Source organism: Chlorocebus sabaeus, chromosome 12, assembly GCF_047675955.1.
Source record: "Chlorocebus sabaeus isolate Y175 chromosome 12, mChlSab1.0.hap1, whole genome shotgun sequence".
NCBI classification, from domain to species: domain Eukaryota; kingdom Metazoa; phylum Chordata; class Mammalia; order Primates; family Cercopithecidae; genus Chlorocebus; species Chlorocebus sabaeus.
The window spans coordinates 23,940,777-24,223,500 of record NC_132915.1 but is presented as its reverse complement, the minus strand read 5'-3'; the positions used below and the strand labels follow the sequence as shown (position 1 = coordinate 24,223,500).

Below are 282,724 nucleotides of genomic sequence, written 5' to 3'. Positions count from 1 at the left end.
GTCATATGATAAAAGTAGATTTAACTTTAGGAGAAACTGCCAAAATGTTTTCCATAGTGGCTGTGCCATTTTACATTCCCACCAGCAATGTATGATAATTCCAGTTACTCCACATCCATGCCAATACTTGCTATTGCCAGTCTGTAAAATTCTAATGGCCAAAATTAAAAAGGAAAGGGGACGTATACTGGCATCTCATTGTAGTTTAACTTTGTATTTCCTTGATTGCTAATGACGTTGAATGTCTTTTTATATGCTTATTGGCCATTTGAATATTTATTTTTCATGATGTGTCTGTTCAAATATTTTATTCATTTTAAAATTGGATTGTATGTCTTATTTTTGAGATTTTAGAGTTCTTTATTCTGGGAAAGGATCCTTGGGAGATATCTATATCTATATCTATCTATATCTATCTGTATCTATCTATATAAAATTTTATTCCAATTTGAGACTTGCCTTTTCATATTGCCAATGATAAATTTTGAAGAGCAGTTTTTTTGTTTTATTTTATCAATTCATAAATTAGTCTAAATATTATTATTTTTCTTTATTTTACATGCATTTTGTGTCCGTCCAATAAATTTTAGCTAACTCAAGGTCAGACAGATTTCCCCCTTTGAAAGAGAGAGAGAGAGAGAGAGAGAGAGGTAGAGAGAGAGAGGGAGAGGAAGAAAGAGAGAGGGAAGTTAAGGGTTGAAATTCATTTTTCGCCTTACAGATATCCAAAAATGTTCCAGATCAATTTGTTGAAAAGACAGTCATTTCCCCATTGAGTTGACTTTACTCCTTTAGCAGAAGTCAATTGACAAAATATTCATGGATCTATACTGGCAGACTCTTGATTGTCTGCCATTAATCTGTTTGCCTGAACTTACATAAATATTATACATTTTAGTATACTTTTATCTTGATAGTAAATTTTGAAGTCTGCTAGTACATTCCTGAACTATGTTCTTTTTCAAAATTATTTGAATTTCCGTATGAACTTTAGAATTAACTCAATACTTTCTTAAAAAATGCTTTGTAGAGTTTTCATTGGAATTGCATTGAATCTGTAGATAAATGTGGAATTTTGTTGAATTCATGGAATTGAATGAAATTGTATTGAATCTGTAGATAAACGTGAATAGAATTGACATCTGACCAATAATAGTCTTCCAATTAATGGAGCGCATATATTTCACCATGTACTTAGGTCTTAAGTTTCTCCAGGATTGTTTTATAGCTTGCAGTGTATAGATCTTTCAAATGTTTTATTAAATCTATTCCTCAGTGTTGCTTATTTTAAAAATGCTATTGTAAATAGTATTAAAGTTCCATCTCCATTTTCAATTGTTTGATACTAGTGTATAGAAATAGCATTTGATTTTTGTATACTGATTTATCATCCTGTAACTTTGCTTTGCTAAACTCAGGTGCTAGGTCTAGTAACTTTTGGTTTATGCTTTTTTGTACTTTTTACATATAGAATCAAGTCATCTGTGAGTAAGTATATTTCATTTGTTTCTGTCTGCTTTTTATTTATTTTTCTTGCTTTAGTGTAGTAGCTGGGAAGTTGCATAAAATATTTAAAGGAAGTAGTGGAAGGGGACATCTTTAGTGTTTCCTTGACTTTTCAGGTAGGATATTCTGTATTTTACCATTAAGTATGATATTAACTCCAGAACATATTTCACTAATGTCCTTTATTAGCTTGAGGCTATTCCCTTTTTTCATAGTCTGCTGAGATTTTTCCGTCAAGAGGCTGAATTTTTCAAATGCCTTTTCTGCATCTATTGAAGACATACATGTCTCTCCTTATTCATTTACTATGATTAATTATGCTGATTAATTTTGAATATTAAACCAAGTTTGTATTCTTAGAATAAACTTCATTTGTTCATGGTATGCTACTCTTTTCCTACACGGCTAGTATTGATGGATTCAATTTGCTAATATTTTGATAAGATTCTTTTCTATGTTCAGGAAGCATACTCTGTAGCTTATAATTTGGCTTTGTTAATTTTTTGCTGTTTAAGTGTTTTTTTGGAATTTTTGGAATTTTTGCCTGGTTTTAGTGTCAGGGTAATCTTGGTTGCATAAAATAGTTGGTGTATGTGCTTCCTTCCTCTAATTTTTAAAAGTATTTTTGTAAGACAGTTATTATATCTTTTTTGAATTTATACAATTTATTCTGAAGTCATTTTTCTTTATGGGAAAGTGTTTCATTAGGAATATATATACCTGAGGTAGAAATATGCACAATCTACTTTTTCATAAATCAGTTTTTGTAATTTTTGTCTTTCAGTGAATTTTCTCATTTACTGTAAATTGTTGCATTTACTGGCGCTATATATATATACACACACACACACACACACACACACACACACACACACACAAAATGTCCCTGTCTCTTTGTCCCTGCTCCCCCTGTGCCTTTTGCCATGAGTGAAAGCCTCTTGAGGCCTCACCAGAAACCATTTATTTATATAAATTCTTATTATTTTATTAGATGTAACAGGACTCAGCAAACTTTTTCTATTACAAGCCTATTAGTATATACCTTAGGCATTGGAGGACATATGGTCTTTTACAGCTTCTTAAATCTGCTACTGTAGCATGGAGGAAGTCTTAATGAAATTGTATCTATGAAGTGGTTGATAGGACAAGATTTTGCCCATGGGCCATAGTTTGTGATTCCTTGATCTGTAGGATCTGTCATATGGTATATGCTTTATTCACTAATGTTGGTAATTTCTGTCTTCTCTCCTTCTTTTTTTTTTTTTTTTGATTAGTTAGAGGTTTATCAATTTTATTGTATTAAAGAAGCAAGCTCTAAATATTATTTCTTAATTCATGTTTGTAAATATCAATGTCATAGCATTAATTTCTGCTGTTTATTGTTTTCTACATTCTAATTATTTTTAGTTGAATTTTATCTAGTTTCTCAAGATTGGTACTTAGACAAATTATCTTAAATATTTCATCTTTTCTGATACAACCATTTACAACTGTAAATTTCATTCTAAGTACTGCCTTACGCAGTACTTATGCAGATCTGATGAGTTCATATTGCCCTGAATTTTCTTGATGTTTGTGGACATATGTTGATGGTTAGGCAATAAAAAAGTATGTATTTATTCCAATCTTTGTAACAGTCTTTATTCAGAGGATCTTCCAGGAATTCAAAGGAGACTGACTGTTGTGTTCCTGTAGTAACTGCAGCCATTCCGGCACAAGAGGACACCCTAAGGCCAAGTTCATCGTGACTCTGGCGGACTCTGAAGTTCCTGGCCTGAGTAGACCTAGGGGAGATGAGGGAGGGTTTTCTGGGTTCCAAGGGAAAGTCTCTTATTCACTTTTCTCCCCTTTCCCCAAGGGAAAGAAGCTTGTCACTACACTGCTGCCTAGAGTTTGAGGAGGGAGTGATGCAGTCAGTGCAAGACTGTTTTTTCTGTCCTCTTTGATGTGTCTTTTACCATTATGCTAAATCGAGGTCCTGTTTATTTAGGTCTTGCGAAGTTATTTTCTTCAGTAATTGTTTCAAATTGATGTTTCTGTGGGGAGATGATCATTAGAGGTTTTTATTCTGCCCTCTTCCAGTGGGAGAAGATTGTTTGTTTAACAATTTGGAGAAATGCCAAACTGTTTTCCATAGCAGCTTCACCATTTTGCATAATTTCCAACAACATAGGATGATTCTCATTGTTCCACATTCTTGCCAAAACTTACTTCTTTTTTTGTGTTTTTAATTATAGCCATCCTAGTGGGTATAAAGTGGTATCTTCTTATGGTTTATGTTTGCATTTTCCTGATAAATAAAGATACTGAGCATCTTTTTATTAGGTACGACCATTTGTATCTCCCTTGGAGATAAGTCTGTTGAAGTCTTGGACTATTTTTTAAGTGGTAAGTTTGTCTTTTAGTTGTCTAGTTGTAAGAATTCTTTATATATATATATATATTCTAGATACTAAACTCTTATCAAATGGCTTGCAAATATTTTCTCCCATTCTGTAGGTTGTCCTTTTCACTTCCTTGATGGTGTTCTTTTCTGCACAAAATTTTTAAATTTTGATGAAGTTCAATTTAACTATTTCTTTTTATTTTGTTGCATGTGTTTTTTATGACATTTCAAATAATCCATTGCCAATGCCAAGGTCATAAAATTTTACCTCTATATTTTCTTCTAAATTTTATAGTTTTAACTCTTAGGTTTAGGCCTTTGATCCATTTTGAGTTCATTTCTGTATATGGTATGAGGTACGGATCCACGTTCATTCTTTTGTATGTGGATATTCAGTTGTGTCAGCACCAGTTTTATGGATAAATAATTTTTCTCCATTAAATGATTTTGGCACTTGATATGGTTTGGATATTTGTCCCCCTCAAATCTTTTTTTTTTTTTCTTTTGAGACAGAGTCTCACACTGTCGCCCAGGCTGGAGTGCAGTAGCACAATTTCAGCTCACTGCCACCTCCGCCTCCCAGATTCAAGTGATTCTCCTGCCTCAGCCTCCCGAGTATCTGGGATTACAGGCACCCACCACCACACCCAGCTAATTTTTTTGTATTTTTAGTAGAGACGGGGTTTCACTATGTTGGCCAGGCTAATCTTGAACTCCTGACCTTGTGGTCCACCTACCTCTGCCTCCCAAAGTGCTGGGATTACAGACATGAGCCACTGTGGCCTTCAAATCTTATATTGAAACGTGATCCCCAATGTTGGAGGTATGGCCTGGTGGGAGGTTGGGTGGTGGTAGTGGATCCCTCATGAATGGCTTAGTGTCCTTCCAGTGGTCATGAGTGACTTCTCACTCCGTAGTTCACATGAGAGCTTATTGTTTAAAGGATCCCAATACCTCCTCCTCTCTATCTCTTTCTTGTTCCTGTCTCTCTATGTAGTGTGCCTGCTCCCCCTGTGCCTTCTGCCATGAGTAAAAGCTTCTTGAGACCTCACCAGAATCCAAGCAGATGTTCACGCCGTGGTTGGACAGCCTACAGAACCTTGAGCAAATAAGACCTTCTTTCTTCATAAGTTTCTATAGTAGTCTATTTTCACATTGCTGTAAAGATACTACCTGAGATTGGGTAATTTATAAAGGAAAGAGGTTTAATTGACTCACAGTTCTACACGGCTCAGAAGGTCTCAGGAAACTTATAATCATGGCAGAAGGTGAAGGAAAACAAGGCACATTTTCTCATGGCGGCAGGAGATAGAGAACCCAGAGGACACTGCCACTTTAAAACCATCAGATCGCCTGAGAACTCTTTCACTATCATGAGAACAGCATTAGAGAAACCATCCCCATGATCTAATTAGCTCCCACCAGGTCCTTACCTCAACAGGTGGGGATTACAATTCCAGATGAGATTTGGGTGAAGACACAGAGCCAAACCGTATCATTCTGTCTCTGTCCCCTCCCAGATCTCATGTCCTTTTCACATTTCAAAACCAATCATGCCTTCCCAACAGTCCCACAGTCTTAATGCATTTCAGCATCAACTCAAAAGTCCAAGTCCAAAGACTTATCTAAGACAAGGCAAGTCCCTTCTGCCTATTAGCCTGTAAAATCAAAAGCAAGTTAGTTACTTCCAAGATACAATGGGGTTACAGGCACTGAATAAATGTTCCAATTCCAAATGGGAGAAATTGGCCAAAACAAAGGGACCATGGGCCTAATGCAAGTCTGAAACCTGGTCAGGCAGTTATTAAATCTTCAAGCTTCAAAATCTCCACTCCTTGTCTCACATCTAGGGCACATTGATGCAAGGAATGGGCTCCCACAACCTTGGGCAGCTTCATTTTGGTGGCTCTGTACAGCCCCTATGGCTTCTTTCACAGGCTGACATTGGGTGACTGTGGCTTTTCTAGTTACATGGTGCAAACCATTGGTAGATATACCTTTGTGGGGTCTGGAGGATGGTGGACCTCATCTCACAGCTCCACGAGGCAGTGCCCCAGTGGGGACTCTGTGTGGAGGCTCCAACCTCACATTTCCCTTCTGCTCTGCCCTGGCAGATGTTCTCCATGAGGGCTCTGACCCATACTATATACTTTGAAATCTAGGTAGAGGTTCTCAAAGCTCAACTCTTGTCTTCTGCACACCTCCAGGTCCAACACCATGTGGAAGCTACCAAGACTTGGGGCTTTCACCCTCTGAAGCAATGGCCCCTAGCTGCACCTTGGCCCCTTTTAGCCACTGCTGGAGCTGGAACAGCTGAAATGCAGGGAACCAAGTCCTAAGGCTGCACAGAGCAGCCGGGTCCTGGGCCCAGCCCACAAAATCATTTTTCCCTTCTGGGTCCCTGAGCCTGTGATGGGAGGAACTGCCATCAAGATCTCTGACATGCCCTTAAGACATTTTCCCCATTGTCTTGGCCATTAAAATTAGGCTACTTATTACTTCTGCAGATTTCTGCAGCCAGCTTGAATTCCTCCCCAGAAAATGGGTTTCTGTTTTCTACCGCATGGTCAGGCTGCAAAATTTCTAAGCCTTTATGCTCTGCTTCTCTTTTAAACATAAAACTTCCAATTTCACAACATTTCTTTGTGAACACATGTAACTGAATGCTTTCAGAATAAGCCAGGTGACATCTTGAATTTTTTACTGCTTAGAAATTTCCTCCGCCATTTCTCAAGTTCATCTCTCTCAAGTTCAGAGTTCCACAGATCTCTAGGGCAGGGACAAAATGCCACAAGTCTCTTTGCTAAAGCACAGTAAGAGTGACCTTTGCTCCAGTTCCCAATAAGTTCCTCATCTCCTTTTGAGACCACCTCAGCCTGTACTTCATTGTCCACATCACTATCAGCATTTTGGTCAAAACCAATCAACAAGTCTCTAGGAATTTCCAAACTTTCTCACATCTTCCTGTCTTCTGAGCCCTCAAAACTGTTACAACCACTGCCTGTTACTCAGTTCCAAAGTTGCTTTCACATTTTCAGGTTATTTTGTAGCTGTACCTCACTCTGCTGGTACCAATTCTCTGTATTAGTCTTTTCAGAGTGCTATAAAGATACTACCTGATAATGGGTAATTTTTAAAGGAAAAAAGTTTAATTGACTCATAGTTCCGCATGGCTGAGGAGGCCACAGGAAACTTACAATCATGGTGGAAGGCAAAGGGGAAGCAAGGCACATCTTATGATAGGAGGAGCAACAGAGAACATGGGGGAAATTGTCACTTTTAAACAATGAGATCTCCCAGTAACTCCTTCACTATCAGAAGAGCAAGGGAGAATCCTCCCCCATGATCCAATTGCTTCCCACCCAGACCCTCCCTCAACACATGGGGATTATAGTTATCCAGTTTCAGGTATTTCTTTATAGCAAGACCAAATAGACTAACCCAGTGTCCTTAATGATAATCAGTTCATCATAGATACATACATTCATTTCTGTAGTTTCAATTATATTCCATTCCTTTATGTAACTGTACTTATTCCAGTACTACACTATTTTGATACCACACTGTAGCTTGGTAATAACGTTGAAATAGGAAAGTGAGTACTCTAAACTTTTCTTCAAGTTTGCTTTGACTGTATGTGGCCCTTTAAAATTCCGTATGAATTCAAGGATAGGCTTTTCTATTTCTGTTAAAAAAAAAAAAAAAAAAAAAAAGATTGTTTCAGTTTTGATAAAGATTGTGTTGAATTGCTTTGAGTAATATTCTATTAAATTATTTTTATTTTTAACCTTTGTGGGTACACAGTGGTGTATACATTTATGGAGTACGTGAAATATTTTGGTATAGGTATGCATATCATGGAAATTTGGGTATACATTTCCTCAAGCATTTACCCTTTGTGTTACAAACAATTCAGTTATATATTTTCAGTTATTTTTAAATATGCTATTAAATTATTATTGACTATAGTCATCCTGTTAGGCTATCAAATACTGATTCTTATTCATTCTTTCTGTGTTTTGTTTTTGTCTTTTTCCCATTAACCACCCCTACTGCCATCCCATGTCTCCACTAACCTTCCCAGCCTCTGGTAACCATCTTTCTACTCTCTATTTCTCTATCTTCATGAGTTCAATTGTTTTGATTTTTGGACCCCATGAATAAGTGAGAGTATGTGAAGTTTGTCTTTTTGTGCCTGGCTTATTTCACTTAACATAAGGACTTACAATTCCATCCAGGTTGTTGCAAATGACAGAATCTCATTGTTTTTTTTTTTTTTTCCTTTATGGCTGAAGAGTACAACACTGTTTATATGTACCACATTTTCTTTATCCATTCATCTGTTGTTAGACACATGGGTTCCTTCTAAACCTTGGCTATTGGGAACAGTGCTGCAGCAAACATGGCAGTGCCAATGTCTCTTTGATATACAGACTTATGTTCTTTTGCGTATATACCCAGCAGTGGGATTGCTGGATCCTATGATAACTCTAATTTTAGCTTTTTGAGGAACCTCCAAACTTTTCTCTATAGTGGTCATACTAATTTACATTCCCACCAACAGCGTACAAGGGCTCCCTTTTCTCCACATCCTCATAAGCATTTGTTATTTTTGTCTTTTTTATAACAAACGTTTTAACTTGGGTGAGATGATATCTCATTGTAGTTTTGATTTGCATTTCTCTCATGATCAATGATGTTGAACACCTTTTCATATTCCTGTTTGCCATTTGTATGTCTTGTTTTGAGAAATGTTTATTCAAATCTTCTTCCTATTTTTAAATTGAATTATTAAATGTTTTCCTCTAGAGTTGTTTGAGTTCCTTATATATTATAGTTATTAATCCATTGTCAGATGGGTAGTTTGCAAATATTTTTTCTTATTCTGTGGGTTGTCTCTTCACTTTGCTGATTGTTTTATTTGCTGTGCGGAAGTTTTTTACTTGATGTTATTCCACTTGTCCACGTTTGCTTTGCTTGCCTGTGCTTACAGTTTATTACTCAAGAAATTTTTCCCCAGATCAATGTCCTGGAGAGTTTCCCTAATGTTTTATTGTAGTTATTTCATAGTTTGAGGTCTTAGATTTAAGTCTTTAATTCGTTTTGATTTGATTTTTGCATGTGACAAAAGATAGTGGTCTGGTTGCGTATTTCTGCATATGGGTATTCAGTTTTCTCATCACCATTTATTGAAGAGATTGTCTTTTCTCCAATGTATGTTCTTGGCACCTTTGTCAAAAATGACTTCACTGTAGGTGTGTGGATTTAATTCTGGGGTCTCTATTATGTTTCACTGGTTTATGTATCTGTTTTTATACCAGTACCATGCTGTTTTAGTTACTATAGCTCTGTAGTATAATTTGAAGTCAGGTAAGGTGATTCCTCCAGTTTTGTTCTGTTTACTTAAGATAGCTGTGGCTATTCTGGGTCTTTTGTGGTTCTATATAAATTTTACAATTATTTTTTCTTTTTCTGTGAAAAAATGTCATTGGTATTTTGATAGGGATTGCCTTGAATCTGCTCTGGGTAGTATGGACATTTCAACAATATTGATTCTTCCAATCCATGAGTGTGAAATATCTTTCCCTCTTTTATTCCTTTTCCATTCTTTAATCAGCGTTTTATAGTTTTTATTGTAAAGATCTTTCACTTTTTTGGTTTATTCTTAGGTTTTAAATTTTATTTGTGGCTATGATACATTTTTATGAAACTTTTAAAATTTCATTTTCAGATTGGTCAGTGTTGGCATATAGAAATGCTACCAATTTTTGTATATTGATTTTGCATCCTGAAACTTTATTGAATTTATTTATTAGTCCTAATAGCTTTTTTGGTGGATTCTTTAGGTTTTTCTAAATATAAGATCCTATCATTTACAAACAAGAATAAATTTGACTTCTTCCTTTCCAGTCTGGATATCCTTTCTCTTGTCTGATTACTCTAGCTAGGATTTCCAGTACTATGTTGAATAACAGTGCTGAAAGTGGACATCCTTGTCATGTTCCAGATCTTAGAAAAAGGTATTTTGTTTTTTTCCTATTCAGTATGATACTAGCTGTGGGCCTTTTATATATGGCTCTTATATGTTGAGGTATGTTTGTTCTGTACCCCTTTTTTGAGGATTTTAATCATGAAAGGATGTTGAATTTTAACAAATGCTTTTTCAGCATCAACTGAAATATTATATGGTTTTGTCCTTCATTCTGTTGATATAATATAGCAAATTGATTGATTTGTTTATGGTGAGCCATCCTTGCATCCCGGGATAAATTCTACTTGATCATGAGGAATGATCTTTTCAGTGTATTGATTCAGTTTGGTAGTATTTTGTTTTAAGATTTTTGCATCAATGTTCATTAGAGATATTGGCCTGTAGTTTTCTTTTTATTATTTGTCTTTGGTTTTGGTTTCAGGGTAACACTGGCTTCATAAAACCAGTTTGGGATTATTTCCTCATCATTTTTTTTAGAGCAATTTGAGTAGGATTGGTGTTAGTTCTTTAAATATTTGATAGGATTCAGCAGTGAAGCCATTGAATCCTGGGCTTTGCTTTACTAGGAGACTTTTTACCAAAGCTTTGATATCGTTGCTTTTTATTGGCCCATTTAAGTTTTGGATTTCTTCATGGTTCAATATTGGTAGGTAGTATGTATGTAGAAATTTATTTCTTCTAGATTTTCCAATTTATTGGCATATAGTTGCTCATCATAGCCACTAATGATTCTTTACATTTTTGCAGTGTCAGTTGTAATGTCTCCTGTTTCATCTTTGATTTTATTTGGATCTTCTCTCTTTTTTTCTCCATTATTCTGACTGAAGGTTTGTAAATTTTATCTTTTCAAAAAAAAAAAAAAACCAGCTTTTTGTTTCATTGTCCTTTTTATTGTTCTCTTCATTTCAAAGTCACTTATTTATGCTCTCATATTTATTATTATCTTTTCTACTAACTTTGGGTTTGGTTTTCTCTTGCTTTTCTGGTTCTTTAGGATGCATCATTAGTTTATTATTTGAAGTTTTTCTTTGTTTTTGATGTAGGCACTTCTAGCTATAAGTTTCCCTCTTAGTACAGCTTTCATTATACCTCACAAGTTTTGATATGTTGTATTTTCATTGTCATTTGTTTCAATAAATGTTTCAATTTCTATGATTTTTTTCATTGACCCACTAGTAATCCAGAAGCATATTGTTTAATTTCCATATGTTTGTATACTTCCCCAAATTTCTCATATTACTGATTTCTAGTTGTATTCCATTATAGTAAGTGAAGATGCTTGATGTTATTTCAATAGTTTTGAATATTTTAACACTTGTTTTGTGACTTAAAATATGTTCTATCTTTGAGAAAGATCCATGTGCTGAGGAGAAGAATGTATATTCTACATCTGTTGGATGAAATATTCTGTAAATATCTATTAGGCCCATTTGTTCCATACTACAGATTAGGCCCAGTGTTTCTTTGTTGATTTTCTGTCCTGGAGATCTGTCCAATGCTGAAAGTGGAGTAATGAAGTCTCTAGCTATTATTGCATTATTGCTCACCAATTCTTTCTTCTGAGATCTCTCTCTCTCTTTAGCTCTAATAATGTTTGTTTTATATATCCGAGTGCTCCAGTGTTGGATGCATGTAATAGTTATAGCCTCTTGCTGAATTGATAACCTTTATCATTATATAATAACCTTATTCATCTCTTCTAACAGTTTTTGTCTTGAAATCTATTATTTCTGATATAAATATAGCTACTCCTACTCTTTTTTGGTTTCCATTGGCATGGCATATCTTTTCTCATCTCTCTATTTTCTGTCTATGTGTATCTTTATAGATGAAGTATATTTCCTGTAAACTACAGACCATTGGGTCTTGTTTTTTCCATCCATTCAGCCACTCTATGTCTTCTGATCAGATAGTTTAGTCGATTTACATTAAATGTTATTATTGATAAGTAGGGACTGACTTCTGCAATTTTGATAGTTGTTTCCTAGTTGTTTTTCTCATCCCTCTTTTTTCCCTTCCTGTCTTTCTTTTAGTGAAGGTGATTTTCTCTGATAGTATGCTTTAACTTCTTGCTTCTCATTTGTGTGTATCCTTTGTTTTTTGATTTGAGGTTAGCATGAGACTTTCAAATAATATCTTTTACCCTATTGTTTTAAACTGATGACAAGTTAACACTGATTTCACAGACAAACACAACAAACATGCAAAAATACAACTAACAATAACTCTATGGTTTAATTTTGTCCCCCTGCTTGTTTAACCATTTAAAATTTCTCTTTATGTCTAATTGTACTGTCTGTGACCTGAAAAGTGGTGGTTGTTGTTACTTTTGATAGGTTCATAGTTTAGTCTTTCTGCATATTGTAAGAGTAGTTTACACACCACAATTACAGTGTTACACTATTCTGTGTTTTTCTGTGTGCTTACTATTACCAGTGAGCTTTGTACCTGCTTCAGATGATTTTTTATTGATCATTGACATCTTTTTCTTCCAGATTGAGGTACTCTCTTTATCGTTTCTTGTAGGACAAGCCTTGTGTTGATGAAATTCTTCAAGCTTTTGTTTGTCTGGGAAGGTCTTTATTTTTCTTTCATGCTTGAAATATATTTTTGCCAGATATACTATTGTAAGGAAAAAGATATTTTTTCCCTTTAGCTCTTTAAATATGTCATGCCACTGTCTCCTGACCTGTAAGGTTTTCACTGAAAAGTCTACTGCCAGATATATTGGTGCTTCATTATATGTTATTTGTTTATTTTCTCTTGCTGTTTTTAGGATCCTGTCTTTATCTTTGACCTTTGGGTGTTTGATTATTAAATGTTTTGAGGTAGTTTTCTTTAGGTTAAATTTGCTTGGTGTCCTATAATCTTCTTGTACTTGAATGTTAATATCTTTATTTAGGTTTGAGAAGTTCTCTGGTGTTATTTTTTTTATTATTAAACTTTCCACTTCTGTCTCTTTCTCTACCTCCTCTTTAAGGTCAGTATCTCTTAGATTTGGCCTTTTGAGGCTATATGCTAGATCTTGTAAGCATGCTTTACTATTTTTATTCTTGTTTTCCTGTCTCTGACAGTTTACTTTCAAGCTCACTAATTCTTCTCACTCACTAATTCTTCAAGCTCACTAATTCTTTATTCTGCTTAATCAATTCTGCTATTAAGAGACAATGCTTTTTTCAACTCCAGAATTTCTGCTTGATTCTTTTTAATTATTTTCATCTCTGTTAAATTTACCTGATAGAATTCTAAATACCTTCTCTGTATTATCTTAAATATCTTTGAATTTTGACAACACAGCTATTTTGAATTCTCTGTCTGACAGGTTATATATATATATCTCTGTGTCTCCAGAATTGGTCACTGGTGGCTTATTTAATTCATTTGGTGAGGTCATGTTTTCCTGGATGGTGTTCATACTTATAGATATTCATCAATGTCTGGGCATGGAAGAGTTGGGTATTTATTGTGGTCTTTACAGTTTGGGCTTGTTTGTGCCTATCCTTGCTGAAGAGGCTTTCCAGGTATTCAAAGGGACTTGGGCCCCAACCCCAATGAGGCTGTGGTTTTTGCGGACTCATAGAGGGACTGCTTTAGTGGTCTTGAATACGATTAAGAAGAATTCTCTGGATTACCAGAGAGATACTCTTGGTTTCCCTTACTTTTTCCTGAACATAAGGGTCTCTCTCTCTCTCTGTGCTGAGCCATCTGGAACTGGGGATGTGGTGATGTAAGCACCCTGGGGCCACCATCACTGGGACTGCACTGGGTCAGACCTGAAGTCAGCATGGCACTGGGTGTTGCCCAGTGCCATTCCCTTCAGGGTAATGAGTTTTCCCAGGTCCCAGTCATGTTCAGAAATTCTGTTTGGAAGTGAGGTATTGTGATCAAAATCCTTGGTAATTTACCTGATACTCTCTTATACTGAGACTAAGCTGGTACTCAAACTACAATACAAAGTGCCTCCCACTCTTCCCCCCGATTTCTACAGGTAGAGGAGCCTTTCTTTGTGGCCACAATCACCATCAGTCCCCAGAGGTGTTCTGTCAGGCCACTGCCAATGTTCACTTAAAACCCAAGGGCTCTTCCACTGGTGAATGCTGCCAGGCCTAGGACTCAACCTTCAGAACAGTGGGCTCCCTTCTGTCCCATGGCAGGTCCAGGAATGCTGCCCAAGAGTCTAGGCTTGAACTTGGGGATCCCAAGAGCTTGCTTATTGCTTTACCCCACTGTGGCCAAGTTGATACTTAAGGTGCAAGACAAGATCCCCTTACTTTTCCTCTGCTTTTCTCAAACAAAAATTATTTCTTTATAGCCATCACGGCTGTGAATGTGCTGGGGCACACCTGAAGCCAGCATTTCTCAGAGCCCAAGGCATGTGGTATATTCTCTGGGGACCAGTGCTGGGCATTCATGGCCCAAGGACTCACAGGTGATGAATCTTGCCAGGACTGGTTACTTCCCTTTAAGGCAATGGGTTGCCTTTTGGCCCAAGCTGTATCTAGAAATGTTTTCCAGAAGCTAGGACCTGGAAAGGGGGTCTCCCAGCTCTGCCTGCTGTCCTATCCTACTGGGACTGAGCTTTTATCCAAGATGCAAGAGAAAGTCTTACTCTTCACTCTTCCCTCCCAATTTTTGGTTCTTGTGATGGCGCTTTCCTGTGTGAAGAGAATTGTTAATATTTGGTGTTCAGTCGAGGAGAGACAAACAGTGTAGGCTTCTATTCCACTATCTTGCTCTGCTTCTTTGGGTAATCCTAAAATCTTGATGATAGTAAGTCTTCCAAGCCATGAACTTGTGATGTCTTTATATTTATTTAGTCTTCTTCAACTTCTTTCAGCAAATTTTTTTTATTTTGTTTTGTTTTTCAGTAATTGAAATACAAATCTTGCACCTCCTTGTTTAAATGTATGCCTATGCATTTTATTCTTTGGGGTGTTATTGTGAATATAACTGTTTTTACAATTTTTGATTCAGATTTTTTATTGCTGCTGTATGGAAAAAAATAATTTTTGTTTATTGGTCTTGCACTCTGCAAATTTGCTGAAGTCATTGATATGTTGTAGTAGTAAGTGTGTGTGTGTATGTGTGTTTGTGTGTGTGTATTCTTTGGGTATGTATATAATCATATTGTAAATTGATGTATTTTTACTTCTTACTTTCCAATTGGAATACTTTTTTTTTTTTTTTTACCTAATTTTTCTAGCTAGAATTTGTTATATAAGATTGCATAGAAGTGGTGAAAGCAGGTATCTTTGACTTTTTCGTGATCTTAGGTGTAAAACTTTTGGTCTTTCACCATTAAATGTAATATTACTATGGGCATTTCATAAATACATTTTGTCATGTTGAAAAGTTCCCTTCTACTTCTTATTTTTCTAAGTGTTTGTTTTTTAAAAAGAGTGTTCAATTTTGGCATTTTTTTTCTGCTTCTGTTGATATGATCATATTTTTAAAACTCTATTAATAAACTATGTCATATTGACTGATTTTGTTATCATGTGGTAATGGTATGCTCTTGGATTTGGTTAACTAGCATTTTGTTGAAGGTTTTTATATTTGTATTAATAAGAATTGTTGGTATATAGTTTTTGTTTTTCTTGTGTGTCTTTGTCTGGCTTTGGTATCAGAATAGTAGTTACTTTATAGAAGGAGAAAGTTTTACCTTCCCTTCTGTATTTTGTAAGAGTTTGAGAATAATACACGTTCTTTAAAAGTCTGCAGAATTTACCATTGAAGGTATCTGCTCCATGTATTTTTTCTGTTGGGAGGTTTTTGATTGTTGATTAATCTTTTTAGTTGTTACAGATATTGTTAGAGAATCTATTTTTTTCTTCAGTTGGTTTAAGTAGTTTGTGCATTTATGGAGATTTGTTCATATCATCCAAGTCATCTAATTTGTTGGTGTACAATTATTGATAGTATATTTTATACTACTATTATTTCTGTAAGATCTGTAGTAGTGTCACCAATTTAATTTCTGACTTTAATAATTTGAGCCTCTGGATCTTCTCCTTTTTTGGTAAGCCTAGATAAAAGTTTGTGAATTTTGTTGATCTTTTAAAAAATAAACTTTTGGTTTGGCTAATCATCTATTAATTTTATTTGATCCATTTCATTAATCTCTACTAATTTTTATTATTTACTTGTTTCTACTAGCTTTAGGTTTAGTTTATTCTTTTCTATTTCTGAAAGCATAGATTTAGGTTATTTATTTTAAATCTTTATTTTTTTCTAATATGGGTATTTATAGCTCTACATTTTTCTTTGAGGAATACTTTTGTTACATCCTGTAAGTGTTGGTATAATGATGTATTTTCTTTTTTATTGATCTCAAAGTATATTATATATTTTTTGACTTACAGGTTTAAGAGTGTGTTGTTTAATTTTCACACATTTGTAAACTTTTCACTTTTTCTTTTATTAATTTCTAGCTTCTTTGTATTGTATTTGAATAAATTTGAAAACTATGTTTTATGATTTCAATCTTTTAAGATTTATTGAGACTTGTAATATGACCTGATGTATAATCTGTCCTGGAGAATATCCCATGTGTTTTGGAGTGTGGGTCTCTTTTCATTTGTATTATTTGGAGACAACTGAACATCTTGGACTTGTGAATTCATGGATTTCATCAGATTTTGGAAATTTTCAGCCATTATTCTGAAGCCATTATTCTGTTTACCTCTTTCTTCTCCTCCTAAGACTTCCATAGTGTGTACGTTGGTTCACTTGATGGAGTCACAGAAGTTTTTTTGGGTCTGTTCACATTCCTTTATTATTTTTTCTATCTGTTTTTCAGATGGGGTAATTTCAATTTTTGTATTTTTAAGTTTCCTGATTCTTTATTTTTCTACTCAAATCTACTGTTGGTGCACATTGCATTCTAGATTCCACAGTATACGTAGTGAATCTTCCATACTCTGATTCCTCCAAAAAGTATTCCTCCTCAGCCTCTACCTTTCCAGGCTTTGGGTCTGTATGCTGCTTGTCTTGCCCACCATTTCTTTTCCTGCATGGATATAGATAGTTACTTCTTTAAATGCTTTTAACAGATGTCACTGAGAAAGTTGCTCCTGATAGGAGTGAAAATAAGATCAACTTTTGTGCTTGTCCCTTAGAGAGTAACTCAAAAGGCTAAAACACACAACTACAATTTATTGGGAACAATGTTTATATTCTGCCCCCCACCGCCTACCCCCAGCATGAGTTAGGCACACGCTGAAGGATGATCACCTTTCCAGTGGCCACCACAGCACTGGAGATTGGGAGATGGTAAGCAGCTAAGCAAAAATGCCACAATGTTTTCTTACTAAAAATTCGCAGCCTTTTCTTCAGTAAGTACTCATTTGGTTGATATAAGCTTCTGATTAGATTCTAAAGTTTCAAAATAGTTGATTTTGTCAGTTTTTGCCAGCTTAATTGTTGTTTCCAAGGAGGAAATAATTCTTAGAGCATCCTGCTCCAGAATTATAAATTTTGGCCCTGTACTTTCTTTTTTATTCATCAAAAATATTTTTCTAATTTTTCTTTTAATTACTTTTTTTGACTTGTGGCTTATTTACAATTGTGCAGTTTACATTTCAAATACTTTATCCACATTCTTTATACTACTGATTACTATTTAATTGTATTTTGGTAAAAAAGTACTCTATATTAGTCATTGTTTTAAATTTATTGTGACTTGTTTTATGGCCTTGCGTATGGTTTATCTCAGTGAATATTTCCTGTGCACTTGAAAAGAATGTGTATTCTGCTGTTTGGGGGCATTGTGTTCAGTGATGCCAAATAGGTCAAGTGGATTGAATGGGCTTTTATGTCTGTTTACTTCTAGATTTCTATCTATTTGTTCCATCAATTACTGCAAGATGAGTGTTGAATTCTCCAAGTATAATTGTGGATTTATCTATTTCTGTTTTTCTTTTTGTAGGTAAAGTTTTCTAATCAGACGCAGATACCTTTAGAATTATCATGTCTTTTTTATAAATTGATCTTTTAATCATTATGAGTTGTCCTTTCACTCTGGTAATCATTATTATTCTGAGTTGTACTTTGTTTATTATTAATATAAATTTCATTTGGCTCCTTTATAATTAGTGTTTGCATGGTATAGTCTTTTCTATACTTTTACTGTTAATGTAGTCTGTGTCTTTATATTTAAAGCTTGCTTTCCTAGACAATATACTCAAATCTTTTAAATAAGATATTCTACAGTTTAGAGTTGATATACTTATTGAAATGTTTGAGTTTTAGTCTACTATCTTGCTAGTTATTTTCTATATGTTCCATCTCTTCCTTCTTTTCTTTTAAACCTTCTTCCTTTGGATTAATTGCATAACTTATAGGATGCCATTTTATTTCTGTTACTGACTATGGCATAGGCAGCAAGACAGTCACAGAGAATTTTCACTTTTTCTTCATCACTTTTAAGCTTATTTATGACGGTTGTAGAATAACCTTTGTTCTAGTGATATTTTAGTCCCATTACTAAGTCATGGCACTTCTTGGGTCTCTACTGAATATTCCAGCTCATCAAAGAGAACTCTTCATTCTGGCTGGTTGGAATTCAAATGCCTCCTAGTCCTGTGTAAGCTTTTGGAATCAATCACCTTGGATTTTTAGTAACTCTTTGTTAGGCCCTGTGGAGTTTTGTCTTACACACACACTGCTCAATATTCAGCAAAGAATCAGGGTACTCAATGCATATTTCTGGAGCCAATTTTCTAAATGGCTTCTTTCTTTCTAGAATCCACAACCTTCAGTCCCTTCAACCTCCCTAAATTCTGATCTCTATTTCCTCAAATCAGTGAGATCCTCATCCTTCCCTTTGGGAACTTCCCTCATACTAGCTTTGTTCAGAATGTTCCTTTGAGTTAAAAGTCAAATCAGTCCCAGGGCTTATCTTATTTGCTTGCTTATTTGTCTTATTTCAGGTTCTTAAACCTGTGTTTCTTCAAGTATAAAAATGCTTAACATTATATAGAGCAAAATACTTAGCCAACAACTCTTTGATTTTTAAGAATAACCGCCTCATATAAGAAAGGAATAATACACGTGGCTACAGGAGAATAGAAAATTCCGGGCAGCAGTTTCACATGACTAGAATAAGGCAACTGTTGAAATAGCTACATAAACTAGGGACTGATAAGACCCTGAAAAATCAACGTGTGGGCTAAGTTAGCTGAGACCAATTGGACCCAATATGGCACTGGATTTGACCTAGGTTTCACCTAGGACCTCTTATATGCTCACTAACATACTAAATCACAGCCCACCAGTGCCATAACAGTTCTACAAGCACCCATATTTGGTGTAAAATGGGTGGCACAACAGTTCTAAGCAATTGGTGCTATTTTCCAGGAATCTTCGTGAATATTTCACTCCTTGGCTAAAGAAACCCATAAAGGTAGAAGTCCCACCTCTCCATGTGTGTCACTTTCTCTTAAGTGTGCCCATGCTCCCCTTTCTTGAGTGTACTTTTCACTTTGCAATATATCTCCATACTTTTACTGTTTTCCAACTCATCCTTGAGTTCCTTCTCGCAGCAGTGTCAAGAGCCTAGACACCAGATGGGTCAAGATCCCACTTGGCATTTGGGGACGTCCCCTAGCCCACTGGTATCACATAGACGAGAAACAGTTTAATTCATTCTGTAAGATACACACACACACACACACACACACACACAGTTTTGGGGGTGTAACAACGTTCATTTAATATTACAGATCCTTCCTTTTTAGTTTATGGTTCATTGCTGATTTCATTAATAGAATTTTGATCTTCTCCAGACATTCTTGGGTTTCTTTAAAATAATGGGATCACAGCTGAAAATAAAGTATGCACTGATCACTGATAAGTTTAGGGAATACTGATATACTTTTTAATATAATAGGTAAAGAGGAGGACTAAATTTTTTTGGAATTATGTAATAGGAATTGTGAAGAGAATTGACATCTACTGAGTGCCTATTAATACTAACAACTTCTAAACTTTTTTTTCAGAAATTACTATATATTAGGTACTATGCTAAGCAAGTTACATTTATTAGCTCATTTACTTTCCACAGTAATTCAAAAACGAGTTTCCTAGGTTTAGAGTTGATGAGATCAAGGCTCATAAAACGAGGAGCTGAAGGGCTCAAAAAAATTGTCCGGTCTTTGAACTTATGAGAGTTAGAGAGTCAGTTATTCACACAGCTGGAAATGGCAAAATCTGGCAAAATAGCATGTCTTTCAATTTATTGATTTTCTTCATAACTTATTTATCTTACATTGCTAATGTCAGAATATTGGTAATGTAAGTATATTCTCCCTAGTGTCATAATTTTGATAATTCTTCTGGAAAATGGAATCTACAAATGGATTTTGTAACTTTGCTAAGACACTAGCTAAAGTAGAATTAGAATACATGATACATGATACATGATTCCCCATGGGGCTTTCTCATCACTTGACCACATAAGTTCATTTTTCAATTTTAGAAACTTGACCAATTCAAATGAAAATATTCTAAATTGCTAATCACCCTCTGAAACAACTGTCCAAGAGAAACAATAACATATACTGGTAACAAATTCAACCTTGCTTCAAATGCATTTTATTATAAATAAAACAATTTTTCTGTGACAATTACAATAATTTTATTCACTATTTTCAGAACAGCTTTCCATTTGCTAAGTATGCTAACATTAATTGCTTACTTTATCAAAACTGCATGTCACTGGTACAGAGTTAACCCTGCTTTATAAATTCATTTGTCAGATGAATTTATATGAATTCATATATGAAAATATATGAATTTATATGAATTCATATATGAAAATATATGAATTTATATTTTGCAGGTTAGGTTCGATATATGCTGAGTGTACAGTGTGCAATCAAACGAATTTACATTTTAAAATGCATTTTCTGCTTATTTTAATTTTCTTCTTAATACCATATTTCCTATGGCTAATATACTACAGGCAATGTAGAAGTTACTAGTGTTGGTGAATGTTTAACTGAATATCTCTTGGATAATGAAGCCTCTTTTTAATACAAGTAAGGAATTAAATTTGTAGAAAGTTTTCTTTTGACATGTAAAGTTTGAGAGAGTTGTTTCATATCAATTTTAAACATCTTTAATTCTTTTTATAATAATTAATTTTTATTTTTATTTCAATATTTTTTGGGGTACTGGTGATTTTTGTTTACCTGGATAAATTCTTTAGTGATGATTTCTAAGATTTTGGTGCATCCATCACGCAAGCAATGTACATATTACTCAATATGTGGTCTTTTATCCCTTACGCCCTTCATCCTTCCTGCTGAGTCCCCAAGGTCCATTATATCATTCTTGTGCCTTTGCATCCTCATAGTTTAGCTCCCACTTATAAGTGAGGACATAACAATATTTGGTTTTCCATTCCTGAGTTACTTCACTCAGATTAATGGGCTCTAGCTCCATCCTAGTTATCATGAAAGACATGATTTCATTCCTTTTTATGGCTGAGTAGTATTCCATGGTGTATATATACCTCATTTTCTTTACCCACTCATTGGTTGATGGGCACTTAAGTTTGTTCTATATCTTTACAATTGCAAATTGCATAGTTATATACAGGAGTGTGCATGTGTCTTTTTTATATAACGGCTTCTTCTCCTTTGGGTAGATACCCAGTAGTGGGATAGCTGGATCAGATGGTAGTTCAACTTTTTGTTTTTTAAGAATGTCTATACTGTTTTCCATAATGGTTGTACTAATTTAATTCCCACCAGCAGCTTAGTAGTCTTCCCTTTTCACCATGTTCATGCCAAAACCTTTTTTTTTTTTTTTAACTTTTTAATTATGGCCATTCTTGCAGCAGTAAGGTGGTATCTTATTGTAGTTTTAGTTTACATTTCCGTGATAATTAGTGATGTTGACCATTTCTTCATCTTTGTTAGCTGTTTGTATATCTTCCTTTGAGAACTGTCTATTCATGCCCTTTGCCCGCTTTTGATGAGATCGTTTGTTTTTCCTTGCTGATTTGTTTGAGTTCCTTATAGATTCTGGATATGAGTCCTTTCTTGGATGCCTAGTTTGTGAATATATTCTCTCATGCTGTGGGTTGTCTGTTTAATCTGCTGGTTATTATTATTTGCTGTTCAGAAACTTTGTAGTTTAATTAGGTCCCATGTATTTATTTTTGGTGTTGTCGCATTATCTTTTGGGATCCTAGTCATGAATTCTTTGCCTAAGTCTATGTCTAGAAGACTTTCTCCAAAACGATGATCTAGAATTTTTATGGATTCAGATCTTATATTTAAGTCTTTGATCGATCTTGAGTTTATTTTTTATAAGCCGAGAGATGAGAATCCAGTTTCATTCTTCTACATATGGCTTGTTAGTTTTCCCAGCACCACTTATTTAATAGGGTGTCCTTTGCCCAATTTATGTTTTTGTATGCTTCATTGAAGATCAGTTGGCTTGAAGTATTTGGCTTTATTTTTGAGTTCTCTATTCTGTTCCTTTGGTCTATATGCCTATTTTTATACCAATACCATGCTGTTTTGCTGACTATAGCCTTGTAGTATAATTTGAAGTCAGGTAACATGATGCCTTCAAATTTGTTTCTTTCGCTTAGTATTGCTATGGTTATGTGGGCTCCTTTTTGGTTCTGTATGAATTTTAGGATGGTTTTTTCTAGTTCTGTGAAGAATGATGGTGGTATTTTGGTGAGAATTGCATTGAATCTGTAGATTGCTTTTGGCAGTACAGTTATTTTCACAATATTGCTTCTACCCATCCATGACATGGGATGTCTTTCCATTTGTTTGTGTCATCTATGATTTCTTCTGGAAGTGTTTTGTAGTTTTACTTATAGATTTCTTTCACCGCTTAGTTAAGTATATTCCTAAAAAGTTATTTTATTTATATATTTTTGCATCTGTTGTAAAGGCATCGAATTCTTGATTTGATTTTCAGCTTGGTCATTGTTGTTGTATAGCAGTGCTATTGATTTGTGTACATTGATTTTATATCCAGAGTCTTTACAGAATTCACATATCAGATGTAGGAACATTTTGGATGAATCCTTAGGGTTTTCTTGGTATACAATCACATCATTGGCTAACAGTGACAATTTGACTTCCTCTATTTCCATTTGGATGCTGTTTATTTCTTTCTCTTGTCTGATTGCTCTGGACAGAACTTCCAGTACTATGTGGAATAGAAGGTAAAAGTGGGCATCCTTGTCTTGTTCCAGTTCTCAGGGGGAATGCTTTTAGCTTTCCGCCATTCACTATGATGTTGACTGTGGGTTGGTCATATATCATTTTTATTAATTTGAGGTAAGTCCCTTCTATACCTATTTTGTTGAGGGTTTTTATCATAAAAGGATTCTGGATTTTATCAAATGCTTTTTCTGCATCTATTGAGATGGTCATATGGTTTTTGTTTTAAATTATGTTTATATGATGTATCACATGTATTGACTTGTGTATGTTAAACCATCCCCGCATTCCTGGTATGAAACACACTTGATTATAATGTTTTATATTTTTGATATGCTGTTAATTCCGTTTGCTAGTATTTTGTTGTGGATTTTTGCATCTATGTTCAGTAGAGATAGTGGTCTGCATTTTTCTTTTTTTGTTATGTCTTTTCCTGGTTTTGGTATTAGAGTGATACTGGCTTCATAGAGTGATTTAGGGAGGATTCCTTTTTTTCCCTATGTTTTGGAATAGTTTCAGTCAGATCAGCACCAATTCTTCTTTGAATGTCTGGGAACATTCAGCCATGAATCCATCTGGTCCTGGCCTTTCTTTGTTGTTGCAATTTTTAAAATTACAGATTCAGATTTCATTGCTTATTATTGGTCTGTTCAGAGTTTCTATTTTTCCTGATTTAATCTAGGAGGCTTTTATACTATCAGAAATTTATCCATCCCCTCCAGATTTCCTAGTTTGTGAATGCAAAGATGTTCATAGTAGCCTTGAGTGATGTTTTGTATTTATGTGGTATCAGTTGTAATATCTCTGTTTTTATTTCTAATTGTGCTTAATTGGATCTTCCTTCTTCTTTTCTCAGTTAATATTGCAATGGTCTATCAATTTTATTTATCCTTTCAAAGAATCAGCTTTTAGTTTCATTTATCTTTTGTAATTTTTTTGTTTTAATTTTATTTAGTTCTGTTTTAATTTTTGTTATTTCTGTTCTTCTGCTGGATTTGTTTGGTTTGTTCTTGTTTCTCTGGTTTATTGAGGGGTGACATTAGGTTGTCTATTTGTGCTCTTTCAGACTTTTTGATGAAGGCATCTAATGCTATGAACTTTCCTCTTAGCACTGCTTTTGCTGTATTCCAGAGGTTTTGATAAGTTGTGTCACTATTGTCATTCGTTACGATTTTTTTAACTTCTATCTTAATTTCAGTGTTAACCCAAAAGTCACGAGCAGATTATTTAATTTCCATTTATTTGTATTATTTTGAGCATTCCTTTTGGAGTTGATTTATAGCTTTATTTCACTGTGGCCTAAGAAGATACTTGATATGATTTTGATTTTCTTAAATTTATTGAGACATGTTTTGTGACCTATCATATGGCCTATTTTGGGGAATGTTTCATGTGCTGATGAGAAGAATATGTATTATGCAGTTGCTGGGAATAATGTTCTGTGTATATATGCTAATTCCATTTGTCCTACAGAATAGTTTATATCCATTTTGTTTCATTAACTTTCTGTCCTGATGACCCGTTTAGTGCTTTCAGTGTAGTATAGATGTTCCCCACTATCATTGTGTTACTGTCTGTCTCATTTGTTAGGTCTAGTAATAATTGGTTTATAAACTTGGGTACTCCAGTGTTAGGTGTGTATAAATTTAGGATTGTGACATGTTCCTGTAAGACTAGTCCTCTCATCATTACATAATGTGTGTCTGTGTCTTTTTTTACTGTTGTTGCTTTAAAGCGTGTTTTGTCCTATATAGGATTAGCTACTTCTGCTTGTTTTTAGTTTCCATTTGTGTGAAATATCCTTTTCCACATAAGGACTCACATAAACTTAGGTTAACATTTTTCACATAAACTTTACCCTAAGTTTATGTGAGTCCTTATGTGTTAAGTGAGTCTCTCGAAGATAGCAGATATTTGGTTGGTGGTTTTTTATTCATTCTGCCATTCTGTATCTTTAAGTGGAGCATTTGGGCCATTTACCAATGTTAATATTGAGATGTGAGTTACTGTCCTATTCATCATGTTAGTTGTTGCCTAGATACTTTGTTTTTCTCATTGTGTTAATTGTTTTAAAGACTGTGAGATTTATGGTTTAAGGAGATTCTATTTTGATGTTATCTCAAGCTCTTTTGTTTCAAGATTTAGAACTCCTTTTAGCATTTCTCGTACTGCTGCTGTGGTACTGACAAATTCCCTCAGGATTCATTTGTCGGAAAGAGTTTATCTCTCCATAATTTATGAAGCTTAGTTTTTCTGGATATAAAATTTTTGGCTAAAATTGTTTTATTTAAGGAGGCTAAAGATAGGACCTCAATCCCTTTGACTTATAAGGTTTCTGCTGAGAAATCTGCTGTTAATCTGATAGGGTTTCCTTTACAGGTTACCTGATGCTTCTGTCTCACAGCATGTAAGATTCTTTCCTTCATCTTGACTTTAGATAGTAACCTGATGAATATGTGTCTTCGTGATTATCTTTTTGCAATTAATTTCCCAGGTTTTCTTTGGGCTTCTTGTATTTGGATGTATAGCTATCTAGCAAGGCCAGGGAAGTTTTCCTTGATTTTTCTCTCAAATAAATTTTCCAAACTACTTCTAGACTTCTCTTCTCCCTCAGGAACACCAATTATTCTTATGTTTGGCCATTTTACATAATACCGTATTTCTTGGAGACTTTGTTCATTATTTAAAATTCTTTTTTGTCTATGTCTGATTAGGTTAATTTAGAAGCCTGGTTTTTGGGCACTGAAGTTCTGTCTTCTACTTGTTCTAGTCTATTGAAACTTTCTACTGCATTTCATATTTCCCTGAGTGTATCTTTCATATCCAGATGTTCTCATACTTTTTTCCCTTTATGATGTCTATTCTCTGGAAAATTTTTATTCATATCCTGAATTTTTTTAAAAATTTCTTTAAGTTGGCTTTCATCTTTTTCTGGTATCTCCTTCAGTAGATTAATAATCAACATTCTGAGTTCTTTATCTAGCATTTCAGAGATTTCTTCTTTGTTTGAATCCATACTGGAGAGCTATCTTTTGTGGATGCTACAGAATGCTGTTTTGTCATAGTGCTAGAATTACTTTTCTGGTTCCTTCTCATTTGAATAGCTTCTTTATTCAAATTGTTTTAAAATTTATTTATTTATTTATTTTCTTTTCTTTTTCTTTTTATTTTTATTATTTATTATTATTATTATTATTATTATTATACTTTAAGTTCTAGGGTACATGTGCATAATGTGCAGGTTCGTTACATATGTATACTTGTGCCATGTTGGTGTGCTGCACCCATCAACTCATCAGCACCCATCAACTCGTCATTTACATCAGGTGTAATTCCCAATGCAATCCCTCCCCCCTCCCCCATCCCGATGATAGGCCCCGGTGTGGGATGTCCCCCTTCCTGAGTCCAAGTGATCTCATTGTTCAGTTCCCATCTATGAGTGAGAACATGCGGTGTTTGGTTTTCTCTTCTTGTGATAGTTTGCCAAGAATGATGGTTTCCAGCTGCATCCATGTCCCTACAAAGGACACAAACTCATCCTTTTTTATGGCTGCATAGTATTCCATGGTGTATATGTGCCACATTTTCTTAATCCAGTCTGTCACTGATGGACATTTGGGTTGATTCCAAGTCTTTGCTATTGTGAATAGTGCTGCAATAAACATAAGTGTGCATGTGTCTTTATAGCAGCATGATTTATAATCGTTTGGGTATATACCCAGTAATGGGATGGCTGGGTCATATGGTACATCTAGTTCTAGATCTTTGAGGAATCGCCATACTGTTTTCCATAATGGTTGAACTAGTTTACAATTCCACCAACATTTTTATTTTTGATTTAACTGTATTTTTTTGTACTTTTGTTCCTCTTAAGAATTTAAATTTAATGTTTATAGTTTATTTTAGCCTAATTTGATTCTTGGTGACTTTAAGAGTGAAGACTGTATGAGTTACTTAGTTATAAAGTTTTTTTGTACACTGGCTTCCCAGATGCTGGCTGTAGTAGTTATATAGTTGATGGGTAGGCTAGTTCACTGTCTCTTATGGGGTTAGATTGGCAGGAATCTCTTGGAGCTTATTTCATTCTCTTGTGCTGTACACTTTATTTATTTTTCTCAGTATTTTATTTGCTGAGTTGAGAATTCAGGTTTCAAGCCAATAGTGGAGGTATTCCTGGATAAAGCACCATTTATAGCTAAGGCAGGTGAGTAGATGGTCAGAGGCCCCAGCCTTGATGAAGGTGGCTGGGGGAGCTCTCAGTTGGATATGCTGAGGTTTTGTCAGGGTAAAAAGTGAGAGCTACCTCAGCTTCTCTTCCAGGCCAGCAGGAAAGCTATCCACCTCACAGCCTCACACCTGTCACACCCTTCCAGCTATTCAGATCAGACAGATTCATTTCATCTGTAGGAATGTTGATGTTTCAAGTAGGGAGGAATTGTGACTGTGCCTGTCATGCCGGCCTAGATCTGGGGAATGCTCCTCCCATCAGGCTGCAATCACCCTGAATTGTTCCAGGAGGGTTGTCTATAACTTCCTCTGCACTGCATTCCCTTGGGAGAAACCCCAACTGTGTCTGCAGTGGTGTACCAGGGGAACAAGGACCCCTTCTCCAAGGCCCTTCACAACCACAGATGCTGCCTGCCTGTTGAGGTAGAAGTGAAGACTTTCCCTACTGCACCCAGCACTGCAATTGTGTCTGTTCCCACCAGCAGAGAGATCTGAGACTTAAGACCTGCCATTCAGATTTTTTTTTTTCCCCCACAGAGTGTTCCCTTGATGTGGTGCTCTCCCACTTCCCTAGGAATGGGGCTTCCTGAGAAGTCCTGTACTGCAGTGGTTATTATCGCTCTTCTGGGTCTAGTCCCACAATGGGGCTATGAGGGTCTGGGCTGGTGCTGGAGAATGTCAGCGAAGAATCCAGTGATGTGATCTGTCTTCAAGTCTCCCAGCACTGGATACTAGTACCTGCTCTGATGAAAGTGGCAGGGGAGTGAGGTATACTCTGTGAAATTCCTTGATTGTAGCTAGGCTTAGTGTGCTGGGTTTCTCAAGTGTTGGTTATACTAGTAGTGAACTTGTCATGTGGACAGACTCAGGACTTCTGTTTAGCTAGGGTGTGGCAGACAGTGGTGTTAGCTGAGATCACCAGCCATTTTCTTCTTCCTGGGAAGAGTAGTCTTCTGCCAAGAGGAATTGTAATACCCTGAGTTGGTTGGCCTCCAGCCAGGATGTGGCACTTCCAATAGAGCCCCAGCTGCCATCCAAGCCGTGGGATTTGAGCTTGCCCTAAGTTGTCCAGGGGAAGTATTCTGGTTCCTCATATGATGGGCAGGGCCATAAAGCTCTCAAAACTTTATGTATTTTGTGTTAAGCTACCAGAGTGGGTGGAGAAATACCACTATGTAGGGGCAGGGTTAGGAGGATCTGAGCTCAGTCTCTGCTTGGGTGGGGCTGGCCATGGCCACTGTGGGGAACCCAGTAGAGGTAGTCTTTTGTGTAGATGAGTTCCCAAAAGGAATGGGGAGGAGTGGGCAGCAGTAAGCCTCACCCAATTCCCATGCAGTCATCAAGACCAGTCTCCTTCCTGCATTTTCCCACTAATAGCACTGTGTTTAGATCCAGGCAGCCTGTACACAGAACTCAGACCTGTCCCAGGCCATAAGCACCACCACAGAGACAGCAAGCCTGGCTTTGAGGCTCTGCCCCTCCCCATCTGCCTGCAAGGCCAGGCACCCAGTTTCTGCCCTCCTGTCTGCGGCACACTTCTCACTCACCACGGTGTTCTGTTCAAGGGCATTCGTTCCCACTTCAATTATATCACAGCATTTAATTGGGAACTTCTTTAGCCTTGTGACTCCTCCCTGAGTCTGTTGGCTGACTTTCCCCGAGGACCCCGGTGAGGTACGGTTGGGAATGGCTTCTCTCAGTTCATGATAGAGACGGGGAATGTCTGCCAGGCACATCCCACTGCTGCTTCTACTTCTACATTTCACACTGCTCCCTATGTTCATTCCAGCTCTGGGTAGGTATAGGGCCTTCTCCCGTGGTCTGAATTTTCATATTTCCCAGTGGGGATGTGTGTTTAGAGGCCAGCCCTCCCACCTCATACTCTGGAAAATGACAGTTTTTCACCTCCTCACAGAGTAGGCTGTGGCCTGCTGCTTCTTTCAAAGGATGTGTGGATTTTTATGGCTTAGTAAGTTCCTGTGGTGGTTCTTGAAAAAAAAAAAATCACAGTGTGATTCTCTACCAACTATTCTGTCCTTCCAAGTAGGAGGCATAGATGACACTAACACTGTCATCTATACACCATCTTGAAAAACAAATAAAACATTTTAATTCTGGAAAGGGCACCTCACAAGAATCCAGGTCTCTTTGGAATATAAATTGTAATATTTGTCCTCATTTTTTATTGGTATCATCAAGAATCATAAAAGTTAAATGACTACTCCAAAGATGTACAAGAAGTATCAGTGACTGTGAAGAGAGAAGAATACAGGTTTTCCATATTCATTTGTTATTTTTTAAAAATCAGATTATCATTAGTCCCAGTTATCTGGCCCTAGTATTTCTATTTAAGACTAAAGGAAGGGAGGAATAACTCTGGCTATTTCCACATTATTTTAAGTCTATCAGCAAATAGTACATACTACATCTTTAATTTTGAGACTAAATTGTTGAACACCAGATGGTGAGTATGATGTTGTAATATATATCTAAATATTATATTTTCAAATACTGAACATTTGACAAACCAAGAAAAGACATCATTTCTGTATGCCATGTATGCTAGATGAAACAACTGGATCCCCATCTATATCAAAATGTCTTTCTGGGGATAAAAATGATCTTAATTAAACATTACAATCACAATTTCATGTGTCTCTAAAGCATATAAAAGGTTTTTATACAATGTTTTAAAAATTCAATTTTAAGTTTTCTGTTAGGCATTTTTATAGCCATTTGGTCCTTATAAACATCCCTTTGAATAGGTAGGATAGATATTACCATCACTCCCACTTGAATGGTGAAAAGAAAAATTGAGGACAATTTAACTTAAATCACTTCCCAAAAGTTGCACTGGAAGTGATAGATGTGGAACTCCTTCCAAGTCTTGACTCAAATTATTTTAATGATCCACCATATTCTTTTTTTTTTTTTTTTTTTTTTTTTTTGAGATGGAGTCTGGCTCTGTCGCCCAGGCTGGAGTGCAGTGGCCGGATCTCCCGCCTCCCGGGTTCACGCCATTCTCCTGCCTCAGCCTCCCAAGTAGCTGGGACTACAGGCGCCCGCCACCTCGCCCGGCTAGTTTTTTTTGTATTTTTTAGTAGAGACGAGGTTTCACCGTGTTCGCCAGGATGGTCTCGATCTCCTGACCTCGTGATCCGCCCGTCTCGGCCTCCCAAAGTGCTGAGATTACAGGCTTGAGCCACTGCGCCCGGCCTCACCATATTCTTATAATAAGACCCTTGTTATACCACGGCCTGCTCATAAGTCAACTATTCGTAATTAAGCCTCACTACCTGTGGCAGTAAAATAGAGGGAAATAAACATTCCCTCAAAAACATAGATGCTGAAACTTAGTAACAGTGAGGTTACAAAAGTACTGTCACTGTGTAGTATTTGAGCCACCTGAACTCAAGCACATGTAATTCCCGAGTAATTGTAATCATTTATATTCAGGCTGCATTAATTAAAAACAAAAACTAAAAAATAAATAAGCAAAACAAGTAAATGCATAAATATATAAATAGTGATGCAGTACACTCAACATTAAGAAAGAATTGGTAAATACTACAATTAATTCACATTCTTGGTGAAGAAAATGGTGGGTTTAAATGGTGTTGGAAAATGTCTAGAGAGTTTTGATCTATATGATGTTACTTAAAACAGCATAGATATTTGGTATAATATCTATATTATACGAAACACAGTTAGGTTTCTAGTATGTTATCTTCTGACATTTTATAAAGGTTAAAAATGCCAATTTTGCTTTTAACTAATAATTTTGAAATTTCACTCACATATGGTGTCACTCCAAAATACCAAGTAGTTTTTCTGATTATTTTCAACTTAGCTTTGGTTTCTTGGAAGTTAAGAAATACTGTGGAGGCTACAATAATATTTACTTCAAAAAAATTATTACTCTGTCTTCCAAGTGATTTATACACTGGCTCAGATTTTTTCACTGCAATATCAATAAAAATTTAGTGATTTGTGTTTTTGAGAAGCTTTGAAAATATTTTATTCTAAATTGAAGGAGACATTATTGCTATATTGACGCTCAGTGTCCTTCAATCAACTCTTCTTCCAAATATAAACTGAATATCTACATCTGTAACAGTTCTCCTTCTACTTGTTTGCTTTAGAAACACAAAGAACACATGGTGTATCACCTTAAAAATGCCATTGAGTGAAGCTAGTCTTTTCCTCCACAAAACTTGGTTTTTTACAAACCTGAACACTTGAATGAATTCTATTTAATCCCAGATTCTGGCAATCCATTATTTACATGCTTTGCCAGTTCTGTCTAGAATAGCAGAGGTGGCCACTTGAATGAGATACTGTGACTATGACTGTGTTATAGTGATGTGTCTCTCTTATCCTCTGGTTTCCAAACTACATTGTCATGAACTCAGTTGTGTTCCTTCAAAATTCATATGTTGAAACCCTAAATCCCAACGTAACTGTCTTTGGAAATAGAGCCTTTAAAGAGGTAATTAATCTTAAATAAGGTAATAAGGACACATATGACTCTAATTACACTTGACTAGTGTTCTTATAGGAAGAGGAAAAGACACCGGAGAACGAACGCTCTTCAATCACCCAGGACAGGACCTGTGAGGACACAGCGAGGAGATGACCATTGGCAAACCAGGAAGAGGCCTCCTGAGAAACCAACCCTGAGGGCATTTTGATCTTGGACTTATAGCCCCCAGAACTATGAGAAAATAAACTGCTGTTGTTTAAGTCACCTACTCTGTGGTATTTAGTTATGGTACTTTAAGCAGACGAATCCACATGTCTATCCAACTTTTCATACCTTTTGTGACACAGACTAAGCTTTTGTTTTTCTCTTTATGCTGTCCTTCTCAGAAGTGCTGCTTCTTGCTGCTTGGCCGTATCTTTAGCATTTTACCTCCCATAGAAAGATGTCCAAACTTAAAAGATTAGAAATGACTCAAGTTTAAGAAATATTGTTAGAAAATAAAGAATGCAATAACTATTCATCAAATAATAGATTTATGTAGTCCATATAAAATCTCTCTCTCTTTTTTTTTAAGAAAGAGAAAAAGCCATCCTAAAGTGTATATGAAATCCCAAGGAACCCTGAACAGCCAAAACAATCTTTAAAAAGGAGAACAAAGTTAGAGATCTCATATTTCCTTATTTCAAAACTTATAAAGTTGAAGTAATCAAAACTGTGTGTTACTAAAGACAGAAATACAGTCAGTGAAATGGAATAGACAGTTCAGAAATACACCCTTACATATATGGTCGAAACATTTTCAACAAGGATGCCAAGGTTATTCAATGGGGAAAGGGCAGTCTTTTTAACAAATGATGCTGGGAAAACTGAATGTCCACATGCAAAAGAATAAAGTTGGATCTATATCTTATACCACATATGAAAATTAACTCAAAATAGATCAAGATCTAAATATGTGAATTAAAACTATAAACATCTTAGAAGAAAACATAGGCGAAAAGCTTTATAACCTTAGATTTGGCAATATATTTTTGGATATGATACCAAAACACTGGCAACAAAAGTTAAAATAGGTAAATTGAACCATATAACTTTAAAAAAATGTGCATCAAAGGACACAACAGAGTAAAAAGGCAGAATGAGAAAATATTTTCATGTCATATATATAATAAGGGGTGAATATCTAGAGAGAACTACAATTCAACAACAACAACAAAACAACCCAATTTTTAAAATGGGCAAAACACTTAGACATTTCTGCAAAGATACACAAATGGACAACAGATAGGTAAAAAGATACTCAGCATCACCAATTATTAGAGTAATGAAAATCAAAACCACTGGCAGAAACAGCATCATACCTTTAGGATGGCTACTATAAAAAAGGAAGTAACAAATGTTGACGATGTAGGGAAATTAGAACCTTTGTGTACCATTGGTGGTAATGAAAAGTGGTTCAGCTGTTATGAAAAACCAGTGTGTTGGTCTAAAAAATTAAAAAATGTAATTACCAAGGAATCCAGCAGTTTCACTTCTGGGTATATACCTGTTATGATCTGATGTGTCCCCACAAAATTCTGATGTTGAAGTGTTAGCCCTAATACCTCAGAATGTGATTGTATTTGGAGATAGGGACTTTAAAGAGGTAATTAAGTTAAAATGAGGTCATTAGGTTGAGCCCTAATCCAATATGACTGGTGTCCTTTTAACAAGATGAAATTAGGACAAAGATCTACATAGAGGGAAGACTATATGAAGACACGGGAAGATAGGTATCTATGAACCAAGTAAAGAGGCCTCAGAAGACACCAATTCTGCCATTACCTTAATCTTGGACTTCTAGCCTCCAGAATTGTGGGAAATTTCTGTTGGTTAACCCACCCAGTTTGGGGTCTTTGTCATGGAAGCCCTAGAAGACTAATACAATACCCCAAAGAATTGAAAACAGGCTTTCTAATAAATACGTGTACACCAATGTTCACACCAGCATTATTCACAATAACCTCACAATAAATATCAACAAAGTGTCCATCGACAAATGATTGGATAAACAAAATATGGTATATACATGCAATGGAATATTACTCAGCCTTAAAAAGGAAGGAGATTCTACCACATGCTACAACATGGATTAACCTAGAGGACATTATGCTAAGCGAAATGAACCCATCACAAAAAGACAAATACTGTATTATTTCACATATATGAGGTACCTAGAGTAGTCACATTCATAGAGACAGAAAGTAGAATTGTGGCTGCCAGGGGCTGAGGGGAGGGAAAAATGGGGAGTTGTTATTTAACGGGTATATACAACAATGTGAATATACTTATCACTACTGAAAGGTACACTTAAAATTGGTTAAGATGGCAAAATGCGTGTTACGTGTATTTTTCCACAATTTAAAAAATATGTTTAAAACAGAAGGAATAAGTTCATTTAAGATTGGTGGAAAAGTCATTGCAATTGTCACCATAAAAGTAATGGCAAAATCCACAATTATTTTTCTACCAACCTAATAGTAGATGATAGTAAAATGGAGAAATTATAGTTAACAATGATTTATTATATATTTCAAAAAATAGCTGGAAGAGAAAGAATTGTAATGTTCCCAACACAAAGAAAAATGTTTGAGGTGATAGATATCCCAAATGTCCTGATTTGATCATTACACATTGTAAACATGTATAAACATAGCACATGTACTTTCAAAATGTACACAACCATGATATAACAATAAGAAATACCAAAAATCAAAATCAAAGTAAATGAAAAACAAGTTTCTGTAATGTGATGGTCCTGTAGTTGTTAGTGGCTGCATGTTTTTAAAATCAATATGAGCATTAATTTGGCTGTAGTATTAATTATCAAAATTGGAGTTGCTAGTTGATATCCAGCTAAATTTGAATTTCAGATAAACAATGAATAAATGTTAGTACCAGTGTGTGTCAAATGTTATATGGCATATAATTATACTAAGATAAAATTTGTTTATCCAAAATTTACATTTGACTGAGTATCCTGTGTTTTTGTTTGTTAAATGTGGCAAACTTAACAAAAAGAAATATATAGTTTATGTATTACATTTTTCATGATACTTTACCAGAGAAAATCTCATGTTATTCAATGTAAAAGAGATATAGTATCTTATATTTGAGTATTTGGAATTATAAAGGGAGGAATATCTGGAATGTCAGATTTCCCAGTGCCAGCGACATTGGAATGCCATAGGTGATCCTGGTAAAAAGATACCATCCACAGATACTCTTTCTAGTTTTAACTCTAGTCTCTTATTTACTCTCCTTTGTTCCTTCAAATGTTTCTATATTTAAACCTCTCCTACCTCTTTTTCAAATACGATTTTTTGGTAGGGGTAATATTTTAAAAGCATTTCTTCGGATGTAAGGTAATTGTTTACATACACAAACAGACATTCACAAATACACACACATACCTTTATTTCTGGGATAAAATAAATCTATTAAATGTTGAGTCAAATTTTTGAAAAGTGTATTTTAATTGACAGCTAATCATTGTCACCTTAAATTAGTCAATCAAAATAGTCAAATACCAAAAAGGTGACAGTGGAAAGCACATGTAACTTATAATCAGAAAGTTTTTGCTATTTTATTGGACTGGTGATCATGGGCAAGTCTTATAGCCTCTTTGGTAACATTGGCATCATTATCATAATACCTACTACTCAAGATTATTGTGAAAATTGTCAACTTGTTTCATATACAAAAATATGTAGAAAGCTATTAGTTTATGACGGCTTTGGCAGGTGTAAATGAGAATGGGATTGATTAGAGTCTGAAGTGCTGCCATTGGGGGAGCGAAGAAGTAGAGTTAGAGTACTCAGGAAGTGAAAAAGAAACAGACAAAAATAATAGAAAAGAGGCAGACACAGCGGCTTATGCCTGTAAACCCAGCACTTTGGGAGGCTGAGCCAGGAGGATTGCTTGAGCCCTGGAGTTTGGGATTTTAGTCAGCTATAATCACACCACCACACTCCAGACCAGGTGAGAGAGTGACACTCAGTTTCAAGAAAAAAAAAAGTTGAAAACTATTAAAGTAACAAGACAAATTACAAACTTTCTATGTATTTCTGGGTCTTTCTCAATTTGGATATGAGAAATTAACAGAGAAACAATCAGCTGTTTGGAGTAGAGAAATTAGAAAAAAGAAGGCAGCAGTTAGAGTATAAGAGAGATTTTGGATTATTTCCATTATCTAATTTTACAGATTAGTATTAATACATAGAATATACTCTGAAACAGAAAAGAGAAGAATAAAATACTATATATTGAACAACTGGGAGCCAATTATTTCATTAAAATTTTCACATCCACACACTCAGTACTCAAGAAGATATGCCAATTGTTTTCTCTTTACTTATGAATCCCATCTTCATGCTAACCAATTTGCATTAGTACATTAGGAGATGGGCAATTTTAAATGAACAGATAATTTTTTTTAAGTTTTAAAATTTTCCAACAATGTGTTTTTGGATCCTATATTATATTGAGCACTTCATCAAAATAATGTTAATACAATAACTTTAGTAGATGTATTCAATGAGAAAGGGGTGACCTATTTAATAAGCAGTGTATCTACCTGGAAGCAACTAAAAATGGATACCCATATTACACTATTTATAAAAGTTAATACCAGTTGAGTTAAATAATTGATTATTTTCTTGCAACACTGCCAAAAAATCTTGGTACCTAATGTGTAATACCAGAAACCTAGAGTGTTTAAAACTCAGAGGTAGCTAAATAAAATTTAAACCATTTTTAGAGCAAAAAAATGAGCAAAAATAATAAACACGTGGTGTATCTGGAAAAAATGACAATGAAAATAACAGGCAATGTGTTCATTTTAGTAGTACACAAAAAGTTCTTACAAACTGACAGGAATATGACAAAATATGCAGTATGAAAATGGACAAAAGCTATACATACTCAATGTACAAAAAGCCAACTTAAATACCTAACACTTCAAAAAGGAAAATTCACTAGTTACTAGGAAAATAGAAATGAATATAACAATGATTTAATCTGAAAAACTATATAATGTTCTAAAACCTAATGCTAGTGTGGTTATGAAGTAAAAGGATAGTCTCTTAGATGGCTGGTTGAACTGTAAAGCAATTTAACCTTGTTTAGCCTCTGTTCCAGAGGGCTCAGTGAATTAATCTTTAAAATGAGAATCTGGCAATATCTTTCCTGGAAAGCAACATTTTTAAAAAATAAAACAATTCCTTTTTGTAGAAAGCTATTCTGTAGAAGCAAATGTACCAATTTGTAAGTCTGTATATAAAGATACCTATTGCATAATAGTTTGGATTAATAAAAACATAAAACAAGTCTATATATGTAAGGTTGCATATGTGCATGCATAATATGTGTATATATATGCATATATTATATATGTATATGTAAAGAGAGAAAGCTTATAAAATATGGAGAAAAATACATATGGACAAAGCTAAGTTGTGATGATTGGGATATTTGAGGGCATGGGGATCAGGATGGGCTACTGTAATCAGGAAGAAGAAAGGCAATAAATCAGTATTTAGAAAATTCCTATGCATGATGTAAAAACTCACTAAAAATTCAATTAGTGAAACCACATTATGATTTGTTCTTTTAAAATGCACCTACATGTAGAGGCAATAACCTTTTTTTAGAAAGCTTATTGAAAATAAGTGTAACAATACTGAATAAAATAAAGTTTTGGAGATTAAATTGGTCATACCATCTCTAATAGAGTCTTTACATTATTTAAAATAGGACAAAAGCCGGGAGACTGTTTCAGTCCAAATATTATCTAATTGATAGGGAATGATCTAGGAATCTGTTTATTTAATCTAGGCTTTTGTAAGTCTTAAAGGCAAATTAGAACTATTGAGTAAAATTGCTTTCAAAGTTAAACTGCCTTTATTATTATTTTTTTTCTTGGTAGTTTGCTTGACTTCACTTAATCTGCTGGAAGCTGATCCTTTTCATGTCCATGTTTAAGGAAGTGTTGAAGGTCACATCACTCAAAGCCAACATCAGCAGGCATCCTACCAGGATAATCTCTGAAGAGGTCAGAGGTGAGAATGACACAGGGAAGAGGCAAATTTTACCAGTCCAGTTCAAGGAATTTCTCACTCTTTCTTATGGGGGAACTCTTTTCAATAGAAAAGGAAAGGGTGCCAGTAAAAAGACAATAGAATTCCTTCCATTTTATGTAGATTTATTTTGTTCATGAGAAAAAGGAATAAAACATTTGTTTTCTCAATGTTTTAAGGAAGGATATAATGTTTTGTTGAAGGTAGGCCATTTTTGTGGGTTTACTAGTGCTATGGACTAAATTGTGTCCCCTCTCCACGCTTCACATGTTCAAACCCTAACCCCCAATGTGATCGTACTGGTCCTGTAAGGATGTAATAAAGGCTAAATGAATTCATAAGGGTTGGACTCTAATCCAACAGGGCTGGTACCCTTAAAGAAGAGGAAGATATACAAGAACTTTCTTTAGGCAGTGTGAGGACACAGTAAGAAAGTGATCCATCTGCAGTCAAGGAAGAGAGTCCTCCCCAGAAACCAAACCCTGTTAGAATTTTGATCTTGAACTTGCTAGCCTTCAGAACTGTGAGAAAATGAATCTCTAATGTTTAACCCACTTAGTCTATGTTACTTTAGTATGGCAGCCTAGAGCCTACTAAGACAACTTGTAAAACAATGTGTCAACGTGCTTTCTGTTTCATTTGTATTGGCCTCCATTCTTTTGATATCTAACAAGAGTTATAAATGTTCATTTGAGTCAGCAGTTCCATCATTATCATTATTTCTAATTTAATAAGTGTATTTAATTTCAAATACATTTTGTTCAAAATCTCCTATGATTTTATATTGCGATTTATTTTTTTATTTGTAATGAGTATTAGGAAAATAAGAATTTGGCATTTTCTACTGTTTCTACTTAAAAATCAGATTCATACCATTTATGTAATGTGGAATTTAAAATAAAATAATGATGTTTAAAGCTTTGTTGATGCAAAATTCATCCTTCATATATGTTTGAAGGTGGATAATTAAAGATTAATTTCTGGGATTCAGTATTTTAATCTTAGATGAATAAGGAGCTTTTTGAACATCAATTCCAAAATTTTAGTTTTACAAACAGAAACTTGGGCTCAAGGAAATTTAAATTACTTACCCTCGGTTATACTTTTGTTAGTGTTGATAAAGGGAAAATTTGTTGGCAGAGAGGTCGTGAAAGAATAATTAAGAATTGAAACAGAAACCACACTTACAAAGTGTACCCTGAATCATAGAGATAAATGGTATCAGAAAAAAAAATCATGATGTTTATCACAGACTTTTCTAAACTCCCATTATTTTAGCACCAGCAGTTTGTTTAGACTCATGTGGTTTTGATAAGACCACACACAAACTGATTAACAGTGGTTCCACATGGTCTCATAAATTTTAAAGATAAGAACCTCTGACAGTTCCAGCAATACACTGGTTTACACAATCTGACCAGTTTCTCCAGAATCATCCAATGACTCCAGCACCCAAAACTCTGTAAGCAACTTTTCTTCAGTTTTATCTTAATTCCTTTTGATGTATCCTATGATCTCCCATGCTGCGTTTTTTGTGATTTGTGTTTTGTTTTTGCTGTAAGAAGCAATAACTTACCTTTGTTGATCACAGATGTGTTCCTGGTAGTCTTTGAATGATGGGAACAGAGACTGTCCAAATCAAGAATTAGAAAATATGTAATTTTTGGATTATTTTCAAGAAAGACACCCTCCATTAACTCTTAGATTTTATCCTACCAAAGAAACTACCGTTTTTTTTTCAAATCTGATTTCTATCTTTCCATTTCAGCCTTTATTTATTTTTATTTTGAAGACTATTAATTATGTCACTTAATGGGGGAACATCTTCAAGGATGATTCTGAATTCTGAATTCTGCACCTATGGCAAAAACTGTAGATACAGTTGTCCCTTAGTATCCATGGAAGATTAGTCCCAGGACCTCCTGTGGATACCAAAATCTGCAGATCCTCAAGTCCCTAATATAAAATGGCACGTATTTATATGTAACCTAGGGATACCCTCCATATACGTTAGATTATCTCAAGATTATTTATAGTACCTAGTACAATGTAAATGCTATGTAAATGGTTGTTGTACCACATTGTTTAAGGCAGAATGATAAAAATAAATACTATATATGTCAATATAGAAGCATTTTTTTCAATATTTTTGGCTCAAGAACTGGTTGAATCCACAGACGCAGAACCCAGGTACAGACAGCAGACTGTAATCACAAAGCTCTAGAAAAATTATTCTGAATTCTTAATTTAAAATATAATATATTGTTTTGGGTAGATATGTATATTTAAAATAATAAATTATGTACCGAATATAATTATGACATATTTATGCACCTACATATATAAAATAATGCACTAAATATTACACATTGTACATACACATGTTATAATTTGATAGGTCAATTTAAATAATTATTTTTATTTTTCTGTTTGTTTTTCATTATCTTCCATAGATAAGTGAAATTCACAAGCAATATAAATGTATGGTAATACAATCAGGTATTCCTTAACAATGGGGTACATTCTAAGAAATGTGTCGTTAGGTGATTTTATTATTTTGTGAACACCGTAGAGTGTACTTATACAAACCTAGATGTTATAGCCTACTGCACACCTAAGCTATGTGGTATATCCTATTACTCCCAGGCTACAAACCTGTACAGCATGTTACTGTTCCGAATAGCATAGACAATAATGCATTAGGACAACTGTGACAGCTATAATGGCTGTGATGTCACAAGGCAATAGGTATTTTTCAGCCCCATTATAATCTTCTAGAGTCACTGTTGTAAATGTGGTGCATGACTATATATATTTTTGTTTTATTTGAATGCATAGTATTTCCTAGGCTATTTATTGCACCAGTACACCCTCAAATGCTGCATTAGGAACAATTTGAATTATTTATTAAATGGTCATGCTAAGAGGGAGTGTGGAAGATCTACAAAATTTGCAGTGCTACTGTAACTACTGTCAACAACTAACCAAGTTATCCTCAAAAGACTCCAAACATGCATTTTCAAATTATCTTGGGATCACAAAATTTAGGAATATTTAAAGTAAAATATAGAATGATACAATAAAATACAGAATAATTCCATATGTGGGAGCATTAGATTTTTGTCAGAATTTAAATATCAAAAGCTGTAATAAAATATACTAGATTGTTCAAAGAAAATATACAACAGTATTAGCAGAAAAACTTTTGTTGTTTGAGTCTGAAAATAGTATTTAAATTTGGCCATTTCAGATACTTGCAGTATCATCATGGACAAATAACATAAAATCTATAAGATAATGTTTGTTCATCATGTTAATAGATGTCCTCTCTTCAGGATTATTGTAAGTTTCAACGTATATTCCAATTTTGTAAGCTATAATATACTAGGAATCTATGCTCATATTCAATTAAAATTAGAAATTCTAAAATCACAGTGGAAAGTAAGCAATATATTTCAAAACTTAAATATTTCATGACAGAAGTATCATTTTCATGAAAATAAATATTTTATATCATGTGTTAACTGTCATGTTCAATTAAATATTGGCTGCAAAGTTGTAGTGAAAAACACAGCTCTACCACACTGCAGCTACATGACCTTAGTGAAATCACTTATCCTTTCTGGACTTCAGGTTTCTCATTTGTAAGTTTGGGATAAAAAGAAACGTGGAAAAATTACGATAAAATGAGGCTTCTAGATATAAAGACTACATGGAAAAACTGTGCCTGAGCCTTTCCACCCTTTCTTCAATTCCCTGGTATGTCAACATTTCCCCATTCTCTTTCTCAGCCTCTTGTTTCCTCCTCATAAGTAGTCCCCCACCTTTCATGTCATGGCTAGAAAATAAAACAAAATAAAAAGCTATTTCCCAGGTCTCTAGGCCAATTCCCCTCAGTCTTCCAAAACAGTTCAGCCTGGACGTACTTATGTTTTTATATAAGAGGTTCTGTTCCACCTGATAAAGAATTATCTTCAGCCTTTTCTTCCTATGCAAACAAATTAAAGGTATAAAAACAGAGAACATAAAGAGATGGCTTAACTTTAAAAAATAAATTCTTCCCTAGATTTTTTTAATACATGCCATCTCACTAAATATTCTTGTTTATTATTTGGAAGATTATAAGGCACTGCAACTATATATTTTCACAATAAACTTGTTACCGTTTTCATTCAAATGAGACTTCCTTTCCTACTCAATGTAATATTGACTTTTAGAAGCCAACCAAGAGCAATAAATCAAGGTTAGTACACGTTATGTTGTCCCCTAGCCTGAGAGTCAAATGAATCTTCCGCATCATTGATGATATAATAAGTATCTTGTATTGCTGTGTTTTACTGAGAAATCAGATGCATTATTATCACACATGACAAAATATCTTTTGCTATACCTCAACATTCAGTATGAGCTTACAAATTATAGAATTATTTTTAAGAAGACTTTAACCTAGTATGAATTACTTTCCCATTTTCTTTTATAAATGTTGATAGGAAAGACTAACAAAAAATGTCTTAATAGCCTGCCAGTTGTAATAGGAACATATACTGAATTAAATACAAATTAAGAAGCATAAGCACTAAGTTGACATAACTAAAGACAGAGAATACTCAATTATGCAATGAATTCAGATTATGTAGGCAATATACGAAATTATGAGAGAGACATCCCAAAATATGTTTTCCCCTTTTGGCAGCAGAATTTTTAAGTTGTAAATTAATGAGATTGGATTTTATGCTTTCCCCTTCATATTGTCTTACTTTAAATCTCCATAAATCATATCTAAGTTTTTTCTAGCCAAAATGAATGAAATGACAAAAGCTTTTAATAATTCATAAAGCGGCAAAAGAAACAACCTAAAATTATATTCAGCAAGCAAAGCAGAAATTCTATGATTTCTTTTTTTGATTTATACTGCATTTTTATGGTAATTATAAAACAAAACATATGTCTAGTTCACATGGTTTATTTAACTTTAAGTTTTTTACAGAGACTCTGACTCTGACTTTGTGCAGACAGGTAGAACTAAAGTTCATATTTATATTGGGAAAAATCATATTATAGCCAATGTTTTGATTGGAATGAGTGCTTGAGTTTAAATAATAGTGGCTTATTTATATTCCATCACAAATGAATATTTCTTTGGGATTTATTTATTGCTTAGTCTTAAATGAAACTCCATAAATGTTGGTATAAGCATTACATTTTAATCTTAACAGGCTATGACATGTTTGGCTACAGACCTACAGGAAGGCAATCAAGATGTTCTATCAGTTTTAAAGAAAATTGCATGATTTTAGCTGTCACTTTCCTAATCCAAGTTTTTGTGTCAATGACTTCCTAGTTCTAACAGAATTAAGTCCTAAATCCTCAGCCTGCATTGAACTTTTTCTACTTTAAAGACTACTGTGGACTGAATCGTATCACACCTACCCTTTCCCAGAGTGCCCGAGAATTCGTATGTTGAAGCCCTTGCCCAACATGTGACTGTTTTGGGAGACAGAGCCTTAAAAGAGGTAATTAAGGTTAAATGAGGCTGTAAGGATTGGACCCTAATCCCTTAAGACTGGTGCTCTCAAAAGAAGAGGAAGAGACATGAGGAAGCTTTCTCTCAACACATGTGCACAGAGAAAGTCTTGGGAGGGCAGAGCAAGAAGGTACTGTCTGCAAGTCGAGGAGAAAGGCCTCATAGTTACCAAGCCTACTGGCACCTTGAGCTTGGACTTTCAGACTTCTAGCCTCCAGAATTGTGAGCAAATACATTTCTGTTGTTTAAGCCACCCCATCTGTGTGATTTTATTATGGCAGCCTGAACTGACGTATGCATGCACTTAGTCTTCCTTTTGAGTCTCATCTCCCTCTCTTGTAATTACATTCATTTTAGTATCTTTCACTTAACAACCTTGCTGCTGCTTATTTGTCTCTCACATTTACCTGCTAGAATTCTACCTAGGTTTTAAAGCCTATCTTAGATCACCCTTCAATATATTTACTTCCTCTTTCCCACGTATTCTCCTCCCCCAATAGCATATAATCTTTCCTACGTGGAACCCCTTAACACTTTTGATATTTGTTACAGTATATCAACTCACATTTTAGCTATTTGTCATTTATCTTATCATCTCTATTAGATCTGTTAAACAATACATTACATTAGTTAATTCTTTCTGCAGGCCTACCATATACCAACTTATGATTACCTGCTGGGTGTCTTTTTTGCTATGGTTATGTGGAAGTTAGAAAAAAATATTATTATTACCATTAGGTAGAAATTAGAGAAAGGCAAATCTCAAGTCAATGTGAGGAAGTCCTTTCTTGCAACCGAAAGTGCCAGAAAGTAATCAATAGTATTTCTCCATCACTGGAGTTTTTCAGACAACATGTCAGAGATGGCAGTCAGTCTCTTATGAGGAACAATGAGATCTGATTACCTCCATGTTTCTTGTCGGTTATTGTCTACACTGCTTTTAAATAAAATATTCAGTAATATTTTGTTCTATTTACTTGAGTTGGTTGAGTAGCGGGGTAGCTAACTAGTATAATCCACATGCAATTATCAGCAAATTGCAAGATGTGTAACTAAACAAAGGTAAGCAACACACACTAATTTATATCTCACTACACCGTATGGCTTTTTTTTATGCTGGATCCTTTATGTGGAACTCACGTGAGCTCACTATTGAATTTGTGGGGATAGGAATCAATTCTCTCATTTAGAAAAAAGAAGCTATGTAAAATTTTGCCCCAGATTCTTTACTTAAAATAGTTCCCAGTAGAGAACATTTTCTTTCTAATTTTTCTTCTCACTCCAGCTGCCTAAAAATCCTTTTTTTCCCTTGCTATCATTCTATGAATTATTCTGTGTCTGGCCTTAATATAAAATTTCATGAAACAATGGGATATATAGATATCTTTAGGGATATCTCTGTCTCTATAGATGTACCTACATTTTAATGGAGATTTAGGAATGCAAAGTAAAATATTAGTAGGCTGAAAAGAACTGGCCTGAAGATAACTTTTATGATATTTATATTAAAAATTAAACTGATAACTAACATAAGTTTCAAGTGACCTACTTGACACACCATTTTAAGTTAATTACTAGTTATTCTTATCTTTCATAGCATGTGTGAAAAATGATACAACAGATCATAGAGCCATTACTTGGATGAGTTTTGCATCTTTAACAGAAAACATATTTTAACACAATGTTTACTAAATTAAATTCTGTTTCTTCCCAATTAATCTAGTTTGAAAATGTTATGATTATTTTAACATTATAATTATTATGTAAAGATTTCACATTTATTCTCTCTTCTGAAGGAAGATTATATATCTATACCCTTTACTATGCAGTTTGTCTGCTTTGTGTAAAATAAGTATACCCCTCCACCCACTTGACTTTGGGCTTGGCCATGGGACTTTGCTTGGTCAATAAAATATAAGCAAAAGGGATAGTGCGCCAGTTCTCTGGAAAAACTTTACTAACCATTGCACATATTTGCCGGTTTCTGTTTTGAATATTACCGTGAAGAATGGCATATACTGAGAGAGGCTGCCCCTTTAGCCTTTGCTCCACAATGGGTAAACATGTGGAGTGGACCTGCACTCTCAATCAGAAAACCTGAGTCTGAGACACAGCCTTAAATGGAATCATAGCTGACTTGGAGACCATCTACTAAGAGAGACAGAAGTTTACTGTTCTAAGCCTCTGAGATTTGGGATTATTTGACTAACACAAAGAATTTAGATATTCTATTTCCTGTAATGTCTGACAAACATAGTCTACTATTTAAGACCTAGCAGTTGACTGGGATTCAAGAGACTTCGAAATTTAGCTTAAATTAATGAATTTATCTCTGTTTAGAATATTTAAAAATTCACCAAATTATGTTTTTAGGCTACTATCCTTTAAAATGTGCCCCTAGAGACTTCCATTTCTAGGTAAATAGAGTAGATATACTTTATTATTTCTATCATGTACAACTATAAACCAGGACATTTTATGTAAAACAAGCATCAGAAGACTATGAAAGATAGAGAGAAGAAGGCAGACTGTCCAGAGACCTGGGAAACAGAAATAACAGTGATGACTACTGTGGGTTTTTATTTTGTCTTCTATATCTGAGACTTGAAGCTAAAGAAACTGGCAACACAGAAATACCAATGAACATAGACAAAAGCCTACTGTCTCTAGCCAAAGTAAAATGAAAGGGGTAACCAGGCAGCAAAAAACTTTTAGACAATCAGTAGTCTAGCCAAATATCATAGGAAAAAATGTCACCCCACCCCACCACTCTAGCCAAGGCCGAGTGGGGAATTTAGACTTCACTCTTGCAAGGTTGTAATGAGGCAATTCAATGTCTCCACTGGGTTTATGTCAGAGAAGACCAGATGAGAGTGGGAATTTCATCCCTGCTAGATAGAAACAAGGAAGCTTTCCCCTTTCCCCACTAGAAGGGTGTCAAAGGCAACCTAGTGGAGAGTCATAGCATTTACTACTACCCAGTTGTAATGAGGCCACTCTTATCACCATGTCAATGGAGACCACATGAGAACCCGGAGCTCCCAATATTCCTGGCAATAAAGATGAACTTTCCTTACCTTTGGGTGTCAACAGAAACTATTTCTACCACTTTTTGTAATAATGGGTCAATATTTCTGTTCCCCCTTTTCCCTGCTAGAGCAATATCAAAAAAAGCCAGCTAAAAGGTTTAAAGTTTAAATAAGATACAGGGTTTTGTAACATAATATGAATATGAAAATGCCCTGGTTTCAATAAAAAAATTGCTCATTTTACTGAGAACTAAAAATATTGTAAAGTAAATGCAAAACTGTATCAATTGTTGCCAATGTAGAGATGACAAATAAGTTAGAATTATCTGACAAAAATCTTATATCTGCTATGATAAAATAGTTCAGTGAGCAACTAAAAACATACTTTAAACAAATTAAAGAAAAAGCAACATCAAAGAATTTAAAAAAAAAAAAAAAAACAAAACAAAAAAAGAAGACATAAAGAAAAACCAGAAATTTTAGAATTAAAAAATTAACTAGAATGAAAAGCCCGCGGGATGGGCTCAACAACAGAATAGAGTGGACGATGGAAAGGATGAGTAAACTGAAAAATAGTATGATAGAAATTATTCAGTCTGAACATCAAAGAAAAGATAGAATGGTGCAGGGAGGAATGCAACCTCAGGAACCTGTGAGACTTTAACTTTCATATTACTGGAGTCTCAGAAAAAGAAGAGAAAGAAAGCAAGACTGAAAATGTATAGGCAAATTGAAAATAAAATGATAGGAAAATAATATGCCATGCAAACATTTATCAAAGAAAAGCAGTAGTGGCTATAATACTGTCAGATAAAGTAGACTACAGGGCAAAGAAAATTACGAGAGAGAGAGAGAGAGAGAGGTATTATTTAATGCTAAGTCAATCCATCTCACCTAGAAAAAATAGCAGTCCTGATTGATTGTATATACACTGAGCAACAGAGCTGCAAACTGAGACAACTGAAAGAAAAAGATAAAACAAATCCACATTGTAGTTTCAGACTTCAACACCACTTTCTCATCTACAACTAACAAGAAAATCAGCAATGGTTTAGAAGAACTCAATGACACCATTAATTAACGCCATCTAATTGATATTTATACAACTTTCCACCCAACAACACCAAAAACCACATTGTTTATAAGTACTCAAAAAACGTATACCAAGATAAATAGTATATTGGATCATAAAGTCAACAAATTTTTAAAATTTGAAATTATACAGTGTTATCTACCCACAATGAAATTAAACTGAAAATCAGTAACAGAAAAATAAAAAGAAAATTTTCAAACTCTTAAAAATTAGAACACATACTTCCAAATAATCCATATATCAAAAAAGGAAATATAAGTAAATACAAGTATATTAAACTGAATAAAAATGAAAATATATCGAAAGTTGTGGGTCATAGCTAAAGCAATGATGAGAGGAAATTTGTAACACTAAATACCTACATTAGAAAATAACAAAAGTCTCAATATAATAATCTAAGTAACCACTTCAAGAACCTAGACAGGGAAGAAAAAAATAGATGTAATGAAAACAAAAAAGGAAATAAAGAGAAGAAATCAATTAAATTGAAAATAGAAAAACAATAGAGATAATCAATGAACTAAGAGCTGGTTCTTTGTGAAGTTCAGTAAAATTGAGAAATCTTTAGGAACACTGACAAAGAAGAAAAGAGAGATAACACAAATTATAATATCAGAGACAAAATGGGATATTACTGTGGGTCCTGCAGACTAGTAAGAACATACTACAAAGAACTCTATTGACAAAAATATGACAACTTATGCAAAATGGATCGGTTCCTCAAATAACAAACTACTACAACTCACCCAATATGTGTTTCAGATAAATTGAATAGCCTAATAGCTATTAAGAAAATTGAATGTAACATTTAGCAACTCTCAGAAAAGAAATCTCAAGACCCAGATGGTTTAACTTGCAAAAGTTTACCACACGTTTAGGAAAGAATTAATGCCAATTCTACACAATCTCTTCCAGAAAACAGAAGAGGAGGAAACATTCTTCTATTGATTTTATGAAGATAGTCATAGCCTGATAGCAAACTAGCCAAGGAGAGCACTACCATCACCAAGAACAACATTATCAACAAAAAACAAAACTAAAGATCCATAGCTTTCATGAATATAGACACAAAAGTCCTTAGAAAATATTAATAAATAGAATTAAGCAACACACAAAAAATTATGTCATGACCAAATGTGGTTTATTCCTGGGATGCAAACTTAGTTTAATATTTGAAAATCAATGTTATTCACCATATTCATAGGCTAAAGAAGAAAAATCACATGATCGTACCATTCAATCTAGGAAAAAAATGACAAAATTCAATACCTATTCACGATAAAAGCTCTCAGAAAAGTAGAAATAAAGGAAAACATTTCTCAGTTGATATAAAAAATAATTCAACTATCATTATACTTAATAATAAAAGACAACACATTTTTCTGCTAAGATTGGGTAGAAAGAAGGATTTTGCTGTCATCACTCTTATTTGACATAGAGCTAGAAGTTCTAACAAATGCAATAAGGCAAGAAATAAAAATAAAAGCAATATAAACCAAAAAGAAAGACATACAATTGACTCTGTGTGCAGATGACATGATTGTCTACATGAAAATCTTCAGGAATCTAAAATTGGCCCCACATTGAACCCTTTATTGCTATTTTATTGATCTTGTTCCCACAGATTTCGTGAGTATATGGTATGAGAGTAAGTACAAGATGTGACACTTCAGAGCTTTCAATGATCTGCATCTGTTTTGTTTATCTGCATCTGTTTAGCATATTTAACTCTATTCGAGACAGGATATATAGCATTATAATGTTTTGAAGTTATAATCAGAGATTATTTAGACCCCTCCACTGTTGCTGTTTGTGATAGGGCCACAGTCAAGCCCCAAGGCGAGTTCTCTGGCCTAAGGGTAGGCAACTAGTAGTGACTGGCAGAGGGAGAGGAGGAGAGAGGGGAGATGGCATCTGAGGGAATGTCACAGATACATGTCAGGGGCCAGCTTCTTAGGAATGGAAAAGTCATCTAATGAGAAGCATAAGAAAAAGTTGTATATCTTCTGGAATCTGAGCAACTTTTAGAATCCAACCCTATTTATGATCAGCTATAAAATGTATCTGTTATGGATTATCTTTCCATAACCTTCTAGATGCTGGTGAGAATAATGAAAGGTTATAAAAATAGAATTTTAACAAATGTTGAAATGGAAGGTTAAATTTTGCTGCTTCCTACCCTTTCAAAGAAATGTGTTATGCCATACCTTCAAATTCTGACAATATGACTCAGCTTCTTTCCTTTTGGCTAAAGCCATGGCTTTCTCTTGAAGTTGTATACCTGAAAATGAGACTGGTATTCTCTCTTTCACACAAGCATGCTGGGCCAAAGACATACTGTGTAAATAAAACAAGTTTTTGCTGGTAACATGTAAAGAGGGTTTTAAACAAAACTTTTTCTAAATCCGAAATGTCCATTTGCATCCTGACAGTAACTTAAATCTTTAGGATGATTTGGATATATTTATAAATAATATTATAGATCTTCAATGAAATTTATATGCCTGTTAACTTAGTGAAAGCCTAAGCTAGAGAACAAAATTATAGTTATATCAATTATTCAAGGCAAACAAAAACATACGTTTGTGTTAGATAATGTTCAAAGTAATAGCTAAATGATTACTTGTTAACTGAAGTCCCCTTGGAGTCTTAAAAAATCCGCTTTATTAAAGAACTATTTTGAATGATACAAACACATTTATACATGGAGAGAGAGAGACAGAGAGACACAGAGAGACAGAGAATTTTAAATGTAAAATGTTAACATTTAAGAAATCTTAGTGAAATATTTGTGAAGGCTTTGGAAATTCCCTAGCACTAACATTTGCAACTTTTCTTTACGTTTTAAGATTTAAATGATTTCCAGATTTTTAAGAAGAGCTATTTTGAAAATGAAACTTCATGAAAGGTTTTCCAAATTAAGATTTTTTTTCAGGGGCAAAGGTGACAGTTGGTATCATCAGCAGTGTCCAGATACATAAGCAAAATAACGTTTATCTTAGTAATGCTTATTAGAATTCAAAGGTGGCTTTATGAAGATTAGAATTTTCAGCATTTTAATGGTAGAAGCAGTCCTTCCATATCAGAAAACAATAGAATTACTTAGCAGAGTGGAGACAATTTCATACTTAACGTGCCATGTAACAAAGCATTGCATTGACATTCCATCTTTTCTCCTCCATCCAAGAACAGAGGATACATGAGTCACTTTCACATAGCATCAAGTTGCTTTCTTTTCTGTGGTGACTTTCTAATGTGCACATAAGGAATACTGTTTTGAGGGAGAAAATGGATATCCTGGTAAATAACAACAAGGTTACGAAATGTGTAATATATAACTGACATTGATTTAAAGTAAACAGGTTTCTGTGACATACATTCTGATAATGAGAAGGTTCATTTCCTAAAACAAGGCAAATTTGGAAGTTTAAAAAAATGACTAATTCTGCTGGATTTTTGTCCACCTTAAAATTCAAATATAAGCCAAATAAGGAAAACTAAGGTTTAAGAATTGGGTCTGCTTTGTAGCTTCTAGTTTTTAAGGGAAGTTTATGAACCAGCAAATGAACAGATTTAGATGCTGCTTTCCCAACTGAACATAAAGTCACTAACTTTGTCTTTGGATCCTGAAGAGTGATAATTAAAAAAAAAAAAAAAAAAAAAAAAAAAAAGGATGTTATTTATTTTATTTTTGTTGATTTTAGTTTTTACTACAATTTCTTACTGTATTCTGGATATGAAAACCATTGAACTTTGAGAAGTCTAAAAATTATTAGATATAAATGAATTGTTAGAATTAAATAAATGCTTTCCACAGAGCAGTTACTCCGTTATATAAAGTTTAGACATTGAATGGAACAGATAAAAATGCAAAATCTGTAAGTAAGAATAATTTTCATAGTTTTTCAGTGTCTTATCTATGGATTGAGTTTTGGGGACTTTGGTTAGATTTTTAACAATTTTCCTCTTTTTCTAGAATTTATCTCACTGGCTACTAAATGTGTCTTTATCTTTATCAGGAGCCATTTCCTTTTTAAACATGTTAAGTCATTTTTATTCTAGACTTTAACTCTAATATGTAGTTTTGTACCAAGCTTTCAAAATTTCCTAACCTAAAACAAACTGGACCACCACTCCAGCCTTGATTTATTTTCAGAGCTTTAAACAAAAAGTTTGCATCTGTTACCCTTAAAGTCTATAATTAGTAGTTGAACCACACAAAGAATCAACATGATGTCATGTCTAGACAACATGTAAATTAATATGAAAGCAATTGATTTACAAACACTATACTAATACAAATTAATCTGAATTAAGTTTAATCCCCAGTTACTAACTGATTAAGTGTGGCTGTTGGTAGCAGCAGAGTGGTGATTTCCATCTGTGATTTTTAAAGACACAACTCAATCATTGAATCTGTGTGGAGACGTAGTTAAAACACATACCATATACAGTGATGTTCCATGTCTGTTCTCTGCACAGAAGAGCTAGAGAAGCAAAACTGACATACACAATTTAAAAACATATAGGAAGCTCTTCTTAAGTGTCATAATTAACTTTTGGCAAAAGGGATGTTTCAGGCATGTTGACTTTGGCTGTGACTGGCACAGCATCCTTCTTAGAAAGTGCATTCATCTGTTCAGAAGAAGAACTTGCTCTTGCTTTGAGGAAACATGAAATCAAAATTGCCAATATGTTCTCTCTTTTCAAGCGCAATTATTACAATTTAGTGTGGACAGAAAAACACATGGATGTTGAATACCAGTTCCTGTGAAAGATACTCGGGTTTCAGGGTAACAGCAGTCCCAAGTCCTCAGAACAAATCAACAGGTGCATGCTCTCAAACCACAGTAGGTTATTATCCTGCCACCTCATACGTGCTGAGTATGCTAGAATAATGTTGTATTTGTCCAATTTACTAAAAATATATTTTTTTCATGTAAATATTATAGGTGCCCCCAATATTATGTTTGATTTGTTTTTGTCTTCTTGAGGAATGTTTGTTCAAGTAAAATTAGCTTGTATCCACTTTAGAGTGTTAAAAAAACCCACCCCATAATATCATCAAGATATTTTTAAAATGTTGGTTTCACTTCTATTAGCCAGTCCCTATAATTGCATTAATAATATTTTTCAGATAATTTAGAAACCAAGAACAGTCATACCAAATTATGAAAAATGTTTTACTCTTTTGATTTGGTAGTCATGTTCTGTTTGTCAAAAAACTCTATAACTTATGTTGGAACAAATTAAGGAATGTTTTATGAACATAATATACATAGGTTTGATAATTAAAAAGCAACTATGTGATATCAAAACGAGGGTCATTGTATTTATATGGACTCTTTTATAGACATCCTACTCATTGTCATAATAACTGAGGCTGTCATGACCATGGACTGTGCTTCGCATGATGCCCTAAACAATTCTGACAGGCTGCAGCTCATTAAGGGACAGTCATTTTGTTGAAATGTCTATCAGCTCGCAGGGATGCACCAAGATGAATAGACCCAAAACAATAGGCCCATTTGTTAGAGCAGTAGCTTCTCTAATACATGATGAGACAATCAAGCCAAGCTGCCTTCGGCACAAAGACATAATTAATCAAATGGACAAATGGTTCAAAAATTGCTCTAGTATATTCTGTAGTGGACAGAGGTTTCCATGGAAACATTGGCGTTTGCATCACAGTTAATGACCATTCTGTACAATGAAGTCTCCCCCTTCATACACACTTCTTTACTCTCTCCACTAAGCCTGTTCTTCCCACTCCTCCAACATTAAAAAACACAACCTGGAGAAAAACAAACAAAATAGGGAGAACAAGGAAACATAAAGAAGAACCCCGAGTATCTGTATTCCCTATCAGAAAATCTAATAGCTCTATTTCAGCATTTATGAAACTGATTATGAATATTTTCTTCTTTTCAATACTTAAATACAAATGGAGAAAAACGGCCTGAAATTGTTACTTTTAATGCTATTAGATAATTACAGCAATTTCATCCAAGTATTTACAGATACAGCTTAGCTCATTGTAACGATTTAAAATGTATTTGGAAAAAATTAAATTGCAACACTTAATGCCTAAAATGTTAAATGAAATTTTAGTAAAGTCCTGAGAGAAAAGGAGACTTTAAATTTGACTTCAGTTTCTAGAAAACAGTTCATAAATATTTCTTAAGTTTGATTTTTACCTTGCATTCTGAAGTGTCATTGATCAATATTTAGTCAGGCTAAAGAAAATCTCCACCTTGACCACTAATAAAACGTATTTCCGATAGGTAACTGCATCTATACTTTGAAGGATAGTTTTTTGTTACTATACAATGGTATATGAGGTCTTAAATCATCACCTTCCAACTTCCTCCCAAAGTGTAACTTATCAAAATATTCTTTCCAATCGCAATAAGAACCCTCTTTTAGAGATGTCCTGATAAATAGAATATTCTCTATCTTGATAGTTTATGAACCACAAAAATGGCCAAGTTTGATGCCTATTTAGGGGTCTTGTGTAATACTTGAAATAAACAGTTTGATTCTTTAAAAACTACATGGCAGGGTAGTTGTAATAAAATATTTATATGTTTTTTGTTTGTTTTTTTTTTCTCTATCTGTGTTTTCCTTTTCTACTTTCTCTAAACTTATGTGTAACTGTATAGGCAGCTGGATTGCTTTGTAGTGTCTCTTAAAGACTTCTTCCCTTCCTGATATTCGTGTCTTTAGTTTTTAAAGCCTGTGTCCATAGAGTCTTTTGCGGGTAGGGAGAATGGGCAATGGAGGGAGAGAATTATGATGCTTTGGAGTGAAGATAAGGTGGAGACCAAAGCAGCAGGGGAGCTAATGGTATTTTCTAAGACTGGAAAGGAAGAAAGGTCTGCTAGCCCTGCACAAATAAAGAGTCCAGACCACTGTCCTGGGCAACACATGGAAAATATTTCCAAACACAGAGAAGATCAGCTACATAGTGCACTTAGGGAGTTTGGAACTGAGGCCTTCATTCTGTGCAGAGTTCTTTCCTCGGAGTTCATCTTGGGAGCCTGTTTTCAAAAAGCTATACTAGCATGAACCACGAGGATGTCTGTAGTTACCAAGATGAATGGAAGCCCACAGAACACTACATCATTTTCCCTCTCCAAATTTGTAGCCCATATTTTTACACCATCCTAGAGCCAACTGAGACTGAATTTCATTACTTAAATTAAAAATTTTTTAAAGATATTTAAAGCACACCTGGATATGTACAGTAAATTATATCCTTATCCCAAAGTTTGGTTGTAGAGAAGAATGAATGAGATATCCTTCTATTTATCTCTAAGGTAGATGGAAGAGCATGGCCATAAACTGTTATTCAGTTAAACTATGTGGTAGGGGCTTAAGCCGTGGAAACTTTTGGGAAATTTTTTTTAAGTATGACATATACATAGAAAAATGCACAATACATAAATATAATCCATAACCAACACTCAGCTCACAAAACAGTGCTACTCATGTCTCAGAAGCTCCCTAACTCACCCTGCAATTATTACTCCACCAAAAGTAACCACTATACTTCTAATGCTGAAGTTTAATTTTGCTGCTTTGAAAAGTGAATTCTAAATTTTGTAATGATATTATTCTAAGTATACATTCAGGCTGGAGTAACTGAACCAATATAAAATTTAAAGATATAGTAACAGAAATAAAAATAAGAGGAAATAAGATAGAATGGTTACTTGATACCAGATGGAACAGTCTGATTATTAAGCATCCTGATATGAGTATCCATACAGTTGGCTTACATAAAGCACCGGCCTGGTTCACTCGATTCCACAAGGGCGAGACTGACTCTAAATGGATTCATCTTTTAATGATATTAGTTGCTTATTTGAGGAAGACACAGTTCAGGGCTCAATTCCTTTAGTCATAGAAATAGAACTTTAGGAAATGTTGATAACCATCATGATGCTATTAGAAAATTAATAAAATAACACATGTCCTGAAAGCCCTTTGGAAACTTTAAGAGCCCCAAGGTGAGACCATGAGTATAAATAGAGACTGTATTATATTACCAGAGGAAATAAAAAAATGATCCCTTCACTGTGAAAGAGAAGGTGGAAACAGCAACCATAAATATAGTGTATTTTCTCTTTGACCCACCAGTCTTAATTCTGGAAATCTATCCTACAGAAATGCTTGCCCATGAATGCAACAACTTATATATAGTATACAAAATTATTCACAGAATACTATTTTTATTAAGGATTAGAAGCACCTAAGAGTGCAAATATAGAGGACTGTTTGAATAAATGATGGTATATCCACACAGTAGAATTCTATGCAATTGTTCAATGAGGAAGACCTCAGTGAAAAATTTGCTGGGGTATATTTTGAGTGAACAGATCAGTGTGCAGGAGAGGATAGGATAATGAGTATGCTACTGGCATGTAAGGAAGGAGATAAGGTACATATTCACATTTGTGTATTTGCATAAGGAAACACTGAAAGGATAAACATAAAGATAATAAACATGCAGAATGAGAGGAATATAGATATGATGGAAATGAAGCTAAGATAGAATTTCAGGATGTACTTTTCAAAAAATAATTATTTTTTATTATTGTTATTTTTGCAACAGTAGTATACAGAGTCCTATGTATCTTTCATCAAGTTTCCACTAGTCTTAACATCTTATGTAACTAAAAAATTAATATAGACAAATACTATTAATTAAACTGCAGATTTTTTGAGACTGCACAAGTTTTTCCAATAATGTTTGTTTTTTATTTTTAGAATTCAATCAAGTATTTCCTTGCATTTACTTGTTATGACTTCTTAGTCTCTCCAATCTGTGACTGTTACTCATTTTCTCCCTGATACAAGGACCTCAACACTTTTGAAGAGTGCTTGTCGGGTATGTACTGCAGTTTGGATTTGTCCTATATTTTCTCACAATTAAGCTTAAGGGTATGCATTTTAGGGAAAAATATCCCAAGATGGTGTGCCCTTCTTAGGGCATCTTAGGGCATCATATTAGGGGCACATGACGATGGGTCTTATTTCTAGTGATATTAATCTTAAACACTAAGGTGCTAACTGCAGGTTGTCCATGGTAAAGTTACTATTTTTCCTTTGTAAGTCCTAAGTGTTTTAATGAAGATAATTTGAGAAAAAGCTATGTAAAACTGTGTTTCCTCTTATCCTTTGCCAACCAATTTTGGTACTCACCAACGCATCTTGACTATAGCAATTATTACCAGTGTATTCTAATGGTGATTTTCCTATTGCCTCACTCATTCTAAATTTATTAGTTTAAATTCTTTTGTTAGGAAAAAATCTTTCTCAATGTTTATTTATAAAATCATTTGTTTATATCAGTATGGATGCATGGTTATTTTATAATATTTTATTTTAGTTCCTCTCTAGTGATATCATTTCTTCTTCATCATCTTCACCTCCTCTTCTTTTTTCCTTCTTTCCTTCCCCTTCTCCTTTCCTCTTGCTCTTCCTCTTCCTCCTTGTCACCTTCTTTTTCCTCTTCTCCTTCTGCTTCTTCTTCCTGTCTTCCTTCCTCCTGCTCCTCCTCCTATTCTTCCTCCTCTTCCTCCTTCTTGTTGCTTCTAAGTTACTAAAAGTGGTTTTTCTAATATCCATTTAAAAATTAACCAAGCAGGCCAGGCACGGTGTCTCCTGCCTGTAATCCCAACACTCTGGGAGGCCAAGGCAGGAGGATTGCTTGAGCCCAGGATTTCAAAGGTAGCCTGAGCAACATAGAGAGACTCTGTCTCTATTTAAAAAAGAAAATTATCCAAGCACATTTTCAAATAATAATATAATGCTTTATGTGTAGAGCAAGTGTCTTTTAACCTAGTACCCAATTCTTTCTCTTATGACATTGCTGTTATTTATTTTACATGTAAAGTGTTACTATTACTGCTCCAATCAGTAGTTTTTTTAGATCAATTAAGAATAAGGAAAATAAAAGAATTTACATTACCTTCATGAATTACTTCTGTGATGCTTTCCTTTTTCTTTACGTAGATTCAAACATCTGATCTACATATCATTTTCCTTCTGCCTAAAGACCTTCTTTTGAAATGTCTTGCAGAGCAGGTCCACTGGGTGGGAATTTTTAGTTTTTGCGTGTCTAAGAAAGTTTTTATTTCTTCTTTTTGAAGAAATAAATAATAATTTTAATGAATATAGAACTCATGGTTGTAGTCTTTTTCTTTGAGCATTTTAATGATTTCATTTCATTCTCTTCTTGTTTGCATTATTTTTCATGAGAAGTCTCTGGTAATTTGTATTCTTGTACCTCAGTATGGAAAGTATTCTCCAATCCTAGATTCCTTAAACATTTTTTCTTTATATTTGTTTGTTGCAGTTTGAATGTGATATGTCTCTGTGTGGAGTCTTGGGTGTTTATTCTGCTGATATTCTCTAAGCTTCCTGGTTCTGTGGTTTGAAGTCTGTTCTTAATTTGAGAACTTCTCAGTCATTATTTCTGCCAGTGTTTCTTCTGCTCCATTTTCTCCTTCTTCTCTTTTTGATATTCCAATTATATACATGTTGCAACTTTTGATATAGCTCCACAGTTCTTGTCTGTTGTGTACATTCTATTCTATTCTATTCTATTCTATTCTATTCTATTCTATTCTATTCTATTCTATTCTATTCTATTCCATTCTATTCCATTCTATTCTCCTCCTCCTTTTTTTTCTTCTTTGCATTTCATTTCAAATATTTCTGTTTACCTATGCTGAAATTTACAGATTCTCCCCTCAGCCTCAGTCTATGGATTAACTCATCAAAGGTGGTCTTTATTTCTGATACTAAGTTTTTTTACTTTTAGCATTTCCTTTTGATTCCTATAGTCTCCATCTCTCTACTGACACTTCATCTGGTCTTGCATGTTGTCTACTTTTTCCAGGAGAGCCTTTATCATTGTAATCACAGTTATTTTAAATTACCTATTAGATAACTCCAATATCTTTTTAATATCTGAGTCAGATTCTGATGCTTGCTTTGTTTCTTCAGACAGTGCTTATTCTTGCCTTTTGACATATGTTGTAAATTTTGTTGAAATCAGATATGTTGTATAGGATAATAGTTACTGAAGTAAATAGGCCTTTAGTATGAGGATTTATGTTAATCTAGCTAGGAGTTGGAGTGCATTTAATGTTTATTTTAGCTACAGACACCAGAGGCTTCCAATTACTGTAGTAAGCTAATTTTTTTCCTCCATACTTGGCTTTGTTTCCCTTTGTACTGCTCTTTAGAGGGAGCCTGTGTCTTGTAGCTCTTTAAGTTGTAATCCACTGCTATTATTCCTGAAAGCTTGTTAGAGCTATGATGGGTTGTGGAGGAGAGGGAGTCTGCTGGAATCTTCTGAATAAATCTCAGTGTTTTAATGGTCTTGTGTCTTGGGAATCTGGTTAATGAAGTGTTTCTGCTTCTCCTCCTGGGATAGAGTTTTTGCCCTTCTTGTTTTCTAGTCCTCCTCCAGCACTAGTGTTTCCATTACAGTAGTCCCCTTCCCCACCACCTTATCCAAAAGGGATATATTCCAAGACCCCCATTACATTCCTCAAACCATAGATAACACCAAATCCCATATATACTATGTGCTTTCCTGTATGTGTGTGTGTGTGTGTGTGTGTGTGTATATCTACCTACCTATGATAAAATTTGATTCATATATTAAGTATAGTAAGATATTAATAACAATAATGAAGTAGAACAATTATAACAATACATCAGCATCATTATGGTGTGAGGGGGACATCATGAAGTAAAATAAGGGTTACTTGGATATAAACACTGCAATACCATGACAGTCCATCTGATAACTGAGACGGCTACTACTAAGTGACTAACAGGCTGGTAACCTACAGAGCGTGGATATGCTGGATAAAGGGATGATCATGTATTGAGCAGGAAGTAGTGCAACAGTGAAGATTTCCTTACGCTGCTCAGAATGACTTGCAATTTAAAACTTACAAATTGTTTATTTCTGGAATTTTATATTTAATATTTTTGAACTGCAGTTGAGTGCAGTTGTCCGCAGGTACCTGAACCTGCAGAAAACAAAATTGCAGATAAAGGAAAATGACCACATATTTCCTTGAAGCCCTCTTTCTTGTTGATTGATTATGGCTTTTTTCGGCTTAGGTGAGACAGAAAGACAGAAGCAGACTATAGGTGGAGTAAATATCCTTTCACCAAACTGGGCTGCAGTTTCAGAATTGCCCTCTGGTGATGCCCTTCATCCTGGAAATTAGTCTGTGTTAGAGAGAAGGGTCATACAGTGTTTCTGTATGGTTCTTTGTGTCTTTCTCAAGTCTTACATTATCCAGGCAAAACACTGTTTTCCAGAGTTATGTAGGTTTACTCTTCTCCACTCACTTCAATGTGATTTCCGGTGATTTCTGCAGGCCTATTTTCAAGTGTATGGAGTCTTACCTTGACTCTGTCTAGCTTACCACTAAGCCCTTTAAAGCCATTCTTCCTCTCTGTCACTGTGTTTTGTATTTTTAGTGTTTCTATATTTTCCCTATAATTTCTATATCTTTGTTAAATGTAACTACCTGTCATGCATGTTATTTTTTCCTTTAGAGCCTTTAACATATCAATTATAGTTGTTTCAGATCCCTTTCATACAGTTTCAATGCTGTGTCATAACTGAGTTTAGTTCTGATGATTGCTCAGTTTCTTAGTATTGTCTTATTTTCCTTGACTTTTTTTTTTAATGCTTCCTGATGTATTCTTAAAATGTGAACACCTTGTATAGAACATAAGAGAGAGAAGTAAATAGTTTATATGCCTGGAAATGGGCATGCCTTTCTTCCTGCTAAGACCCTAGTATGTGGAGATTGAGAAAAATTAATCTGTTAAAGCTGGTTTGGGGTTTGTTCTTGCTTTAGTTAACCTTGGTGTCCTACAGTTTCAAAATTCTAGTGATACTTTGTGTTTAGGGTAGGGGCTCTCAGAAGGCTTTTTATTTATTTACTTTGCTTTTTTATTTTTTATTTTTAGTTTTATTTTTATTTATTTATTTTTAATCCAGATCCTTCACAAGGCTTTTTATTTCCATATCTGCTCCTTCCTTATCTTTTGGTCTTCCCTCTTTGCTGAGCCTTAGGGAGGATTTGTATTTTGCAAATTACTTTTCTTCTCCTTCTCCTTCTCCTTCTCCTTCTCCTCCTCCTTCTTCTTCTTCGAGACAGAGTTTTGTTCCTGTTGCCCAGGCTAGAGTGCAATGGCGTGTTCTCAGCTCACTGCAACTTCCTTCTGGGTTCAAGCGACTCTCCTGCCTCGGCCTCCCAAGTAGCTGAGATTACAGGTGCCCGCCACCATACATGGCTAATTTTTTGTATTTTTAGTAGAGACAGGGTTTCAACATGTTCGCCAGGCTGGTCTCGAACTCCTGACCTCAGGCAGTCCACCCATTGGCCCCACTTGATGCTTTTAATTTTGGGGGGAGAGAGAGAGAGACTGTGTTGTGTGTGTTTGGTGGGAAGGGGTAGGGTTGCTATGGGTTGCTATTGTTCTAATTAAGTCTGTGTATTAGGCATTATTTTCCTTTTTGCCAGTGATGTAGGTTGCACAGTAATTCTGAGTCCAGTATATGTTCTCCCTTTCCAGAGTTGAGATTTTGTTTCTCCAGTTTTCTTCCCCTGTCTGCAGTGGGTTTTCACCAGTGCTCTTAGAGCACTGGTATATGCTGACATTCTTCTAACAGATTAAGATTTTAGCTTGGTTGGGGAAGATAGAGAAGAAATGTCTCAGATGAGATTTGAGATGGCCCCTCCCCCATAATGGCTTCTGTTTTTTCTCCCAGTTTTGCGACACAAAGAAAATTCCTAGGAGTCTACCAAAATTTTCCATGTATCCTCAGTTGGCAGACTCCCCAGGTTTGGGTCCCCAGGGACTTTGCTTTCTCTTGCCAGGGTGCACATTCACCATCCATAAATTTGCTATAGCCCTGGCTGAACCCTCCTTCTTGTTTTCCAGCTGCATTTTGTCCTGGTAAAGCCCCTGCTTGTGCCGTGTGTTTCCATGCAGGCTCTAGACTTTTCTTAGATGTTTAGACCAAACGGCTGTGCTATAGCTTCAGCACTACAACTTGAGTTCTAGAAAAGTTGTGAACTTGCCGTTTTGTGTTTACGTTTCCATATCACTGTGAATTTTGAACCATATAAATGTATTTCCAACTCACAAATTTTAAAAAGAAAGAAATATAGAGCAAAATGTATCTACTAAAACTTTTACATGTGAGAAGCATTCTGCTCAAAGAGGCAGAGTAAAAATAGTTCTTGATAGGTTATTAATATATGCACCTTTTTGCTTAACTATATTGGAAAAGGTAATACTAAAATTTCCCTTATTAAACTCTAAAATCCTTCCTTTTTCTAAAAATAAAAATAATAAATAATTGGAAGAGTGCACATTCAGATTAAAAGAGATGCAGCAATACAATTGTTTCTGAGTGCTAATGGAATTTAATGATGCCCTTTGCTTTCAAGATTTGAATTAAGCTGCACTTCTGTACTAAAACTTCATTTCTATTTATGACATAGTTATGCACTAATAGCCTTGCTACCTTTGGTAGTACTCTTATGTATCTGGTCTTATATTGTTGTTTATTTTTCCATTGTTATTACTTCAAAGATTATTTCATCGAACTTTGTTTTTATTTATAACAAGTTTTCTTTCCTTCTAGGAATTTATTCTTCTTATATACATTCATACACACATGTGGATGCTTTTATTGAAACCAGTTCATAGGTATGTGTGTATAATATCTATACACACATATATATGTTTGCTTGTGATACATTTTAGCCATTCTAAAATTATCCTTTATCTTTTATATATTCTACATATTTCATATATAAAACTTATGTTCTTGTGTATGTGTAATATATGCATATCTTTTAATAAAATGTATTACGCATACAACTTCATAGTTGATGCTATAATTTGGCAGATTCTCTGGTTTTACAAATAAAAAATGTAAATAAACAATGCTAGGCATAAAGGAAGTGCTTAGTTTCCCATTTACCCATTGGATTGGTTGAGAGCTAGAATTAGAATGTAAATATTCAACAACAAACTTTTCTGCAGCTTTCTTCTTCACAGGGACGAAATGACGTGTATCTGGAAAAGCATCCTTCTCTTAGATATACCTATTTCCTTCTGCCGTAGACTAAAGTATTTAATTTGGAAAGAAATACTTTTTGTTAGCATTTGCCACATCCAGAATCCTTTTATGTACTGAAATAAATTTTTGCCATTCCCTTTTTTTTTTTTTTTTTTTTTTAAGACAGTGTCTCATTCTGTCACCAGGCTGGAGTGCAGTGATGCCATCTCGGCTCGCTGCAACCTCTACCTCCTGGGCTCAAGCGATTCTCTTGCCTCAGTCTCCTGAGTAGCTGGTACCACAGGCGCCCACCACCATGCCTGGCTAATTTTTGTATTTTTAGTAGACACGGAGCTTCACCATGTTGGCCAGGATGATCTCGACCTCTTGACCTCGTGATCCACCTGCCTTGGCCTCCCAAAGTGCTGGGATTACAGGCGTGAGCCACCACACCAGGCCTAATTTTTGCCATTACTTTTAATGACAAAAACTGTGATAACTTTTATATCAGCCTAATAAATAAAGGCTCAGGATAGAATAATTACCAGACGCTGCTAGCCAAGAGCTTAGTCTTCAAGAGGGCCAAACTTACAATAGCAAGACTTTAATCAGACCTGTTGATGATTTCCTGTGATTTCCTGAATGCCCAAATTGCCTAGAGTAGTACGAGATTCCTTTCAATGGACTGAAGACACTGTATTCTTTGGCAGTTAAGAGTTGGTGAAATTCGCATTGTTTTTCACTAAGAAGGGGAGCCTGTCTATTTCTAGATGCCACGGATCACTCTGGTTTCTTTCATTCTGGCTCTCAGACATGGACATAGACCAGTCACAGAGCTCACTAACTGATGAGTAAACAACCATCTAGAGCCTTTCAAGATGGGGTGTCTTTGCTTCCAAGCTAGGAACTAATACTTACACCTAGTGTAAAGAGCAAATTTTTAAAAATGAGCATTTAGCTTGATCGAATACTTATATTTTGTGAGGTATAAGAATACAACAACAAAAATAAAATTAAAAAAAGAAGACATTCACAGAGGGGTAGAAAGAGTACAAAACCAGCTTAAAGTTGTCAAGAAAGAAAAAATTATAATTAAAAAGAGCAGAAGGGTTGGAACAGAAAAGAATAAAGTATTAAAAAGGGCCTCTACATTTTATTGCGTTGGTATATATTCCAAATCTTAAATGAGAGTACAGAGTTTTTTCCAATTAAATGAAGGGGGTGAAGGTGCAGTTAGTTATCTTAGGGTGAATGTGGTCAAAAGTATTTGTTTTTTTTTTTTTCATAGTAAAAAAATATGAGAAACATTAGAATGGAGAGACAGTATTGGTTAGAGATACAAGTTTTGAATCCATGCTGCCAGAGTTGAACATCCACAAGCTGTGTGATCTTAGGGTTACGTTATTAAACTTCTTTGTCATTCAGTCTTCTCATTTCTTACTTGGAAATCGTAAAAATATCGAAGTAGAACTATGTAGGATTTAAAGTAGAAGCATACCTATGTAAAAAGAGGAAATCATAAAGTGTAGAAAGATAAGTATAAACCAAAAACTAAGTGGTCTCCAACAAAATTTCTAAGATCCTTTAAAAAGATTTAAAAACAGCAATTCTTTAAATGAATCAAAAAGAGGAAATGGACTAGTAGTGGTGCAGAAGATAGGTGCAGTAGTTTCCCTTGTCCATGGTATTGGTGTCGGTGGTTTTAGTTACCCATTGTCAACCATGGGTCAAAAATACTAAATGGAAAATTCCAGAAGTAAACAATTCATAGATTTTAAATTGCTTGCCATTCTGAGTATTCTGATGAAATCTCATGCAAACCACTTTGTCCTGTGAATCATCCTTTTGTCCAACATAGCCACACTGTGATGCTCTCCTGCCCTTTAGTCATGCAGTAGCCAACTAACTCAGTTATCAGATTGCCTGTCATGGTATCTCTGTGCTTGAGTTCAAGTCACTCTTATTTCACTCAATAATGACCCCAAAGCACAAAAGTAGTTTGACTATGCCAAAGAGAAGCCATAAAGTGCTTCCTTTAAATGAAAAGGAGAAAGTTCTCAATAAGGAAAAAAATCCTAAAATCTACACTAAGTGCAAATCTATCTATGAAATTGTGAAGAAAAAGGGAATTCATGCTAGTTTTGCAGTCGTGCCCCAAATTGCAAAAGTTGCAACTACAGTACATAATGAGTGCTTGGTTAAGATACAAAAAACAAAGTCATTAGATTTGTGGGTGGAAGACATAAACAGAATCATGTTCTGATTGAGGGCAATTAGGGTGGTTCTACTAGTGACTTCAGGCATCTATGGGAGTCTTAGCTTGTATTCCCTAACCATAAGGGAGAACTACTGTGGTTGAGTTCAACAGACTCTAACTGTGGGTGAACTTATGTACCCACAGTAGAATAAAGACATGGTTTCTGCCTTCAAAGAGACAGGAATGAGTGAGACCCTGAGAAGGTCTATCATTTGTTTAAGGTTTATCAGAGAGTAAGAGGCTGAATTGATTTGGGGACAGACTTCTCTGGTTCCAAAGTTTTTTCCAGAACTCCCACAATCCTCTGAGACTGAACAGGACTCTTCCAGATGGGACTACTCAACACTCCATCTAAGCAATCAGCCAATTAAGGAAAGTCTGCAAGGGTTTTGCAGAAGGAAATAATGCATCAGGTGTTTGGAGGGTGTAAAATATGTATAAGCATAAAGCAGAAGTAGTGAGATGTTTAAAAATCTTTTAATAGATACCACGACAAGAAAAGAAAATACTTTTTTTTTTAAAACTGAATTTTTTTATGGTAGAATTCCAACTTATAAATGTAGGAAAAATGATGTAATTAGAAAACTGCCACTTGACAACCATATGAGTGATAATTGTTTCAGGAAAAATCATCAATGGATGCTAAAACTAATTGGTGAAAATGTAATGAGAAAGAGGATATTTCCACAGATCTTCTACCACAAGATATCATAACTAATTATTATAGTGGAAAAACTTGGTATATGCCGCTTCATTCAAGGGAGTATAATTGATATCAACAGCAATAGGATAAACAGACCCCATGATGTGATGCGCTGAGGACACAAAATCCCTTCTGTGATGCTCCTGCCAAACTCCATCAGTGTACTGATGAGGAAACAACAGGCAAACCCTAACCAAGCGACATTCCACAAAATAACATACCAGTACCTTTGAAAATGTCATCAAGGACAAGGAAAAACTGAGGAATAGGAATTGTTCCAGATTAAAAGTGACTAAAGTGACATGACAAATAAATGGAACTTGTAATAAAGGTTTGAATCCCTGGACAAGAAAAAAACTTTTATTTTCCCCTAGAAAGGATGCCAAAGGAAAAATTGACAAAATTCAAAATTCAAATAAAGTCTCTATGTAAGGACAAAAAATTGGGAATAATAATAGTATCTACCTCCTAGTACCATTGTAAAGATTATATGATAAAACATATTATCAATAAGTGTTTGTGTTAACAGGTCACATACATGATACCCTCAGGGTAATATGTCCCATGGAATTCACAATTTGGGTAATAGAATCATATATGATATGTTACATAATATCTCTCATGAGTTATGGGGAGGCCCACATGAATATGAGGCAAATTAGATTAACTTTCATACAAAACAGAATAAAGGATATAAATAGCTTCATCTGAGTTTCATTTCAGGTGTTAGTGACACAAGATCTGGTCAGGAGAGGATTTTACTACCAACTGAAATTACACACACACACACACACACACACACACAATTTCAGTTTTCAGAGATTTTTGGAAACATGATTTGTCTATAAAAGGGGTGATTATGATGATGATGATAATGATTACTATTTGTCCATAAAAGATGATGATGGGCTGGGCACGGCGGCTCACACCTGTAATCCCAGCACTTTGGGAGGCCAAGGTGGGCAGATCACGAGGTCAAGAGATCGAGAGCATCCTGGCCAACATGGTGAAACCCCATCTCTACTGAAATACAAAAATTAGCTGGGTGTGGTGGCGCGTGCCTGTAGTCCCGGTTACTCGGGAGGCTGAGGCAGAATTGCTTGAATCCAGGAGGCGGAGGTTGCAGTGAGCTGAGGTGGTGCCACTGCACTCCAGTCTGATGACACAGTGAGACTCCGTCTCAAAAAAAAAAAAAAAAAAAAGGTGATGATGATGATAGTGATCATCATCATGGTCATCATCTTAAACTAGATCTGAAGGGTCAATATCAGGTGCTAAGTTTACTCTTGACAAGGATAAGAGCTATTTCTTACTTAGACACTTGGAAGCATTTTAAGCAGTCACTGATGCACAGAACCCTTGTTTTTGTATTTTCTTATCCTGTAATAAGATCTCCCATACAAGGTAAATAATTATTTGTAATAGCAGCATCTTTTATTACAGATTTTAAAGGGAATATGTGTAAATTTATTTGCTAAATGTGTACACATAATATAGCAGTGTAATTTTCCTGTTAAAAGTACCAGAAAACTTGATGAAAATTCAGTGTATTCGTTAACTTATCTTGTATGACTCACAAAATATTCATTCGAATACCTTTTTTCTACTAGTGGCTTTATATGTTTGATAAGCTACACAGGATGTCTGTGTTTTCTGTGTAAGAAGCTAAGCAAAGATTTTATAGTAGGACTTGAATGAAATACAAAATGGATATGAATATATTCATGTATAAGTATTGTATATGTATATGTGTGTATTCCTCCCTGATATTGTAAACATTTTTAGCACCTGTAAGATTAATAAAATACAAGAAGACATTTATTATTTATTAGCTTATTTACTCATTAATTCAGCAAGTACTTGTGGGGCATCTACTATGTATCAGGTATAGTTTCGGTGCAGAGAATATAGCAGCAAAGAGACACAGTTACTGATTTCATAAAACTTATATTCTAGTGGAGAGGTACATAAGTAAACAGGCAAATGCATTATATAACTTTAGGTGTGTCAAGAAACAAAATTACAATAAATTTAGTCCAAAATCTAGTTGCCTTTTATTCACAATTCATGAATTGAAGCAGCCTCCATTTTGCTAAATAGAATGAGAGCATCCACTGGGAAATGGCTGAAGTGTGGTTTTTTTGTAAGAGGTAACAAGGAAACAAAATAGAAAAAAAGCTGATTGGTTAGCATCAGCTTACTTTAGCTTACTTTTCTTATAAGCATTAAAGCAGAGGGAACTTCTTTTTTATGCTGACTGAGGTACAGTGGACTCTCTGATGGGTTGTTGGGAGTCTTCTGTTTTCAAGAAAAATTGGTCAGTTTGGGAATCTACCTGGTAATTTAATGTTTCAATTTGATTATGTGTTACTTAGCATGAGTGCCTCCATTCTGGTTTGGTATGATCCGTTAGGGTCTAATTCAGGAGCTCAGTCTAAAACAGATGCCTTCCATAAATTATTTTTACCAAGTGCTGATAATTTTCTGAGAAAACAAGCTATTTTTTCTTCTATACTCACACACTTCTATGCTTCACCTTAGATCACCAAAATGTGTGATATATTTTCCCTCACACCAATCGATTCTCTAAAACCAGTTGGCGGTCCTATAATTCAATTCAATTCTGACACTATCTTCCTGGAATTACCCTCAGATCTTATAAGTAAAAGGACTCAGTCCCACAAGACTGGAGCCACTTCAGATGCCAGTCACAAGTCAGGGTCTCCTATGCTTCTGACCAACTGGCTATAAATTGGGGGTTCCCACAACTATACTTGGGGTTTAATAATTCTACTAGAATGGCTTACAGAACTCAGGAAAACACTTTACTCATGTTTGTCAGCTTATTATAAAGATTATTTTAAAGAATCCAGAGGAACAGCTAGATGAAGGGGTACATAGGGTAAGATCTGGAGGGGTCCCCAGCACAGGGGCATTAGTCCTTGTGGAGGTGGGGAGCACCACTCTCCAAGAATGTGGATACCTTCACCAATCCACAAGCTCATCAAATCTCCTTGTTCAAAAGTTGTATAGCTTTACCACCAGCAGCTTTCTGGGAAGGCAGTGAATATGGATAAAAAGTACAGGATTCTGATCACTTCATTTGTCTTTCTGGTGAGCAGCCCCAACCTGAGGCTCTCTAGGGGCCCCATCCTAAGCCACCTCATTAACAAAACCTCATGTGTGATCCAGAGGGCTTCAAGATGAATGACAAAAGACACTCCTATGACTCAGAAAATTCCAAGGGTTTCAGAACCTTAATGCCTGAAACTGGAGACAAAAACCAAATACATTTCTTATTATACCACAAATTTCAATGAGGAAAAATAAGTTAGGTTAAAAAAAAGATACATGAAATAAATTTTGTTAACTGTGTGGTTCTGCTGTTTAGATGTTATGAGGGGTTGAGGTGAAATTACTCAGGTTTTGCAGAGATATCTCAGAGAGTTCTATAGTGCCCTAAAAAGCCAGCTTCTAAGACAGAGGACATTGAAACATAAGAAAAAAATGTGCTTACGTCAAGTAGATTGTCATGGTTATGAAAAAAGTCTAAGTTCTCCCATCCTTCAACACACACACACACACACACACATTTTTAAAAAATTTTGATGAGTCACATGTATAAAGCTACCAATGACAATATACATACCAGTGGTTAGATTCATTGAAATTTCTTCCAGAGATTTACAAAGTACTATACATGATAAATATGAGGTCTGGTTTTTAACAACATTAATTAGAATTTTTAAGTTAATATATTTTTCAAAATGTAAAGGGAAAAAATAAACTAATGAGCAAATAAAACCTTACAAAACTGAATGAATACCTATTGAACAACTAATTTTTTTAGACACTGAGTAAAGCATGTTTTTATATATTATCTCCGTTAATGTAAATAACAAAAAAAGGAAAATAATGGTACATAGTGACAAATGTGCATTTTTATGAATCTAAACATTTCTTCCATTTTGTGGTTGTCAATAATAAAATGCAGGCAAACTCTGAATATTTGTAAGTGATCTTTATCTCCAGAAATGTGTCCTGCTTGCAGAGAGAACCATTGGATACAATTCCTAGTCCCAGGACTTGCGACCACTTTTGAGGTCTCACACACTTTTCCTTTATACTGAATCTTATTTTTTATTGAATAAAAACAAATTTTATCTTGAAAAACCTGAGGTTAAAGAAAAAAAAAAAAAAGATAGCATACAGTATCAATTGGAAGGGTGGAGAATGAAAATATTCATTACAAATCTTTACTATTATCTTGGACACATTTTTGTAATCATATAAACCCTCAAGACAGAGTATAAAGACGGGATCCGATCGGGATATAATGTGCTGAATTTTGGTTGCAGAAATAAGGGGTAAAATATTTGTCTCCATGGGGACAGATCCATTACTGCACTTTTCAAAATGTCAAGGTTACATTTGAAAAGTAGTTGCAATTTTCTTCCATTTTATAAAGATAATTCACTGTTTGTACTTCACACATAAAAATGTGTGACTTAATGAAAATTTGTCTTCACAGTATTGGGATAATAATCCCAACCTAACATAGCTTATAGTGTATTTTTTTAATCTCTGGGAAACACAGTGTTATTAATGATTTAGTAACATTTTGTCATTTTGTCCACCTCCTCACCTTTGTGGAAGGATACATTGTCAAATAAGAAATCTGTTTTGGAAATGTGAATCCATAGGAAAAAAAAACCAGGATTTTTCCATATATTTGCCTTTAATGTTACAGAAAACATGTTTTTTTGTTTGTTTTTCATTTTTTATGTTAAAATATAACCAAAAAATGTTATCAATCTACCTTTACTAAGTTTAATTTGACTAGACAAAAAATACATATTTTTGTGTTTTTGATATGCTTTCAGTAAATTCTGTTAATATATGTAATGGTAGTAGAGCTAAACATTGCTAAACATTGTAACATATCTTTAAAACTATTAAGTCACCAAATTTTCTTGTGGTGCAAATGTTAAAAACCCTTGCATTAATTTCTTTCTTTCTTTCTTTGTTTTTTTTTTAAGATAATTTAGTAGAGACAGCGTTTTTCCATATTGGCCAGGCTGGTCTTGAACTTCTCACCTCAAGTGATCCGCCCACCTCGGCCTCCCAAAGTGCTGAGATTACAGACATGAGCCACCATGCCTGGACTACTAGTAGGAATTTGAAGGTACATATTAGATAGTAATGTTTTAAGAGTTGAAATGGTAAATAAAAAATAAAATTATCGTGTGTGAAAAAAATTTTTAAATTTCAATTCCTTTATTAGAAACCTTAATATAACAGATATTTTTTATAAGTTGGCCCATTTAAAGAAAGTCTAGCAGATGGTCAGTTATAAAAACTTAAGAAGTAGAAGCATTAAACCAAAATTTTCATCACCTTTCTAGGGACTGAGAAGGTGTATGGACAAAAGTTTCATCATTTTGCAGATGCCAACAAGTTATTTGTCTTTACAAAAGGAAACTCTGTATAGTTCATATGACATTTGCATGCAAAACAGCACATCAAATATGGCCTTCTCTCGCAGAAATTAAGCAGTATAGTATATCTCCATGAAGAAATATTTACAACATAAAATCTCACTAAGAAATATTTAGAATCAACTAAATTGTACAATATATCTTGTTTATGTTAAAACCCAGGCATTTTTGCATGGGCTGTCCTATGCGATGTTCACAGTAACTTTATGGAGTAATTATTCAATTATTCAAAGATGAGGAGATGAGACGTACAGAAACTAAGGAATTTACTCAGAATCACTTAGCTAGTTGAAGGTAGATGTGAATTTTAAATGAAGCTCTTTTACCCCAACTCTAGTGCTGTTTACACTATCTATGCTGACTCAACATATATTTTGCTTTATTTGGACATCTCAATAAATCTTTTATATACTCAGTAAATATTTACTAAGTACCTAATATGGCTTAAGCTCCGTGTTACATAGTGGTGATATAACAGTTACCTTCACTGAACTTAACCATATTTTAGTCTTCTATATGTTATGTGTTGTTTTTCTCTGGCTGCTTTCAAGACTCTTTATTATTGATTTTCAGCAGTTTGATTGGAATTAGATGTGGTTTTTTTTGTATTTATCATCCCTGAGTTTCAGTGAGCCTTTTAAATGTATAAATGTATGTTTTAACCAAATTAAATAAATTTTAAGCCAAATTTATTTATATATTTTGTCCCTTTATGTTTTTTTCTGTTGTGACCTCAATTATCCTTAATTAAATACTTTTATATTGTTGCACAAGTCCTTGAGCCTCTGTTCATTTTCCCCATTGACAGAGAAGGAGCATTACCACCTTGGACAAGCACCGCTATCTTAAAGTTCCCCTTGATCAAAAATAGCCCCAAAGGGCATCAGCCTAATGGCTAATGTCAGCATGACCGTAAACCACAAATAACGTCTCTGACAAGAAACATTCCAACCCTAAGATAAACCCCTCCCTGACCAGAGACATGACAGCCCAAGGTAACCTCCCCTCTGGCCAGAGACATTCCAACCCCACAATAAACTTCTCCTCCACACAGAAACATTCCAAGCTTGTGGTAAGTTCTCTTGTCCTGAACCTTTAAATACTCTTAGTCTGTAAGAGAGAATGCTCCTGACCGAAATCAGCCAGAAGTCCCTCTCTGATTTATTCTCCAAAATAAACCTGTTTTTGACTGTTGAGCGACTTTTCATGTTTCTTTCCTCTTTCTTTAACTCTTACACCCAATTTATTATCTCTATTATTCAGTGTAGGTTATTCCTATTGATCTATTTTTAATTTCATTCACTGTATCTTTGGTCATCTCTAATATGTTGTTAATTTTTATTTCAGATATTGTATTTTTTAGTTTTTAATTCTGATTTGTTCTTTTATAGTTTCTGTTCCTTTGCTGAAGTTTACTATCTTTTCATTCATTATCAATATATTTCCAAAGTCTTTGAAAATAATTACAACAGCTGGTTTAAAGTTGGTGCTGTAATTCCAACATCTTCAACACCTTCAGTTTTACCTCTATTGATTGTTTTTCTCTTGAATGTGACATTTTTAGAAATTTCTGGTTTCTTAGAAATCTGAGTACTTTGGATTTATATTCTAGATATTGTGAATTACATATTGCAGAGATTCTGGATTCTATTATATTCCTCTGTTTGTAGTCTTATCCATGTGTTTTGGTTAGACTTAAGCCAGATAGTTAGGTGTAACATAGTGTTTCTACCTTATCTTTCTTTTTGGAGATAGCCTCGCAACCCTACCCTTCTTCTGTGTGATTGTAAAATATTCTGCCTCTGCCCTCTGGTTCATCACTCCAATAAGAAGATTTCCTCACTTCCATATTTTAACTGCATCAGTATCTGTACTCAGACTAAAAGTGGTGAAACCAGGGAGCCTACTCAGTACTGTTCCTTTCTACAAAGTGTTGTCACCTTTAACATCTGCCTGATTTTGGTCAGTCTCTGATAACCTCAAAAAAAAACTTATTTTTTAGATTATCTACTGTTGTTTACAATTATCTGTGTAAAAATTGGTTCAATAAGAGCTAATCAGCCATTAGCAAATGAGGGATCCAAGAACATTGATATTAGATGTTTCTTAGTTTGTGCTGTGAGAATTTCAAGCTTTAATTACATCACACACATTCTGTTTTGGCAGGTTTTTATATTCATTCCATTCAAAATATTTTCTAATATGTCTTGTTATTGCTTCTTGACACATCTTAGTAAGTTATTTAGAAGTATTTTGTTTAATTTTCAAATATTTGGAGATTTTTCAAATATCTTCATTTTTTTTTCAAATTTAATTTCATTAGGGTCAGGTAACCCTCTCTGATTTTAATATATTTAAATTTACTCCCAGTTTGGCCCTTCTTAATAAATATTCTATGTTCAGTCAATAGAATGCATAAATTGTTGTTGTTTAGAGTAATACTCTAAAATACCATTTTAGTTAATAGTGTTGCTCAAGTCTTCAATATTTCTAATATTTCAAAAAATTAAGAAGTATGTTAAAATCTCATAATTATGAATTTATCTATTTTTTCAAGTCCTTCAGTTTTTTAAATGAATATCTTTTGAACTTCTCATATACATTGCATATATTTTAGTATTATTTTTCCCTTTTTTATTTTGAAATATTTCTGATAATATTCTTTGTACTGAAGTACTTTGACGTTATCATAACCACCTCCGTTTGTTTGTTTGTTTGTTTAATATTGATTACATGGTATCTTTTTCCATCCTTTAGATTTTAACTTATCTCTGCTTCTTCCTAGAGAGTGTATAGCTGTAAATGGCATTAACAGTTGACCCCTAAACAATATGAGTTTGAACTGTGGAGGTCTGCTTCTAGGTGAATATTTTTTCAAACAAATGTGGGTCTAAAATACAGTATTTATGGGACAAGAAATCCATACATAGGTAGGGCAGACTTTTTGTATACATGGTTCCACAGGGCCTACCATGGGACTTAAGTATTAATGGATTTTGGTATATGCGAAATTCCTGGAACCAATCCCCATGTATACCAAGGGATGGTTGTAGCTGGGTTTTGTTTTTTATTTAATGATAATCTCTGCCTTTTAAAGGACAAACTTAGATAATTCACATGTAATTTATCAATAAGTTTAGATTTAAGCATTTCATTTTGCTGTTGGTTTTTCTGTTTTCCCTATCTCTATGTGCTCCTTTTTTTGTCTTTCTCAGTTTTATTTGGGCTGAGAATTTTTTAAGTTTTTCCACGTTATCTCCACTGTTGGCACTAATGGAAACTTAAAGGGCTTACAAAATTTATCTTTGACTCATCACAGTCTATCTATAAATAATATTATAAAACTTAATGAAAAATGTAAGACTCTTGTTACAGTATACTTTTATTCTACTCCATTCACTGTGTTACTGTTGTCATATATTTTACTTTTCATGTACCATAATCATCAAGTAAATAGCTATTACTTTTGCTTTAAACAAGTAAGTATCTGAAAGAAGTGAATAAAATAATTTATATATATATATGTTTACTATTTATACTTAGCATGTATATTTATCATGGATAAACATCAAATGCTTTTCATTCTTCTGTGTAGACCTGGGTGTCCATTTATTATCATTTTTATTTTGCCAGAAAATTTTCTCACAACATTTCTTGTAGTGCAGTTCTCCAAAAGAGAATTAGCTCAGCTTTTGTTTATTTTAAAACATCTGTGTTTTCTATTGGGGGAAGTAGCTTTATTGAATGTTAATTGCATAGTTTGATGAATTTTGACAAGTGTCTACAGTTGTATAACCACCACCACAAATGTCATAGACCATATTCCTGTCACTGAAAAAGTTCTTCTGTGCTCCTTTGTAGTCAATATTCTCTTCCCATCTGCTTGCCCCGGCAACAATTAATCTTCTTTTCATCACTAAAATTTTATCTTTCCTAGTTTGTCATATAAGTGGAATAATATAATATCTAGTCTTTTGTACTTGGATTTCTTTACTTAACATAATGCTTTGAAATTTATTTGCTATATTGTATATGGCATTTCTTTATACCTTTACTTTTTTTTTAACTGAGTAAATAATGGATTATTATTCATTGTATGGATATGCCACAATTTGTTTATCCATTAACCAACTGATGGAACATTTGGCTTATTTCCAATTTTTGACTATTTCAAATAAAGTTATTTAAAAATTCAGGTATAAGATGTTAGGTAGACATGCCTTTATATTTCTTGGACTTGATCTATCATATTTCTTGGAATTTGTAGTTTTATATATAACTTAAGCTGTCATAATAGTTTTCAAAGTGGTAGAGCCATTTTACACTCCTACCTACACTGTTTGTGAGTTCCTGTAGACCCATATTCTCTCAGATACTTGGTACTATCAGTCTTTTTAACCTTAGTCATTCTAACGATTATATAGTATTATTACATTGTGATTTTAATTTGCATTTCCCTGATGACTAATGCTGGTGAACATATTTTTATGTACCTATTTATCATCTGCATATCTTTCTGTTGATGTGTCATTAAAATCTTTTGACTATTTTAAATTTGCATATCTTAATACTGTATTAGATTCTTTGTATGTTCTGGATACATGTTCTTTTGGGGTTGTATGTTTTGTAAATATTTTCTCCAGACTATGCATTGTTTTGGATTTTTCTATTTTTTTTTTTTTTTTTTTTTAAGATAAGGTCTTGCTCTGTAGCCCTGCCTGGAATGCCATGGCACGATCTCGGTTCGTTGCAGCCTTGACCTCCCAGGCTCAAACAATCCTCCTGCCTCAACATCTTGAGGAAACTACAGGCATGCACCATCACAACCGGCTAATTTTGTTCATTTTTTGTAGACATGAGGTCTCACTATGTTGTCCAGACTTAATTTTTTTATCAGTGTATTTTTCAGGATAACGATTTCTGATGTTGTCTTCTTTTTTTTTTTTTTTTTGTATTTGTGGGTTTTTAAATCCAATTTACAAAATACCCAACAGAAAGCAAATAAGATTCTTTTGTTTTATTCTAAAAGTTTATAGTTTTGGCTTTTGTCTTTAGATCTAAGATACATTTTCAGTAAGATTTGTGTATGATCTGAGGTAAAGGTTGATATTCATTTTAAATTATATGTATATGCTTATCCCATATTTCCAGCACAGTTTGTTGAAAAGATTCTCTTTACCATCATTGAATTTCCTTGGTAATTGTCAATTGGCTATATGTATACGTTTCTATTTCTGGACTCCCTAGTCTATTTCATTCAGTTATATGTCTACCTTTATGCCAGTGCTACACTGTCAAAATTATTCACCTTTATAATACATTTTGACATTAAGTGGTTCAAATCCTCCAAATTCACTCTTTTTTTTTCAAAGTTATTTTTGCTATTATAAGTTCTTTGCATTTCCACATGTATTTAGAATGTATTTTTCAGTTTCTGCAAATATCTTCTGGGAATTTGATTGAAATTGATTTAATCAGTAGAGTTTGTGGGATAAAGTACATTTTAACCTTGAATACTGTAATCCATTTGACATTTCTTTTTAAGCTTTGTTAGGGCAGATGTAGAGTAGCCTTTACTGTAGGTTAGTTCATCCCTGCTTCTAAAACCTTTGTGTGCCTCTTCTGAATACCCCAGTTATCTGACAAGATTCTTTCACTTTGAGTGGTTGGAACCCAAATGACTCCCATTCCCCTGTGATCTCTGAATTTACTCAGTTTAGAGTGCCCCAGAATTTTTTTTAATCTTTTATGTGCACGGTTTAATATGTAGCCAAAGATTTAAAGGTATCCTTATGCAGATTACTGTTGCTCATTCACTGCCTGACTCCATTCTCTGCAGTACTCCTCTGTTCATATACCAGCTGGTTTAGGAAATTCCCAACACAATTTCGGTTTTCTCAATCCAGTGAGACAACTCTATTCTCCTTCGATTTATCTTCCCAGTGCCATAATCCAGAAAGTGCTTTCAGACAGAAGATGGAGATCCCCATAGCTGTAACATCTTGTTTTCTGGATTCAGGTATCACCATCCCATGCTGCCTCTTTTCTAATTTCTGAAAACGACTGTTTCACTTACGTTGTCCAGTTTTCAATTTGTTTATAGCTTGAGAGACTTTCTGGTACCAGGTTCTCCAATGCAGCCAGAATTTTAACTTGAAAATCTTTTGAAACTGAATTTTCTTCTCTGCTTTTTACCCTTACAATAACACATAGAAACATTGGCTTCCATGGTGGCTTTGTACAAGACTCATCTGCAGAGCATTTTTCTCATTTGCTCTTTTTCTAAAACATTTTTCTCATAGAAACAGAAATTATATTTAATCATATTCTTTATTTCATGTCACACCATCATCGCTCTGTTAGAGTGATTAGCACGGGCTACTCTAACAAAACATCTCATTAGCTTAACAACCTAAATGATTAATTTTCACCCATGTCACAGACCATTGTAAGCCAAGTAGGCTCTACTTGGTGAATGTTCTCTGACTGATGACTCAGGTATCCAGGATCTTTTCATCTTGTGATGCAGCTGAATTCACAAGAAAAGAAAGAAAGAATGACAGAGTGATCACACATAAGGTATACTCATCAGGCCCCAAAGTATTGTGTTTCACTTCTACCACTCTCCATTGTCCAAAACTCACTCACATGATTCCAGCACACTTGCACAGAGTCTATAGTCTTCACTTGTGTCCAATAAAAGAATATGGTTTTGGTGAACTAGTCAGTCTTTACCACAAATTTAAATTCATGCAAAATTACTCTGTTTTATTTCATATCACTCCGTTATCTCTAATTCCCAGGCTCATTCTCAACTCATCATCACAATCACCTAGTGTTATATTTATCTTAATATGAATTTTGTTTAAAAATTGAGAGTTGTTTTTTATATATATACACACACACACACATTGTTGTATATATGTATGCATATGTATATATATAAAGTATATATATACTTTAGAATAAATAGTTCATGCTGTGCCTAAGATTTTATTTTGCTTAACAATTTGTATTTTTACACCTGTTTCTGTTGTTATATGTATCTTAACAGAATACTAGAAATTCTTAACCATTTTCGTGACTTAGGATCAAAAGTAATTCTGAGATTTTGAGATTCTGATTCAGTTATTACAGGGTGAGGTAGGAACACCCAATAGAAAAAGAAAAAGAAAAAGAAAAAAAAACAAAGGCAGGCATTCAAACACTAAAACAAATTTAAAACAAAAACCATTAAAAGAAAACCCAAAATAAAAAAAGGCTTCTAATAGTAACTATGATGCATAGCCCTGGCTGAGAACCACTGATCTGTTTATCACACCTGAGTTATGGGAAACTACATAAAGAACTGTTACTGTTATTTTGTAATCTCAAGGGGTCCAAATTCTGCTATATTTTTCCCATTTGTATGACATTTTTTCTTCTCTAAATGACTCTACAGATATATATCTGATCATGGTCAGAGATCAATGTTCTATGTTGGAAATATAAAATATATATTCTTAACACCTCCAGTGATGTTCTGACAATAAAAGTAAAACAAAGTACTCATAAGCATAATTTTAGAATCATATACATTTATTGTTGAGAAATGTCTAGATATTTTCTTGTGCACACTATAAGTGCATACACATACATCAAATATTCATATTCTTGTAAAAAGAGGAACAAAATCCTTATGCAAACTGAGAAACAAACCATGAAAGATAGTTTATAAATGAGGATTTAATTGTTTGAATTCTTTGAAAGTTAAAATTTTCCTGAATATTTAGTTGATCCATTAACTAATTGGAGTTTCTTTTACTGCCAATCGTCTTCTTATAAGGCATATAAAGGCTAGCCTCAAAAAGAGAAAGACATTATCAACAGACAGAATATTATTAGTTGGGTGATGTCAATGGGTCCTGAGTTCAAAGCTTGAATAACGAACTAGAGAAAATGTTCCAGATTTGGAATTCCTGACAACCTAGGGAAACAATATGGTTTGGATTTGGGTCTCCAACCAAATCTCATGTCAAATTGTAATCCCCAGTGTTGGAGGAGGGTCTGGTGGGAGGTGACTGGATCATGGGGGTTGATTTCTCCCTTACTGTTCTCATGACAGAGAATGAGTTCTCATGTAACAGTGTGCAGCCCCTCCCCCTCCTCTGGCTTCCTCCTTCTCCAGCTATGTACCACGTGCCTGCTTCCCCTTTGCCTTCTGCCATGATTATGTTTCCCTGAGGCCTCCCCAGCCACGCTTCCTGTACGGCCTGCATAACTGTGAGTCAATTAAACCGGGTTTTTTTTTTTTTTTTTTTTTTTTTAAAGTAAATTACCCAGTCTCAGGTAGTTCTTTATAACAATGTGAGAATGAACTAATACAGGAAACAAGCAAGACAAAAGAACAACTGGCAAGGGATGGAATGTCCTAAAGTTTCTCCATCACATATGATGTTTGTAAATATGAAGGCTTTGTTGTGTTAAGGAAATTGCTTCTATGCCTATTGTTGAAAATTTATAATCATAAAATGTATTGAACTTCATAAATACATTTATGACATCTATCAACATACTGTACTGACTTTTTCCTTTTTTAGCATGTCTAAAAAATATTTATTTATTTATTTATTTATTTATTTATTTATTTATTCATTCATTCATTTGGACAGTCTTGCTCTATCACCCGGGTTGGAATGCAGTGACATGATCTTGGCTCACTGCAGCCTTCACCTCCTGGGTTCAAGAAATTCTCATGCCTCAGCCTCCCAAGTAACTGGGATTACAGGCATGTGCTATCACTCTTGGATAATTTTTGTATTTTTAGTAGAGACAGCGTTTTTCCATGTTGGACTGGCTGGTCTCAAACTCCTGACCTCAAGTGATCCACTCACCTTGGCCTCCCAAAATGCTGGGATTACAGACATGATCTCTTTGCCCAGCGATAATTTTTTGTTTAGTGTAATAATGTGTTGCTTGATATTCTAATGATAATTCATCCTTGAATGTTTGGATTAAATCTTCGTTTAGTGTAATGTATTGTTATGTATTTTACATAGTAAGTGCACTATAAAATTTATACTATTTTACTAATCTTACCTTTAGTCCAGTTTCTTCAGACTACCTTTATATTGCTGGACTGAATTTATTGTATAAGCTACCTCAAATCATTTTTTCAAGAATCAGATGGGGTTTAAATAATCATATACTTTCAGCAATGAAATAGAAACAGAAGAGAAATACTGATTATTGTGCTTGTCTCATTCAGATGATAGTTAATAATTGCATTCACGTGATATATTATTATCACTATATTATACAGTGATTCTCAACCGTTCCTTGGGGCATGCTTCCCTATCCTGCCGATGTGACTGATGAATATTTATTAAGCATGTGAAAGGCAAGCAGGCATCAAACAAAGTTCAAAAGCTTTGCCATAAAAAGGATTGCTCTTCGGTATATATTGGAGTGTCAGAAAGACTTCCTTATTTAGTCCAAAGGAGGTGGAAGTTAAGTGGCTAAGCTCTTCAGTTCTCTCTAATGATATATGCAATTGAGTTTGCTTCAGATTTAGCTTCTAAAGCTATCTATTCAAATATCAAATAATCAGGGAAACACAAAAAGAAACATCCTAGGTACCAAGCTATATTTTATACTTTTATACACATATATTTCTGCCCATGAAGGCTTAGGCTTTATTTCTTCAGTTTATGAAAAGGGATAGAATAAGCCTTGGGAACATAAATTATAACACCAGAATCAGGCAGTAGCAATATTGTCAAGTTAAAAGGTTGAGGAATAATCTTAATTGAGAATATCTTCTACCCTTCTACTGCTGGGGCCTCCAACTCTGCATCTAATATCTTGAGCACAAAACCATTGGGTGCATAAGATCAAATAATTTTGGTTAATATATGATTTTTGTATTTTTAAATGACTGTTAATCAGGAAAATACTTCCCTAGCCTATCTGTAAATCTTAATACAGATTACATTCTTGGCCTGGGGGTGAGGAAAATGATTGGCACAACTGACTTAAGAGTAGTATCAGTTTTTTATGTCAATATCCATACACTGTGCGTGTGCGTGTGTGTGTGTGTGTGTGGCGAGGGGGCCAGTGTCTAATTCAATTATTCTATACTTTTTATCATGGGTTGCATTGTATCCCTCAAAATATGATTTTATATTTCCTAGTACCCTCAGATTGTGACATTATTTGGAGTCTGCATCTTTACTGAGGTAATCAAATTAAAATGAGATCATTAGAGTGGTCTGTAATCCAATATAACTACTGTTCTTATGTAAAGGGGCAACTTAGATAGATACAGATGCACATAGAAGAAAGATGATGTGAATAGACAGACATAGAAAGTAGACGACCATCTATAAGCCCATAAAAGAGACCTGGAATAGATTTTTCACTCACGGCCTTCAGAAGAAATCAATCCTGATGACATGGTGATTTCAGACTTCTAGCTTTCAAAATTGTGAATCAATAAACTTCTAATTTTTCAGCCATACAATTTATGGCATTTTTTAAATGATAATCTGAGCAAACTAATACAGTCTCATGTTAACACAAAATGGGGCTATTAAACAGTACAAGTACAGTACAGTACAGAAAGTCCAAAGTGAGTCCATCCAGTCCTTCCTATTCTTCTTTAATACCAGAAAAATGATATTTTTCCCTCCCCATCCCTTCCTTCCCCTCCCCTCCCCTCCCCTCCCTTGCCTTCCCTTGCCTTCCCTTTCTTTCTTTTCTTTCTCTTTTTCTTGCTTCCTCTCTTTCTCTTTATCTCTCTTTCTTTCATCTTTCCGTCACTTCCTCCCTCCCTCCCTCCCTCCCTCTCTCTTTTTTTTTTTTCTTATGCAAGCCCCTGATGTGGTTCTTACAGGAAGTTACTAATGCCAATTTTTCCCATGTTCCTGTGTCCATCTCATATGTGTTTTCCCCCACCTTATGGGTTCTATGTAATTTTAACAGGAAATCTCCTTTTATTGTGACTAGGTGTTCTTGGTTTTGTTTTAACGGGGCCCTGGCTAGAATCTTGGTTTCTCAAGTCAAGGGCCATAACTAATTGATTTTAATATTCTTGCACCAGGTAGGCAGAGTGCATGAAATACAGTGGCTAGTAAATACTGCTCAATGAACACATAAACAATTAAATAAATAGCTTAATTCATATGAACTGTTTCTGTTGTTAAGCCTTGAGGTTCTCTTTGTGTCCATTATAATTAAACAGATATTTTTGTTGTTTTCCTATTTTTCTGATGTATTCAGATTCTACTATTTTCTTATTATTTTTAAAAATTATTCTGTTCACTAGATATTGGTATGTTTGCACGGATGGGGAGGTGTTCATGTTAAAGTGCATGCTTGAGAGATTCTTACATGAGATAATATAATTTCTTTCAGCCTTATAATGTATTACGTAGGCTAATCTTTGTCACATATCTTCACTCATTCGTATATTGATTTTATTGCCGTTTGACTTATTAGTATTTTCTAAGCCCTTTATTGTATATGTTACCAAGGTTTCTGTACCTCTGAAGATATCAACATTCATTTTTAAACTCGCCCACCTATTTATTTTAGTTAGGACCTCTGGTGAATGTATGTTTTCAAGGGATCAATCTGAAATTTACAGAAATAAACTTTTAATGTTCTCTCACCTTTCCAGAATCCTAAGTGGGAATACAAAAATAGTAAAAGTCTCAAATTAATTAAAACTGTATAAATAACTACTCCAGTGTTACCTGGTGGATACAAATTAAGAAGAGTAAATGAATAATTTAAATAATTGTTCATACTATTAGATGGGCAAAAACCCGATGGTTATAGCATCAAGCATACATGCAGAAAGCTAAGATCTTTATTTTCTTATTACTCTCAGAATAAATCAATATTTTTGTGGATAATTACCAGTTTAGGGCCAAGTAATATCCTAAACTTAGGCTTTCTGTAAAGAACATTCAATGAACTGAGAAAGCATACATCTTTAGCATTTGTTTTTGAAAGTGTGACAGTTTGCTGTAATTTTGGCCCCTACACCTGTATGAGCTTAGTGTTATTTTATATTAATTTGAAGATTGGTATGGTTTTACTGTCTGTGCTTGAAGGTTATTTTTATTGCTCAGGTATTATTTTGACATCTACAAATGCCCAAGATTTTGAGGAAAGCAAATTTGCACAATCTGTTTGGGAAAAAAAATAGATCCACTAACATATGAAGCAAATTCTTAACTTCATTTTTTCAAGTCACTTCACAGATTTGTGCCTTGAGTTTTTATTTGCCTCTTTAAAATACTGATATTGCTTCTTATCTGCCATCTTCACAAGGTTGTTCTAAGACTCAGGCAAGATGGGCATTTATTCTTTGAGAAATGTACATTTTAAAATTAAGAAGTTTAATGCTAAAAAGTACTCTAACAGTCTTTCAAGAGTTGATATAATTAAATGATATAATTAAACCAAGTGCTGAATTTTCAAATTCATGGCAATACCCATATGAAGAATATGCATAATGGAGGCTGTACAGTGCTGACGTTTTAGAGGGCAACTGGAAGGAAAAGTAGCAATTTTCTATGGTATTAGAGGTTTCCATTTTATTTCAACATATTAAAATTAAACAGTACCTATATATTGTTTTAGTTGAATTTTTCTTGGTGTTTCTTAATTTGGAGAAATTTCTGTTTTATCTCCAATGAGCTGTTTGTTTATTTGTAATTTGGGAAATGCCTTTTCATCAGTTTTATGAATAGTTTAGGAAACAAAGGTGATTTTTCTCGGTGGAATATAATGGACTTAATAAGTAATATTTGTTTTCAAAAATGCATTTTGGCTAAATCATAAGCACTTTAACATTTAAGATTCATGGTTCAAAGAGTGATAAAGCTAGTTCAGGCAACATTAATGAATACAAACGAGTCATTCAAATGTATATCTACATGTACTGTGTGGAAAGCTATATATAGAGAGGGATGCAACTTATATGCGTACATATCCAGAGACTACCATTTGTTAAGGTAGTGTCAAAAAAGTGTCTTTAAAAAAAGTGAAGTTGCTTTGTTGAAATGTATTCTTAAAACTACGCTGATCATTCATGACTAATAATATAAAACCTAGTGACTTTATCTTGTCATCTTGCAGAGCCATGGAGATATTGAACTTGCATAGACTTTTATCATTTGACTGTCTTTGCCTGCTAGTCTTCTATCATTTTTTGGCATGAATAGCTAAATGTACACCTCTCTTTCCCTGAGTTATGCCTTTGAGGGCACATTACTTGGCTCTTGGGTGTATGTAAAAGGCATCTAATGCAAAGACTGCTCTCAGAATGTTAAAGAGAATCTGCTGCTTCTGATAAAAATACTCTATATCCCTTCCCCTTTCTTTCCCTTGAGATTAAGAGAGTAACATGGTGTAGTGGAAGGAGCATACCTTTAAATTTGAGTATCAATGTATTATTTATCTGTCTGTATAGATGAAAATTATAATACCTGTCTGAAATCACAAGCAATCAGATTGATCCAGAGTTCCTATTTGCAATATATGTTATCTTCTGACAGAAAATAATATTGGCTGGATGAAGTCAGTGCAGTGACTTACCACTTATGTTTTAGCTAAAGAGGTAAATTCATGATCTTCCAGCTCAAAGTATATACTGACTATCTGCTTCTGAATGTCTGAGATTTTACCGTGAGAACAATGCATACTCATAGAATTTGAAAACTTCAGATCTCTTTCATATTCTGTATTCTTTTAATTGTAGAAATCTCTCAGGAATTTAGTTATGAATCATTAACACTTTAGTAAAAATTTACACAGTAAACGTTTAATGGATAACTCTTACATCCCAGGCACCATGTGACACAGATGGTATCTTGGAAATAGATTTTTAAAAGTCTTCATTTTTTTAAAGCTATTTAGGTTTGAGATAGATCTCAAAAACGACGAAACAGGATAAAGAGCCTATTTTTGGTTTTTTTTTGATACAGCTCTTGTAAGCAGTACTGTCCACCTTTCACCACTGTTGATCAGCAGATAAATCTTGCCAATGAATTTCTAAATCATCAAAACAAACTCCATTCTGCAAGTTGGCTATTCTCTCATGTCTTATCCACAAACTCTATTACCATTTATTTCCTTTAAATCTATTCTTTGTTTTTCTAATTAGGTGCACATCATTGCTTTCCCACTTGTGACTTTGACTTTTTATTGACTAATTTTGCTACCTGATAGGCAGCACCTCCCAAAATCACTTGGAAAAAAAAATCTCTTCTACATCTAACCTTACACTTGAAAACTTAGACTTACTAAACCTCTTCTCTACTCTGAATACACAAGTACCATTGACACTGCCTATAGAGAGATACAGAACTAGAATCCTGGGGTGGCCAGGTTTAGGATTTTCAGGGAAGGTGACTTGGTCTGCTTCACTTTGCCGTCATCACAAAGCTGTACCATAGGGAACTCAAGGGCACCATCTCATACCCAAGATAAGGAGACTACAGCATTTATATTATAATTCTCAGTATTGTATTGCCTTTTATAACAAATGGATTTCAGAACACTGGAGAAACTGGATTTCATACATAACAGTCCTTTTGACTCTGAAATTCAAATATAAAAATGGAATCTCTTGGTAAGAAAGATAATACTGGCCAAGCACGGTGGCTCGTGCCTGTAATCCCAGCACTTTGGGAGGCCAAGGTGGGAAGATCACAAGGTCAGGAGATTGAGACCATCCTGGCCAACATGGTGAAACCCCATCTCTACTAAAAATACAAAAATTAGCTGGGTGTGGTGGTGTGTGCCTGTAATCCCAGCTACTCGGGAGGCTGAAACACGAGAATTGCTTGAACTCAGGAGGTGGGGGGTTGCAGTGAGCCGAGATCGTGCCACTGCACTCCAGCCTGGCGACAGAGCAAGACTCCATCTCAAAAAACAAAACAAAACAAAACAAAAAACAAAGAAAAAAAGAAATGAAAGATAATACAGTGATAAGAGTGCTGCATGTAGAACTTTATCCATGATATGGTAGTTCTAGTTTCAACATGTAGTAAATTTATATCTTGGAAGATGTTCATTTACAAATTTGAAACTTATTCTATTTTTTTAACTCAATTTTTATTTTACTTTGAAATGTCACCATCTTAAACTGCATTCTTCGAGCTATGCAATTCCTAATTATCTAAGATTATTTTAGTTTTTTAATCCTAGCTATAATTCTCTAATTTTAAAATCATGTTTTTTGAAAACTATTTTCATCTTTTACACAATAGTATTTGGAGAAAGAGATGACATAAGTGATATCCATAAAACCTTATACTTAGTCTAAACAGCATAAGAATACAGATCTTGGTGATAAAGACACTATAACTTTTTGCAGACCAAGGCAAGTGTTTGCAATGCAAAGATCTTCTGGACTAGACATTTCCTGGGAGATGGTCACAAAAGAGGTAAAATCTTCAGTCCTCCCAGAAAAACATCTGGTTTCTACTTTGCTCTGGGAGAGTTGAAACCCAGAGAGCATCACTGAAATTGAATTATTCCATGTTAGCCATTTTGAAACTTTAAGCGTACCATATCCAAACTTTCAACTCTCATTGGATTAGTTAAATCATAATGAAGGTTTAAAACTGACAATGAAAAGCTGAAAAACCTACTAAACTCATTAGAAATTGTGTTACTCTGTCTAATATTCAAAGAAAGAGACATTGTATAATGATGTTTAATTCCACATTTTGGGCTTTTAAATGCATAATCCTTGACCATCCTAATATATTACATATTTGGCAAAATGAGACTAGACACAAATGATTAAAAGGATTTTATAAACTAATTTTGAGATGACATGTGTATTTGTTAACTTAGTGGCAACAGTCAGGCATTCATGATAACCCCGGACATAGAGGAAGTAAAGTTATCTCCTTAAAATTAAGCCATGAAACCAGTATTTTGGAGCAGAGATGTGCAAAATCATTTTGAAGAGGCAGAATGGCTGCAAAGTAATTAGTATTAGTTGTAAAATGATTGATTAATATGAATCAATAAGAATGTCTGAAAGGATGAGGGTCAGAAGTAAACAAGAAGATGAGGATCAAAAGTGGACATTAGAAAAAAAAAAAAGAGCTTAAGGCCAGGGTACCACCAGGAGCCTCACAGGGTAAAGCATACCTTTAAATAGGAAACAAAAATCCAGATACTGGAAGACAAATCCGTTATTGTGCTAACAAGACTGATGCCATTAAACATCAGATTCCTATTGTAACTTTTCCTGCTTCATTCTGTAGTCATGCAGCAAATTCTGCCTATGGTTCTGTTTAGCTTTAGAGTTTTTCTACTCTAAAGAGATAAGTCACTGGTTATGTCAAACGTTATAGGTTTCACTGAAAATTTAAAAATTGCTGATACCAGTTCTGAGCAATGATTAGGTCAACCTTCTGTACCTATACAAATATTAAGACTATGTTCTTGGTGATAGTCAAGGTAATATCTTGTTGACCCTGGTGAAGCTGGGCAATGCGGGTTTTGAGTAAATATTCTTGAAATTCCTGTAATATTCAATATTTCCTCATAAAACAAGTGTAAATTTTGTACCTAAACTCCATTGTAAAGTAAATGTTATCTTCCAAAAATTAAACGGCATCCACGTTTGAGTTTACATCTTACTGAGCTGACCAAGATTTTAATCTCAGCCTTTATTAGGATTCACTCCCACATCCTTGGTTGTGCAAAAATCCAAGGGCTTTAAGCAGAGTAGAACATTTGGTGAAGCTCTCAAATCTCTACTATTATGCCTGTTGTCCAAACCTTAGTGGTCTCTGAAGATGAATAATTCCATTGCTTCTGTGCCTCACTTAGCCATGAGGTTTTTGTTAAGGCTGAGAGCCCCGAGTGCCTGAACTCAATCTCCCTAGAGGTGTCGTGCACTGATTTCAGACTCTGAATTACTGTGGTCTCCCTTTAATTTTGTCAGAGCATAGGAATTTAAAAGGATTAATATTTTTTATGTTTATACTGCCCTTTTTCTTGGCACTAGCCACTTTTTCAAGAAAAAAAAAAATGGTCATAAATTTCTGAAGTCAATTCCTGGATTTAAAATCAAGCATGTGAAAAAGAACACAAAGCTTGATTACTTCTGGAAAATTAGGAGATAAATAAAAATTTAATTCAGGCTGAATAAAACCAATGTTAATATAACAAAGCATAACCCTATATCATTAAAAGTTTTTAAAATGCCCTTTAACAGCCATTGTATTTTGTATTTTTTTAATAATTAAAGAAATGACTAAGGACATTAATTGGTGAGGGTCAGTATAAGTATGAGGTGCACATGACATTTAAAATTAGCTATTTTTGCTTCAACTCCAATATTACTTTCAGCTAGCTTTCATATAGAAATATTAACTTTTATTTTTTTCTAAAATAATTTAAAAATTCAAAAAGAAATAACATACAATATTCTTTCCTAGTTTGAAATTAATCTATTTCACTGGTACAAAATACTTGAAAAATATTCAAATATTGTATTACTCAATAGAAATCAATCTATGACTCTTCTTAATTCCAGCAGTTGTGACCATAGATGTAGGAGCTTAACTAATTGTTCTCAGTTTTCAAGTCTTCCTTCTTCCAAGTGGTCTTGAAGTACAGGCTGAGCAACCCTAACCCCCAAATTTGAAATCCTGAGTTCTCCAAATCCAAAACATTTTTTGAGCAATGATATTGACACCACAAGTGGAAAATTCTACAACTGATCTCATGTGAAGTGTCTCAGTCAAAACACAGGTACACAACAGTTTTTTCAGCATCCCCCAAGGGAAGAAAGACCCTTGAGCCCCCTTCGTTTATGAGATATATTTTCCAGGCATGCCCAAATTTCCACACACAAGCAGGCCTACAAAAGGTAATACAATGGCTTATGTGCACACCAAATATGCCAGTGTCAGGTTTCCCCATGATGCCCAAGACTTATGTGTATTCCTCAGTGTGATTTGTTGTTGTTGTTTATTCTCTGCTCTGTGTTGTAAAGATTTTGAAAATGCCAAAAAAAACCTGCAGATACTCCTGTGGAGAACAATAATAAGAAAAAGAGAAAGTATTTACATTTATCTCTAGCATGGAGAGTTAAACTGTTGGAGAAACTGGATAGCAATGTAAGTGTGAAACATCTTACAGAAGAGTATGGTGTTAGAATGACCATCATATGTGACATGAAGAAACAAAAAGATAAACTCCTGATGTCCTGTGCTGACGGTGATCAACAGAAATTTACAAAAATATAAAAACTCGGTATAAATCTAAAAATGAAGGTCTTGGTTGCGTATTGAAAGAGAGGATTCCTCAACATTGCAGTGAACACATCCCACTTAAGGGTATGCTGATTATAAAACAGAGTTATGTTAAAATGAACTGAAAATGGAAGGGAACTGTGAATATTTGAGGTTAGTGGAAGAAATTTAAGAAAATACATGGCATTACATTTTTAAAATTTGTGTTAATAAAGAATTGCTGATCAGGAAACAATAGAAAACAAGTTTGTCAAGGTCATCATCAATAAAATCTGGCACCAGAACAAGTCTATAATGTGGATTAAAACATGATTGTTTTGGTGTTATTGCCCCAGAAAGACATTGACTACAGCTGGTAAGACAGCCCCTACAGGAATTAAAGATGCCAAGGAGAAGATAACTGTGCTGGATATGCTAATACAGCAGGTACAAGCTGACATAAGCGTAAACTTGCTGTGATAGGTAAAAGTTTGCACCCTCACTGTTTTCTAGGAGTAGATTTCTTACCAGTCCATTATTATGCAGTAAAATGGCATGGATCACCAGGGTATCCTTTCTCGTTGTTTTTCAAGTATTTTGTACCGGTGGCTCATGCTCATCACAGAGAAGCTGAACTAAATCACAACTGAAAGATTTTGTTATTCTTTGACAGTTGTTTTGGTCATCCTCCAGCTGAAATTCTCATCAAAAATAATGTTTATGCCACACACTTTCTTTCAAATATTACTTCATTAATTTAGCCTTGTGATCAGGATATCCTTAAATTAATGAAGAATAAATATAAAAACACTTTGTTGAAAAGCATGCTAGCAGGAATGAACAGAGGCGTGGGTGTGGAAAGTTTTCAAAAGGAGTTTAGCATGAAGGATGCTGTATATATGCTGTTGTCAACGCTTGGAACACAGTGACTAAAGTTGCCCACGCCTGGCACAACCTATGGCCTGCGAGCATGTTCAATAGTGATGATGCACAGGGTGGTGACTTTGAAAGACTGGGTGTATCACATGAGAAAATATATATATATACCTTCAGAGTCCATCTGTAAGCTGAAAGAAGTGGGTATGGAAGACATTTTTTAACATCGATAATGATGCTCCAGTTGTTCTTTCATTGGCCAATGGTAAAATAGTTAAATTAGTTCTGAATCAAGGTGATGTTGAAAATAATGATGATGAAGATGACATTGTTAACACTGCAGAAAAAGCGCCTATAGATGACATGGTGAAAATGTGATGCACATGTTGAAGGAGTAGAACAGCATGTATTCATAACAGAAAAAGAAACCATTATAGTTTGTAAAATCAAACAGAGTTCTAAGACAAAAACTATTATTAATGAGGCAGATTAATCTGGAAGAAACATTTAAAATTAACAATTGATACAAGTATTCTGATAATGCTACTGTGCTGCTTAGTTACTCTGAACACATTAAGTTTTCACTGTATCAATGGAATGTTGTATTTTTTAATGTTAAGTACTTATATGTAACTAAGTATAAGAAAATGATTGCTTATTGTAGCATATACATTCAGCATCAGGAATGACATTGATGTCAAGCAACCAGATTGTCCACAGGGGTGTCTAAAATAGTGACACCTTTGCTTCCTGATGGTTCAATGTACACAAAGTTTTTTCTTGCACAAAATTATTTGAAATATTGTATAAAATAATATTTAGGCTATGTATATAAGGTATATATGAAACATAAATATATGTTTTTGTTTAGACTTGGGTCCCATCCCATCTCCAAGATATTTCACTGTGTATATGCAAAGATTTCAAAATCTGGAGAAAAAAAAAAAAGCTGAAATTTGAAACACTTTTGGTCCCAAGCTTTCGGATAAGGGATACTCAACCTGTATACTGTTATGGGAAGAGCGTATATTTTTGCTCTCTTGATGTTACCCTTAGACATCTGATTTGTATTGATCAGTAGACTATATGTGAAGAACAGAGGTCTTAAATGTGCTTAAACGTTGTGTCCTTTAAGCCTGTGATCCTCTATGAGAAGAGCATGCTCAAACATAACTTTGGCCTTTTCAGCCAGGGTTTCAAAACAAACATAAATGGAGAGAGACCTGATCTGTTCCTACAATCTGGATTTAAGCTAGACAACACAAAGCCTGAGGCACAGCCACTGGTTCCATGAACATGGGAATAATGCTTATGTAACCCACTGAATTATGAGATATTTTCTCAACAGCAGTGTGGTGGAAATAGCTGATGAATAGAATCTACATATACTTCAGAAGCAAACAAATGATTTTAATTCATGCTCCTGAGTAATCATGGTTTGTATATATGACAGTCATTGAATGTCTGTCAAGAGAATAAGGGGTATTTGTACATTATGAACATAAAAATGTCTACACTATCATTAGTAAATAAGAAGACATGCGATACTGTTAATGTCTTACATATTACAATGTCATTTATGTAAATAGATGTAATTTTATACACATTGTATTAGTCAACACTGTCCAAAGGAACAGAGCCAATATTGTTTGTGTTTGTGTGTGTATGTGTGTGTGTGTGTGTGAGAGAGAGAGAAAGAGAGATGTATGCACAAAGTCTGTCTCTCCCACTCTTTCTTTACAGGTAGATAGATTATATATGGATAATTATATAGGATTCTATATGTGTATATTATATATAATTACACATATATGTATATTGTACATATAAACACATATATATGTGCAATTACATATGATACATATAATTTTATATGTATACACACATAGAATCCTATATAATTGTGTGTGTGTGTGTATATATAGAGAGAGAGAATGTGAGAGAAAGAATTTAAAGAAGTTGAGTCACAATTATGGAGTCTGTCACGTCAAAAATCCACAGGGTTAATACATGGAATTAATCATGGCGATATATATAAGCATATATTTGCTCTATGGTATACTCTGGAATATATTTTCTTTCTCCTGTGGTGTTATTCCCTATGGCCCTGGATCACTATTTAGATGCTCAAAAAAGATTGTTTATTGCCCTGGCCTGACCTTTGGGAAAGATTTTGGGAGAAGGAGGTCTTTTCTTTCAATTCTGTCACTTTCTTTATATTTTTGAATTTCCTACCCAAGTGCATGTCAGAAATTACCAAGTGCATGTACTGTTTTATGATGATTTAAAATAGAATTCTTGACCAGGAGTGGTGGCTTATACCTGTAATCCTAGCATTTTGGGAGGCCACTGCAGGAGAATTGCTTAAGACCAGGAGTTCAAGACCAGCCTGGGCAATATAGTGAGGCCCCATTGTATTAGACCATTCTTTTTTTATTTTTTAAGTTTCACACTCTCTCTTTTTATTTTGTTAGTTCGAATTCTCATTCCTCTTTTTATTTTCATTTTTATTTCAATAGGCTTTTGGGAAACAGGTGGTGTTTGGTTACCTGGATAGGTTCTTTAGTGGCAATTTCTGAAAATTTGGTGCACCCCTCACCCATGCAGTGTACACTGTACCCAATGTGTAGTCTTATATCCCTCAAACCCTTCCCACCTTTTACCACAAGTCCCCAAAGTCCAAAGTATCATAATAATGCCTTTGCATCCACATAGCTTAGCTCCTACTTACGAGTGAGAACATACAAAGTTTGGTTTTCCATTCCTGAGTGATTTCACTTAGAATAATGGTCTCCAATTCCATGCAGGTTGCATTATTTCATTTTTTTTTAATGTCTGAGTAGTATTCCATGGTATATATATGCCACATTTTTTCTCTCTATCTGCACATTGATGGGCATTTGGGTTGATTCAATATTTTTGTAATTGTGAATTGTGCTGCTATAAACACGCATATGCAAGTGTCTTTTTTGTATGACTTCTTTTCCTCTGGGTAGATACCCAAGAGTGAGATTGCTGTATCAAATGGTATATCTATTTTTATTTGATAATTCTTTAAGGAATTTCCACACTGTTTTCCATAGTGTTTGTACTGGTTTACATTCCCACCAGCAATGTAAAAGTATTCCCATTTCACCACATCCATGCTAACATCTATTATTTTTTTATTGTGGCCATTCTTGAGGGAGTAGGGTGGTATCACATTATGGTTTTGATTTGCATTTCCCTGATAATTAGTGATGTGGAGCATTTTTTCATATGTTTGTTGGCAATTTGTACATCTTCTTTTGAGAATTGTCTCTTCATGTCCTTAGTCCAATATTTTATGGAATTTTTTTTTTTTGCTGATTTGTTTGAATTTCCTATAGATTCTGGATATTAGACCTTTGTCAGATGCATAGTTCATAAAGATTTTCTCCTACTTTGTGGGTTATCTGTTTACTAATTATTTCTTTAGTTATACAGAAGCTTTTTAGTTTAATTAAGTCCTGTCTATTTATCTTTGTTTTGTTGAATTTGTTTTTAGGTTCTTGGGCATGAAGACTTTGCCTCAGCCTAAGTTTGTTGTAGATTCTGGATTTTAGTCTTTGTCAGATGTATAGGTTGTGAAGGTTATCTCCCACTCTGTGGGTTGCCTGTTTACTCTGCTGACTGTTCCTTTTGCCCTGCAAAAGCTCTTTAGTTTAATTAAGTCCCACCTATTGATCTTTGTTTTCATTGCATTTTCTTTAGAGTTCTTAGTCATAAAATCCTTGCCTAAGCCAATGTCTAGAAGGGTTTTTCTAGATGTTATCTTCTAGAATTTTTATAGCTTCATTTCTTAGATTTAAGTCCCTGATCCATCTTGAGTTGATTTTTGTATAAGGTGAGAAATGAGGATCTAGTTTCATTCTCCTACATGTGGCTTGCCAATTATTCCATCACCATTTGTTGAATAAGGTGTTTTTTTCCCCACTTTATGTTTTTGTTTGCTTTGTCAAAGATCAGTTGGCTGTAAGCATTTGGGTTTATTTCTGAGTTCTTTATTCGATTTCATTGGTCTATGTGACTATTTTTATACCAGCACCATGCTGTTTTGGTGACTGTGACCTTATAGAATACTTTGAAATCAGGTAATGGGATGCCTCCAGATTTGTTATTTTTGGTTACTCTTGCTTTGGCTATGCAGGCTATTTTTTGGTTCCAGATGAATTTTAGGATTGTTTTTTCTAGTTTTGTGAAGGCTGATGGTGGCATTTTGATGGGAATTGCATTGAATTTGTAGATTGCTTTTGGCAGTATGGTCATCTTCACAATATTGATCCTATGCATCCATGAGCATGGGGTGTGTTTTCATTTGTTTATGTCATCTGTGATTTCTTTCAGCAGTGTTTTGTAGTTTTACTTGTAGAGGTCTTTCAGCTCCTTGGTTAGGTATATTCCTAAGTATTTTATTTTTTGCAGCTTTTATGAAGTGGGGTTGAGTTCTTGATTTGACTTTCAGCTTTGTCACTGTTGGTTTACAGGAAAACTACTGATTTGTGTACATTAATTTTTTATCTGAAACTTTGCTTAATTCATTTATCAGTTCTAGGAGCTTTTTGGAGTAGTCTTTACTGTTTTCTAGGTATACAATCATATCATCAGCAAACAGCAACAATTTGATTTCCTCTTTACTGATTTGAATGCCCTTAATTTCTTTCCCTTGTCTGATAGCACTAGCTAGGACTTCCAGTACTACATTGAATAGAAGTGGGCATCCTTTTATCGTTCCACTTTTCAGGGGGAACACTTTCAACTTTTCCTTGTTCAGTATAATGTTGGCTGTGGGTTTGTCATAGATAGCTTTTATTACCTTAAGGAATGTCTCTTTTATGCCAATTTTTCTGACGGTTTTAATCATAAAAGGATCCTGGAGTTTGTCAAGTGTTGCTTTTTCTGCATCTAGTGAGATGATCATGTGATTTTTGTTTTTAATTCTCTTTATGAACTGTATCACGTGTATTGACTTACATATGTTAAACCCTCCCTGCATTCCTGGTATGAAACCCACTTGATCATGGTGGATTATCTTTTTGATATGCTGTTGAATTTGGGTCACTAGTATTTCGTTGAGGATTTTTGCACCTATGTTCATCATAGATATTGGTCTGTAGTTTTCTTTTCCTACTTTCTTTCTTTCCTTTTTTTTTTTTTTTGGTTGCGTCTGCTCCTGGTTTTTGGTATTAGGGTGATACTAGCTTTATAGAATGGTTTAGGGAAGATTTCCTCTTTCTCTATCTTTTGAATAGTGTCTACAGGATTGGTACCAATTCTTCTTTGAATGTCTGATAGAATTCAGCTGTGAATCTGTCTGATCCTGGACCTTTTTTTATTGGCAATTTTAAAATTACCATTTTAATTTTGCTGCTTGTTATTGATCTGTTCAGTTTCTGTTTCTTCCTAGTTTAATCCAAGAGGGTTGTATAGTTCCAGGAATTTAGCCATCTCCTCTAGGTTTTCTAGCTTGGGTGTGTAAAGGTGTCCATAGTAGCCTTGAAGATCCTCTGTATTTCTGTGGTATCAGTTGTAATAGCTCCCATTTCATTTCTGATTGAGGTTGTTTGGATCTTTTTTTCCTTGGTTAATCTTGCTAATGATCTATCGATTTTGTTTATCTTTTCAAAGAACCAGCTTTTTGTTTCATTTATCTTCTGTATTTTTTTGTTTGTTTCAATTTCATTTAGTTCTTCTCTAATCTTTGTTATTTATTTTCTTCTGTTGAGTTTAGGTTTTATTTGTTCTTTCTCTCTTCCTTGAGGTGTGAAGTTGATTGTCTATTTGTGCTCTTTCAGACTTTTTGATGTAGGTAGTGTAATGCTATAAACTTTTCTCTTAGCACTGCTTTTGCTGTATCTCAGAAGATTTGATGGGTTGTGTCACTATTATCATCCAGTTCAAAGAATTTTTAAATTTCCACCTTGATTTCATTGTTGACTCAACAATCATTTAAGACCAGGTTATTTAATTTCCATGTATTTGCATGGGCTTGATGGTTCCTTTTGGAGTTGATTTACAATTTTATTCCACTGTGGTCTGAGAGAGTACTTGATATAATTTTGATTTTCTTAAATTTCTTGAGACTTGTTCTGTGGCCTACCATATGGTCTAGCTTGGATAATGTTCCATGTGTTGGTAAATAAAATGTATATTCTGCAGTTGTTGGGTAGAATGTTCTGTAAATATTTGTTAAGTCCATTTGTTCTAGTATATACTTTAAACCATTGTTTCTTTGTTGACTTTCTGTCTTGATAACCTGTCTAGTACTGTCAATGGAGTATTCAAATTCCCTGCTATTATTGTGTTGCTGCTATCTAATTTCTTAGGTCTAGTAGTAACTGTTTTATAAATTTGGGGGCTACAGGATTAGGTGCATGTATATTTAGGATTATGATGTTTTGCTGTTGGACTAGTTCTTTATTCATTATATAATGTCTTTTTTTAACTGTTTTTGCTTTAAAGTATCTTTTGTTTGATATAAGAATGACTACTCCTGCTCTCTTTTGATGTCCATTTGCATGGAATATCTTTTTCCACCCCTTTAAGTTTATGTGAGTATTTATGTGTTCGATGAGTCTCAGAAATGCAGCAGATATTTGGCTAGTGAATCGCTATTCATTCTGCCATTCTATATTTTTTAAGTGGAGCATTTAGGTCATTTACATTCAGCATTGGTATTGAGAATTGAGGTACTATTCTATTCATTGTGCTAGTTGTTGCCTGAATACCTTATTTTTTTTTCATTGTGTTATTGTTTTATAAGTTCTGTGAGATTTATGCCTTAAGGAGATTCTATTTTGCTATACTTTTAGGATTTGTTTCAACATTTAGAGCTCCTTTTAGCAGTTTTTGTAGTGCTGTGTTGCTAGTAGCAAATTTTCTCAGCATTTGTTTATTTGAAAAAGACTGTATTTTTCCTCATTGTGAAGCTTAATTTGATTGGATACAAAATTCTTGGCTGATAATTCTTTTTTTAAGGAGGCTAGGACAGGACCACAATCCCTTCTAGCTTGCAGAGTTTCTTCTGAAAAATCTACTGTTAATACGGTAGGTTTTCTTTTAAAGGTTACTTGATTTCTTTTAAAGGTTACAGAGCTCTTACGATTTTTTCCTTCATCTTGCATTTAGATAACCTGGTGATTATGTGCCTAGATGATAATCATTTTGCAATGAATTGCCTGGGCACTTTGAGCTTTTTGTATTTGGATATCTACATCTCTAGCAAGGCCAAGGAAGTTTTCCGCAATTATTCCCTCAAGGATGTTTTCCAGACTTTTAGATTTCTCTTTTTCCTCCGGAGCACCAATTATTCTTAGGTTTGGTCATTTAACATAATCCCAAACTTGTTGGAGATTTTGTTCATTTTTTCTTTGTCTTTGTCAGATTGGGTTCTTTTTATTTTGTCTTTGTTGGATTCAGTTAATCAAAAAGCTTTGTCTTCAAGCTCTGAAGTTCTTTCTCCTAGTTATTCATTTCCATTGCTGAGACATTCCAGAGTATTTTGCAATTCTCTAATGTGTGTCCTTCATTTCTAGAAGCTGTGATTGTTTTTTATTTATGCTATGTATTTCTCTGGAGTTTTTTTTTTTTTGGTCCATATCCTGTATTTTTTTTATTTCTTTAAGTTGGTATTTACCTTCCTCTGGTGCTTTTTGAGTAGTTTAATAGATCTTCTGAATTCTTTTTCTGAAAATTCAGGGAGGAGTTCTTGGTTTGAATCCATTGCTGGTGAGCTAGTGTGATCTTTTCTATGTGTTATATAACCTTGTTTTGTCATATTACTATAATTGCTTTTCTGGTTCCTTCTCAGGTGGGTAGAGTATGTCAGAGAGAAGATCTGGGGCTCAAGAGCTATTGTTCAGATTCTTTTGTCACATGGGGTATTCCCTTTTTGTAATGCTCTCCCCCTTCCCCTAGGGATGGAGTTTCCTAAAATCTGAACTGCAGTGATCATTATTTCTCTTCTGGGTCTAGCCACTCAGTCAGGCTAAAGGACTTCTGGTTGGTACTGGGGAGTGTCTGCAAAGAGTCCTGTGATGTGATATTTCTTCAGGTCTCTCAGCCATGGATACCAGTACCTGCTCCAGTTGAGGTAGCAGGGGAGTGAAATGGACTCTGTGGAGGTCCTTGGCTTTATGTTTGCTTAGTGAGCTAGTTTTGTGTTTGTTGGCCTCCAGCCAGGAGGTGGTGCTTTCAAGAGAACATCAGCTGTGGTCATGTAGAGAGGACACAAGCTTGCCCTAGGATCACCTGGATACGTATGCTGGTTTCTCAGGCAGTGGCCAGTGCCATAGAGCTCCCAAGAGATTATGTCCTTTATTTCCAGCTACTAGGGTGAGTAGAGAAAGACCATCAGATGGGGGCAGGGTTAGGCAAGTTTGAGATCAGACTCTCCTTTGGTGGGGCTTGCTGTGGATGCTGTGGGGGATGGGGGTGTAGTTCTGAGGCCAAGGGAGTTGTGTTCCCAGGGGACTCTTGGTTGCTTCTGCTGCTTCATACAGGTCACCAGGAGAGTGGGAAAAGCCACCAATTACAGGCGTCACCCAGCTTCCATGCAGCCCAGAAGGCCAGTCTCACTGCCATCATGTCCCCCCAGCAGCACCTAGTTTATTTCCAGGCAGCCAGTGAGCAGGGCTGAAAACTTGCCGCAAGATACAAGCCTCCCCTCTGAAAAAGCAAGCTGGGCTTTCAGGTTTCATGCCTCCCTGCCTGCTGCAGTTTCTGTGCTTGGTATCTGCACTCCCTGTTCACCTCCTCCCCTGGATTCTGTCTAGAAAACTTCTTGTTTGCTCTAAGTTGTTACAAACTTTAGCTGGAAGTTTTCTTCTCCCTGTGGTTTTTCCTCAATTTCACTGGCTGGAAGCCCTCCCCAAGGACCGCTGGGAGACAAAGTCAGGAATGGCTTCCCTGGGGATTGTGAGTGCCCACAGGGCTCTTCCTGTGCTTCCTCTACCCGCATAGTTCACTTGGCTCTCTACATTGATCTCAGCTCCAGGCAAGGCCAAATCCTTCTCTTGTGATCTGGATATTCAGGTTCCCCAGTGAGGATGTGTGCTTGGGGGTGAACATTCCCCCTCACACTTTGCACACTCACTGGTTTTCAGAGGTCTCACAGAGCCTGCAGTGGCAAGCTGCTTCCTTCAGTGATTCTCTTGGCTTTTCTGACATGTTCCTGTGGTAGTTCTTGGAACAAAAGTTCACGACATGAATCCCCATATGCTGCTCTGTCCATCCCAGGGAGAGCTATAAGTTAGTCCCACTTCCTATCCACCATTTTTCCAGAGAAGGTTCTAGTGGCCATTCTTGCACTGCTAGAAAGAAATACCTAGTATCGGATAATTTATAAAGAAAAGAGGTTTAATTGGCTCGCAGTTCTGCATGCTATACAGGAAGGATAGTGGTATCTGCTTCTGGGGATGTTTCAGGAAGCTTCCGATCATTATGGAAGGCAGAGGGGGAGTAGGCATGTCACATGGGGAGCAACAGAGACAGCAAGATGCCATAGACTTTTAAACAGTCAGACCTCATGATAAGTTACCACTATCGCAAGAACACCACCAAAAGGATGGTGGTAAACTATTTATGAGAAATCCACACCGATGATTTCATCATTTCCCACCACTCCCAACCTCCAATACTGGAGATTAAAATTCAGCATGAGATTTGAGTGAGAACACATATCCAAACTATATCACCCCATCCCTAAGAAAAAATTCTTAAAAATAAAATAAAGTAAGATTCTTTAATAAGTCTATTTGACACTGGATTGTTTTGCTTACTTATGATTATATATAGTTCTAAATGAAAAACAAAATTCAATGAATTTTTTTTTAAAGTACATATAAATCTTTTCCAAAAAGCTGAGGTGTATATTTTCCTTCTTCCTTTACTTTTTTTTTTTTTTTTGAGACAGTCTTTTACTCCATCACCCAGGCTAGATAACAGTGCAAGATCACAGCTCACTGCAGCCTTGACGTCCCAAGCTCAGGTGATCCTCAGCCTTCCTGGTGTCTGGGATTACAGAAGTGTGCCACGATGCCTTGGTAATTTTTGGAGTTTTTGTTTTTAGAGATGGAATTTCACTGTGTTGCCCAGGCTGGTCTCAGACTCCTGGGCTCAAGCAATCCACCTTTCTTGGTCACCCTAAGTGCTGGGATTGCAGGCGTGAGCCACTGCACTCAGCACATTTACATGTTTTTGTTGTTAATTTTTGAAAATTTTACTTTTCTGGACAACATATTTTGGCTCATTTGCTAAAGTAATAACATTTCTCAACAGAATATTTTACAGAATCTATGTCAATTAAATGCCATTTTGGTCTGAGTTGTAGTATATAAAGTCATTTCTTTAGTCTGACATGATTAATTTCACATTTACTAATTATCCTTTCCTCTTTCTGCATCCTCCATCTGCATCTTTCTTGCTACATCTTCCTATCTCCGTATCTCTCTTATCACCCTCTTTTATAGCACAGCATACACACATATTTTTATGGCATTTGAAAACTAAATTAAAGTCCTATGTTAATATTATTATATATTATAAAAAGGGGTTTCTTTGTTAAAAAAGTATCAAAACTGATTAACACTAATAGATTCTATTCATAAAAATATCTCTTCTGCGTTGGAAGGCGGATTAATTTTTTTTTATTGCTGCATAACAAATTGTCTCAAACTTAGCAGCTGATAGCATTATCTCCTGGTTTCCATGGGTCAGGAGTCAAGGCACAGCTTAGCTTGGTCATCTTCTCAGGGTCTCACAAGGTTGCAGTCAAAATGAGAGCCAACATGTATGCTCATCTGAAGACTCAACTAAGGAAGAATGAACTTCCTCCCTCATTTGGGTTATTAGTAGAAGGTATGATGATGCAATTTAGGGCCCTGTCTTTACTGGTTGCCATATGACGGCCACTCTCGGTTCCCAGAATTGCCCATGATTAATAGACTCCACTGAAATTACTTGTTGTGTAGGCCTCTTCAACATAACCATAAATTCATTAAGCCCACAAGGGAAGACTTTGTTTCTAGTCTGCTATGACAGGATCTTATAAAATACAATGCAGTCACAGGAGTGACATGCTATCACCTTTCCCATATTCTATCAGTCAGAATTAAGATGCAAGTCTCTCCCATGCACAAGGGGAGTTTATCAGCCAATGTTCTCCAGAGACAATAGAACATACACGAGATTTACCTTAAGGATTAGCTCAAAAAATGGTATGGGTTTCTAAACCTGAAACCCATAGGTAGTTTGGTGAGCTGGAAAGTCAGGCAGAAGTTGAAGCTTCAGTCTTGAAGTAGAATTTTTTTCTTCTCTAAGACATCTCAGCTTTTTGTTCTCAATACATTCAGCTGATTGAACAAAACCAACTCATGTTGTCCACAGTAATCTCCTTTACTCAAAGGCAACTAATTATAAACGTTAACCACATCTACAATATTGTGCCCTGAGGCGGGCACATCAGTGATAGCCACATACCTCTCGTACAGAGCGCATCCTCCAGCTGCATCCCTGTGGACTTCAGCACCTGAAGTCTCCCCAGGAAGCGCTCTAGGGCAGGCTGGCCCACAGACTGGATTTTGCTGCGGTGGAGACAGACCCGGACATCCGGGAACCGTCGGAGCCTGCGGTGGGAGTGATGGTACCAAGTCCCTCGCCAGCCGCCAGTAAGACTCTCAGGATCACAATCCGGGCCTGCAAATGGGCCTGCCGCCAGTTGGAGGCCTCACGTGTGTAGAACTCCAGAGCGAACAGCCCAGCCTGAGCCATGTTGACCCAGTACAGGCACATCACCTCCTCCGCATGAGCCCCCTCAAAGCCAAAGGTCTCCAGCACTTGCGGGTGGAGACAGAGGTAGAGGCCCACGCTCTCAGCCCGGCACTCTTCGTAGCTGGAGGCGATGGTGCTGAACTTGCAGTCCCAGGTCTTCCCGCTCCATACCAGCTCTGAATCTGCTCTCCCATCTCTGGATTGATCACTGTCTCCTGGTCAAAGTTGAATGCTCCTTTTTCATCCTGCACGAAGAGCTTGCCGCTGCCATAGCCCAGCAGCTCATGCAGGTCCAACTGCACATCGAAGGACGGCCCCTTCCAGAGGATGTACAGGTCCTTGTCATTCTCCTCCAGAACGGTGAGTGTCTCCCACTGCATGGCGCGGGCCACAGCCAGCACTTTCCCCAGTGACACGTTCTTAAAGCCTTCCTTCTGCCTCAGGTCATTGTAGTTGGAGATGTTGATGCCGGCAGGGATGCCAGAGCCAGCGAAGGTGAGAACATCCAGGGAGGTGAAGTCGGGGGTGAGGAACTTATCTTTCTCAAAGGCTGGGGGCCAGGGCAACTCCTTCAGCAGCTGCTCTGCCCTCGCCACCAGCCGCTCAAACTTGGCATTCATGGCCTTATTCACCACAGCTACGAAGCCTTCAAATTCTCCTCGGGAACGAAAGGAGTCACAGTAGCTCTGGATGAACCCGATATAACTCTCCACGATGGGGCTTTCGTCCTGGATCCAGAAGCGGGAGCCCCTCTTGTGGGCCTCTGTGGAGTCCTGGGTGAAGCTCTCTATGTACTGGGCCAGCATCTATTCCTGGTGGCTGTTGGCTGCATACTCCTCGGCTTTCTCCAGCTGCTCCACCACCTTCTGGAGGATGGGCACGTAGTTCCCCCGGGTCACCTGGAAAGGACTTTCCGGAATTCATAGCTCTTCAGCTTGGAAGTCACGTCGGGGTCCAGGGAAGGCTCTGTGCCGAGCACGGAAGCCAGCCGCACCTCGTAGTGGGGCTTCACTTCTCTGTCGACCTCTTTGAAGAGCCGGGTGTTGTAGGCACTGAAGTGAGTCCAGAAAGTCTTGGGCCAGTTTGCCATCTTCCATGGTACAACTCCCATAGAAATAGGTGGTGATTCCCTGATAGGGAAGAGAGGGGACATGGAAAAGAGGAGTTGCCAAGGTCAGGGCTGCAGGGACGTAATCCTCCCGGCTTAATTTTTTTTTTTTATCAGATAAGTAATGTATAGATAATAATGTCCACTGATGGACAACGTTTTTTCTCAGTCAATTTCTACTAAAAAATTAGGATGTACTTCTTTTAAATAATGAACTGGTAATTTTGAGGATAAACAAGAAATCCATGAGTAAGCTCTTTTTATTATTATTATTTTAACAAGCAGATCTCGAATCAGAATGTTAGAAGTAGTCTACCTCCACACCACCATCTCTCATACCAATGAGCAAAAGCACAGAAGTAACTGAAAAAAGTTGTTTCATGTGACATCTATTCCCAAAGAATTTTTTCTTTCTATTTTCTTTCCATATATTTTTTTACTTCTGAGAATAATTTGGGTGTGTTTACATTTCTGTGTATAGGAGAGTGTGCTTGTAACAGAAAAGGAACTTACATGGTGGCAGGTGAAATAATTTGCAACGGTGTGTCAGCCTGAAGTCAAAGTCAGTGAGGAAACCCTCAAATCCTTGGTCTTAGTGCAATGTCGGAGCCTGTAGCTCAAGGTCACAAAATATGAGTAAGGCTCCAAGATCACAGAAAAAGTTTTCCTTAGATTAATGGCAGGGCTGTGCCAAAGATGACTGAAGGGGCACCCTCTGGCATGCTCATTTATCAGGGATTTACTTGTTGCCTAATGATAGCAATAACAGTTTGTATCTGACAGACACAACTGGATATGTGCAGGGAGAAACTATATTTGAACACAAATTATACTGGATCTATATAATTTCCTTTTATATTGCTTGACCTGTCATCAGAGTCTCTCTCAGTGAAGTTTATGCTTTCATCTTTTAAAGAAAAAACAATTGTTTTTGAAAAAAATGTTTACACAATTGAAAACTATATCAAATTAACTGTTTTAATTCTTCTACATTCTTTAGAAGATATTTTCATATGTATATGCAATTTCTAGTTTGCTATAATCATAGCAGAGATACTAGAATTTTTTCATTTAAATTCTTACTGTAAACACTGTGTTCTGAATTTCCTCATAATATTGTTCTATGTTCTGCTGATACAAAAATTTCATTTGAAATATATGAAATACTGATAAACTAAATAAATTTGCTTTTGCCCACCACCATGCTATAGTTACTATTAGCAATATTTTTATATGATCTTTTTGTGACAAATAAGTATATACTCAAGTATATTCACATATATATATGTGCATGTCCATACACATGCAATGATATTTTATTGGATTTTTCCTTTTCTTTTTTGCTTAATGCTGTATTGTGAAAGTAGTTATGTCATTAATTTTTCTCTTGAAGTATTACTTTAAATGACTGCAGATTACTTTATTGCATAGTTTTATTTACAACCAACAACCTGAAGTTGAATATTTAATTTTTTTCAATTTTTTAGCATATTGAAGAGTATCATGATGAAGATTTTATTGTACCTCTGTTCTTAATCCTGAAAATAAATTCTTGATAATAACATTTCCTGGTCAAAGCATATTCACATTTGATAATTTAATTATGTGTATTGCAATTTCAAGGATCATCACTAAAACAAAAGGAATAAAATACATAAATTCTGCACAAGAAAAGGAAAATGAGATGATTAAAATAATCAGCCATAAAAGTTAAAAAACAAGAGAAAAGCAGGCTAGAATATGTATATTAACAAATACCAAAAGAGGCAGATGTAAGTCTAAATATATTAAAACTTACATTGAATATAAAAGGCCCAAATTCTCCAGTTAAATGACAATATTAGCAGATTGAAAAAAAAAACTAAATATATGCTACTTATGTAAGTCATTTAAAATAGAATGGCTGAAAGTAAAAACATAGAAAAATATATACCATGTAAACCCTAATAAAATAATGCTAGTGTAAATATTTTAATATCAAAACTTTAAATTATAAAACTAGATACGAAAGGATTACTCTCTAATTATAAAAGGTTCCATATGTCACTTAGCCATACAATTTTACCTGTATATGCCACTTAATAGCATTGCCTAAAATACTTACAAAAGAAAATAATTATACAAAAGTATACTACCTTTTGCAGTAAATGTTAGGCAACAACAACAAAATCAATAAAGACATTCATTGATCAACCTAAGTAGCAAAATTGGTCTAATGAAAGACCCAGATCCCTGTATTTAACATTTATAAATAGGTATTTTTTCAATATACACATATTATTTAAAACTATTGATAATATAGTGGCCATAAAGGATATCTCCATTAATTTTAATGAACAGATTTCATTATAAAATATGTCCCCGATCACAATTTAATTAAGCTAATAAAAATAGATAACCAAAAATATCCCAGTATATTTGAGAATTAAGAAATAAATATTTTATTACTTTTAAAGAGCATCTTGTAATAGAATTGACTTTTTCCTCCTGTGGCATCACAGTTTTTTGTTTAGTACATATGTGGATTAATGTTATCACCATCATAGTGAAATACAAAACAGTTGAATCTCCCTCCAAAGTCTCCCTGTTCCATCTCTCATAACTCCTGACAACCTCTGACTGCTTCTGAGTTCTTACAGATTTGGCTTTTCAAGAATGACATGTAAATGGAATCACATAGTATGTAACGTCTTGAGATTGACTTCTTTTACACAGCATAATGCTTTTAAGATTCATCCAAAGTCTTGTGTATTTCAAAAGCAGATTTCTTTGCCTTGCTGAATAGTATTCTATTGTATGAATACACAAGCCACAATTTGTTTATCTGCCCTTGGAGGACATTTGGATTGTTTCTACTTTTTGGCAATTAGGAATAGTGGACATTTATGTAGAGGTTATTTTGTAAACATAATTTTTCAACTCCTAGGGTAGATATCCAGAAGATGGATTGCAGGGTCATATGGTAATTATACATTTGCCAGTCTACGAAACTACCAAACCTTTCCAGAAAGATTGTACCATTTTGCATTCCTATCAGCAATGTTTTGAGAGCTACAATTGTTCTGCATCTTTGACAGCACTTTATATTTTTAGTTTTTTGTTTTGTTTTGTTTTTTAAATGTAAGCCATTCTAATGGGTGTACAATGGAATATCATCATGGTTTCATTTTACATTTATCTAATGGCTATTAATGTTGAACCTCTTCTTTGTTATCGTTATTTCTTCTTTGCTGAAGTGGCTGCTCATGTCTTTTGCTAATTTTTAAATTGGATTGTGTATTTTCTTATTGTTGAGTTCTGAATATTCTTTATATACAGTAAATTTCAATTCTTCGTTCATAAGTAAAATAAAAATATTTTCTCATTCTGTGCCTTGCCATTTAAATTTTTTATCGGAGTCTTTCACAGTGCAATAGTTTACAAAAATTGGTGAACTTCAATGGACCATTTTAATCTTTTATGAATTATGGTTTTGATTTTATGTCTAAGAACTCATCAACCAAACCCAAGGTCACATAGATATTCTCCCATGTCCCTTCCAAACATTTTACATTTTTGCAATTTACTTTTAGATTTTTGAATCAATTTCTTTTATATTTTTTGACGTAATTTCTATATAAGGTGTAAAGTTTAGAGTGAGATTCATTTCTTTTGCCTTTAGATGTCTATTGTTCCAATACCATTTGTTAAAAAGACTTTATTATTTATGCATTGAATGGCTTTTTTAACTTTGTCAGATAATCAGCCACATTTGTGGCTCTTTCTTTAATCACTGTTGTCTTTCTTTTATCTACATGTTTATGCCTTCACCACACCACACTGTGAACCCCAAATATCTGAGAGAGATCTCAGTCAATTTATGAAGTTTATTTTGCCAAAGTTAAGGATTCACACCCGGGACACAGCCTCAGGAGATCCTGACAACATGTGCCCAAGGTGGTCTGAGTACAGCTTGGTTTTAAACTTTTTTGTTAAATCTTTTTGTTAAACTCTCTAGCCAAAGGTCCAGGAAACGAAAAACCCTAACAAGACTTAGGGTTTAACATGTAATCCTTAAGACATGAGACATCAATCGATACATGTAAGATGAATGTTGGTTCAGTCCGGAAAGGCCGGACAACTTGAAGTGGGGAGGGGGCTTTCAAGTCATAGGTAGATAAGGGACAAACGGTTGCATTCTTTTGAGTTTCCAATTTGCCTTTCCAAAGTAGGCAATCAGATAAGCATTTATCTCAGTGAGCAGAGGGATGACTTGGAATAGAATTAAAGGCAGGTTTACCCTATGCAGTTCCCAGCTTGAACTTGACTTTGCCCTTTAGCTCAGTGATTTGGGGGCCCCAAGATTTATTTTCTTTTCACAACACTGACTTGATTACTGCAGATTTTTAGTAAGTCTTAAAATGGGCAGTATGATTCCTTCAACTTTATTCTTATCTTTCTGAATTCATTTAGCTATTCTAGTTCTTTTGCCTTTCCTTATAAATTTAGAATCAGCTTGTCTATATCTGAAAAAAATTTGCTTAAATTTTGATAGATATTACATTAAATCCATAAAACATTTTGAAAAGAATTAGTATCTTTAACAAAGTAAGTCTCCAATCAATTAAAATGATAAAATGCTCCTTATATTTAGATATTCATTTGTTTCTTTCATAGGCATTTTGTAATTTTCAGCATCCAGATAGCATACATGTTTTGTGAGAAGTATAACTACACATTTTTTGGAGGTTATTGTATTTATGTGAAATTGTGTGATATTTCATTTTTAAGTAATTTTTAGATTCTAATTTTACATAGGTAGTGCATAAAAATAAGGTTGGTTTTCATGTATTGACCTTGTACTTGAGAACTAGCTAAACCGACTAGTTCTAGGAATTCATTTCTTTATAGATTTGTTGGGATTTTCTACATAGATAATCATGTTGTCTGTGGATGGGCAGTTTTCATTCTTTCTTTATTTTTTCCTAACAAGCATGCTTTTTATTATTTTTTTTTTCTGGGCTTATTTCCCTGGTTAACACAAGAAATACATTTTATAAACAAATGTATGTGGACTTTCAGTTCCAGGAAAAAATAGAGTGGATGAACTTTTCTCTATTCTTTCTACTAAGTCCAACTAAAAACTAGGGACATGATATATAAAACAAACATGAGAACACTCTGAAAGGTGAAGAAAAGAATGCAGATTATTATTACTATTATTTTTTTGGTTGAATATATCCCAGATTACCTGCTGTAGCACATGGAAACCTGCAAACACAAAAGGGTGCAAACAAAGCCCCAAGGAAAGTCTGTTCTCTCTAGCCAAAGGTCCAGGAAAAGAAAAACCGTAACAAGACAGAAAACTTTTAGATAGTAATTGCCCTGCTTTAACCAAATTCCATGGACTGCATCCTAAACTCCACTAGTAAAGGCCAGGTAGAGAGCTCAGATTTTTATGTTTATCTCACAGTTATGTGATACCTACCTTCTTCCTTCAAGGTGATCACAAAAGGCAAAGAGGGAAGGGAGGATATTCAACCCAGCCTGGAATTAAGAAGCTCCCCATCTCTTACACACATACACACTGTGGTACCAGTAAACACTGGGATCAGTAATGAAGTGCTTTTTCATTCCATGATGGACAATTTCTGTATCTTGATTGTAAGGGTGGTTACACTAATCAACATCTGGGATAAGAAGGCATAGAAGTAATTTTACGAATTGTATCAACATCAGTTTTCTAGTTTTCATATGGTACTAGAGTTACCAATGTTATCATGGTGGCTTTACACTCTGAACTTTACATAAATTATCTCAACAAATACTAAAGAAGGGCCAGGCACAGTGGCTCACGCCTGTAATCCCAGCACTTTAGGAGGCCAAGGAGGGTGGATCACGAGGTCAAGAGATTGAGACCATCCTGGTCAACGTGGTGAAACCCCGTCTCTACTAAAAATACAAAAATTAGCTGGGTGTGGTGGTGGGCACCTGTAGTCCCAGCTACTTGGGAGGCTAAGGCAGGAGAATCACTTGACCTCAGGAGGTTGAGGTTGCAGTGAGCCGAGATTGCGCCACTGTGCTCTAGCCTGGCGACAGAGCGAGACTCCGTCTCAAAAAAAAAAAAAAAAAAAAGAAATAGAATAAAACAGACAAAAGAATCCCCATCCTTATGACCTTATCTAATCCTAATTACCTTCCAAAGGATCCACCTCCAAATGCCATTTACATATGGATTTAGGGATTAAGTGTCCAACTTAAATCATAGAAACAATGTATCTAGGAAGAGATGATAATAGATAATAGAAAATCATTTGAAGTGAATTATAATAAACACTATTCAAAATTGTTTAGTGCAGGTAAAGCAATATATAAAAGATAACCCATAGACTTAAATGCATATGAAAGAAAAGTAGAATGGTTGATAAAAATGAACTCAGCATTTATCTTAATACATTAGAAAAAGATGTGCAAAATAAGTCCAAAAAAGAGCTAAAGAAAGATGATAATAAAGATAACATAATAAACCAATGAAATAAAATATATGCACAGTAGAAAAAGATTAACAATGCCAAACATTGGTACTTCTAAACAAATATCAAAATTAAGAAAATTCTGGAGAGACTGGGAAAGATAAGGAAAGACAGAATGAAAAAAAAGAGAGAAAGAGTGGAAATAAAAGCCACAAGAAAAATTTAAAAATCAAATATTACTGTAGCTATTACAGGTTTTGTATATATTTAACAGATAATAAAACATTGTCATAAAAAAGGTTTTACAAAACTTTTGAAGATTTGAATAAAATCAAAAACCTATAATTTACCAAACCTAACTCTAGAAAATTACAAAACTTAAATAGTTCAAAAGCGTTTAAAAATACATAATACAACAAGTACAGTAATATTTTAAGTGGTAGAAGGGTAGTCACTGTAAGAATTTTCAACTTTGTATGCTTGAAATTTATAATAATTAAAATGTCAGCATACAATTTTTGTACATAAGCACATACACAGATGTGCACACACACACCCTAAAGTCGCTCTTTAGTGAAATCAACCAAGCATTAAGGAAAGCATATTTCCAATCTTACTCAGAGTTTCATAGTTTTCCTAAGAATAGAAACACAGAGCACTTTCCTGAACTAATATTTATTTTACCTGCATATCCTTGATACAAAAACCTGTCAAAGATAACATTTGAAGAAGTAACTGTTGGCCAATTTTTTTATTCATGAGTTTCTATGCATTTCTTTGAGCAATACAATAGTCAGCTAAATCTAAATTGTGTATTTGTGCACGTGTGTGTACAAATTTAATTATGAAGATGAGTTCAACATTAAAAGATCAACAAACGTTTTCCACTGCTTTAATAGATTACCAGATAAAAATCATTGTATTAATAGGTAAAAAATAGTTAGAAAAAAATCAATTATCAATTCATAGTTTAAAAAATAATTGGTTAAAAACCAGAAGTAAAATTTACTTTCTTAGCCTAAAACAAAAGGTATCTATAAACAAACAAACACAGTATTGTAATCATCATACTTACTGGTGAAACATGCATATTGTTTCATTATATGACATTGCTATAAAGCACTACAAATAAACGAATGGAAACACAACAACACAGCAACAAGACTAGAGTGTCTGCAATAATCATAAAAGTGTCAACTATCTAAAAATAAACTCAACAACATGTGTCCAATGACAGAGTTTTTGTGCTACATTAAAGATAAGCTAAATAAATGAAGCCTCATTGTATGAGACAGTTCACACAGAATCAGCATTACTAGCAGACTTATTAGAAATACAGATTTTTGGGGTCTCACTCCAGAGCGACTTAAACAGAAATTGTGAGGGTGGGGCCTAGCAATGGGTTAAGTCCTCCTGGTGATTCTTACATGCTAGAGTTTGAGAATTACTGATCTAGAGATGTGAATACTCTTGTGCATGATACAAGTAGCATTGCTTGTCATCCCAAACTAAAAACCATGCAGAAGCCAGTCAACAGTAAATTGTAGCCAACAATGGTAGGCTATAAAGCAATGCAAATAAATGAAGGTGAACACACAACAATATGGATGAATCTTACAACATATTATTAAGTAAATAAAGGAAAAAACACAATGATATATTCCATTTGTTTCTATTTATATAAAGTGCAGAAAGAGGAAAAATTAAGGTATCCCGTTTAGGAATGCACACATGGGTAGCAGAACTAAAAAAAAGCAAGGACATGAGTTCTTCTTACTTTTTCTTATATGTTATATTTAACAATAAAATTGTCTAAAATTAAAGTTAAGCGATATGGAAATTATATAAGGGAATTCTGACACGTACTGAAGAGACATTCTACAAGGAAAGAATAAAACAAATGGAGGAGAAACAATATTTAAGGAAATAGTAGATAATATGGTAGTATGACAGATGGAAGAAAGCGAACTGAGCCCTCATACTGAAACTAGTGCTGGGAGCTCAACGGGATAAAAAGTCCCACTGATAGAAAAATAATAGTAAAAACTAAAATCAAGAAAAGTAGAAAATCCTATAATCTTCCAGAAAGAGGGAAAAAAAAGGTAGCTACAAGTGGATAAGAATCAGATTGATATATCATATTTCTTATTGACAGCCCAGATGCACAAAGACAAGGGAATAATGTCCTCGGTGTTTTGAGGAAAAATGACTTTGAGTCTGGATATAACAAAAGTGTTATCCAAATCTGAATGAGAAATAAGATAGTGTCAGACATGCAAGGACACGGAATATTCGCTGCCCACAGACCTTCCCTTTTAGAATCATTACAGGATGTGTGCCAGAGACAGGGAAGATGCCTGAAACAATTACTAAACTTAGACTTCCTCTTAAAAAGAAAAAAAAAAAAAAAACTTCTCAAAAAAGACCAGAATAAATGAATGAATGAATGAATAATGCTCAGAGCTTAAGCCTTAACTATTAAGCTGCAAGCACTCTCAGAAGGATACATTTGTTTAAAATGGGGTTTCCAGTGAATTTTTGCAAAATTTGTTGTTGAACATTCTGTTCATTGTACTTATTTACCATGAGCTTTGTGTTCCTATCTGTACAGTTGGCTCCTGCATGTTTTTGGCTATGTTATTCTCTGATCGGATTATTGTCCCTTTATGTTTTCTACTTTATAAGATTTCTCTAAATTTCTAATGTGCTGATGTTGCTTTTATATTTTCCATTACTTTTCATGTATACTTACATTTTTATATTCTTTTCTGGGATTTTGAGAGAGAGACAGAAAGTAGGTACATGTATCTGGTCCATCATCTTAAGCACTATCCAAACTGAATGTAGTAAGTTTCTACAGAAGATTTTATTCAAAAACAATTATTCAGCTGCTAATCCAAACTTATTCAATGAAAATATAAGGAAATTGGAGGCCAGATTACTTAAACGGTTTGACTTCGTAGATGCAGTAAGCTGGGACAGAATCGGTATCAAATTTTAGTTCTTCCCAATGACAAAATGTTTCCACTGGATCATGCTGAATATTTGATCAAATTATATTTACACAAAGTATTTATCAAAGTAAAAAATAACTATGAAAGAAATAAATAATTCAATATTAGGAAAGCAAATGTTAGCCTTCTATAAATATGAAAACACTACTTTCCATAATTTTCTCAGCATGCAACTAGGTTCTGCCTCTAATTTGGATGCTGAGACATAATTATGTGTAAAAAAATCAAATTTTGAAAAAATCTAATTTGTCTATTTTGCTGAATCTCTTGAACATAAAACTAACTCCAACACAGTCCATTCTATAATTAATTTCTGCCTCTCATGGTTGATAGTGATTACAATTAGCATTCATCGGCCACTTTATGTTCCAGTAGAGACACAGTGTTAAGTGCTGCCAAGAGACTTGTAAACCATTTTACAGATGAAGAAACTGATGCCACTACAAGTTTAAAGAAAAATGAACAAGAGCACACAAATTTGGAGGCCTGCATTGTCAGCCATTAAGCTACATTTCCTTACATTCAGAGTTATCAGTGATGTGTTGATAAATGTTTAGCAACAGACAGCTAGAACTGGGGATAGGAGACATAAATTGTAGTTGATTTTTGTGCTGTAAGTGTACCCACTGTGGTTTATTTTAAGACATCAATTGATGTCCATGAAAGAGATATTGAGAAGATTGGGCCAAAGCACACCATTATATAGGGTTTCCACTATGCAGGTAAAATAGACATTAATAACCACAAGCACTAAGCAACAGTAAATAGTAGGAAAATAATTAGAAATTATGAGTTCTGAGCATTTCTTTCCTGTGTTTTTAATGTTATTTAGTTGTAAGTTTCTATAATTTAATTTTTAATAATATCTGTGTTTAGAAACAGGCTCCCCAAATTTCTCGAAATGTGACAATCACCTCATATAATCTGGTATGAGTTGGCTTTAGTACACTACAGGAGTTAGTCATGAGTGTTTTTGCTCTACCTATAGTTTGGGGATACAAAAAAATACTCATAGCTATAAATTGGTTTTGCTTATTAAAATACCTGCAGAGTAGGCCAAGTGTGGTGGTTCATGTCTGCAATCCATGCCCTTTGGGAGGGAGGCCAAGTTGGGAGGCTTGTTTGAGGCCAGGAGTTCGAGACCAGCCTGGGCAACATAACAAGACCCCTGTCTCTACAATAAATAAAAATGTTAACCAGGTGTGGTGGCAAGTGCCTGTGGTCCCAGTTACTCAGGAGGCTGAGGAATGATGATTGCTTGAGCCCAGGCTGCAGTGAGCTGATTGAGCCATTGCAATTGCACTACAGCCTGGGAGACAGAGTAAGACCCTGTCAGAAAGAAAGAAAGAAAGAAAGAAAGAGAGAAAGAGAGAAAGAGAGAGAGAGAGAGAGAGAGAGAGAGAGAGGAAGAGAGGAAGAGAGGAAGAGAGAGAGAGAGAGAGAGAGAGAGAGAAAGAGAGAAAGAGAGAGAGAGAAAGAGAGAAAAGGAAGAAAGGAAGAAAGGAAGGAGGGAAGGAGGGAGGGAGGGAGGGAGGCCCTTACACATCAGAAGAGAAGATAGCTTTTTGTTTGTTTGCTTGTTTTGAGATATGGTGGATTACTTTGCTCATTTTTAAAGTCAGAACCATAGCCCATTGTTGTACATAGGATAACAAAGTGAATTTATAATATTGAAGTGTTATGTATCATTACATATACCCATGCACTCACACATATATGAAAAGAGCATTTCTATCAATTGATCTACATGTGTGTATTTATATTTAGATATAGAAAAAATAAATTTAGGAGAATAAGTTAAATTTTTAAAAGTATTGCCATAAAAGGTAATATTAGAAAGTACTTGAAGACTTTGTATTTATGATACTGTATGTATCAGTACTAACTAAAGGGTGAAATCTGATTCACTCGAAGTTAAATCCAACTCTGCATCCATGGAAAGTTTAGTGGTGGCAATAGACAAATAATGGTCTTTGGTTGAAGCTTCTGCTAAAAACATTTCTCTTTCAAACACAGAATTCAAGACAAGGTCATTGATTGTGTTCCATAAACAACCTGTTCTATTATGTATGGCTTCTGCATTTTTGCCTTGAGATGGTTTTCATTCACGCTAACACTTATCGCTCATCTGTCTGTAACTTCTATAGAATGCCTTATTTTACCATTGAACAGATCAAGATAAATGATGCTTTACTGGGAGGTAAATAAGACTCTTGAATTTTTCTTACACTGAAGTAATTATTATTTGGTCCAAAACTGTGAAAGGTAAGTGACATTGTACTGTTAGAAAAGAACTTCAGCTTTGGCTCTAAATTCTACTGATGCTGTGAGATGCTTATTTAATTTGATGGCATATATACATATCTCCACAAGTATATATGTTTCAAGGCTATCATGTAAGACTAATAGAATGTCTAATGCAATTGCTATACTTAAAAGTTAAAACAAATTTTAATTTGCTTTTTGGGTTTGCATGTTTTATCATAAAGGATAATAAATTATTTGTCCTTATATCTGATTTTGATATATGTTTCTATTACAGAAGGAGTAAAAAAACTAAACATTAAGTGGTTATCTCCATTTCACATTACATAACCTACAAGTTTGTTGCTGCAAGGAAAGAAATTTCAAGGAAATTGATTTGGGTTGTCAGATGGAAATACATGTCTGCAAAATATTAAGTTCTCCATCACCAGAGGTATTCAAGTATAACTTCCATGACTACATATTCATTTTATAGTAGAAGGGATGCAAACATAAGATGAGTGGGGAACAAGGAAAGGGGGAGATTAGTGATTTAAGTTACCTTTATAGTCTCTCTTACCTGTTTGATAACCTAAACTGTCTTTTCTCCCTTCTCTTATTCTGTAAAACAGCTTAATCATTCAGTATCCTTCTCTCATAAGAAAATGGTGTGATGTGTTTATCTGGCAATCATATATTTATAACATCTGCCTTAATTATATTAGATTGAGGTCTGAAACAAAAGAGCTTGATGTGGTGAAAAACCCACAGGATCAGCAATTGAAATACCTGAATTGTTGCCTCAACTATACCATTAGAAATACTATGATTCTGAGAAAGCTATCAGGCTTCAGGGTATTCTATACTAAGTAGGAGAGTACTGGTCTTTTGATATCTAAGTTTGCTAGAAGCTCTAAAACTATGTGATGCTAATATCAGCTCTCTATCTCAATTATCTCCAAAATGTGAGATGGGTTATACTTTCTCAACTTCTGCCACTTACTATCAAAATTCACATAAAGAAAAGTGTTCCCTGTGTGAACTTCATTTGCTGATTTTTAGATTGAAGTTAAGAATCTGTTTATTGATTTAGTGCACCAGCCAATTTGAACACTAGAATCAGCTTCTTGGAAAATACTGCCAAGGAAAGCTGAAAACCAAGTATATCCGGCTAATCTGTTTTACAAAGTATTAGAAATGTAGTTGTAAGGAAAATGTTTTGTGGATTGTGCTATCTATCTTTTCTATTTTGCTGATGTCACACTGAGATGTCAATTAAAGATGATATGTGCAAATCATTTAAAGCCCTAAAGAGAAAAAGGAAAATGTTACCAAATATAAGGTTATGCCCAGGCAATTAAGGAAGCAATAACTGGAAATTATAAATGGCAGGCAAACCAAGCCTGTGAGAAATAATACGGGCTTCAAATCTTAGAGACTCTTTTTTAAGTGGGCTGCTTGGATCCCAGCCTTCATGCAGAACATGTCATTAACTGAATAATGTCTTTTAGAAACACAAGCATCAGATTCTTGGTGGGTGTCCTGCTATATTGTTTGGTATTGATAGAACTTGTTAGTCTAGAAGTATCATTTTCAAAATGTCTTATTATAGAAAAAACACGAAATGTTTACTTATTTCAAGAATCAAGCATAGTATACAGGATATGTCAAAAATATAAATGTATAGTTTAAATAGATAATCATGCACTCATATGTAACAATAACTTTCTGAGCCGTATTAGTGATGCTGAAACACAGTACCCATGCATATGTTTAAAGGAATAATATCAGAATATAAGTTCATGTTGTTTCAAAGCAAAACTTTGCCTAACTTCACATTGTAAGAACCTCAAATATGTTAATGTTGGTTTATTAGTTTTGCTGCCTCCAGATATGTTACATACGAAAAAGAGACACAGGTGAAAAATATTGGGTATCCTATTTTCAGAGAGCCAGAGGAAATCAGAATCTAGGTAATTACTCAACCTTTACTGAGTTTTACATTGCCATCAGTCTCAGAATGTAGTCTTTGTCAGAGTAAAACCAGTTGGTCCTGACAATATCATGAGTTAGTTTGATTTTCTTGCTACACTTGTCATTTCTGCCACCACAGTGTGATGTCTGAAGGGGTTTAGCATATTTAGAGTAGCATAGAGGTTGGTATTGCCCATTGGTGTAGTGGTGTGATGGTGGTGGTGAACTATAAACTTTGAAAGGAGAAGCAATTTGCCTTTATTGCAGTTTCACAGACCAGTCAGAACTTAAAGACTGTATCACCTAAAGAGACAAGAGAACAAAATAGTGGATATATTGAAAGCTGTACCATTTGAGGACTGGGAGACTTAAGTGTGCCATGCATTTCTCTCTCTGCCTGGAATATGTCCCCTTTCATTTCCACAAGTCATCCTTCTGTTCCCAGTTTACATGTCACTTTTGATAACTCTTCTGATTCACTGTCTAGGCTAACTGTTCCTCCTATGGAACCTCACTGCACCCTGTTCTTCCCTGCCATATTGCTTATAACACTGTTTTATTGTATATCTCTTTTTCTATTTCCTTATTAAACTCAAGTTTCCAAGATGGCATAGACTTGATCCTTGTATCTTTTTTGCTTGATAAAATGCCCAGTTTATTGTAGGTATGGTGCAAATGTTAGTCACTGCTTCCCTTATCCAACTCCAAATGAATAGCCAAAACCACACGTTTGTTAGCACACGTGGAATGTCATCAGTTGGTCTGCCATAAATAGTTAGAGTTCAGATACTGGGAAATGAAAAGGAATACTATGAATATAACATGATTTAAAATTCCAGGTTTGGACCTAGAAAAACACAGGTGATAATGACAATAAATATTTTATATTTGTGTACATTTTGCAGTTTGTGAGCACATATATAAGTGGTGAGGCATTCAAATATGCACATATCCTTGCTCAGGGACCATTTTGGACAGTGGTAGATGAGAGGGCTTTGAAAGTCTTGAAAGCCTTCATTGGGATTAAGGACCTCTGAAGGATCCGGTTCAAGCCTTAGGTACATGAAAAAGCAGTGATGTAGAGTTGAGATCAGGATAAATGGAATCAATCCTGGTTCTGCTGTTTCCTACTAGTGTGATTTTGGATACCTCCTGACTGCAGTCCACAGTTGGGTCTAGTTGGTTCAGATAACTCCCTTCAACAACAGCTTAGATGTTTATTATAACTCAAGGATTTATAGACACAAAAAATTAGTTGAGATGAATCAAATTTACACATAAGATAAATATGTACAATATTATAAGATTTTAAATTAAGTATAAAGCATGTTTACAGCAGCAAAATGGAATGATAAGATTTGATTGTGGTATTAATTTATTTTTTAGTAGAAGTTGGAAAAAATAATTGGTTATAAAGATTTGGAGGATCATTAGAGAAGGGAATAAGTAACCTAATATAATGTGTATCTAATGTTGCATTTTAGAATTTGTAAAATAGCATAAAAATGTTGAAAGTACAGTTTACCCTTGAATAATGTGGGAGGTAGGGGTGCTAAGTCCTTGCTCTGCTCACAGTAAAATATCTCCTTATAACTTTTGATTCCCCCCAAACTTAACTACTAATATCCTACTGTTCACCAGAAGCCTTACCAATAACATAACTAGCTGATTAACATATGTATTTTGTATGTTATTTTAAAAATCATAAGGAAGAGAAAATATATTTTGAGTTCATTAAGTGGAAGTGGATGACTATAAAGATTTTTATCTTCATCATCTTCACATTGAATAGGCTGAGGAAGAGGAGGAAGAGGAGGCGTTGGTCTTGTCTCAGATATGGCAGAGCTGAAAGAGGTGGAGAAGGTGGAAAGGGAGGCAGGAGAGGCAGACACATTTGGTGTAATTTTAACAGACATATGCTGTAATTTCTGTGTGACTTTTTGCTTTTTCATTTCTCTAAAAATGTTTCTATATGGTACCAATCCTTGTTTTACCATTTGTTTTAGTTTCAATGCCTGTATCATAGAAGAGTCCATGGTGTAAAAGAAGTCAAAAGCAGCCTTGAATATCAGAAAGCCTTCAGACAGACTGTCTAACATCAGTTTGTTTTCTGACACTGCTTCTTATACATCTTCTTTCTCATCGTCTGGCACTGGTTCAAATACACTCATCTTCATCAGTACCACTTCTGTTAATTCCTATGATGTGATGGTGTCTTTAGTTCTTGAATTTCTGCAGGATCCATATCCTGAAGTCCTTTACCTCCCAACTTTGTTGCCACGTTCATAATCTCTTTCATGATTCCCCTGATTGGCTGTCATAATGCTGTAGGGTCATGCACAACATCTGGACACAGTTTATCCAGTAGGAATTTATTGTTTTGGACTTGATGACATTCACAGTTTTTTTCAGTAACAACAATGGTATCTTCAATGGTAGAATTTCTATCAATGTTTTCTTTCATAGCATTGACAATCCTTTTTATAAAGTACCATGTACAATGAGTTTTAGAGATCCTTATGATCATCGATTCAAGGGCCTGAAGTAGAGACATTGTGTTTGCGGGTACGACAACTTCAACTTGTTTGGTGTTGAACTCATTGGTTTTGGGTGGCCAGGGACATTGTCCAATAGCAAAAGAACTTTAAAGGTCAGTCCCTTACTAACAAGATACTTCCTGATTTCAGAGAAAAGGCATCAATGGAACCAATCCAGAAAAAGGTTCTCATTGTCCAGACCTACTTGTACAACTAAAAGACTGGCAGCTTGTGTTTATCATTGCCCTTCAAGGCTTAGAGTTTAGCAGATTTACAGATAAGGGCAGTCCTGATTACAAACCCAACTGCATCTTCACAAAACAGTAGAGTTAGCCTGTCCCTTCCTGCCTTAAATCCTGGTGCTAGCTTCTCTTCCTTAATAATAAATGTGTCTTTTGTGTCTTTTTTTTTTTTTTTTCAGAATACGGTACTTTCATCTGCATTAAAAACTTATTCAGGCAGACATCCTTTCTCCTTCATGTTTTTCTAAATCAGGAAACTCATCCACTGCCTCTCGGTCAACAGAGGCTGCTTCTCCTCTTATCTTGACTTTTTAAAGCCAAACTTCTTTCTAAAATTATCAAACCATCCTTTGCTGGCATTAAATTCTCCAACTTTACATCTTTTGCCTTCTTTATGCTTTAAGTTGTTATACAATGAGTTCACTTTTTGTTAAACCATATTAGAGTTTATGGGTATGCCTCTCTTATAGCAATCCCATGCCCGACCCCCCAAAAAAACTGCATTTTCAATAATAAAAGGGTACTTTGTAAAAAATGCAAGGTTTTGAGTCTGCCAGCCTAGCTACAGTGACAGCATTATGAATGTTCTTGTTTTACAATGGTCCTTGTGCTGGATTCATTTATCTTGAAAAGGCAGGCAACCACAGCTGCAGACCTCAATCTGTGGTACATATCAAGCAACTCAACTTTTTCTTGCAAGGTCATGACTTTTCTCTGCTGGGAAAAGCATATTCATGGGACTACTTCCATCATCACTAGTGGCACTGCATATAGGTCCCATGGTGTTATTGCACTAAACACAATGAAAAATACACAAGAGCCAAGAGAGATCACCTTTTTTTTTTTTTTTTTTTTTTTTTTTTTTTTTTTTTTTGAGGTAAGATCTTGCTCTGTCACACAGACTGGAGTGCAGTGACATGATCATGGCTCACTGCAGCCTTGAACTCTTGGGCTCAAGTAATCCTCCTACATCAGCCTCCAAAGTAGTTGAGACTACAGTCATGAGCCATCAGGCCTGGCTAATTTTGTTTACTTTTGGTAGAGACTGAATCTCTCTACGTTGCTCAGGCTGGTCTAGAACTCCTGGACTCAAGTGATTCTCCCGCCTCAGCCTCCCAAAGGGCTGGGATTACAGGCATGAGCCACTACGCTTGGCTGAGAGATCACATTTTGCTGTGATAAGTAACTTACCAAAGAGACAAACTGCTCATGTGGAGATGATTTCTACCACATGGCATTTTAAGCAGATACCTGCAACACTTGAACTCACTGCAATGGCAACCAGATGTGGCTATGAAATTATTACAGCAGTATAGTGTGTTCTATAGTTAATTTTATACAGCTGTGATTTAATATTGCATCTTTACTTTGTTTACATTTCTCTTGATGGGGAATGGCACCTCTATAGTACCTGGATGTGTGCATAAGTTTTGGTAAATTTTAAACTATTAGAATAAATTTGTGTATAATTTATGGTAGTAAATTATAAAATAGACTAGTGTTTACATGTATTTTATGCAGTTATACCTCAATTTTTCTTTTTAAAAATATTTCTAGGTTACATGGTTTGTGTGCAAGTTTTTCAACTTGTCACAAAGCCTCAAACAATTTGAAATGTATTTACTGAAAAAAATCCACTTATAAGTGGACCTGCATAGTTCAAACCTGTAATGTTCATGAATCAAAACTTATTCAATTGATTTTATTGCCTTTTGGCAAACTTGCCAATATATATTGCTATGGTGGCCTTTTGGATAGGGTCTAGAATGGTAGGTTTCTGATTTTATTGTTAACATTCACTTATAAATCAGTTTGGACCTGAGATATACTGAAATATTCTTCTTCTGGTGTAATGTTAAATGCACACTAATCAATTTCCCAAATTCTTCAAAATGCTTCCTGAAAGAAATCTTTTAACATTTTTTTAAAAAGAATTTTTTTCCCACAAAACTTCTCCCCACCACTGTAACCAGGTATGACTATCCAATGTCTATTGGGGGAAGTTAGAATTGTCCCAGACCAACAGTACTGTTTAACCCATTTATCCCTAGTGTTCCATTATTGGAACACTAAGCTTGTGGGAGTTATTTATATCCTAATGCTCAAGGTCATTGCCAAGGTCTGATTTTTCACAGAAAATATTTGCAGCTTGTGGTATAAATGGGTTAAGTTTGCTTGAATACATTTGAGAGTTCCATCTGGAAATATTGTACACAACTAAAAAGAGGTATAGGCTTCTTGTTTGTTTTGCTTTTAATCCCACCAGGTGTATGAAAGTGGCTCAGATGCTTGAGTATGTTTCAGTCACCTGTATAGTCTTGAAAGTTTTCAGTGAGATTAAGGAACTCCGAAGGGTCTTGTTTAATCCTTAGGTACAAGAAAAGGCAGTGGTGCAGAGCTGGAATCAGGAGAACTGTAATCAGTCCTGGTTTTGCATTTTCCTACTTATGTGTCTTTGGCAAATCACTTACATTTCTTAGTTTCTGCTTTTTTCTTTGCAAAATGAGTGTAAAATAATTGCTCTATCCAAGATCAAGTGCCACATGTATTAAATGTTTTGGCTGTTGCAAATGGAATACACACACTTAAGGCTAATTATTGTCATTGCAATGAAAAAGTAAAAACAAACAAACAAACAAAAAAACTGGCATAGGAACAAAGAAAGAGAAAAAAAAATAAAGGAAGTGGGAAACAATGAGAACAGGAAAAATGATAGATGTTTAATTTGAGAAATGGTAGAATGAAAATGTCAAAGTCTTTAATGTGAGAGCTGGTTCATCTCTTGGCTTGCCTTAGATCCTTGGTTGCCTGGACAGTGACCACTGGAGTCTATCACATTGAAATGTGAGAAGCAGTCTTAGAGATTTGTAGGCTCCTGAAATCATTAGATGAAACTGTGAGTTACAGCAGCCCCAGAAATATGGCTTAAGAACAGGAAAAAGTAACAGTGACCAAAAATAAAAATAAGACCAGGTGTACCACTGTTGAATATATCCAAATTCCCTCGTTTGGCACAATTGAAAGTATAAAAAATTTTAGTCAGATCTGGTTGAAAAATCTTGGTCAAATTATACAATCTTATTTAGTATCCATCCTCTCAACTTTTAAATAAATCTAGTATCCACACCTACAGAACTGATGGAGAACTAAACAATATGCCTAGCTCCTAGCATGTTTCCACCATAGCAAATATTGTCAATTTTGTGTTTTCACTACACAAAGACCCATTACTTACTAGTGTTGTCATCTACTGAGGGGAAATAAAAAACCTATTACTATTCTCCTGGTTTCTTTCTCCTTTCACCCTTTTTCTGTCATCTTTCTTCTATTTTTTTATTCTTGTGGAATCCTGCATATGTTACTTCTCTCTCTTCTTAATGAATCTTCTGTTAATACATCTTCCATATATCTCAACTCCTGAAACTTAAACTCTCTATTTACTTGTGAAAGAGAGAAGGATGTTTAAACTTAGTCAATGAAGATTACAACCTAGTATTTGCAAAATATCATTTCCCCATATTGGTTTTTTTTTTTTTTTTTTTTTGAGACGGAGTCTCTCTCTGTAGCCCAGGCTGGAGTGCAATGGTGCGATCTCAGCTCACTGCAATCTCCGCCTCCCGGGTCCTGGTTCAAGCAATTCTCCTGCCTCAGCCTCCCAAGTAGCTGGGATTACAGGAACACACCAGCATGCCCAGCTAATTTTTGCATTTTTGGTAGAGACAGGGTTGTCCAGGCTGGTCTTGAACTCCTGATCTCATGATATCTGCCCACCTCGGCCACCCAAAGTGCTGGGATTACAGGTGTTAGCTACCATACCCGGTCTTCCCCAGAAAATTTAAACTCCAATTTAAAGATGAATTAGAAAACTTCCTATGCAACAATATCCTCCCAGGCACAAAATCCAAGCTTTCATTTGTTATTAAATTGTTGACTGGAAGTTAAATGTCTTCCTCTTTTTTCAAAGTTCTTTCAGGCTACAGACTGTTTTAGTGGAAGAATGTTCTCAGATCAAGAATGCCCCAAAACAAACAAAAAAAGAATGTCTAGCTTCTTCCCCAGTAGAATGTTTACTCTTTTCCACCAAAAAGTTTGCAAAGTGAAAAATCAATTGTGTTAAAATTGATCTTTAGTGTTCATCTGTCAAGATGTTTAATATTTTAGACCTGTATGCTGAAGACAGAGTTACTGAATAACAATAACCTGTAAACATATACATAATGTTAGAAGACTATGACATGGACAATGAAATGATGATCTATACCTACTAGGGAGAAATACCAAGGTGGATGGATCGATTTCTTAATATAGCACTCTGGAACTTGTAATTTAAAATAGGATGATGGATCATTGATTTGTCTAATGTGACTTTCATCACTAGAAAATGTTCAGCACTCTTGCTGCAGGGGAAAAGAAAGCCATGTTGTTTATATCTTCCTACCACACTCTATGCCCAACAATTATTAAGTTGCATTTTTTTATGATGCTTTATGAAACCAAGATACTACATTCCACCATTTCCCCCCAGACTTTTTGTTCATGTATTTCTTTATCCTCTTGATCAACAACACACTTGTTCATTAAATAATTATGTGTTAGGGTCTTTGTGTGGCAGGTTCATTCAATAATTACGTGCTGGGGTCTTTGCATGGCACATGATCTAATAGTAGTCCTCTCCCTAGACCCAGAAAGAAGGGGCTCCTGTTCCTAGTACTTTAAGAGGCAAGGTGTCCATGGGGCAAAGGAGATGTGTCTTCCCCTCCTAGATCATAATATGGGTACCTAGAAGCCTAAATCCCTGTCCAAACACTCTAAGCCTACTTCCAGGGCCTAAATAGTTGGCTTTGCCCTTCTGAGATCTGACAGGGCAGCAGCAGTCGGCCTATCTTTAGGCCTGAGAGGTGGCCAAGTCCTAGCTATTTGTAAGGGGTAGGTGCCATGGAAAAGCTTGAACATGCATGCTGGGCTGTCCACAGTCCCCACATGCAGGCAGAATGATGAGGGATGGAGACCAAAAGGGAAAGAAAAGAGAAGCAAGGGACAGGCCAGAAAGCACCATTTCTACACCCTAGTTCCTGCCAATAGTAAGAATAGGCCTGGAAGCAGATGCAAGACAAAGGTGAATTGAATATACTTTTCTGTGTTAATAGATTATAACATGTGAGGAATCTCACTCTTTCTTTCTCATATCTTAACATTATTGAAACGATGCTATAAAAATGAGCCAAAGATGGCTTCTGTGTTGGCCGTATGTTGTTTATTTCTTCAAAGCAGTCTGAGACACTGAGACCTGCCATAGTCAAACTCAATTTTCTACACATCCAAATGTTTAAAATACAGCCAAACATACAGACTTTTAGGCATTTATAATCTTCCTGTTTTGTATACCTCTGGAAACTATGTCCAACATCTGCTAGCTGTAGATAAAACTCTGGAACTATTAACAGCAGCAACAACAACAACAACGATAAAAGCCACTGATATGGTTTGACTGTGTCCCCAACCAAATCTCAACTTGAATTGTAGTTCCCATAATCCCCACATGTTATGGGAGGGACCTGGTGGGAGGTAATTGAATCATCGGGGCAGTTACACCCATGCTGTTCTCATGATAGTGAGTTCTCATAAGATATGATGGTTTTATAAGGGGCTGTTCCCCCTTTGCTTGACACTTCTCCTTCCTGCCACTCTGTGAAGAAAATACCTTTCTTCCCCTTCGCCTTAAGCCATGATTGTAAGTTTCCTGAGGCCTTCCCAGCCATGCGGAACTGTGAGTCCATTAAACTTCTTTTCTCTATAAATTACCCAGTCTCGGCTATTTCTTCATAGCAGTGTGAGGACAGACTAATATAGTCACCAAGCTGCTGCTGCCTTTCAGAGCTTTCTGACCCAGAGTTTCCCCACTATGCTGCTGAGTGACATTACCTACGCAGGTAACTCCACTCTCCAATCCCCTTTTTCTTGGCAGTTCCCTTGCCCTCCTCCCTTCTGGATGGAGGCCCCCATGCTGTGAGGGACATCCTTTACATTCTTTCAAACCTATCAAAGCAAATAAACCTATCACCCAAATAAAGTTTGTGTGTGCTCCTGCCACCAATTGGTCCTGTCCTTTTCTTTAATTAGCCCCCAAATTCTCAACCTCATCCTTTACAAGGAAAAAATAAACAATCACTATATTTTTATTTATAGAAAAGCATTTGGAAAACTAGGACCTGTGAGCCAAACCTGTCCACCTGCCTTTTTGGTCCAACCTGGAAGAGCCAAGAATGGTTTTTACATTTTTAAATGGTTAAAAAATCAGAAGACTATTTTGTGACCTACAAAATTATATGCAATTCAATTTCAATGTTTGTAAACAAAGTTTTGCTGAGCCATAGCCAGGCTCATGCATTTACATGTTGTCTATGGCTGCTTAACACTGCATTGACAGAGTCCAGTAGTTGCAAGGAGGACCACATAGCCTGCAAAGCCTAAAGTGTTTATTACCATGCCGTTTACATAAACAAGTTTCACCTAACTCATGAAACAAAACAAAGTGCTTTGTAGGCCACTATTTTCTCATCTGACATGTTCAAATTCTATAGTGAAAAAAAGAAGAAATATCATGCATACCTGTGTGAATATTTTTCTTAAGGAATACAAAATACAGGGTCAGGCATGGTGACTCCTGTCTAGAAATTTATCCTAGAAATTTAAAAGGCCACGAAAGAATGATCAGTTGAGCCTAGGAGTTAGAGACCAGCCTGGACAACATGGCAAGACCCTGTCTCCACAAAAAAGAAAACATTTAGCCAGGCATGATGGTGCACACTTGTGGTCCCAGCTACTTGAGAAATTGAAGCAGGTGGACCACTTGAGCTTAGGACGTTAAGGCTGCACTGAGCTGTGATTGCACCACTGCACTCCAGCAGGTGTGACAGAGCAAGACCCTGTCTTAGAATAGAATAGCATAGAATAGAGTAGAATAGAATAGAATAGAACAAAGTATCATGCAGAATATTTGAAGGAAAAATGGTGTGCACAGTCTTCAACTGATTAAAATCTATGAATTCTACAGGTTTCAGAAAAGATGAGAGGAATCCATTATATCTGCAAATCTTAGAGAAAGATGTGATATTCTTAACTCACCAAGGCAATTGCCAGAAAAGTGGCTCAACCTCTATTTGAATTTTGTAAAATAGGATTTTGTTTGAGGAGAATTTAAAACTAAGTTCCAAAGGAGAAATATAGATAGTAACTGGCTGGATAAATAAGGTATTATTAAAATTGTCTAATTTTCTCTGGGAAAATTTAAGAAAATAGGTCTAATTCTATAGAGGATGTTTGTAAATCAAAAGTTTAACTTAACTCCTATTTTGGCTTAACATTAATCTTAACATCGATATTTTAAATCATATTTTTAAAAATGACTTTCAATCTGATTAATACCTTTGTGTACAAAAGTAGGAATATTTGACTGGAGATTTAGTAGGCAAAATAGGAACTTACATATAAAACCTTTTTAGACTAATTTAAAAATCAAGTATAAATAACCTTGCCTGAAGCAAATTATACAACAACTTTAAAGCAGAGGTGCTACAATCTCTTTGAACTTTTGGTATTCCTATAAGAAGCTTTGTTTTGAGTGCCTGTGTAGGAGACTAGAGGAAGCTGTTTTTAGATACCTCAGAGTAAGATAGCACTGTCTTCATTGTCTGGAAAGATTCATATGGTTCACTCATATGGTTTATCCTTTCAATTATTTATCATGTTAATAAGCCTTGAGAGCACTCCTAAGTCTGCCAAGAACCGGATAGGAGCTGAGAATATAAGGAAATGGAAGATTATTATGGTCCTTGAGGATTCAACAATTTTTCTAAAATATTTTTGTTTTTTTCATCTTTGCTATAGCAGACATCAGTTTTCCTAGAATATGATTATCTCATCAAAAGGACTTTCTCTTCCATTTTACTCTGGGAAAAAAACTTAACAGTGGGTTTGTAACACATTCTCCCTTTCTCTGGGCACTTGAGCTCTTACAGACCTCTAGTAGACATCTTTGTGAAATGTCATTGGCAATTACTGATAAGAAGATAACCAGGGGAGTTCTTATTTAAACTTGTTTTTTTTTCCAAAATATACTTGTTGTGATTAGGGTGTTTATTATGAATAACTAGAAATGTGTAGCATATAAAATACAGCTGGCTGGACAGTAGAAGTTGGTAATATAAATTCTCTACATAACAAATGGAGTGTAAAAATCAATATACTTCAGACTTAAAGTGTGCCCTCTGAGATGACATTGAACACATACTTTGTAAACTCTTCTTTGTTACTCCTAAACCAAAATACATTCCAGTAGGAAAAAGGCCCAGGCATGACCCACTTTTATTTTATTTAATTAATCAATTGGTTTTCCTACTTGGTGTTTACCAGTTCTCTCTATATTTGGAATAATTATCCTTTTTTAGGTATAAGTGTTGCAAACATTTTCTCCCAATCTGTCCCTTTTAGCATAACTGTAATATATTTTGATCAACAAAGGTTCTTATCTATAATCAAGTTAGTCAAATAAATACATCTTTTATTTTACGTTTAGTATTTTCTTTGTAATCCTATAATCTTATATTTTATTCTAAGAGTTTTAAAGTTTTATTTTCTTCTCCCTTGACTTTTTATTTTTGAAATATATATGTCTATAAAAATATCTCAGTAAACATTACAGGTACCATCCATATACTCTTGACTTACTCCTAAAATTTATACCAAAGAAGAAACCCCAAAAATACTTTACTTACAAATAAGTTTTGCTGTAACTTGTTGACACCTGGTGTAGAATAACTACAAAAAATATTTCTTGTCTTCCATTCACGGACATTTTTAAAGATTCCAGATTTTCTTATGTCGTGTACCACAAGTCAAGTGCCTCTGATTAAATTTTCTGTTAGATCCTATCCAGAGGCAGGTGTTGTCTCCTCACTGGAGATACTCAGCTTTATCATCTGACAAAGTTGGTGTCTGTTCAGTCTCTACACTGTAATTGTATCTTTCACACTTAAGAAATTAATAATAAAGTTGAATTAATTATTTGAATTAATAAATAAGCTTAAAGTAATAATTTTAAACTGTATAAATCTTGTAGCCAACAACACTTCATCAAATGGTTTAGACATTCATGAATGACACTTACCTAAACCAACAATTACAATGGTTTCAAAAAAATGATGCTTTCTCATTCTTTTATTTATTTGATATTTATTAATTGGCCATTTTCTTGAAGGAAGAGTTTTCCATTCCTCTTCCTCTCCCCACTTTGTGTAACATCACAGCAAACTCATTTATTTAAAAAAAAATTAATATTGCATAATCCATTAGAACCATCATCCCTTTTGTCAGTCAAAATTGTTCCAAATTTGGCTAGTGGCAGACCTTTGAAACTGGCTTCAGTGTCCTTTTGACATGCTACTATTAGTCTTGCTTTTTTGGTCACACACCAAAAGAAGGTATATGAGGCTCACTTTGCATTTCTCTTGCCTCATGTTTGGAACAAAACATTTCTGTAACAAACGTTATAAAAAGTGGTATTTAGTTTTTGTCTTTGGTTCTGTGTATATGCTGGATTACGTTTATTGATTTTCATATGTTGAACCAGCCTTGCATCCCAAGGATAGAGCCCACTTGATCATGGTGGATACGTTTTTTTCATGTGCTGCTGGATTCGGTTTGCCAGGATTTTATTGAGGATTTTTGTATCGATGTTCATCAGACATATTGGTCTAAAATTCTCTTTTTTTTTGTTGTGTCTCTGCCAGGCTTTGGTATCAGGATGATGCTGGCCTCATGAAATGAGTTAGGGAGGATTCCCTCTTTTTCTATTGATTGGAATAGTTTCAGAAGGAATGGTGCCTGTTCCTCCTTGTACCTCTGGTAGAATTTGGCTGTGAATCCATCTGGTCCTGGACTTTTTTTGCTTGGTAGGCTATTAATTATTTTGACACAATTCAACAGCCCTTTGTGCTAACAACTCTCAATAAACTAGGTATTGATGGGACGTATCTCAAAATAATAAGGGCTATTTATGACAAACCCACAGTCAGTATCATACCAAATGGGCAAAAACTGGAAGCATTCCCTTTGAAAACTGGCACAAGACAGGGATGCCCTGTCTCACCACTCCTATTCAACATAGTGTTGGAAGTTCTGGCCAGGGCAATCAGGCAGGAGAAAGAAATAAAGGGTATTCAATTAGGAAAAGAGGAAGTCAAATTGTCCCTGTTTGCAGATGACATGATTGTATATTTAGAAAACCCCATCATCTCAGCCCCAAATCTCCTTAAGCTGATAAGCAACTTCAGCAAAGTCTCAGGATACAAAATCAATGTGCAAAAATCACAAGTATTCTTATACACCAATAAAAGACACACAGAGAGCCAAATCATGAGTGAACTCCCATTCACAATTGCTTCAAAAAGAATAAAATACCTAGGAATCCAACTTACAAGGGATGTGAAGGACCTCTTCAAGGAGAACTACAAACTACTGCTCAATGAAATAAAAGAGGACACAAACGAATGGAAGAACATTCCATACTCATGGATAGGAAGAATCAATATCGTGAAAGTGACCATCCTACCCAAGGTAATTTATAGATTCAATGACATTCCCATTAAACTTCCAATGACTTTCTTCACAGAATTGGAAAAAACTACTTTAAAGCTCATATGGAACCATAAAAGAGCCCACATTGCTAAGACAATCCTAAGCCAGAAGAACAAAGCTGGAGGCATCACACTACCTTACTTCAAACTATACTACAAGGCTACAGTAACCAAAACAGCATGGTACTGGTACCAAAATAGAGATATAGACCAATGGAACAGAACAGAGTCCTCAGAAATAATACCACACATCTACAACCATCTGATCTTTGACAAACCTGACAAAAACAAGAAATGGGGAAAGGATTCCATGTTTAATAAACGGTGCTGGAAAAACTGGCTAGCCATATGTAGAAAGCTGAAACTGGATCCCTTCCTTATACCTTATACAAAAATTAATTCAAGATGGATTAGAGACTTCAAGGTTAGACCTAAAACCATAAAAATCCTAGAAGAAAACCTAGGCAATACCATTTAGGACATAAGCATGGGCAAGGACTTCATGTCTAAAACACCAAAAGCAATGGGAACAAAAGCCAAAATTGACAAATGGGATCTAAGTAAACTAAAGAGCTTCTGCACAGCAAAATAAATTACCATCAGAGTGAACAGGCAACCTACAGAATGGGAGAAAATTTTTGCAATCTACTTATCTGACAAAGGGTTAATATCCAGAACCTACAAAGAACTCAAACAAATTTACAAGAAAAAAAAACAACCCCATCAAAAAATGGGCAAAGGATATGAACAGACACTTCTCAAAAGAAGACATTTATGCAGCCAACAGACACATGAAAAAATGCTCATCATCACTCACCATCAGAGAAATGCAAATCAAAACCACAATGAGATACCATCTCACACCAGTTAGAATGGTGATCATCAAAAAGTCAGGGAACAACAGGTGCTGGAGAGGATGTGGAGAAATAGGAACACTTTTACACTGTTGGTGGGAGTACAAACTAGTTCAACCATTGTGGAAGAGGGTGTGGCAATTCCTCAAGGATCTAGAACTAGAAATACCATTTGACCCAGCCATCCCATTACTGGGTATATACCCAAAGGATTATAAACCATGCTGCTATAAAGACACATGCACCCATATGTTTATTGTGGCACTATTCACAATAGACTTGGAACCAACCCATACGTCCATCAATGACAGACTGGATTAAGAAAATATAGCACATATGCACCATGGAATACTATGCAGCCATAAAAAAGGATGAGTTCATGTCCTTTGCAGGGACATGGATGTAGCTGGAAACATTCTCAGCAAACTATCACAAGAACAGAAAACCAAACACTGCATGTTCTCACTCACAGGTGGGAATTGAACAATGAGAACACTTGGACACAGGAAGGGGAACATCACACACCAGGGTCTATTGTGGGGAGGGGGAGGGAGGAGGTATAGCATTAGGAGATATACCTAATGTAAATGAGGAGTTACTGGTGCAGCACACCAGCATGGTACATGTATACATATGTAACAAACCTGCATGTTATGCACATGTGCCCTAGAACTTGAAGTATAATAAAAAGTAAAAAAGTGATATTTAGAAACAAATACATTGTATTTGTGTATCACTACTTCTAAACCCTTTAGGTGGGAAGAGCAGGAATTTTGAAAAATAAATTATTTGGGGTGAATGTCTTTTAAGATGGCTTCCAATAATCTCTGCCCATTGATATTTATACCTTTGTTTAAACCTTTCCTCTTGAGTATGAGCTTGATTTAGTGATTCACTTCTAGGAAATAGAGCATGGTAAAGGTGATGCTATGCCACTTCTAAGAGAGCAGGTTAGGAAAAGACCATGGCTTCTGTCTTGGGTGCTCTCTCTTACTCTTACCTTGCTCACACTGAGGTAAATTAGCTGCCACATTGTGAACTATTTCATGCAAAGGCTCACATGACAAGGAAGGAAGACAGAACTTCAGCCAACTACCAGTGAGTAACTGAGAACTTCAGGATAATAGCCTGTGATGAGGCACAAGGGTGAACTTTGAGGCAGATTCTCTCATAGTCAAACCTTTAGATAAGATTGCAGTTCTGGCTGATAACTCTACTATAATGTTGGGAGAGACCTTAAGTCAGAGTTATCAAGTGGCACTTGGATTACATACAGACTATAGAAAAATGTAGTAATTTTTTATACTTTAATACAATAATTAACTCAGGAATTCTGAGTACCCGTAAGATAACAGTGACCCCTAAAGTAAAATTTGTTCATACATTCTCAAAGGAAGAAAAAAGAAAACCCAACATACAGATTAACAAAGAGATGAAATAAGACCATGCATAACCTATGTTTGTAACTAAGAATCAATAAATAGCACAAATGCCAAATTTTATCTAAGTAGAAAAATGAACACTCATTCCAGTAGAACTAACTTCACAACCCACATTGACATATAGAGTTGGAAGATGATGCAGCAAAGAAGTCAGGAAAGCAGAGAGGTTATGCATGATGAAATAAGTAGGCAAATGTTTCAAGAAGGGGAGAATGGGACTCTAGTGACAAAATATTCATAGGAGATCACTAGCTACTTGTGAATTAAAATAAACAAGCTTGACAGTGCATGGGACAGAAATAGCTCTTGGAGAGGCATGGCATTGAGAGACAAATGTTTTTGTAGAAAGCAGATGTACTTCTTGGACACTTGTTGGTAAAGCAGGGGATAGGATGTGGATGAAGAGCAAAAAGTGAAAGTTAATGATGCTACAGAAATAAAAGACTGTCAAATAATCAGAAGATACTATAATCTTTAATTCATGAAAAATAGCATTGTAGATTAAAGAAACTGCAGTTCATTATGCTAGGAAAAGTGAGTGCACAGCACACACCTGCAGGAGATACAAGAAGCAATTAAAAGAAGTGTACTAACAATATTAAATTCTGACACTGTAACCAACCCAATAATCCCATAGATAGTTTTTTTTTTTTTTATTTATTTTGGAAAAACATAGAAATTGACCTTTCTGGTCTTAAATCTTGAACTTTACTTTTGTTTTATCTGAGTTTCTTCCTCAAAATATCAACCTTCAGGACTCTCAAAAAAAGTATCAAAGAACTGAAACTCACAAGATTACCACAGCCAGACAATGAGATGCTAGATTCCTCATTCATCATGACTGCTTCCTTGCCCCTTCTTAGTTCCTGTCTTCCTACACACTGTTACAGTTCTTCCCTGCTATATAAACTCCGAGTTTTAGTCAGTCAGGGAGATGAATTTGAGACTGAACTCCCATCTCCTTAGCTGCAGCACCCAATTAAAGCCTTCTCTATTAAAACCTTCTTTCTTGGCAATATTCATTGTCTCAGTGATCGGCTTTCTGTGAAGTGAGCAGCAGGGTAGGAGATACAAGAAAAAATTAAAAGGAGTATACTAGTAATAGTAAATTCTAACACTGAAACCGACCCAACAGTCCCATATATAGTTTTTTTTTTTGGAAAAACATAGAAATTGACCTTTCTAGTCTTAAATCTTGAACCTTACTTTTGTTTTATCTGAGTTTCTTCCTCAAAAAATCGACCTTCAGGACTCTCAAAGAAACTATCAAAGAGCAAACTCACCAGATCGCCACATCCAGACAATGAGATGTCAGGGTCCTCGTTCATCCTGACTGCTTCCTTGCCCCTTCTTAGTTCCTGTCTTCTTACACACTGTTACAGTTCTTCCCTGCTATATAAACCCTGAGTTTTAGTCAGTCAGGGAGATGAATTTGAGACTGAACTCCCATCTCCTCAACTGCAGCACCCAATTAAAGCCTTCTCGATTAAAACCTTCTTTCTTGGCAATACTCATTGTCTCAGTGATTGGCTTTCTGTGCAGTGAGCAGCAGGACCTATACCAAACCCCTGGTTTTTCAGTAACAACAAAATAAGACAGATCTGGAAAAGGCATAGGACCAAAAATAGGTGAGTAAATAAAAAACCAAACAAAAGATACACAGTAATGTAGACTTATAATATTTTGAACTCTAACCATTTGATAGAAAAATATACCTTTTTTGAAATGCATGATGACATTCACAAAAGTCACCTACATATTAGTCATAAAGAAAAAATATTAATTACCATCTAGTAAAAACTATATAGTTATGCAAACAAAGCTATATTTCATAATATAATCAAGCTAGATATTAAGAAAATTAAAAAATGACTTTTATCCCTTGGAATTTTAAACAACTCTTTGATGACAGAGGATACAAATCAAAATAAGAGAAATTTTAACAATATTATCATGAAGTTGTAGAAATGAAGAAGATCTCTTTCCCTTTCCCTTCTGAAAGCTTAATAATTTAAGTCTCTAAAACAAACTGACAATAGACAGATTAACAGGAACAAAATAGCATACAAATTTACTAATGTGCATAAACATGGGAGTCATATACAATGTATAAGACTCAAAGAAGGGCCAGATGATTGAAGCTTAAATACCCTCTTAATAAGAAGGAGAGAAGAAAGGGGAAGTAAGCAATTTTGGAGGGACAATAACTGATTTTAAAAGAGATATATGCACCTTAGAGACAGAAATTTGCTTGTAAATATTAATAATTCTCTTTGTAAATTGAATGAGACTGGAGGACAAATGGTACCTTTGGACAAAGTTTCTTTGTGCTCTAGGTATAGAATTTAGTTTTCAGTTTCTTCCTCTCTGATATTAGTTTTAATATTCTCTGGTTAATAAAATTTCATGGAAGTGATTGAAGGCAATTGTGTTGCTGTGGGGCATATCTAGTTTGTAAAGAACCTGTTATTCTGTGCTTTGGGAGAGACAGAGTATCAGAAAACCTTGAGGTAGCTTCTTTAGTTCAGTATGCCAAAGTGCAATATTTTAGGGTGCTGTGTTCCAAGCCCCAATAATACATATATGTTAGTATATATAATAAATTATATAATTTATTTTATCATATAAAATATAATATGAGAAAAGACTATTAACTAAATTAACCAACTTCAGATATATAAAACACTATAGCAAATAACTTCAAAGTATATATTATTTTAATGTTCACATAGTATTTTTATCAAAATAGACCATATTTTTTGTCATAAAATAAATCTCATAAATTGAAAATGATTTTAAAGTATATTCTATGATAATGATATATTTTAACTAGTATTTAATGACAAAAAAATAACTTAAGCCGTCTCCAACTATAGGCGTACCTCATGTTATTACACTTCACTTTATCGTGCATCACAGATAATGCATTTTTTAGAAATTGAGCACTTGTGGCAATTCTGCATCAAGCAAGTCTGTTGGCACCATTTTACAGATCACATGTGCTCCTATTATGTCTCTGTGTCAAATTTTGGTAATGATCTCAATATTGCAAACATTTTAATTACTCATATTTGTTATGGTGATCTGTGGTCAGTGATCTTTGGTGTTGCTATTGTAATTGTCTGGGGCACCACAAACTGAACCCATATAAGATGCTGAATTTAATCAATAAATGTTATATGTGTTCTGCCTGCTTCACTTACTGACCATTACCCATCTCTTTCTGACTTCTCAGGCATTCCTATTCCTTGAGACACAACAATATTGAAATTGGATCAATTAATAACCCTACAATGTCCTTTAAGTGTTCAAGTGAAAGAAAGAGTCATACATCTCTCACTTTAAATCAAAAGCTAAAAGTAATTAAGCTTAGTTAAGAGGGCACATCTAAAGCTGACATAAATTGAAAAGTAGCTAGCCTAGTTGTGAATGCAAAAAGAAGTTCTTGAAGGAAATTGAAAGTGCTACTCCAGTAAAGACATGAATGATGGGAAAGAAAAACAACCTATTGCTGACAGCAAGAAAGTTCTAGTGGTCAAGAGAGAAGATCAAACCAGGCACCACATTTCGTTAAACCAAGGCCTAAGTCAGAGCAAGGCCCTAACTCTCTTCAATTCTGTGAAAGCTGAGAGATGTACGGAAGCTGCAGAAGAAAAGTTTGCATCTAGCAGAGGTTAACTCATAAGGTTCAGGGAAAGAAGCTATCTCCATAACAAAAAAGTGCAACATGAAGCAGCAAGTGCTGATGTAGAAGCTGCAGAGTTATCCAGATCTCGCTAAGATGATTGATGAAGCTGGCTATACTAAACAATAGACTTTAGTTGTAAACAAAAGAGCCTTACTTTGGAAGAAGATGCTGTCTAAGACTTTCATAGCTAAAGAGAAGTCAATGGCTGGCTTCAAAGCTTCAAAGGACTGGTTGACTCTTATTACAGACTAATGCAGATGGTGACTGTAAGTGGAAGCTAGTGCTCATTTACTATTCCAAAAGTCCTAGAGCCCTTAAAATTTATGCTAAATCTACTCTGCTTATGCTCTATAAATAGAACAAGGAAGCCTAGATGATATAATATGTTACAGCATTGTTTACTGACTATTTGAAGCCTACTGTTGAGACCTACTGTTCAGAAAAAAAATTTCTTTCAAAATATTACTGCTCATAGACAATGCACCTGGTCACCCAGTAGCTCTGATGGAGATATACAAGGAGATCAATGTATTCTTAATGGCTTCTAACAATCTGCAGCTCATGGGTCAGCTAATTTTGACTGTCAAGTCTCATTACTTAAGAAATATGTGTTATAAGGCTATAGCTGTCATAGTAATTCCTCTACTGGATCTGGGAAAAGAAAGTTAAAATCTCTCTAAAGTATTCAGCATTCTATATGCCATTAAGAACATTTGTGATTCATGGGAGATCAAAATATCAACATTAATAGGAGTTTGGGAGAAATTGATTTCAACCTTCATGGATGATTTTAGGCATTCAAAAACTTCAGTGGAAAAAGCAGTTGCAGGTATAGTGGAAACAGCAAGATAACTTGAAGTCACCCTGAAGATGTTATTGAATTATTCCAATCTCTTGATAAAACTTAAATAAATGAGGAGGTGCTTTTTATTAATAAGCCAAAAAGTGGTTGTATTATTGAAATGGAATCTACTCCTTGTGAAGATGCTATAAACATTGTTGTAATGACAACAAAGGACTTAGAATATTACATAAATTGACTGGGTGCAGTAGCTTACGCCTGTAATCCCAGCAACTGAGAGGCCTAGGTGGGTAGATCACCTGAGGTCTGGAGTTTGAGACCAGCCTGGCAACCTAGTGAAATCCCATCACTACTAAAAATACAAAAGTTAGCTGGACATGGTGGTGCACACCTGTAGTCCCAACTATTTGGGAGGTGGAGGCAGGAGAATACCTTGAACCCAGGAAGCGGAAATTGCAGTGGGCAAAGATTGTGCCACTGAACTCCAGCCTAGGTGACAGAGTAAGACTCCATCTCAAAAAAAAAAAAAAAAAAAAAAAAATTACATAAATTTAGTTGATAAGGTAGTACAAGATTTGACCAAAGTGATTCTAAATTTCAAGGAAATTCTATGGTGGGTGAGTAAAACGCTATCAAACAGCATTACACGCTACAGAGAAATCTTACAAAAAGTCAATCAATGCAACAAACTTCTTTGTTGTCTTAAGAAACTGCCACAGTCGCTTCAACCTTCGGCAGTCACCACCCTGATAAGTCAGCAGCCATCAACATCAAAGCAAGACCCTCCACCAGCACGAAGATTACAACTTGCTGAAGGCTCAAATTATAAGATTCTTTTAAAACAATGTTGTTTAAATTAGGGTATGTGAATTGTTTTTGTAGACATGATGCTATTGCACACCTAACAGACTACAGTATAATGTAAACGTAACTCTTATATGCACTGGGAAGCCAAAAAATTTCTGTGACTCATTTCGTTGTGATATTTATTTACTCTATTGCAGTGGTTTGGAACAAAACCCACAATAATTCTGAGGTATGCCTGCATTTGGAAACTAAACAATATAGCTCTGCATTAGCCAAGGAGAAAAGAAAAACACACAGTTAATATAGAAAATACATATAACCAAACATTAATAAAAATACAACATATAAGTTTATGTTGGATGCATCTAAAATAGTACAGAAAGAAGTGTATACTGTAGATACATATATCACAAAAGAGAACACATTTAAAATCAATAAACAGCTTTCACATCAGAAGAACAACTTAAAGCTAAAAAATATAAAACAAAAATAAGTAATAAAATATTACTAGAAATCAATGAAATAAAAAGCTAATAAGTAATAGAAAAAGTGAACTATAATAATTTACTTTTCTAAAAAAAAATAAAACTAAACACATGAAAGTGGAATTTGATGACAGAAGTGAAAAAAGAAACACGATTACAGTTCATGCATATATTAAGAGAAAAATAAGTCAACATAATAAACAAATTTATGCCAAAAATTTAATGAATTAGAGAAAATGCATAAATTCCTTGAAATGCATAACTTTCTTAGACTGAACAAAATGTCATAAAATATCTTAACAGCCTTTTATCTGTTAAAATATTTAATCACCATTTTAAAATCTCATGTACAAAATTTTATTCTCAGATGATTTAAATAATATATTCTATTAAATGCCTGAGGAAGAACAAAAGTAACTCTCACATAGAGAGTAAATGCTTCTTGAATTGCGTTATGATGCAAATATATCACAGATAATGCAGCATGAAAAAGATTGAAGAAAGAAAATGTTAAATCAATGTCAGTGATGAAGGTAGATGCAAAGCTCATAAATTGTAAGTTTTAAAAAATCAATCCAGCAATATATAAAAGAATATATATTGAATGATTGTGATCATCTCACTTTAACCTTGTAAAATAAATTGATACAGAATGGGAGAAAATTTTTGCAATCTACTCATCTGACAAAGGGCTAATATCCAGAACCTACAAAGAACTCAAACAAATTTACAAGAAAAAAAACAAACAACGCCATCGAAAAGTGGGCAAAGGATATGAACAGACAGTTCTCAAAAGAAGACATCCATACAGCCAACAGACACATGAAAAAAAGCTCATCATCACTGGCCATCAGAGAAATGCAAATCAAAACCACAATGAGATACCATCTCACACCAGTTAGAATGGCAATCATTAAAAAGTCAGGAAACAACAGATGCTGGAGAGGATGTGGAGAAATAGGAACACTTTTACACTGTTGGTGGGATTGTAAACTAGTTCAACCATTATGGAAAACAGTATGGCGATTCCTCAAGGATCTAGAACTAGAAGTACCATATGACCCAGCCATCCCACTACTGGGTATATACCCAAAGGATTATAAATCATGCTGCTATAAAGACACATGCACACGTATGTTTATTGCAGCACTATTCACAATAGCAAAGACTTGGAATCAACCCAAATGTCCATCAGTGACAGACTGGATTAAGAAAATATGGCACATATACACATGGAATACTATGCAGCCATAAAAAAGGATGAGTTCGTGTCCTTTGTAGGGACATGGATGCAGCTGGAAACCATCATTCTCAGCAAGAACAGAAAACCAAACACCACATGTTCTCACTCATAGGTGGGAACTGAACAATGAGATCACTTGGACTCGGGAAGGGGAACATCACACACCAGGGCCTATCATGGGGATGGGGGAGGAGGGAGGGATTGCATTGGGAGTTATACCTGATGTAAATGACGAGTTGATGGGTGCTGACGAGTTGATGGGTGCAGCACGCCAACATGGCACAGGTATACATATGTAACAAACCTGCACGTTATGCACATGTACCCTAGAACTTAAAGTATAATAAAAAAAAATTGATATAATGCACAATGTTATGGGAAAATGTGAAATAAGTTAAATATTTATGGCATATAGAAGATAGGAGAACATCTTCATCTTCCAGGTTCATAGGAGAACCCTGTGTAGGTAACGTTTTCTTAGGTAACACACACACAGAAGTGTTTGAAAAAGAAAAAAAAAATTGATAAATTGGATTTCATTAAAATTTAATACTTATCATCAAAATAAACTGTAGAAGGTCAAACGGGCAAGAAGGAAGTCTCTCCTTGGCATGATATCAGTCTTTTATTCTGCTTCGGAGATCATTACACAGGACTATACATTTGCCAAAATTTACAAAGGTGAACAATTTGTGCAACTTTTTGCTATGTAAATTATAATTCATTAAAATGATGTTAGCACAAAGTAAATTTTAAATACCCTTCATATTCAAAAGAACTTTTAGAAAACCTAATGGCAAAGAAAATCTGATTTTTAATAGTATTGAAAATAAATAAAATTAATTAACCAATATATGCAAATTCTATTTTTGGAATATTTTTGAATAAATGGAAATAGTCTTGCTCTTAGATAGGCTGCTTCAATCATTAAGTTTCTGTTTTATTCTGAGTTAAGTTATACATTTTATGTAAGCTCAAGAAATATCGTAATGACTTTTAAGAGGGGGGAGATAGACGACTTACTATTAAGTAGATATGGAAAAATAAACATTTCAGAATTAGTGTAACAACCCTCAGGGGGATAAAAAGACTCATGAGGTGGGATTAGTTCTACTAGATGTTTCATCATAGTAATAACCTTCTTTAGTTACAATAGTGTCACACTGGTGCATAAACATATATACCAATCAGCAAAACAGGATAGTAGTTCTAGCAATAGATTTGAGCACATGAAAATATTTGCTGCATGATATGAGACACAAGTAAAATGATTGTATAAAAAATGATTTAAATAATATATAGCATTTGAATAGCAAAATCTGCTTGGAGAAATACACATGTCAACCCACAGAGTACACTAAAATGAACTGTAAATTAATATCTACATTTTATTTATCTATTTTTAACTTTAAGTTTAGGGTACTGGTGCACATTTGTTATATAGGTAAATTGTGTGTCAGAGGGTTTATATACAGATATTTCATCACCTAGATAATAAACATAGTACCTCATAGGTAGTTTTTTGATCCTCATCCTCCTCCTACCCTTCATCCTCAAGTAGGCCCTGGTATCTGTTACTCTCTTGTGTTCATATGTACTTGATGTTTAGTTCCCACATGTAAGTGAGAACATGCAGTATTTGGTTTACTGTTATTGCATTAGTTTGCATAGGATAATGGTCTCTAGCTCCATACACATTGATGCAAAGGACATGATCTCATTCTTTTTGTGGCTGCATAATATTCCATGGTGTACATGTACCACATTTTCTTTATCCAGTCTATGGTTGATGGGCATTTGGGTTGATTCCATATATTTGCTATTGTGAATATTGTCACAATGAACATATGCATGCACCTGCCTTTATGGTGGAATAATTTATATTCCTTTGGGATTGCTGGGTCAAATGGTAATTCTATTTTAAATTCTTGCAGAAATTGTTAAACGGCTTTCCACAATGGTTGAACTAACTTACACTCCCACCAACAGTATATAAGCATTCCCTTTTCTCCACAACCACACTAGCATTTGTTGTTTTTTGACTTGTTGTTTCTGACAGATTATACACAATAGCCATTCTGACTGGTGTGACATAATATCGCATTGTGGTTTTGATTTGCATTTTTCTGATGATTTGTGATATTGAGCATTTTTATATGCTTGTTGCCCATGCATTTGTCTTCTTTTGAAAAGTGTCTGTTATTGTTCTTTGCCCAATTTTTAATGGGATAGTTTGATTTGCTTATAAATGTGTTTAGTTTTTTTATAACTAAATTAAATCTTATAGATTCTGGATATTAGACCTTCATCAGATGCATAATTTGTAAATATTTTCTCTCATTTTATAGGTTGACAGTCTACTTTCTTGATAATTTCTTTTTCCATGCAGAAGTTCTTTCATTTAGTTAGGTCATACTTATCAATTTTTGGTTTTGTTGTAATTGCTTTTGGCCATTTTGTCATGAAATCTTTGCCTGGTCCTATGTCCAAAATGGTATTTCCTAGGTTATCTTCTAGAGTTTTATAGTTTTAGGTGTTATATTTAAGTCTTTAATCCACCTTGAGTTGATTTTTTGTATATGGTGAAAGGAAGGGGTCCAGTTTCAATCTTTTGCATATGGCTAGCCAGTCATTCCGGCACCACTTATTGAACGGAGAGTGCTTTTCCTATTGCTTATTTTTGTTGACTTAATAAATGATTAGATGCCTGTAAGTGTATGACGTTGTTTCTTGGTTCTGTATTCTGTTCCATTGGTTTATATGTCTGTTTTTGTACCAGTACTATGCTGTTTTGGTTGTTGTGGCCCTATAGTATAGTTTGACATCAGGTAATGTGATGCTTCTAGTTTTGTTCTTTTTGCTTAGAATTGCCATGGCTATTTGAGCTCTTTTCTTGTTCCTTATGAATTTTAAATAGTTTTTTTCTAATTATGTGAAGAATGTCATTGGTAGTTTGATAGGAATAGTATTGAATCTGTAAATTGCTTTGAAGGGTAGGCAATTTTAACAATATTGATTCTTCATACCAATGAGCATGGAATGTTTTTCCATTTGTTTGTGTCATCTTTGATTTCTTTGATCAGTGTTTCATAATTCTCCTTCCAGAGATCTTTCAGCTCTCCAGTTAGCTGTATTTTTGATTTGTATATATTGAACCATCTTTGCATCCCAGGGATAAAGACTACTTGATTGTGGTGGATTAGCTTTTTGATGTGCTGCTGGATTTAGTTTACAAGTATTTTGTTGGGGAGTTTTGTATCCATGTTTATCAAGGATATTGGTCTGAAGTTTTTGTGTGTGGGTGTCCCTGCCAGGTTTGGGTATCAGAATGATGCTGGCCTTATAAAATGATTTAGGGAAGATTCCCTCCTCTTCAATTTTTTGGAAAAATTTCAGTACAAGTGGTACCAGCTCTTCTTTATACATGTGGTAGAATTTGGCTATGAAGCTCTCTATTCCTGGGTTTTTTGGTTTTTTTTCACTGTCAGGCTTTTATTATTGGTTCAATTTCAGAACTCATAGGCCTGTTCAAGGATTCAGTTCCTTCTTTGCTCAGTCTTACCAGGTTGTATCTGTCCAGAAATTTATCAATTTCTTCTATGTTTTCTAGCTTGTGTGCATAGCGGTGTTAATAATAGTCTCTGAGGGATTTTTGTATCTCTGTGGGATTGGTGTTGATGCTCCCTTGGTCATTTCTGTTTGTGTTTATTGGGATATTCTCTTTTTTCTTTATTAGTCTAGCTAATGGTCTATCTAACAATTTTTATTTTCAAAAAGCCATCTTCTGAATTTGTTGATTTTTTCTATGGATTTTTGTGTTTCAATTTCCTTCAGTTCAGCTCCAATTTTGGTTATTTCTTGTCTTCAGCTAGTTTTGGGATTGATTTGCTCTTGTTTCTCTAATTCCTCTAGTTGTGATATTAGGTTGTTACTATGAGATCTTTCTAAATTATTCATGTGGATGTTTAGTACTATAAGCTATCCTCTTTGCACTCCTTAACTGTTCCCAGAGCTTCTGGTATGCTATATCTTTGTCCTCATTAATTTCAAAGAATTTCTTGATTTCTGCCTTAATTTAATTATTTACCCAAAAGTCATTCAGGAGTAGGTTGTTTAATTTCCATGTAATTATATAGTTTAGAGTCATTTTCTTATTCTTGATTTCTAGTTTTGCTATGCCATGGTCCAAGAGCGTGGTTGGTATAATTTCGGTCTTTTTTTATTTGCTTAGGATTCTTTATGTCCAATTGTGTGGACAAGTTTAGAGTATGTGGCATATGCAGATGAGAAGAATGTATATTCTGTTGTTTTTTGGTGATGTGTTCTGTAGATATCTATTAGGTCAATTTGGTCGAGTGTCAAGTTCATGTCCTGAATATCTTTGTTAGTTTTCTGCCTTAATCATCTATCTAATACTATCAGTGGGGTGTTGAAGTCTTCCACTATTATTGAATGGTTATAAGTGTCTTCATGAGTCTCTAAGAATTTGCTTTATGAATCTGTGTGCTTCTGGATTGGGTTCATATATATTTAGGACAGTTATGTCTTCCTGTTGAATAAAGCCTTTTATAATTATTTAATGCCCTTCTTGGTGTTTTTTGATCTTTGCTGCTTTAAAGTGTGTTTTATCTGAAATTGGAAGAGCAACCCCTACTTTTTACTGTTTTCCATATGGTTGGTAAATTTTTATTCATGCCTTTACTTTTAGCCTATGAGTGTTATTGCTTGTAAGATGGGTCTCTTGAAGGCAGCATATCGTTGGGTCTTGCTTCTTTATCCATCTTGCTACTCTGTGACTTTTAATGGAGGTATTTACCTCACTTACATTCAAAGTTAGTATCGATATGTGCGAATTTGTTCCTGTCACCATGTTCCCAGCTTGTTATTATGCAGACTTGTTTGTGTGATTGCTTTAGAGTGTCACTGTGTACTTCAGTGTGTTTTGTAGTGGCCAGTAAAGGTCTGTCACTTCTAAGTTTAGCATTCCCTTCCTTCAGGACCTTTTGTAAGGCAGGCCTGGTGGTAATGAAGTCCCTTAACATTTGCTTATCTGAAAAGGGTCTTATTTTCTCATTCACTTATGAAGCGTAGTATGGTGGCATATAAAATTGTGATCTGGAAATTATTTTCTCAAAGAATGCTGAATATAGCCCCCTATTCTCTTTTTGCTTCTAGGGTTTCTGGTGAAAGGTAGGCTGTTAGGTTGATGGAGTTCCCTTTGTAGGTGACCTGCCCCTTCTCTCCAGCTGCCTTTAACATTTTTCTTTTATTTCAACGTTGGAGAATCTGATAACTATGTGTCTTGGGAATGGTCTTCTTTGTGTAGTATTTCACCAGGGTTCTCTGCATTTCCTTAATTTGAATGTTGAACTCTCCAGTGAGGATGGGGAAATATTGATGGAAAATAGCCTGAAATAAGTTTTCTATTTTGCTTGCTTTCTCTCCCTGCCTTTCAGGGATGCCAATGAGTTATACATTTTGTCTCTTTACTTACTCTTATATTACTTGGAAGTTTTGTTCACTCCTTGTAATTTTTTTCCTTTATTTTTGTCTGACTAAGTTTTTTTGAAGAGCAGGTCTTTGAGTACTAATATTCTTTTCCCAGCTTGGTTGATTCTGCTGTTAATACTTGTGATTGTATTCTTAAATTTTTAAAGTGAGTTTTTCAGCTCTATCAGCCTAGTTTGGTTCTTTCTTAAAATGACCATTTTGTCTTTTATGTCTTTTATTATTTTACTGTGTTCCTTAGAATCCTTGGATTGGATTTTGACTTTCTCCTGAATGTTGATGATCTTTGTTGTTTTTCATATTCTGAATTCCATTTCTGTCATTTCAGCCATGTCAGCCTCATTAAGAACCATGGCTTGGGGATTAGTGTAGTCATTTAGAAGGAATAAAACACTCTGGCTTTTTGAGTTGCCAGAGTTCTTGCACCAGTTCTTTCCCACCTGTGTGGGCTGATGTTCTTTCAGTCTCTGAAGTTGTTGTACTTTGGATGGCTTTATTGTTTTCATTTTTATTTTATATTTTATGTCCTTGGGGGTTTGATTGCAGTATATGGTGGGTTCAGTTGACTGGCTTTGTTTCTCATAGATTTATTGGTGGCAGGGGGAAAGATTCACCTCAGCATTCCTGGGCTGTGTAATCTAACTCTGAGGGGCTGGTATCAGGCCCCAGCTTTATCCTCTGGCCCCCTGAGGTTGGGAAACTGCACTGGAGCGGCAAAGGTGTTTCCCTGACCACAAGCCTGAAAGGTGGTGATAGCCGAAGTGTTTATTCAGGCAGTGGCTGTGGTATCCATGCTCATTTGATTGTGTCAGCAGCAGCTGCAGCAGGGTAGTGCATGCTTGTCTTCTAGGAGAGGGAGCTGGTGGGCCTGGGGCTGCTGGCCTCTGTATGGGCATTGGAAGCAGCTGCAGTGGCAGTGTCGGGGAGGGAGTTCCACTGGGCTGGTGTGCATATTCACACCCTGGCTGTGTTGACACTGGGGCAGTGCACTGATGGGCATGTGACTGGCTACCTCCATGCCTGCATTCATGCTGACAGCAATAGCAGTGCAGGGTGGGGGATGTGGCCACTGTTGTCCATGTGCATGTTCATGCTGGCAGTGGTGGAACTGTAGCAGAAGGCTGTGGGTGTGCTCATGCTGGTCACAATGGCACAGTTGGTTGCACATGCACCCACATGCCAGCAGGGGAGGGGTGGTGAGGTCTGCCTATGAACACACGTGCCAGCAAAGTAATGGGGGGTTGACCTTGGGTATGTGCCAGCAAAGTAATGGGGGGTTGACCTTGGGTATGTGCCAGCACAGTAATGGGGGGTTGACCTTGGGTATGTGCCAGCACAGTAATGGGGGGTTGACCTTGGGTATGTGCCAGCAAAGTAATGGGGGGTTGACCTTGGGTATGTGCCAGCACAGTAATGGGGGTTGACCTTGGGTATGTGCCAGCACAGTGATGGGGGGTTGACCTTGGGTATGTGCCAGCACAGTGATGGGGGTTGACCTTGGGTATGTGCCAGCACAGTGATGGGGGTTGACCTTGGGTATGTGCCAGCACAGTGATGGGGGGTTGACCTTGGGTATGTGCCAGCACAGTGATGGGGGGTTGACCTTGGGTATGTGCCAGCACAGTAATGGGGGTTGACCTTGGGTATGTGCCGGCACAGTAATGGGGGTTGACCTTGGGTATGTGCCAGCAAAGAGGCACAGAGGAGGCCACATTGTGAGGAGCGTGCAGGTGGGCTGGTGTGTGTCAATGGAGGTCATTCTGCTGGAGCTCTCCTATGGTCAAGCATGGTCTGCCAGCACAAGAACTATGATGTGGGCCCCCAGGGGGCACCTTGATTGGGCATCCGAGGTTTCACTGCAGGCAGTGACAGCCAGGCTGGGGTCCTGGAAAAGGCCAGCAGACAGAAGGGTGCTCAGGTTGGACTGGCCCCATCTCATGGGTAAGATCGCTCTGCTGGGTTTCTGGTCCAACAGTTCCTTTAAGGTGAGAGTCTCGCAGGGGAGCAAGGTGAGCCTTGGTAAATGGACATCCCTGGCCATGCTCCCCTGTAGATGTTTCTGCACCAAACCCTCTAGACTCTGCTCAGGCAGAAGTCCTGCCCCTGTGACCTCTCCAAGCAGTTTTCCCTACCAGCTCAATTGTCCATGGAGGTCATGTGTTCTCTTGCTGCCAGGATTCTAGAGGTCTGTGGTGAGCATGAGTTGCTCCTTACCTGCTCAATGCACTCCTTCCTAAGGAGTCACTGGGGGCCAAGAATGAGTCTCAGTGTGCAGTAGCCCTGTGCATGTTTCCCAGCTTCCCCCGCTTTTGCCTGGTGTCTATATCTTCCTTCCATCTATTCACAATGCCTTTCTTCTGAAGATCTGCTTGGAGTGCGCCAGTCTTCTGGTGTCTTAGTCCCTCACTGGCAGATGTTCCTCCTAGCTCTGTCTAGATGGACATCTTGCCATGGCCTAAATTTTAAAAATTAAAAATATGTATATATACAAGTACTGGAAAAACTATGGATGAAATAACTTATACCTGTAGTTTTGAGAAAGTCTTTCTAACTATGATAAAAAATGTACATGGAATTAATATTGATAAATTCAGTTACCTACAAACAAAATTACATGGGAAAACACAAGACACATAATTAAAAAAATAAAAGACAAACAAGAATAAAACATTGACTAAAAAAAATCCTACAAATAAAAATCCTACAAATAATCCTACTAATTAAGGGTGTCCAGTCTTTTGGCTTCCCTGGGCCACATTGGAAGAAGAATGGTCTCAGGAAACACATAAAATATACTAACACTAACAATAGCTGATGCGTTAAAAAATAATAAAAAGAATTCAAAAAAAAAAATCTCATAATGTTTTAAGAGAGTTTATAAATTTGTATTGGGCCACATTCAAATCTATCCTAGGCCACATGTGGCCCATGGGCTGTGGGTTGGACAAGCTTGAACTAATTCTACAAGCATGTTTAAGAGTCACAAAAATTGGTAAAACATTCGATAATTGAAAAACTACTCGAGTATATACATACACATATATTTTTTTCAATTGCACATGGTATGTGCTGAGCTATAGCAATAAGGAAAATAATGTTAAAACTTCCTTTTTTGAAAAATATCAATAAAATTGACAAATGCTTCCCTCATTGATCAAATTTCAGTAAGTTTACAAGAATTGAAATTATACAGAATATGTTTTCTAATGACAACCCTATTAAGTTGAAACTGATACCATAACCCATCAAAGAAATCCCAGATACTTAGAGGTTATTATAACATCATTCTAAATAGGACAAGAAGAAGTCACAATGAAATTACAAAATATTTTCTGGGGAATGATAAGACTATGAAACAAAACAGAATTTGTGGGATACAGCTAAAACTGTTCTTAGAAAGGGATTTGTAATTTTAAATACTTACAACATAAGAAAAATGAATATAAATGACCTGAGAGTTCATGTCAAAAAACTAGGAAAAAAATAAAGTAAACCAACTGTTAAGTAGAAGAAAAAAATTCAGATTAGAAAAAATATCAGTAAAAAAGTGAATGGAGTCAAATAATGGAGAAAATTCACAAAGCCAAAAAGTGGTTTTTTAAAAAGATGTCTTTAGAATGGATAAACCTTTGCTAAACAGACCAAGAAAAGAAAGAGAATACAGTTTATGAATATTAGGAAAGAAAGAAGGTTAATAAATACTCATACTGCAAACATTAAAATGTTAATAAGAGAATATCATAGACAATTTTATATCTGCAAACCTGAGAATTTAGAGCAAATGAAATTCCTTCAAAGACACAAAACTATAAAACTTTAGAAGACATAGATACCCTGAATTGCCCTGTAGCTGTTAAATGTGTTTGGTTTATAGTTAAAATTTTCCTTAATTAAAGAGAATTCTAGAGCTGGTGAATTTTACTAGATATTTTAAAAAGAAATAACAGAAATACTAGGCAAAGCATTTTTGAAAACAGATGAGGAGAAAACACTTCCTTACTCAATTTGTGAGGTTAGCATTGCACTGATACTGTTTACACTGATGCAGTTTATTGTATAAAATTATACTTCAATAAAATTGATACAAAAAGTATAATTAGAATATATATTAATACACACTTTATATAAATATTTATATAATAAAAATTCACCTAGTCCAAGGGGATAAAAAGGTGGCTCTCAACTATTCCTTGCACCAAAATTCTCCTCTTCTCACATCCAACATCACAACCCCAACAAATCATCTATCATTATTTCTTGTGAAGTCTAAATTTTTTCATGGAACTTACAGAATTGAACCTCCAACATGGTGGATGCTACAATCAGGTGACAGCTTCCTTGAAATGATTTTTAAATTCTGGCTTGGAGTCAGAAGTTTCTAAAATAAAAGGATTCTTTTTGGTAAAAATATTGCACTTTGCGTGCAAATATATCACTTGTTAGTACTTTAAAATATTGTCACGTATCCATGTGAGTTATTATCTTAGACTTTTTAGAAATAAAACATAAAAAGCTATGTTTTTATTGTCAATGGTTTAGAAAGAACTCCTTGGATGGGTGCAAGATAGGATGCCCTTCTTTAGGGATTCCAGACAGATGTTTAGTCACTTAGCCTGTCAGCACTGGCATCACTTAGGAGCAGAAGCTCAGGTCTCAGTCCTGACTTAATGAATAAAAATCCAATTTAAAAAAAAAAATCCAGGTAAGAAATGTACAATAATTTTGAAAAGCACAGATTTAGTTCACCAGGGTAGAAAGAAAGTGACAGAAAGGAGAAAACCTAACTTCTGAGTGTTCTCGGTTGCCAAGGCCTGTTATTTACCTTTCACATTGACTGTCTTCTCCATTTCAGTTCTTCTTTACAAGACAGCCTATACTCATTTTTGCCAGAAATCTTGCAATACTTTCTTAACTGTTCATGCTTTTCCAACTTTCCCACCTCTTGGATTTAAAAATCAACCAATTTTAACTTAGCCTGTCTAGCAATAGGGAATATGTAAAGGGCGGTTGTATTTGATTTACTTCAAAAACTTTTAGAGGCTTGAAATGTGTCAATTATTGTTAAGGGAAAAATAAAAATTAATTGATCAAGAAGAGACCTGATGTTTCTGAATGCTATAAATGACATATATTCATGATAAAAATAAACGGTGTTATTTCAGGGATGAAGTATAAAAATGAAGGAAAATTATAGCAGCTGTAGGAAAGATCAATGAAATCCAAGTTATAAAAATAGAAATAATGAGATAGGCCTTTTAGTAAAAAGGAAATCTCAGGAAAAATATACAAAAAAGAAAAGAAAATGTTAATAATATCCAAAGGGGTTTTCAAAGCAATAAATAAGGATTATGTGTATACTAATTAATGAGAAGATAATGAAATCCACAAAGACTTTGAAATGACTAGAATATTGACCTGCTTTCTAAAATCTTCTTTAACAACAAGCAAAAACAAACAAACAAACAAACAAACAAACAAAAGACAAGGTAGGAAGTTGGAGCTGAAGCAATTACCACGTAATAAAGATCTTGTTGAACACATGGAGGAGAGGATCGTTTTAAAAATCCAGCATTTTGCTTTTCTACCATGCAATTCAGAATGCTAAGGAATAAAAATGTATACATTGATTTTGTGCCACAATTTTAAGACAGAATAGGGAGACATAATCTATTCAGTGAGGTTGCTTCCCAATGACAAATGCAGCTTTGTTTATTTTCACAGGTAACTTGAGACTATAAAAGAGAAAAGCTATGAGCAAACAAGGCTCTGTTTTATTAAAAGGAGAGCACTAGTCATCTCAACTCTTAGTAAAATACGAAGACAAATCCTAAGATAAACACTGGAAGACATCTAGAGGATAAATGAATTATGAAAAGCAAGCAGTAGGATTTTACAAAGAAAAAATCATGCCAGGCAAATTTAATTGCTTTTTTTTTCCTTGTGGATCAAGTTATGAGATTAATAGATGAAAGCAGCAATAGATGTGGTATATCTTGATTTCAGCAAAGCAAAAGGATAGCATGTCTTATAAAATTTTACTCAAAGTATAAGTTTAAATTAGCTTGGATACGAACACTTTTACATAGACTAAAAATTGGTTGAAGTATCAAGTAAAAGGGCTCATAATAAATGACAATTATTCTAGAAGGGAGGGGGTACCTAGAGGACCACTATAAGGGCTAGTGGTAGGTCCAGTTATTTTAAACAGTCTCATTAATGATGGCATTGAGGAAGTAAACAGCATGCTAGTTAGATTCACAGTCCTTGCTAAGTTTGGAAATATTGTGTACATACCCAAGGTGGAGAAGCAATAATAAGCCCTGAGGAGGTTCACTATATGGTCAAAACCTCATTTTGACTCATCCAAATTGAAAATCCACTGAGGAAAATATCCTAGGCTACATATGATCTCAAGAGAAAGATGTCCCCCAAAAGGGTAGTACGAAATGATATCTATTTAAGAAGCGACCAAATTTCAGGGGCCTCATCCTTTTAGCCTAGATAGCACAAACCCCAGCTGGTGTGAAAATGCATTATCTAAATCACTTATATTGTTATGCTTAAAATAATGTTTAGTATGAATACAGAGATTTGTTTTGGGCATCTCATTTCTAGGAAAAGGTTAATGAAAAATAAAGGTGTTCGAGAAAACAATACAAAGATATTGATAAAGGGTTAGGCATGAAAAGCCCCATTAGGATGGTTTATTTAACATGACATGTCTTTTGAAATAAGCTTCATTTGTTGATAAAACTTCATTATTTTCCCATTGATGAATTTCATGTGTAGTAATACCCTTTAAGCAAATATTAAGAGATCTATGACTGAAGTGGATAAATGAAATTATTACTTATAATTGCAAAAAAAATAGAAATAATATAAAAATAAATGACATTGCAACAATAGAAAGAATAATTTTGCAACCATAGGTAATATTTTCAAAGCATTTCTACAACATTGAATGAAAATAAAGACACCAATAAATAGGATGCAAAATTGTACATATGGTATATTCCTCATTTTGTAACAGTATGTAAAAAAACATAAAGGGAGATTCACCAAGGTTTTAAAAAACTGGTTACCTCCAGGTAGTTGTCAATAATTACTGGGCATTTTTTGTTTATTTTTGTATTTCTCTGAAATTTTCAAAGGCTGTATTACTTTATTACTATATTATTTTAATGGGTAAAATTTTATAAATCAATCAATGTAAAAGGTATGAATGTAAACGATTGGAGACATGTAAACAAAGAAAAAAAAAGGAAGTCAACAAGGATCGTGCATTAGGTTAGTCAAGGAAGCTAGTCATAGAAACCGCTCTCATGGTTATTTTTAAACCAGACTTAAAGGCTAGAATGGAACTATAGATGTACTAAGAGTCCATTATGTAAGACCATTTGATGGCATGCAACAACATGCAGACACGTACTTTTAGTGTTCTGAATTTACTTACTGGGAACAATAACTTTATAATTTTTAAAAATATGAAAACTGTCCTTTTGAACTACCATTACAAATTCTAAATTTCCTCCAAATCATGGACCTCATTTTTTTTCCCTAAGTACACAACAGTATTTCCATGCTTGCTACTTAAAATAAATGAGTATTTCTGAAATTAAAGAGTTTATGGCCAAATATATCAAAGCATTCTTTCTTAATGTTGCAAGCTATGAAGATTAAAAATAAAAGTAAGATATTTAAAATTTTTCAGTGTTCTAAAGCAAACATAAGCTTAAAGTTTAAGTTAGTTTTCTGTTACTACAGAGAATGCCTACCTAACCTATTTTATTTTATACAAGTTGATTTATCTTTCAAAGGTGAGATATTGTAATGACTGGTATAAAGGCAGTACATTTAAATGTGCAGAACACATTACCTATAGGTAAATTAAAAATTTGGGTCTGGAGATCAAAAGTTCTTTGTACTTTATCACCCTTTCTTTATCAAGAGATACAAAACTGTGCTGTGCATTTACTATAGAGTGAGGGATGTTCATCCTGTTTTTAGCAAAAGGCATCTTGATCATTAATTCCTGCAGTTTGTCCACATCCCTTATAAGAATATCAGCAGGAACTTTAGTGTTTCTAGAATAATGGCATAGGCATAGGAAATAGAAATATTACAACTCCTAATCTGCATGCGGTAATCATTTTTGAAATACAACAGTTAAATACTTACATTGTGCTTTCATTGCAATGCTCACTGTATCAAATCATAAGTATATCTGCTGGAGTGTATTCACTTTTCAAAAAAACACAACTAGTTTTAGTAAAAATAAAGGAAATAGATTATTTGTTTTCATTTTAAACATATTATTACAAATGGACAACTTATAATTTTGATTTATTTTCTTATGTTAGGAGCTATGGAGGATACAAAATAGATTTTATTCTCATATTTAACCTATATATTAATAGATTTAACAGTCTTAGCCCCAAATATCATGAAACTATTGTTTATGCCTTTTGTAGATTTCTCCAGATTTTTAGTATTTTACTATCACGATCTAGGACTTACCTACTTTGGCTTCATTTAATTAACAACTAATAGCATAAAGGCACTTGATCAATTTTTTAATTACAGAGATCAGATCGTTTTAGGAAACTTCCAGTGTTCTCTTGCCATAACGGCTCTCTTAAGGCCTCCTGAAATTACTTGCTCATTAGCTTATTTGATGTGTTATTATAGAAACTATCCATTTAAACCTACAAAGACTTTTTCTTTTACATTTCTGATTACTCAGTTTACGTACGTAGACTTTAAGATAAATTGGTTTCAGCTCTGGCAATGTTTGATGTTTTGATACAAACCATAAATAATTTTATGTCAGAGCATCTTAATTGCATTTCCAAAATTCTACTTATTTACTACAATGCAAGATTATTGTAATCCTGGAACTCATTTTAATAAAAACAGAAAATGACATTTTTTAAATGATTGTTCATCATATAAGAAAAGTAATTTAGAAAAATACAATAGCATTAAATGCTGAACGGCTAAATTCAGCTTCATTTTCTTAAAAATTAAAACTACAAGTGAATGAAGTAAATAAAATCATTCATATTTTTAGCCACATAATAAATGGAACTATCTAGCAGAATTATGCTTTATACATTAGACTAAAGGTTAGGATGAAAATAAATATCACTTTTAGCTTCCATTAATAACTATCAATGATAATTTTTAAATATACATGAAAATGCTAATATTAGTATACACACACACTTACACACAGGTATTTATGCACTTATTTATTATAAAGAATGACCAATACCTAAATTCCAGATTGATGTCTGATAACTTATTCCAATGGAACACATTGTTTCTTTTCTTAAAGCAGAAAGCTTTTCTTAGACTGCATTTCCAGTTGGATGTTTTATATAGACGTGGTAATGGAATGCATAATGAATAACTTCTATAGTCTGCTATTCCCTAAACTCTTCTCATATTTTTTTGTAGTGAGTAATGCCATACTTTGAACAAATTTTAGCATTTTAATTTAACACCACCTTTTGTTTCTTTAGTGCCAGCTCATTAACAAATTATATAATTTTGACCCATACCACATTTTTCTGAGTTAAACCCTTAATATATACACACCACCAATTATAATAACAGTTTTTCTCTTTTACAGTGAAGTTGCTTTAGTAGAATGCCCTCTGCAGGGTAAGTAGAATCAACCGACTATAATTGGCAGACAAACAATTTTGAATAATATAATTGTTTCGGTAATTATCCTTAATACTTTTACTAGTGCTTAGTGAGCATTTAATATCATCCAGAAATTGTCATAACTGTTTAAGACGCTTTGTCTCATTAAATTCTCACAATAATATGTGAAGCAATTGCTGTAATTGTCTTCAATTGTAAAATTAAAGAGAAGAGTAAATAGGATAAAATAAATGATCATTTGTCATCAATGATTATGGTCACTTGGAGAATATTTTGTAGACTAAGATTTTAGAAAAACCCATAGCACCTACTGCTAGGATATTCTGACTCATAATCTGATGATCTATACTAGAATTTCTTCAGAATAAAGGTGCTAAATTAGATGATCATGACATACCCTTCCATAATGAATCATGAATTTTGGAAGTTTAACAAAGGTATATCTCATTTGTATCTTCATTGTACTAAAGCTGTAATCAGAAAAAGGTCAAAGACATCAACAGTATAAAAGGATTTGTATACACATAATTATTCACTAAGGTACATGCCCCCAAAAAATGGACTAAAGGAAAAATTAACAATTAAATAAGCAACCTTATTTCTTTACAATCAGAACAATAATTAAAATTATCTAAAATTTGTGATGAAATGAAGTTATTTCCCTAATGAAATAATAATTTCTAGTCATTTCAAAATCCACTTAAAATTATCTTCCACTGTCACAACATTTAAATACTTACACACTGCCATGGACAGTTTTCCCTGCATTATAAATGATACCATTTATTGTAACTCTATTTAACTGAATGCATTAAAAATCTATTTAATATGATACAAAATAAAGAATTCTTCGGAAAACTATGATCCCCAAATAATTTGCTTGTCATTATTTAAAATAGTTGTTGATAGTCCATACAAGTTATTTCTCTACTTTTTAAGCAGGACAATGTTTGCTTTAATCTAAATAGCTTTAGATTCAATTTGATTACTGTCTCTGCATACTACAATGTCAACTATGAAACTAATATTTATTTGTAAATATATGAAATTGAGGATATTTTACATTTATAAAATACTATTATTTAATATGCTATACATGTTAAAGTTTTATTAATTTTCTCAGTGCTGTCTATCATAACTGCCACACTTTGCGCTGAGCTGGGATCTAATCTAGAACCATACTTTGCAATTACTTTTTGTGTCTCTTTATTCTTCTCCCATCTGGAACAGTTTATAACATCAACATTTTTGAAAAGTACAGGCAATTTTTTTCATGTTCCTCAATTTTGATTTTTCCTCATGAGGAGTTCAAATTATCTATTTTTGGCAAGAATGCTCCTTCCGTGACATGATGTCCTTCTTAGCATATCCTATCAGGGAGTATTTGATGTCAGTTTGCAATGTTCTTTGTCATGTTTACCTTTATCAGTTGGAACATAGGCTATGGGAGACACAGATAAAGAACATAGAAAGAAGCTGGACCTCAGAATATTCCGGTGGAGCAAAGCCACTCACTAGCCTGAAACAATTCCCACATCAGAAGGTGTCTTTATCACTGCAGCCTAGCTTTACTATAACTATGCTAAATGAAAAGTCATGCCAGAAAGAAGCTATACTGGTTGGAGAACCTCTTTTTTTTTTTTTTTCACTCTGTCACCCAGGCTGGAGTGCAGTGGCACAATCTCGGCTCACTGCAGCTTCTGCTTCCCAGGTTCAAGCAATTCTTGTGCTTCAGCCTCCCAAGAAGCTGGGATTACAGGCGCGCACCCCCAGGCCTAGCTAATGTTTTTTTTTATTTTTTATTTTTATTTTTTTTGTATTTTTAGTAGAGACGCTGTTTCACCATGTTGGTCAGACCGGTATCAAACTCCTGACCTCGTGATCCACCCGCCTCAGCCTCCTAAAGTGCTGGGATTACAGGTGTGAGCCACCACATCCAGCCCTGAGAACTTGTTTAAAAAAAAAATCCCAAAACTTTATACCATAAAATTTCTCATTTTTAATGCAAAATTCATAAAGATTTGGTAAATGTACCAGGTTGTGCAACTATAAGCACTGTCTAGTTTTGAACATTTTATTACTCCAAAAATACCTCTTGTGCACATTTACACTCATTCCATTTTTCTACTACCAGCCACAGACAATTGCTACTCCAGTTTTTGTCTCTATTTATTTGCTTTCTCTAGGCTTTTAATATAAATGGAATAATTAAATATATGGTCTTTTGTATCTGGCTTCATTTACTTAATATAATGTCAGGGATTCATTCATATTGTAGCATGCATTTTCAAAAATATTTTTGAGTGATATTTTATTATATGGATATACCACATTGTGTTTGTTTATTCACCAGTTGAAGACCACTCAGATTTATTTCTACTTTTGTGCCTATTATGAATAATGCTGCTCTGAACATTCAAATACATGTTTTTGTGTGGACATGCGTTTTCATCAGTCTTGTGCAGAAACTTAAGAGTTGAATTGTGAGGTTATGTGATAAATTTGTATTTAGCATTTTAAGAGCTACAAACTCTTCCAAAGTGCCTACATCATCTTACGTCTCTACCAACAATCTATGAATGTTTCAACTTGTCCACATTCTTACCGGTATTTGTTATTGTCTATCTTTTAAATTTCAGCCATTCTAATGTGTGCAAAGTGATATCTCAATGTGGTTGTAGTTGCATTTACCTAATGACTAATTATGTTGAGCACCTTTTCATGTGCTTATGGGCATTCGTATATTTCCTTTACTAGAATGAGTATTCTTGATGCATTCTGGATGCAAGTGCTTTATCAGTCACATAATTTGCAAAGATTTTATTAGCCTGATTTGCAAACCTTTTTTGTCTCAGTCTGTAGCTTTTCACCTTCTTAATGGTGCCTTTAAAACGAAATAGCTTTTAATTTTGAGGAAACTAATTTATTATTATTTTTGGCTTGCTTTGTGTTTAGTTTGCTCTTGTTTATCTACTGTTTTAAGATAAAAACATGTTATTGCTTAGAGATTTTCTTTCTAATATAGGCATTTAAAGGTATTTATTTTTTTAAAAAAAATCAGCTGCTTTAGCATACGTTTGCAGAAGTTTTGGTATGTATTTCTCTCTTCAGTCAGTTAAAATATTTCTAATTTTCATTTATAAATTTTGTTTTGACTCATAGGTCATTTAGAAATGTGTTATTTAATAACTATTCACAAATGTCCTAATTTTATTTCTGCCATTGATTTTTAATTTACTTTAGTTGTGGTCAAAGAAACTCACTTTGTATTATTTCAATTCTTTTATATTTCTTGAAACTTGTTTTATGATGTAGGCGTTGTTTATCCTGGAGAATATCTCATGTGTTCTTAAGAAATGAGTATTCTCTTACTGTTGAGTGGAATATTCTAAAAATGTCATTAGCTCTACGTGGTTGACAGTATTGAGTCTGCTACATATTTTTATAGTGAAGCTATTATTGAAAGTGAGGTATTATCCCATTTGACTCAGCAATCCCATTACTGGGTATACACCCAAAGGATTATAAATCATTCTGCTATGGAGACACATGCACATGTATGTTTACTGCAGCACTGTTCACAATAGCAAAGACTTAGAACCAAGTCAAATGCCCATCAGTGATAGATGATAAAGAAAATGTGGCACATATATACCATGGAATACTATGCAGCCATAAAAAAGGATGAGTTCATGTCCTTCACAGGGACATGGATGAAGCTGGAAACCATCATTCTCAGCAAAGTAACACAAGAACAGAAAACCAAACACTACATGTTCTCACTCGTAAGTGGGGATTGAACAATGAAAACACATGGGCACAGGGAGGGAAAGATCACACACTGGGGCCTGTCAGGGGGTGAGGAGTTAGGGGAGGGATAACATTAGGAGAAATCCCCAATGTAGATGACGGATTGATGGGTACAGCTAACCAGCATGGCACGTGTATGCCTATGTAACAAATCTGCACGTTCTACACATGTATCCCAGAACTTGAAGTATAATTTAAAAAATTTGAAAAAAGAAAGTGAAGTATTATCTTCAAGATTATTGTGGAAATTATCTATTTCTTCCCTTAATACTGTCAGTTTGTGCTTTGTATATTTTTAATGGCTCTGGTACATTTCTGTTTATAGTTACGTCTTCCTAACGAATTGATACTTTCCTTATATATATCTCTCTCTTTGTTTCTAGTAACATTTTTGTTTTAAAGTTCCTTTTGTCTGTGGCTGCTCCCTGATAATCTTCTTTTTGATTTAGGTTTAATAGTCACGTGACTTTTAACTGACAAATTGCACCACTTTCTTCCATTAACAAGAGTAGATTCAATCAAAAGAGATAATCATAGTGAACTTATATTTTCATGTACTTGAATAGTTATTGGAGCCAATTGATTAACAGGGCAAAAATACAAATAAAAATGGCCTATAAAATTCAAGAATATTATGTTGGGAGGCCAAGATGGGCAGATCACTTGATGTCAGGAGTTCAGGACCAGCCTGGCCCACATGGTAAAACTCTGTTTCTACTAAAAATACAATAATTAGCAGGGTGTAGTGGCAGGAGCCTGTAAGCTCAGCTACTCAGGAGGCTGAGGAAGGAGAATCGCTTGAACCAGGGAGGTGGAGGTTGCAGTAAGCTGAGAATACGCCACTGTACTCCACCCTGGGCGACACAGCAAGACTCTATTACAAAAAGAAATCAAAAATATTTTAAATTTTCCATTACTGGCCAGGCACATTGGCTCATGCCTGTAATCCCAGCACTTTGGGAGGCAGAGGCAGATGGATCACAAGGTCAGGAGTTTGAGACCAACCTGACCAGTATGGTAAAATGCTGTTTCTACTAAAAATGCAAAACATTAGCTGGGCATGGTGGTGTATAACTGTAGTCCCAGCTACTTGGGAGGCTGAGGCAGGAGAATTGCTTGAACCTGGCAGGCTGAGGTTGCAGTGAGCGGAGATCATGCCACTGCACTCCAGCCTGGGCAACAGAGCAAGACTCCGTCTCAAAAAAAAAAAAAAAAAATCCATTATTTCGTTAATGTAGGCCCTTAGAGGACATTGAAAATAGCAATGAGTAGAAAAGTATAAAAGGTGAAAAATCATCATTAGTCTTTTACTATTAATATTATGATATATCTATTTCTAGTTATTTCATGCCATTCCACTTTTTACATAGCAGTATTTCACTTTGCAGTTCATATATAATTGTCATTATAAACAATTCTGCCAGAAATTTTTCAGTATAAACTCTGTACATATTATTTATTCACAAGATATTTTATTATGTGTAATATTTCAGCTTGCAACCTGGAATATGTAACTATAACTCTGTAAGTAGAGTTTTCATTTATTCCATGTTTATTTTCCACATAATAAGAAAAATTGGGGTATAAATGTTGTATTTATTTATTTTTCATTAGAGGCCAGGTCTTACTGTATTGCCCAGGCTGCCCTTGAACTCCCGGCCTCAAGCAATCCTCCCACCTTGGCCTCCCAAAGTTCTGGGATTACAGGGATGAGCCATGGTATCCAGCCAATGTTCTATATATTTAGTCTTTTCTAAAATCCCTTGTATCAGAATTCATGGTTCTTCAGTTTATTTCTCTACAATATATACTACAGCTTGATAGTACTCAAAATTTAGAAAGTTAGGATCAATAAGTCAACTTTTCAACCTGTATATAAAATATTTTATATTTTAAAATATATGCAGGCTACCCTGGGAGGTGATTCTGCAGATAGGCAGGAGTCAAAACATATGATTCAATAATTTATCCTGAAATACATAAAACTATTGACAAATAAAATATGCATTGTGAATCTTAAAATGCATTGTCATTAAAACATAATTACTTTGGCTTTAAAATTCTGTACTAAGTCTCTTTTAGATAAACCTTTTAACAGAACATGTGTTTACAAGTTCACATGTGAGTTTAAATACAAGTAAATGATAGCGTGGGTGATTTGTTTCCCTTTCTTGGGAAGTCTGTTTAGACTTCTAATACCATTTGACATATGATATTAGAAGAGTGAAAATGTTTTTAATTATTTATGAGTGACAATCTTTTTGGATATTAATATACTCTCCATGTAATGCTCATTAGAAGATGTATATTATTTCATTCATGATTTCAAATATTATGTTTATGTATTACTCCCCTGAATTAAAATAATGCAAGAAAGAAGTAATAGAAAAAAGAATAAGCAGAATTTTCAAATAAAATGCTGAATCAGACAAAATGTCACCGGAATATAGCATGCCATGAAAGAAGATTTGCAGAAATATACTTTTTTTTACCCACAGTGTAAAAGTCTAACACTCACACTTACATATGCGATTATTAATGCTGGGTGCCCCATAATAGAAATATTACAAAGTGATTACTGAGAAAATATTGTGAAGATGAAGAGTATGATTGAAAAATAAGTGAGTAATGTCTCTAAACAGTAAGGAAAATTAAAATCATATGATTTTAGTTTAATTGGGACATTTTAAAAGGTCAGATGATACAACAAATAGTTGAATAATCATCTAAGGGGCTCACCAATTACTCATCAAAAGTTGTGCATTTATCACTAAGGAAGTCATTTAATAAAAAATCATCACCAACCTGAGGAATACTTCTCACTACTGCACTATCTTAGATGTCTTTCACAGGTTTAAAGTAAATACTTACACTAGCAATATTTGCTATTATTACTGGGAGAAGCAATTTTCTTTGAAAACTGGTAAACTTGTAGCGCTTATCTGCTATTATCTCTCTTCTTCCGCATGACAGAAGTACTCTTTTTCCCTTTTGCAGTGAAGCAGGATCATCTAAGTATGTCAGGGCAATGGGATGTGATAGGGAGTGATAGGACCTGTGTGCTGCAGAACTGGAACATGTATTTTCTGGTTCAAGACTTGCTTGTTTCTGTTGCAGCAATTAGGAAAGCCTAGGTTGAGATGGAAGTGACACCACAGCAAAGCAGCCTGCCTCTGAGCACACTGAGGACACATGGCTGGAAGAATTTCCTGGGCCTCAACGGATTTTCTTTTAAAATGAAATAAATTTAATTGTGCCATGTCACTGAAATAGTAATTATGCTAATTACTTTAGCATAACTTTTACCTCAACAGATTGATTTTAAAAATTTGTGAAATATCTCAAGTTATTTCATCTGAAAAACCTGATTGCCAGACAATAGTGAAACTTGAAAGGATTTGAGACTTAGCTGAAGTTGCTCTCAGGAAAATGCAATCTTTCTGAAGTTATGTGTTGTTAATCAATAGAATTTTACCAATTTGTTGCTCTGTATTCGTTTTATATTTTATATAAAAATAATTATCTAAATAACAAATGATTGGATAAAATTGATGTTCTGTGAAAACATGTCATGTTGATTACTGCCTGCCCACAATTCAGTTCTCCAGGCTTAAAGTGTTTACTTTTTGCCATTCTCAGAAAAAATATCAGAGTAGCCGGAAAAAGAATAGACATAGAGAAGATTATTCCCAAAATAGTAGAAAGAAAAAAAAGAACAAATGAAATGAGAAGAAACAAGCTTCTGAAACACTTTAAATAACGCAAGAGATGAAAGAATAAATGAAGAGATAGTTTTAAAAAAGCTTGTAAGTGTAACCCATTTATAATATGGAAAAAAAATTTCACCAAACCACCTTTGCAAAAGTTATTATAGTGAGAGAAGTCTAGCATGGCCGACTCCATCTTGCTTCCAGCCTCACAAGTTGGCTGTCTTCACTCATTACTGGGCATAAGCCAAGCTAACCATAGGGGGAATTTAGTTTATAGCTTAAGCTTTTGAAGCAAGAATGATAATAGTCACTCCCTAAAACTGATTCCCTTTGTTCAGGTGCTGAAATCTCCTTTGCAAAGCTAATGAAAGGCCACAAGATTAGAATCATGGTAGGGGCCTGAATTCTGCTAAGATATAGGCATAGTTTCTATAATCTCTTACTATTCAGGATTCATGTGGCCAGAGGTCACAAGATTTATGACTTCCCCAACTGCTCCATAGAAAATATCACCACTGTAGCAACTAAGATTGCCCTTTTGAGATGTTTTTCAGACTTTTTTTTTTTTTCCAGACAGGGTCTCACTCTGTTCCTCAGGCTGGAGTGCAGTGTTGTGATAATGGCTTACTGCAGCCTTAGTCTCCCTGGGCTCAGGCGATTCTCCCACCTCAGCCCCCCAAGTAGCTGGGACTACAAGAGTGTAACACAATGCTTGACTAATTTTGGTACTTTCTGTAGAGACAGGGTTTTGCCATATTGCCTCATCTAGTCTTGAACTCTTGAGCTCCAGTAATCCACATGTCTCAGCCTTCTGAGTGCTGGGATTACAGGTATGAGCCACTGTGCCTGGACCTGACTTTCACACTCTGGCAACCAACTGACTCCACCCAGACTCAGGAGCCAAGAGTCAGCTGGTCTTGTGGTGCCCCACCCACAGGCAGACTCAGTGCATGAGGATCATTTTTCATACCTCTATGATTGCATTCTGAAACAATCAGCAGCACCCATTCCCTAGTCTCCTGCCCACCAAACTATCCTTGGAATCCCTCACCACTGAGCCTTCAAGGAGACTGATTTCAGTAATAACCCTGTTTACCATGTGCCTAGTCTAGAATTAATTAAATCTTTCTTTACTGCAATATAGCAATCTCAGTGAATTGGTTTAGTCTATGCAGTCTGTTTGGGGATGACAACGGTAAAAATAAATCTAAACTTTTTAGTAATCACAATTTATATAAATAGTTTAAATTTTTGGTTGCTTTAGATGGTTTTCTCAGAAGCAGACCCCCCAGACAAGGATTTGTGGGCAGTAATTTGAGAGCTGATTCCAGAAAGGAATGGAGTGAGAGCTGAAACACTGGGCAATTGAGGTTCCATCCAAGTGGGGCTCTCTAGGATAGTTAGTAGAGTCGCTGAAAGAGTTGTTGAATAGACATGATAGCTCCCTCACCCTGGAGCAACTCTTTCAGTGACTCTACTAACTATCCTAGAGAGCCCCACTGAGACACTCCTGCTAAGCCCTTGATCTAAAACTCTGGAGACATTTAGGAGTTTACTTGTAGAGGTTAGGGACTCTGACTTTTCCTTATTCTGACTGCTTACATTTCTTAGGCTTCTATCTTTTTTTGTTTTACTGATAAAATTAGGCCTCCATTCCCAAACCAAGTGTTCTTTTCATATTTAAGTAGATCAACAATGAAATGTGACTAGTAACCTGTTAGCAAAAACAAAGACCCAGGCCTGGTATGAGATGCAACTCTTCACTTAAATAAGGTTGTAACCATGAGGAACCATGACAAATGAAATAAGCCAGTTCAAAATAGTGTGATTAAGATTTAATAAATAGTGAAAATGGTAATACTCAGTTGATGATTTCTTTCACTTGAGTTCATTATTCGATCAGCAAACAACCATTAAAGAGGGGAATGTATGAGAAAGGGCAGTCGTCTGTTCAGAGGCAGCTTAGATTCGTTTTTGGTAGTGAACTTCCAACGTGGTAAGAAACTCCCTAGGTTAGAGAAACCAAATACTCTGGACTGATCCCTTCCATAAAAGTAACCTAGAGGAGGGGCTACATCACATTCAAGATTCAGCCCCAGTACTTCTTTGTGGGCCACATTATAGATGCCTGTCTCCTATTTTTGATGTGTCGTTAGGACGACATCATGCCTATCTGTAGCCTACCGCCACTGTGTAGTGGAGCAACATTTTCAAATTAAACATTTGTTTTTAATTCATCTTATTCCTAGCCTCCTCAATCCACCAGCAAAGACTTTCTATGTGAACTGCCTTCAGGGTAGGGAGGATAAGTAAAGAACAAAGAATGAAATTCTAAACTTTGAAGCTGACTTTTGCAATCCAAGCAGAAACAATACTCTGGAAGCCCTGAAATCAATTTCCAGACACTTGGGAGAGAATAGAGTTTAAAAATGTTTTACTCCAGGCTGGGTGACAGAGCAAGACTCTGTCTCAAATAAAAATAAAAATAAAAATAATTTTTTAAAAAGTTGTAACTATTTTTTATTTTTCAACAAACTTACCTTCAAATAGCAAAAGAGCGAGCCTGATATCTCTACCATGAGTCATTCTGATGGAAAGATTGTATGTCCAAACATATTTATTTTTTAACCACTACTTCCCCCAAATGTTTAACAAAAGAACGCAAAGCAAGTGAGTAGACACTGCAAGGGCTTAAATATACTGTCTCTCTAAGATGTCCTCAGAGTCATTTCTCTTCCCCTTTTGCACAAGCCTTGAAACAAATTTGGGGTAGATGTGGGGCATTTAGAGATCTTGGCCTTGCTTTTCAGCACTCTCAGGAAAGTCCCTCTTTCAATGAGATGCTCAGTGTTTGGGTAAGGTAACGAAAACCTCTTAGGAACCTCGTCAAACCTTCGTTGTCTTACTTCCTATCCAGAGCTGCTACAATAACTACAGGCCTCAACCAGCTAAAGATAGTGTAAACTGGCAGCTCCTTCCACAGCCTCACGTTGTCACTCCCACCTCCTGCCCCAGAGATACTCTACTGCTGTCCTTTGAGATGCTTTGGGACAGTTTAGAGTTTCCAAATGTGCAACTTGGTAGCACAGGTGCCTTAATGCTCTGTGAAGTAACGTTTGACTAAGAGGAAAATAGGATTCAATGGATAGCTGTTTTGCCTCTTTTTCTCCTGTGTGGAAGGTCAACTAGGTCCTTAGGATTAAGTAATTAGTAAAAACATAGAAGATGCCAAATCATTAATGCATCTTTTATTGGATTACCATCTTATAGTTTATTCCTTGGATCACACTGCCTAATAAAGTACCTGCACTCTCAAGCACCCCACCATACAATGGTATCACAGTTCCTAAAATGCTTATCTGTAGTTAGGTGTAAAAAAAAAAAAAAAAAAGCATTTTGTTATGTAATAACTATGGAACCTGAATTATATAGGGAAAACATTATTATGAGAATAACTAACTGTTACAAACTTTAAAAATAAAAATGACAGAAAGGAAAAGAAGATATTTTTCCATATATGATGCTGGGTCAATTAGATCAAGGTGGAAAAACTAATGCATATTGATTTCTACCTCACACCACACACTGCAGTTAATTCCACATATATTGGATAATTAAATTGAAAAAAATTGGGAAACAATACTGGTTTCAGAAGAAAACAGGAGAGTATCTTTGTGATATTCAGTTTGCATGCAAAGGTTTATTAAGCAGGATTATTTATTGAACATTATATTCTCTTGATGATTACAACATAGTAATCGTCAAAAGAGAAAAATGATAAATTGGAGTGTATTAAGACTTTTGAGTTGCAGAATCAGGCAAAATCTGGAACTTCACTCGGAATTGCCCCCTTGGTTTTTTCTTCTCCTTCCTCATCCAGCTCTTCCCACTTACTTACTTATTTCTCTTGGGAACCCTTCCTCAACACATCACTCACACAGCAACCTTTGACTCAAAGTTTGATTCCGTGCTTATGCTCAGAATATCATCAAGGAATTGGACATTAAAACCACAGTAAAATAGCTTACAAAACTAAGAGAATGGGTAAAATTTTTTAAAAATGAAGTAAATGAGAGGGAGACAAAACGTCAAATATTGGTAAGAATGCTGAGCAATCAAAATTCTTATTTTCATTGCTGTAGAGATATAAATTGGCACAATTATCTCAAAAAATACTTTTTAATATCTTCTAAAGCTAAATCCATCAATATGTGATAACCAAATAATTTTATTTCTAGGTATGTGTCCAGTGGAAATATATACATGTTTATCAAAATACATATACAAAAATATTCATGGCAGTACTAGCTCTAATTGACTAAAAATAAAAACTACTCAAACACCCATCAATGACAAAATGGATTAATAAATTGTAGGGTATCCACAAAGTGGGACCAACAAACAATGACAATATTAACATGAATGAATATCAAACTACTCAAGCACAACAAAGAATCTATACTGTAACATTCAATTTATGTAACGTTCAAAAATAAAAGTAATATTCGTGCTGGTTATCAGGACAATGATATCCTTTGTGGGGATTATAAAGTTGAAGAGAGTTTGGGGGGGGGTGATATTGTTTGGATTAGTGTCCCCACCCAAATCTTACGTTTAATTGTAATCCCCAGTGTTGGAAGTGGGGCCTGGTGGGAGGTGACTGGATCATGGGAATGGATCCTTCATTGATGGCTTAGCACCATCCCTTTGGTGCTGTTCTCATGACAGATTTCTCAGGAGATCATGTTTAAAAGTGTGTGGCACCTCCCATCTCTATCTCTTCCTCCTTCTCCTGCCATGTAAGAAGTGCATGCTTCCCCTTTGCCTTCTGCCATGATTGTAATTTTCCTGAGGCCTTTCCAGAAACTGATGCCAAAATGCTTCCTGTACAGCCTGCAGAACTGTGAGCCAGTTGACCTCTTTTCTATGTAAATTACCCAGCTTCAGGCATTTCTTTATAGCAGTGTGAGAACTGACTACTTGAGGGGACTTCTGAGTTGCTGGTAATATCCTGGGTTTTGATCTTGCTGTATAATTCATACAGGTGTGTTTAGATTGCAAAAACACAAATTATAAGCGTTATACTTATTGTGTATTACTATTAGGTTTTAATAACAAAAATAATAAAGTGTTAAGCTCAGTTCAGCTAAAGGTTAGTTCAAGTCATGTGAAAGCAAGAAGTTATGTATGCAAGCAATTAGAGAGAACTCAATCAACTGCAGTGATAGGTTACACTACACTGAAAATTAGACACACATTGTAATATCAAGGTGGCGTAATTGTAGAAATTAGACATGCACAGATTTTCTATGTTAAAGTCAGTGTCTTGTTAGAAAAGAATAAAACTGAGACCTGACTTGGAGGTTTTGTGTGAACAACTCTTAGAATCTTGAAAACCAGACTCCCCTGAACCTTCCAGGCTGGCAGAAGCAGCTCCTTCCCAATTGCCTGAGATGAAAGCTTTCTCTTGCCTCGGGATCATAAGACCTCTCACTTCACTGCAAAAAGGTGCTCCTCAGGATGTACTCCTAACATAACTCATTGCTAGCAAGTTGATAATGAGCACTTAGTATCAGCACTGGTGGTTCTAAGACTCAGTTGTAGTACCTCTTTGAAGTATGGACATGATGAATAATTATAATAAAATGGAGACACTCTGTGCATGATAGTATAAGAGGTCAAAAGAACAAAGGAGTGTGAATATTATATTTATTATATGAGATCTGAGGCCCCATCAACTGACAATGTTGCATGAGGAAGCCAAGATAACATTTGATTCACTAAGGCAATAATGAAACTACTGATGAAGGATCTACCAGCATCTTTCGGAAGCTCAGGCATGTTTCTCTTCCATATGCAGAAATTAACCGTGGACAACATTGTCATAAAACTGGGCTACTTGGTATTAAAATTGTGTGTAGAAATTGTGTGCCATCTAGGGGCTAACCACAAATAGGGTTTGTAGTTCTTTCTCTAATAACTAAAATGCTTGGACCTAGAAACAGTAAGGTAGCTATAGGCCTGGTCTTTCTCACCCTGTTACCATTACTTTCAAGGAAGCACTTGTGAAACCTGTGCTCTCCATCTGTCAACTTCAGAGTATGCTATATATATATACACATATCTTGTTTTGTTTTGTTTGATGAAGAAAGGGGGGGTAGTGGGAATGAGAAACATGTCTACCAGAGGATACAATAAAGTTTCCACTGAACTTTAAGCTCCAACTACCATTGGCAACTACCTTTGGCATTTAGTGCCTGCTAAATAGCAGGAAAAGATAGCAGTTACTGTACTGTAGAGGTAATAGATTGATTATGAAATAAAGGTAGGGATTATACTACACACTATGGGCAAAGGAAAATGTATCTGACAACTAGGGGATTGTCTGATTGATCTCCTAGATATTTCCTTGTCTAGTGATGATGGTGTATGGGTAATTGTGCCGTGAAGGCCAAATTAAGTAAAAGTTGACTCCTTATGGATGAGTCTTAGTCACTCCATTGTTCATGGGCCCCAAATATACCAAAGTGCTTGTTGGAGGTAAAGTCTATATAATATGGTTGGTCAAGGAAAAGGAAATAAATACCAATTAATGCTTTGGATCAATTAAGTTACAGTAACTGAGATTATATTTTATTAACCCTCTTGTATTAAATATTTGTAGAGGGATTCCTGCTGTTTACTTTGAAGGAGATTTAGATGAATTAGACTTATTAGAGGGCACATGGGATCCGAGTGGTGCAAAGAGTGGACGGTATTAGAAAGATACATCTTGAACTTTACTTTGATTACTGTCCTAATCCTATTACACATGCTACTGTGGTGATCTGTTCTGTTTTGTCCAGTCAGCTTCACCTGATGAATTGTGACAGTGCTTTAGTGCAGGCTTGGGCTATGTACCTCTCATTTCCTGTTCCAAGACTAGGTACTCACATATGTGTAATCTAGAAGTACAGAAGAGTGAATACCCTGTGGGGTATTTTTTGATCCATGAGTGAGGGAGCTGATGGATAAATAGTATCTCTCTAGGCACATGTCTCTGAAGCCTCATTTTAGGAAGTCCATAGCATTAAACATTCAGCCTCTATAGAAGAGGCTAATATGCTTCTTTATAATGACTTTTTATCATGTACTATCTTGCTCCTTCTGTGCCAGATTCCTACTGTCTGGATTGCCCTCCCAAATAAAGTACTTGCACTTCATCCTTTGATCAGTCTCTCCTTTCTAGACACAAGCTAAGTTAAATATCAAAGTCTCAAGTGGGTGCTTAGGTAAATGAACATGAGGCCTTGCTTATGGAGTTCAGAATGGAGTGGACATCCTGAGTTTCCTAAGATTGAGAACGCTGGTAGTCAGGATTTTTGAGCTTCTCAAGGAGTACTGAATTACTAAGAAGGCTAGCAGAAGTGTGAAGGTTGGGAACAGAATATAATAACTCTGTGACCTTGATGACTGAAAATCATGACTAAGCTCTTACAATTATGACTATATGCAGCACAAAGCAAAGATCAAAAAAGAGATGTTATGCTTGAAAAATGATCAGAAAGAACACAGAAGAGCATACAGAGCAGATGTTACTCTACATGTGTGTTCCAAATCCACACATAAGATTTTATATCACTCCCAAAAGGGACTGCAAACTGGATGGAGCAATACTGTTTTTTCTACTCACATTTTACCAAACAAGACAGAGACTTAAACCCTGTACTGAATTAGTTACTATATATTTGCAAAACATAATTCCATAATCAGTGGAAATTATTCTTCAAGAGAAAAATTGTTTCAGATAGATAACTATTGTTTTAACTTCTGCACAGGGGTTTGTCAACCTTCCGGTAATATAAATTGTCAACCCACTAAAGCTGTAAATCCAAACCAAATAGTGCATTTCTAAAGCAAATGTTTTAGTGTTCTAGACAAAGGTGTGCTACCAAAATAACATTATATCAGCATATATAGCTCTATTTCATGAGATATGGCATTATAAGTCTTTTGTTTGTTTTGTCAGGTAAATGATCCATGAGTTCATCTGGGAGGCATACAGAAAACTCTTTTCTGATTATTTTAATGTATTGTTTTAACAGTACAATTGCTTTCATATCCATTGGAAAGAAAACTCTTGGGCTGAACTGAATTATTGTCAACTTAGTTAAACTGGAAACTGTGTTTTCTAGAATTATCTTTCCTATAAGAGATAGGATTAGAGTTGGTCACAGGAGAAACTTATATGAAATATGGAAGGTGGAGGGAAGTAAAGACCATTACTACCAGGGGTCAATGGGTCATCTTGAGTGATGGGCAGACACAGAAGTCCCCAGGAGTCCCAGCTTGCCTTCTTACTATCTGTTCTACCTCCAGTTCATCTTCCTGACTGATGGTCCTGCTGACTACCGCCCACAGATGCTTGCCTGCAGAGCCACAGAGGTGGCAACCAGTCAGAGGCAATGGCTTTCTAGAGACCTTTCAGTGAGCATCCCATTTTGCTCATCGCTCATCAATGAGCAGAGCCATTTTGAAGGCCGGATGTGCTGGGCTCTCAGAATTTCCTGTAAGATCTGACTTGTTGACTCATAGTGGGGCTTCAGTAGGAATAGTTATTGATTTCTTCTCTGATCTTCTGACATCCTCCTTCCATAGCTTCATTTTCTCATACTCTCCTGCATTTTGTAGAAGGTCTAATCAATAAATTCTTCATTCTCATAACATTTATTGTGCCTCCACTTCCCTGAATGAACCCTGACTTATGTATTTCCAAACTAATTCCATTTTCAATGAAATAGACATTTGTTGGGCCCCTATTTTGACCTAGCACTGATAATTCAAATCTCTTTAAGATTAGTATGAATAATTTCATCATGATTAAATAGAATTTGTACAATTAAATAGATGACTTCAATCCCAATTTCATCTCAGAATTTAAAGACATTGATGATACAAATCTTTTCCAATCCTGGTAGGCACAATAACGTTTCTTCGCACACTGCCCCCCCACCCCCACCCCCCCAGCAGTGAGTCTGCTTCCCTAGTCTACTGGGCTAGGGCTTTGGCAAGTACAAAGAGTGGTGACCGTAAGTCTGAGCCTGCTTTTACTGGTAGAACAACTCTCACTATTTTATCTGCATCTGTTATGAAGAAAAATATATTACCATGGATCTTTTAAACCCAGACCAGACATTTGAACTGTCATTTTCACCTCTGATTTCCATCAAGGTTCACAAAGCTTTTAAAGGCACTCAGTAATGTATCCTGTATATCAAGATCCACAAAAGGCGACGTTTCTGTTCTACAGGGGTGAGAGGCAGAGCGCCGGACTCTTTGTAGTCCACGACCAGGGAGTTCAAAAGCACCAACAAAGGACTTTTATGCAGCCAAGGACTTTTTTCTATGACTTTTATTCTGAGCAAAATGTATTCAGCCAAGAAAGAATGGGAAATAGTGGTCTTAAAATAATTTCCGTGGCAGAAACTGGATTTCAAATGATATAATGAACTAATGTGCAGTAAAGAGATGGAAATAATTAGCTCAGACAAGGCATTTGATAGAGTTAGCAGAAAAATAATTGATCCACATTTTATGTGATTCTTATAAAAATGAACTCTATGGGAAAATTAGTAGTCTTTGATAGGTATATTCAAAAATATAGAGTCACAATAAATATTGGCATTACATTTTGTGAAATGTCATATAGGCTGGATTACAATTCAGATATTTGTTCTTTTTATGAGTCCATAACTATGTTCTTTTTCATGATGGAAATTTCCATTTTCCTTTTAGATTTGTGATTTTACTAAACAGATCTTGCTTACCTATTGGTTATTTATAAGTCTTAAGATTTCATCAAGATGTTGACAAAATTTACAGGATACAGTTGAAATGAAATTTTAACATGCATAAAACATTAAAACAAGATTTAAATGAGAATAAAACTGGAAAACATGAAGCAATGTTTACCTGCTTTGTCAAAAAGCTGGAACTATTCTTTGGATACTCAGTTTACACACATCAGGTCATTTATTTAGCTGTGGTATGAAATTGTGTTGATCTGCCCATACTCTGAGGACTAGAGTTAATGGTTATGAAATTTTGAATTGCCTTAGCGTCCAGGTGAATTTCTTACAGAAGATAAATATCAATTGCCTAGGAAACCACATGGTTTACCACTATTGTTTCATCTCAGACTACTTCATTTATTTTCTTATTTATTTATTGAGACAGGGTCTCACTGTATTGCCCAGGCTGGAGTGCAGTGGCATCATCATGGCTCACTGCACTCTCGACCTCCTGAGCTCAAGTGAACCTCTCACCTCAGCTTCCCGAATCACTGCATCTACAGGCATGTACAAACATACTCTGCTAATTCTCCTAATTTTGTAGAGATGCGGTGTTGCCATGTTGCCCAGGCTGGTCTTGAACTGCTAGACTCAAGTGATCTGCTCACCTCGGCCTCCTAGAATGCTGGGATTACAGGCATGAGCCACCACCCTTGGCCAATCTCAGGCTAATTTCTATGATGAGGGTCCTTCTTGTCGTAGTGGTATGGCCAGGATTTGTGAGCTACAACTTCTGCTCCAAATGGAATGTATTTTTTAATTCAATTACTTTACAGCTCTTAAATTATTGATTGACTTTAGTACCCTGAACACTGGCAGTTTTAAATTCTCTCCTGCCTGAAGCTTTGTCCCAACTTTGGTATTCATTTGTCTGGGTTCTACGTGTAGCTTGTTTGGGACTTTATGGTTTATCTCTCTCAGTCTCTACATAATCTTAGTTCCTGCTTTTGTTCTGATATGCCTCTACCCTGATGTGTAACTACTTACTATCCTGAATTTCAGAGATGGAAAGAATAACCACCTATGCACAAAAATTCTCACTACAGAAATGTATCCTTTGCTCTCCTCAACTTGGCCTATGTGTATTGTTTCCGATTTTCAACCAGGTTATTCCTCTAAGTCCTGATATTATAAAATGTTTACATGAAGTTTTTAAAGCACTCAGTAATGTATCCTGTATATTAAGGTCCATATTATTATTATCGTTATTATTATCTATAATGATAACAGTTATTATTACTATTATTATAGCTTCAGTTATGAGCCAGGACTATGTCAACAGGGACTGAGTCATTAGGCACAACCTCCTGGAGCTGTTTAGTGCACAGCCTGAGCAACTCTCCACAGCAGCATCCTAATAGCTAGCACTTTAAAGCATAATTCTCTATGTAATCCTCTCAATAGCAATGCAAGATAGTTATGATTGTGCTCATTTTACAGAGTGGTTCCTAAGGCTCAGAAAAGTTTAGCCAGGTGCCCCAGATCATTCAACCAGCAAGTCATAAGATGAAGTTTTTACTTCACATTTGACTCCAAACCGCATGCTTTTGTCATTATACCTTGACTTTGCATTGATTTTTGAAAAATTGTATACAGTATGTAGTAATTTAGTATTTAAGTGGTGGAGCTGTTGGCCTATGCTAAGTCTTTCTTGTGAATATTTCCTATATTTCACACATTTTCTTAAAACATTAGATATTAAGGGGAGAGGGTATAAAAGAACACAGTCATCTACAAACTTTAAGTACTGTAGGAAGTAATTTGGATATCTCTCTAAAGACAATTTGTTTACTTCTTAGAGTTGGGAAATGCTGGAGTTACCTTTGTTATAATGTTACCATCATAGTTAGGATATTTTCAAGGTTATAGGCATAGGGGCTAAACGAATTAGCAATTGATGGTGTTGGTTACTCTTAGATACCCTCCTCTAGCTCCCCAGAAATGGTCGAGAGCACGTTCTAGGGCTGTATTTGATAAGTTCCTTCACTGGCTGCTCACAGAGGCATAAGGACATCATGTTCAAAACGATTTCTGACCTTTTCAAACATGTTTGTGGGGAGCAACACTCAACTAGTGAACAATAAAATGATTTCATTTATACTTAAAAAAATCTTTTGAATATCAATATACTAAATCCAAATAAAATTAAATTGAAAAGTAAGTCCATTTATTGAAGTCATTTCCAGTGTATTTTGGTTATGTATGATAATATTACTAGAAGAAATAGGGTGAGGGCCACAAGGAAACTATAATTTTAGCAACTTATGAGTCTTAAACTATTAAACATAAAAAATTAAACATTTTAAAAAATTAATAAAAATATCTCTACTCACTCTTATGGTATTTTCTTTTTGAAATCAGACACATTGTTCTTTCTAAATCTTCACTAATTCAAATGTCATTCATTAATTTCAATACAATTAATTCTGTAATGGTGGCCACATTTATCCATGCAGGAGCTAATTCTAGAACAGTGGATATTTTGTCTATCACAATTAACATAACAATTTATAGAGAAGAAATGAGAAAATAAAACAGGAAGGCAAAACAAAAGAGAGCTTCCAATAGTGGGAGAAGATCATGAAGAACCATCAAAAACTCTGAAAATATATTTTGAATTGTTTGAATTTGGGATAAATAGTGAAATTATGTTTCTTGCTGAACAAATATTTATGGACCACCATATAACAGCATTAAGAAGTTTAGAAATATTAATACAGTAGGAATGAAATCATGGGGCTAAAAGGCATTCTTTTATTTTCTTTTTTATCATCATTTATTGTAATCATCATCAATCTTGTTTATCATTTATTATGCACTTAGTTTTTGTAAGGCACTGTTCTAGGTATTACCAAACTTTATATTATAATCCCTTATATTCTAACTAGAGTTACCTATATTTCATGAAAACATTTCATGTATTTTTCTATTAAAAAATAAAAACAAAAACTGGTGAATCATTAATGTAATTACTGTCTGTATTTTAATTTAGTAATATCTTTTGAAAAAAATAAAATTTTCATATTTACACTGTACTGTAAAGTGATGTACAACACTAAAGCTTTGATTCATTTATTTTTGAGTTCCAACTATGTCCTCAGTATTCTGCTAAAATAGAATTGTGATATAACAGACTTGCTGAAGCTTAGAATATAGTGGGGAGATAAATAGAAATAGTAGTTAAAATATAACTTAAAATAAATACATGGTTACAAACTGTAACAAGAATTATAAACAGAAAGGTTCAAAGTTAAGAAATTTAGGTTCTCTTCTAAGCCTTGTCATTAACTAGCAGTAAAACATTCAGAGTATTACGCACTCTTGGACCACAAATTTCTCACCTAAAAATTTTATTTTGCAGACACTTTGATTCTATGTTTGTATGTATAAGTAGATTTCTAATTTATATTTTATTTTTATAGCTTTTTAAAAGAAATACCTATTTATAATGTAGTTAATTATCTGAAAATTGCTAGAGTTAATATTCATTATTAAATAAGTTTTTCAATATAGCGCACGCGCACACACACACACACAAAGACTGTAAGATTTGGTACGAATTTGATCCTAAAGCTATATTTTAAATAAAACATGTTTCTCAAAATTTTATCTCAATATTCTATATTTTCACTGCATTAAGGTTAAAATACAGTTTTCTTCTTGGGGTTGAGATAAATTGCACTATTCAATAGATTTTTCATCAATATTTATTTTTATTATTTTGAGTATTGCACCATATATACTTAACTGTAGCTTATGAAAAATTTCCTAAAACAAGTTAACATAGATCTTTTTTTTTCTCCTGGGTTATGAGAGCATAGCTAATACATATCACTTGCTTTGTGCTGGGTACTACATATTACTTTTTACACAACTGTTGAACGTGATGCTGTTTAATGTGTTGGTGCTTATATGGATCTCAATTTAAAGGTGAAAGAACGGAGATGATTACTAATTACCCTGCCTAAGATGTCAGTAAGGGAGAGGGCAAGATTTGAACCCAATCAGTCTGCCTTCAAAGTTTGTACACCTGCAACTAGGCGACTCTGCCTTCCTTAGCAAACATCTAAATATGGCTTTACATTTTTTGGATACTAACTAATGTAGACCATCCTTTCACTAACCTGGTACTAAGTCCGGACGACACTTTTTGACAGTTTTAATGTGTTAAAATGTACTGACCTGCCTTTCAGCATTTTCTATACTTTTCTTTTTCGTTAGTCTAAGAATGGGATTATTATGGACTTGTTAAAATGGCAGGAAAACCTATAGGACACTTTTAAAGAGCTGTGACCTAGTTTTGTAAGTGTGCAATGTGCTGTTAAGGTTTAAGGTTAAGATAAGGGTTTCTTTGCCTTAAATTTGCAAATCTCTGTTAATGAACCTCAACTATGGCCTTAACTTGGTTGCTTCTCCATATATATCAGAGCTTGAAGGAAACTCTCAGTACCGAAAAATTTAGAATTGGAGCAGTCTTTCGTAATTTGGCCCAATTCCCTGCTTTATAACAGGAGCATTTAATTGGGTTGAAATCCATCAATCCAAGTAACTTGCCAGCATAATTGCAATTTCAAATGAAAATTAGAGTCAAATGTGGTAATGAAAAACATCGTTCCTTAAAACAAGTTGTTTGTTAAAGTTACTTTGAATACTGTTAAGTTCTAGGCAGTATTTACTGTAAACACACTATTTGTAGTATTAATTTCATAGAAAAAAGAAATGAAGAGATTAACATCCAAAAAAGAATGCTTTCATAGTCTTAATATCTTATATACAACATTTTTTAACTTAATGGGGTAGTACAAAGGATATAATGATGTTTGCAATTTTTAGTGTGTTTATATTCAATACATTCATTGTAAATGTATTTAAATATTTATAGCTGTATTGTTTTAGGGAAATAGATTTTCTCTTAAAATTTTTAGAATTAGACATAAACAATTACAGTCAACTTGTTCTCAATCCTTAATCTTGGTTACTCATTAGCATCACAAGGAGGTTATAAAACACACACACACACACAAATGTTGTAACCCCAACCTAGGAAAATAAATCAATATCCAAGGTAGAACTGAGTCAATGCTAACGTTTTATGCATCTTCCCCTCCCCACCAGATTAGTTTTATAATTCATGCCTTCTTCTCTTTTCTCACTACTGACATCAAACTGTCATGTCTTTCTAGGCCTGTAAGAATATTTCCAGATACCCACTCCTATGCAGCCTTATTTATTTATTTATTTTTGAGATGGAGTCTTGCTCTGTCGCCCAGACTGGAGTGCAGTGGAGTGATCTCGGCTCACTGCAAGCTCCGCCTCTCAGGTTCACGCCATTCTCCTGCCTCAGCCTCCCGAGTAGCTGGGACTACAGGCGCCCGCCACCACGCCCGGCTAATTTTTTGTATTTTCAGTAGAGACGGGGTTTCACCATGTTAGCCAGGATGGTCTCGATCTCCTGACCTCGTGATCCGCCCACCTCGGCTTCCCAAAGTGCTGGGATTACAGGCGTGAGCCACTGCGCTCGACCCCTTTTCTTAATAATTATACCTTCATCTCTAGTCAAAATATTTTTCCTTCATTTGCACTTCTCTAGTCTTTGATATCTTTATTTAATATGCAGTTTGTTGTCTCTCTGCTATTTAATTGTAGGCTTTTTAGGTGTGATTTCCAATTCATTTTGTATATACATTTTCTAGCATATAAAGCATTGACGAGGTCTTTAACACTGTCTGCTTGACTGAATTGAATTTAGAATTTACAAATGAATACATTATGAAATACACTATGGAGAAAAGCAGATTCAATTTTCAAGGCATTCTTTTGTCTTTGATTCACTTAGCATATTTTACTCACATTATTCCTTTGTTGAAATTCGTTGGGTAATAAGTCTATTTTTTTTTTTATACTTCAAGTTCTAGGGTACATGTGTACAATGTGCAGGTTTGTTACATATGTATACATGTGCCATGTTGGTGTGCTACACCCATTAACTCGTCATTTACATTAGGAATATCTCCTAATGCTATCCCTGCCCCCTCCCCGCTCCCCACAATAGGTCCTGGTGTGTGATGTTCCCCTTCCTGTGTCCAAGTGATCTCATTGTTCAATTCCCACCTATGAGTGAGAACATGCGGTATTTGGTTTTCTGTTCTTGTGATAGTTTGCTGAGAATGATGGTTTCCAGCTGCATCCATGTCCCTACAAAGGACACGAACTCATCCTTTTTTATGGCTGCATAGTATTCCATGGTGTATATGTGCCATATTTTCTTAATCCAGAATAAGTCTATTTTTTAATGTCTTTAGATTTTTACATATTTTTCTTTTGATGGGGAATACCTCTCTTCGTGTATCTTAATTTCCACCTCAAGTTTATGTTCTCTATGAAGCTTTTCCTCACCGCTCTCTGCCTTCCCTTCATTTCCAAGAAAATCGACTCCTTTGTGCTTCTGGAGCACATTGTACAAATTAGTCATTGACTTTTTTTTCCCCCTTTTAAACAAAGAGTGTATGCTGCTTGAGGGCAAGGGTGAGTATGCTTATTCACCTTTGTATACCAAAAACCTGAAATCTGATTGCCATTTAAAAATGAATTATTTGAGTAAATGAATGGAAGATTCTGTGGCAAACAGTCTGTCTAGGCTGTTGATCTCATTCAATTTCATTGCTTATTTACCAATTAGAACCTAACTTTTCCCTCTGCCATGCCTTGGATTAGAGCATAAACCCATAGCCAAATAGAACTAATTTAAGGCCGCCATGCAGGGTTTCTAATCTTATGGCCAATTATCTTTGCTTTTTCTTTCTTTTTTTTTTTTTTTGAGACAGATTTTCACTCTTTATTTCCCAGTCTGGAGTGCAGTGGCGTGATTTTGGCTTACTGCAACCTCCATCTTCCGGGTTCAAGCGATTCTCCTGCCTCAGTCTCCCAGTTAGCTGGGTTTGTACGTGTGTGCCACCATGCCCAGCTAATTTCTTGTATTTGTAGTAGAGAAGGGATTTCACCATATTTACCAGGCTGGTCTCAAACTCCAGACCTCAGGTGATCCACTAGCCTCGGCTTCCCAAAGTGCTGGGATTACAGGCATGAGCCACTGTGCCCGGCCAATTTCATTTTTTAAATCAATTTTGCTTTTTTGGAAAGGAGATATTTGGACATAGAAAAAAATCATATAGTCCAACGCATAGTCCGAACAAGTAATCTTTAGAAACCTCGTTTAATGAGAGAAAACAACATGCATATGGGATAAACTATTTGTTTCAAAGAGTGGCATTCCTCTTGGAATGTTTTTTTCTTTTCTTTTCTTTTTCTTTTTTTTTTTTTTTTTTTGGTTTTATCTTGTATTTTCTAGATACTAGGCCAAGCCCTAGATTCTACTGCTACATTTTCCTATCTCAAAAAATTGTTCCTCATTGTCTCCTTTTCTTTCTATGTCTGTTCTATGCATGAACTTATGTGCATTCTAAGGCATATTTTAATTTAGAAACTTTGCAAATTTTCTGTTACTTATTAAATATAATTCTACCTACTTTTAGATATTTATTTGCATCAAACTAAAATGTAATTATTTTGCTTCATATGTGTTATGTGAAGAAGAAACTGCACTTCTATAGTTATCTGTGTCTATAGGATTGGTATCAACACGAGCAATTAATATTTTACAAACTAAGCAACCATTTTTCATTGGCCACTGATTTGTTTTCTTCTTACCTGTTTGTGTTCTCCAAAATCATGAGAGGAGTCTTAGAAACAAAAGTGAACTGCAAACTGCGTATTTCAGACCTTCACAAACTCACCTTTCTATTTTGTCTTGTACTGTTATGTAAAATTTGCTCCAGCATTTTGCTCAGCAAGATGGCAATTATTAACAATATATTTCTCTAAACTGTTGCTGCAAAGCTATTATTCACGCAGGGCTACAACCGAGTTAATTTTGGAAGAGAGCTGTTCAAAGAGGCCCAGAGCTGTAGCGTTTATGAACACTGCCTTTTCTCTTATTTCTAATTAGTGTGAAATGGTTCCAAACAGGAGTCAGCCCCACAGAAGTCTGTGTAGCACAAAGCCAGGCTTGTTAACGGACACAGGAAACAGTTTTGTTTTGCTGAATAAACAACTGCGTCATAAAGCCTTTTCAAAAGGAACACAATCTGATTTACCACACTCTTTAAATGTTGAATGTTGTTTGTATGCCTCTGAGTCCTTTTTATTAAAATTCGAAAGACCTACTATTATGACTCAATATAGATGATGATATGTTTGTGATGTTTCCCTGCAGTAGAGCAGTAGACTTACCTAGTAATACATTTTCCCTTCTCTTTTTATTTTATAAATTAACTTTTATCTTTTGTTTTGTGTGTTTTTGATGCATGACTGCCCTTCTAAATTTCACACTATACCATTAAAACAATTTCGTTATCAATAGTGACAATACTGTAAGAAAATCTGTTCATTACTTTGCAAGAATTAGCTTATGTTTTATTAGTTTTTTGTTCCAGTATAAATTTCCCACCCATGTTGCTGATAATTTGTTTGTATAAGTACTTAAAATGCTATAAAATATAGTTTACTGCAGGAGATCTTCTGACATCTGCATTACATGAATAAATTGGACAATTTAATCTAATCTAAAATATAGCTCAAATTTCTGACTTGATTTTCACTATTGTCAAACCCAGAGATCCTCTAACTAGTCAAATTTGACTTAGTCAAATCACACAAATCCTGGTCTTGAATTTGCCCAAGATCACTCAGTAATGATGTGTAAAATTACGCAAAATTTCTGTCTCATCTTAAGAAAATTAAATATGTCTTAAGTTGTTTGCATCCTTCCAACATGCCTGTTATATTTTGAGTGCCCAGAGTGGGTGCTCAAATAATGTTATTTGAGCAATGCTGCTTTCTTCATGCAAACTAATATGAAAAGTTAAATCTCCTTTAAATGAAAGTCTTTGAAACATATTCACATGAAGTTATAACCATATTATTATATGATGCTTAATTTCATCATATGGCATATCCTTTATTGTACTCTCAGATACAGATCTGATAGTAGTGGCATATAATTTATTGTTGCACTATCAGATACAAAGTCATTTCAGATGCAGAGATGAGAGAATACTTGAGAGATTACAAAATCATAATCCCTATTGCCTTGATGTTGCCGTTGTGCATTTATATTTAAGCAGGAATGAGAAAATTTAATTCTAAATGTATTTTGTATTCTGAAATCTGTGAAAGAAATTACTTACCCCATGAAATACTAACTGCTGTGGAGAGTAAGGCTTACTGAAGTGGTGTAGATAAAAGAAAAAAAAATACCCAAGAAAACATTAATTTCTATGGTCAGATGGAAATGAACATTCAGAAACTAAAGAGCAGGTTTAATACCTTTTGCTCTAGTCTGCTTTAATTTATGTGATCCTTAACTCTAAAATATGTTCTTTTTCTGTCTTTGCTAGCATTACCATAACGTTTTCCTTTCTGCATAGTCACAAAAACTAGATAAATGTTTTAAGGAGAGAGGTAGATAGAAGATAGGCAGGTAGACTGCTATAAATAATTAGAGATACATTTTAAGAATATATACACACATGCATATACACACATACAAACATGCACAAACACACATACATATATACATGTAAAATACATTTGGAATATGGTTTAACATTAATTTCTAATAATTATTTACCCTAATAATCTTGAAATACCGTTTATTATTCCTGTTTTTCAGCTGTATATAAGAAAGAAATCAAATGTTGCTTAAAGAGCAGAGTATCCTCAAAAACATGACCTGAGAGTTTTTCACCTTTCACGTTGATTTTGTAATTATTTCCCTCAGCAAAATTTCCTCACTTCCTACAGTGTTTTGTTTTTCTGTCCCTGGATTCTCAGTAATGTCAACACTCCACTCAGATCTACAAAAGAATGTGCACCTATTAAAATGTGTCACATTAGTGATGAGCAGATCAATTCTTTTTTAAAAAAAATACATGAATTAAAAACTTCAATGTAAACAGAAACTGCTAAAGAGAAATAATACATTTTCCCCAAATCTTAAGGTTTTTTGTATTTGCTTAACACTAGCATCTCAACTTATTTCAGGTAAAAGTAACCCATATTCTAATCTAACTCTGACTTCATTTGCAGTTAGTTCTTTCATATTTTGCATTCATATTTATGCACAAATATACATACATATATGTATGTATATTTTGCATTCATGAACATACACAAATATATATACATGTATGTATATTTGTATATATATGTATATTTGTGTGTATATATTCATGAATAAGAAAACAATAAAATTTAGAGAAATTTTACATATATATGTATTGGCTGGGCTAGAAGGTTTTTTTTTTTGTTTTTAAATTTTTTGGTTGTCTGATCCCTTTTGGAGTTTTCTCATTGCTTAATTACTAAAATCAATATGTTAGGGGAGAAAGAAACAAAGAAGATCCAGTTTTGATCAAACATGCCTTATTAAAACTCTGAAAGTGGAGCAAATTAATAAGTCAGGGTTGCAGCTATACAACCACACAGAATAGAAAAATAAAGTCTTCTTTCTATCGTGTGATTTCATTTTCAGCAGTATATTGAAGCTTAGCTCTTGACACTGCATGATTAATGTGTAGAACATCTTTCTTTTTATTATTACAGGTAGCATACAGATTTTTGAAAGATACCAATGTACTAAAGCTGATATGAGACATAAATGTGCACAATCTAGTGATAATCTGGAAAAATCATTAAAGGAGCAAGTAATTTGTTACTTCTTGTACAGCATTGAGGTACTCCTGGAGCTCACTTTCTAGTAATGTGAAAGTGTTAATTCATTTAAATTCCACATTAAAAGGGCGATCTTAGGTGAAAGTCAAGCACTACATATCTTTAACATTGTCACAGTGGAGGGGTCATAGATGAGAGAGAGACAGTGAGAATTCGCCACCTAATGCTCCTCCCTGTACCATAGGATTCCCTTACCTGTAGTTAGCCTAATTAAACCGGATAGGGGACTGTTCTTAATTGGTTCCCCGCTCTATTAAGTAATGCAGATTTTTTTTCTTACTTGTACAACGTATCTTTTCTCTTTGGTCATAGTCTGTATATCTGGAAATTATGCATTTCTGGAGTTCCATGGGTTTTCTTAATTCACTTCCCTTGAAATTAATGAACATTTTCATTAGTTCTATTTCACATTAAACGATGTTTCAAAATCACATAACTTAAATGAAATTTAAATTTATACATAAGTTATCTCAGAACATTGTTTGGATTATTTAATTTCCAGATTGTTTTGTTGTTAGCTTTTAAAAATGGCAGTGATAGCATTGGAGTGTTAATGTTTAAATGCTTGCTTTCGCCATGTTTTGTGCTAAGCTTTTCCTTATCAGTTTCCTCAACTGGTTAATCCACTACTTCCAATGGTAGACAATACCATACATATTTTATACCTGACACATCCAAGATCCACTGAAATTGGATATACAGTGTTTTAATCTGGGCCTATAGAATTCCGTGGAATCTCTTTGGCACCATATTGTTTACATAAAACACATTGTTAAAATATGTTTCCCCAAAAGTCAAGCCAAAGATCCGTCCTGAACCAACTACTGTTGCTAATAAATGCAACAAAAGTTTTAAATTTATAATTTATCGTTGTTTATCACACTGTATTTGTTTATTTATTTATTTTAGAGATAGAGTCTCACCCTGTGGCCCAGGCTGGAGTGCAGTGACATGATCACAGCTCACTACAGCTTTAAACTCCTGGGCTCAAGTGATCCATGTGCCTCAGCCTCCTGAGTAGCTAGGATTACAGGTGCACAACATCATGTCCAGCTAATTTTTTTATTTCTTTTTAAAGACAGGGGTCTTGCTATGTTGCTGAGGACCTCAAGCTATTCTCCCACCTTGGCCTCCTAAAGTTCTGGGATTATGGGTGTGAGCCACTGCACTCAGCCTGTTTATCACACTTTTAAGAAATTATGCACATTAACTCATTTATTTCATATATGTCATTGTTTGGGGGAATTTGGTTTATGTCACTTTCATTAGAAACTGAGGTTGTTGTGTTATTTTGCTCTTTTTATTTTTTATTTTTCTACTTTTGTTTGTCTACTTTTGGTAGTCCAAAGACTCGCAATGCTCTGGCCTGTAACAAAATACTCTGGTAATTTGGCCTTCAAGATATTTTTTTCTCTCTCCCCTTTCCTTTGCTCTTGCTTCTCATCTTCCCTCTCTCCCTTCTCTCCCTACCTCCCTCCCTCCCTGCTTCCTTTCTTCCCCCCTCCCTCCTTCTTTCCTTCCTTCCTTCCTTCCTTGCTTCCTTCCTTCCTTCTTCCATCCATCCGTCCATCAAGTCAAAGACAATTATTACTGGAAAATCTAGAGTGATGATCCAATCCAATTCCCCACTTCAGGTAGTAAGTGAAATTTTTTATTGGAACTGAAACTAGAACCTGAATCTTCTGATTCTGGGGTGAGTACTCAATCTACCTAACATGTTTTGTCCTGTATTTTTGTTTGCTTTGCTTTGGTTATTGCAGTTGTTTGTTCTGTTTTATTTTTCAGAGCACAGAGATTATCTTTTAAAGATCAATTTATGTAGTACTGACAGTTGGCATAGATCATAAACTGTCCTTTCATGGAAGTCCAATTCTTCTAGTCTCTCAGACTCTAAAGAAATTGCTGTATTTTAATATCATTATGTGCCTTGGGAAAATGTTCAGCTCTACGCATATACTACAGAACTTAAAGTCAAACTAGCAACATTAATCAATAATTTCTCTCTTACCTTTACAGAATGGTGATCCATTTGTTCTTAAATGCACTGACATTTTGTCATATGGAACATTTTCATTTTGGCTACAAAATAAGTGGAAATTTTAGTTTGCAGCAATAAACTTCCATCTCCCATTATTAAAAAGATTATATTATAGTTGCATGCATCTTTATTCTTTTTGATATATATAGTGTAGGATCAAAATTCATAAGTGACATGATGCATAGTACTGTTGCCCGGCTTAGGTAGCTATGGTACTGATGTGATAATGATACAGCAAAAATAAAAAGCAAATTCAGAATTCAGTTTGCTTTCCATATTTCTTCACTAACTTAAAAAAGTTAGAAAAGATGGCTTTCAAATAATTTTCCAATCTATTGATCGTGCAACGATATTATATATTATTATTAATGACTACCACTACAAATAGAAACACAATACTTTGGTAGTTAAGCAAAAGAAGAGTATTAAATCTTATTGTATTGTAAAAGTAATGAATCAAATTTTGGAGAGGCTGGAAGAAGGTAAATTTACCTATGTTGCACTTTATTTTTTAAGGTCATATATTTAAAAGCCCATTCTATGGCTTCAAACTTGAAGTCGTCAGCTAATACGCTATCATTTACAAAAGATGTGCAAAACACTTTTGACAATAGAAAGGTTTAATATAGTTGTTGCTTATCAGGGTCTATTGGTTTCAATATCTGATATGCTGGATAAATTGAATATTTCTAAAAGCTCTTTTTCAATGCATTGTTTGCATTTCTGAAGCAGCTCATTGTGATATATATCACAGTTTTTTATTGTTTGTAATTAGAAAACACAACTTCACTAACATAATTACCTTATTTTGCTTCCAAAGTATTATTTTTTAAATCCCAGAACCCTATTTTCCTAAAAATATTGGCACAATTAGAAGGGAAGATATAAACCTAATCCCTGCAATCAGACCCGTTAACCACCACACATACTGCCTTATTTAAGCTGATTGCTGGTAAACCGGCTGCCTGTTACGCTCACTTGCTGTCTCTTTAGGCTCACCTACGGGGCAACAAGTGTATTTCGGAAAAGAGTTTTCATCAAACACATGAAACTATTTATCTTGGAAATACCATTCTCCCTAAAGATGTAGGCACCAAGAAGAAAACACCACTGAGTTGTTTCAGGTCATTGTGTGGGATATGGTGAGGAAACTACTTCACTTGTCTTTGAGGTCAGATTGACAAGTAGCATTTCACTTTCAACTGGTGAAAAAAGAAAGTAAGAAAAAGCTTCCAAAAGTCAACTAATGGACAAATATTAAGAATGATTGGAGCATTACTTAGCAATGTAATGTAAAAAAATGGTAATAATTATAGCCAATATTTGAGTGCCTACATGCACCAGACACTTAAAATTGTTTTATTTGATTTTCCATATTAATTTCTTAAATATATGAGGTAAGTACATTATTATAGTTTCCACATGAAGAGTTATGGTTCAAAATTTAGATAGCTATTTCAATATGCATTCCTAGTGGATATTGGACATCTTTACTTTTTAAGAATAACTTTAAAATTATGCTCACAGTACGTAAGCCCACATCAGTTAAAATCTATGAAGTACCACAAGCATTAAGTTAGTACTTAATATGTGCTAAGAAATGTGCTGAGTCAATTCTTTAAAATCTTTCGGTCAGAGAAGTTTTGCTATTGTTAGATGAAGAAAATGCAGTCACCACCTGTTAAGAGCCTTGGTTTTTCCAGAGAGTTGCTAGAGTCTCAGAAAATTCTGCAATTTTACTTCAACATTTACTTTATTAACCAGAATAGTGGTGCTTCTTTGCTTAAGTATTTTGTAAATAAAAAATGAAATGAATAAAGATCACCTGTTTAACATAAAATATGATACATACTTTGTTCAAAAGATATGCAACCAGAAAATCACTAAAAGGAAATTGCAAATTTGGACCAAATGAAGCATGTACTTTGTTTTCTAGACACCACGTTACCTGCTCCCTCTAATAAAAAAAACACAAAAAATGGGTGGCAGAATACAAAACACAATTTTTAAAAAGAACCAACTAATGAAAAAACTCTGCTTTGTTAGGACAATTTACTTCTGATACAATTTAAGCATAAAATTCAATGGCATTAAAAAATTCAAGTTAAGTGTAAAGTGTAAACACAAATTCGATGCTGGATAAACATGGTGTCAAATCAACTTAAAACTAAGGAGGGAATTATTAACATGATTTTATATAGTCATCTAAATGGTTATTTGCCAATTATATTTTATTCAGTTTTAAATGCCTTAATGCCAGATGTGAATAAAGGAAGACTTTTATGTGTGATGTTATTTGCTTGATTATTTGTTTTTGATCTGGTCAAGACTCTCAGACCTCCAAATAAACTGTTAATTAAAGGTTAATTTCTATTGTGCCAATAGGGAAAAATAGAGAATGGATATAACTTCTGAGTAATGAATTAACTGCAGAATGTGGTTTCAGATAAATGAAAAATTGTAGGAACTCCAAGAGGTTCAACCTGGTCATATATATACATATATATACACATACATACAAATATATACATATACATATATGTGTATATATACATATATACATGCAAATATATATATATATATTTGCCATGGGTTGCTAATTTGCAATGGCTGTCATAATGAGAATAGCCAAAATTGGATAAATGTGACAAAAAATTAACAAAGTGTTTCATACCCTTAAATTATACCACATCAAGAATGAGGAAAAAGCGTTGCCAAAGGAGACTACTGCAATGCTACTTGTATTCTTGCAATAAAACCAGCACAGCATCCAAATCAAGAGAGTTACCATCTGACTTCTAACTTTTTCCCCTTAAGAACAATTTGAATCTCTGGCATCCACCGTGTCAGTACTTTAAAACCTGTATTTCCCACCCAAAGTCCAATTAGTCTCTGGTTGATGAATACTCTCATTTCGCTTTCTGTTGTCCAGATTTCTTGGTTTGGGCTTATTCTAAGTCAATAGCAGGGTAAACTATCCGTACCATATTTGTTCTAGATGAAACAGATCAAGATAACTTTCCATCCAAATACTGTGTTGATGTCACAGGAGGAAAGATTTGAGCTAATTGCACACCATAATCTAAAGTTACATTGCAAGTGTCAGGTGTTGCAGTGAATTGGTTATGGTACAGGGAATGTTACTGCAAGAGATTTGGAGGACACTAAAATAGATTAATGCTACACATCTCCCTCAAAAACAAGAACACGTTTAACTCTTTATTTAAAAAATAAATAAACCATTATGGCAAAATAAAATTGAACCTATTTAATGCCATATTTTCTGAAGGGATTATCTTTTACAGTAATGTAGGGTAAAAATCACTTAATTGAGCTCTAGTGTCCTTTCACCTTTCCCTCTCTTGAGAACTCTTTTTTTTCCCACTTCTCCCCTGTACTTATTTAATTTACAATATCGCTGTATGTGCAGTTCTTAAGAAATGATGCAAGAGACTAGCAGGGGAGAGAAGAAATCTAACAGCTAAACAGGTGTACATGGAAAATAAATAAAAAATTGAAAAATTGGGCCTCATGGGTGCTATAAAAGGAGCATTTGCTGAATAACTAATTTGGTAGCCCTTGTGCCCTCTGAATTATCATTCTGATTTACCCAATCACACTGTCTAGCAAACTCAAATTGCTTAACACTCTAATTTTCTGTATGCAGTATGAAAGGAGAGCAATTTCTTACTGGCCAATTATTATAGAAAATAAGTGGTTCTATTTTTATTTGTTTTTTGTTAATGTTGTTTCAGTTTCCCTCTATAATGGAGGACATATTCAGGCTAAAAGAATACCTGAATCATGTATTTTTAATGGTACCAAATAATTAAATGCAGTATGACAATTGCTTAAAAGTTAACTGACTATTATTTAGATAATAATAATCAGCATAGTATTGTCCTCTTTATTCAGTTACTAAAGATTTATTGAACACCTACTACATGTATCCCTGCCTAGTATGACTGTGCTAGTTAGGATACCAGCCATTTGGAAATGTTTACAGTATTTTAGACCAGTCATTTTATATAATATATTCTCCATATAACATACCATTTTTTCCCTAGCATCCCATACTATCATTTCAGTATTCACCTTCTAAACACATGAGGCTTGTATAGTTAAACCAAGGTAAAATTTAACAATATGTAATTTTGTCTCAGAGTTGCTGCCAAATTTTGTGCTAAGTGCATTCTATCTTTTACTTATCATGAAAATCTCATTAGTTATCTACTATTATTATGCCCACTTTAGAGATAATGAGATGGAATTCATTAAGTAACTTGCCTAATGTCACATTACTAGTATGCATATTCAAACTGAACCATACTTCAAAGAATAATCTGTTAACCATGATTTTATGTATGATCCAGATGTCAAGTTCATTGACTTTTTATATATAAACAAATACAGTATTTACACAAAAGACTTTTTAATCTGCCATCTTAGCTACTATATGACTTTTTTACCCTTTTTTGAGAGAAAAGGGATAAATTAAAATAATCTCATAATTTTTTTTCTTTAAATGTAGTTCTTTTCCATAAATTTCCTAAGAAGATAATCACTATGGATAACAAAACTCAAAACCAAATGACCTACGCATCAAATTCATTTCAGAGTATTTAATTAGCTATTTAATTATATTGAATTATGTTGCTTGTTTTCCTTTAAATTCAGCTTCCCTTCTCCAACAGGTTATTTCTTTTCTTTTTATCTGGTTTCTTTACTTCTTCTCTCTATTCATAATAGAGCCTATGTGAATAGGGTCATTACAGTAACAGCAATGCCCTGAACACCTTTTTGTTTTTTTAACTGTCCTTTAATCTTATGGATCTGGCAAAACTTAATTGGAAATTGGCCCTTACTGTCCACTTTCCCAGCTTGCATAAAACACCTAGAATTGTCTGTGGGGAGTCTCAAAATACATTAGGCATGTATTCCTAGTCACTAATCTCAAATATGCTGTAATTGCCATCAATTCTACTACCTTTCTCTGATCAACACACATTCCAAATTTTCCCAACAATTTCAAATTATCTGTGTTCTTAAATATCTTGCCTCTTTTTTTTTTTTTTAATCAAAACCTTATTCATGCTCACTCTAGGGCAGACACTCTGATATATCATTTAACTCTCATAATCACTTTGAAACATTTACTCTGAAATGTTTCAGAGCTACTTAACTCTTAAACTGCTGAAATCCAAACTCACCATCAGCCATTAAACAATTGGTCCTCTTAGGATATTCTTTATCTCAGTAATTGGTAGATCCTGGATTTAATTCAGCTAACTAGGAAGTTTGGAGAAAACCTAACACCCCTCCTTCATACTTAACATCCAATACACTGCCAAGTGCTGATGATTCTATCTTCCGAATTTTTCTCAAGCATATCTCTCCAACGCTGCCACCATGCTTAGCCATGCTACCATCATCTTCCATCAGGTCTATTATAAGAACTGCTGTGATAGTCTCCATGTTGTATAACCAATTACCACAGAATTAGCAGCTTAAACATGTTGCATTTATTATCTTACAATTTCTGTAGAACAGAAGTTCAGAGAGGGTCCCCTGCTTGGTGGCTCAAGGTTTAAATCCAGGTGTTGATTAGGCTGCTTTCTCGTCTGGAGTTCAGGGCCTTCTTCCTAGCTTATTCACAGTGTTGGCAGAACTCAGTTACTTGTGGATATAAAAATGAGGACTGTTTTCTTGCTAATTGTTGACCAGGGAATGTTCTCAGCCCCTAGAGTCTACTTTTAAGTCCTTCCATGTGGATGTCTCCATAGGCAGTTCACAATATGTTTGTTTATTTTTTTTGAAGGCCAGCAGCAGAACCTCTCCTGTTTTGAATCTCTTCTTTTAGGAAAGGGCTGAATTTTTTTTGAAGGACTCACTTGATTAGCTCATGTCCAGGATAATTTCCGTTTGTTGATCTCAAAGTCTTTAATTACATCTTCAAAATTCCTTCACCTTTGCCATGTAACATAGCCTTATCATGAATGTGAAATACCACCCTATTCATAAGTCTTACTCATATTCAAGGAGAATGGATTACATAGGGTATATACATAGGAAGTAAGGACTTTGGGAACTATCATAGAATTCTGCATGCCACAATTGCCAGGCAGTACCAAAACGAATTCTGATCCATCTTTGTTCCCTTCTCTAATGCTGGAAGGATTTTCTCAAACACAAATTTGATCATTTTATTCCCTAAATTAAACTCTATTTTTCTTTGCCATTGCTCTTGATAGGAAGCAAACACAATACATTTTTACAAAGAATACAGTAACTAGCACGGCCTGGTCCTATCTACCTCTCTAGCTGTATCTTCTACCAGATTCTCTTCAGTCTCTACATTTAAGTTAAATGATTTTTAAAAATTCCTTTTATTTACCATGCTGCTTCTTGCCACAGAGACTTTGTACCCCCTGATGTCTATCCCTGGACCTTCTTCCCTCTCTTTCCATCCAGTAATTTTAAAGCATTCTCTAGATCTCAGATTAAGCATCATTTCCAAAGACTAACTCCTCCTTTTAGGGACATTCTTTGCACTTTGTAGTTTTTTCAACTTTCCAAGGTGAAATTTCTCTGTCTTATGAAGTAAATATTTCTGTCTCCTCTACTAAGCTGCTTAGGGCAGAAACCAGTTTGAATTTTTATACCCTTGTGTGTTCCCAGCATTAGGAATAGTAAATTCAATCAATATATCATGACTGACTAAATGAACTAAAATTTTTTGAAAAGAAATGTAGTCTTCTTTCTAAAGCAATTAATTATATTTGTGCATGTCTGATTATAATTTATGTTTTTGAAGCAGTAATTAACGGTGTTAACCCTTTAATAGAGTGTATATGGGCCTAATATGAAAGTGACATATTTGAAAATTGCTTTTCTATGAAAAGGCTCAGATTTTGAACAATTTAGAACAAATCGATTAATCTCTTACAGTCATAGGGAACACCATCATTTAAAGGAACATTAAGGTATTTGCCAAGAAATGTTTTAATTGTAAGATTTTTTAAAAGAAGAACTATATTCTGACGTGAACATTTGAAAGATATTTTAGTATTAAAATTGTAGACATAACAGAACCTAATTGAACATATAATAGCAAAATATAAAACTGCAAACACTTAGATCTGTAGAAATTTTACTTTAAAAAGGTAACCAAGTTGATTATATTTTTAATCTGATTAACTCTGCATATGCAATCTCCCATGCTAAAATTAGGATATTACTTTGAATAAGAGAAGAGATGTGTAGGAGAAATAAATTCTGCCAAACCTAATGCCTACCAAACAGAGATGTGTATTGTTGAAAAAGACTGATCCACTAAATTGTCATATTTTGCAGAGTGCATTTTCTTATGTCTGCCTAGGTTTTCATATTCAATATTCTAAAAAAAAAAAAATCAAGACTCATCTCTGTACCCAAGTGTTCTAAAAGATATGACCCTGGACATTTTCTGATCTCAAAGTTGTCAAATTGCCAAACCAGTGGAGGAGAAGGAATTCTCAATGGTTATTCATATTTCTTTTTTCTTTTCTTTTTTTCAGATGGTGTCTTGCTCTGTTGCCCAGGGATGCCGTGCAATGGTGCAATCTGGGCTCACTGCAACCTTCATCTCCCAAGTTCAAGTGATTCTCCTGCCTCAGCCCCCCAAGTAGGTGGGATTACTTGCACATGTCACCATGCCTGGCTAATTTTTGTGTTTTTTGTAGAGACAGGGTTTCACCATGTTGTCCAGGCTGATCTCAAACGACTGACCTCAAGTGATCCACCAACCTCGGCTTCTCAAAGTGCTGGGATTACAGGGATGAGCCACCACACCCGGCCTCATGTTATTTATTAATATATCTTAGAGATGTATGCTACCAATTATAAACTAAGAAAATTACCTCTGCAAGTGGACGTATGACATGATGTGATATGACTATTAGTTGAAGAATAAACAGTATTTTAAAAAACAAGTATGTATAAGAACGATTTCTCAAACAGGATCATTCTTAGTACATATCAAGGTCAAATTTGGAAGCCTACTGTTAGATGCATACTCATTTAGGATTGTTATACAGTTTTGATGAACTGATCCTTTATCATTATATAATGTTTCTCATTATTCCTGCCAATATGACTTGTTCTAATGTCTACTTTGTCTGATATTAACACAGCCAATCCAACTTTCTTTTGATTAGAATTTGCATAGTATATCTGATTTCTGTCTTTTTACTTTTAACCTATCTATATCCTTATATTTAAAGTGGATTTATTATAGACAATACAGAAGTGAGTTCTGCTGTTCTATCAAATCTATCAATCTTTGCCTTTTAATTAGGGTCTTTACACCATGAATGTTTTAGACAATTTTTCATATCATCCAATTTACATCTGCCATCTTGCTACTTTTCTACTGTCTAATTTTTTTTGTTTCTTTTTCTTCTTTTGGGATACTTGAGCATTTGAAAGTGACTTTATTTTATCTTCCTGATCAGCTTATTTTTTGTACCTCATTTTAATTTTTAAATTGTCACTCAAGGGTTTACAATATACACTTTTTTTTTTACATGGATTTTTACCAAAGACAAAAAACACATGATTATCTCAATAGATGCAGAAAAGGCCTTTGATTAAATTCAACATCCCTTCCCGTTAAAAACTCTCAATGAAATAGGTATTGATGAAACATTTCTCAGAATAGTAAGAGTTATTTATGACAAACCTACAGCCAATATCATATTGAAGGAGGAAAAGCTGGAAGAATTGCCTTTGAAAACTGGCACAAGGATGCCCTCTCTCACCACTCGTATTCAACATAGTGTTGGAAGTTCTGACCAGGGCAATCAGGTAAGAGAAAGAAATAAAGAGTATTCAAATAGGAAGAGAGGAAGTCAGATTGTCTCTGTTTGCAGACAACATGATTTTACATTTAGAAAACCCCATCATCTCGGCCCCAAAACTCCTTGAACTGATAAGCAACTTTAGCAAAGTCTTAGGATACGAAATCAATGTGCAAAAATCACAAGCGTTTCTTTACACAAGCAATAGGCAAGCAGGGAGCCAAATCATGAATGAATTCCCATTCACAATTGCTATAAAGAGAATAAAATACCTAAGAATACAGCTAACAAGGTATGCCGAAAGACTTATTCAAGGAGAACTACAAACCACTGCTCAAGGAAATAAGAGGGATGCAAACAAATGGAAAAACATTCCATCCTCATGGATAGGAAGAATCAATATCATGAAAATGGCCATACTGCCCAAAGTAATTTATAGATTTAATAATATTACCATCAAACCACCATTGACATTCTTCACAGAATTAGAAAAAAAAACTATTTTAAATTTCATATGGAATCAAAGACCCCGTATAGCCAAGACAATTTTAAGGAAAAAAAAAAAAAAGTAGTAGGCATCACACTACCTGACTTCAAACTGTGCTATAAGCCTACAGTAACCAAAACGAAAAAGCATGATACTGGTACCAAACAAGCATATAGACTAATGGAGCAGAATGGAGACCTCAAAAATAACACCACCCATCTCAACCATTTGATCTTCAACAAACCTGACAAGAACAAACGATGGAGAAAGGATCTCCAATTCAGTAAATGTGCTGGGAAAACTGGCTAGCTATATGCAGAAAACTGAAACTGGACTGTTTACTTACATCTTTTACAAAAATTAACTCAAGATAGTTCAAAGACTTAAACGTAAAACCCAAAACAATAAAAACCCTAGAAGAAAACCTAGGCGATACCATTCAGGACATAGGCATGGGCAAATATTTCATAACTAAAACATCAAAAGCAATGGCAACAGAAGCCAAAACAGACAAATGGGATCTAATTAAACTAAAGAGTTTCTACACAGCCAGAGAAACTATCATCAGAGTTAACAGTCAACCTGCAGAATAGGAGAAGAGATTTGCAATCTACCCTTCTGACAAAGGTCTAATATCCAGAATGCACAAGGAACTTAAACATGTTTACAAGAAAAAAGCAAACAACCCATCAAAAAGTGGGCAAAGGATATGAACAGCTACTTCTCAAAAGAAGACATTTATGTAGCCAAGAAACATATGTTAAAAAGCTCAACATCACTGATCATCAGAGAAATGCAAATCAAAACCACAATGAGATACCATCTTATGCCAGTCAGAATGACAATTATTAAAAAGTCAGGAAACAATAGATGCTGGTGAAGCTGTGGAGAAATAGGAATGCTTTTACCCTGTTGGTGGGAATGTAAATTAGTTCAACCATTGTGCAAGACAGAGTGGTGATTCCTTAAGCATCTAGAACCAGAAATACTATTTGACCCAGTAATCCCATTACTGGGTATATACCCAAAGGAATATAAATCAGTCTACTATAAAGACACATGCACATGTATGTCTATTGCAGCTCTATTTACAATAGCAAAGACATGGAACCAACCCAATTCCCCATCAATGATAGACTGGGTAAAGAAAATGTGGTACATATACATCATGGAATACTATGCAGCCATAAAAAGGAATGAGATCATGTCCTTTGCAGGAACATGGATGAAGCCAGAAGCCATCATCCTCAGCAAAGTAACACAGGAACAGAGAACCAAACACTGCATGTTCTCACCATAAATGGGAGTGGAACATTGAAAACACATGGACACAGATAGGGGAACATCACACACCAGGGCCTGTTGTGGGGGTCAGGGGATGAGGGGAGGGAACTTAGAGGACAGATCAATAGGTGCAGCAAACCACCGTGGAACATGTATACCTATGTAACAAACCTGCACATAGAATAATTATTTCAGAATAAATTGAAAATATATATACATTTTTAAGCTACCAAACCGTATCTTCAGATAGTATTATTCTACTTCACAGTGTAGTATTAATCTCTTCCCTCTCATCCTTGGCTATTGTTTTTGCAGATTTTATTCTTATATATATTATAAAGCAAATGATATATTGTTAGTGTTTTGCTCTGGAGATAATTATACTTCACAGAAATTAAAAACAAAATGCATCATATATTTACTCTTAGTTTGCAAAGACTAAATTCTTCATTTCTTGTGTAGATCAAAATTTCTTGCTGGTATCATACTTGAGCCTGCAAGACTTTCTTTGATATTTTTTTGTAATGCAGATCGGCTGTTAATGAATTATCTCAACTTTTGTTTGTTTATAAAAATATTTATGTTACCTTCATTTTATCTTTATATTAAAAGAAGTTCAGAAGCAGCATGGTTCCAGGGATGGTTAAACCAGTGATTCAACAGCTCCATTCAGCATTCAGTTTTTAAAAATATTTATTCTCTGCCACCCTAGGAATGTTGACTCTTGTCTTAACCTTCATAATCATAGTATGGCTGGATCAGTCCAAAGAATCTTATAGTTTGGTGCATGAATGCCTGAAAAGAGAATGCCTCTTTGTTCTTCTCTCAGAACACAAAGAGCACGTTTTCCCCATTGCCCATTGGTTTGAATAACTTTACATACCTACTTTTAAAATACTCTTTAACAAGGAGTTTGCTATTAACATTTTCCCTGAAGGTTGTACAGAGGCCTAGATCCTCCTAACATGGAAGACTACTCCGATGCGATTGCAGTTCTGTAAGAGTAGGAATTGGCTGTTGGGTAGACAACCAAGAGAGTTAGCCTAGACCTGCTCTCACTTTTATTATTTCAACTCGGTAAAAAATAGATTTTGTCAAATGCATTGGTTTTTCATTTCATAAAATGAGAATTATGAGAGGAAATTGACCTTAAGCCATTTTTTCCCTTCAGCCGTTTAAGGAAGTTAATTCTTCTACGTATCAATGATGTGTTTAGGCACTCGCACATAATGTCTCACATACATCGGGGGAGGTTTTCTGAGATTTCTTGAGATCCTTCCCTCAAGAAGCCACAGGAAAACAAGTAAAAGATGTCATCTCTAGTTATTTACTATGTTTAGTTTACGTGTCTTAACTCATATTTAAACATCGTAGAATCATAAACCATTGCATGAGATTAAAATACAACCGTCTTCTTGCTTTCCGTTTAGTTACTTAGTGTGCTCATCAAGCGCATACACAGTTTCTGGTAAACATGTTCTCAGAAAAGGAATTTACCACAGTCTGAGGAAATCAGTTGAAATCATAAGGTTTCTTACAGTAAGCCATGTTTTCTCTCTAGAGATAGCTTCAAGCTGAATGTGTCACTTCTGCCCTCTGGCTGCAGTGGTGTGCTGGAGCTGAGCTTGATGGCTTTGAAAAGCAATCCCGTGTATCTCCTCTCAGCCCTGCGTTCAATGGCTTCACATTGGTAGCCTGAAATTAACTGTGGTGGAAATATTTACACTACAAAAATCAGCAAATACCACAAATCAGGATTTTTACTTCAAAAAATTAGTTTACCAACATCTCACTGCCTCTGGGGTAACATACATTAAACTCCACATTTCACAATAAGTTACTAAAATATTTTAGAATGGCTACTATTTCCCTCTACCCACGCCACTACCTTCCTATCTCTTCTTTTCCATGTTAAACCTCCTTGTTCAACTGCTTTTTTCTAAACATATTGTTTTGTGTATTTTCATCAAGTTAGTCTTACAGGAAAACAAAACCAAAGAAAGCACTAATATGTTAATAACTCTATTGAAATGTGATATTCAGAACTGTCTAATGTCCTTTGGATGTCCATTGTAGACAGGTACCATCATACTATTATTCTTATTTTTTTACTTATATAAAATAAAAATCACTTGTTCTGTAGACACTTGGTTATATTAGTTCATGTTAAACATGCAGTTTTAGCTTCTTGAAGAATATGAACTATTCTCTGTATTCATACCACACATTTAGGCCAGTGGGTGGCAAGCTGCTTTCTGTAAAAGGTCACATAGTAATTATTGCAGGCTTTGGACATATGGTCTTTGTTGCAGCTACTAACAATGCAGTTGTAGCACAAAAACAGCCAGAGATAATATATAAATGGACAGGCTGGATTGTGTCTCAATAAAACTTTATTTATAAAAATAGATGGCAGCAAGGCATGACTTGAGGACAACAGTTTGCACACCTCTTATTTTGTCCAACAGAGTCAGACAAGAACTGCACTACTTGTATTAAAAATCAATGCAATAAGGTGAATAACCCTCTTTAGGTTAAGTGCTCTTAATCTGAGTTCCATTAATTGTAGATAGATTTCACTGGGTCTGTGAACCCTGAAGTTTCTATGTAAAATGTTTTGGGCATGTATATTTTTGAAGAAGAGGACACATAATTGAAATCAGATTCTCAAAGCAGCCAATAACCCACTTCTTACCCACACCCTCAAAGAAGTGGATGAACCTCTGCCTTGGGACTATAGTAAAGTAAGAGTAGTTAAGACACCCAAGCTGTTGGAGCAATTGTCAGGAGTAATTAGCAAACACAGGGAAATAGCAGTAAAGACACATATAATAAAAATATAATCAACAAAACCTATATTAAATTAAATCATAAAAACACATATTAAAATAAAATTCTGGATGGCTCTGACTGATTTTTCTTTTCCTTTTTTTTCGATTTTATTTTATTTTATTTTTTTGAGACAGAATCTCACTCTGTCACCCAGGTTGGAGTGCAGTGTCACCATCTCGGCTCACTGTAACCTCCACCTCCCAGGTTCAAGTGATTCTCCTGCCTCAGCCTCGTAAGTAGCTGGGATTATAGGCATGCACCAGTATGCCTGGCAATTTTTTATATTTTTAGTAGAGGCAGGTTTTCCCTGTGTTGCCTAAGGTGGTCTCGAACTTTTGCCCTCCAGTGATCCGCTTACCTTGGCCTCCCAAAGTCCTAGAATTACAAACAAAAGCCACCACGCTGGGCCCTGTGACTGCTTTTGATGGTAATATCTACCTAGAAACAGTAAAGCAAGTAGGTGCATTCAACAGGAAATAGTAAGAGCTGATTATGAGCCAGGATCCATTCTGTGATAAAGAATTAGAAAAATGGTATACAGAAGATCAAAGATACATGAACTGAAACAACACCTGTTGTCACTGATCACTCATTACACACACGACTCTTTTCTGTCGAATCCATATGCATTTTTTTAAGTTGATTTACTTTTCATTATCACCATGAACTGGCAATTCTAAATAAGATCTGCAATAAAATACTCATTCCCCAAAAATCTTTTATTTTTTCAATCAGTGGAAACATTTTTATTTATTTATTTGCATCTATGATAGAGACCAGTTTAATTCCACATAGTACCTATGGTATGTTGATTGAACACAAGGTTTTTGAGTTCATTTACATATATGGTTTCTATAGATCATAATGTAGACAAATGTATCTTGTTTGACAAAGGTCGTACGCTGCTAGAAGTCGGCTAGAGAGCTATATAAATACTAAAATATAAAACAAAAATGGAAATTATATGTCTGTCTCTCTAATCACAAAAGATACATTACTATAAAATTGTTAGCAGCCAAATTCTTAACTTTGGTGAGTGTCAGGGCACACACAATATCTAATAGCTGGTGCTTTAATAAAAATATGAATTAGCCTTCTGCAACGTAGTATTATTCATTTTTAAGACTTCAAAGTCAATGTGTAAAGAAAAAAATACCTATTCTTAATAAATTTTCCACTCTGCAGCCACTGGCAATCATTCAATATCCTGTTGAAAATTCATTGTTCTAGTAAAATATTTGTTTTTTCTGCCCCTTATTCTTTGATTTTTTTATGGCTGTCTGCTTAGAGAAACAAAAGCATGATGACAATAAAAATATTCTTTTTAAAATTTATATGTTTTGTTATTGTTAAAATCTAGCATCACATTGTAATTTCTGACATTGCTTGGGGGTTTTATCTTCAATCATGAAATCTACAAAAACAGATGGCAACACAAATGACAAAATATTCTTCAGATTTTGGATAATTCAAAAGTTGGTGTGTCTGTAATTGTAAAACATCCATAACCACTTTTACACACAGTCCTTACCAAATATAAATCTTTGTAGTGAAGGCTACATCAAGTGGCCAAACATGTTTAATCCTGTTATGATCCAAGTATGAAAATGAATGACTAAGCTAATGTAATTTCTTTGTTTTTATTCATCTGTAGTATGTCTATGAAAAGTACTATATTTTATTTTAAAGTAACTTAGTCTCCACACTTGAGGAAAGAAGTGTTTTGCACACCAAAAGGCATTTTATGTGACCTAATAACCTCCAAAAACAGCACCGGCAAATAAAAGTTATAGCACAGTTGTAGGTATTTTTCTACATTGTTATAGGCGAAAGGAGAGTACCGAAGAAATGCGTCAGATAAATATATGTGCTATGTATGGATACGTACCCTCCCAGTAACTGGAAGGAAAGTTTTAATTCCCACCACATAATGGCCCATTTGCCTCGAGTGTTTTCAGAATGGTTCAGTAATCACTAGCCATGTGTGTAGTTTGTTGAATTATTTAAGCTTATTTCCAGGGGGAAAAAAAGACAGGGAGGAAGGCAACTGATTCAATGCAAATGAAAAGCTTTTGAAGCTCCCTATGGTGAAGATGTGATTACAGTCAGACAGTTAATAACCTAGACTTAGAAAAATCTGAAGGTTTTAAAACTGTCTGGCCAGTCAGTAAATGAGGTTTTTCCACACTATCGACCAACTGCCATGTATTGTAATGGTTTCAGATCTGGAGTTTGGAGTTGGAGTGGACCCACAAATGAAGCAAGAATACCACCCTTGTACTTTTGATGATTAAGAAAAGTAGTTTGTAAACCTCCACTGTTTTCCTTTAGATTTAGGATTGAGTCTTTAGTGCAGACAGCTTATAGAGCCATGTAAAGTGAGCACTGCTCTCTGAAAAACAAGGAGATAGAACTTGAATTGTTAATGTGCGTAGTACCTGTATTTTGGGGTGAGGTGTCGCCTCTTAAACTAACCACCGTTCCTCTACCGGATATCCAATTCATGTGTATTACTGGAGAAAACTGCTGCTGCTAGACGAATTTCTGGGCAGCAGTATTCTTTCTGGATATTAGATCAAATTAAAATAGGAATTAGAAGACCTAAGAATTTATTTTAATACAAATTAAAATACTTATCAAATAGGAATATAAAGTAGGAGAACTAAGATTTTATTTTAACCGCTACCTGTAATCCATTTGATACATGTATGAAAAAGATCATTTTATTCTTTTAAATGTTCATCAAATATCTGTGTGGTACAAAATTCTCATCTACAAATCTCTTTGCAGAAATGATAGAAGGATACTTTGTATGAGTTTCATGAAGATTCTTTGTAATTAGACAAGTGTTATATATTTGATTCAGGTTAAACCTTTGCATCCTTTATGTAATAGTCATGTTTGAACTTGCTTTGAAAACATGAAAGTAATGGCAAGTGTTTTTTCTGATTTGAGTAAAAGCAACTCAAAATCTGTTATGAGCTCTGTGGATAAAATTTTCTCTTTAGACACAAAATCTAGTTTAAGTGTTTTCTGCTTCCCTAAAATTTTACGTGTTGGTTATTTTATTGTTGTCTGGGAGTATGAGACAAGAAACACTTTTTAAAATATTTTACCTTATAAGGGATTTTGATGCCCTTAAGTAATAATTTCTTATTCGAATTCTTTTAGTCATTAAAACTACCCAGGAATTTGTCCTCAGGGCTGTTATGCAGCTGTGGTAACCTGGGGTGTGTGTGTGTGTATGTGTGTGTGTGTGTGTGTGTGTGTATGTGTGTATGTGTGTGTGTGTGTGTGTGTGTCTTTCATTTAAAAAAAAAATAGAGACAAAAGGGATCTTAATGTTTCTGATGATCTGAAGAAAATTTCTTACCTCCAGACCTAAACACTGAAATTTCTTCTGCATCAGCAAAGTTGTATGTAGCTTTATCCACATAGAAACTTCTTTTAAATTCAATTCTCTTTTAAACCTGTAAAATCCCATAAATCATGAAAAAAAAAATCCTTAAAATAGAAGATGATCAGTTGTATAGCAAATGTAGTATTGTAAATTATTCTATCTCATAATCCCCCAACCAGATTAATTAACAGTAAGATACTTGTCTTGGGGGGAAGAGACCCACCTACTCTTTCAATACTCTTTTGTTATAGCTCAATTACTGAGGGAGTTTACACTTTGAATTTAATCAGCAGTGTTTGCTCTATGCTGCACTACAGAATGAAATACCCGAGTTTCTCATTATGAATGATGATGACTTTTTGTCACATAAGACATAAAATGGTTACTTTTCTTATTTATTTATTTTTGCTTTCTCCCTGAAAAAAAAAAAAAACTGTAAAGAACAGAGAAAAAAGTAAGAATGTAAAAACATTGGGAATTATATGAAGCTTGATTGCCCTTACATTCAAAATGCTAGAATTAAATTTTTAATTAAATTGTTTTTTCTTGAGAAACCACAAAAGAAAGAAACCATTCGTGTGTTATCAGGGAAAATTTAGACATAGTAATATTAGTTACAAAAAAAATTGTTTTGCAAACTTAAAAATACAATTTTATCTTCACAATATATGGTGAATTCTACTCCCTATTTTTAACATTTGATTTCAAACCATCAAGTTTTATATCAGGAGTCAAACTGTTTAATTGGCATAAAAGCTCAAATTGTTCAATTTGGCATAGCTACTATTTCATTTTAGAAACTGCCACGTAAATAGCCCTTCCTTCTCCAAGATTACCAATATTTGATCTATATTTACACAAGTAAACTAAAGAAAGAGATCATTCACAAAATTATACACTTGCATTCTGTTTCAAAGTAATAAGATATTCCAAAGCAAACAGGCAACAGCCTCCATACTCACAAATGGAAGATAAACCCTCCTTCCATACAAATCAAAGATCTACGTTAATGAGAGTCATTGGATAAAAAATGTATTTCCCTACATGACTGCAAGGGAAAACATTAAAATATGTGGAAGAGGTCAGGATTTAGCTTTAGAAAAACCTAAATGAAAACTTTTAAAATAAAATTGTGTTGTTGTGATTTGTGAGGTATTTGCTTCTATTTTATATATACTTAAATCAGCTGTATGTGATAATTTCTCAGGAAAACAAAAATGTAGAGTATAAAAACATTAGACAGTCTAGTATTATCATATGAACTGTTTTCTGATAATATCCAAATTAGTGAATTGGCTACCTTTAAAAGAAAGCCACAAGTTTCAAAGTTTTATCAGCCTACATGTGGATACAGCAAAATACTTTAAAAATGATATAAGCTGAAAATGATTGAACTAAACATATGGACTATATAATACAGAGTGTTTTCTCCTTTGTGTCAGATTTTGGCATAAATATAATGTGTTTTCTAAAGGATGATATGTGTTTATTTGTGAAATGTAAGTTGAAAAATTTGCATGAATGTCATAAACTACTATATGTTATAGATACTATATGTTAAGAATAATCCTTCAGCAAAATTGGGTAAGGCAAATATAAGCTGTAGCCAAAAAAAGAAAATACAAGAAACATTACCAATATAATTATTACATATTATATACTGAAGAAAATAAAAAATTAAATAATCTTATTGCTATATATTTAATATGTGGACAGAACCCTTCTACTTAAATATTTTCAGTGAGCATGCAACTTTAATATACTATGTGAGTAGAATCAAACCCAGACCCAAAACCCAATCACTCTTTTGCCTTGACTGTTTTCCCAGTAAAAGAAAGGAATGAAAACAATACTTTAGAACTTGTATCCAAAAAGTACTGTAATTTGGAAATGAATAACAGACTTGCAATACTACTTTCAGATTTTAAAGTTGCATTTCCCCAGTAGGACAACAAATTCTGTGTAGAAGGTGGATTGTTGACAATAGTCAGCTTCGGGGCATCCAAAAATTGCATGTGATCAAAGAACAATACGAAGCTATGTCTACTTAATTCGGCATCCTACTGGTGTGAAAACTGAAGTGGGAAGGAGACAGTGGAGGCTCCTAATTGATTTCTAGAATCTAGAGAATTAAAAAGGTTGGTATTCAGAGTATTCAGAAATATGTACACCATATCCTAAACCAGTGAAAGACATAAGCCTGGGCAATACTAGCGCAAGGTTTTTGTTTGTTTTGTTTTGTTTTTAATGGGGTGAAAACAGTAACTTCTATATTTGAAAAGAAATTAATCATTTCAGAATCATACATGCTTGGGTATTATAATGGATTATTTGCCTTGTTCATTTGGGAAAGTCCCTATCAATAACAGGTGTGGTTCAACCACATCGCATTGAAAGGCTAGATTGTTCCATTAATAAAGAAAAGAAGCAGCTAGAACTGTAAATCAACAGGGACTCCTAGGGAGTTATATATTAAGCAGTAATTAAATAATAGTTCATGTTGCTTTCTTTCACTGGGAATTACATCCTTTTCACCCCCTCTCTGCTAAAGCAGAGACATCCATTACGATGAGTAGCTTCAACACTTGTCAGATCTAATCAACTCCAAACAGCTGAAGGCCAACTGACGTGTACTCTCTTAAAGCAGGGCTGCTTCTCCCCCGAAAGCCCACTGTCCTTTCACGTGCATGCAACAGTCAAAAGGGATCACATCACCTAATGAAGAAAAACAGAAGCATATGGTTGGAAGGGGCCTCAGCAGGAGATGGCTGAAATGCCAAGGCTTGCACATAAACAAAATATATGCAAAAATGTGTGCTCATAGAACCTGTCAGCCACAGCTTCAGGAAATAATAAGCCTGCAAAGGAAGATAGAGTTGTACTGTGACCACAGTTACCTAGGAGTCTGTATTTTTAGTTTAAATTTTTATTACTCTATAAAGTGGTGCACCAGAGCAGGCTAGTCCCAGGTAGTTAATTATGCATAAGCAGTTGCAAAGTTCGATTTTGCTGTATAATATTGAGCCACATATTCTTCACAGTATATTTTGCTCATATCTACTGCAGACTTCCACATGACAGCTGAATTGCAAACTGTAAGTGACTTCATCGCTGCCTTCCTTTTTGCACCCCATCGCTATGCAGAGTGACTGTTGAACTAAGTTCGTGAATGAACCCTGTCTTTGTAACTGGAACATAAGGGTTCATCTTTCCAGAGGTGTACTAATTAATATTTTAGAGGTGGATTGGGCACATTCACTCTTATTGTTTCTTTCAAATTTGCCTCTGTGCAAAATTAGTGGTCTTTATCAAAGCCCTTTCTTCCAGTAATGGCTCTGATCATGAGAATATGGCTGTCCTGATCCACAGAATCTTTATTATTTGTTAGTGAAAATGCACATTATCCCCACTTTTGACTTGTCAGCTTTTATGTTGGGACAACCTTAGTGTTATCATTTTGTATAATCAGTTTGACTGGAACCTTCAAACTTGTATGTCCCTTTGCTGTGAACATTTTAATATTTTGTAATTATATTGTTAGAATTGGGAGATTTGTAATGACAGAACCTGAAAATGAACCCTGTGTGATTTCTAAAATATGACTACAAGCATTTTACATGCCAATGTTGACAACAGACAAAACAAGCTATTGTTCTAAAAAACGAAAGTGACACGGGCTCTCCTGTGGATGACTGCAGTTATGAAAAAAATATTATCTTCAAGTTGAATAAAAATGCTTTCATTTGAGTTTTAAGCTAGAATTGCATAAATAAGATCTTTGTTCCACTTAAATATTTTGCATTTTATATGAGGAATAATCATATTTCTAACATTATATTAGAAACAGTTTTTTTAACCTCTAACCATCTGTTCTCAATGGCACCATTTTAACCTAAGAAAGTAAACATATTTATATATTCATTTATTTTATTTAGGGGATAATATGAAAATGAGTTATCTACTTTTAATTCTTAAAAAGAATTCTGTGTTGAAAAGGTACCTGAAATTATGGGACTGTCTTTGCAATTTAGCATCTGTTTGAAATTAGGAATGCAGTTAGTTATACAACAAAAAAATTGGTGCAATGAAGTTTGGTTTCTCAATGCCTCAACTGCTTTATATACATTTATTGATCTGTTTGCTTCATTGAACAAGTGTAAATGAATAAATGGCATTTGTGAGCAATTTTCTTTTCTTTGGAAGTGATATGAAGACACTTTGCTAGGCATTAGCAAAATCAGAACCGTAGGGCTTCTGTACTAATCTCTACTTTGAACTAGCCCTTCCTGATGGATATTCTTACTGTTGACAGCTACATGGGGTAAAAAACACCTTCATGGATCATTTTTAAAAGACTTATTTTGTTCTTTCTCTCTTGTCATTTCATCCCAAAATTTCCATTTTGAGTACCTGAAGAAATCAGAAAATACAACTCGGGAATTTGCATCCTAGTGAAACAGAGACTCCAAAACTAACACTGACTGAATCAAAATGATGGCAGAGTTCAAATAGGTGGCTAGTTATTGGAGTCTGTTCAGGAACAACTAACTGAACCTCAATCCCAGTAAGTGTGGCCATGCCTCCCCATACGTTTTCTTCTCTATGGACAGGTATAAAGAATTGGATTGAGATGTTTCTCAGAATCACTTTTTCTTTTGGCTATGATTTTTTAGGTGGATCTGAAACAGCTCTGCTTGGCCCAGGATTGTCCCAAATGTCCTTTTAGCTACTTTATTACAGGCAATGGGAGAGTCAGAGAGAGCAACTTCAGGCAAAATGTTGACTCCTCGTGATGTGCCTTTGATTCCAGTGCAAAGGTGCTCTCAGCATTCTGTTACGCCCTTGATTCATCTCTTAATGCTCAGTGTGTTAGCAAAAGCTTGGCCCTGAAGTGCTTTTTTTTTTTTTTTTTTTTTTTTTTTTTTCCCTGAAGTACAGTCTTTCAGACACTTCTGGCAATTTGGTTTTAAAATGTGAAATAAAGAGACTAGGTCCTTAGTGCCTGGGGGAAAAGCTCTACTACACAATTGCTAGAATAATTCAGAAAAGAAAAAAAAGATAAAATTTGCCTGAATACTGTGGTCATTATGTATTCTGGTTGGAAAAGACCTTACTTGGCAAATATTTTGCAAGATAAAATAAATATTTCTGCGCAGTCTCTAGGATAGTTTTGAGTGGTTGCTTATTTTCTCCTCTAACCCTTTGAAAAAGTCTCCAAGAATAAAGTAAAGCAGATATCTAATATCTTAACACAATAAAAAGCAAGCAACACTATTGCATATCATGTTGACAAATATAATCAATTTCTTAAAACTTTCATTATTAGCCTCTTAGAGCATTTAAAAATTATTCTCAGTTATCATGACCATGTGCAATTTGTAACAAATAATATAATTCATACTTTACAAGACAAAATATTTGAAAGAACTGACAAAATTTTATACAGAAAAATATGGTCCTGAGAATTTTGAATTAAGTATAATAATTCCTGTTTCATAAACATGCAGTTCTTCCTTTTTAGTTATAAGTATTTACATTTAAAGAAGTGTGGTTGGTGTTATAAAATATTTTACATGTTAAATGTATATTGAGAACAAAGATAGAATGATTTTAAGGAGTAAATTATTTAAATATAAACTTACATTTTCAACCTCATCAGAGGTAATGTGAGTGCAAATTAAACCCATCTTTTTTCTTATATTACTAAGATTGTACTATATCCTGTGGAATTTGCAAACACTGAATATTTTCATATCTTATTTGATCTCGTGAAAATGAAAAGACTACTAATATCTAACTAGAGGCAAGTGGCAGAATCCAGATGAACATATTTCATTGATTCCACAAAATTAAGGACTTTTCTATTGGCCAAGAAATGATGTCTCATCTTTAACTGTTGGCAGAAATCATTTCTCTTCTCAAAATTATACTCTACCGAAGGCAACTCTTAACATGGTGTTCCAGTGCAGACACTTATCTTAGAACATAGAGAGACACATTGGATCTGTGAATGGAATCTTTTTCACATGGAAAAATCGCAACCCTTAGAGGGTTTTTACTTTTTGTTTGTTTTACTTTTATTTTAAGTTATAAATGAAATAATGGGGAAAAAAGCAAAGCATATAGAAGAGGTGGAAAATATAAAACAGTATGCCTGTAGGAGAATAGCAGAACTGAGTAAATTAGAAATTGAATAAGCACATTGATGATGTTTGGTATGAATGGATTGTTGAAGCACCTCCAATAATATCCATTTGACTTCTGGAACATTTAGACCTTTCTTTGAATTATTTTTAAGCAGGACAAAGAAAAAATAGCTACTGATAGCCCTCTCTTGCCTTCCCTAGTCCCTTTGATATTCCTAGATGCTAACCAAGCTTACTTTTAAATATCGTGTTTTACTAACATCAGTGCACCCTGCTGCTCCCTAATGAGTTATTTATTTTAGTGTTGAAAGTTTGTGTAAAGGCTTTAATGTCTAAAGTATGAAAATACAAAATGCAACTGAACCTGTGGATCAGATCCCACTAAGCAAAAAGAGGAAACCAAATAATATGTATCCTTTAAGAACATGTTGTTTGAATACAAAATCAGAACAAACATTATTATTTGATTCATGGAGTCATTCGATACATTTTTATATGAAAGTGCAGAAGCTGAATGTATAAATGTGTTCAAGTACAAAGACGCAAAGATCATGTGGTATCAGAAACAGTATGAGACATGGGATTTTACTTTGCATTTTAGCAGCAGTGTCAAAACATTTAGGGCTTCATGTATTTTTAAACGTAGGTGTTTTAACAGTGACAAATTTGCAAAGCTCTAAATATTAGCTCCTGAAGGTTATGCTTTTTATATTCGCTAATAGCATATATTATTTGACTAATTGACGGGTATTTCAGTTAAGAGAGCCAAAGTTAAACATTGTTTTGATAGAGTAGCTCCAAGGATTGACAGTTTGGCACTGCCTTTCAAAGGCTTGGCATGTAGCTTTCAAAACAAACAAAATCACCCACATAATCAATAATGCTGTAATAATAAGAAGAAGAAATGGCCCTAGTACAATTAATTTTCTATGTGAATTGTGGTTTCACACCCCCTACTCATTGTCTTTGACAGGTAAATGGTTGAAGACAGAAGACTTACAGATTTTATATCCAGCCCATGAGGATTTTGACTGATTCCATTGAGCAGGCTCAGGTCAGCTAAGTCCTTTCCTTCAAAGCATCATGGGTGTCTCCGAGCATCATTGCAAGCTTGTCCTGGCAGTAAGCCAGGCTTCAAAAGCCTTTCACTGCAGTCACTGACTCACTAATGGGCAACTGCAGGCTTTCCGATTTTCCTTTCGTTTCATGTGTTCATTTGACATAAATTTAATTAAACCAAATCTGGTGTTAAAGCAAGACGAGATAAAAGTGATATGTTTCAAATTAAAGAACTGTGAAAGATACAGGAAATAGAATTATGCTTTTTTAAAAAAATCTGTTTCTGTAAAATATTGTCAGTTTTTGTAAGCTCATGACTTAAAGTTGGCCAAAAAAAAAAAAAAAAAAAAAAGGATACCGGTATGCATTATTAAGAATAATGTGTATCCAGGGTTAGATGAAGGTCTTGGCCCTATATTCTCTGTAGTAAAACCTTTCATAGAATTCTTATTTTTTCTTTCATTCTCACACTTCAGGTAGTCACCTCTTCACAGGATATAAGACAAGTCTGCCCTTCTGCTGGCTACATAGCTATAGTTGTTAGACAGCTCAAAAGCATACAACAGCAGAAACATGAAAAGATCATATATTAAATATAAAAAATCATCATTTTTCAAAGATCTCTTTTGGTTTTTACTTAAGGCTAAAGAAGAGATTGTGAGAGTGAAAAAGATCATGTTGCTTAAAAAGCTCCATTTAATTGCTTTGAATGTTGCTTTAGGAAACATCCAAGTTTCTCCTTCTTTTAAAAATCTCTTTTTGCCCATTAAAAGAAATCTTGGACTAGAAATACACTACATGAACTAAAAGCAGTTTTGCAATCTTCTTCAAGAATGCTCAGACTGATCCTCTTCCTTTCTGCAGCTGAAATGCTGCCACTTCCTAGGACCACACTCTAAGTCGCTGGATGTAAAATGATTACTCTGAGCACATACACACCATCCAGCAAGTGATTGCAGTGTTCCTGTGGATAAGAATCAGAAAAACCAAAAGAACTGAGCTAGCAAGTTATGCAGTAGAAGGGAGATTCCTCGGAGCATGAAGCAACGTGTGGCACATTGACCCTCTACCTTTCTTGCACCCCAACTTTTGATGGCCAACTTCTTCCCTTGCAAACAGAACTCAGGTGCCTTCTTCATACTCCCCTGACTTGATTCTACTTTCTGTAGAATCCATTAGGGCTTAAACTCTCAGGGTTTACAATAATCAAATGCATCTGTGACTTCTCTCATTTAACAGGTGAAAAACTGAAGGGCCAAGACAAATTCAGTGACTTGTCCAGGATCACACAACCAGTCATTAGCTCCGCTGAGAAGAAAATACACATCTCTGGATCCCCAGATGAGTGTTTCGTTTTTGTTCTTTAGTACTTCGAGTGCTTCCGTACAACATACCATTTGTATTCTTTGAAACAAACTCTTCAGGTATTTCCAGGTGTTTTTCACGTGTCTGACCTGAGAGAAAGTATACCTAATGGTATAAGTAGATTTAAAATCTATTTAAAATTCTCAGTTTCTAATGCTGTTCTTCCTTTAGTAACTACTTCAAAATGTTAATTGTCTGTCAGTCCTTTGGTTGGGGAATTGCTTATGGGACCACCTAGAGGTTATGATAGGGAGAAGACATTACACATGAAAGCCATCCTACAGCCTGATATTACAGAATGAGCCAACATTTCGCCAGCATCCGCTCAGAGTGATAGCCCTGAATACAATGGCTATTTAATGTTCCTTAAGAAATTTCACTTGAAATGTTACTCCAAATCCAAATTATCATCAGAATGGAAAAGATAGAGATTGCTATATTTCCTGTTAGACATAAAGCCTTAAATAAACTTTCTGATTCTTTTATGCATGAACCTAAATTTACTTACAGAGTTATTATGTACTTTATATACCTAATTATCTGTTTATCTGTATACACATTTCTAATATAGACTCAGGTTTTAATGAAGACTGGTTTAAAATGCTTAATGAGGCTTTGTCAAGGTTCACATTGATAGCCTGTGTTAACATGACTTTATCAGTGTTTGTTCAATCTACTAAGTTTATTTATTCAGCAAATATTTATCAAAAAAGAACTCTATGCAATTCACTGCATACACACAGAAAAATGCTGAGCCAACCACTGAGCACTTAATAACCACTCTACATAGCAAAGATGCCATGCATTTCTTCAGGTACATATTATGCCTTTGAGTAATTTTACAATGTTAAACTTGACATAATATCAATTTTTCATAATATTTAAATTCTAGAATTCTTTAAATATTTTATTTTAGTAAAGGTGGAATTGCTGGTGACAGACCTCAAAGGTAAAAGTTTTATAAGATATTAGATGCTCTAACCATACTACGTAATTGAGTTGATTGATCAGTATGTAATTTAGAATGTTTATAAAGCTTGCCACTCTGAACCTCTAATAGGTAAATAAACAATTTAAAATAACAAATATGTGTAAAGTCCTTCAGCGTTTACCATAGTTGCAAAAATAAAATGTCACTTTATTTTAGAGACAAGATCTCACTATGTTGCCCAGGATGGAGTGCAGTGGCTAGTTACAGACATGATTGTAGTGTGATACAGTCTTGAATTTGGGCTCAAGTGATCCTCCTGCCTCAGCCTCCCAAGTAGGTGGGACTACAGGTGCATGCCACTGCGTCCAGCTAAATGTCAGTTATATGTAGTAATACGATGACAATACAAACATTTTCATTCCTTAATTTGTTGCAAATCTGTAGAATTAAACATTTTTGTTTACAAAACTAGAATACGATTTTAAAATATCACGCTTAATTACCACTTCCATTTTAGGAAAAAAATAAAAATAAAATATTATGCAGTCTTCCTGTTTTTAGAAAAGCAGGTAAAACATAACTTTGCATTAGTAACAAGCACATGAATCTTTGTTACAGAACAGAATCTTCCTAAAGCAGAATGACTCCCAAGGGACAGGGAATCCTGAGTGTGTTTTCCAGGAAATATTTTTCTCAAGTTTCTCAACAGTAATAAAAGACTTCTGACAAACTGGTGTCAAAGATTTCTTTGAGCAAATATGAGAAACTGTCAGCTTACCCCTTCTTAATGGCAGTAAGAAGCAAATTATTCATAAAAACTGATGTGTGAAAAAATTAGAGTTCAGAGAAACAAGTAAGAATTTCTAAAGTAATCTTTAGAAATCAGGTTTTTAGAATATTCCCTCTGATATTTAAGCATATGACAGGGTAGGAAGTATCTCCAATAGTTAGCATTAGGTTTAATGTCCAAGAAACTGTCATTAGGTAACTAGTTTTTGAAAATAATTGAGAAGTGTAGCCTGAGGCTTGGCAGAGTCTATCCCTCTGTTGTTAAGAGTTTAGATAATATCTAAGGCTTGGTGCTCACATCTTTAACTTACTCAGAGTGAGATTATGGTGGAGAATACTCAATACAGAACATTAAAGGAAAAGTAATTTTTTTAGAACAACCATTGTTCGGTAAATATGGGTGAGTGATGGTCTTTATAAGCCTCTCTGGCCTCCCACACTTGTATCTTATTTGGTATCATATTAGATAAAATCAACCCTTTCCACAGCATATCTTCCGGGTCATGCAGCCTAAGACTTCCTTCTTCTCTACTCCTACACCTCCTTTTTCTCCTCCTTCTTTTAAGAAAACCACAGTAATAATAAAAAAGAGTTTATGCTTGCCATATTATTGTCCACATATATTTTATTTTATTTTATTTTTTCTTTTCTGATTGACAGAGTCTTTGGCAAGGAATATCTTTGTCAAACAAAACTTTACTAATCTACATTATATTCTAAAGTAGAAACTGTTAAGAGGAAATATGAAAATAACTCTAAGGCCTAAATGTTGTAGAGTAAGAGTTAGCAAATAAACTAAATATAGTTAATATTTTAGGTTTGCAGGTGATACAGTCTTGGTCACAACTGCTCAGTTCTGTTGTTGTAGAACTTACGCTGTCTTTAATAATATTTAGATATTTTGCTTATAACTTCTTTTGAATTAATTTTAATTTTTAACATATTGCATTAGATATGATTTATCTTCATGACTGAACTTTTTGCACCCCTCCCCACCCTTAGGTTCTGTGCCTGAGGTGAGTACCTAAATTGCCTTAGCCTAGTTTCAGCCCTGTGTAGCACAAAAACAGTCACAGACAATACATAAATTGATCAGCATGCCTGTATTTCAAAAAATTATAACACTGAAATTTAAATTTCATATTATTTTCACATGGCATGAAATATTATTCTCTTTTCAATTTTCAGTATTTAACATCATAAAAATCATTCTTAGCTCACTGGTCAAAAGTTAGAGGCCATTAGGTCATAGTTGGTGGAGCTTTATAGAAATTCAGGTCTGTTTTACTTTGTAAAAGATTACTCTGCAAAAGTTGCATTCACATTTAAAAGGCTATAAAACGACAATAGTTGTCTTAGGGGAATGAAATTATGGGCAACTATTTCCTCTGTACTGTGGTTATGTTGCTTTCATAATTACAACTACTCATAATATTAATTGATGGCTTATTTTATAATAGCTTGAATAACTTCTGTTAGATTGCATCAGAATCACAAAACTATGTGAGTTCATTTTTTAATTGATTTTCAGTGAGCAGTTATTCTTAACGGAAGATTTCAAACTAACCATTACTTATCCCTTAAGTCAAGTTGTTTATGATCTATGGACAAGAGGAGACATTTCCAAGGCACTTGAGATCATAATTCATTGTCATTAAATGTTAAATGGTAAATAAAAATACCATTTATAAATCTACCATTTAAAAATTCAAATCCTTGAGTATTTAAAAAATGAGTATAGCCACACTGTAAACATATACTATCCATCTCCTTAATAGGATAAGTATTCTAAAGAAAGGTCGTAAGGTGTAATGGAAAAACAAACAAAAAATCCCTATAGATTTGGAGGTCATAGATAATCTGGGTCTTTACCACGAATCTGCTTCTTGAATGGGTGACAGATAACTAGCATTTGTTTTCTGTTATTCGATTCTAGGAAAAGAAGAGGATTTTCTCGTCATTACTTGGGTGCAGTGAGGAGCTAAATTTATGGAATCAGAGTCAAATTTGAAATAAATCTGTCCATGAAAAAGTCATAAAAGTTGTTTCAGACCTCTAGCGTCAGTTGTTCCATGTGGCAATCAAATAGCCTGTGTGGGGCTGAATGTTTAATTTACTACACTCTCTCTAATAACTTTTCTTATCCAATAATGTATTTCATATTGTAAACTGCTTACATCCCATCATAAGTTTGCTTCACAAATTGTGAGTTTAGCTTTATAAGTGCATATAAAGTTATGCATGGCCTAAGTGATACTATAAATAAATAAAACATAAAAGATACTGCCTATCTGGCTGCAGAAGTAAACTACCACCAGATTTCAGCCCAGTTGGCACAAGAATAATGCTTTGGAGCAATTCAAGTCTGAAACAGCTTCAGTGATACCATTTAAACTTGAGGTATATTGGCAGAGCAAGGATATGACTAAACTAAATTTGGCTTAAGCCACCTATTACTCATACCCTCTTTCTACTGCATTCACACTTCAATTAACAAACTGTATATGATACACACACATATATTTATAGTTTATATTTTTCCTGTGTTGGCAATGAAACTTTTTAAATTACCTTCTGTAAGCTGTGAGAATCTTCTATTTGAATCTATTTGACAAGATAAGACTTAGCTTCAAAAGTGTTGGGTACATGGGTTTTTCCTGTTCATCTTAAAAAAAGAGTTAACATTTGTGCACTTTAACTTACCTCATTACCACTCCTCACTCCTCTTGCTAAGTGGGATATGATCATCACATCCTTTTTGTGATAACTAACACTTACTCAGAAGGAGGCTCTATGTCAAGCATTTTGTATGCGCTACTATTATTTTCAATAGTGTGATAGGTACACTGAGATTTCAAAGTTAGAAAACTCCACCCAAGTTACAAGGTCAGTATCTCCTTTAGTCAAGGCATCATTCTCTAATCTTTTAAAGGTCAAGTTTATTGAAGTATGACTTACATGAGGAGGCACCATTTTCTATGAGTTTTGACAAATATTCTAAGTGTGTAACCACCACCACAGTCAACAGAAAAATATTTTCATGACTCTTTATGGTCAATCCACTTTCCCAACCTGGCTGGCTGCTACTGACATTACTGTCATTATATGTTTGTCTTTACTAAAATGTCATAAAATTGTAATCACACAGTATGTGGTCTTTTGTGTAAACTTCTTTTCTTAGCATGCTATTTTAAGATGTAGCTGCATTTTTACATGTTAATTCCTCTTTAGTGATAAATTGTATTACACTGAATGGAAGTACTTTGTTTATTCATTCACTAGTTAACAGGCATTTGTGTTGTGTCCAGTTTTTAACAGTTATGAATAAAATCACTATAATCATTCATGTATATATATTTGTATGGGCATATATTTTCATTTATCTGGGTAAATACATAGCGGGTCATAAATATATTTGTTTGTATGTTTCACTTAAGCAGAAACTACCAGACTGTTTTCCAAAGGGACTACTTTTTTTTGCATTCCCATAGGCAATGTCTGAGATTTCCAGTCGCTCTACATCCTCATGAGCTATTTTAAGCTTTGTGTAGTGGAATTTTATTGTAATTTCTATTTCCCCAGTCAATAATGATGTTGAGCATCGTTTTGTGTTGCCTGTCTGTCATTTGGCTTTTTTCTTTGGTAAAGTGTCTTTTCGAATCTTTTGCTCTTTTTGAAAATTTGATCGTTTTCTTATTGCTAAGTTCTAAGTTTATTAAAATACATTGGAGGAACAAATACGATGTCAACACTGTTTTGCAAATATTTTCTCCCTGTCTGTGACTTGTTTAAACCTTTAAAAATAGTTACGTTAAGAAGAGTAAATGCTTTTAATTCTAATGAAGTCTAATTTATCATTTTTTCCTTTATAATTTGTGCATTTCTTATTTTTTCTAGGAAATTTTTTCTGAGCCCAAGATCACAAAGAGTTTCTTCTATGTTATATTCTAGAAATGTGTAGTTTTAGCTTAATTTATATCTATGATTCATTTTAAGTTAATTTTTGAGTATGGTTCAAGGTATAGATAGAGGTTCAATTATTTGCAGTTGTTGCAAAGACTATCTTTCCCCCACTGAAGTACATTTACACCTTTTCCAAAAACAGTTGCCCAAATATTGGTAGGTATAACCTGGTTTCCTATTATGATGCATTTATCTCTATGTCTATACTTATGCCAATATATACTGTCTTGATATTGGAGCCATATTGCAAGTCTTAGTCATATAGTGTAGTTAGTCAACTTTGTTCTTCTTTTTCATTGTTTTCTTTTAAACAGTGCTTTGTAACAGAGCTTTATACTAATATTCTAAAGACACTAGCTAATAACCTCTAAAATCCTGCTATGGTGTATATTTCAATGTGCTTACTACATAGAGATGTATTAATCTCTCTTACACCTCTAAGGAGAAAGTTTAAGTTCTTCAAAAAATGGGACTCTTTATTCAGTAGGTGACATCATTCTGCAATCGTTGAAAATTTTAAGACTGTGACAGATGAATCACATTTTTAATAGATCATCAAAACGTACTATTAAAATATCTATCTTATATTAAAAATCTCTTTAGGATAACAAGAGTCTTAAGAAAATCTCAAATCTGAAATAAAAATTACACTAGTTTATTTTTAAAGAATTGTCATAAAAATACTCAGGTGCTGTTATATTTATTCTGATCTTTGATGAAATAATCCCAAAATATATTTTGAAGAATAAACTTGTCTAAAAGGCAAAGAATTTCTTGAAAATAAATTACAGTGTTAAAGATGTTGCACCAAGATAAAATCATTAAAGTGTCAAGTATCATACTAAAACCAGAATAGACACGTTCCTATTACAGAACAAAAAATACAAAGCAGATCAAAGTGTGTTGTGTTCATGTGTGTGCATGAAAGTGCACGTGTCAGGAGGGAGAACTGTATGCAGTCTATTATGAAATTACATTTTAAATAATTTGGAAAAATGTAATTTACTTAAAAAATGATTCTGGAGTACTGAGCATTATGAATAAAATAAGTGTACATAAATAATGTTTTACCATATATAAAAGGCAAATTCTATTCTAATTAAGACTTAAAATATAAACAAGAACCACTAAAGCATTGAAAGATACTAAGGTTAAATAAATACATTACTTTGATGAAGAAGCATTATTAAAAAGTAACTCAGTAATTATTGACTGAGACTTTACAAATTTCTAAGCACTGAAATTCAAATCCCTTGCAGGCATTATCTAATTTAACCTTAATTGATTGACCATGAACATGGAAACTGAGAGGTGATAATATGAAGATCTAATAAATTCACACCTGGAACTCCCTGAATCTGTGCTAAAAATGATCAACATATTTGACATTATAAAATTTTAAAAATGTATACTTGCATGATTTAATTATAATAATTATATAAACTGGTGAAATGTTTGTTCTCTCTATAACACAAAGCATTAATATTCTTACATATAAAGATTAATTATCGAAACAATCACAGAAATAAAAGTGTGCAAACAATAAGATTAGGTAAATCACCAAAGAAGAAATACATAATAAATGAACATGTCAAACAATGTTCACACTTCTAACAATCAGAAATGCAAATAACTAAATATACTCATTATTGGAAAATATTTAAAATATTTATTATAATCAATATCACTAGTGATTCGTAGCAATTAAATCTAAGCAAGATAGGAAGTCACATTTACTACTGGAGGGCCTATAATTGATAAAAGCGCTTTGGAGGACAGTTTGGCAACATGTATCAGGAGCCTTAAATGTGCATTTACTTTGATCCCCAAATTAAATAATGTAAAACCCAAAACTATAAATACCCTAGAAGAAAACCTAGGGATTACCATTCAGGACATAGGCATGGGCAAAGACTTCAGGACTAAAACAACAAAAACAGTGGCAACAACAGCCAAAATTGACAAATGGGATTTAATTAAACTAAAGAGCTTCTGCACAGCAAAAGAAACTATTATCAATGTGAACAGGCAACCTACAGAATGAGAGAAAATTTTTGCAATCTACCCTTCTGACAAAGGTCTAATATCCAGAATGCACAAGGAACTTAAACATATTTACAAGAAAAAAACAAACAACCCCATCAAAAAGTGGGCAAAGGATACGAACAGACACTTCTCAAAAGAAGACATTTATGTGGCCAACAAACATATGAAAAAAAGCTGAACATCACTGATCATCAGAGAAATGCAAATCAAAACCACAATGAGATACCATCTCATGCCAGTCAGAATGACAATTATTAAAAAGTCAGGAAAGAATAGATGCTGGCGAAGCTGTGGAGAAATAGGAACGCTTTTACACTGTTGATGGGAATGTAAATTAGTTCAACCATTGTACAAGACAGTGTGGCGATTCCTCAAGGATCTAGAACCAGAAATACCATTTGACCCAGCAATCCCATTACTGGGTATATACCCAAAGGAATATAAATTATCGTACTATAAAGATACATGCACTTATATGTTTATTGCAGCACTTTTTACAATAACAAAGTAATGGAACCAACCCAAATGCTCATCAATGATAGACTGGAAAAGAAAATGTGGTACATATACATCATGGAATACTATGCAGCCATAAAAAGGAATGAGATCATGTCCTTTGCATGGACATGGATGGAGCTGGAAGCCATTATCCTCAGCAAACTAACACAGGAACAGAAAACCAAACCCTGTATGTTCTCACCCATAAAAGCGAGTTGAACATTGAGAACACATGGACACAGACAGGGGAATGGCACACACCAGGGCCTGTTGCATAGTTGGGGGGTGATGGGAGGGAACTTAGAGGATGGAGCAATAGGTGCAGTAAACCACCATGGAATATGTATATCTATGTAACAAATCTGCACATTCTGCAAATGTATTTCATTTTTTTTGGAGCAATAATGAAAAAAAAAGAAAATAATATAAAGAAATTTATAGAAATGCCATCATTAAAACATTTTTGGAACAGTAAATTAATATATTAACAAATTATGTTATAGTAATATAGTGGACTACAATATTATCAAGAAAGTAATGCTATATGTATTCTTACTATATCACTGATGAAAATTTACCAGTATTTTATTGAATAAAACTTGTGTTATAAAACATTGTTGTGGTATTAGAATCCAGCTGCCATTTATTCCAACTATTCCAGGAAGTACTGAAACATATTTGTCCTAGGAGGACAACCATCCTATCTTTTGGTTAAGTCGTGTTAAGATGAATATGAAATGAAATGGTTCTAAATAATAGATTGTAAGAGTGATTGCTTGCTTGGTCTTTTGATGTCATTTGTGGTGCCTGTAATGGAAAAGAGAGAGCAGAGATGGAAAAGTGGACCCTAATTTTAAGATGAGATATTAAAAAGAGTGATGACCACTAAACAAGGGACCTGCAAAATTTACCATCCAAACCAAGATATGCTTGACAGGGAAGAGTCTCTGTTTATAATTATACCCAATGAGCAGGAATATACTCAGTTGGCTATATAAACTAGAAAATTGCTCTTATCTGTTAGTAATCTCTCTGACGATGGCCATTTTTGTTTATAAGGACCCCTCATGTCTTGTTTTAGGTTACATTATATTTGCAATGAAATTCCCTCTTGTTATCTTCAACTATCCATGATGATTTCCATGTAACAGAGATCTGTGCCTGTGGAACTGTAGACATATGAAGGTAAGGGAGGCTGCGTAATTATCTGTGTGCAGTGGTACAGAGAACAGTAAGGAGTTATCTGGAAAATTTAAATGGTCTTGGAAATTCACAGGTGTCTACTGTTTAACTTAAAGACAGGAAAACTATCATTTCTTTATATCCATGTACATAGCAATGGGTTTAAAATATAGAAGATGCTGAATAAAAATACATTTGTTAAATAAATAAAATAAACATACCTAAATATGAATACTGACATTCCATGAGGCATTTTGACTGTGTTTAAAAGTAATGATGGCTTAAACTTTCTATATGCCAGATGCTGTTTTAAATGCAAACTGTACTTTAATCAATTTAATATTTATAACAGTCCCACAGCCTGCAGCCAAAGATTAAGATAAATACACCCCAAATCATGAAAAATTGGGCTTATTGATGCATTACAACAAAAAAAACTAAAATCCTAAAAAAAGTCAACAAGCTAAAAAAAAAAAAAAAAGAAACCCTGTGGAGTAAGAAGGTGTTGGAAGGGACTTAGGGAATTTAGTCTTGGGTGATTTTAGTGAAAATTCAAGGAAGCAAACTTTTTCTCTCGATGGGACATAGCCAGGAAGCCTAGGGAATTCTAGAATTTGACATAGTAATTTTTATGTAGAACGTAGTATGAATGAAGAGGGGCTAAGATGTAATTGATGAATAAGCTTATGTTTTTGATGTTAGCTGGGAGAGGATTGTAATTTGTGCAATCACAATATTTTTGTCTCTGCTCAGATATGATCATGAAGTAACGTTGATTTTGCTTCACTTTATCTCAGTCACAGACCGACTGTCTGATGTTGGCGATGTCTGACATTATGTGTTCAATGGGAGAACACCACAGCCTGACTGTGAGGCAGGTTTAACAATAAGGCCTAGCTCAGTGTCAGGCTATCTGCTAACTGTCTGATGCCACTTTCCTCTTTCTCAGTACCATTTTGTCCTCATTTTGTAGGTAGAGAAACAAAGAAGCTGAATAATTTAAACACAGTCATAGTAACTGGTGGAAGTAAGATTCTTGGATTTTTGGTTCTAGAGCCCATATGAATTACTATGCTGGAAAAAGTTTTCTATAACAGAATTTCTTTTGCAATTGTTATAGAGCAAAGATGCATTTCTTCTTGTTGAACATGAAACTATTTGTCTTCTGAAAATAAAAAAATATTGCTGTTCTTTAATATAGGTGATTCAATGTAGAGGCATAAGTGATTCCTTTTGCTCTTATATATTTTCTGATAATATTTAATATGTACACATTCTTTTTTTTAATCTCAGTGAATTTGGCTCTGTATTTCTCAAGAACAAGAAGTCTCTCATTTAACAACTTCTGACTTGAGACTTATATACATTAAGAGATATAGGAGTTGGCTGTGCAGATGTTGAGCCTGTTGAGACTATTGCTGTCAATCCAACGTCTCAATAGAGGATATCCAGTCAAAATGAGAGTATGACTGTGGGAACATCCAAGTCTCATAATTCTCATTACACATTGGTTATTGTCCTAGAAGATGACTTTATTTTAAATCCTACTGAAAGGCAAGAAAAGGATGAGCATAGGAAAAAAAATGTTTACAATGCACCCTGACTCTCTGGGAGTTTACTGAGGAATAAAATAAAGCCTGATAAGTACTGACAATGGGAGTAGAAGCTCAGGAAGAAGGAGGTAATCTGCCTGTGCTTGATGCTCACTTCTCAATAACATCCTTGATATTTTACCACTTCTCTTCACTAGGGAGGAGCCTAATATCCTCTCCTTTGACCCCGCAATAGTCATAATTACATTTATTGAGTGCTTACTCTACGTGAAGCATAGTACTACTTGCCTCATAATACACATTATTTCTAATTTGTGATGGTTAATATTATGAGTCAACTTAGGGAGGTAGCAGTGATACCCAAGTGTTTGGTCAAATGCCAGTCTGATGCCACTGTGATGTATTTATTAGATGAGATTAACATTTAAATCAGTAGGCTTTGAGTAAAGCAGATTCCCCTCATAATACGGGCAGGCCTCCTCCAGTCAGTGGAAGAAGATAGAATTCTGCCCCCAGATTGTTTTCAGGTTTGAGTTGTAACATTAAGTTTTCTGTGGATCTCCAGTCTGATAGCCTACCCTAAAGATTTTGAACTTGCTAGCCTCCACAATCATAGGAGTCAATTTTGTAAAATAAGTTGATCTATCGTCTTTCTGTGTATCATCTCTCTGTATCTATCTATCCATTCATTCATCCTATTTGTTCTGTTTCTCTGGAGAATCCTGACTATTAAGATCTCAACCCTTTTTAATTTTTTGCTGAAAACTCTCAACAACATCTTTCTTCACTATTCTAATCTCTGCTGCTGAAGACTTGGGATTCCCATACCTCTTCCTCCACCACTTAAAAAAGTCTTTAGAATTCATTGTTCTTTTACATAACCACTGCTACTGACCAAGTCTAGACCATCACCATCTCTCTCCTAAATTCATACAACTTTCTAACTAGTCTACCTTCTCCTTTCTTTCCCTTTTTCTGTTACACTCTACAAAATGTATTTCCACTTTTACTTTTCTCTCCTGAACAGCACGACAGTTCTCTCTCTAACTCCTCTGCTTCTCGTTACCTATTTGCTCATTTTTTCTTTCTCAGTTGATTTACTTTGCTGGTTTACAATTCTTGCCTCCTTACAACTTCAGATTATTCTTGGTGGTGGTGTTTTTTTGTTTATTTGTTTTTTTGACAGGGTCTTTCTCTCTTGTCCAGGCTACAGTGCAGTGGTGCAATCACAGCTCACTGCAGCCTCAACCCCCTTTGCTTAAGGAATCCATTTGCCTCAGTCTCCCAAGTAGCTGGGACTACAGGTGCACACCACTGTGTCTGGCTAATTTTGTTTTTGCTTTTGTAGAGACAGGTTCTCTCCATCTTAACCAGGTTGGTCTTGACCTCCTGGGCTCAAGTGATTCTCCTGTCTCAGCCTCCCAAACTGCCTGAATTACAGGTGCAAGCACCACGCCTGATCTTTAGTTTGTTTTAATTCCTCTTGCCCTAACTCTACTTCATGTCACTTTTTTTTTTCTATTCATTCTTTTTAAATTTCTTGGTAACAGAATTCCAGATGTGAGAAACATCATTTGGGGCCACATAACAATTATAGATCTCCCCTGGTATCAGATGTTGAGCTTTGATATCAGATGTGGCCAAGAGATCACAAGTTACAAAACGTGACTGCTGATCCGCAGTAGGATTCTGAGCTGTAGTTTTCCTTACAAAGTTTAATAATGAAATAAAAATCATGAAATCCCTAGCACATTTTTCTGCCTAGTTAAATATTTTCTTAATTGCCATTCTTATGCAAATTGATACATCGTCACTTTAAAGTTCATTTATACAGATATATGAGTTTGAATCAATGCTTTTTTTTTTTTTTTTTTTTGAGACGGGGTCTCACTCTGTCGCCCAGGCTGGAGTGCAGTGGCCGGATCTCAGCTCACTGCAAGCTCCGCCTCCCGGGTTTACACCATTCTCCTGCCTCAGCCCCCCGAGTAGCTGGGACTACAGGCGCCCGCCACCTCGCCCGGCTAGTTCTTTTGTATTTTTTAATAGAGACGGGGTTTCACCATGTTAGCCAGGATGGTCTCGATCTCCTGACCTCATGATCCACCCGTCTCGGCCTCCCAAAGTGCTGGGATTACAGGCTTGAGCCACCACGCCCGGCCGAATCAATGCTTTTCTTAACTTTGAATCTCTTAATGGCTCTTCCTCATTCCTTTTACTGATAATTACTTTAGGTAGAGATGAATGATGCATTCTTCCTTAATATTATGTTAGTGCTATTTTTCTTTCCTGCTTTTGGTTACATGATTGACTATATACTAGGGAGTTTTCACTAAATTTACTCATTAAATATTTTTTAATTGGTATGTTGCTTTGCTAATTTATAGAAGGTGCATGCAAATTATCTACAAACATTGCATTCTCTTTCGTCCCATACAAATATAACAACAGTCTACAACTGTGATTCGTAAACATTAGTATACTTCAGAATGCCCTGGAGAGCTTTTAAAATCAGATTGCTGGTCCCAAACCCAGGGTTTTTGATTCAATAAGTCTGGGTTGGGATCTGAGAATTTGCGTTTATAACAAGTTTTCAGGGCATGTTGATTTTATAGTTCAAGAACCACACTTTGAGAATCACTGCCTTGCACAATTGAGATTTCAATATGTTTTTGAAGCCAGTCAGATCTGAATTCAATCCCCATTTAAGTAAAGTGATTTTGATAAAGGGACCTAAATCATAAGAGTCCCTGTTGATTCTGTTGAAAAATAAGGATATTAAGAGTCTTAATATAATCAACCTAGCCTAGCACTTACTAAGCAGTCAATAAATGTTATTGCTACTTCTAAATGAAAATTTATAATATTTGTGTATTATCAGGCATTTAAAGTTTTTGTATTATCAGGCATTTAAGGTTCCCTAGCAATTTATGCCTGCAGGCAAAAACGGTGGACTTTAAAATATCAACAGGGAAATCTATTAAATTTCTCTTCCATTTACCTTGTGACTTCATCTGAGTCTTTCAGGATTTTGCTGACAATCTGTGCATTTGGGTTAGTGCTTTTACATAATGAAACCATTCAAAGATAACAATATTTCATAGTTCTTCTGATTTAGTATTCACATTTTTTAGCATACACAGTCCTAAATAATTGTTCCTGAACTAACATTCTCTGTGAGTTTCTCTCTGGCTGTGATTTGCTCCTTCCTCAATGTGATGGGGAGTTGTAGTCTACTTTGCAAGTGGAGACATTCACATATACCTGGGCGGTTCTTCAATTCAGGATACCATAATGAAAACAAGCTAATTAACTAAAAAAGATGAAACCCATCTACATATGCAGTTAAATATATATTATATATATGTGTGTGTATATATATTCCATTAAATACATATTTGTATATATATGTGTGTGTATATACACACACATGTATATGCTATATACATATATGTGTGTGTTTGTGTGTGTGTGTGTGTGTGTGTGTATATATATCTTCCAAGGAATCATTGGTAAGAAAATGGTAATAGCGCAAATCTCTCGGTGTTACAGACTCTTCTGGTCTGTATTCCTCTTCTTCAAGTTTCTGAGATCCCTTTCTTTATGCCACAAAGTTTCTAGGCAGTAGGTCTGCTTCTAGTTAACAGGCTGATTTCTAAGCTTTGAATTTTGGGGCAATAAAAGCAGAATGTCGAAGCTCCTTAACTGTTTAGAACAAAGATCCGTGCTCAACAAGTTACAGAATGAAAGGTAAGTGAAAGTAATCAGTTGAAGAAAAACATTGTGGAGTGAATTAAATGTCAGCGTCTCCAGCTCATCTCCAGCTTTTACCTGTCTTTAAAATTTTTCCCAACTTTTTTTTTTAAACCTAGAAGAATTGTTTGTGGGAAAAAGTGACAATGACTCAGTCCAGTTTTGTAAAGTACCAACAGTTCTCAAGAGGAAATATGCTATAATGAGTAAGCGCAAAGTATGATTATTAATCTTAATATTATATTTTTAAACTGCTGACAGATGGTGAATACAATGAAATATTTTGATAACTGCTTGTTATATTTTCAGAGACTTGGAGGCTTAGTGAAAATATGAAGTTCTAAATATTTGAACATCCAGATGCCATTTCAGATCAGTGTGACCAAATCATATTTTTGTAAATAACATGTTGGAGTTTAAAAAGGAAGGTGGAGCTAAGAGAAAAGAAAGAAAAAAAATGCATACAAATGTAGGATTCCTGCAAGAATTCTAGTGGAACCTCGGACATTACACCTCCGGGGCAATCTATGTATCTTTTAAACAGAAACTCCCTCCGATGAGCTTGTCTAGGATCACTAAAAGAACTTGGGCCAAGTATGTCAGCATTAAAAATACCGAATTGGCTAGAAATACTGTTGTGTGTCAACCTTTATTTGTCCTTTAAGCCAAGAAAAAAGAATAAAAGTATGCCTGTAGGCAAAATAAAGGCCCCCTTTTTTCTTTCCCCTCCCTTTCATTCCTCTTGCTCTCTTCAACTTATATGAGATTTGTAAAATGAATTGTAATAGAAAGTTCAGATGACAAAAATTACAGTGGTGTGGCCAAGAAAACACCCAGGGGGCTTTTAGCTTCCGTTGTGCCAGGACTGAACTATCAGATCAGCCTTCTGGACTCAAATGCGACACTGTCAATAAGAATACATCATCTTTTTTGTGGTGTAGAAGAGCTGTCGGTTATAATTCCCATTATTCCAAAGCCAGGATTTTCCATTAGTACAGCCACCTGCTGGGTTGCTCTACTCAGGTTTAATGGAGTCTGAATTTGAATTTATCACCATCTGTGGGAAGACAGGAAATGAGAGAGCATCACTAATTCCTTTCTTCATTTGCTAAGCATAAGTGTAATCTTCATAAGGAGGCAGCAAAAACAACAGAGATTGGGGATAGACGGAAGAATATTTTAGCTCATATTGACATCAGAGTTCCAGACCAAGGGAAAAGAATGCTGACTGTTCTATGGCCAATTCCAGCAACAAAAAGAATGTTTTAATTTCCTATGTAATGTAGTAACAAAACCACGCAGATTCAGGATACTGTTCCTCTTCGGCTTCCAAAAAGATCTCAGAAGATTTGATATGATTTCTGGTGAAGATGAAAGAGTTGCATATGTATCAAGTTCACAAAAAAGAGTTCAAGATTCCTAATTGCCATATTAGCTTATAAATAGAACAGTATGGACCATAGGTGTCTATTTTATGCAATTTCTTCTTTTCCTCCAGAAATTTTTTTTAAAAAAGCCTTTGTAGAACTCAAGAAGAGGCAAACATCAGGGAACGTCAAAACCTTGAAGATAATCTCTAGACTCAAAGTGTAATGCCTTAAATTCATGGGCATATGTCTCAGGGGTTCTGACTTACACAGAGTCATGAAGAGTGCATCATTATCCTTTCCAACATTTAAAAACAAACATTAAATGGGTTTACAGGAGAGGTAAGCAATTTGCAATTAAATTCTTGCATTGGCTAGTTGCAAAACTTGCAGATCTGATCTGCCCATCTTTCACACTGCTCCATCAGAATGTTGCCGTCTGGATTCTGCTGTCCAGGCAAAGACTCAGAGAAAAGCTAAGCCATCCCGACATCCCAGTTGTAATAGGTGTTGCTGCCCCCCTCCCGCCAGCCCACAGTGAAGAGCAAGCCAGAAAATAATGGCCGTTGAAAAGATGAGGGGCAAAAAAAATCCTTGCAGGAAAAAGGAAGGATTTAAAATCAAAATACACACATATGCACATATACACACAAAGCCTCTGGGAAAACACTGCATGCCATTGTCTTTCTTCAGGAACCATGAGTTCATGCCTTTCTCATGAATCTCCCTCCATGTTTATAATCTTGGATTAATGACTCTAAACAGTGAGTCTTTTCTAAAGTCATGGAGGTCAGCTCTGCGGACTTGAGGAGCTTGGATAATTGGAAGGAATGTTACTTATTACAGTGAAGCAACAATTCCAGGGGAGGAGAGGAAGAAGCACAACAAATAACTGCACTGTTGTTCTTTAAGGCTACCAAGAGAGTTAGCACTCCTATCAGGGTGGCTGTGAATACTGTATTGTGACAAAACAAAGTGCCTCCTGGGTGCCTGCTTCTAGTGGAAAGCGTTTGATGTTTGATCTGTAATGAGATGGAAGAGGAAAACAGTTCCCTTGGTTAACTACTACATACTAGATATGAACAGATTCAAAGATTTAAGTTTCAGTTCTGGGACAAGATCCCCCATCCCACTAATTTATTATTTAGAAAATTCTGTAAGTTCTTCTTTTTTTTTTTTTTTTTTTTGTACAGAACATGATGTGTTTAACACACTTCTGCTTTCATATTTGACTTGAATAATAATCCTAAGGATTACTATGCCATATTTCACTTTTGCTGGGTTGACTCTTTTCTCAGTGCGAATGTCTTGTGGCTTTATCTAATTTCCTTTTGGCAAATATGAGTGATCAGAACCTGTGACGCCATCTCGGGCCTAAGTACTTTGTACAGGAAAACGTCCTGGGCAGTGAGCTAGGAAAAGAGTAAAGGCCTCCATGGAATGCAGAGATCAGGGGGCAGACAGAATAAAAAACAAAAACAAAAAAGGATGCATAAGCAATTAATTTTATTCCACATGGCACGTTATGGATGATGTCACACATATGGTTATTCATACCAGGCACAGCAACTTTAGAGATGAAGACAAACCCTAGAAAATCTGTCAGTTTGGGTTAATGGAACATTGTTATTACCTCAGGTCAAGCAGATGGAGGGCAAACTTCTCTGCTGGATTCTGCTGCTCTTTAATTAATGTCCACATTTGTTATGTCAATATAATGCATCACATTTGGTCTAAAGGTTGTTTTACTATTTTTTTTTTAAACAAGAATGATCATTTTATTTATTTTCAACATTGGAATAGTTGCACAGAATTTTAGAGGTATATTAGATACCTGAAAAATAATGTTTAAATTACTGTATAAGAGGGGGAGAAAAAGAGAAGGAGCTAGGCTGGTTTTACATATTTCATTCTTGATGTAGAGATGGATTTGATACTTCTTTTATGATCATTTCCAAATGAGGGATTTTGATTGCATGCATATGAATATCTCAGAAAAATAGGACTCTCAGATGATAAAGCAAGGCAGGTCTTATTACAGTGTTATTCCTTCATAAAGAAATTAATAGCTGCAATTCATTTAGTGTTCTGTTTACTCTTGTCGGAGAAGACTGGCAAGTGAAAAAATAGTACAATAGAGACATCTTATCTTCTTCCGTAAACTTTCATTATCTTAGGCATGTTCAGAAGGCACAAGGAATCCCTGGTGTCTGATATTATGCGTGTGAAGCTGTGGTGTTGAATCTTTAGCACAATTCAAAGAATCAGTCTATTATGTAACAACTAAGGAGGATGTATGCCATAACTGTGAGCATTCTTTCTTATAGATGACAGGCTTACTTTGTTCATTTTGGGAAAGTATTTTTGCATTGTTGGCTCCAGCCTCTAATTATTTAAGCTAGTCAAATCCAAAGTCGTTAAAATGTGCAAATATTACGTGGAATCACTCCAAGAGGAAACAGTAGGCAGTGATCTGGCCCTTGCATTGAGCACTCAATTGCTGCTTAGTTTCTTTTCAAATTTCAGAATAGATACATTCTTTAAAGCCAGTATATACTCCCTTTGACACCTGGTAAAATATGCTTGGTAGTTACACACAAGGTTTCTGAGTGACTAGATCACACCCAGTCCATTCTGCTCTAATTTCTGGAAGGTGAGCACTAAATGTTTCCATGAATATAATTTTTCACATTAGTCACCTCATACACGTCCCCCAATAGACACATACACATGCACACATGTGGATCCAGGAGAGGAGAGGCTGTATATCCCGCATTTGTTTCTGTACACTGCCCTTCTAGATTACTATGTCCTTTATAATTCTAAGATCTTGTATGCTCATAGATTCACTGTAGTAACAGGCATTTGAAGAATACACTTGAAGACACTACTGTTAGTGCCACACTTTTAAAAATTGACGATTTAGGCCAGTGGTTCTCAAACAGGGGCAATTTTCTCCACTCAGGGTACATGTAACTTGAGGAGAGGGATACTATATTAAAATCTGGTCAGGGAAAGGCAAGAATGCTGCTAAAACTTTTGAAATGCCTAAGATAGACCCCCAAACAAATACTTTTCTGGCCTAAAATGTTAATAGGACTGAGATTTAGAAATCCAAGTCTATGTCAATGAAACCACCTTGTCATCGCTAAAGAAATAAAACATTGCCACCTAAGTAGGTAAAAAAAGAATAGTTTAAACCCAAAGAATTGTTTCCACAGTAGGTTCTATAACTAGTGATGAGATATGTAATATTGACCTTGGTTGTCTTACTTGTAAATGAATTTTATTACTACATATGACAGTAACATATATAAATACAAAATATGTAATTGTAAAGTTATTCTTTTCATTGGTTCTTTCTCTCCATCACTTCATCATACATGTTTACCAATTTGTTTTTACATTTCTAGAAAAAAACTCTCAAAAAATATTCCAAATTACATGTTAGCCATGTACCAATGACACACATGTCTGTGTCTAGAATCCTTTTTAATATTCAGTCCTTCAAAACATGAGGTAAAACACATCAACTGAGAAACTTTTCCTATCCTTTTAAGTAATGGTTTGTTTTTAAATTTTACATGTCTTTTCCATTTAAGTGTTTGGTTTTCCCATATGTTTTTACATGTTTTTAAAGAATCTTTAAGTAAGCCTAACATCTCTATGTTTCTCATCTTTCATAAAACAGCAATATTCTTAGAGTTTTCTTTTTTCTTTTTTCTTTTGTAATGTTCCTTTCTTTATTACCCATCTCTAAGGTACCTTCTCGAACACTTTCTTTCCTTCCTCTCCACCCACAGCCCTGGATAGGATTTGGGGTGCAGGATGAGTTTGGGAAACAATGTTGTTTTTCTCAAAGAAACAGCTAGGCTGGGAGACTCCTCATTTATTTAAAGGTATAAAAATTGATGACAACCCTAATATGAAGATACTACCTTAGTTTTTTATTTCTATTTGCCCTGAGATCATTGATGTTCGATCTAAAATAAGCCACACAAACTGAAAGTGTCTTAACACATTGGAAGAAAGCATAAAGCAGACCAGAATGAAATTTGAGGCTATGTGAAGTATATTCACACCATGAAATATACAACAATGAAAACAACAAACTATAGGTATATATATATATATAATAGTGAGTGCATCATATACACATAATGTTAAGTGAAATAAATGAAATCTAACGTAATGCATACCTCTGATTCCATTAATATAATGTTAAAAAATAAGAAAACTAATCTCTACTGTTAGAAGTAAAGGTGATGGTTCATTTGGGAAGTGAAGGGTGGCTAGCGATTGGAGCAGGATTTTATTTCTTGGTTTGGATAGTGGCTATATCAGTGTAGTTATTGTGTAATAATTCTTTGAACCTGGATTATTTTTCTATTGCTGCAGTAACAAATTAGCACAAACTTAGTGGCTTTAGGTGACATCCGTTCATTATCTCACTGTTTCTAAAAGTCAGAAGTTCAGGCTTAGCTGTTTCCCTGCTGAGAGTCTCCCAAGGCTGAAATCAAAGTGTTGGCCAGCCTACATTTCTTTCTGGAGACTCTAGGGCAAAATCTGTTTCCAGCCTCATTCAGGTTGTTAACAAAATTCAATTCCATATGGTGGTAGGACTGACATCTCCATTTCCTTGCAGTTAGCCAGGGGTTGTTCTCAGTTTCTGAAAGCTACCCACATTCCCTGGTGTGTTTGGCCCCCTTCATGTACAAAGCCAACAATGGAGGTTGAGCACCTCTTCCATTTTGAATGTCACTCATCTTCTCTTCTACCTGATTTCTCCTGTCTCACTTTCTTCTCTACAGCTCTGTGACTCTAGCTGGAGAAATTTATCTGCTCTGTGACTCTAACTGGAGAAAGTTAACGTGTTTAGATTGGGCCCACCTAGATAATCCAAAATACTCTCTGTACTTTAAGGTCTGTAACATCAATTAGCTCTGCAAAGTCCCTTGAAAAAAGTATCTAGATTCATATTTGGTTGAAAAACAAGAGGGCAAGATTCTTGGGTGAATGTCTTTAGAATTCTGCCTATCAAAATACATATTATTGTATGCTTCTCGGAACATATGTTATAATCTGATAAAATGTTTTTTGATTATGTAAACATATACTTCAGAATATCATTTTTAATTCAATCAACTTATATTTATTGACTGCTTACTATTATTGGGGCTTGGAAACTAATACCCCTGAATATGGCGCTTTGACATGCTAGACTAAAGCAGCAGCTTCCAGTTCTCTGTGACCTTCACCACCCTCCTGTCTCTCAGTCTCTCCCAAAGCTCTGGATGAAACCCTTCTCTGAAGTTCTCATCTGCCTGAAGTCCAGACCACCCAGAATAGAAAACAATTACCACTGATTCCTTCCCTGAGTTTTCGTTTTCTTAACTCCTATTGCAAGAAAAAAGACAGAAGCCTGTCAGCCCACCTACACAGACTTTTGTCATAAACCACTGTCTTCTATTTTGGTCACATTTAATATTTCTTTTTTTTTCCTTTTTTCCTTTTTTTTTTTTTTTTTTTTTTGAGACAAGGTCTCACTCTGCCACCCAGGCTGGAGTGCAATGGCACAATCACGGCTCACTACAGCCTCAACCTCTCAGGCTCTAGCAATTCTCCCACGTCAGCCTCCTGAGTAGCTAGGACTACAGGCACGCACCACGGCACCCAGCTAATTTTTGTATTTTTTGTAAAGATGAAGCCTATTCGATATTTCAGAGAATCATTTACCAGCCATTGTCTGCTCTGTAGGTCCAACAAACTTTGTCTCAGGCCATTGTATGTTCTCCAAGTCCATTCATTTTCCCCTAAAAACCATTTACTATCTTTCGAATTGCCACTTTTCCTGCATCTCCCTTCCCCTATGAAGAAGGGTATATAAACATCTGTACCCAGGGGTTATTGAGTAATTATTCTCCTACAGTTTCCATGTGCTATTCACATTAAAATAAATTGTGTATGCTTTTCTCCTTTTAACCTGCTTTTTAATGGTTGATTTTTAGAGAATCTTCAGATTTAAAGGGAAAATTTCTTCTTGCCCCTATGTTATAAACCATAAAGACAATAATTCCTGCCTTTATAGACTATATAATTTATGCATATTTTAAAAATTCACAAAAAAATGACCTACTCTCTGTGAACACAAATAAATGTATAAGAAAATATTTAAAATGATGGGACACATATAAACCAATTTATTGCTTTTGATAGGTCCACAGAGTATTATTTCTATAAAATAAAATATCGTAAAATGATTAAAAATTTAAATCATTCTGTACGTTTGTTTATCATAACACTGTGGTTTTCCTGTTTCTTTGAAATTTTCCAGAAAAGAAAACATGCTGTGAAGTGTAATAGGGGATTTTTAAGATAAATTTAGCCATTTCTTACATATTCATTTAAATTCTAACAGTCTTTCTTTTAGGTTTATGATCTAAAACAAAATAAAGATGCTATAGTTTGACCACAATGACAGTTATTTAATACCTATTCTCAAACAGTTTTGCAGATGAAAATAATGAGTATTTAGGAAAAGAATATTTTCTTATTCATGGACTGGTTTTCAAATTAATGAGGGCAAGATTTTGTCTTTCATGTTTACTAATGCACCCCTGATACCTAGATTATTGTCTATCACGTAGTAGACACTCAATACATACTTGCAACTACATGAATGAATGCATCTTGGGTATGAATGAAAATGTTGGAAGTAGCAATGGAGAACTAGTATGCAAATATGAGAGCCCCTTCCTATTACCTCATTTATTTTTTCTGTTGTTGTGGAAATACATATGACATGTGCCACAGAAAAATGGTATTTGTCCACATACTATTTTTTTTTTTCCTGGAGCATAAAGAAATATTACATTGCCTCCCTTGTTGCTAGTTTGGAACCATGTAATTGAGTTCTTGCCAATGGGAATGTGGGAGGTAGTGAAGTGATGTGCTACTTCTAGTTTGAGACAAGTAAGAATGCTATGGTGTCTCTATTTTCCTCTCTGTTGTCTTTGAGATTGAAGAAAAGAAGTGTGAAATGATGGATGTGTAATATGGACAAGTAGAACGCAACTCAGATCCTGAGTCACTTTTAGGAGGATCACCAACAAAGAGTCACTCAATCAGCAGACTGTAATATGAGAGATAAATAAAATTTTTGGAGGTAAATCCTTGGAGATTCCAGGATTTAGGTGTTGCGGAAGTGGAGTCAGTAAGTTTGTGACTAATATATTATCAAAGGAGTTTTCTTTTGCAAATGTATTGACATTTGGAGATGTGGAAGATAATATTGAGCAAGGTTTTTCAATTTGTGCTCCAAGAGGTGTTATATATATGTGTGTGTCTGTGTGTGAGTGTGTATGTGTGCACGTATGAATGATATTAATTGATATATAGAAAAGTCCATATTCAAATAATCATTTGTAAATAGTGTGTTTAAGCAAAATTAAATTATGTTTACTGCAAGTCTTTTCAGAATCTCTAATATACTAATATGCATTGCAAATTCAAGAAAGGGAAATTTAGTAACTATATTTTCCAATGTTATTGGATTACAGAACTTTTTTTCAGGAACTTGTAATTAACATCCTATGAAATTGGTGGTCTGAAAAACATGCTATGGCCAATCTCATGAGTTATCCAGAATGTCCTTTCCCTATTGCTGAGAACCTCTCATTTACAATTCCACAATTTTACATTAATAATTCTGAAGCCACTAGAAATCTAGGGATCCAACTTCTGATAGAGGATAAGCACCTCTACTGGGCAGAACGTAATGCGACTCCCTTGCTAATCCTCTATTGCTTATAGTCCACTTCTGGTCCAAAGGAAACACTAATATACGCTTTGGCTAAACAAAATCTGAAAATGCATACCAAGCCCATTGCAACTGCCTCTCCTCTGGCTTATAAGTTAATTGCTGGCCAACCTGTCTCCAGCTCTTCAGACTTCTCAACATGAGACAAACACTAATCGCCAGTGTCCCTTATATTGCAGAAAGTATAGATTAAATTATTTTAGTAATCCCATTGAAGATTATTTACTAACTGAGTACCCTCCCCCATTTTGAGTGTTGAGAGTCACAATGTGGCCACTCCCCACTCCCACAATGAAGTCTTCCTTGGACTTTTCTAATTTCCACTCTGAAGTCTATGATCACTTCAATACAGTACTTCAGTGAAGTATCATATTATATTTTTGTTTATTTCTCTATCTATTTTTTTTACCAGCTTATAGGCTAGCCAGTCTCATAATTCACTCTGAAATTTCATATCTACTAAACCTTGATGCTTCAATATAAAGTTGTAGCACAGAATCAAATATACTGTACTGCACTTTGTAGATCCTTTAGAGAAATTTCAAAATAATTTAATCGGTACTCAGTTTTCACCAAATATGTGAATATTAGAGCTAGACTTAATGGTGTGCGTGGTGGCTCACACTTGTATTCTCAGCACTTTGGGAAGATGAGGCGGGAGGATAGCTTAAGGCCACCAGTCTGGTCAACATAGGTAGACCCAGACTCTACAAAAACTGTACAACAACATCAACAACAAAAGTTAGCCAGGCACAGCTGTGCCTGCCTGTAGTCCCTGCTACTCAGGGTATGAGGCAAGAAGACTGCTTGAGCCCAAGAGTTTGAGGTTGCAGTGGCTATGATCTTGACATTGCCCTCCAGCCTGGGCAACAGAGCAAAACCCCTTCTCAAAGAAAAAAAGAAAAAAAAAAGTAGACTCCAAGTGTAATATTTGACTGCTCTCTGTAAAAAAAGACTGGAGAACTGAGAGGCTGGAGCCTTGCTTTCTAATTTCATTTCTTTGACCGAATGGTTAAATGAGCTGATTAACTTCTCCACTTATTTGGACTTGTTTTTCCCCTGTGAAATATAGACAGTTCCCTGTCTTCCTCTTTAGAAACATTATGAAAGCACAGCGATAAGTGATGATAAAATCCATGCTCTCAAGTGTAAGATTTCCTTAATATGCATATATTTATACTAAAATCAGCTAAATCTGTTTCTGAATTTTGAAATTTTGGTTCATGTTCTCTTTAAAAAATGCATGGAAAGATGTATAGCTTTGTTTACAGAGATAAATTTTAAAAATCATAAGTGAACAATATGTATGTTAACATTTCATTGATATAATGAAGGAAATAGTGAAATGTTCTTGGGTAGGACAAGAAACAACCTTAAAAAATACTGTGTTTCCAAAATTCAGATGTTCCATGTGACTTCAGTCAGCAGAAAAGAGAGGATAAAGAGGGAGAAGAGGAAATTTCTCTAACTTAGGTAGATACGTTAAGAATTATTTTTCCCACTTTAATTTGTTCAGAAACACCAAAATGGGGGAATATATTATCTTTGCAAGTAATTATTATATAAAATACAGGAATGTATTCATTTCAAGACATTCTTATGATCTGGAGTCAAATTACTGGATGTCTATACCATTCCCTAACAGAATTTGAATCTCAGTAATTGACTTGCATTGAGGTAAAAAATTCTAATCTGGAGGTAAAAATAGTCATTGTATCTGTGATAATATGAACTCATCTAGATATTTCAGTTATTTAAAGCTCATAGAAAGCTCAAGAATGTCTCATATACTGATTTTTAAAAATATTTATTAAAGTAGTAAAAAATGATGATTATATTAAAAGTATACCTTTTCTCCGTCACAAAAAAGTATATACATTACCAATTTGTCACTCAGATTATTTAGTCATAAGTGAAATATTTATTCCACATAGTAACTTTGCAAACTGATATCACGCTTCGTGTGTATATGTGTGTGTGTGTGTGTGAGAGAGAGAGAGATGAATTAACATATTGGGGCTTATAGTTCTAAGCACTGATCACGTATTTTGACTCAGATCTCAAAGAAGAACCTTGTGATGTCCATTTGGTTGTAAATGATCATTGTGGTAAACATCCGTCTTCAATAATTTTAGACAGTTCTTTTTTAAATATTTAGTTAATTGTCTGACAAGACATTCCAGTGTTTATTTCAGTAAATAAGGTTGATATTGGAATCATGTAGGTTTCTAACATATTTGTAATCTGGAATTATAGAGGGAAGCACTTGCTCCTGAAGTGATGTCAAAAGAGAGTGACCAGCTGGACAATTTATACAGAAGATACAGTATTTTATAAGGCCATCATGGCTCTAGACACAAATGTCTTTCATTTGTGCAGGTTCAAGTGCAGAGGCACCAACAAAACATCCATGAACAAACTTATAAGATGCTGATTTATTAGTTTCTAATGAAATATGTTTTTGTTAACTAAGAGATCGATACATAAAACAAATCTTGATACTTTAAGCAAGAAGTTTCCTTGTGGTGAATTAATTACTAGGAATAAATTTATTATTTAAGAGAGGGGTTTGTGAACATAGGATTGTAAGTGAGAAGATGTCAATTAAACCAGTTATCTCTATTAATTGACTGTGCTGGTGTTGCAGTAGTTTTTCAGAATTCACATAACTGATTGAAAGTAAAAACATATCTCCAAACATCTCTGAGAAAACGATACATTATTGTCTAATTTTTCACCTTTTTTGTATGTTTGCTCCAGTTTATATTATTATTTCAGTTAGGTACAATACAACTGATTGATGTAGAACTTCTTTTGTACTGTTTATAATCTCCTTGGAATAGAAACTGCTATTGCTTTTATCAGAAGAAGTCTTATTCCTACAGGTAACACACAAACCACACACCTAGGTAATTCTTTTATGTAAAAGGTTAATCTGATGTATTGAACGTTCTCTTTAAATTTCAATTCCAGAAATATATTTTCCTGATATATTTTACCAATGTTGGGGAGTGTGCTCTATACTAATTGTCTTTAAGGATAATGATTATCAACATAAGAGTTATTATTAATATCTGCTAGCTATGACATCTGTCTTGGAAAATAATACTTCTCATTTGTAGATCAGTTTTTCCCAGCACACATTATGATGCAGATTAGATAACAAAACAGCGTCTCTGCAGCAAATAACAATAGTCAGAGCAAGAGAGGTAGGGGGAGCTGAGAATCAGTACCTCAAAAAGAAAGTTTGCTAAAATTTTGCCTTATTTGTTTGAAGACCTATTTCTTATGCTGTGGGTGAGGATGAGGATGGGAAGCCTATAGATTAGACACCACTTGACATCAGTGTCTGTAATCTCAAAACCGAAAAACTAAAGTATCAGTGAAAAAGCTTCTTCAGTTATTCATGGTGTTTGAGTATTTGAAAAGCAATAGAAATAAAAATGTTAAGAGTATTGGTTTTAGATTTGTTGGGAGGTGATTCTTCCTGAATAGAAAGGCATTGGTATCCTTTGTTCTGAACCACCTTTTCGAGAATATTTGTGTAGTACTTACTACACTTTTATTTAAACATTCTCTCCACTATGATAATAAAGATAATGCTTCCCTCAAGAGCAAAGGTTGAAAACCAAAGGAGAAAAGAAAGAAATGTTTATTATTTATCCTTAAGGTTCTATTTTTTATTTTTGTGTTTATTGTTATCAGGTTTCCATGTAACAGTATTTTCGAGCGTAAGGCTTGGCAATGGCTCCATGGATTTAATGTATGCACTCTCCTCTGCCTGGCTGTCACCCACTAGAGGGAGGGAACACAATGATATGCTCTCTCAGTTTTATAAGTTTCTAAGCATTGCCACAGCATAATTATAAAGTATATGCTGATACCCTTTAGGGGAACCATGGTGGTCTCACGACCATGTGAACTCCCCATTGCAGGTATCCAGATCCCCTTCCTTCTGCAGCTTACTTTCAACTCCCAATTTTAACTTACCTTCCTGGCTTTAGAAGGCAGAACGTAAAAACTGATGAGCAGGTAATGTGAAGGTACAATCATTGCATTTTAGATTTGAAAGACATCATGGAGAGCTTCTAATCTGATCACTCCATTTTATAAAGAAGGAGTAAAATTGGCCAGAATTGCTAAGAAGATGCTAGTCAGCTGTGAAATCTCTTCTACCCAGAATAGGACAGGAGTCTATGATTTACTCTACTTTCTTCCTATGTAAAATAACTTTGTCCAGATCCCCTACTTTCGTACTATAGTGTAGACTCCTCAAAGGCAATAATGACCTTTTGTTCAACATCTACCTATTCCACAGCTCCCTGGCATGTGACTGAATTCATAGCTAATACATTTAACTTTATCTACTTGAGCAAAATCTCCAGGGAATAATGGTAGTACCTGAGTAATGGAGGTAAATGTCATCGTGAGTAAAAGTATAGATTCACTAGATTCAAATACTGCATTAATGTCTACTGTGTGACATGGTGTAAATTGCTTAAATTCTCTAAATCTTCAGTTTTATTATTTTTAACATTGAAATGGTAATAGCTAAAAAATAGATGTGACCAACATGAAATAATGAGGGTAAAGTGCTGACGTACCACCAAGTATGGAGCATAGTAAATGTTCAGTGAATTATAGTTATATTTTTCCATAAAAGGTACAATAACTTATGAAGTTCTTAAAAGGCATTGTATTTTAAACCTACTTGAGCATCTTCTTCCTGGATTACTGAGCAACCAGACATGATTCTTTTTTCCTTTTCTGAGTCAGCCTCTTCCGTTTAGTTCTTCCAAAAACATCTTCCACTCAAGGCTACCTAAAATAAATCCTTCTGCTGGATCTACTGTTAGGTTACTCTTCCCATCTCAGTTGCTGTGTTATATTTTTATACTTGAGGGATTATATCTCCTGCAGTTGACTCTAATTTACACCTTTAGGTTAGATGAATAGTTTGTAATTTGAAGTTTGGAACTGACAAGGTGGAAGCACAACTAATATACAATACAAAATAAAACCATTTAAATCATCACATGCCTCATACAAGTATCTATTGACTAGCTATTATACACCAGGCATCTTTCTTACAGTACAGTAACTAATAAGATATCAAATAATGGTTTATGGCATTTAACTGCTTGAAATTATTAACAATTAAAGTAATAATCACAGCTAACATTTATTAGATATTTATTAGGTGCCAAGTATTTTTCCAAGTGCTTTATAAACTGTCAATTCATTTACTCCTTGCAAAAAAAAACCCTTGAGATAAATATGATCTCCTATACACAAAAGTAAAAGAAGCAAAGTAGTGTCTAACTAATTTATCCCATGTCAAACAGTTAGTAAATGGTAAAACTGGGGCAAAAAACTCAAATAGTCTGGCTCCACAGCCCTTGCTATAAATCACTATGTAGAATGACAATAGAGGCATACAGGCAGTAAAATGCAATGAAAAAGAAAACTCAATGCCACAAGAGATATTGCATTAAAGTTAGGTTTTTATTTGAAGAATTTTGATCTAGGTTAGCTTATAATATAGTACTTTCTCAGTTATATCAGCTAATTTTTTGTGTGTCAAAACACTCTACAGAGACACTGATGGGGATGGGGTGATGTTAGTGTTACCATCATCATCACTTACTATTAACTTTCTGGCTGATAAGTTTCTCAGCTAAAACAAGGTGCTCACTTGGCTGATAGATACCATGCACTATACATTTTCTAAGAAATTCCAAAGTTTTAGTAATTGTGCTTCATGAACATATTATGTTTTATGTGTGTGAATGTGCATGTGTGTGTATTCAGTGAAGTTGGAGACTATGTTTTAATTTCTGTGCTTCAAATGCTTCCCTAATTCTTTCTACCCGACAGATCCATAATTAGTATGTTTTTAAATAAATCAATAAATGCGACCAGAACAAACCTCCCAACTTGATAATAATCCTGTTGGTTAACAGACTAAAGAAGGAATTTAAGCTCTTTTAGGGTGTGACCTAAGCCCATTACTCCTAAGTTGTTTGAAATCTTTTCTATTTGATTCTGTGATGCTGTGATTATTCAGAATGGTTAACTAATCTTGGAAATTACTGAACCTGATGATAACTTTAATTTCAAGACTTTGAAGTACCCTCCTTGATGCCTCACCGCTTTTATGGTTGTCTTCAAAGTTCACACTGTCTCATTTGCAGAAATCTCTATGTAGATCTATTGCAAATTGTATATAATGTTTCTTGTGCTCATCATATCCTCATCAACATATTTTGAGGTTATTAATAGCATGATAATTTTGAAGTGTTATGTAAAAGAAGAAGCCTTTTATGTAAAGGAGATCACATTAATCCAAACTGAAGTATATGCAGTATAGGCTTGAGGGAAAAGAAATTTGAATGCAAATCAAATTGGATTTTTTTTCTGGAAATGTTCTAAGTCTGTAAGGAAGTCACCGCAGCTGTGATTAAAACTTATTCTCTTATTTTCTCATATTTGATTAGAAATAAAAGTCCCTCTCTTTTTCAAAAGGGATTTGTTGTGAAGGAACTTTACAATACGTCCAATCCAATTTAATTATTCATTCAAGTGGCATTGCCTTTCACTAGGGCAATATTAGCAGAATTCCAAGTGTAGCAAATACATAAAATAATCAGTGGGTCAAATGAGAGAGAGATCACAGAGACAATGAGGGTAGACAGCTCTTTATACAAGATTTCTAGCAAAGAACCCAAATCGTGAGCTGAAGAATCCCTGACAGCCTCAGTGGGTGAAGAGAGGTTTTAATGAAGCATCAAAGCAAGGAATGGGGCATCTTCTGCCTTTTGAGGAAAAGGGCATTTAATATTCACCTGTTTCTCAGTGAGCAAGTCTATGCAAACCTACCCACAAAGTCCAGGGAAGCTGAGAGGCCTAAGAAAGAGGCTGACAAATCCAATTTCTAAGAATCAAACATTTCACAGGGACTTAGGAACAGAAGCCATGTCTGTGTGTCAAGCAGTATTGAAATAAGATAATGGATCCCCATGCCATTGTCACTCAGACCCAGAGCTTATATAACATAGGGGAGGGGTGACTCAGAAATAATGTGTAGAACAATTGCAGTACAATAATATCAAGGTTAATTTGACCTAAGGGCAGGATTTATGGTAAGCACCTGCTCTTACGTAACAAACAATAGATGAACTGAAAATCTTAGCGGACTTCCCACAGCAGGAATTAATCAGAAGTCAATATGGCGAATTAGCATCCACTGTGGAGTTGCCTTGGCCTGCACGTCATCTTTGCAAGAGAGCTGTTCTTGTTTTACTTCGTGATCTCTTGTTTTGCCTTCAAGCTTCCTTAAAATCCATGGTTTTTGTCATTTAAAGAAAAAGAAGCAGGGTAAGGAGTTATGGATGAAAGGGGGAGAAATGTTATTTTAGATAGCAGTCAGAAAAAGCTTGTGTGAGGGAATATACTTCAGCGGTAATCATAATGAAATGAGGGAACAAGACATGCAGATGATTAATAAGAGCACTCCACCTCTGGGCACAGTAGCTTAAGCCTGTAATCCCAGCATTTTGGGAAGGCAAGGCAGTCTGATCACCTGAGGTCAGGAGTTCAAGGCCAGCCTGGCCAATATGCTGAAACCCTGTCTCTACTAAAATTACAAAAATTAGCTGAGCATGGTGGTGCATGCCTGTAATCCCAGCTACTCGAGAGACTGAGGCCAGATAATCTCTTGAACCCGAGAGACAGAGTGTACAGTGAGCCAAGATCGTGACACCTTGCTCTAGCCTGGGCAACACAGTGAGACTTCATCTCAAAAAAATAATAAAGATAAATAAAAATAAAAATAAAATAAAATAAGAGCACTCCAGATTAGTTCCAGCAAAGGCAATGGAATTAATGTCAGAAAATTTATGGGAAGTTTGAAAAGCAGTAAAAAAGTTAATGAAATGCATTACGGTCAATGAAGAAGACAATGGTAAAATGATGCCGTGAAGAACACTAGGCACAAGATTACAGAGAAATTTAACGCCATGGTGAGAACTTTGGATTTCATCTGAGTAGGATGGGAAGCCATCCGAGTGCATCAAGAAGGGATGTTTCATGATAAGAAATACATTTTAAAAGGATCATCTAGCCACTGGACGGTGAACAGATTTTTAGTAGGTATTGGATAATTGAGGACCTGAAAGACCCTGGTAAGGAGTTTGACATTTAATATAAATGTGACTGAAAGCCATTCGAGTGATATAAATAAAGTATGAAATGATCAAGTGTATGACTTTCAGGGATGATTTTAGTTGCTGTATGGATAATAATTTTTAGGAGAACCAGGAAGATAATTAGGAGACCATTTTAGTGGTCCAAGTAAAACGCAGTAGTGATTTGGACGAAATAGTTGGTAGGAAATGGTAAAAGTAGTTGGTTTTGGATATTGTAAAGGTTCAGATAAAGGAACTTGATGTTAGATTGAATATGTTATTTATAAGAAATGGGAGACGGCCAAGCGCGGTGGCTCATGCCTGTAATCCCAGCACTTTGGGAGGCCGAGGTGTGTGGAACACCTGAGGTCTAGAGTTTCCGAACAGCCTTGCCAACATTTAGAAACCCTGTCTCTACTAAAAATACAAACATTAACCAGGTGTGGTGGTGTGTGGCTGCAGTCCCAGCTACTCAGAAGGCTAAGGCAAGAGAATCGCTTGAACCTGGGAGGTGGCCATTGCAGTGAGCCGAGATCGCACCACTGCGCTCCAGCCTGGGTGACAGAGAGAGACTCCGACTCAAGAAAAAAAGTAAGAAAGGGGAGAGTAAAAACAACTTCATGTTTGGTGCCTGAGCAAATTAGAAATTACTGATTAATTTGCTGAGACAGGGAAGCTTTGAGGAGAAATGCTTGTACACATGCGGAATCAAGTATTCTTCCTTAGACATGCTGAGTTTGAGATGTGCTTAAGCTTTCAAATTAGAATGTGGATTTAGAAGTTGGATACATAAGTGTGGGGTTCAGTAGAGGGTACATTCTCAGGATTAAAAGTATGGGGTCATCAGAAAGAAATAGATAATCTGGTGTCAGATTTTTCAGTCCTCTGCTTTTCAGGTATTTGGTAAGATGGCATTTCTTAGCTCTCTGTGGTTATGTGGGGCCTTGAAAATAGCTATGAGAGGAAGCTATTTTAGTCTGGACCATGTAACTTCAGCATGAGAACTTCAAGAAATCTTTTTGTTGTTGTTCCTGTGGTTGTCTCCTGACAGTTCTCCAGATGGTGGCTGCTCCATCTGTCTGGGTCCCAGATTAAGGACAACTTATAGCATAACTCCCAACTGACTCACAATGATATAGCATGAGTGAGAAATCGACCTTGCCATCTTGGTTTCCTGAAATACGGGAGTTATTTGTTATTGCATCATGGCCTCGCCCATCCTGAAAAATACAGAAATAAATAAAGTCGTAGGACTGAGTGAGATCACCGGAGGAGTGAATATGGAAAGAAGAAAGATGAATTCCAAGGATTTAGCCATGGGATACTCTGACACTCACTAATCAGAAAATGAAGAGGATGAAGATTAGGCAAAGGGACAGATTTTGAGTTGCTTATTTATTTTCTAAAACACCATTATTACTGTTATTATTTATTTTTTGTTTCAAAATTGGCAACAATTTAATAAAAGTACTTTTCCCCTGACAGGAGAAGAGAACACTTCTTTAAATACCAAGTAGAAACATTTATAGCATGAATTTGTCTGTATAACTAAAAGAGTATCTATTTCTGTACCAAAATAAGTCGAGTGTAAGTCCTACTTACTTCCAGTTTATACAGATTATTCTAAAACAATTTTGACAACTGAGGCTGACTTACCCACAAGATGAAACCTAAGTCATAAAATCTGCTTAACTTCATCATTTCTTCAATATATTTGAAGTTGCGGTAAAACTTTATGGCAAATTTTAGTATGTAGCATAGTCTAGTATATCATAGTCCAGTAAAATTTAATAGCATATACCAGGTTTTTGACTGAATTTCCTGTTTTACTCATTGCAGGGTCATTTTGATTTCCTTCATTTAATTATATATCTCTGGACTTCAGTTTTACATAAACTGAATCATTTGGAGCAATAGGTATTTGTTGCCCAGGTGATAGCCTGAAGAAAGACAAATTGGCCACACACACACACACACACACACACACGAACACACCCTAACTATTTAAACTCTATAATATACACTGAGCAATGTGCACACTTGGCTAATATAATCTTATTGTGTGATACATGATAGGCAAAAATGCTGGTTCCATGTGGACTGATGACAAGATATAGCTGCCCCTGTGGCCACCTTCCCTTGTTAGGTTGTGAAGAACTTTACAACAAATGTGAAAATGCCATATTTCCATCAGTGACAGGTATCAGCTCCATTTATTAATGTATATTTTGAAACTGTTCTACAGCTCTCCTTCCTATGCAAGAAAGTTTATTTCAAGGCTGTCATAATTTGATCTTTTTGAAGACAATTTAATTTACACATATGAATCCAAATTCCTATTAAGAAATTAACTGTCTGTGATAATACTAATGAAAATAACCCTCCTAAGGTGATCACTGATGAACAGATGAACATCTTTAACGTGGGTAAGCACACACAGACAGATGGTGACAATTGTGTCAAGGGTGTACTCCTTCCCAGCAAGGTGTAAGTTCTCTTTTGACATTGATTTTAAAACAAACCCCAATTTCAGAAACATTGAATAAAAATTTTGATTGTTTGTATATTGCCCCATCATCTCTCTCCTCTCATTGCTAAAATGGGTTCCGGTTGTCTTTGGTTTCCTTTCCTCTGACCCCATCCATATGGGATAAACCAGCTATTGCCAGCTTAATTTGAGGGTTTTTGTGATGCTAAGTCATAAAGAGGGAAGGGTAGAAGAGCAAAGCGAAACGGTCGAAGGGAGAGGTGTACAAAGCCTAAGGACAAGAATTGGTGTGGTTGGAGGGGAATTGATAACAGAAGAGTAATCAGCAGGTGTGAGTAAAAACTGAGTGAGAGGAAAGAAGAATGACTAAATGTCAGAAATTGGATCTCCTTTCTAGACTTTTAGAAGTACAAGTGAAAAATTGAGTTTGTTTTGACCTGTTTGGACATTGCCTCTTTAAAGAAAACTGAACTAGGCTATTTATTTTTTCAATCATTTATTCACTCAACAATTTTTTTATTGAGCTCCTACTATATGCCAAGCATTTTCTTTGGTTCAAGGAATATGGTAGTAAATGAAACAGCCTGGTTTTCAAGGAGCTTTTGTGTAGCAAAATATTAATTAAACAAACAAATTAGGAAAGCATATGGTTGAAAGTGATAAATTGGCTAAAAAGAAAGGTAAATCAGAAAAGATAGATAGGGAGTCTTAAGAACCTTCCAGGGAGAAGGTACAAGGTGAAGATCTTGAATTAGTTAGAACCCTTTCCCGTTCCAGGATGAACAAAGGTCTATGTGGATGAGTTAAGTGAGATGGGAGGGAATTCAAAAGAGAGATTAAAGCAGCAACAGGGTCCAGGTCTTCCAGGTCCTCTTGGGTCATTGAGAAGGTCAGCTTTTGCTAAGAATGAGATAAGACTTTGGAATGTTGGGATGTTTGCATGTGAAAGAGCCAAAGAAATATTGTTTTATTTACATCAAGATGCTGTTCATTGTTCTAAGTGGGACCACCAACTTAAATGTTAGATTCCAAAATATTTTCAATTTCAGGTGTAAATTGAAGTTTGAAGGATAGAGTCATTTTCATTAAAAAACACAGATATGATATTGTTTCTGGGAAATTACCTTCAGAAACTATAAAATGCTATTAAAGCAATAGTTAAATAAAAGTAAATATCTAGGACACTTCATAAAGACAGCTTGGTTCTTAGCAGGTTCAAAATAAATGATACCTATTATTGCTATCATCAAAGTTTCTCTTGATGTGGGAGCTGACTCATAGTACTAAGGTATCAATTACACAAAAATATAAGATGAATGATGTTTTATGTGATGATAATTTCCTTTATGAAATACTTTTTCTTGGTGAGTTTTAAAGGAAGCATTTACACTGTTGCAATAATATCTCCCCTCTATCATAAATTGTTCTTTAGCAGACATACAGCATGCTGGAGGGCAAAAACAAAAATTAAATGGAAACTATTAAAAGTAATGTCTAGGACAAACTGAAATAGATTGCATTTTCCATTAAACTAGGATTTGTAGTGAGGGAGTAAAACACTGTACTCAGAATTTAATGTTGGAAGTTCAGAAGGATAACCCAAGTCTAACCCAGAAAAGCAAAGGACAGGGAAAAGTTTGAAATGTTAATAGTCTGAAGGGCTGTAAATGTAATTGACAAAAATGTCTTTCTTTTCATTTTTGCTCGGAAACTTTGGTTCTAACTTTCCTTCTTCCAGCTTTCACTATATGAGGCGATAGAGAGAAACTCAGCCTTGGGGAATTAAGCCAAAGCACCAGCTTGGCAAAATGGCTACAGATAATCAGAATTAAATGTGGAAGCTACTGAATAATGTTCTCTGGAGGCCAGTAGGTCTAGTCAATATAAGGCACTGGCATATTGGGTAGAAGACAACCATGACTTTCCAACCATAATATTTACAGTCGCTGCTGACTTGTAGAGAAGATGCTGCTCCAAATATAGTACCCAAGTATGTGCTTGATGTCATTTCATGGTAGATAGGATAGGAATGGATATCTATCTTATTCAAGCAGTTTTCCAAGAAGCTAGGCCAGAGTTGAGAGAAAGTTGTTGCAGAATGGGAGACTTCTCACAACATGCCTCTACATTACTGGCTCCTGGTATATATGGATCATAGAAAGACATCACTTTCAGAGTCTTAAATAGATCTGAATTCCAGTGAAGTCACTTATTAGAAGTGTGACCTTGTGCCATCTCTCTGCCTGCTGTATTTCATCAAAGAGAGCAATACCTATATAATGGGATGAAATAAAATAATATGCAGTATATGATATATAGCAGGCATTCAATGTAGCTTAAGTGTAAATGTTAGTCTCAGTGAGTGGGCAATCAATGAAAACTGGATATTCAGAACATCTTAATGTTCATAACTATCAATCTTTCATATTCAAATCATTGAAACATTATATTAATGTCAACAATAAATCTATAAATTTCACTCTCCCCAGTCCAGAAAATACACAAATTAAACCATCTTTTAAGTAATAATTCATTTTGGTGGCAGCCTTTTTTTTTTCTTTTTTTCTTTTTTGCGGGGGGCGGGGTTGGGTGTTAATTCTCTCTACCTTGGAGGAAGGTAAAAGAAAGAAAATATAAAAAGAATACTTAAGGATGTGATTGCATCCCTTGTCAACTTTTACTTTCCTCTTCTCGAAATGATCATTTCTATACTTATGTTAAGCATCAACAAGTGAGCCAATTTAAGTCTGAGCCTCCCTCTCCTCCTTCCCTTCCTCTCTCCCCACCTTCTCCTTCTCCCTTCTCCTCTCCCTACCTCTTCCTCTCTCTCTCCCTTTTTCTCTGTTTTGCTCTTGCTCTTACTCTCGCTCACTCCCACTCCCACTTGCTCCCTCTCCCTCTCTCAGTATAGAAGGTCATTAATTGCTATTGGGATCTTCATAAACCCTAGTCTGCCGAGGGGGTGAGAACTCTATTGTTAAATGTATTATGGCAGGACTGTCTTCGGAGATTGCCTGCTTGATTGCTTTGTAAAGGCCCAATGGCACACAGCAATTAAAATCCATAGACCTCTATAACCTTTCTGATGTTTTATGGGCCTTTTTGTGTCCTTCGGTAGAGTTTACCATTTGTGTATTTCCCACTGGGTCTCTCTTTCAAAACTCTAAGTGGGATTTTTTTTTTAATCCACTGTGATAAAGCTAGTTATACATCATGTGAAAGGTTAATGAATATTTTCAAAAGGAGCATATGTTTTAAGTCAGAGGGTGAAAGTTATAGTAAAGAATGGTAATATAAAAATGAATACTATTTTCCTAATCTCATCAGAGTTAATTTCTATATACCTCACCAATACCTGTGATTCCTAAAGTAAAGCATAGCTTGTAAGATTTAAATGACCTCAAAAGTTAAGGGAGTGATTTGAATTTACTTGAAAAGCCCACTCTGAACTACTGCATATGATGCAATTCAACTGTCAGGCTTATGCCATATGCAGAACTGATACCGCTATTTATTTATTATTTCATTGGAATTGTAAGTTTTATCTGAGTAGAAGGCTTTGCAAACAAAGATTCCTAGTTTGGGGCCAGATGTGAGAAATTTGATATTATAATACTGGGAGAAGACCAGAAAAAAAAAAACCTCCATAGTGGTGTTAAGGACAGTAGCACAGCTGAGTGTAAGCCAGGGTTCTAAAAAGTCTCCTAGTTTCAGATATCTTCTCCTTTCAGCACCACTATCAGCAGCCCTGACCCCGACTATAAAGTCATTAGGCAATTCATGATGCCTTTAGTCATTTGACATTGTAATTGCTTTCTTTCCCTGAATACCTTTTCCCTTTTCTTCCCATTTTCACTCTTCTTTACTTCCCCATGCTCCTTCTCATATACTCAAAGGGCATTTAGAAATCTTCATTGGAAAAATGATTTGTACAATTTAAAAGTAAATTGTTCAGTGCCTGGAGCTCTTTGAAGGAACAGCGTTATTGAACTTCAGAAAGTGAACACTGAGCTTCAGATTGTGCTCTGCATGAAGCCCACATATTCTACAACTTTGCAAACTCTTCGGTGTAAATGGTAGATCTGAGAAGAGGACAAGTCTCATCTTACGAATTTTCTAAATCTACTTATGGACACATATTGCAGTATGCAGTTTATACGTTATGTTTTTAATTTCTAAATATTATTGCTTTGTAAATTACATCAAGTTTCAACTGCTTGAGCAGTAAATAATTCATTCTAGTTATGAATATTTTCTAGAGCTGTATTTTCCAAAGTGTAGTCATGCTCCTCATGGATCTAGATGATATTTAAAAGATAGATTCCTATTCTACTTTCTGAAATTGGAGTATTTGAGGATATTCATTGAAAGCAATCTTTCACATGAAAGTGTGGAAAATCTTCTTCTAGAGCTTAAAGTTCCCAGTAGCTTTTGTTCAACAAGGAGTTGATCCTGAAAATGCACATTCCAGGCACTATGTAGCTGTTTTAGTAATGATTACTCTTTTAAAATTCTCAATATTCTTGCAAAGTAAGTCTCATTACTTTTCATTTATAGATAACCGTTAGTGTTCCTTGGTTTTCAAAAATATTTTTTTGAGTACCTACTGCCCTCTAGGTACTGGAAAATTTACGAATAAGACAGTTCTTATTGTTGAGTAGCTGTCAGTTTAAAAGTGATCTGAAGAAAAGTAGAGGCATTATATTGTCTACTAATTTTTCATGTTGTCATTTTCAATGACCCTAAAATAAATAATTAAATCTAAATCTATAGCTATATTTTTATAATTTAAATTTTTATATTTCTAGAGACAGAGTCTTGCTTTGTCACCCAGACTGGAGTACAGTGGTACAATCATAGCTCAGTGCAGCCTGGATCTCTTGGGCTCACGTGATCCTTCCACCTCAGCCTCCCAAGTAGCTGGGGCTACAGGTGTGGCACACCACACCTGTCTATCTTTTGGTTTTTTCATTTTTTGTAGAGATGAGGTCTCACTATGTTGCCCAGGGTCATCTCAAACTACTGGCCTCAAGCGATCCTCCTGCTTTGACCTTCCAGGATGCTAAGGATTACAGCGTAAGCTACCGTGTTAATATATTTGACATATTTCTCCATTTCTTGAAAACTCTATGTTATGACAATAGTCTTTTTAGTTATATTAATAATCTCTAAACATATGTTAACTCATTTCTTTTATATAAAATATGTCAATAAAATATTTAGATATATCTTTGAATGTTAGAATTTTGCTGTAGTGAATTTCTATAATTTTATGTTGCCTCAGCATCTATTTTGAATGTAAGTTGGACTTTCTCATGCCAGAAACAAGGCTTAGTCATCCTTGACATAGTTTCCAGCTTTCTGCCTCCTCCTAGTTCCTCAATGTGTCCATCCAGATATCTTCCCTAAACACCCACCTCCTGATGGCCACCTCCCTATGGGACACCTAGATACAACCCACTTGATTCACCCCACCAACCCAAACATGGATAACATGACTTCCCGGGACTCATGCCTGTTTGCTCCAAACTCACCAATTAGAACTGCCCTATGGAAACTTAACAAGGATGACACCATGGACTTCAATAAAGGCTTTGGCTCACAGGTCTCTCTCTCTCTCTGTGTGTCTTGTTCCCCATTGGCTGATTGAGTACATGTGTCCCTGATGGCTACCCCTTTTTCTTTGGCCCTGCAACACATTCAGTAGTGATGATAAATGTGTGATATGCGTGCTGCTAAGGCTTCTTTCCTATCTCACTGCAAATCACTGCACTTATTAATACATGATGAGATTGACTTGACCTCAGAATACCCATCAACTCAGGTAGTCATTACTAATAAACCAGAACTGGTAATCTAGATGAAATTAAACGTTAGCTTTTTCAAGCACCATTAGTAATGTAGATTTGATCTGTGTTGCTATGATCCAAGTCCACTCCAGTTTCAGCTTTTTAATCAGAAAACCAACTTGTTCATTTACACTTGGGTGTTTTTCTAGTATGTATGAAATGCCAATGTTTGTCATCCCAGGCTTCTCAAATGTTAGGTCCCAGGAAAATCAAATGCATAATCAGATTCCATTTTACAAGTTTGGACATGGAACAAAGACAATAAGACAGTTTTGAAATATCTATGGTATATCCCAAGGAATTCTCCATTTTTAATATTTTATATTCTTCAAAGGGTAAATATATTTAAGGACACTAAATCAATTTTTGCCTTTGTGTATGTGGAATTGAAACTGCATTAGGCTCCAGTTACTTTTCAAAATTTAACTACACCATACCTTTCCTGTTTGTACCTTTCTTATGCCATTGACAGGCATTGTTTCATCAGTTTTTATTATTCATTATATTTTCCATGTTTATGGACATTTTTATTATGTAAGTATCAGTTTGGATTCTTTCAAAAATATATAGAGAAACATTCATATAATAAACAAGCTCTTTCAAAATATATGGCTGGGCATAGTGGCTCATGCCTCTAATCCCAGCACTTTGGGAGACCAAGGCAGGGATATCAGTTGAGGTCAGGAGTTCCAGACTAGCCTGGCCAACATGGTGAAACCTCGTCTCTACCAAAAATACGAAAATTAGCCAGGTGTTGTGGCATGCACCTGTAGTCTCAGCTACTCAGGAGGCTGAGGCAGGAGAATCGCTTGAACTCTGGAGGCAGAGGTTGCAGTGAGCCGGTATTGTACCACTGCACTCCAGCCTGTGTAACAGAGAGAGTCTCTGTCTCAAAAAAGACAAAAACAAAAAAAAACAAAATATGTTATAGATGGGTTATTTCTGGAAATCTATCAATTGTGGATGTGTATAAGCTTCAATTCTGATGGTGGTCCTTCCCAGACTTGATGGTTTTGTTACTTTTCTGTAGATTACAGAACCTAACTCACTGTGAATTGTGCTGTCCTCTATCCACTAGTCATACATTCAAGATAAGATCTTTTTTTAAGGCCCAGGTATTATTTTAAGTGAGTTAAATCTCACTATACAATCGACGTATTCTATATCTTATACAAGACTGTGTTAAAACATAAAATAAGTAGGGAAAACTGCCATGTTCTTTTGATGATGAAAGTACATAATCAGTATCAAAACTACATAAGAACAATACAACAAAATAAAAATTTTAGGCCAACCCCACTTTTGCAAAAAATGATCAATATCTAAATAAATAAAACACAGATTATCCTCTGACAATGTGTATGAAAGCTCATCATAATACATCAGAATAAAAGCAACAAATGCATCATAGTAAAAGTTGATCTCATGAATGTGATTAATGTAAGCTCACCTGTTAATATAATTCACCCAAATAACGAATTAAATGAAAAAAATAAATAAATAAACTTAAGAGATGTAGAGAAAGCATAAGAATTAACAATTCTTTTATTTCTAAAACTATCTTAGCAAACTAGAAATAGGCTGGAACTCCCTTATGAGCAACGAGTACATCTTACATAAAAAAACCTACAGAAAGTGTTAATATATGAGGCTCTAGAACACCACCATTAAAATCATTCACACACAAGGCTGCCTGCTATTAACTATTTTAGTATTTAGCATCATATTGGAAATCCTAGCCAGTTCAGTAATACCAAAAATAGATAAATAAATAAATAAATTAGAGGAATAAGAATGGGGAAAAAAGCATAAAAGCTGGTTATCATGTGCAGAGGATAAAATTGCATTAAGTTGGTGCAAACATAATTATGGTTTTTGTATTGTTGAAATTTGCTGTTTGATTTTGAAATGCATTCTTAAATAAATGTGGTTATCTTAATGTGCATTTCTTGCTTTATGTTTTTTTGCTAATGACTTATTAGTTGCCGTTTATTTATTTTAGACTATGGAAATGATGCTAGACAAAAAAGCAAATTCAAACGATTTTCTTATTCAATTTTAAAATGGGTCATAAAGCAGTGGAAACAACTCGCAACATCAAGGAATTTGTCCCAGGAACTGCTAACAGTTCCGTGGCGGTTCAAGAAGTGTTGCAAAGGAGAGGAGAGCCTTGAAGATGAGGTGCTGACGGGCTGCCATTGGAAGTTGATAACTACCAATTGAGAACAATCTTCAAAGCTAATCCTCTTACAACTACATGAGAAGTTGCCAAATAACTCAATGTCAACCACTGTAACCTAGATTAAACTAAACATTAGCTTTTGCTGAGCTCCATTAGTAATATAGATTTGATCCATGTTACCATGATCCAAGTCCACGCCAGTTTTCATTGTAAATTTTATATAGACATACAAAATTGTATATATTTATAGAATTCAATAAGATTGCTGGACACACACACAATGGTCTTTCAGCATGTGAAGCAAATTGGAAAGGTAAAAAACTTGATAAGTGGGTGCCTCAGGAGCTGAGCAAAAATTTTAAAAAATCATTGTTTTGAAATGTTGTCTTCTCATATTCTATGCAATAACAATAAACCATTTTTCAAGTGAATTGTGACATGCGACAAAAAGTGGATTTTACACAACAATCAGCAAAACTCAGTGGTTGGATTGAGAAGAAGCTCCAATGCACTTCCCAAAGCCAAACTTGAACCAAAAAAAGTCATGGTCACTGTTTGTTGGTCTGCTGCCAGTCTCATCCACTACAGCTTTCTGAGTCCCAGTGAAACCATTACATCTGGGAAGTATGCTCAGGTAATCAATGTGATGCACCCAAAACTGCAAAATCTGCAGCTGGTATTGGTCAATAGAAACGGCCCAATTATCCTCCATGACAAAACCCGACTGCATGTAGCACAACTGATGCTTCAAAAGTTGAACTTATTGGGCTCCAAAGTTTTGTCCCATCTGCCATATTCACCTGGCATCTTGCCAACCAACTACCACTTCTTCAAGGATCTCGACAATTTTTGGCAAGGAAAACACTTCTACAACCAACAGGGTGCAAAAAATGTTTTTCAAGAGTTTCTCAAATCCTGAAGCATAGATTTTTACACTACAGGAATAAACTTGTTTATCATTGGCAAAAATGTGCTGATTGTAATGGTTCCTGAAATGCATTAATAAACATGCATTTCAGTCTACTTATAATGATTTAACATTCATGTTCTGAAACCACAGTTGCTTTTGCACCAACTTAATATATATGTGGAGAGATTGTATATACACATACAAAGTTATGTGTGTGTGTGTGTGTGTGTGTGTGTTATATATATATATAAAGAACTCAAGATTGCTGGACACACACATGCATGTGTGTATGCACATATACTGTATCCATAGATGTATCTGTACCTATCTATACTTATATCTATGCCTATGTCTACATCTAAATCTCTATATAAAATCACTATGTATATGTTTATGTATACATATACTTTCTTATACATCATAAATCTTTACTAAATATAATAAAGTAATATCTTATTTATAATTCCAACCATATTTAAATGTATCTGAGATTAAATTTAACCAAAGCAGTACAAAAATTTAACGGAAAATAATGCAAAACTCTGTTGAAGGGTATAAAAAATAATATATGGAGAGATTTGCTTTGCTCATAAATAAAAATGATAGTATAAAGGTGTCTATTTTACTACAGTCTATACATCTCATTCAGTTTCAATCAGTATCTTAAAAGACTTTTTATAGATATTTACAAACTTTCTATATTATTTAGCTCTTACTAACAAAGAAAAAAAGCAATTTGAGTAGTAAATATCAAAAAAAATCCAAGAAAAATTCAAAGATGAAGGTAAGGAGACTTTTTTCTTTAATGATGTAAAGACCGATTACAAGGCTGTGGTACTAAGGCATGTAATATGAGTACAGGGATGTTTAAATTGAATGAAGAAACTGACATCATAAGCAATAGAGAAAGACAAGACAGCCAGTAATCAATCCAGGCACAGCTAACTATTCACATTTTTTTTTATATCAGGTTACATAAATGCAAATAAATTCTACATGGCCTAAGTCATATATATGAATAAGGGAACTTTAATCCAGACTTGGTGGCTCATGCCTGTAATCCCACCACTTTGGGAGTCTGAGGCAGGTGGAACACTCGAGCCCAGGAGTATGAGAACAGCCTAGGCAACACCGTCTCTACAAAAAATACAAAAATTAACCAGGCATGGTGGCACGCACCTGTGGTCCCACTTACTTGGGAGACTGAGATAGGAGGATCACTTGAGGTGCAAAGGTCTTCTTGGGGGACAGTGTTTCAAGATCAACTTTAAATCTCAAGCTGAAAGAAGTCACAGTGACAAATATGTACTGAGTATCCTTGTTTAATTCAAGAGATTTAAGTTTATTATTGAGACATTTGTAATGTGGTAAAACCTTAAAAAATAAATTAAATAAAAATTGCTCCAGAAAAAAAATAAATAAAACACTACAGAAAACTACTACCAATCTGTTGGACTTGTCATTTAATGTTCTTATATCAAAACAATGAAGCATCATATATTTAACTCCATTTTAGGAGCAAAGAATTAGATGATTTTTAATAAGAGAAAATGATAATCATTTGGCAAAGCTGTTTGCCAGTTTGCAGCTTTTTTTCATGAACTCCAAAAGAGGTCATCGGCCAGGTAGCATTGAAGCAATTTGACAAAAAATAAAAGCATGCTAAATACAAAGCAAGCTCAAAAAACACTACAGTACCAAATGGAGTGCTTCAAATTGCTCCTGAGTATAAGGCTTTTAAGATGCAGAATTTTGAGGGTCTATTTAAGAAAGCGCTGTATCCATGGACTCTCCTGATCCTTCATCTAAGATAGCAGATATTCGTGGCTTATCCCAGGGCCACTGCTTTATTATTTATTTATTTATTTAATTTTAGATTCCAGGGTACATGTGCAGACTTGTTAGGTGGATATATTGTGTGATGCTGAGGTTTGGGTTTCTACTGAACCTATCACCCTAATAGTGAACTTAGTACCCAATTGGAATTGGATGCAGGGACTCTCCATGGTCTAGAACAGGCTCTTCCCCAACAGACTTGCTTGATCTGGACCTACTAAAGGATCAGGTTGGATGAAGATACTAAGAACTAGACGCATGTACTCAATAGTATTCCCATTCAGTCTTTGAAGCTTATTATTTTAGACCAAGACTAGTGCGACCTTATAAAAGGAATTTAAACAAAAGCAACTACTTAGCTCAGTGCCTAAAACAAAGTAGTTAGTAATTTAATGATAATTCATTTTCTTTTGTTATATTTTAAAATTGACTGAACATGTCATTTCTTATTGAAAAATTTAAATATACATAGGTTAGAAAAATAAGTGACCTTATGTATGTATATATATCTGATTTTGTCTTACTCATTTTTAATGGCATAATCTTAAATTTTTTCCTCATTTAATTAATATTCACAAGTGGAAATATATTTCAAAATACTTTTAAATATATAACATAAAAAAACACTTGAAAATTAACCTACATTTACCATATGATCATTTTTCTTAAATCTATAAGTTAAACCAATAATATTTTATAAAAAGGCATAATCACAGACAATAGGCATTTAAATTCTTATGTTAAGGATTGAATTTTTACCAAATAGAGGATAAATAATATTTATAAATTATGTCTGATTTTTTATTTACATAGAGAGAAGTTTCCTGGCTTATGATTTTCCATTTTATTATACCACACTTGCAAAAAAGTAAACCTTTTATATTTGAAAGAAAATAATTCAAATATATGTGTTAACTTAAAAGTAGGCATATTTACATATTTGCATTTTGAATGTCATTCTCCAAGTAAAAAACAAAATAGTTACATGTACTTGAACTAGAGGTAGGTCAGTGAAAAATTCCCTGATTGTAAATCCATTTGTTCTTCCTATTTATTTTAAGCAGCAATCAGCAGACCACAGCGTGTGGTCCAAATCTGGGTTGTGGCCTGCTTTGTTTTGTTTTTGGAGTTTTCTGAACCTTCTGACACTATCATCATCTCTAACTCTTTTTCCTTTTTTATTTTTTTCCCTGTTTAGGAAAAATTTCATTGATATACAGCCACACTCATTTGTTTTTGTAATGTCCATGGCTACTGTCTTTCTAAACAGTAAAGTGGAGTGGTTGCGACAGAAAACTATAGCTGTGAAGCTTAAAATATTTGCTACCTGGGCTTTTATCAGAAAGTTTGTTGATTCCTGATATGGACAATAAAAGTTAACCCATTGTAATAAATTCAATGTATACAGATTTGGTTTGATTTGTTTTATTTTATTATATTTTTGGCGTATCCTAAAAGTTGATTTATTGTGGAACATTGTTAACCTGTCCTTTATTTCCTATTTTTTTATTTTACTATACTCTGCTAGTTTATTTGCCCTCTTTTTTTTTTTTAACTCCTCATTTTTCATTGTTTCTTCTTACTCTTCACTCATACATCTAACTCTATTTCAGGAGCACAATACAATAGGATATTTTATTTTTTTAAGAAATTGGTAATTATTTGACAAAGTCAAATGACCAGTACAGTTTCAACAACTCCAAAAGAGGCCATAGGCCAGCATGAATGGCCACGCACAGGGTGGTGCCAGAAAAGCACACACGCCTCCAGTAATTCTACCCTCTGTCTCCTTACTTCTTCCCTCTCTTCCTGTTATATGGCACAGTATCTCTTCATTATTGAGCACCTAGGTAAGGATGACTACCGAAATTCATCAGAAAGTTTTGTTCTCTGCATCTACAGGTTTTACTTCTACTCACACTTCCACATTTGAAGAATATTAAGTTAGAAGACATCGTTTTCATGTTCTTTTGTCTGAGTCATGGAACGTGTACATTTTTATATTATTTGAAGGTGAACAATGTGTAGTTTCATATTTTCAATGTTTGAGTACCATACTACTTGTTAACTGTTTGTGTACTGAACAAATATAATAACTTCCTGGGCCTCAGTTGTTTTACATGTGAAAGAGGACTGTTGTGAGGATTAAAAGATATATAAACAAGACATAAGACACTATAAACATGCTTAGATGGGCACAAGTAAAACACTTAGTGTATGTGAACTATTTTTAAATAAGCAAACAAAATCACCATCTTTATTTAATCTTTTCTAAAATCATCTGAGGACTTATGAGTGATTCCCTTTAGCAATAATCCTTCCCTTTCTTTTCAGACAATAATAAACATTATGCCCTACATATGTAGACTTTGGTGGAATAACTCAGTACTCATTTAAAGGTTTTGGATATTACAAGTATCTTAAATGTGAAAAAGTGTCTCAGAGTTAGATCTATCATTGTACCTGTTCTCTCTCAGACAATAGAGCCATTAGCAATGAAGGGCTAACTGCTGATCACATATTTTTTATTATAAAAATTCTTTGTAGAGACAGCATTTCATAGAGAAGCTTGAAAATTGCTTGAACTGGTAGTAATTTCAGAAGAAATAAGTGATTCAAAGAAATATAATGGTGAATATATTCTATGGCCAGGCAGTAGCGATAAAAGGATCTCCTTTGACCCTATGACAATTGTTATTGATTATCTTGTGATGAAAATGAACAACTGTAATTCCTAGATAATTGAAATATGTATTTCTATGTTATGTTTGGCTTTAACAGCTGTCTGTGTGTATATATGTGTGCATGTCAATTTTAATAAGTCCCGTAGGACTAGAGAAATTAATGTCCTCTGATTTTTTTTATGTTTTGTTGTGGATTGATACTGAGTAGGTTTATACAACATTAGTAATACCAGCAGCAATATTTTTATAACTGGCTGATTTTTCATTTGGGTTATATTGAGTACATTCAATATATTTCAATAAGAACATAATAGCTAAGGATGAGTGCCAGTAAAGGCTCTTCTTTGGATCTATTCGTATTTTTGATCAACCATACCAACAGTTACTTTGTACACTCCTTCATGCCTATAAAATTATGTAACAATGTCCAATGGTTCTGAAACTATGTCGTATATTTTCAATATGTACAACTGACCCTCAAATTTTCTAGTTTAAATAACCCTGTATCTTAGCTTAACAGGATGATCAATGATGCTGAAACAGGGTGGATGCACATAAGAGAGGAATCACTGTTTTGAAGTCATGGTTTCACACCAGATGATAAGGCAAATGTTACATCAGGCACTTTGATGGAATGTTTCTGGAAATCAATAAACCTTGAATTTCTTACCTTAATTTTCTATGGACAAAATGATATCTATAATAAGCAGATAAAAAAGTGGTAGTCTTTCTATGTCTCAAAAAAAGATATCATGAATATAACCCTGTAGTTTGTGATCCATCTTTCTATTTATATGAGCTTATAATGAGGATGCATAGCTATTTATAAGCTAAGAAATGTAAGAATTAATTATATATAACTATTGAATTAAAAATTAAGCATATTGCTTTTCATACTCTCATTCAACATGTGTGTATTAATGGTCATATATGTATACATGTATATACATATGAATGTAAGTATATGCATATATGGTTGTGTACATGCACACGTGTATATATAGCTTGTGTCAGAGTTCTCATACAGTGGCATCATTTACACTGTATTCTATAGATCTGTGTGAAATGGAAGCCCTGTCCCAGATGCCTTATAAACCCTGGTAAATATAATCAATCTGGTGCTAGTCCCCAATAATCAAAGTTCAAGAGAGATAGGAAAGTAAAGAACAAGGAAACAAATATAAAATTAGTATGTGTGATATACTTTAAAGATGATAATATTAATATCAGAGAGTGGTCAAGGGAAACTAAATTATAGAAAGTGTCGAGGGAAAGCTTTATTAAGAAAGCGAGACTTGAAGTTTGAGAAAGAACCAGTCAAATGAAGAGCCTGGAGACTGAGTATTAAAGGCAGGAGGAAAAACATGTGTTCAGAGAACACTGAAGCAGGAAAGAATTTAACAACATTGAAATTATCAAAGAAGACCGACACAGCTGGAGAAGAGAGAGGGGGAAAAAAGACCTTAAAATGATATTGGTGATGTGTCTACTGGCTGGATCATACAGGTCCTTGTAAGGTATATTTAACAGTGTGGATTTTATTCTTAATGCAATGTGGAGCCACTGCCAGCTTTTAAGTCTAAGAGTAGTAGCTTAAATAATTGACTCTGGATATTGTGTAATGAGAGCCTGAAGCAGAGATAAAGTAAAAATGGGAATAACAGTTAAGAAATCATGGAATCAATCCATGTAAGAGATGACAGTGGCTTTACAGTGATAATGGCAATGGAAATAGACATATTCAAGTACTATTTTGAGGACAAAAAAATGTCAGAAATTGGTAAATTATGTGATTATTTATCACATAATTTGTGTGATTACTTATCACAACCCATCTAAGCTATCATCAATTTTTGACATAATAAACAATAGTTATGCCCCCACAAAAATATCATAAAAAAAGAATTATAGGTATGATTCAAATACACATTTTTTATGAGCAAAAGAAATCACATTTTATTCAAAGGTCTAAAACAGAGGTGTCTAGCCTGGGAGAGTAATGGGGGATCAGATGAGTAATGTTTACTTTTAATATGCCAAAAACGTTTCAGAATGAATGCATTTTCTTTGATGAGGCAACTTCAAATATCTTTGATTAGGATGTTTAGGGTTTGACATAGAAAACTTTGTTTAGTTTTTGATAATGTATTTATTATCTATATATGATTCATAATGATGAGAATATTATGGATTCCCTTTAAATATTATCCAGTGTGTGTGTATACATGTGCATATATATGTGTTAATGAAGGAATGTATGCTTACCAAAACAAAACATATTTAAGGGAATAAAGAATAGAATAAAAACATTTAAAATTCTTCTATCCAGAGATAGCCTTTATTAAAATAATGGTATATTACTTCCAAGTATTTCTCCGTGCACACAAAATCACATACATGTACACATTCAAAGCAAAATGGCTGTGTGGAAAATAACACGGAATTTAGAGTGAGGCAATATTGAGTATGAATACCAGAGTTTGGCTGCTGGCTAGCTAAGTGTCCCTGAAAATGTTATTTGAACATTTTGACTTTCCATTTTCTCTTCTTTAAAAGGAGGGGAAGAATATTCAGAGCAATAATGTGGAATAAAGTACAATATTAATACATGCAACATCACGAAAATACTTAGATGAAAGATGGAAGTGAAAGAAGCTGTACTCAAAAGGCTGAATTCTCTGTAGTTTCTTTATGTGACATTTTACAAAGCAAAACTATAGGACAGAAAACAGATCAGTAGTTACCATAAACACAGGTTGGAAAATGATTGACTACAATGGGGCATAAGGTAATTTATTATGCAGGGAGTGGGAGTGGAAGTGGAATTTTTTTTTTACATGTTTTTGGTAGTTAAATAACTTCATGTATTTATCAATACTCACAGAACTGTACCCTAAAATGAGTAATTTTATTGCATATAGTTTTTACCTCCAAAACCAAACCAAAAAAAACCTTTGAGAAAATTATGAAAAGAAAGAAATATCTACAAAGTTGAGGATATCTACAAAAAAATTATGTCTACCATCATTCTTAACAATAAAAAACTCAATATTTCCTAAGATTAAGAAAGGGGTAAAGATGTACACTCTTACCTCTTCTATTTAACATTGTTCTGCATATCTTAAAAAGTATTATAAGACAAAAAAGTTATATGGATTGGAAAATAATAAGCAAAACAGTCATTATCTGTAAGCAACTTCTTTGTGTACGTAGAAAACCCTAAGGAACATACAAAAAAACAATCTGTTAGGACAATTGAATTTAGCAACATTGCAGGACAGAAAGTCTTTTATGAAATCAATTGCATTTTTATATAGAAGAAATGAACACTTACCAAATGAAATAAAAAGAAAACACCGCTGTCTATAATAGCATAAAATAAAATCTTAGGAATAAATGTAACAAAAGTTTCCCAAGATTTATACGTGAAAAATACAAAACATTACAAAGTAATGTTGAAGGAGACACAAATAAATTGAGAATCAGATCATCACCATGAATTAGAAGACTCATTATTTTCAGTATGACAGCCATTGACAAGTTGACCCATATATTCAATGCACTCTCAAACAAAAATCTTAACAAGCATTTTTGACAAAATTGGCAGGTTGATCTTAAAATTACTATGGAAAGGCAAAGCGTATATATTAGCCAAACATTAATTGAAGAAAAATCAAATTTGGAGGGTTTAAAATATCTGATTTCAACATTTCTTATTAAGATAAAAGTTATTACTGTGCAGTATTGATGTAAAAATAGATGTATTAAGCAATGTAACAGGACAGACTCATATGACCAACCGATTTTCAACTGAGATGCTAAGGTACTTTAATGAAGAGCAACTAGCCTTTTCAACAAATGGTGCTAGAGCAACTAGACATGGGTATGGAAAAAATGACCTTTATACTATGGATATACACAAATTAATTCAAAGTCGATCATAGACCTAAACATAAAATCAAAAATTATTAAACTCATATAAGAGGCATGGAAAAAGTCTTTGTGATATTGAGATAAGGAAAATATTTTATTTAAACATCACATGAGAAAGTGGAAAATGTGTAAAAACATTGACAAAATGGAATTGATCAAGATTACAAAATTTGGTTTTCAAAAGATGTTGGCAATAAAGAGAAGGAGAAAATTTTTGTAAAATATGTCTAAGGGGATGTATCCAGAATACATAAAGAACTCTTACAACTTGAAAACAAGAAAAAATATGAACAAAATACTTGAACAAACCCTTCACAAAAGCAAATATAAAAATAGCCAATGGGCACATAGAAATATTTTCAACATCATAGTCTCAGACAAATACAATTAAAATCACAATGTTACCACTGGACAATCAACAGAAAAGTTAGATTTAGATGACTAACAATACTAAGTGTTGGTGAAGATGTGGGAAGATGATAAATCTCATATATTTCTGTGGGGAATGCACAATAATACAGCCATTTTAGAAAATAGTATGCTAATATAAATTTAAATCTACATTAACTTATATTATCTAGCAATTTTATTTCTGGGTATTTATAGAAGAGAAATGAAAACATAAGTTCATAAAGAGACCTAAATATGTATGTCTACAGCAACAATTTCATAATAACAAATCCACCAGTCATTCAAATGTCCAGATATAAATAACTGTAATGCATCTACAAAATGAGATGACAAAAACGTCAATTTTTCTGAGAAAATTATATGGAAAAGGGTCCACAAATATCTAAGAAATTTATTTAATGTATCACTGGTATAAGAAAAGACCAAAATATTAGTCAAACAGAATAGTGAGAGTTCTAAGAATGGCAGACTTCATCTCTGGAATGCAAGAAGTGAGGCCAGGAGTTCTTGAACATCATGGTCATCTGAAAGAAAAGTGGGTATATCTACTCGACTCCTTGCTGCCCCACTTGCTTCTCACTTTAGAAAATCCTTTAATGATCTAGAGTTGATTGTGGTCTGTAATGAAAAATAAATGTGAGGCCGGGCATGGTGGTTCACGCCTGTAATCCCAGCACTTTGGGAGGTAGAGGTGAGTGGACCACGAGGTCAAGAGTTCAAGACCAGACTGGCCAAGACAGTGAAACCCTGTCTCTATTAAAATACAAAAATTAGCCAGACGTGGTGGCAGGCTCCTGTAATCCCAGCTACTCGGGAGGCTGAGGGAGAGAATTGCTTGAACCCAGGAGGTGGAGTTTACAGTGAGACGAGATCGCGACTCTGCACTCCTGCCTGGGCTACAGAGTGAGATTCCATCTCAAAATAAATGAATAAATCAACACATAAGAACAACTTATAACTCATTAAACACATGTAAGTCATGAAATCAAACATGAAGAGATGCAGATTCAGTGCCAACCTGTACAAGGCATACTGCAATTTAATCTTATTCAAGTATGTGTTTAGAAATGACAAATGATTAAGGCAATAATTGAAGTTCAATATGTTTGGAGAAAGAGGAAATATCAAAGCATACTTTATTTCTTTGTTATCATAGACGTGATTAAGGAGAATTGTAAAAAGTTCAGGATTCTTAAAACACAGATTTTTAAAGGAAAAAAACTGTTTTCCATAGGTTTCTGGTAACTAAATTATTAATACCTAAGTTTAAAAATTATACCTTAGAGGTACATAATTATTCAGAAGACTGTGAAATTTTTTATGTACTATAATTATCATGCTATAGTACAAAACAATTTTGAGTTGTGTTTACATATCTGAAATTCCAGACTACATTCACTGGGGCAGTACTGCAAGATTCAATGGGTAAACCTAAAGAATTGCTAAAAGAATCAGAACATCTGTACAGTCTTTGCTATGCAATCATCTTTAAGAACACCTGAAAGGGAAGATGCACTTCAGTTGCAGAAAAGTGAATTCTCTGCTAAATAAACAAGTCTTTCTTAATGTTTTTGAAGAATAAAAGGACCACTTCTTGGCAAAGAGATACTTTAGAATAAAAGGAAGATGGAAAACACTTCTAACGCTGCTGATGGAAGTAGAAGATCTCTGACTGTGACAAGAAGCTCACTGAATTTTCAATGTCTTGTGGCATAATCTTCCTCTTGAAGATCAGATATTAAGGGTAGAAAAGTAAGCTTACACTTAGGATCTCTCATTTTACATGAATAATCCCACAGAAATTGAACTTTTAATTTTTGGCAGTAAGAACTTCCTTATGGTGCATTTTTGAAATGCTTATTTACTCCTACATAATTATCATCGACTCTCAGCATAGGCTATTTGATATGGTTTAGGTAAAACTGGTCACGTAGGTAAGGGTGACTTCTAAAGACACTAAGAAAATATATTGTTCCCAAATGATTCCATCCACATTATCTAAAATGGTACCATTAGATATTTATTTCTCTAAAAATTTGTCCACTCACAGAATCGTTTTTAATGCACATTTTGCTACTAAATGGACACAGATGAATTTCTCAGGTGGCAGTCATTACAGCCTTTGGCCTCTAGAGAAAGAAAAACTAGTGCAGAAAGGAAAGTAGGAAAATCACAAAGAAAATAAAGAGGTAGTTCTCTTCAAAACGTGAATTGTGCTAAGCCCAGTGAGGCATAAAAATGCAGTCACAAATATATTGGTCACCAGGACCTGTAATCCTAGTAACAGGTACCAAAACTTCTACATATTGCAAAGAGGAAAATATAAATTAAGTGTTCTGAGTCAAACAAAGAGCTGCTTCTACCAGAACTGTTGAAATACAAGAGAAATCCTGGAAACAGAATTCAGTATTCCCAGTTTAACGATTAACAAGCTGAGCTATTGAAGTATGGCTAACTTTCCTATGATGACTAGTCAAAGGTTAAAATATAAAATTTCTAAAACTAAGTCTGTAAACTAATCTATAATCACTACCTTCTAGAGAAGTAACACTAAATGTAATCATGGCAAACGTAATAAAAACAAATGGAATAGAATTTGTTAATTCTATGGAATAGAATTACTTATAAATAAGTAAGTGTGTTAATTAATGATTAGGTGGTATGAGAGTCATAGCATGAAATGTCTAATGACAAACAGTCCTTGTTCAAGTCCCAGCTCTGCACAATTAGTTTTTCTATCACATTAGATAACATTTTTATTTTTATGTATTTTTGCTTATTGAGATACACAGAAAATTTATTCTTTTTAGGAGTATGAGTGTCTGACTTTTATAAACTTAATTAGTCATATGATTACTACCACAATCAAGATGGAGAACATTTACATCATCCCAAAAGTTTCTCTCATATTTTTGCAAACAGTATCCACTCCCAACTCCAGCTGCTAACCACCACTGATCTGTGTTTGACCCTCATAGTCTGACTTTTTCCAAAATGTCATCTAAATGAAAATACACAATACAGATTAAGTACCCCTTACCCAAAATGCTTGGGACCAGAAGAGTACATATGAATCATAGCGTGTTTATCCATTTACCAGTTGATGGACATTTTGGTTGCTATGTACGGGTTTTGTATGAACAGATGTTTTCATTTCTCTGGGTAAATATGTAGGAATTTGGTTTGGTTCTGAGATATGTAGGCTGGGTCATATGGTAAGTAAAAATTTAACAGCAAAGGAAACTGTCAAACTGTTTTCCAAAGAGGCTGAACCACATATTATACATTCCCAGTGAACAATATCTGAAAGTTGCTCTGCTTGCTCTGAAATCTCACCAGCATTTGCTAATTGTCAGATTCCTATAAAACAGTGCTAATATCTCAGTTTCTTTGTTTGAGAAGATTTTATGAGACAAGAACTGCAAAGCCCCTATTGACATTTCAGCTGTAGAGTAGGTCATGTATACATTTTCAGCTTCCTCTAAGTTTCTGTTAAGACATACACTCTACCACTAATGACGATAATCCATGAACACCTTCTAATTTGTTAGACACTCATGAAAATGTTTCTGGTTACCAGGAAACTTGAGGCTAGTAAAGGTATAGTAGCATGAACATGGTTAACCAGATGCTGAAAGACGTTGGATGAAAAAGGAGAAGGGGCCATTGGAAAACCTGACCTGGTTTAAAATAATACTCTACTATTCCGTTCCGGGGAAGATAACTATTTTAGAAACTCAATTTTCTGATCAATAAAATGAGGATAAAAATAATACTCACTTTTTAGGTCTTAATGAGTGATCAAAGGATTTATAGAAGAAAGGGCTTTTTACAATATGAAACATTAATTTGTGTTATTAAGGAGAAGCTGGTTTATAAATGTAATGATATAAAGATTATGTTGTTTTCAACATCTCCATGAGATATATGAGTCAATTTAGTCATGAAAAATACAAGTAAATATAATTTTCATGTGAAAACTCTAACCTAATGTGTCATTTATTTCATTCATTAAAAAAATTTACTGTGTATCTACTATGTGTAAAGCACTGAAGACACAACATTAAATAAAATAGATATGACCTCTTACCCTCTTAGAGCTTTCATCAATTTAGTACACAAATTAAATACGCAAATTACTATGCTAGAATATAGTAAGTGCTATTGATGAAAGAAAAGCAGACAGGGAGAATATGGAGTGTTAGAAAAGGGTGGGTGTATTAGGACTTTTAATAGGGTGGTCAGAAATGCCTCTTTCTAAATGTGATACAACTGGAAATAATTGAGGATATGAACCATATAGGCTGCAGGAGCAAGATCTGTTCTAGAAAGAGGCATAAGCAGGATTGGAGCATACCTGTCATATGCAAAAAAAGTGTGAAGAGGGCAGTTGAACTGCAGAAGAGGAAGCAAGAAAGATAAAAGTTGTAAATGGTGTGGTGGGAGTGTGCATGATCACATGAGTCCGGTGTGCTATTATAATTAGGGTTTTCACTTTTACTTTGACCTCAGTGGAAAACCACTGGAGTGTTTGGAGCAGAAGGTTGACTTTTTTTTTTAGTGTGTATTATTTTTCTATTGCTGCTATAACAACACAAACTTAGTAAATTAACGCCAATTTATTTTCTTACAACTCTGGAGGCCAGAAGTCTGAAATGTATCCCACTGATTAAAACCAAGGAAATGGCAGGGCTTGTGTGCCTTCTGATGGCTCTAGGGTAGAATCTGTTTCCTTGCCTTTTTAAACTTCTAGAGACACCTGCATTTCTTGGTTTATGGCCTCCTCCTCCATTTTCAAAGCCAGCAGTCCAGTACCTTTAAATTTCTCTCATGCCCTCCTGCCTTCCTTTTATAAGGAGCCTTTTGATTGCATTGGGCCCACCCACGTTATCCAAGATAACCTCCCAAACTAAAGGTTCTTAACTTAATTACATCTGCAACATCTCTTTAGCCATGTAAAGTAACATATTTAAAGGTTCTGAGGATTAGGATGTAGACAACTTTGAGGGCCAATTATTCTGCCTACCACAGTATGCCAAGAGGTGCTTTGGATGTCTTCTAAAGCGCAGCAGGAAACTGGAACATTGGATGGGAAAAACGTGGCAGTGTTTACTAATTGTCTAACACTATGCTGGGAAAAGAGTCTTTTGGAACTAGACATGACATGTTCATATTTGTGTTATAAGAATCATCTTCATTGCGGAGGATGAAGAGAAACAATTTGTTTAGACGGCCAAGCTTCATAGAAATAAAAATTTTAAAAGTCTAAACTGTAAGTGATCCACTTCTATGTTGATTAGGATGCTTTCTGATCAATACATTGAGCTCACCAATCATTTTATTAAAAATATATGGGTGCCCACAACAAATAACTGATGCTAATGATCTTTCTATTTGCCTGCTATTTTAAGTTATTTAGACATTATGGTTTTTAAATTAGTCCCTTTTTAGTTTGGTTACTGATGCTGACTTCTAAAATTCATTTTGGAAACCAAAAAATTAAACCAGATTTTAGAGCTGTATTCTAAGAACCAAGCCCTGGTCCATGGTGATTCAGTGGATATAAGGATGAACTATAAGGCTATAACAGGGAGCAAATCACCGGGACTCCACATACCTTGTGTTCACTCAGCTTTAATATTTCTCATTTAATATAAAAAACAGCAACAATAATAATAGCTAACATGTATTAATCACTTCAGTGCCAACACAATATTAAATGCAGTTCATATATTATTTTTCTGTGTAATCCTTTGATATAGGTACTCATAATGGCCTCATTTTACACATAAAAACTCTGAGCAAGACTCTAAAAAATGTTACCAAGGTTTAAAGAACTTAAAAATTACATTTATTACAATGACAGGAAAGTAAAACATGGCTTTGAGAAGAGAGATAGTTTCAGATATTAAAATTCCCAGCATAACAATATATTCTCTATGTTTTAATATCAGAAATTAGGTAATATAATTTACATTAATCCATTTAACTAATGTATTATACTAACAGTTAATATTGAAGACATATATTTACATACATATTTAAATAAACAAGCATAAAAGTACATATGGGATATAATAATCAAATTGATAAGTACTTACCACTTGAGACTACATGAATAGTATCCCAATTTTCTTTTACTTTGTATTGAAACCAATTGGATTTAAGTTCAAAATATTTTTTATTTTTCATTATCCCAAAATGAAAGGGACAGAACAATGCTTGGCACCTATATACTTTTTCATCTTTCAATGTTTAAAGAAAAAAGAGAACAGTGTGTCCTTTTTATTACTACTGAAAAATTCTTCATGTTGGCATTCTGAAAGTGGCCATTAATAGTACATCTGTAGAACTAGCTACAGAAAAGGAACATGTGCTAAAGACTTGATTTCTGTAAAAATGATGTGATAAGTAAAAACTTTCACTCTTTTCTTTCCTTTCCTTCGGTTATTACCAGTTAAGAAAATGAGATTCCTACATTTGGATCCAGTAGGTAAGAAGAGTCTATATTAGTCATTTTCAACATTATAATTTTTAAAGCCATTGTTGCACAATTTACAAAGCATTTTTGGATTATAGAAAACAAGAAGATAGACTATAATATCATTTTGGAAATAACGATATTGAAAATACAGTGTCAGAACTTGATATTTTTCTGGCATTTCAAAGACACAAACATGAGTAAGGAGAGGCAAGCTTCCCATTGCTGTAGGTGATGAAACTTATGGCAAAATAGCATGAGGGGATTTAACTGGTTATGCATTGATAACACCCCAAGCACTAGTCATCCCAAAGGGAAACTTTAATTTCTTACATCAAATTCTTCTCCATGGTGATTCAGCTTGTAACCTCGCATATTGGAGGCATAGTTATGAGTAAAAGGTGAACTTTGTTATATGGTGTGTTCTTCAATCTACCATGACTCATGAACCATATTTTATAATGTCTGCTTTTTAAACGTGTTTCAAGTTGTGAAAATAATATGTACCTCATCAAAAAGTAAAGAAGAGCAGCATTCCATGGAAAGGCAGCATTGTAGAACACTGACCTTTTCACATTTATCATGTGGCTCTCTTGCCTCTCTAATGGATATCTTGACATTTTCATTTGAAACGATTGTTGTGTTCCCTGACATTTTTGTCTCTGTCATTGAAATCATAAGGGTTAGCAGCAATTGTTTGCAATTACCTGGCATGTGAATCATTTGCAGTTATAAGAAGTATAAAAATATATTTTAGCACAAAATGTTTTAGGATATATCTCAGATCACTGAGATTTTGCATTTGTTTATGCAAGTGATTCAGTAGCTTACCTGATTTGATAAGATTACAGCTATAAATGTTAATTGTACATAGCATACTGCATTCTTTTGAGTCTAAATATTTTTCAAATATAAATTGAATTGAAAGCTTATATTCTCAAAGTTGTGTGAAGATTTGTTTTTATAAACTAATTCATTTGTACTTTTCATTTTTAGTTTAAATACAACATGAAAAGTATAAACATACATTTCAATAAATATGCATGTCTATATTTGCTTATAGTTTAGTTTTTATCTAAGATCTGAGGCTTATACCAAAATAGATAAAACAAAGAAGAGAATAAATAATAAGAATATTGAAGTTAAAATATGTGAGGAATTAAATAAAGGCAAGATTATTACATGAGAAGGTATATACTATGTGATATTATGTGGTTAATAAGTCGTCTCCAATTTTGATTCTGAGATACGCGTAGGTCAAAGCACAAAAGAAAAATCAAGGGTTATAAGATTCACAGCATCACTAAAATAAAAACAAACAAGTTGTTTAAGGAAAACACAGCTTATCTTCAAAATGAATCCTGTATCAATTTTCCCCCATGGGTCTTTATAAAGAGAATTATTTCTGCAGCATCCCAGTGTTTTTCCATAATACATGCTCTGTACAGCAGTGGTTAAGAAAGAATGCCTGGAATTATTGTTAGGGTTGAATCCTGGTTAACTAGGGAGCTGCTTAACTAACAGGTTTTTTAAATACATATATATATGTAAAACGGGGAAAAGCAGTATCAATTTTTTAAAGTTCTTGGGAGGAAAATATTGGGTGAGTTTTGTGAAGTACTTAGTTCAGTGCCTGACACATTTTTAGCACTGAATTAATATTAACTTCATGCAGCTTCAACATCCTCTGGGTTAAGTGATAAGAACGCTGATGTATAATTGAGTAAACATATATTTTATGACTGTCAAATTAATGGGGTCCAAGAATGCCATTCTGGTCTAATGTAAAGGAATAATTTAGAACATCAAATAGTCTTTCCAGAGCTTAATCCACTAATGTCATAAGATGGTTCCACCAGATTGTTGTGTGAAACTCGACCCTTTAAATCCGCTCTTCAGGCTGCAGAGTAAACATGAACGTATCTGGGGCTCTGAATTACCCTTCTGTAAGCAACCTATTTAACTCTGTTCAATACGTCTTATTAGTTTTGTTTGTCTATTTGCTGTTTCATTGCTGAACCATTTTGTTTGTTTTTATAACTTAGTAGAACCATGTATTAGTATATAGTTATTAGTGTTCAACCGTATGCAATTTAGGAAACACAGCCCTAGAGCAATAGATGATGGCATGGACCTCAGGCAATCTTCCATAACGCAATTTCTCATAGCTCCGTTTTGGAAAAGTATTACAAGGCAAATATTTCAAGGTTATATTTTTTGAAAAAACCCAGAGTGCAGATATTTTATGTTGCTGCCTAGCATCTTAAGCATGAGATTTTGTTGGTGACCAATAATGAAAATTAATGGGCTTTAATAAAGCACATGCCTGAAGAGGTTCCATCACAGTTCAAATTTATATTGGCCAAGAAAGTGTTGCTAGTGGTGAATCTGTATGAATCTGCAGGAACCTCAATTCTTGCCTCCTCAGAAGAAAGAATTCAATGGAGGGGCATAAGGCAATGTAAGAAACCAAGGCAAGTTTTAGAGCAGGAGTGAAAGTTTATTTTAAAAATGAGAGCAGAAATGAAGGGAAGTAAAGTACACTTGGAAGAGAGCTAAGTAGGTGCCTTGAGAGATCAAGCGTGCAATGTGACCTTTGACTTGGGGTTTAATATGTTGGCATGCATCCGTGGTCTTGCGTTACTTCTTCCTTGATTCTTCCCTTGGGGTGGGCTGTCCACATGTGCAGTGGACTCTCAGCGCTTGGGAGGGCCGCATGTGCAGTGTGTTTACTGGAGTTCTACACATGCTCACTTGAGGCATTCTTCCCTTACCAGTCAAGTGTTCCTGTAAGAACATATACAGTTAAACTCTGCCATTTTGCCTCTAGGGTGCCTGTGTGAGCCCACACGCCCAACTCCTGAAATCTTACTGGAAAGTAGCTGCTTACCAGCTTCAGGTTTTTTTCTATTAGGAGACTGCCTTCCCCTGACACCAGCTGTTGAAATGGGAAAAGTTCCCTTGTACCCCTCGCAGGGCATGCATTGGGGACATGACTTGCTTCTTTAGTGCCCTGCTGCTCAAACCTCTAGGGGAGCATACAGACAGGCAGGCTGTGGGGCTCTAACCCCACGGCAGTGTCTGAGGTGAATGTTTACATCTCCTGAAAACCCAGTGGGCCTGTGTTACAGTGTGTTCTTAGTTTTGCTGTCTATAGGCAGCTTGTGTTAATCAGCTCAATTAGACCCTCTACCTTGTCACAAGGACAGAGGACTTTCTGTAGCTTGGTTTCTTGCCTTGGTGTACTTGAAGAATCGGATCACACCTGGACTTGGAGAACGAGTGCAAGGTTTTATTGAGTAGCTGCCAACAGATGGGGGAAACCAGAAGGAGATGAAGTGGGAAAGTTTTCCCCTGGAATAAGACCACTCAGTGGCTCAGGCTCTCCTCTGCCTGCCCCAGCTAAACTCTGTGTCATTCTTCCTAACGGTAGCCTGCTAACATGATGTTGCTGGTCCCTGTGGTCCTGTCAACATCCAGCCCCATGTTTGTCTGCCTGCTAGAGTCTTGGGGATTTTATAGGCACAAGATAGGGGTATGGCAGGCCAAGGTGGTTTTGGGAAATGCAACATTTGGGCAGGAAAACGAATATGCCTGTCTTTACCTAGGTCCACAGGCACAGGCCCAGGGGTGGAGACTTAGCCAGGGACCATGCACTCCTCTACCCAGCACTTCCCTTCCACCCTCCATATAATGGAAGGGACCACGCCCTCCCCTTCTCAGCACTTCCCTATCACTGCTACCAATTATTATTTTAGAGAGACAGTTGAAAACCACCTAACCATTGCCTGATGGTTGCTTGACATTGCTAGTGGGGGTGGGGTTCTCCTGCCCTGCTCATGTCTGACAAGTTACCTATTTTAACAAAAGGACTAATTATCTGGGCCAAAATCTTACTTAAGATACCAGTTCTGGGCCTATTTCAACATGGTCATATAATTCAAGACTCATAGAATACAGCATATTAAGTGGAAAATAAAGCACTTCCAAACCAGTTAGCTACCACAGCCTTATACCACATAGTCACATATCCAAAGATGAATTAACTCTCAATTTTACTACTTAAGAAACTGAATAATTTTACCTCTTGCAGAAACACATGTACTATACATTCCTTATAAGAGATATTGTTTGATATCTCCAAAAATCTTATTTCTCAATAGTCATTCTTAAGCCATCTTTTCAGCAATAATTAAATAGCATAACTAATCATTTTCAGACTACTCAGCATATGCTAACAAAATCACATTATAAAAGAGAAATATTTATACTTGATTTCAAAATTACATATGGCTCATTCAAAAGTAGTAGAAACAAAGCTAGGGACATCATGAAAATAGAAAACAAAGTTATAGTAATCAGAACATCATGGTGCTAAAATAGAAACAGACATATTCTCTGTCGCCCTGGTTGGAGTGCCATGGCATGAACTTGGCTTGCTGCAGCCTCTGCCTCCTGGGTTCCAGTGGTTCTCCTCTCTCGGCCTACTGAGTAGCTGGGATTACAGGCATGCGCCACCACACCCAGATGGTTTTTGTTTTCTTAGTAAAGATGGGGTTTCTCTATGTTGGCCGGGCAGGTCTTGAACTCCTAACCTCAGTTGATCCACCCGCCTTGGCCTCCCAGGGTGCAGGGATTGCAGGTGTGAGCCCCCGTGCCCAGCTAAGATCTGATGGTTTTATGTGTTTGGCAGTTTCTCCTTCACATGCTCACACTCTCTGTGCGGTCACCATGTAAGTCGGACCTGCTTCCCCTTCTGCCATGATTTTAAGTTTCCTGAGGCCTCCCCAGCCATGCGAAACTGTGAGTCAATTAAACCTCTTTCCTTTATAAATTACCCAACCTCAGATATTTCTTTATATCAGTGTGAAAACAGACTAACACACTTTCTGATAATCATGCTTGAGGAATTGGGGAATTCAGACTACCTGGGATCAAATCATGGCCCCACCCTTAGCAGTCATGTGGCCTTGGGGAGTTTACTTACCTTCTCCATTTCAACTCCTGTAAAATCTGTAAAATGAGATTGTTTCTGAGGGTTAAATGAGCATAGCACAGTGCGGACTCTGTCAGGCACATACTACTTGCCAGATGTTGAGTATTCATCTTTATTGAATTAGGACTGTGGTACCCCACTTTATGGCTCTCGATTTTGTAGGACAAAATCATTTTTAGTGCTCTGTTAGTAAAAGAAAGAAAATCTGAAAGTTCCTGCCATGGAAGGAAGAAACAGAAGGGAGAAAAGAGAGTTGGTAAGTTCCATCGTTTTAGAGCTTAGAAGGACAAGTTAGGTTTCTATTTTATGGAGAAGGAAGTGGAGGCAGGAGGGTCCTAAGGTGTCATTCAAGATACACAGCCATAACTCTTTATTGAGAGTAGAGCCAGGGCCCCAGGGATTGCTGTGGTCAAGTTGCAGACAAAAACGACCACTCATTGGAAGACAGGAGAGGAGTATTTAGTTACAAAAGCAGTCAGCAATTCAGGTGTATCTACATTCAATCAGTTCAACTTGGTTGCTAATGGGACCCACTCTACTAAGGCTTTGTATAGAACTCATAGAGAAAATTGGCTTCAAGTAAACAACTACCCTGTGCTTTTCTTTGAGCATGCTTGATGACGGTTATACTTATTTACGATTTCCTTCCATCGTGCACATCAGCCAGACATGTAATGGAGGTGGGAGTTTAAGTGACTATTCCTCCCCCATTCCATCGACTGCCAGCACTAGCCAGGGGGAACTTCGGACCGATGTTCCTCCCACTGCCAACACACCCACACCCGTTTGCAAGCAGTCCAAGCCTGGTCCAACCTGTTTACCTCTCAGAAAGGGAGCAACCCAGACGAAGAGAGGAAAGGCCTGGAGAGTCGTGCAGACAGCATCAGGAGCGGCAGAGCCATCCCCATTAAACAGGGCATGCTATTAAAGCTAAGTGGCAAATAGCTGAAGAAATGGAAAAAGAAATATGTCACACCGTGTGTCAATGACGTGCTGACCTATCATCCGAATTTACACGATTACCTGAAGAATATTCATGGTAAAGAGACTGACCTTCGGAGAACCACTGTGAAAGTCCCAGGGAAGAGGCCACTCCTAGCCACATCCAGCTGCGTGACAATCTCCAGTTCTAAAACCAATGGCTTAGTCAAGGACATGAGCAGTTTACACATCTCACCCAATGCAGGCACAGGGTTGGATGACTCCGTATGCTCCAGCCCCAGTATCTCCAGCAACACTAGCCCCAAGCTCTACCCGCCCCCTCTCCTCATGCCAACAGAAAGAAGCACTAAAGGAAGAAAAGCACTAACAACTTAAAAGACCATGACCTGTCTGGCACTGCTGAAGAACAAGAAGACTTTATCATTGTGTCCCTCACTGGCCAAATGTGGCACTTTGAAGCCACGACGTATGAGGAGCGAGATGCCTGGCTTCAGGCCATCTAGAGCCAGATCCTGGCCAGCCTGCAGTCATGCCAAAGCGGCAAGAGCAAGTTCCTGATGAGGAGCCAGAGCCAGGCCATGGCCCTACAGTTCATCGGAAACGTGCGTGGGAACTCCCACTGTGTGGACTGCGAGATCCAGAATCCTAACTGGGCCAGTTTGAACTTGGGAGTCTTCATGTGCTTCAAGTGCTCAGGAATCCACCGGAATCTTGGCACCCACCTTTCCCAAGTCCAATCTCTGGACCTGGATGACTGGCCAAGCCGGCACATCAAGGCGATGTTCTCCATCGGGAACGAGCTAGCCAACAGCGTCTGGGAAGAGAACAACCAGGGGCAGACAAAACCCTCAGTAGACTCCACAAGGGAAGAGAAGGAACGGTGAATTCGTGCCAAGTATGAGCAGAAGCTCTTCCTGGCCCCGCCACCCTGCACAGAGCTGTCCCTGGGCCAGCACCTGCTGTGGGCCACCACTGATGAGGACTTGCTGCCACTGGCACATGGCTCCCGGGAGGAGGTGAAGGAGACCTGCGGGGAGAGAGACGGCTGCACCATGTTGCATCTGGCCTGCTGCAAGGGGAATGTGGTCCTGGTGCAGCTCCTGATCTGGTATGGGGTGGATGTCATGGCCCAGATGCTCAAGGGAACACAGCGCTGGCCCGGCAGGCCTACAGCCAGGAGACCAAGGACATGCTGCTGCAGTACAGCTGCCCCAACGAGTGCTTGTATTATTTGTTTAATTTTATTTGACTGCAGTCTCCTTGGTGCAAAAACAAAATGGGAAAAATAAAATAAGAATTGTATTTCAAGTACATTTCGTAAACTAAGTAAATACACCAAAGGTTGTTTTTTTTTCGGATCGTAAGAGATATTTTATGTCCTTTTGCCAAGGTGTATGTGTTAGTCTCAAGCCCTCCTGGGCCACATTGCCCAAGTCACACAGGCTTCTGTATTATGCATTTAGATAAGATGTGTGGAAATATATTTGAAAAAAGTTCATAAATATGAACTGATTTTTGTACACATGGCACTTTTTTGTTTTGTTTTGTTTTCTTTTCTTTTTTTCTTTGAGACAGATACTCGCTCTGTCACCCAGGCTGGAGTACAGCAGTGCAATCTTGGCTCACTGCAGGCTCCACCTCCTGGGTTCACGCTGTTCTCCTGCCTCAGCCTCCCAAGTGGCTGGTACTACAGACGCCCGCTGCCACACTCGGCTAATTTTTTGTATTTTTGGTGGAGATGGGGTTTCACCATGTTGGCCAGGATGGTCTCGATCTCCTGACTTCATGATCCACCCGCCTTGGCCTCTCAAAGTGCTAGGATTACAAGCGTGAGTCACTGTGCTCGGCCCATGGCACTTCTCTTAATTTATAAATTGAACTGGATGTGAACTAGTAATGTGCAACTAGTTGAGATAGGAGGGCTGCAGATCATTGTACATGGAAAACATTGCCAGCAGTATACACTTACATTAATGTGGTCTACAGCTTTTAAAAAGGAGCATCTCAGGATAAGATGGTGGTACAATTTGCTTATTAAAATTGAGAAAGAAAAAATAAGACACACTGTAGTATATTAGAGAGGGAAAAGAAGGAATGTGATTTCTCATGATTGAAAACTTGATTTAGATTGCATACGGCTTTTGTTAACCAAGACCAAGCAGCTCTGGCAAGATGGGGTGGTTTTCTGAATGCCAGACCGAGGTGCCTTATGAAAGCAGCTGCCGATGGTTCCAGATGTAGAGAGACAGGTGGTGCAGGAGGGAAAGCTGGACTGGAAAAGGGAGAGTTTTGTACATAGGCTAAGCTCACTGTGCCTTTGAGAGAGCAGAGAGGCAGCGTCTAGTCATCATTGGGATATATAGGACTAGAGCATCAATCTGACATAGAGCTACAGAATGAAGAGCAATAGCTGCTGTTTAAATACCAAGAAAGTGTGTACAATGAAATTGAACAAGTCAGGCACGGTGGTTTCATGCCTTTGGTCCTAGCTACTTGGGAGGCTGAGGTGGGGGAATTACTTGAGCCCAGCAGTTTGAGTCCAGCCTAGGCCAGATGGTGAGACCCCGTAACTTAAGAAAAGAAAACATAAGGCCAGATACGGTGTCTCATGCCTGTAATCCCAGCACTTTGGGAGGCCAAGTTAAGAGGATTTTTTGAGTGTAGCAGTTTAAGACCAGACTGGGCAATAAAGTGAGACCCATTTCTAAAAAAAAAAAAAAAAAAAAAAAAGAAAAGAAATTGGCTGGACACGGTGGCACATGTCTGTGGCCCCAGGTACACGGCATGGCAAGCAAAGGCAGGAAGAACACCTGGGCCCAGGAGGTGGAGGCTGCAGTGACCCATATTCATGCCAGTGGACTCCAGCCTGGGTGACAGAGTGAGACCTTGTCTCAAAAACAGAAAACAGAAAAGTGGACAGAAAATAGGTCAGTAAGGACTATTATTTAAGGGACAAGCCCCCAGAGGAGTGGCTACTAGAGTGGCAGGAGGAAAAGCAGAAGAGGATAAGAAAAGGAGAAAGAGTTCAAGATAGGAGAGGCTGTGGTCACAGTGCTGAATGCTGCCAAGCAGTGACTTGATTCATGAACATTCACTGGAAGCTGACTCTGTGCTGCTCTTCTAAGTGCTGGGGTAGAGGAGAGGACAGGTGGAAACCAGTTCTTGCTTTTATGAGCTTATGTTCTGGGAAGATCAAACTTGAGTATTTTTTCAGGTAGTATGAAATAGCAGGAAGAGGAAGCTGGGTAAAGGGACACAGAGTGATTGGAGGCTATTTTAGGTAGAATGATAAGGAAGAGCCTCTCTAGAGAGCTGACATTTGAACAGTGACCTGACTGAAGGGCTGACGGAAAACAGTGCTGACATGACAGGCAGCAAAATGACTGCCATGACAGAAAGAAACGCATTTCATGTGTATTTGAGGAAAAAACAGCAAAGGGGCCAGCATGGTCAGAGTGAAGAATGAGGGAAACCTTGAACGAGGATAAAGCAATTCCATCTTGGATGCTTATCTGCCATGTTCTGATTAATCCCAGTTCCAAGAATTCATCTATGATTTCTATTTTATCTCTTTAAATTTTATTTTTTATTTTTTGAGACAGAGTCTCACCCTATCTCCCAGGTTAGACTGCAGTGGCACAATCTCAGCTCACTGCAACCTCCGCCTCCTGTGTTCAAGTGATTCTCCTGCCTCAGCTTCCTGAGTAGCTGGGATTGCAGGAGCCTGCCATCACGCCTGGCTAATTTTTGTGTTTTTAGTAGAGATGAGGTTTTACCATGTTGGCCAGGCTGGTCTCGAACTCCTGACCTCAGGTGATCCACCCACCTCAGCCTCCCAAAGTGCTGGGATTACAGGCATGAGCCACTGTGCCTGGCCGTACACATCCCCCCTGAAGCACGCATTACCCTTTCCCTATGCTATATAAGCCCTGAGCTGGGGAGGTAGGGGTAATGGCTCAGGGATCCGCCATCTTGTCTTGGTACCATCCCTGACTTGGCTTCTGTTCATAAATGCCTAATACATGTTTCATTCTGAGGAAAAAAAAAAAAAAGAAACAGACATATAGATGAATGGAACAGAATAGGGAACCCAAAAATAAATCCATGAATGTGTGGCCAATAGATTTTAACAAAGATCCCAAGACATTCTGCTCATGAAATGATGCTAGAAAGACTGGATATTCACATGGAGAAGAATGAAAATAGACCCTCATCTCACACCATATACAAAAACCAACTCAAAATGCATTAAAGACTTGAATGTAAAATTAGAATTGTAAAACTACTTTAAGAAAATAGAGGGATAAAGCTATGTGACATTGGGTTTGAACAATGATATTTTTGGATATGACACAAAAGCAAAGGCAACAAAAACAAAAGTAGACAAAAGGAAGCACATCAAACTTAAAAACTTCTGCACAACAAAGGAAATAATCAACAGATTGAAGAGATAACTTATGGAAGAGAAATTGAATTTGCAAACCATACATCTCATATGGAGTTAATATTCAAAATACATAAGGAACTCAAACAACTCAGTGGTAAGAAAACAAACAACCCAATTAAAAACTGGTCAAAGAACATGAATAGACATTTTTCAAAAGAAGATATATAAATAGCCAACAAGAATACTAAAAAATGTTCAACACCACTAATCATCAGAGCAATTCAAAATAAAACTGCAACGGGGTATCACTTTACACCTGCAAGATAAGTGTTGGTGAGGAGACAGAGACAAGGGAACCCTTACATACTGTTGGGAATATAAGTTAGTACAGCCATTATGAAGACAGTGTGAGGTTCCTCAAGAAATTAAAAATAGAATTACCATATAACCCAGCAATCCCACTATTGGGTATATATGCAAAGGATATGAAATGGATGAATGCATAAAAAATGTGTTATGTTTAAACAATGAAATACAAGTAAGCCTTAAAAAAGAAGGAATTTCTGTCATTTGCAACAACATGGATGAACCTGGAGGATATTATGTTAAGTGAAATACACACAGAAAGACAAATAATGCATAATCTCACAAATAATGCATTACCTGGAGTGTAAAAAAGCTGAATTCATAGGAACAGAGAGCAAAATGATGGTTGCCAGAGGCTGAGGGGAAGGGTGGGGATTGGGGACACAAAATTTTAGTCAGATGGGAGGAATAAGATTAAGAGTTCTATTATGTGTCATGGTGACTACAGTTAATATCAATATATTTTATCTTTGAAAATTGCTAAGAAAGTAGATTTTAAATGTTCTTACTGCAAAAATAATATGCATTTAAGATAATGCATATATTCATTAGCTTTAGCCATTCTATAATATATACACATATCAAAACATCATGTTGTACACTATTAATATGTAAAATTTTTACTTGTCAATAAAAAGGAGAGACAAAACGAAGTGTCACAGCAGTAGGCGGTAATCTAAAAACAAAACAGAAGAAATTAACAAGACAATAACAACAAGAGCAAAAGTAGAAAATCATTGTCGCATTAAATTAAATATTAGGAGGGGGACAAAACCTATCCTTACTGTACTACTCGAAATTGTTATTGGTCTGTCAGGAAGATTTTCCTGATATCTTTCTTTACAGAGGTAGAATTAAATAAGAAATGTAGATTTTAAATATCTTTTAAATGTTGCTTTCAGGTACATCAGAACAAGCTGAATAAAGGAAGATGCCTTATTGATTGACTTCTCGTTATATGCCCATGGTGTGGTAACATGCTAGGCATATAGGAGACACTTGATGATTGAATGAAATAACGGATTCATGGGAACTAGCAAAGAACCTCAAAAGCAAGGTGATTATTCAGCTGGAATATCTGTTTATAGAGAGACACGAGTGAAACGTCCTCATTCTTACACCACACTTCTAGAATGGCTTACAAATTATCTCTTAATATTTCTAACCAAAAATTGAAATATGAGTTGTAGAGGCAGTTCAAACCATTTTAATTGAGAATGAAGACAGATCAACCAGAGTCAAATTCTTGTGAGAGGCAAATATAATGAACCAGAAATAGATCAACAAATATTGTTCAATGGAGTGAAAAAGATTTGAAAATTGTCTTATCAATTACATACAAGTTTTTAAATGTTTTTAGTTTGGGCATGGGGGTAAGTTTAAAATTTTCTAACACTAAGAGCTCTTAGAATGACAATTTCCCAATGAAAGTAATTAAGACATAGTTTTATTTTCATAAATCAAAAAAGTTTACTCACATAAAAATTTGCCCCAACAGTGTATGGCCATGAAGAAGATTTCACAAAATATATGTTATCTCTGTTCTCCTTAGGTTGATAAATTATAATTTTATAATTATCACAAGTAATGCTTTAACAGCTATAGAGCTTAAAGAAGATTTTCCTCATTAGCTATTTTAGTTTCACATTCCTTTTTTTATTGATATGAGAAGTATAAAGGGAAATTTTGACATATTTAAGAAATGCTGTTGCACAAAATTTCTAAATGAAAAAAGAGGCAGCTTAAAGGCTCACATCATCCTTATTTGCATGCATGAAAAAGATACCAGTATAATATGCCCTCTAAATTTCAGGGTACCTATGGAATTTACCCTGGCCACATATACATTTTCTATGCATCAAGCTACATATCTATTTTCCATGCAAAAACTAAGACTCGGGGTATAAGTGAATAACTCTGAAATTTCTCCCTTCCTGACTTCTTTTGATAGGCTGTGGATGGTTAGCTACCTAAAGGTTTAATGCAAACTTGGTTCCTAAACACCTGTTTTAAAAGACTGATCCTATGGTTTAGCACTTCGTATGTAATGTGGAGAACTTAAGTACTGTCTTAAAACTCCATTGACGAACCCATTTTGTCAGTACTGAGGAAAACAGGCATGAACCATGAACGAAAGAATTGATAAGTTAGGCACTATTAAAATTTAAAAATATATGATTTGAGATATCGTCAAGAGAATAAAAAGACAAATCAAAGACTAAGAATATTTATAAAAGACACATTTGATAAAAACAGTCTTCTGAAATATACAAAGAACTCTTAAAACTCAATGATAGGAAAAGAAACAACCCAAATACAAAATGGGCCAAAAACTTTAGCACACACCTCACCACAAATAGTTAATAGTAATAGTAATACCAGTGGCAAACATGCCCTATGTCATATGTCATTAGGGAATTGAAAAGTAAAATAATGATGTGATCCTACTACACTCACAGAGAGTGCCTAAACTCCAAAACAGTGATAACTCCAAAAGGTAGCAACAGTTGGGACCATAGGGCCTCTCATTCATTGCTGGTGGGAATGCAAAATGGTGTAGGCACTTTGGAAGCCAGTTGGCAATTTCTTACACATTAAACATACTGTTATACAATCCAGCAATTGTGCTTGTTGCTATTTATCCAGAGGAAATGAAAATTTATGTCTATATAAAAAACAACACAACACATATATGTTTATAGCAGCTGTATTCATAATTGCCAAAACTTGGAAGCTGTCACGACATCCTGCAGTAGGTAAATGTGTAAATAAACTGTGGTATATCCAGATAATGGAATATTATTGACTACTAAAATAAAAGGTGTTATCAAGCCA

The 282,724-nt window shown here is 35.1% G+C and overlaps 1 long non-coding RNA gene and 2 pseudogenes across 2 annotated transcripts; 2 read left to right on the top strand and 1 right to left on the bottom strand.

Moving 5' to 3' along the window:
* Window positions 1-72,156: 72,156 nt before the first annotated feature.
* On the top strand, window positions 72,157-215,662 carry LOC103219590 (uncharacterized). Of its 2 annotated transcripts, XR_012094755.1 has the most exons (5): window positions 72,157-72,200; window positions 192,487-192,593; window positions 208,890-208,970; window positions 209,840-210,101; window positions 210,215-215,662. It is a non-coding gene; the product is annotated as an uncharacterized lncRNA (long non-coding RNA). The 2 variants fall into 2 exon arrangements; XR_012094756.1 differs by lacking the exon at window positions 209,840-210,101.
* Window positions 100,919-103,319, bottom strand: LOC103219894 (dipeptidyl peptidase 3 pseudogene; annotated as a pseudogene).
* A 58,154-nt stretch (window positions 215,663-273,816) lies between the features above and the next one.
* On the top strand, window positions 273,817-276,385 carry LOC103219591 (arf-GAP with GTPase, ANK repeat and PH domain-containing protein 1 pseudogene; annotated as a pseudogene).
* The last annotated feature ends 6,339 nt before the right edge of the window (window positions 276,386-282,724 follow it).